The sequence below is a fragment of the Erithacus rubecula genome (assembly GCF_903797595.1).
Source record: "Erithacus rubecula genome assembly, chromosome: 19".
Taxonomy (NCBI): Eukaryota; Metazoa; Chordata; class Aves; order Passeriformes; family Muscicapidae; genus Erithacus; species Erithacus rubecula.
In genome coordinates, this window is record NC_136671.1 from 5,976,034 (window position 1) to 6,219,826 (window position 243,793).

The 243,793-nt window shown below is 45.7% G+C and overlaps 4 protein-coding genes across 17 annotated transcripts; all 4 read left to right on the forward strand.

Annotated features, from left to right (window-relative positions):
• The first annotated feature begins 5,283 nt into the window (after window positions 1-5,283).
• On the forward strand, window positions 5,284-39,984 carry LOC306810202 (septin-2). Of its 4 annotated transcripts, none has more exons than XM_079322475.1 (13): window positions 5,284-5,397; window positions 10,251-10,302; window positions 11,374-11,473; window positions 12,926-13,012; window positions 13,615-13,738; window positions 18,100-18,234; window positions 18,711-18,828; window positions 23,537-23,638; window positions 24,437-24,582; window positions 25,600-25,683; window positions 26,607-26,664; window positions 32,877-32,964; window positions 39,186-39,984. In XM_079322475.1, the coding sequence occupies exons 2-12, from the start codon at window positions 10,276-10,278 to the stop codon at window positions 32,943-32,945; spliced, it is 1,050 nt and encodes a 349-aa protein (XP_079178601.1). In that variant the 5' UTR covers window positions 5,284-5,397; window positions 10,251-10,275; the 3' UTR covers window positions 32,946-32,964; window positions 39,186-39,984. The 4 variants fall into 4 exon arrangements, with proteins under 4 accessions (XP_079178601.1, XP_079178600.1, XP_079178602.1 ...); XM_079322474.1 differs by having other exon boundaries at window positions 39,189-39,984; XM_079322476.1 differs by having other exon boundaries at window positions 32,877-32,946; window positions 39,189-39,327.
• A 579-nt stretch (window positions 39,985-40,563) lies between these two features.
• On the forward strand, window positions 40,564-81,702 carry SEPTIN5 (septin 5). Of its 6 annotated transcripts, none has more exons than XM_079322473.1 (12): window positions 42,834-42,956; window positions 43,090-43,100; window positions 75,037-75,133; window positions 75,645-75,731; window positions 76,278-76,401; window positions 76,499-76,633; window positions 77,304-77,421; window positions 77,742-77,843; window positions 77,949-78,045; window positions 79,278-79,413; window positions 80,942-81,044; window positions 81,340-81,702. In XM_079322473.1, the coding sequence occupies exons 1-12, from the start codon at window positions 42,914-42,916 to the stop codon at window positions 81,394-81,396; spliced, it is 1,110 nt and encodes a 369-aa protein (XP_079178599.1). In that variant the 5' UTR covers window positions 42,834-42,913; the 3' UTR covers window positions 81,397-81,702. The 6 variants fall into 6 exon arrangements, with proteins under 6 accessions (XP_079178596.1, XP_079178599.1, XP_079178598.1 ...); XM_079322472.1 differs by lacking the exon at window positions 43,090-43,100 and adding an exon at window positions 63,368-63,431 and having other exon boundaries at window positions 42,851-42,964; XM_079322471.1 differs by adding an exon at window positions 63,368-63,431 and having other exon boundaries at window positions 42,950-43,100.
• A 4,618-nt stretch (window positions 81,703-86,320) lies between these two features.
• Window positions 86,321-88,962, forward strand: GP1BB (glycoprotein Ib platelet subunit beta). Its single transcript, XM_079322490.1, has 2 exons — window positions 86,321-86,664; window positions 87,342-88,962. The coding sequence occupies exon 2, from the start codon at window positions 87,451-87,453 to the stop codon at window positions 88,111-88,113; it is 663 nt and encodes a 220-aa protein (XP_079178616.1). The 5' UTR covers window positions 86,321-86,664; window positions 87,342-87,450; the 3' UTR covers window positions 88,114-88,962.
• Window positions 88,963-90,066: 1,104 nt separating this feature from the next.
• On the forward strand, window positions 90,067-242,572 carry TBX1 (T-box transcription factor 1). 6 transcript variants are annotated; one of them, XM_079322409.1, is made up of 9 exons: window positions 90,067-90,172; window positions 230,623-230,748; window positions 231,936-232,398; window positions 235,649-235,750; window positions 237,141-237,312; window positions 237,537-237,692; window positions 239,028-239,095; window positions 239,284-239,384; window positions 240,129-242,572. In XM_079322409.1, the coding sequence occupies exons 2-9, from the start codon at window positions 230,715-230,717 to the stop codon at window positions 240,569-240,571; spliced, it is 1,539 nt and encodes a 512-aa protein (XP_079178535.1). In that variant the 5' UTR covers window positions 90,067-90,172; window positions 230,623-230,714; the 3' UTR covers window positions 240,572-242,572. The 6 variants fall into 6 exon arrangements, with proteins under 6 accessions (XP_079178535.1, XP_079178537.1, XP_079178533.1 ...); XM_079322411.1 differs by lacking the exon at window positions 90,067-90,172 and adding an exon at window positions 203,111-203,134; XM_079322407.1 differs by lacking the exon at window positions 90,067-90,172 and adding an exon at window positions 217,811-217,834.
• The last annotated feature ends 1,221 nt before the right edge of the window (window positions 242,573-243,793 follow it).

Genomic DNA, 243,793 nt, shown 5'->3' on the forward strand with positions numbered 1-243,793 from the left:
TTTTGTATTCTAATTAGTGCTGAAATAAAGGCAGGGAGATTTACAAACACAGAGGGGTTGAGCAAAGGTTGTTCTTTATTTGGAAAGCCTGAGGTTTCTCAGTCAAGATTACTTCTTTCTTTAAGAAGTGTTTCTTTAAAAAGCAATTATTTTCCCAGCAGAAGAGATTCCATACTAGGATAGGACTCCAGAAAATTCTTGTCAGCAGGGCCAGTGAGTCTTCAGTGAGACACATCAGAAGACTGGCACATAGTTGTCAAATGAGCAGGTTATTACAAAATGAAAGTGCTAAATTTCACCATAAGATTTATTTCAGGATCATTTATTTTGGAAAAAAGCTGAAGTGGTTAACATGAAATTGTCACTTCTTCTCTTAGATCATCTTTTGAGCAAAGAGAAAACCAGATCAGAATTTTGCAAGAACAAATAGTGTTCTCAGTGACTGATGCTAATGATGTAGAATCCAACACTTTTTTTAGTACAAGTGTTTCTGCTGCCCATCAGGATTGAGAAATGGATGCCCTGTTCCCTCTCAGTGCTGATGTGACTAGACTCAGGTTAAAGAAAGGAAGGAAATGGATATTTGTAGCTGGAAAAACACTGAAAGAAGTTAGAGATGTGCTTCCAGTCTTCATATATTTACTGCTGTGGCCATTATTTCCAGACACAGTGGCCCTAGCCCTGTATCAGTCTCTGCTCTTTACACACACCCTCTGCCTGGGTGCAGCCAGGGCTACTACACATGGTGGGAATGCTGAGACAGTGTTACAGCTGCTTTCCTCACTGAATAAGGAAAACATTAGTGGTAAACCATCATTAGAACTAAGTTCCACATCCCCCCTCTTGAATTTCTTTGCACACGAACTTCTGGAGCAGCACTTGAAATTCAGTGTAGGAATTGATCTTCATGTCTCTCTGTTAAAGCATGCTCTGCTGAGAATATTTCCAGTCACCACAGTCAGGAGAGCTGGGCTGCACTGGTGAGCTGTTGTGCACCCAACCCTTCAGCACCTTGTTTTCTGGATTTAGCTTTGTAGAGAACACTGTGGTGTCACTGGACAGCCATAACCTGTGTTAATGGTGTTCCAGGGCAGTTATATGGGCAATGAAGGCCCTTTCCCAAAGTTTAGAATGTCATGTAGGTGAGTTTGATTATCCCCACTCATCAGAAGATCACACTGAATATATGCTTAGACCATGCCACTTCAAACACTTCTCTTTAATGCTATGGACAGATCTTGAGAACATAACATATTAAAGCTTGGAGAGGCAGGATGGGGAGGGAGCTATAGGAAATACACATTGTTTCATGCCTAATGGTCCATTCTATACCATATTTCCTTCAGGACAACTATAGTTTAATTTTGCTCTCTTCCAGAGTTAGCCTCCTTCCACAGATTGTGGTGTACCAGGATCCTGGTAGATCTCTTTCCCATGTAATTCTTGGGAAATCACATGAGATGTCAATTTGTAAAGAGCAGCGTCAGCAAGGACAAATGCCATTGTTTTAAATATATATTGCAGATGTTGGAAGTAATTAATAATGACACAACCATTAAGCTACTGAAAACTATTCAAGGTTAGTGATGGGAAATATACTACATTTATCTGTGTGTGTCAAGAAATGTGCATTGCTTAGAAGATGTGGGAGATTTGGGACAGCTTTTCTCGGCAGTGCAGCCCTCAGACAAGCTCTGCTTTTGGGAATAATGCACATCTGTTCAGTCAATCCCCACTTCCTTCTTAAAAGGGAACTTTGTTTCCAGTAAGAGGAAAGGATGGCTGTTATTGGTGAAAAGATGGAAAATGTCTCTTATACTGGAGAATATTTGTAGGCTTTTCTTGTTGCTTCTTCATTGCCATAAGTAGCATCCTGAAAAGAAGGGCTTGTACGTGCTTGTAAATGCAAAGGAAACACTTCTGTTCCTCTGAGACTACTATAAATCAAATACAAGCTTCATTTCCTGTAGAGTGTCACTGAAAATGAGGCTTGGGCGTTTTTTGCAGCAAGGGAAAATACTTATCTGTTGAAGATTTTCTTGTAAAGATTTTCTTGTGTCAGTAAATCCTGGTGCCTGCACAGACAGTGGCTTCCTGTTCATACCCTGCTTGGACTCCAGCTCTGAGCTGCAGGTCTCAGAAGGGCTCATCAATGAAACCAGCTTTCCATGAACCTGACAGCTCTGATTCCTGATGCAGCATGTCTGCAAAAATGAGGAAATTTAAAATATTAAATGGTTCTCCTGTTGGTAATTCCATAGATAAGGCCCTACACAAAAGAGCATTTTGATCAAATCAGTGGGAACTTCACCCTTAAATTTCTGTCTTTCAGCACACCTATATCCTACTGATTAACCCAGGGAATATCTAAATTACTTCATCTGACATTCCCACTAGTTATGTTCAAAGTACTTTTTTCTCTGATAATCCTTTAAAAGAGGATGTCACCCACGGTGTGCAGCAGATGTATTTCTAAAAGGTTTGGACCTGGAACCATGTACTGTAACTTGGAAAAGCATACACAAATACTTTGAACCTAACACAAACTGAAATCTTAGGCAAATGGAAAGGTTTTATGTATATGATTAAGTTGTTTAATTAGCCCTTGGGCAATTTTATCTCCAGAGAGGACTGGGAGGGTTCAAGATGCTCAGTGTCTTACAGCAGTGAGTCAATATCTCCATGAATTGCTTTTATAGTGTGGCCATTACAGCAATCACACAGAATTTTAGGCTCAAACCCAAACATTCATCTATATGAGGAAAAGACTGCACTGAAAGAAAATTGAGTTAAAAGGGATTTCACAACTTAAAAACAAGACTGTTTTAAGCAGCATATTTAAGGAAAGAAATACCAAGGAATGTGGAGTTGGTTTATCTATTAAAATTCAATTTAGGTTTCAGTTTATGGCTGTATTTCATTAAAAACAGTAACACCATTTTCTCTGGTAAGAACTGGAACAAAAAACATAATGTCTTTTGCTCAATGTATGAGGTATTTCTGACTTACTGAGTTGTGACTCTAAACAAAGCTGAGATTTGAATTCAAGGAAGGACTTTTGTGCTTTCAATATTGTAAACCCTGATGTATCAGGAGCTTTAAGAAAAAGCATTGGAAATTCCAAGGGAAAAATGAAACAAAATTCCTTCAAAAATAATAATTCTGGGAATGAGTGATTCACAGTCAGACTGTTCACAGCATGAGTATTTATAGACTATTTAACCAGTGCCCTTCAGTACAAGCATTTCTTCTGTTTGCAACTCTGCTAATATTGCTGTGAGAAATAACAAACATGCAGCATGTGTTTGGGGGGCTGCATTTGCTGTAGGTGTCTGCAGTGCAGCATTTCTTAGTCACACACCCCAAACAGCTCCAGTTCTGCTGCCTGGCATTCCTGTGAGCTGCAGTTTCATAACTAGTCTCATAACAAGTTTCAAAAGTAAAAAAAGTACATTTTCATCAAGTGAGTAATGCACTGTAACACTCATTGTCACAGGATGCTCTTTAATGCCAGGAGCTGGGATAGGTTCAAAAAGCAAGAAGAAAAATTCATGGAAGAGAGAACTATCAAGATAAAACTTCTGGCTCAGGAAGCTGCTGAGCTCCAGATTGCAGGAAGCCGGGAGGATACACAGGCACGGTGCTATTTTATCTTTTCCTAAGCATCTGCTCCTGGGCACTGCAGGGCCAGGGCACTGGCTAGGACTGACTTCTGCTCTTACCCCAAGTGCCCTTCCTTACATCACTTTCTGGCATCATGAGACTTCTTTGAAAGGACTGTGGCTTCCCTGAGTATTTTGTGTGACAATTGGTCAGCAATCTGATTCAGCCATGACTTGGGAGAATTATTGGTATGCTTCAATAGTAAATAGTTTGAAATTTCTGGAGACTCTTTCACCCCTTGCACTAAATCCTGCCAAAGGAGTGACAGTCATGAGAAAGCACTAACTTCCACCTGTCTCTGTGTTGATGGCAGTCTGTAGTTTGGCATTGTCTGTGCCAATTTCTTACAATTTCTTCAGTTTGCAGTTGTTTATAATAGCAGTGCATGTGTGCAAAATCTTGTGTCCATCACAGTGTTCTAATATAGTGAATGAATTAAATTTTTGCCACAGTTTTGTTGTTCTTCCTCTGGTGACAGTACAAAGCACCTATGTGGAAATCCATGGAATAATTAAAAAAAACCCCTTAATTTCCAAGGAAGACTGAAATGCCATCTTTTAACTCCCCAGGAAAGAAGTGTGTATCAGAACTTTGAGTTATAAAATTCCATTTTTTCCTAGGAAATGGAACTTGCTTGTGCTTTCACTGGCTTTTATCTTGCACTTACTCAGATCCCATCGGTGCTCAGTGGAGCACAACGTGAATTGCAAATAATGCCAATCTGCCTTCAGCAGCATTTGTTTCAATTCCACATTTTCCTGTTGTGAGCTGCAACCCTGTTTGTGTAATGGATGGGAATACAGACATACCAAAAATGTGTTTCTTGGTATTCTGAATTTTAAGTCAAAAGATTTGGTGCTATGTCACACATTCAAGCTACCCTGTCAAAATGTGCTGATGGATGTCTAGGAATTTTCTTGACCACGGTTCTTGCAGATGGAAGGTTGGGAAAAGCCTTTCTGGTACTTCTGTTAATATGTTTTTTAGTTTTGACAGTGCTGCATTTACAGTTTGAGCTATGTAACACTGTTTGCCTATGAAAAAAGTGATCCGTTTCTGCAATTTAACTGTAGGTATCGATTACTCTCCAGGTTTGCCTGCAGGAGTCCCTGATGCCTCGGAGACCTTGCAGAATCCCACTCGGCCCGTCAGCGGTGACGGCGCCCAAGGCTCACGGAACCAGAGGGAAAGCCGCGAGGGGGGAGAACAGTGTCAGTAAAACCTGGATGTTTGTGCACAGTGTTCGGGAGAGGAATTTGCTTCATGTGTGAATGAGCATCTGCAAACCAGCCAGGCCGCTGTTACATACTGCATTACAGTCAAACAGCACACAGTTTAAGCTCGGTTTCCCCCCCGGTCATCACACCAGCCAGGTTTTCCACTGAGAAGTATTGCTAAAACCCGCTGTAAGTGGAGCAATCCTAAAACTCAACGATGTTTGGGTAGAAAACAGAAACCGAACAGCTCCGTGTAGATGTGGCACCTGGGAACAGGGTGTGGCGGTGCTCGGGCTCTCGGGCAGCCCTGGCCGCGCCCGGCGGGGCGGGCGGGGGACGCTCTGTCCCTCCTCTCGCTGCTCCGGAGCCGCCTCCCGCTGCCGTCCGCGGCGCGTCCCGCACCATAGAGTGGCGCGGGGTAGGCGGGCGCTCTGCCGCGGTGGCTGCTGGGATGCGGGAGGGCCGTGGGGCGGAGCGGCGGATCGCGGCCTGGCGGCGGGAGCGGCCGCGGCCTCAGGTGAGCGCCGGGAAGGGGCCGCAACCCCGCGGCGGCGGCGCCTCCGCCCCCACAGCGCTCCAGGGGCTCCCCGTGAAGGGCACGGCCTCGGCTCTGCCTCCCGCCGCCGCTCGCGGGGGGTTTCTCTGGCCGGTGTGTGGGCACGGGCGAAGTGTACCGGGCGGCAGCCCCGGGATGCCGCGGTCGGGCCGTTTCGCGCACACCTTGATTTGTTTTTAAAGCAAGGCAAGGATTAATCTGGGATGCGCACAAGGCCGCGGTGCTGGGATAGCCGGAGATGCGAGGAGAGGATGGAGCAGGAAGTGCTGTCTCCACCAGGCATTCCTCGGATGCTTTCAAAATTGCGGCACCCTCGATGGAATTGCGGCTGCCGGAGCCGGGGGTGCGGCGGGGCTTGCACAGAGCCACCCCGTGCTCTGCTGGATTTTTGTCTTTATTATTGTTCACGTGTAGGTCAGAGACTTCATGCTATCGTGAGACTTAAGCATGACTTGGAAATGATTTAAATGCAAAGTTACCAGTTTGCTGCGCGTTGGCAGTGTGTACATCGTTATACTCAAGCTCTGTGGGTGTGAGGCAGAGCTGGTTATTTATTTCCTGATGAGTGATCGTGGCTAATACATTTATCTTTTTCATTTAAAAAAACCCTTGTTTTTCACAATTACAGGTCCATTTAACAGTGCTTTTTGACGCAGTAACTGCAAAATTACTGTCAAAAGCTGCTTGCATAAAACATCATCCCTAAAATTGGTCATTTACAAGAACCGGTATCACTGCCTCCTTTGTGAGTTTCAAGTGACTATATTAATTGAAAAAACAGTATGAAAGGAAGTTATTTAGAGTCATATGTTAACGTTGAAATGAAACTTCAAATAAAATATTCAGGATTAGAGCTTTAGGTTTGTGTGTTGCCTTTTCTCACCCTTTTAAGAATAGGGATCTTACAGGTGGTTGAACTTTTGCTTAGTCCTTGTTGCTTTTGCTGTACATATGTGTGCTGTTGAGTCACAGGCATGTTCCAAATTTTGATGCATTCCCAGTACTAATCCCTGTACAGTTTCTTTGGTTCAAATGCATTACCAGAATTGGTATTATATTATTATTAATATTATTAATATATCTGGTATTTTTCAAATACAATACCAGAAGGATGTCTGTGGAACTCATGAGCTCTGAACATCAGTTCCAAGCCATATCAGTGGCTCGTGCTTAGTGTGGTCTGTCACAGGTGGATTGTTGCATTTTCTGTAAATTCTGTGTTTGGTGGAAGTGATACAGTCATTTTCCTGAATAAGAGTAAAGCAGAGTTGTTAGTGTACAAAAGAGTATTCCTTCCACTGATAGTATCTATTTCTAATAAGGAAAGATGAAATCACTTGGGATTGTTGGTCTAGAGGGAGTGAGGGTTTCCCACAGTGGAGGTGAGGTCATGCCAGGAACAAAGCATGGCACACAGAACAGGCTGTGCTGGACACACTTGTTAGAACTCAGTGATTCACCTAATCATGCAGGTTTTTTCTATTATTATTGATGTGACTCAGTATTAGACATTTCTTCCTCAGGTATTGTAGTTCTTTTAGTGAGCAACCACAAATACTGCTGTTTTACTGACATATCCTGATGTTTCTGTCTGCTTTAAGTCTGAAAAGTTACTTCAGAATGCTGATGTTGTTGAGACCATTTCCAGTACTGGGAAACCTGTTTAAAACTTTACTCCTACTTTGTGGCTATTAAGTACTACCAAAAAAGTATCTGAGTTGTATAGACTGTGATGGAAAGAAGGAAGCCCCATTTGAGAAATCAGGAGGGCTGTTCTGCTTGTAGAGATGGCTGTAAGGTCATGCTGGAGTGATTATTTGAAAATGTTGTTTGATATCCTTATATGGACACGCTCTTTGTACATGTTCAGTAGTGCTTTCTTTGTGCTGGTTCCTATTAAGAAGCTCCCAGTCTGCCTGTTCCTCACAGTTTACTTCTTGCATCCTGACAGGAACAAAGGAAATGACCCATTTTCCTTCCCCTCTCTTTCTCTCTCACCAGAATACTGCTCTTAGCAGAGGATGGTGGGATGGCACGTTGCAGCTGCAGCTGAACTCAGTGGCACTTTGCTCCTTTACTTTGCCAGCATCATATAGTTCAGGATAGGAATTTGTTGGTATCCAAAATGAAACTTCATTAAATTTTCCACTGTCTAAAAGCAGATTTGGATATTCCTATGCTATAGCACAGTGTCACTTTTTTTCTGCTAGGCCTGCTAAGTAGGGCCCAGCATTATCTGCAGATAAAGTTTCACTGGTTTTACAAGTTGCTGCAAATGGATCTTACCTGTTGTTTCTTCTTGAACTGTTTTGTATGTGCTGTTTTGCTTATCTCATGCTGATTGAAAGAGTACTTTGAAAATCTAAAGAAAACAGATACAGCTCTTTCTGTGGTTTGCCTTATTGTGTTTTTTTTTTTTTTTTTATACATTTTGTTCTGGACAGTTGATAAGGAATTAGATGTTACAATTTCCAGGTGTGGGTACTACTCAGAGTGTTGTCAGAGACTCAGCTTCACACTGTTTTGGTGTTTGAGTCAGCTGTGTGCAGACAGAGCTGTGGGTTTCTGTGGCCACTGGTGCGCAGCGAGGGCTGGTGCAGTGCCAAGCTCTCACTTGTGAGCAGTGCTGAGACTGCTGTGCTTCTTTGGTGCTGTAAAAAGATTTAACCTATGGCATTTTGTTAATTCCAAAGTACTGTATGGTAGAGCTTTGGGAAGGCAGCACATGGTTGTCTGGGGAAGCTCTTTGGTGGAATGATTTTCAAGGAAACCTCATGAGGGCAGCATTAGGAATTGCAAAATGTCAAGGCTGAGCAACTGAGCTCCCAAATGAACCCCGGTGCCTTAAGTGTTGTAGAACACCAGGTGTTTCTGGGGTTTTTTTGGTTGTTGTTGAGGTAACTTTTAGCTAGCACATTTCTAGTCTAACAAAAGACATTGAGAAATTACTAACTGGAAGTGTGAGCTGCAGTCATGATGTGATCAGAGCAGCTGGGCTGTTGCTTTGCTACAGCAACTTTCTGGTCAGACACACAAGGTGATGTGGTTTGCCTTGTAGGAAACAGGTTTTGTAAAAGCTGTATTTGTAGAACAGAGGATTTTATGGAAAAGTGCTCTTTATGAGATGACAGACTAATTTTGAAGCTGAGTGTTATAATCAATTGACAACAATTTTTACTCTTCTGCTTTTTAATCAAGTAACTTGATTAATGCTACAGTGGATGAGACTATCTGGTCAGTTTAAAGTAGAAGTAGGGAATTTGCCGTACATATTGAAATCTGAATCATTCTCTCATCTGTCCTTTATCTATGGACAGTGGGCCTGGGTGACTTCTCTGGCATTACTGTGAAAAATGAGTCAGGTATATCTACATTGACACTCAGTAGCTATGAGCTTTTCTAAACTCTTGAACTATGTTACTGATTTTATTGACAAGGTGACAACAGAAGTTTCCAAACTTAGAAACAAGATGTCAACGGAGTAGTGAGTTACTTCTGTCAGTGGCATTGTGAGTATCTTTAAGGATCTGTCACAATGGTTGGCTGGAGACTGGAATGAGCTTTTGCATAGTGGTCAAAGGAAAATAAGCTCTGGTTTTCAAAACCATCCTCAAGGGATGTTTTCCAGAATGTTTTTGAGGAATACACAGTTAGAGCCTGGCAGAAGATGATTAGAATCAGGACCTCCCTATTTTCCGGGCGATGGATGCATTGGGCTTTCATTAGTAATCAAATGAGCTGGGTATGGGGGAAAAGTAGTTGGAGGAGGAAAAAACCAACTTTTCTTGCTGATAGGATAGCTGGTACCTGCACATCTGCCAGGATTTTAAACTGCTGCAGGGCAAATGAAATACCATGGGACCTGAAGATCTGTTTTCTTTCAAACTCTAAGCAGCAATTACACTAACTAGGACTTTTCCTTCAGTCCAGAGCTTGGTGTATCTCTGCCAGGATTTGACTGTCAAACTGCCAGTGTCAGAAACTGGACTGTATCCTGATCCTGCTAAAATGACTCGTGCTACCCAACAGGAAAGTCTGAACACACAGGTGCCTGCATAGGTCACTTCCCTGCTTTCCCAGGCCAAGAGCTGCATTGTCAACAAACCAAGCTGTGAAGTGCTGCTGCCGCTTCTGCGTTTCCTGTCCCTGCTCTGGGGCTGCTCTAAATGAAAGGGCCTGGCTATTGCCCTGATAACTAATCTATAGCACAGCTAACATCCTTGAGTAAAGAGATAAGGGCTTGCCAAAGTCCAGCTGTTCTGGGTGTCTGAAAAGAACAAATCTCTTTTGATAGTCCTTCACACTGGCATGAATTTTTGTGTCCTGCATGGGTTAGCCAAGTGTAGTGTCTAATCAGCAACAGCACTTTGAAGTCACTGAAAATAATGTTATGTTCTGATTTTTACCTGGGAATCATGTAGGTGTCCTGTTCTCATGAGAATTTTTGGATGTGGTAATAATTCTCAAATGTAGTGTTTGGACAACATTTGCATTACATTCACCTATCTGTGAACCATCCTTTTATAAAGACAGGATGGGTGAAAGTTTGTTATGATACTAGATTTTAATATTTTGCATTTTAAAGGGATATTTCTGTTTTGAAAATTTCAAGTATTTAAATTAAGTACTCCTGTGATTTATTTCAGAAGGAAGATATTTTGATTATGGCTTGTTTGTTCTGGTAATCCTTAAGTGTGTGACATTTCATTCTACTAGAATAAAATGTGATTATTACATGCAATTGATCAGTTCAAAATTAAAAGTAATGTAATTTTCAAATCAGCTAATATGCACTGTGGCTTTTTTTCTTCTAGTGTCTGAAACTTGAAGTGAAGAAACATGTCTCAGTCAGGTGAAAAAGTAAAGGTAAAGATATGGCTGTGTAGCCAAAATTTTGTCTAGAATCTGTTGAACTTCTGAAAACATTTGTAGTTTTACTGGAATGCTAAAACTGTGAATAAATGACACCTTATTGCTTCAGATGTGTTTATTAAAAGGAATTGCTTAGTAGAAACAGGGATTGTATGTGATCTTTGTGCTAGACTTTCTGGTGTTCACCAGACATTCAGTCTCTGCTTTCACCTAAGGAAATTTCATATTACAAACCTTAATTTCTAATGTTTCTGCCCACCTGGATGGGCTTTAAAATGATTGTTAGCAAATAAAAAATACCTTTTAGGTGATTTCCCTTGTGTCCTCCCACACCACTGGAAGTGTATGGCATTATAAAAACCTGTTCTCATCATGAACTCATCTGTGAAGAAGACATCTCGTTCCAGATAGCCCACAGGTCCCTAAATCAGGTGGCTGGAGTTCTTATTTAGGCTCCTGTTAGGTTTTCAGTCAATGTGTAACAGATGGTAGAGCAGGCTGCCCTGTTTATAGCCCAAATCTCTTTGATAAGTTTTTCAGGCATGCCTCTTTTTCCTGCTTTTGTGTTAGAAGTTAGAGATTGTGCAGATAGGTGGACAACTTAACAAGCAAAAGATACATCTCTGTGTGATTGTATCTCAGTAATCCTCCCATTAGTCCAATGTTCTTGTTTTTTACCTGTAAGCATATGCATTATTTTTATGGAAGATAGTAGCAGCACACACCAAGCTTGAACAGAATTTTTTATTTTGAGCTGCATTTATTTCTTAAGATTATTAATAGCATAATCTTGCAACCTTGCAGATTTTTATTTTTGTTTTATTCAAGGGGAGACTTGCTTGTGTAGCTCAAGGTAATTATCTGATTTTTATTTATATCAGCCTGCCTGGTAAATAAGCTTTTTCAAGGTTTGCCTTGCTATTGCAGCAAAAATTGTTTCATTCTCTATTCTTCCTTGTGCTTTATATACCCCTGCACTTTATTGTGTAGAATCAAGTAAGCTCTTTTTCAGCTTTTTAGGGAGAAAGGGATCTCATTTGTATTCAACCTTTGTTTTCTTGTCAGTTTTCTGACTCGGCAGGCTATGTGGGATTTGCTAATCTGCCCAACCAGGTTCACAGGAAATCTGTGAAGAAGGGCTTTGAATTCACACTCATGGTGGTTGGTAAGTGAGTTCTTTCAGTATTTTTGACTGTTACACAACAACAGCAGTAACGTTTCTTTCACATAGATGCATGCATCTTCCTACTTAGCAACTGACTGTTACACAGTAGAAAAAGCTTTGAACCTCTATACACTTTCTGTTACTATTTTGTCATGTTTAGTAGGAGGGAGTATTTATAGTGATTAAAGACTATGACTTGGACCCAACAGGACATTTTTGCATTCTTGATTCATCATCAGATGACAGGGATAGTTGTTTAATCTTTCTTTAACTTGTTTCCCCACTGAAAGCATGAATGCATATGGTGAGTATCTTGCTGTTGAAATGGTGATGCTGCTGTTGTATTTGCTGCTGTTCTGTACTGGCTCACTCTGGTGTCAGAGATAAACCTGTAATTTGCCTGCTCTGTCAATGAGCCCCTCTGAGTCTCTTTGATGGAAAGTCCTTTAGGCACAAAGCTCTTCCAAGTGACGTGTTGAATTGTGTTTACATTTAATGGTATTTAATGGTGTGTGTATGCAAAGGGAGTCCACAGTACTGTTACCCTTTTGTAGCAGTTAGTGAAAAATGAAAGTGGGCTCTGTGGTACCATTTGGGATTACTTGGTGACAGTGTTCAGCAGTGTTTGTTAGATAAATAGGTAATTTGTGATAATTGGAGAGTTCTTGTGTCTTCTAGTTTGTGATGAGACATACAGATAATTTTTTCATCTCTAAGATCAGGTTTGTACTATCTAAAATAATACAGTCAGTTGGTCCAAATGCTGACTCCCTTGATTCCTTGAGTTAGGAAACAAGTGACTTTTTGAAACTCAGATTTAGTAGTTAAATTTACACGTATAACTTCATTAGATGCAGGACAAAATTTGTACCATTTGAAGTACCATAATTCTGTAACTTCTCAGGTGAATTTTGAATAATTTGCTTTATGATTTTCAGTTTCATAGAACCTATATGGTCTTAACTGTAAGAATACAAAACTTGATTATTAGTTTGGGATTGCTTTACTCATTTGTCTTCCCAGCAGTGTTCCAGGTTCAATTTCTAGCTTAGGAGAACCTTCAAACTCTCAGAAATTTTCAGCAGGAGAGTTACAGCTCTTGATTTTGTAAGTCTAGATGAAAAAAGCTGTAATTACCCTCAAGTAACTGAGGGTATAGATCTCTAGATCTATAGTCCAAGTGCTGTATGACCTTTCAGCTTTTATTGTGACATCTGTTACAGTAAACTTATAATTTCATGTAACATTTATGAAAACACTGGAGGCTTGTTTTTCCGGTGTTTTCAAAGTGCTTAGCTGAACCTTTGATGTTTTTATATCAAAAGCTAGGGCGGATCCTGAGGAACAAATTATTTTTCCTCCATAATGTGGGCTTGGAGAAAGACAAGGTGCTTTAAAAATCTTGGAGTAAAAAGTATATATGCTTAATAACCTGAATTATTTTGTTTGTAGGTGAGTCTGGCTTAGGAAAATCCACTTTAATTAACAGTCTGTTCCTGACTGATCTTTATCCAGAACGTTATATTCCTGGAGCTGCAGGTAAATGTGGTTTTGCAGTTCCTCCAGCACACTCCACCCTATAAAATTTCATGTTCTTTCAGTTAATACTGCTTTGTTCTTCACCCATTACACCACTTTGTTATGCTGTACTTAAATTTTCTAAACTATGTTTTGTTGAGCTGTCATTTTCTTACTTAGATTTCCTTTCAAAGACAGCTTTGGTTTGTTTATCAGCTGCTATTAGAAAAACACTTCTGAAACCTTTTAGGTATCAATATACCTAAATGTGGTTTTGCTTTAATCCCCATTTCTTCTGACTGCTTTTTGTCTGTAGTGCCTTAAATCCTGGTTAGAGGTGTAAATAACTTTTTGACACAGAATCTATTGTGCTTTTGAGTATTATGATTTTATTTTTGCATATTGTCCTAAGTAAACCCATGTTTTAGTTCATTGTTTCTTGTTTACTTACGAAAACATGGTGTTAAATTCTGCTTACTACTTTGTGTATTTTGATAAAATATTTTATGTCATGTAGGTTACAACACACTTGAGCTTGTGGTACCTCCTCCATTTCTCTTTCCTGTGGGGGTCTCTGCAGGAGCTGATAGGCAAATAACAATCCCAATGTTCCTTTATTTTAGAGAAAATAGAGAGGACAGTTCAAATCGAAGCTTCTACAGTAGAGATAGAGGAGCGAGGGGTGAAGCTGCGTTTAACTGTAGTTGACACACCAGGATATGGAGATGCCATTAACAGCCAGGACTGGTATGTGTGTAAATACTGCTTTGTTAATAAAGTCTGTGTCTTACACAAACACTGTTCTAGTGTGTCTGGTACTTTCTACAACTTCCAGTTCCAATTTTCTGATCACTTTTGATGTTTTAAAAAGTTCTGTAGGCTGTGTCTATGACTCTGTCTCAAAATTAACAGCTTCTCCTTCAAAACATTTCTCTGAGCACTGCAGTCAGTTTTTTGCCTCTATGGCCACTCCAATAGAACAAAATTCTGGTGGAGGGGAAACTTTTTGTCTTTTACTTTCTCTGTCTCTGGCCCATCCAGTTTCCATGTTTTTAAGACAGTTCTTTTCATTCTCTGTCCTCTACACGTACTACCAGCAACTTGGGTAGAACTGGTGTATTTTATTATGAAGTTACCATTTGTCTCTCTCTGGCCTAAATATCACTGACAATCTTTAATGAATGAAATAATTGTCAGCAGATACATTGCAAAATATACACAATTGTTTCAGTATAATGATTATGAAGAAAGAAATTTATAAAGCAGCTAGAAAAATAATTGTAACATAGTTAGAATTACCAAGTTCATGAATGTAATTTCCAAATAATCACATTCAGGCAATTTTCTTCAACTGTGGAAAGCTGATGAGTTTTTTCAAATAAAGATGAGATGTCCTTACTGGGATGCTTATAGTTTCAGTGGATTAAAACTTTGAATTTTCACACAGTTGTCTTTTAGGAAGTGTTAACAACATTTATTTTACTTAATTTTTAATTTTGTTGACACTTTATTTGAGGTGGTGGTGGTAATCCCAAGGCAAATAAAGCTAATACAGGTTGATCTGAGTCCTTCACTATAGCTTAAAGACCAGGAAAAAGACAAACAGCAGATAAAATAAACATGTATAAGGCTAATATAATGTTTTGCAATCTTTCATTGACAGGATGATATATCTGCAGTGTCCTTATTATTAGACAGTTTTTCTCTTCTATGGTGTGAGTGTAGGAACACAGCAAAAGCAAGACAGTGAAGTTCTGTAATACACTAAATGAAAGTCTGAAAGTGAAGCTTTAGTGAGATTTTTGTTTTCCTCCCACTTTTCCTACTTTAGTAAGTTGAAAAAAATTGAATTTTTGGAATAGCACAAAGGCATCTTTCTGGGCTGCATCATGGTATTACTTATTTTGTGCACTGTTGACTAGAGCTTCCTTCCGCTGGAGCTGAGAGCTCTGCAGCCTGTGCATTGTGTTATAGAGAGCTCTTCCTGTTGATTGTGTTCTAATGCCCTTTGTTTATTCTGCTCAGATGTTTCTTAGAGACCTACGTGTCCAGATTTTCCCCTTTCTTTTTGGAGGTTTTCTGAACAGAATCATTCTGTGGTGATTCAGACTTGAGTAGAACAGTTTATACGTAATTTGCTGTGACAAGTCTGAAGCATCAAATACACGACAGGAACAAATAGTACTTGCATCCTACAAAACAAAAAGATGCAGTTAATGGTATCTCTTTAGTCTACTTATGTTGCATGAAAAGCCTTTCAGCTATGGCAAGTGTCATTTTGACAAAGCCTGTTAATCTTTACAGGATGTCTCAGGGACTTGGATGGACAGAGCCTTTGTTTTGAGCTGTAGTGAAGACTAACCCAGTGCAACCACCTTCCTTTCTTGGTAGTTCAGAGGAAAGAGCAAGTTCATGTTCTTGAACTTATGTTTGTGTTCAGGAGCATTTACTGCATTCATGGTTCACCAGTAAATAGCAATGATCATGATCCAAGGTTTATAAAGCCCTTTTTTTGGGAAGGCTGCAATTTGTGCAGACTATTTTTTTGAGGTGACAAATTTTACTAAGTCTATTTTTGAACACATGTAACGGTGTCTCTAGGAGGCAGCAGTTGCTGGGAGTGTTTCAAATATCTTTCTCCTGAGTAGCTCCCTAATGGCTTTTAGTCTCTGTGCCTTGATGAAGGGGCTAAATTTTAGTTTGACTTTCATGGATGGGAGCTGAGGTAAATTTTAAAGTATTTTGTGTCAAAGAAAAAGGATTTTGTGCTGCTAGGATTGTGTCCAGGAGATCTTCTGGATTGGAAAAACAGCAGTGTTAGATTTGAAAATGATTTGTTGTAGATTTAGTACAACACATTTTCTGAAGTAGAGTAATTCTTGATTTCTGGATGCTACTGTACTTAAAGCAATATGGAAGGAGAGGCAGAGATGAGCCACATTTAACCATGGTGATTTTTTAAAGATTCTGCTTGAAGCTTTAGTGCTGGCTGGAGTTCTGTATTCTAGAATCAGACCCACACCTAGGATTGCTCATGGCTTCAATTTGGGGTGTGTTTGGAGAACAGGAGAATTCTTTATGGTGGGAGGTTTGATACATTCAGCATCTTTCCATGTGCAAGTAAGTACATTGGGATCATGAGAGAAGCATGTCCTTAAAATAACAACTTTCGTGAAAAGAGAGGGAATCTGATCAGCAGCAGGAAAAATTGCTTGATGCTTAGATTTGCTTTGATGTCTGGCCTCAAAAAAGTGGTTGACAAAAACAGACTACAGGTAAACTTGTTGGATATTGCTGATCACACTTTATTTCATCTTGCTTGTGGTGTCACAGGTCATTCTTTGATACCTACTCTGTGCTCTTTGGCTGCTGCTAATTTTTTTTTTTTTAAACTGGCTGGGGTTATATTTTGTGGGTTTTGGCAGCTTGATAATATTGTTCATTTTCCCCCAGTGGGTTTAAATGCAGCATTTATGTTGTTTGCTGTTACAATACAGGATGTGCTATCTCCTAAGTAATGACAGCACTGTGGTGTAAGCCAGGTGTTTCCCGGAAGTCAGGAGGTACAGGACACTGACACCGTATTTATAGGGAAAATTGTAGCTGTTAGACCTAGAAAACTGCACGTAAACTAATTACATTGCCAGAGAAATGTGTGATAGTTCTTTCCCATTGTTAGTGTTTGGTTTCTGTCCTAGTATTTGTATGTCTTCAATCTCCTCACCTTTTACCAGCTAAGAGAAGTATTGAAAATGAACAGACACAAAAACCATATTGATGTATTTCTGCACGTTTAGGTATTAATATGCTGTTTACTAATGAGTAGCACTAAGGTCAAAACCCAATAAATTCCATCTTTTGCTTTGTTGTCTTCTCTAATATGACTTAGAACAGCCAAGTCTTGCATGTGTGTATGTATATTCTGCTGTGGATTTATTCCTTCTCAATCCAAAAACTTATTTAGCTTTGGAGAATCCAGTTCCCTTCAGGATCTTTTCTGTCTTTCTTGTTCCTTTCTTTTATTATCTCCTTTGCAGCCATGCAGCCCTGGGTCAAACGTTGCTGCCTGTTGCAGAGTTTGCCAGCATTCTGTGTTCATTTTCCGAATTATTAATTTCCTTTCTGTTATCTGCTCTGTCTCCTCCTTAAATGTTCTCATCAAGTTTGTGCTTTCTCAGCAACAGAAATACGAATATTCCTATTTCTCAAGTTAAGCTTTCTGTTTAGTTTTTTCTCAAGTAGTTTAAGACATGTTCATGATACACAATCATCTGCTTACCCTTATCTACGTCAGCTGCTCATTTCCTTTGCAGTACGTAATATAAAGTGTTCTTTTATATTAATGGTGTTTGCAGGTGTCTGCAGGCCCTGGAATAGCTTGAAATGATCTTAATTATGCATTGTGTTTTCTTCTCTCTAGTCACTGCTCTCTGTGTCTGATTAATCTATGTGATCAGATTTTGTGCTCGTTTACTTCTTTGTAGGGAATATTTTAAATTGCCTTGAACTAAGTAGGAATTATTTTTCTTTGCCAACAGAAAAGAATTGTGTAAGATAACAGAAATAGCTTAATAAATCGTGATGCTCAAGTGCATGACTTGCAAATGTATTTGTACTTAATTCAAACTGACTAGAATACCATAATTTTCATAACTATAGAAACCTGACTGTAGGGTCAAGGCTGTAAGTGAAGAGGATATCTGGGATATGTCATTTATCAGCTGGTTTGAAAACAAATCTTCAGCCCCTACCCCCAGAAATAAAGGCAGAAAAATCCTCAATCTTTTGTTCCTGTGTTTTCTCGGCACGGAGTGGTTTTTTTTTTTTTTTTCCTGAGCTTGCACTTGAACTTTTTATCCAGTGAACAGAGTAACACTTGGAGTTGGCTCTAGGTATAAGTTGACACTTGGTGGTTGTTATGAAAACACCCTTTGTGTTATCAAAATATTTTTCCTCAGTACTAGATAAAATGGTAGGAAGTTGAATTTTTTGTAACAGTAATGTTTTAAATAAAATTTTCTCCTTCTGTTCTTATCTTTTCATGATTCTTTCCTTATTATTTAAAGCTGATGTAAGATGCCTGTCTTTCTCCCCCTCCCATACCACAGCTTCAAAACAATTATCCACTACATTGACAACCAGTTTGAGCGATACCTACATGATGAGAGTGGTCTGAACAGGCGCCACATCATAGACAACAGAGTCCACTGCTGCTTCTACTTCATCTCTCCTTTTGGGCATGGGTGAGAAAAAGCTCGAGCTTTTGTATTTTAGGGTATTGTACCTTCATAGCAGTTCATAAGTCTGTTCATTACTTGAACTGGTAACTTAGCAGTAATGTTAATTGAGTTTCCAACCTGTCAGTTAGCCAGCAATTAAAACAGTCTTTGGAGATTAGTGCTTGCCTTTACTTTGTCTCTTTTGCATTTAATACTGTTTCAAGGCAGTCAGTATTGCATTGTTTATCAAACAGAAACATAAATGCTTTTAATATCCGCTTCATTATATAGTGACAATGTTAATTACAACTTAAACTTTGCACAGCCGAGTTGATAAACAAGGGCGTTAAACTTAATGGCTCAATTTATTATGGAAATATTGTTTATGTGGACACTTGAAATAAATAATTTTTAATACATTTGATCAGTTACAAAACAAGCTACACAAGACTACATGCCTATTTTAATTTTTTTTTTTTTTTTTCCCTGCTTGTTGGCAGACTGAAGCCATTAGATGTAGAATTCATGAAGGCTCTTCATGGAAAAGTCAACATTGTCCCTGTGATTGCCAAGGCTGACACCCTGACGCTGAAGGAGAGGGAGAGGCTGAAGAGAAGAGTAGGTCTAACACTTGATCATGAGAACAGAGCAACCCATACAATATTAAAGCCAAATATAAAGTAATTTCAAACTGAAGAGGGGTGAATGATATTGGCCAAGGATCTAATCTTCAGGAAGTGTGAGGTGGGAAATCTTCACTGAAGTCTGATGTGCTTTGCCAGTTACACTTGCTGAGGATGTGGCTGTTCTTGGCTTCATGTATCGTAGCAAAGGAGTGCAGTAAGGCAGGTTTTAAGCAACACAGTTTGTAACAAGGGTTCAGGCAAACCTGGAAGGAGAAGTGATGTTTCAGATTGGCTCTCAGAGAGCAGTGGCCTGAGTGTCCCATACTGCTGGGAGTGCATCCATATGTTCTGAGGGCACATCTTCAGTTTCATCCAGAAGGTACTTGGGTTGTGCACTCTGCTGCATGGTTTGTACCAAAATGTGTTTGGAAACTTTAAATAAGTGCACCCATGGTACAAACTAAAATACAGAGACAGGACAGCTGTGTTAATATATGAGCAGGATGCTTTTGTGGCTCTGTTGCTATGGGAAAATGTGTGTTGTGATGTGAACATTTTTCCTGCTGGCTCATCTGTTCATCTGAAACACCAGGACATATTCAGGGTTGCACTGGAGACTGACTGTCTTTCCAGACAGTGGTACTAAAATAATGTTTTGCTTTGCAAGGTTTACTTGGTGTCTTGAAATTTTGTTTTTTGACAAATCTTTCCAAGACAGATCAGCTTTTGCCAGATATAGCATTTGTGGTGAATTAAATGGAATAATGTTAATATTTGTGGTTGTACAAGTCTTTTACATTAAATCAAATTTCCATTTTATCACATAATCTGAGCAGTGAATGTAAATATTTAATCTATTCTGACTTAATCTCTGATTGAGAATGACTTCATGAACCTTGTAAAGGAATGGATAGGTGGTGTGATTATATTATGTATGCTTAGAGGTGGCCTAGTAAAATTTATTGAGATCACAAGCTTTGCCAGGTTTGATTGACACAAAACCAGTACAATAATTTGTAAAGCCTAACAGGTTTGAACCCTACAAAGCCTATGAATTGAAAACAAATTTAATGACTTACCCCTTGGTAGTGTAGAGAGAATAAGTAGTTCTAAATTGCAGTCTGTATTTTACACCAGAGTAAACCTTTCCATGGTAAGATATCTTTTATATTACATTTTTATGCAGGGCGTAATAGTTACCATGATTGTGACCCTGTGACTTCCTGTAGGCCTTTAGAATAATTATTAGATTTTTATTCCAAGGATGTTTGTGTTGGGAGTATTTTTCTGTTTTCTTGAAGAGGGACTACATTTTTATTTAACTGGCAAAATAGTATAGATAAAATCATGCTTGCAAGCAACACTTTGGCTGAACTCCACCTAAATCTGTTTGGAGGATTTGTTTGGAGTTTTTTTCAGTGAACTAGTGGCACAGTGGCAGGTGTGACCATGGTTTGCGTGGGCATGTAAAGAACTACATTTTGCAAGGTGAGGTACTACTGGCATTGCTGCTGTGTTTTATAAAGCTCAGTGATATAAGAAAACTTGCCCAAGTAATGGAATGGATTTTTCCTAGCTGAGATAGTTAAAAGTGGGGACAGTTGTGGCTGTATGAACCTTGTCGGCAATGCAGGCAAACATCCACTAAAGAGGGAAGGAGATAGTTGTACAGAAATTAACAGCTTTATGGTGAACTAGGTAAAAGGAGGAAGGAAATTTTAAAAAATACATTAATTGAGTCAAGAAGGGCCTCTAGATCTTGCTGGGAGAAATTCAGTTCAGGGTCTTGAGCTTTAATTTTGTTCTTCCACAAATACTGTAAGGTAATGACAGGTGCACTTCATTCAAATTGAAAGAACTCATAGAGGAATCATAAACCAAAAATGTGGCTGATTTTGCAGGTTTTACTGCCTTTCCTTTTCTGTTACTGTACTGATTTTGTGAAAGATTCTTATCTCACATTATTTGTGGGGTGGCTACTTTTTGTAAAACCCCCTGTATATGCCCTTTCAGCAGCGTATTTCAGGGTCAGTTCATAGTTACTTACTTTTTGGTTCAGCATTTGGGAGCAGAATGATGTTGAAAGATTTGAAGGAGGCATTAAAGTTGAACACTTGGATTTTATTTGAACTAGAAAATTAAACCTTAAATATATAGTTCATAGTTCAGTAGTCATCCACCAACTAACTTTAAAGGTAAAGCTTTATAGTTTATATAAATATGTTTAAATACTTTAACTTAAACTTTTTTAATATTAAAATAGAATTCACTGGGAATTTAACTAACTTTTAACTATCTAATCTTTAAAGCAATCTGGACTTAGACATATGGACACCACATTTATGCACTGGCTAAGTACAACGAGATGAAGGGCATCTGTAGTCTGAGGGAGTGGTTAGGGAGTAGGTAAACAAGCTTTCATTATTTTTATACTGCTGGCAAAGGTCACTCTGCAAACTGAGTTTATATTAAGTCAAATGTATAATGTGCTTCCAAAGCTTTGAAAATCAAAGCTACTGTATATTGTTCTAACTCAAAGCATCTTGGCCAACAGAGTCTCTAATCAAGAATAGGAATCAAAGTCCTGCATTGCTGACGCAGCTTGAAGTCTTACTTTTTTTAGATGTTTCTGCCATTTGGCCGTCAATCTGAAGTAAAATGTTTTTGTTTTGCTGCTATGGACTAAGCAGCAAGATTAGTTTGTGGTGCTTGCAAAGGAAACCCAGCTTGGAGTAATTCCTGTTTGGGCTTTCTGGAATTCGAAGTTATTTTTTAAAACTCTTGAGTGGGAAGAAATGCACGACAGTTTCACAAGCTGTGCCATGCAAGGCTGCTAAGGAAACATGCTCAAAAGAATGACTTCATGAGAGGGAAACTAATATTTTGACTTTTTTTTTTGATTTCCCATGGGAAGGCTAATCTTTAGGAACACAGAATCCTCTGAGGCCAATAAAATTCAGATTTGAAGAAGCAAAATGCTGTTTCATTGTTAGGAGCATAAAATACCGTTTGTTTTTATTGCAATTCTTTTTCCTTTCAGGAAAGCACTAGGTTTAACAGCTGTAATATATTATTCTAGCACCCCTTGCTGTTGGCTTTCCCGTTATTGTTCCACTTGCATTTTATCTCAAAGATCTCAGCCAGGTTAAATGTGCTTTCTTGTTTTATGCAACTACTTAAAGGCATGGAACTGCAGTGCTGCCCCACCCATCCCAGAAGTGCATCTTCTATTGTCATTTAGTGATAGTTCAGGTCTCTTTCATTTTGCAAAACTGTAACAACATCCATTGACTTAAACGTCATTGTGTGAATGTCTTAATTACTTATTGGCAACATTCCTCCCAAACGTTTTTTCTCTCTATAAAATACTGCTCTCTGTGTAGGTGGGGGCTGTAGTGCTTCACTCAGTGTGCGCGTGTGTGAGTGCGGGGGATGTTTATGGACCTGGCAGGAAAACATCAGGGAGCAGCTGTGGCTCACACATGGCCTTTCCTCTGCTAATGGTCTGGAGAATTGTTTTCTTTTAAACACCTGTTTAATAACCAAGTTCTGGTTGGACAATTTGGGTTTATACTGTCACTGTTGGTTGCCATCATGACAAGGTGGAGGAGCCCAATCATACTCAGGGAGGGCTCATTAAGACCTTTCTATTTAAAGTCTGCTTGTTTTCATGCTACCAAGTTAATCACCCGTTGTATTTGTAGTAATGGCATCATTAGTCCTTACATAGGCTCTTCTGAATATTTTTACCATCACTTTCAAACTCTCCTTGAATTTGCCCAAACTTTGTTTATGCTGAGAGTTCATTCAGCAGGGCAGCTGCTTAGTTCAGGTGCTGTTTGGCAGGGTTACAGCTGCTGCTCTAGGAAGTTTGTACAGTTCCCCTTTTGTGCTGAAACATCCAAGATCCTTTTGGAGAGAGTCATTGTGGAATCTCAGCATTCTTCATGCTCTCCTTATACCACCACACTTCCTTTACTGAAAGTAACTCTTGTCAGTGCATTTGATGCAGTGACAAGAGCTGACTTAATTATATTCAGTAGTGTGGCAGCAGAAACATTTTCTTTGGTTTTGAAAAAGGAATTGACTTGTGTCACCTTTTGGAACTGCTAAAGACCTGGAGTTATGCTGGCTGCTCACCCCTGCAGTGATTTCATTAGGAAAAGAATGTGCCCAGTAATACAGATACTGTATTTTTTATGTTAACCTCAGAGATTAATGACAAGAAAAACTGTTTAAGAGTAGGGTCTTTTTCTTAGTGGATTTTTAATTACTTTCTCCAGTGTAAGTGTATAATAAGCTTTTATCTTTTTTGATTCAAGAGGCAATAGGCACCATCTTATACATTTTTGAACATATCAAATGCACAAAAATGTACTTTGACCTGGGGTGAATGGTTTTGATTCTGTAACTAATGAATTCCTACTTGTTACTTTTACTCTTTTTTCATATTAGCCTCACTTTTTTTCTGTATTTGCCTTGCAAATCTTCTGGCATTTTTTAATGATTTACTTGCTATGTTTTCCAAAAATGCGTTTATCTTTTGTGCCTTTAAAAAAATCTTCAAGCCTGTGGTATTTTGCAGTTTGGACACTGAGTCAGGTGAATATTTGTGACAGGCTAGTAAATCAATTTCATATATTTTTAACTGAATACCTCTTCAATGAAATAAGTGTATTATTCTTTTTGCAAACTTTCAGGTTCTGGATGAGATTTCTGAACATGGCATTAGGATTTATCAGCTCCCTGATGCAGATTCTGATGAAGATGAGGAGTTTAAAGAACAAACTAGAGTTTTAAAGGCAAGTTTCACTCCTAGTTTATCATTTTGCTGCTGTAGTTCTTCAATCTAAAACATACCTAAAGGTACTTTGTTCCTTTTACAATGTGTCAAAAATTTCAGTTTCCTTTGTATGTTGACTCTGAATTATTATCCCTTTTATTCCAGTCTCTGTTTCATCAGAATTCCAAGTGTAGTATGTCATGATTTTCTCTGAAGTGTAAACCACTGTTCACTATGAACTATTATTTGCAGTCTGTTTTCTGACTCAAACGTTTTAACATGTGAGCAAGATAGAGATTGTGTGTTATGGTTGCTGTACTAATTAACAACTTGCCTCTTGTTAAAGCAGATAATCAAGTTTTTGTTGAAGTAATTTCCTCTTTGTGCTTTCAAAGGTGTTTGAAGAATGTGTCTGAAACTCTCTTTCTAGCTACTTCACTCTGCATCTGCAGTATGTTTCTGTTGGCTGTTCTCCATGCATGATGTTATGTCAGATGACACATTATGCCCAAACTGTACTTGAACAACAGTCAAGTGTTCCTAAAGTGAAGCGTCATTTCCTTCTGGGCCTCTGTAATACAAATTGATCCTAACAAAGCTACAGGTGCTCATAAGGAGAGGTTGCATTGCCTAGAATGGGATTTGTTGATTTTCTGATGTGAGAGGGTTTTAGTAGAGAGTGTCAATATTTCTTTTCCCACTCTCTTGCCTGTTACTTGAATTTTTGTGCTTTCTTTGAAAGAAAGACAAAGCAAAATACAAAAACTAACCAGTCAAAAATCAAAACAGTAACTTGTTTTTTTTCTGTCTCACTTAGGCTAGCATTCCCTTTGCTGTTATTGGATCCAATCAACTTATTGAGGTGAAGGGGAAGAAAATCAGAGGGCGCCTGTATCCCTGGGGAGTTGTTGAAGTTGAAAATCCAGAGCACAATGATTTCCTCAAGCTGCGCACAATGCTGGTGTGAGTAATGGTAAAATGATCCCGGCTCCTGTGGTGACGTAACTGCCACAATGACTAAAAACCTATAACAACGTTAATTCCTTCATTTAAAACTAGCCCTGATGGCAGTGTAGAGTTACATTTTAGTCCCCTACTGCTTGCTTTCCTGGTGCACCCTCTGATCTCTGAATTCAGAAAATGTTTTCAATATTTTATGTTGTCGGATATATGTGATGGTTTTATGCCTTATGTGAACTGATCTGATGGCTGTGCATACCAACTGAAGGTTTGTTATAATGCAGTTAGTGGGGCAGAGAGGCTCTTAAAATACTCTTCAAAGTGAAGAATATTCCAAAAGCAAAATGCAAATTTTTTGGCAGTATGGGAAATGCTTTGTTAAATATGATACCCCACCCCTTTATGATTTTAGCTGATACGGATATTCTGCCTGCGTAAATGATTTTAAGTGATTTGTTTTGGTTTTTTTTAAATGATGTTTTGCTATTTTTGGAAATGAATTCACTTGTGTCATTCCAAAGTCAGTCTGCAGTGGGCAGGGATTGCCCTCTGCTGGGCATTGGGAGCAAGCAGGTTTTTCTTTCTTCTCTTGGCAATTGGAAATTGTTAAGCAATGTCAGCTGTTGTGGAGCCAAGGAGCTCCACCTAGTTCCCAGTTACAAATTATATTTGACAGTACTTAAGAGTAATAAGATACTTTTGGAATTAAAGTATTGTACTGAATAACTGTCTTTGTATGGTTTTTAACACTAAAAACTGGTATAAACAACTCATCTGAAATAATTAATGACCAAGGGGAGGACAGCATATTTTGGGTCTTTGAATAATATTGGTGGGGCACTTAGGAATGAGTTAAAGATCAGTGAACTTGAAAGCAGAGTTCTGGCTGGCTTGGTCTGTAAGGATTTAATTTTCTGGTAAATACATCCATTAGATAAAACAGAAACAGAAGATAAAAGGGTGCTTTTCTTTGCTTTGCTGATAATGACAGTGTGTTAAGTAGCCCTTTGCTCGTTCTAGGACGCACATGCAGGACCTGCAGGAGGTGACCCAAGACTTGCACTACGAGAACTTCCGTTCTGAGAGGCTAAAACGCACTGGCAAGTGAGTGTCCACGTGCTGCCCCTGGGCTCTGCTGCTCCTCACTGCCCACTGACAGGGGGCTTGCTCTTCTTCCTAACTAATCCCACCTGTAAACAATTATTTCTGATGAGATTTCAGTCTGTGGAATTCTGAAATTCATGTGAAACTCTCTTCCTGAAGAGGAATAATGTATAGCGAAGTGCTGTGCTTATAAACAGCTAAAATCCCATTTCTCTATACTTTTAATTGGAATGCAGGAAGAAGGTGCCTGCAAGCAATATAGGTTTTATGTAATGATGTCTGCTTGAAGACAATGAGCTCCAGTGAGCAAATTTAAATAGGTCCCAGTTTATCTGCTTAGGAAAGTATTGCTTCTCTTGTTCTTTCATGTGTAGCTAAAGAGAGAAGTTTAGACCAAACAATCTTTTCTGCTAATTTGTGGTTTTTAAATGGAGTTTATTATCTCTTTTTTAATTTTTGCTAAGGTTGCCCTTGGCAACTTAATGCAAAAAATCCACATCTACCTTTGCTGCATCTTTTTGGATAGCAACTTACTCTTGTCCACATTCCACTTGGTCTTCAAGTATTCAGCAAACCATTTTGATGTTAAAGAAGAAAGGAAATAGCTTTTTAGTGGTTGATTTTTGTGCCATGGATAGATAGTGGAGGAAATCTCTTCATTAAAGTAAATTGCAAAAAGAAAAATCCATATAGCAGTAAAGAAATGAAATTTTAAGAAATGGAGAGTGAATAGCAGGAGTCTGTGAGGTAAAGATGGCCTTTTACAAAAGGGAAGCATGATTTTAAAAATGTCCTAATTTCCCCAGTATGGAAGAATGTAGACTTTGATGATGTTATATTAATTGGAATACGAGTCTTGAATCTGTTCTTGGAGGTTTTTACTTCTGTATTTTATGCTGCCAATGCATTCTTTTCTTCAATAGGCCTGTTGAAGAGGAAGTGGTAGACAAGGATAGAATCCTTCAGCAGAAAGAGGCTGAGGTAAGATGAACTTCATAAAATTTGTTCTTTAATATAACATGCTATGTTCCAATTTCAGTTTTCTGCATCAGCTACTGCCTGTGTCAGGCAGGATTGGAGTTGTGCAAAATGACAGACCTAACCTGACCATACAAGTTGTCCTTAGTGTTTTGTTTATAGTCACTTGCATTGGGGATGGAAGGTAGTGTGTGTACTCTTGGTTGTAGGCAGAATGTTTATCACTTCCTGTTTGAGTGCTAATTTTCTGTAAGGATATTTGCTATTTTAATATTGAAATCAATTTATGTCTGTCAGCTACACATGCTGTGTACTGTGGTGGGATGGATTGACAGCCTCATGTCATTTCAGATGTTCATATGCTTACTCCAAACACATTGCCAGGAAATTTTTCTTATGTCTTGTACCTATGGAGTTAGAAGTAAGCTCTTGAGTCTTAAAAATCCCATAATATAATTAATACATTTTCATCTTAACCTTGACTTAAATCACAGTATTTTTGTTACTCCTGTCAGTTTATAGATTTGGTGTTTTCAAACTCTGATTTCTCACTCTGGTTCCAAGTTATTGCTAGGCCTTTTCACTTAGTATTTTTATGTTGAAGTTGTAAAGACTCAGAAATTTTTAGCCTGATATTTAAATTCCAACAGCATGCTGCCAGTGCTTAAACTACTTGCACTGTGAAAACTGTGAATTGCTGCCAGTTGAAGATAGTGGGGTATTTTTCTCTTTATCCTTCCTTTATCCAATTCAGCTTGGATCCACATCCATAACTGCAGGAAAACTTGATTGGAAAGGTCATTGCACATGTGCAGTGATTTGGAAGATAAAACGAAAAACTGCAAGCAGTTTTGTGTGTTTCTGAGGTGGAAGATTGATTCCCATACATGGAAATTTTTGAAATTTACTTTGGTCTATGCATTTCCTTTTTCCCTTATAGCATCCATTTTTAAAAATAGCTAACCCTGGTTAGCTATTGGCTAACCCTGGCATGTTGATATAAATAGCAAAAAATTTTCCTAAAAGGAAATGCAGAAGCAGCTGATTATCACCATAATTAGTAGTTAATAATATGTAATGGAGATTGAGTGAGCTGCATATTTATCATTATATAACTGCATTTCAGCATCATAAGCAGACTTGATGGTTGTGCACATACAAGAGTGGAACTTCTGCAATTAACTGCCTCCCATTTACTGGGGCATGAGGCAAAGCAGCAGGAGCCCATCAGCTGATAGCCAGCAGTACTGAATACTTTAAAAAAGTCAAGAGCATTTTTTGAAAATGTTTTTTGATTTTCTATTTTTCCTTAATGATTCCAAGCAGGCAAGTAGACTTAAAGAATTTAAGTCATAACTGTTTCTCCTGTTATTTGAACTATGTAAGTTGTACATGCCTAGTAGTGAAGTAGAATCTTGGGTGTCCTTGTAGAACTATTTGTTTCCAGACTTACATCTGAAAAAGGTCTCCTATAAATATTTTCCCTGGCTGTTGATATGACAGGCACTATTTATGCCTTGACACAGAGTGGTCAAAATAGACCAGTATATAAATATGTAATGTGTCTTTTATATAACATGGCCAAAGGGATGAAATTTTGAATTTCTCAGGGGACAGTCTTTGAAAGTTTCCTCTGGGGCTAATCATCTTTGAATAATTGCTGCTGAAGTTGCAGGGGATTAGGTTAGAACTTGAAAAAACAAATACATTTTTAACTTCTGCATGCTATTGTTCCAAAGAGATCAAGAGGCTTTGCTGAATCTTCTGTAGATAAGCTGGTATGAAGTCCCTTCATATCCAAATCATCCCTAAGGTTCAGACTGGGAAAAATCTGTGGAGGAAAGAGGCACAGAGGAAATGGGCTTGCATTCCATGGCCTTCACAGAGAAAACAAATATCCATTTCCCCTCCTGTTCTGCATTCCCATCAGTAACGGTGCTTGATGTTCTATTTACAGTTTTGTGAGGTTTATATAACCTTGGAAGGAATGAATGCTTGAACTAATGCCAGGATCATCTTTATCAAGGCATCACTTTTGCTAAATGGTCTTTTATTATGCCAAAGGATGTGGTCCCCAGTTCAGCCAAATTGGAATTGCTAATCTGTCATTTTGGATTTACTGCTTAGTCTGGTTGTGCTTTTGCTCATTTGCAAGTGATGACCTGTTTTTTAGAGCTGTAAAATGAAAATAGGCATAAAGATTTTCTTGTTCCTTACTGTAAATATGATGCAGTACAGATTATTTTGATGTTGTAGTGTAAGTGGGCACAAACTTAAATTTTGTAGTTTTGTCCCATATTTTTCCTACTCTGAAGATGTCTTATAAAAACCTTTCAAAGTTTTGAGAGGTAATACTTTCAGAAAAATGTTAGGGCTGTGATTCCATGAAAACATGGAATGAACTCCTCTGGGTTTCTCTAGTGGGATTTTCTACCCTGAGACTTTGGGCAAATCCTCCACACTTGTGTTTTCAGTGGAGCTGATCAGCAGTGGGTTGTATATAGTGGAAAGAACACAATGTTGAACTTGTTTTCTTTCTGTCCTTTCACTTTCTGAACATGTGTAACCCTTTGGCAGATGAGATAAAGAGCCCTGGGTTAGTGTGGGAGTCAGGAGGGGGAACAAGAGTGGGGCTGCCAGGCTGGGGGCAGCAGTGGCCTTGTGGGGAGTGAGGATGGGACCAATGTGTGCAGGTAACTGCTGCTGCTGGGGTTTGGGGAAGCATTGTCTGGAAATATAAGGGGCAGACTTTTATAGAAAAAGACTGCTGATGAAGACCTGCAGTGCTGAGGGAAATAAAAACAGGTCTGAAGTTTAATTTATTTGTGGCATGTTACTGCCCAATGGAGGGGTCAGAATGCTTCAGCCTTGTCCTGTGAAGTGTGCAGCCTTAGTCCTGGAGAACTTCTTAAGAAGAAAGCCCCAAGAAGCAATGGGAATCCCTGAGGAATTATAGTTAAAAAACTTTTTTTGTTTTTTTTTTTTTAAGGAATTGCTTTTTTTTGGTTGGTTCTAGCTGTTTTTTGAAGGTACAGTGCATGCTGCTCATATACTGCAATGGCTGTGGCCAGAGTGACTTCTGCTCTTTGTCAACATGTCCTGTGGTAGCCATTTCTCTCAATGGTAGTCCCATTTCCAGTTTATCAGGAGTATTTTTCTTGTTTTCAGTTGACAAAATTGTTTGTGTTCTTTGGTATTGGAAGTATTTTTAATCAAAAGAACTCTTACACTAACATTCACTAGGAAAATTCACTGTGCAGTTTTCCATCTTGCCCTATTCTTGCAGCCTCTTCACTCTTCACTTATGCTTTTCTTTGTAAAAGTATAGGTACCAATAATCAGACTTGGTAGAGGGGAAACATATCAGTGGGAAGTAAATATTGTGTGTTTCTTAATATCTCTCCTGTGATACCTGCATGTTGGTCACTGAGAAGCCATTCCTGTTGTTTAAAGTGCAGTAGTCTTTGTTGGTATGGTGGTGAAATTCTGGAGGTGCAAGGGAGCTGTGTATCTGTGGTTTCTGTTAAGGGTGTGGAAGCTATTAATGAGATGTATGGTTCACTTTTAACTCTGTAACCTTAGCTCTCATTTTAAATGTTTGTTTCCTTTCTGGTTTGCTGCAGACTTTACATGATCATTTGAACTAAATTGTAGACCTGACATAAGTAAACCAAGGGGCATTTATACCAAGGTTACGTTTATTCTTTTGCCTTTTGTTATCTGAGAATGCACAGGAATTATTTGTTTTAACAGATTTCCAAACATTGTTTCCCAGCTTCCTTTTCATGATGTGCATTGCCCCTACACTGTCATGTTGTAGCATCTGTTCTTTAGGGGATGAACACAAATATATCAGTGCTGCTCCTGCAAGTGAGAGGACTCACTGCTGAGCAAGATCAAAGTCATTTTCTGCCCTTGATGCTTGCAGTCCCCACCAGCAAAGGGAACACGGATGTTGACATGACATCAATTTCAGTCTTTGGTGTGATTCTTTTACATTCTTCTTTTTTAAGAGCAGAGGTTTTTTTCTGTCTATTCAGTAGGTCCAGTAAGGTGAACATGAGCTGGGTTTGGTTTGTAGTGTAGTGTGAAAGAACAGCTCTTGTGTCCTGTCCTGTACTCGAAGAATTGTTGAAGAGACTGGCATGGTTATCACTTGAGCACAATACAGCTTGATTCCTTTTTTTTCAATTTTCCAACAATGTGCCTGGTTTGTTCACAGGCCTTGTGCCTTAAAATTTTTCTGCTGAATTACTCTAAAATAGCTTCAGAAACTTGCCATTCCTTCCCTAATGGAAAAGACTGAGACTTTACCAGCAGGTCTCAAAAACACCACATGAGGATGAAAAAAGGAAAATCTTTTACAATCTTAATGTTAGAGCAGAGTAGGTTTCCTGGGGCTTTTATGCTACCTTACATTTGTGTCATATGCAACATCTGATTTATTTTGTGCTATGGGTGTACTTTTATCAGATAAAGTTAAGAAAATGAAATTCTCAGTGCTGTATTTAAGTCTTAAAATATGATGTTGGCTGTGAGCAGAATTCTGCATTTGAGCAATCACCATTATACGTGTGCAGCAGTATCTCCCTATGTGATTCCTGAATGGTTTCTATTTTGGGAATGTTTCATGGCTCAGCTTGGAGTACTCTTGGGAAAGCTCAAGTAGGAGAGCTTCCAAAAAGCTAGTGTTATTCTGATGGTAAATCTGCAGAGGCAGTTCAAAAGACCAGGTGTCTTACATTTTTGCAAGTTGATCTTTGAAGCTTTTTCAGAGAGCATCTCTGCAGCAGTCACAGGAACCTGAACTAACCTCTCCTGGACCCTGTGCAAGGGGATAAGTACATAAGCCAGCAAGTTTTAGGCAAGCTCTGGTACTGCTGGCTGTGCTGCAATCTTTTTTACTCTTTAGTTAATATTATGTTTCTTATTCTTTCCTAAATCTGTATCTGAGAGCAGGCAAGAAAAAGTGATGTAGGCACCTACAGTTAGTTTTTCTTGTTTTGTGATGTATCTTTAAGTTTGTTGGGTTTTTTAAAAGAAAATAAAACAACAGCTCAACACCACATGTATGTATTCAAGCATTTGTCTCAGGTTCTTGTGTATTGAACCTGGTGGAGTAATGAATATCACAGTAGTTAATGTGGTTGACTGGGTGAAAACAGAATATAATTGTTTAGACAGAGTGCTTTTTCAGTTCGTTTCCCCCCTGAAAATAAATGAAAGCAGTTCTCTACATAATTAAAAAAAAAAAAGAGAGAACTTGCTATGCAAGCCTCAGGTTTTTACATGATCTCTGGTTTGAGGTGGATTCATAGGTTATACAATGTTCATGGAAATAGCAGCCCATTTCCTTCCCACTTTGTAAAATGGGGCTCTTGTAGTTCTGTATGTGGAGCTTCCCCACCTGCATTTGGAAGGAAGTACCCAGTCATTTGTAAAGCAAATTAGAGGTATTTGCATATATACTTTGGAAATCCATATTAGTGTTCTTTCTTGTGTCTTAGGAATATTTGGATTAATATTTTTTTTTTTTGAAAAAACAACCAGCAACAAAGCATTATATTTAAGTGGCCTTTTATGAGATGGAAACCAACTTTTAAGTGTTATAAGAAAATGCCTTAAGAAAACAGTTATTTCCAGGAAAAGTAATTGTTTAGATGTAAAAAACATTGGTGCTTAACATGTTTAGTCTGGCTTTCCAGATTTTATAAACATCTTTCTATTTCTCTTTTGAAATAGTTTTTAAATCTTGTTTTCATATTTGGCTGTACTGCTGCTAAAAATTTGCAGAGTTCTCTGATAGTCACAAGATGAGTGTTCCTGTATGATCTTATGCTTTAAGCACCTGTATCAGAACAAAGCTGCTTCAGCTCACTTTAAGTGTAGCTCTGTGCACACTTAAAGGACATTTCCTTATTTAATTGTTGATTCACAGGTCTGCAATCATAGTTGGGTTCAAAGTATTTGGATTCTATTGCTTAATTTTCATTTTAAGTATTCTTACAAATCCTTTGTGAAAGTTAAATGTTTTGAACTGAAGAATATGAGTTGGAGAAAACAAAGTGCTCAGTTATGTGAATTACTGAACATTGCCAGTTAGTGAAGAGGAAAATAGGATCTGTGTTCTGCCATAGAAAAAAGTTTTAGGGTTTTTCTGGATTTTTGGGCTTCTCATGAAATTGTTGTGAACACTTGGTGTCTTTCTCTTCCAGCTGCGTCGCATGCAGGAGATGATTGCCCAGATGCAAGCCCAGATGAGGATGAAGCCTGGTGATGACTAAGGTGCTTAACATGCATCAGGTATTGCTTTTCTGACTTGTTTTCACCTCTTGCATAAGATTTTGGCAATTATTACTTTTAATTTGCATTTTGGGCTTGTGTTTTCTGTACTTAACAGGAAAAAAGTGATGTCATAAGTAGACTAGAAAAAATATGCCAGTGTTACCTTCCAGCTATTTTCAAGACCTGTAAATCCTTCTCTTCAGTGCCTTACTTTTGGGTCATCAGGCTTTGCTTCTGTTCAGCTGTTCAGAAAGTTAATTTGATATGCAAACAAAAGTTAGAATGTTTTAGGGTATGTAGGCTGCTGAGTTTTTAACAGTTTTATTAAAGAACCAGACAGAATTTTGGTCAGGTGTACTGAATAGAGACTTCCTTGATGATATGTATGGTGTATTAGGGGAGATCTGAGTGAGTGAAGAAAAAAATTCCACATGCTCATTCTTTCTTCTGGTAGAATTTTTCTTTTAAATGCAAGAACAAGAAATGGAAGGATATGAGGAGTCTTGTTGCTTAATACTTCAGTTTAATACTCTAGTTGTGATTGCTGGTCTTGTGGAATGTAAAGCTTGAATAAAATGGATTATATTATCCCTTATGACCTTGTGTCAGCTGCCAACATTCCAAGCCTAAAATAAGGAGATTTTTTGTTGCCTTTATTTGAACTTTGTCTTCCTGTTTACATAAAAAGAAGAAAAAATAATTAAGAAATAAACTTATTCACTGGATTCTCACTTAAGCAGAAGTTGATGGTTTTACTAGTACATGCACAGTTATCTTTGAGTGAAGTACTTTAGAGGAAATAACTAATTCAGTCTCAGGTTTTTTACTGTCAGTGTCAACTGTTGCAAATAGAGGAGTCTTCACATCACGTCTTCCAATTTCCATGCTAAGACGTTCTCCCAGAGTTGGAAATCCAAACATTGAGGATAATTTTGTGGCTGACCATACAGTGTATGTAATAGCAGTGTCTGACAGAAAGTTCTCATTCCCCAGCCAGGAGCTGGTAATTTTGCAGCCTGTTCAATATTGTTAAATACTATAGTCTGAATTGAAGGTTCTAAGTTTTCACTGTGACTTTGTTGTCGTGTGGCCAAGTTCTTACCACTTGTGGAAATGGTTATTTGGTGTAGGAAAGTTTTTTTAGTGTAAATGATTGTTACTGTTTTTTTCTAAGAAGCTCAGTTCTTTGTAGGAGTTAGAAATCATGTTTAATCACATGACACCTTCAAACTGATACTCAATAAGAGAAAAACACCATAAACCTACCCTTGTCCACAGTTGTTGTTGGCAGAGCAGAGGATGGCAAGGGATAAAAATATATTCAGAGTTCCTTCCTCAGTTCCTGGATGCTGGCTTTGGTGTGAAATCAGTATCTGAGGGCTGATGGGATGTAGTATTCACACTAATGATTAGCCAGAAATGGCCCCAGATCCCCTGTGTTTCACTGCTTCTGTAATACTGGATATGGTCTTTATAAAAAGGAACTGGAGCATGGTTTGTCCCAGGCTGAATTTGCAGCTATGGCTACCTAAGTAAACAGAGTTCTGAGCAGGCTTGTGTCTGTCCAAGGGAAATGTTCTGTAGATACCTCACACTGCTAATCAGGGTCAACTTGGACCACTCTGTAGGTTAAGCAGGAGACTTTGCAGATTTAATTGAGTGCTCCCATGATCTTGTTGTTATTTGAACTAAAACTTGAGGTCAAGTTAATTGGGCTGAAATACTGAGTGTGGTGTGATGAGTTCAACCTCCACCATTCCCATCAGATTTATTTGCTGTATTTTATTGAAATCACTATTTCTAGAGAAACCAGAAAACTTGTAATTAACACAGTGGTTAATAGAACCAAACTGCCAACAAATTTAAATGTAGTTGGTATTAATCTTTTTGTTCAATCACAGTTTATCTTGGAACATCTCTCAGGTTCTAGTTTTACAAGAACTTTAAAGGATGACCTGTGCTACTGAAAGCACAGTCTCTCCTCCCATTGCTCTTTGCACCCTTAGTGCTGAGAAAAATATGTGACTTCATAAACAGAGAGTTTATGTAAAAAATATTATTTGCACTCTTTTTATTCTCCATACATACCTAAATTTGGTGTTTTTTCAAAAGTCCCTTAAAATATTTTTCCCTATATAAAGCATATCTCTACAGATGTTTTCAGGTATTTTGGGAAAAGTGGGGTGTGGTATGGTATGAAGACCTTCATAGGTAAGAGCTGGAGAATAAACAGTAGGGTAATGAAATATGGTAATATCCAAATACTTGAAATACCTACTTCTGATTTCAGTTGTATTTTGAAGTGGGGAGGAGATTGCTGAATGCTTGGGAGTTTTCTAGGAGGAGCATTGCATAATAATTAAAAAGTGCTAAACTCAAATCCTTGCCAAAAAGACTGACAAGTCTGTGTTACCAGAAAGTGCTACACAGATGGGATGACTGGAATATCTGGTTTGCCTGATCCCTTTTACATAGGGCCATCTTTAAAGGTTTTATGGAAAGAGCAAAGGGAGAATTCACTTCAAGCAGTTTCCTTTACTTTCAAGGCTGGAGTAGGGAAGAATAAGAGGAGTGACAAAAAGATTAGATGCAGGGAATACATTCGAAGTTTTCAAAGAGGGCAGACAGATAATCTTGCTGTGGAGAAGTAGAATCTGGAAAGGGAATGAAGATGAATGCTGGTGGAGACTGGGTTAGAGGTAGGAAAGGAAGATGATTTTGGCACACTGTCCTTCCTGTTTCCAGCTTCAGTTTCTGACAAAAGTCTGTGAGAACACATTGTGGTGATTAAAATCTTTTGAGTGCAGCCCTGACAAAGGTGTGTTGACCTACACTTTTGTCTCTTTCCTCTAAACATTTAATAGCTTCTGTGTGCAACTAGTGCAGGTGGAGCAGGCAATGAGAGCACAGCTAGACATTAGAATATTGTTAGAATAAGAAGTAACAAATTTTTTACTCTGATGTTTGATATACTCACCTTACTAATGTTCCTCGGATTTTTTTTTCTTGTAAAACAATTTGTCAGTTCACATGAAGGATTGAAGAGGAAAAATGGAAGGGTAGAGTCATGTAGTAAAACCTTAAACAAGTTTTGTTTTACTTGGGTGCTCAAATATGAAATGCTTTTAAAATAAGCCTGCAGTAACTCCAATAGCACATTTACTAATTTCTGAACTTGTCCATCTCAGATGAGCAATTATTATGAAAAGCTCTAATAATTGTACCAGACGAAGTGGCTATTGGTGAATGTTTCTTCCCTTCCATTCTCTGTTTCTCAAAGTGTATGTCTTTGCAATCTGTTTTCCTCTTGTTGTTCTTACAAATCTGGTTTGTCTGTCTTCACTCAGTTTCAGGATCATACTGGGACAAATCAGTAACAGAAGCCAGGCTGTGGAACACTAATACAGCCATCTGGAAATGTAGTTATATTTAGGGAAATATGTTCAGACAAAAAAGAAACCTAAGCATCTTGCACTTAAAATATCTGTAGGGTGTTGAAAATTCTTTTAGCATAGCCTGTAATTTCCACAAGTATTTTGAAGCCTTCTGAGCACATTAACATCATTCTGGTTCTTGATAAGAACAGTGCTAAAGACACCAAATAACTCCTTCTTTCTACCAATGAATTGACATCATTTAACAGATCAACACAAAGCAATGTCATAGCAACCAGCCTTCTAAAACGATGCTGCTGAATTGATCTGATGAGAAATGTTATTTGAGGAAGTAGAGATGATGTTGTAGCTTTTTGGCAGCTGAAATTGAAAGCTTAGAGAATTTGAAGCTTGGGCAAATTCGTAGTATTTGGAACAACTGCCTGGCATTGCCAGTGGATGTTTCTCTAGCTAGAAACTAGACCAGGAGAGTGTTGGCAGTGTCCAGCTCTCCTCAGCTCTTCTGACTGAGGGTTTGTTCAGCAAACGCTGCATTGATATGCTGGCACAAGTTTTTTCACCTTTAGGAAACAGACTTATGTTCCCTAAATTATTACCAAATTGTATGGTAACATGAAGAACCTGAAAATGTGTCAGGGCCACTTTTTCCTAAAGAAAGAGAGGAACATGTCTGATAGTTTTGAAGCTTGGATGCTGCTATGTAGATGTGACTCTGTGGTTATCACTCCTATTAGCACATTTTACTGATGAGCACTGATAATCAGTTCAAAGGCCAATTTTGTAACTTACTGTGAACTCGGCTGATGATGTTTGCTGTGGGGAAGTATGAGGTCTCGCTACAGAGTAGCAAAGGAAATGGAACAAACTTGTAGCGTGAAGTCAACAGAGGGTGACTGAAGCAGCAGAAAACCAAAGTGGGGTGCGGTGACAAAATGAGTCAAAACCTGCAGCAGAGCACTGGTGTCATCCAGTACTCCTCTGCCTTTTGGAAAGATGCCATTTCTCAGAGCTCTTGCTGACAATGGGATACTCAAAGGACTGTAGTTATGACATAAAATGGGTGCTGTTTGAAGAAAAACAATTGGGGTGAGGGAGAAAATGTAGCTGCTTATCAAGCAAATTTCTCTCATTTGGAGTTCAGATGTGAAAACAGAGGTGTCAAGTCACCCTGCATTGTAGTGGTGGTCTGGGAAGAGCTGAGAGGGAGACAAATTTCCTTTACAAGGTGTTCAAAATCTTCAGGAATTCAGGATTCTGAGCTATGTGACCACATGATCAGGGTGCAGGTGTATGTAGTACTTGTTAGTTATGCTACTTACCAAGAGAGTTTTGTTTTAATGGCACACTGGAGAAATATCCTCTGTGTTCAAGGGTGGTATGAACTCACATTGCTGACAGAGGCGTTTGTTAACTCTCTGTGTTGATGAAATGAGCATGAGGGACTATAAGGTTGTTCTAGTAAAACTGGAGGTCAAACTTGTCAAGGATGGTATCAACCTAATTGTATCATAAAATATTGCCTTACAAGGAGATGAGGAAGAAAGAGCAGTGAAATGAATCTGTGTTAAAAGTACACAAACATACTTTTCCCAAGTGTGTTCTGTGAGCTTATAAAATGTGAGTATGGTGGTGCTAATGCTGCTAACATCAGTGCACAGCTGTGCTTAGAGCCCAAGCCTTCATGTTTATTGGAAATTTCACTCTTTTTGTGAGTGAAACTTGAGTTAGAGTTTCTTCTTAAGGTATCTTCTGTAACAGATTAGAGTTGGGAGGCAGAGGCAGAAACCAAGTTTCTCTTTCAAATTCGAAGTAGCAGTGTAGCACAACAGGTTGATTTTGAATTTGAATATTGAATTTGCTTAGCAGTTTATGGACTCTGGCTTTAAAGCCTTATTACTACTTGCTTATTTTAGTTGTTATTAGAAGTGATGGGCTCCTTAAAATGAGAAGGATATTTGTGTATTGAACAGAACTCCCACAGTGAGAATGGCAAAGAGCAAAGGATATTCCTTATCCCCACTGTAGTTTGGATGAGTGTTGCAGTGTATTTTACAAGTAAAATGGCAAAACAGTGTTTCCTAGCATATTTCTATTTTTTCCGTCCAGATGAGCATTTAGATTAAGCTAACTTTTTCTGTTAGGAATGAGTATTTTTGGGACTGGAGAATTTGAGGTGTTTCCCCTGAGTTCCAAATCTGACACAATTTCTTAAGCAGGATCCAACTTTCAGGGAGAGCTGGGATTTTGCTTTCTTTGTAGCAGCCTTTTTGATTGGCAAGTAACTGTAGAAATATCCAAAACTGATAGTTATTTTTGAAATTACAGGCCAATATTCCTTTTTTTTTTTTTTTTTTTTTTTTTTTTTTCAGCCATGGGAATGCTGCTCTATGAATGCTTGAAAAAATGTCTGCTTTCCTGCTTTAGTTTAGCAGTGTTGGTACATGATGTTGAACTTGCTGCCTACTGCTGGCCCTGTTTAGCTGAGTGGTTTGTTTTCCTCAGCAGCAATAATGCTTCACAGAACAGGCCAAGGTCGATGTGCTGTGTGCAGGGCTGTTGAGATGAGCTGTAACGCTCTCCTTGTCTTCTTGTAGGCTCAGGGGGGGTATGGGTGCCCAAGAAACTATGTAGCTAAAAATAAGTTCTCATTTATAAGCTCTTATTGGACAATTGTAATAAATATTTGGGGCCAAACTGCTCAGCTGATCTAGTTGTAATGCAGGTCCCTGTGCTGCAGGAGCTGAAACTCCCTATTCCCTGGATTATGCTGCTTTGCTCAGAGGGGCTCTGACAGTGCTGAGAGTTTGTCCTTTCTAATGCTGTGTTTTCCACTTTTGTTCCCAGCAGCATACGGTTCTCTAAGTGGATGGGTGCTCTCTTTTCTTTGCCTGAGTGGTAACGTTCAGATGCAAAAGCTGGATGCCACAGACCAAGAGCTGCGTTAACACAAACACAAAGTCTGAAGATCGTGTTGTAAAACTGCTTGTTTTATATACTCAATGTTATTCAACTTATAGTGTATCTTTTTGATTCTTTTGGTAACACTGTCTTCATACTTACCAATGTGGTTTTATTATCCTTCCTATACCTTTTTATCCAGAAACTGCCAAGAGTACACTGTTTGGACTAGTCATTGTGGTGGGTTTAAGGAATTAATCATTTATTTGCTAGGTTGTTCTGAACGGTTTCGTGGTTAATACTAAGACCTTGTGGCCTGTTTACAGTAAACGTATGTGTGTTTGCACAGTATTATAACTTTCACCTGCCATTTTAGGTTATTATGTATCGTATCAGTTTTTCAGAACTTTCCCTGTGCTTTTGTTGCTTTTGAAGCTTCATCTCTGGTGATTTGCATTTGTGTGATGTATGAGAAAATGTAGGAAATGCTGATGATTCACCAGTGATTGGAAAAAGCTGACTTTTCTAAATCGTCGTGCATTAACACACCATAAACACTCCACACACCAACAACTTGTGTGGATGCCTCTGGAGGTTTGGCTTCAAGTCTCAAGCATTAATGGCAAAAATTTGTCACAGGCATTTCTATCTGTCAGCTGAGTGATGGCATGTACTGATTTTTTTATATTTACCATAGCACTACTTTTCATTGAAGTTTTGTAATAAATTGTATGAATGTGGAAAATGTTGGGTTTTATTTTGGGGTGGTTTTTCTTGTTTCATTTTATTTTGCCTTTTCAAGCTAACATATGAAATGCTGTAATGGTGTTGTGCACATTGCATATTCAAAGGAATTGTGATGTTTACCCTGGGGTATGAAGGTGTTTTCTAAAATTTGTCTACCTGCAAACTGCTTTGATTTAATTTCAAAACAACTTTAAAAGTGTTTTACTTATAAGTTAGGTAGCAAGGGTTTACATCTGCTTTTTTCCCAAAGTTCATTAGGTACCTACTGATGTCTTTAGTGGTTGAATATCTTGGAATATCTGATCACACACCTTTCTTTATAAGTGCATGAATGTTATTTCCTTTATGTGCTGTGTTATAGCTCTCTTCTGCATGCTTTTGTAATCTTGTGTAGTTTATATATGCACAAGTGTAAATTACTTTACAAATATGGGATTGAGACACTTTGTCTTCTGTACTAAATTGGGGTGTCTTTCATGTAATGATTACCCCTAATTTTGCTGTCTAGCAATGAGTGTTTAATCAGGATAGGATTCACAAATGATTGGCATCACTGGGATGCATATTTGGCTTCCTTGGAGTTGAACTGCATAAAATGGATGTTACATTGTTACTTCAGTGGTTGCTGTAATGAAGTTAAAAGAAGAAATGGAGTGACAGATTTGCATCAACACAAATTTTCTACTTTTTTTATGAAGATTTGAATTTAACATGTCTGTCCAGAGGGCAAAGGTGAGAGATTTAATGGCAAACTTTTTCTCATTATTTGTTTGCTGTTTTTTGCACCTTTCTTGTTGTTTTTCTTCTAGGATTTTGCATCATATTTTGCAACCCCCTTAATTATGTGCTGTCCGTTTGTGCTTGTGAAAGTCAGGACAGCCACACCCCTTCTGAGAAAGCCAGACTTCAGTTGGAGACCTTAGTTACAAGCTAGATTAGCTCTCTGAGCAAAGGTGGCATGAAAGCTTTGCCTTTTAAAGTAATCTAGGACAATGGGGAAGCAGACTATCAAAAGCATCTAGTCTTTAATTTTATTAAAAGTAGAGGAGTTTTATCTCTCTTGAAAGCAAGGCACCTAAAGTCACTGTCACAGTGGGAAGCCTCAGTGAAAAGATTTTTACTTGGGGATACTGAATACCAGTTGATAGTCTGTACTTTCTTTGGGTTTGTGGATTCCAGATGGAGCATTTTGGCTCAAAATTTGAGATCTATTTTAGTAATTGTCCAAGAAGGGCTTGTAGAGCTGCTGATTCCACATGTGAGTACTTTCCTTTCGATGTAGGTTTTTTTGGTTTTTTTTTTTTTTGCTTTCTGCCACTTCTTTGATGTTGACTGGTGTTAGTTTTCAGTTACATTTGAACTTGGTTTTGTTAAAATACTTAACAGCTTACTGGGGTAGTACATAGCTGTTAAGCCAAGTGTTTGTACTGTGGAGTGCTCTGGATAGAGGACACTGGCTAGAGCCCACTTTCTGTTTTTGCATTTCAACTCCCATAGGTGTTGGCAGTGCCAGGGCCTTGGAAGACAAGTCCCTCTCTCTGAATTTCATCCTGGCCTTTTCCAGACTGACGTTTTCCAGCACTGGGACAAAGTGCCCACATGTAACTTTTTAAATGACTGTTCAGCAGGATCAAAGAGCATTTGACTGCAGTCCTTTCAGTCTTCATTAGTTTTAAAACACTGTGGCAGACTATAAAACAACTCATGAAAGGCTGATTGACTTGTTGGTGCCTTAAATTGTAGAGCAGAGTCTCTAATGGTCTGTGGCTTTCTAGCATTTGAAAACAAGGAAATTTGCTGACAATTACCTGATTCATTTTTTTCTGGTGCTTTGAATCAATGGCTGAAAGTGAACTCAGGGTGAGCTAATGCAGTTTTAAAATGTATGTGCCTTGGATTGCCAGGCCTTGGAAGTGTCTCCTTGTTTTGTTATGAGGGATGTTTTGAATGAGAAGATGGAAGAAATGCCAAGATGATGTGATGACTACAAGAATTTGAAAAGTTGGTATTGTGGCATTGTGTCAGATTTGTGCCCAGGCAGAGCAGTGCCCTTCAGTTATGCAGCCATCACCCTGCCAAGCTTACCCCGCCAGTATGTGGAAGAGTTTCAGGTCTGACAATTTACCTGTCCTTGAAATGGGGAAGACATGACCCCTCCCCGCAGCCATGGAAGTCAGGGAAAGGTTCTGGGTATCCTGAGTCTTCACATCCGTTCTCCTTCCTTCTCTATTGTTGAGTTTTCTGTGAGTTGTTCTCATGTCATGTGCAACTGCTGCTTTTCATTTAAGTTCTGTTTTGCCTCGTCTTAAAGAGTTACACTGACAGCTTTTGCCTAAAATAACTTCTCATAGAACCTCTTTTAAATTTTTTAATGGAAACAGAGCGCATTCCTACTTCACGCAGCATGGTTGCAGTATGATTCAGGACTTCCCACTGTATTTTGAGATGCCAAATCTGGAAGCACATTTCCTATTTATTCCGTTTGTGTTTGGGTTTTGTATTTTTTTTTTTTTTAATACTGTTTTCCTCCTCCTCGGTGCTGTGTTTCTGTTCGAGAGCAGGGAGTGCTGCCATTTATAGTGTTTAAACCTTCAGGGAGGAGGTGTAGCCTGCCCGGGTCCGGGTGGCTGCGGGGGGATTATTGGCGCACACCAGCCCGGCCCGGGGCTGCGTTCGCCGGGGCGGGGTGGAGGGGCAGTATCGCTGCGGTGCTCCGGCCGGCGGTCCCGCTGCCGCCCGGCTCCGGCAGCCCCGGCCCGGCTGTCACCGCGGGGGCGGGCCCGGGGCGGGCTCGGCTCCCGGGATTGGCGGCCCCGGGCGGCCCCGGCCCCTCGGCGGCGGCGCGGGCCGGCCCCGCCGCTCGCACTCGCTCAGTCCCCCACCCACCCTCGCACACACGGGCACGGCTGTCGCTCCGGGGAGGCACCATGAGCACGGCCATGCGGTACAAGAGCAAGCTGGTGAACCCAGGTGAGGCGGCGGGGACGCGCGGCCGCTCCGCCCCGCGGCCCGGCGCGTCCCTCCCGCCTCACTGTGTCTCCTTTTCTCTCCCCGCTGCCGGTCCCCGCCGCGGGCATCCTGCCCTGGCCGCGCCGCCCCGCAGACGAGAAGCAGGTAGGTGGGCTCCCCGGGGATCGCGGGGATGCGGCAGCTACCTGGGCACGGCGGCGGCTTGGCTGCCGTCATCCGGGAAATGGGCGCTTCGCCTGCCGCATCCTCTCGGGTTTTGGCTTGGGTTTCTTTTTTGTCGCTGCTATTGGGTGTGTCGAGCGGGCTCGGATGGAGAAAGGCAGCGCGGGGCTGGCAGAGGCGTTTGGGTATTGGGAGCACGTCTCGCATCCCTCTGCCCTCCGCAGCACAGATGCGCAGACACAGCCCCGCTCCTGCCGCTCCTTGGTGCTGCAGCCGATCGGCACCTCGCAGGCGGCCAGGATTTGGGTGTTAGGAAACATCTGTTTGGCTTTGCAAAGCTAATAGCTATTTGGAGACATGCCTCTGAGTCCTGGAGAAAGAGGAGGGGTGATGCAATCAGATGACATCGACAGGTTTTTTGTTGTCAATTTGGTATTCGGAGGGGTTTAGGATGTTCGAAAAGAAGAGGAATCCTCCTCTGTAGAGCTTGAATGCTTAGGTAAGAGGTTATCAGGGTCCCGTGTGTTCCTTATCACCCATCATCATGATCTAGGGAGATCTGCTGTAAAGGGAAGAGCCTTTCTGTCTCGAAAGGGTGGGGATGGAGGTGATGGTTAACACAGCAAAGCAGTGCATGGGAAGAATCCCACCCATTCCCAGCCTGGCTTACACTTGCCTTTGGGTCCAGTCTTTCTCTGAGGCTCCAGTTCTGTATGAAGGAAACACCTTGCTGCTAAGACCCTAGTAGTGCACAGCCTTTTAGGGCCACAAAAATCAAATGAGCTTTGTAGCAGCCTGGGTATTCACCTGGCCGTGGCAAGAGATGGTGTTTCTCTGTATAATGCAGACTGGGCACTGTTCATTTTTTTGCGAGCTGCTGCACACAGTGATGAGAAAAACAAAGTAAATCTAGGGGTAATAGGATAATAGGATCACCAGATGCATTGTTTCCCACAGTACTTGAAATTTTGCTAGTATTTTGTAGTTATTTGTGAATATTGCAGTTAATTCTTGTTTTATTTCTGGATGAAAGCAATCCAGAATGTATTCTGACACTGTGGAACAGTGTAAGCTGTTCTTAGGACCTAGTGTAAGCTGTGAAGTGAGGAGAAGCTTTGTGACCCCCCCAGAACCATGCTGTTCTTCAGTTCATGTTTTCAAATTAAGAGGGAAGCGGGTTATGTATAAGGCTCCTTTCTGTGCATTCCCTAGGGGAAGAAGCGAGGTAGAGATCAGAGGAGTCTGTTGTAGATTATTATCATAACTCCTGAAGGCTCTTGTCACACTGCATAGGCAAAAGTGGGCTGGAGTCTGTACCCCAAAGAGCCCTTGTGTGCAGGACAGTGCAGCTCCTGCTGGGGCAGAGGAGATCTTTTCTCCAGTGTGGAGGGGGTGTGTGTATTTGTGTGTCTTGCACTGAGTGTAGAGTGGGTCTTGCATGACAGAGCACAGTTCATTGTGGATTTGGACCAGCCCTGTTACTTGTAGATAGAAAGGGGAAGCCAAGCTGTGAACACAAAGCAATCTGTTTAAATTGAACACACAAAAGCATAAATGATTTTTATTTAGCATTTTTATAAGAGCAAAATTTTTCTTCCTGTGCCACTTTTTTCCGATCTTCTTGCATCTGACAGCAGATAACAATTTTGAAAGATTTACTAAAGCTTTTGTCTGAATTAACTTTTAAAAAATTATTATAAAAACTATTTTTAATAAATATTTGGGAAATGAAGTGAGCTTCTGAGAGGGCAGTACAATAGATTGCATGTAAGTAGGGTTGCCTTTGGTGAAGTCTTAATAATATTCATGATTTACCTAGTCCATAGATTGGAACAATGTGGTATCAAAGAATGTGTGTCCATCCTCCCTCACAGCATGGTGCATTGTCTGGGTTCAGATACTCTGATTTGCAGACTGGGCTCCAAATTAAAAATGGAAAAAATAACGGTAGATTCTCCACCTCTCTGATTTCTAAGGAATGACATCTTAATTATTGAAGTCAGTTGAGGTTTCATACTGGTCTCTGTGTGCAGAGCATCCAGCATTCCCAGGGGAAGGGTTGTGGTTTAAGACCTTGGGCTGGTGTGGAGCTTTGTGGCACGTTGCCTGGTGACACCAAGCTCCTCAGTTTTATAATACCTTAGTTCAGCACCTCTTGGAGAGGGTTGGTTTCTCTCCTAGCAATTTATTTACCACTGGATCACTGAGAGGGATTCTCATAGTGAAGCTGGGTAGGAAATGAAGCAATGACTAATGTCCCATGTGCAGAAGAGTAAGCCCAGTGTGGGGAAACCCAGCAATTTGTCAAGAATTTGACAGGGCAAGTACAGCAGATGGACGCCCTGCCAAAGCCAGAGGTGGGAAGAGTAAAGGTGAAACCTCCCAAGGACCTGGTTAAACTGGAGTCTCCTGGCACACTCCTCCAGAACGTGTTCCTCCAGAACATGCCTCCTAGCTGGTGGTGTTGGCGTGTGTGTGTGAGTTTGGGGTGTTACCTTGCTGTGTCTCTGAAGCTGGCTCCTGCTCATTCAGGCTCATGTCTCTCATGTTCTTTGAAGTCATTGTTTCTTTTTAAATCAGGAGGATGGGAACCGCTCCTTCCCAAGTTGATCTCTCCCCACCCCATCAACTTGCAAAGTTTTTTGGGTGTGGGAGAAGAGACTATCTGGTGGATCCAGTTCTTTCAGTGGGTTTGAAATTATAGGGCTGTGCCTTTTGCATTCAGCTTAGTCCTTTTTCCCTATTTGGACTTATTTTGAAGTGGTTTGCTTGTCAATAAAAATATATATATGGGGGGCTGTGTATAGAAAATATTCTGTGCAAAAACTAGTTTAGAGGAGTGGTTTCAGTGCGAGTCATTGAGAACTGAATTAATTGCCTTTGTGTTTCAGTGTTTGAGAATCTGGGTTTTATGTGGTAAAAACTTACATTCATACTCTTTTGGGGTTTTTTTCCTATTAAAATGGAGCAGAGATTTCTATATTTCCTGGAATAGCAGATATTGCAACAGCAGAGATGCCTTGGATCTAAAATAGCAACTGTGCCAACACAGAGCATCATTTTTAAGATCAACTTTCAACCCCAGCCTTGCTTACCAGAGAACTCTGGCTGGTGGAAATCCCCCAGTTCTCTGTTAATGTGTGCTGAACTGCCTTCTCCTTTTCTCTACTGTGCTTATGGGGAAATAAGCCCAGGTGGGCTACAGGAAAGTGTATCCCCTGAAAGGCTGCACTCCATAGAGCTGAGGCACCTGGGGTAGCTGTAGATACTGCCTGTCACACTGAGAACATCTCCAGTGCAGGCAGCTGCTGATGACCAAGAACAGATTAAGAAGAGGGAAAAGTGGTGATTCCATGTTCCTTGAGCTGGTTGAACATGGCCTAATGTGACCCTCAATTTCTATGTAGGGAAAATTGATTAACTGAGTTTTGTGAAAAGTGGTGAGAAATATCATCAGGGTGGTAGGTTCTCTTGTACAGCAACCATACAACAAAGACCATAAGCAGAGCTTAGTCTTTGCAGAATCTTCCCAAAGTCTCTGCTGGAGTAGCTTGGAGGATTTGTACTTGCATTGTTTCTTTGTGGCATTACCATCTTTCACTAAATGTTTTTCTTACAATAACAGTATTGTAGTCTTGTGACTAGAGGAACGTTCTTGCTTGTACAGAAAAGTATGAACCTGGAAGGAGAACAGACTACCACTGACTCTTTAATTTTCTCAGAATTAAACCAATTATTTTATAATTATGATTCTTTGAGTCATTGGGAGCAACAGTATGGAACTGTGTTCCTGCTCTGTGTCTGTTCAGGGTGGTTGTGGTGAGATGGCTTCTTTATTTATTTTTTTTTTTCCCTTGGAGAAAGCAAAATTATGTTTGCAGCTCTCTAATAGGATATTTCACCACAGCTGGATAGTCTCTCACTGTGTCATAGCTTGCCCTGGGTGAGGCTGTTTCTCTTTGACTCCCCACATTAATGTCTCTTCCAACCTATGTGTTTTCCAACCCTGGTCATGCATCCTGGCTACCAAGATGCTCCTGCCAGAAAGGGAGTAGCAAATTAGTCACAGAATCTGGAGGTAAATACTGGAAACACTCTTAAAGCAGCACATCCATGCTTGTTTTTCTGATGTCCCAGTGTATTTTGGCCAGATGTAGCATAGGAGTGGAAGCTTTTACTTCTCTGTGAAAAGCCTTGTGTGTTTCATTTTTTTGGGCCCATTTCAAGAGACAACGTTGGTCCCTTGCCCTCTGAGCTGGGCAGAGGCTCAGTGCTCAGAACAGTGTGTTGAGAACGGGTGGGACTGCAGCAGATCAGGAGGTTCTGCTCTGCCTGTCTGTCTGCTGTGCATCTGTCTAAACAGCCTGGCTGCAGGAGGCCCTGTGTCACAGATGGGCTGTTCTAGGCTGGGAAGGGAAGTTCATCCTGGGCATGTGGACTTTTTTTTCCCCCCCTATTCTTTGTCTGCTTTGCTACTTGGAAAAGGGCTATAAAGAGAGGTCAATCCATGGACTTCGTGGTGAAACAGAACCACTGGAGAGCTGGGCAGAGATTCTGTCTCCTGCTGCTGCTGCTGTCTCTCTTCAATTATTTATGGTCCAAATGGATGAAACAGTTGCGAGTGCAGGGCAGGGCAGAGGTTCAGCCCTCTCTGTGCAAGCACCAATCTGCAGTTTATGAAAAGGAGAAGTAAGTGCTTCCTGCACAGGATTTTTGTCACTTCTATTTCTCTGCCCTGATACTTGTGTACAACTCCAAAATTCTGCTGCACTTGTGAGAGCTGTGCGGGGCTGTTCCTGTGTTCCAGGCACATTAACCAAATGTCTAAGTTCAACAGATGTTAGGGGCTGATCCTTGATGATGTTGAGGAGGTAGGAACAACCTTCATTTAACCCCAAGAGATGCTGGTGACACTTGTTCACTGGCTGGATTCCAGACTGCTGGGGCTTTGCAAAAGACAGCTTGCAATTGCAGAGGGGAAAATGTTGCTGCCATTTGAACAAAGGAGAAACACAGTCCCTGGGTGCTTTTAGTCTCCAAAGTCAAGGAGCCTCTTACAACTACTTATGCTCTCAGAAATGTTACTGGCTTCACGCTGATGCTGTTCTTCGTTTGATGGTTCTAGCAATAAATGTAAGAGGCTTGTATTAGGACAGTTCCCTGGAAAAGTTGAGGAAAGGTAATTGGAGAGATAAACAACTGGTGGAGTTCAGTATCTTCTAGAACCCATATTGTCCAGTTTCAGTGTAAGGTGCTGTTCATTAAATACCAATGAAATGGACATCTAGGAAATCAGAGGAGATTCCATCTCAGCCAGCTGGTTGGTCACTGTGCCAGGCCAGGCTGGGTGCCTGCTGTGTATTTCTAGAGCTTTATCAAATTATTTGTAAACATTTAGTGCAAGGGGTTTCCCCAGCTCTTTTGGGACACCCCACAGTGGTGGCTCCTACAACCATGCTGCAGTTACTGCTCATATGTGCTGAAACCAAGCCTGGGGAGCTTGGCTCCATCCTTAATACTTCAGGAACTTCTTGCCAAGAGACCTCTTGGCTAAGTCGAGGGGGTTCCTCTCCCATTCCCATTTCTCTTCCAGTTCAAGTGTCCTGTGTGTTACCTTTTTTCTTGTATAGCAGAGCATGAACTGGAGGATACATTCTTTGCTTACCTGTAGAGTCTTCTTTTCTGACCAACACTAAGTGTTTGTCCCCTTCTTGCCCAAGGCACTGTCACTTTCCCTGTGACAGTGAAACCACACAGGATAATGCTCTACTCTTAAAAGAAACATGGGGCACCTCTAATATGTGTGTGACTTAAGATGTTTGTGAAGTGTATGCAAGTTGTTTCATAGCATACCAGAATAATTCCCATAAGGGCTGGATTTTGTGTATGTGTATGTGCATGTCTACAGTGTGGTTAGCCTTGAAGCACAGGAAAAAATGTTTGTCTGCTTTTACACATTCTTTTTCTCCCAGAGATTTGTCCCTGGAGCAGTGAAGAGGTTTGCAGTCATCTTGTTCTCACAAAAGTGTTCAGGAGCTGGATTTGTGTGTGGTGTTGGGATGAGATGCCAGAACATATGCTCCTCATCAGTATGTATGTGTGCTGCTGTTCATCCATGACTTGGCTTTCCAGAAACACTGTTCAGCATGAGCAGTGGAAGGCGGCACTGCATGCTGAGAGGGAAGATTGGGATGTACAGTGCTGACCATAGGGGCTGGGCTGCAGGAAGTGGAACAGATCTGTTGCTTCTAACTTAAGTAAGAGCTGTCTTTGTTTTAGGACTGAATGGGGTGATAGTCTTAATTTCTTCTCTTTTCTATTTCCAGTGCATTAATTGTAATCTATTACCTGCTAACATTCAGCTCTAGAATACTATCCCTTCCCTCAGTTCTTACTCCCTGCCTTCAAGGCTGGTACCCAGCAGCATCACAGCAGCCAATTGCTGGGGGTGGCTGGAAGGGAGAATGTGCTGAGAAGATGCAGGGACTGTTTTGCTAATGAGCTTGGCTAAGTGTTGGCCAAGAGCTGAAGAGGAAGTGAAACCCTGCACAAGCATCTGCAGGGGTATAACGCCAAGAGGGGGAGGAAAATTGTTTTGTTTCTGGCTTGAGTACAACTGTCCACTCTTGAAGGCAAAAGAAATAAGAGAAGTTGAGGCTGAAGTTGAGTTCTGGGAGAGGGATGTAGCTGTGCTGGGCAAGGCAGGACAGTGCAGAGATGCTCAGGATGGCAGAGATGTCTGGATACAGCTGTGGAGCCCTCAGCCTGCCCCAGCCTAGTTCAGTGCCAGGGCCGAGGGAGGCTCAGGGTTAACACAAGTGTAGCACTGGAGGATCTGGGGCTGTGGTTCGTGCAAGCCTGGGGCTCTGTGGGCTGTGAGCCAGTGTAGCTGTAAACCAGTGCAGTCAATCAGAGGTGGGAAGCCCTTACTAGAAGTTAACTGCAGTCGTTCACTCAGCTCTTACATGCAGGGCGTTTCTGTGCACAGTGGCTGGTGGCAGTAAGAGCCGAGCTGGCCCTGCCCCGACTCCTGCAGGGGAGAGGGGCAGCGGCTCCCTGGCCCTGCCCGTGCTGTGTGAGCACTCGGTGCCGAGGACAGGGAGACCCGCGCCTTGTGCAGCTCAGCCCTTTGCTCTTCCGGGGATCTTTGGGAGTGCCCTGTTTGTCTTGTAGCTCCTTCTCCAGTGTGTCCGGGTGTGTGTATGGAGCTGGGATGGCCCGGCTCTGCCTGACCCCACCCGAGGCAGTTGGTGCCGTTCTCCCAGGGTGACTCCTGGCAGGGAAACTGGGAGCTGAGTGCAGGCTGAGCAAATAAACCACAGGATCATGAGTGCTAGCTCCTGGAGACTGGCCATGAGGAGTGAGCCCGTCCCACTGACCTCTGGACAGTGCAGAAGCAAGGGAGGGGAAAGAGTTCTACTCAGCTTGTGGGAAAAGAGGCTCCAAGGGCTTAACATCTTCCTTCTGCTTTCTGTGAGGCAAAGTCCATGGCAGTACAGATGTGGCTGCAGTGATTGTTTCATTTTTCCTTGCAGACCCCTGGTACATGAAGTTGTGTGAACACACATGAGAGCTCAAGTCAGGCCTTTTACTGCTATAGTTTGTATTGCAATTATTTTTAAGGTTACTTCCCAGGCAAGTCACTTCGCTTGCAGCTTTTTCTAATATCTTCTCACTGTTTCCTCAGTGTGGGAACTATTTTAATCCTTCCTGATGCACTGAGCTCATTCTCGCTGTGATACGTACACACATGTAGTCTCTTTAGATCCTGCAGTCTTACATCCACTTTTATTTTCAAATAAATTGCATACTACATTAATTATATATTCAGATGTAATGTGAGTCACAAAGGCATCTGCCTGCCCTACACACAGTCCCCTTGGCTGTGCTTTCTGTTTGGTTTAAAGCTCTCCTGAGCCTCTGCAAGTGATTTGAAGTCCTGGAAATATGGGTAGGCAGTACTGGAAATGCCCATCTGGACCAATAGTAATTTTGCTTTGCCCAAGGCCTGCTGTAAAAAATGTCAGAGAGATTTATGGCTTTTAAGATCCAATAGATTTCAGAGGTTCCCGCTGCTTAGGGAGTATGGTGCCAGCTGGGATCAGTCAGTAATGGAAGAAGCAGCAGAGCCTTCAGAAGCTGGTATTTGCCCTGTTTTGTAGGCAGTGGGCTGAATCAAGGCAGCAGATTCAACAGATGCAGCTGGTCTGCAGCAAAGCCTTACCATGATTGCACAGGGCCAAGGTGAGCAGGAATGTGTCATTGGGACAGTGACAGACGCTGACAGGGATGATCTCTTGTCTCCCAGTTGTTGTTCTTGCAGTCCAGACTCTCAGAGATGGTTTCTGTGATGCAGCTGGAGCATCAGGTGATGCACTTGAGTGCACTGGAGCTGTAGCAGCAGAAGAGATTCTGTCTTATCCCAAGGTTTATACCTGTGCTGTTCAGCTGCTTTAAAGAGCTTCCTCCCCTTGAAAGGAGCCCTTGGCAGCACATGTGTTTGAGGGAAGTGGGTATTGGGGAGGTCAGTCATTTAGCAGAACTTTGTGCTTTTACTGAGCAGTTAATGCAGGCACCTGCTTGGGAAGCACACCAGGCTCACTGAGCAGCTGGACCCTCTGGATCAGCTCTAGTCTGCCAACAGCCCTGGAGCTGACACTTCAGAGGCTCAGAGCAGCCCACAGAGGTCAGCAAGTTAGAGACCTGTTTGCTGCATATGCCCCAGTAGTGCCACATGGACCTGCTTGGGGCCCTGATAACCACCACTGTGCAGCAGGTGTGTGTCCTTTTGCCACCTGGATAAGCCTCATCTGCCCTGCCTGGCCATGCTTGGCTCACACCAGCTTCACAGCATTGGATCTCACAGCAGTTTAAATAAGCCAGAAGCAACTGGATGGAGCCCAGAGTTCTTGTTCCTCAGTGCTTGCTCTGTTCTGCTGCCAGTCTCCAAATGGACTTGCATGCCATCTCAGAGCTGTGGGATGGCATTATTTGCAGCAGCTCTCATTAATGTCAGTGAAAGCCTTTCTGTTTGAGGTGGTAGGGCTGGTCCTCAGCAGCTGCTCAGACGTTCCAGCCAGTGCCAGGCATTTTGCTGCCTCCTTTGAATGCCCAGTGTCATTTGAACATCTCCCCGTTCCTCCCATGGTCGCACTGTCACGGGCAGGTGTCAGGCAATAGCAGAATTGTTCTCTTGGTAAACAAGTGGTGGTGTTATTGGAGCTGCCCCTCATGTGGCAGCAGTGCAGTGTGTGCATGGGGTTGCTAATGAGGGATATCATGGGGCTTGTTAGTTTGAAAGCTTAATGAGCCATCTTCTGGCTCTTTGTGAAGTGTGTGGATGCTTCTTCCCATCAGCTGTTCCTGTGCTGCATCTTGCACTTGGGTGTGCTTGGTACTGAAGTGTGTCCCTGTGAGTTAGAGCTCACAGCACATATTGGGCATTTTGGAGCACTCAGATCCCATTTATCATGGCATTCATGGCAGTGGACATCCAGGAAAGGTCTGGATGAGGCCACTGCTTTCATTTCCTCAGACACTCTGCTCAAGGGCTGAGCTTCTTCATGCTCCAGTGAATCCATGTGTACTGGGTACCTAGAGTTTGTCTCTTAGTTGGTATGGGATTTTCCTTCATGACAAATAACTATTTTTCTTCACTATTTTTTCAAAAAATAAAATAATTGGGGCATCCACCTACCTCTTGGCTGGCATCCTGCAGTAATAGGCCAGCATGTGTTTTCTTCAGAAGAGGAAGCAGGTCTTGCTTTGTATTTTCAAGGCAATGGTTTATAAATGAGCCTGAAAAGCCTGCAAGGGATGAGAACCCACACAGAGAATAAATCTGAGAAAATAAATCCCAGAAAATACATCCCAAGAGATCACTGTTTGGCCTGGCAAGTCAAAGCCCAGGCTAGAAGCCCAAGAGAACTCCTCCTCATTTGGAGCGTGACAGTGATTCCAGGCTTTGCTTGAAGATAGTTATTTCTGGATTCCTAAAACATATAAAGGTTTGACTTCACGTTGTGGGTATCTAATTTGTGAGTATCTAATTTGATTTTGCACCCAGTTCTTTTTAAAGGGCTGCAAGTGACAAATTACTCTTGGCTGTTGTGGCTGTCACTTGAGCTGATGTTGCATATGGGTGCTGGTCTCTGCTAACCCCTCGACTGAGCAGAGCATTCCCACCCTGCCTCATTCCTCTGCCTTACCTACATGGATGTTTCCATTTCCTTTGGGTTGCCTCGTAGGAAAACAGTCTAGCAAATGCAATTTTTTCCACTCCATTGCTTCCAAGTTCTTTCTAACATTGCGTGTTGCTGCCCCTTGTGTGTCCAACAGCCACAGCCTTCACAGTCAAATGACTTTCTGTCTTCTCTAATATCTTTTTAATCTGGTTTCATTCTGAGTTCTAGAAATCCAATGTAATCATCTCAAAGGTGACATCTTCATGAACTCTGCTATTCCAGTGTTAGCATCTCTCATCTTACATCTCATGTACTTTACCTTTTTTGTTACTTTCAGATGGGCCCATAAAGAAATTTATGAAATCAGCAATACCACAGAAAAATTCTCAGGAGGGAGGATTCCACAATTATCTGTTCCTTACAATCAGGAATGTATTAGTTAGTTGCTGATAAGTTTTTCTCCAGGACAAGTAGATATTGATGACTCTGACTGGATAAACTTTACAATGGAAATCAAGACTGAAATATCAGCAAAGATCAGTGTCACAGTGATATTATCAGCAAAGAACAGATGTTATGGAGAATCCTATTTGTTCAATGATCAGGCTGTGGTCCTAATGCAAGGACAGTAGCTATTCATCTTGTGACACTAATTTTTGTGATTGATTTCTTTCAGTTTTTCAGGGAAGAAATTGTTATCTTAAGATAGAAAGGATTTTAGGAGATGTAGAGAACGCGCTTTTGAATGTCTGTCTTTTAATAACTCTCTGCATGATGTACAGCTTTAGTGTCTGTCTCCTGCAGTTCAGCTGGGTGATAAGGCTTGTTCTTGAGGCTGTAGTTTTTATAAGAAGACACAAAATGGCAATCTTGAATTCAGTAGAAAATACCCTCCCTGAGACCTTGTCAGGACAATACTTGTCTTCCACATCTGTCCTGGTCAAACTGCGTTGCTTGGTCTGGCTGCAGAATTTTATACTGAATGTGAGGGGTGAGATTTGCCAAAATTGCAGAGTTGGGTTGTAAACCCAGTGCCTTTTTTTGGTAAGATCATAGCAGCTCTGATCTTCTTGTTCCAGTATGAAGCTCAGTGTGGCCTTGTGACATGATGACAGTTACTGGTGTTTGCCTGGCAGTGGTGTCTGTGGAGCCTCTCCTGGCCACAGCCTTGCAGTTTCCCACTGTGACAGTGCAGGACTGTGGGATTTTCCTGCCACAAATGAAGTGATCCTGCTTGCAGTGCCTCTGAAATTGTCAGCATATTCTTCATTAACCAAGGAGCTGACACATTCCTCTGGTCTGGGTCGGTGGTGTGGAGATGAAAGGCAATAGGCTGAAACTTGATCTTTTCCACAAAGGCCATTGTACAATGTAGTTATTTAAAAGGAAAATTTTTTTAGGCAATTTGCAATAATAGGAACCAAGGGCCAGCCTTCTTTTAATACAGATGAAAGTGCCTAACTCCTTTGAAACTGAGGAGCTAGATACCTCCTGTATTTTTTTAAATTTGGCTCTGGTGAGCAGCCTTGTCACTGCTCTCCCCCCACCATCCCTCTCTGATCTGAGTTGCTGTGTAGCAAGAGCTCTCACCATCTCCCATGAGGAGGCTGCTGCTGCCTCGGCATTTACACACCTGGTGCCAGGCTTACAGTTGCCTTTCATGTGCTGTGGTCCATGGATTAGGTCCAGGAAAGGAGTTGCTGAAGGAAAATAACTGAAAAATACTGCAAGAGGTATGTTCCAGGCTGCTCTGAATGGCCCTTTCATCTTTGCCTTAAAAAAATCAGTGAGAGTTGTAGCTCTGTGAAAGGATCATGGCTGTGCTCAGGAGTGACAGACCCATTTAACATTTTAGTTTCTGTATTGGAACTGAAACTTTTACGGTGCTGCTTCTATTTTAGGGATCTATTCAGCAGAGATGTTCCATTGCAGATTAATCTCTTAAGCTCATCCCACCTTCTTTTGAAAATTGTCCTCTTTATTTTCCTTCAGACTTCTCCTTAAACCCTTCCTGTTGTCCCTGGCAGGAGCTGGTTAGTGGATAGTCACAGTTCATTGCAGTGACTGTGCTGCTTTCTGACTGCTCTGTGTGCCTGACTGTTGTCTTGTGTGCTGAGCACAGGCCCTCTGTGGCTTGGTCACCTCTGTGCTGCAGCTCAGCACCCTGACACAGGGCTGTGCTCCCTGGGAGCATGGAGCTGACTGCAGTCCTCTCTGACAAATCCAGGAGCTGGGCAGAGCATTGCCCTAAGGCCTTATGCTCCCATGTGCTTGTCTCTGCTTTACTCACATTCATCACAGCATGAAAAACTGACACAGGCCTTGCTCTTGCAGATCTTATCTTTTGCAGTGTTGCTTATCTTTTGCAGGGGAGACAGAACATGGCTTGGAGCTCTCCAGGGCATCTGGGTGCAGACCCTTCTTCAGTGCTTTCCAGCACTGGATCCTTAAGGGCTCAGCAGACAGCACTGGCCCAGCCAGGGCAGGTGTGGGTGTGTGCAGTGAAGTTCTCTATACTCAGAGGTGGTGGAACTGAAGCCCAGGATATAACAGCTCTGTCTAGAGGCATTTCTGTCTGGAGGCCATGATTTTTAGGGATATGCTGCATACTTGGATGAAGGAGTGGCTCTGCTTCCATGTGAGTCAATCACACCACAACTAAAGCTTCTCAGAGGCACTTGAGCCTCAGGATTCCCCTTAGCCCAAATGTTCAACTTCAGACCTGTTCTTTCCATGTAGTGGTTGGTGTTTCTCAGGGCAGTGAGTGTGAAGCATGCCCTGCTCCACTCATTGCTGTTGGAGCTCTCCCACTGGGAACTCACAGGCTCTGCTGTGTAGAAGCTCTGTAGCTCCTCATCTCCCCAGCAAGGCAGCCTGTCTGCTGGACAGTCACTTGTCCACCAGGTCCTCACTGTGTTGATGACTTCTGCTGGCATCTTACTGAGTTACAGGTGTGAAGCCAGAACTGGCAGAAAGAAGCTGGTGGGAATGCAGCCAGGTGGGAATAGCCTGCTGCTTCATCTGCTGAAACCTGTTTGTCCTGCAGGTATTTATTCCTAGTCTATGGTGAAGAGGAGCTACCTGAACAGCCCAGGTCCATCCCTGTTGCCAGGGGTTGAGAGAGATTCCTTTCTCTGGTGCCCACTGCTTCTAGAAGGGCTGAAGCTCAAAAGGAAGAAAGGTCTCATTTTTATTGCAGTTTTGACTGGTTGTTTCCCAGGGCTGGCCTCTGGAAAGAGGCTGAGGAGCAAAGTGTTGTCTGGGAGATGCAGTACTTCTTCTGCTGTTCAACCCCAAGCTGGTTGTGTGATCCAAAGAAACTATCACAGGATTGGCAGCACACACAACCCAGTCTTCCATCTGCTTGAAGGAAGTCTAAAATTATGCAGCATGTGATCCATAGCTGCACTTGAGCATGCTCTGCCCCTTGTTCCCCTATCCATTGCACTTGCAATAGCTCATATCACCCTGTGGGGTCATGCCCAGTGGCTGCTGTGTCACCATGGCCAAGACCATGTGCATGCATGAGCTGGGTTGGATTCCAAACAGGGTGTGGATCACAGCAGCTGTATTTGCTGACAAAATGGCCCTGTCCAATAGTTGCCATTGCAGTGAGACTGGGAATTCTGGAAGAGACCTACAAAACGTGGGTTTTGCAAAGTCTGGGGTGAGGGGAAGACCCCATGACTGTGTAGGAGTATGTGTGTATGACAGTGATGTGTGGTGGCTGTTACTGCCTGAGGCACTGCTGGCTACTGCAGTCGGGTTAGAGCTTCCAACAACAAGACACTGATTCATCTGTGGTCAATGTGTTTTTAAAAGGATGCCACTGAACTGTCAGTCTGGTTTCTCTTGACCAACTGTGGCCACTGCAAGGCTCTTTTCCTTAGGACTCCCCCATGCTGGTGACCTTAATTTTCATTTTCTCAGTCTGGTTCCTCAGGCATTTTTGCTGTCTGATCCAGGTGGGAGAATCCTGCTGCCACCTTTGCCAGTGTGGCCACTTGTACCATGGAGAATGGGACTGTGCTGGAGAAAGCACAGGGTTGTGGTGCTGGTGCTCAGTGTTGCCTTGCCAGTACAAACCTGTGTATGTGGGGAGAGAGAGTTGGGCTGCTGCAGTTGGAGGTCAGCAGTTGGAGCTGGCACAAGGCAGAGCAGTGTGGCTGAGTTCATCTGATGACACCAAGCTGTGATTCTTCCCCACTGCTCTGATTTGGTTTGGATTTCGGGACTTGGGGATTGAGTGTAGTCCCTTGCAGTTTGTGCTATACCCTGCTGTTAATTCAAAGCAGTTGCTGCCAGGTTTGTTCTTGCAGGGGAAGGAGAGGGTGGAGGGTTTGGATGGCAGTCGACTGAAAGGCAGAGATAAATTAAGTGTTGAGCTCTTAATGGGGAACATGCTGCATTGGTTTGGGTTTCCCTCCCCTCCCAACCCACTTTTTAATCTGTGGCACAGTCTTGGGAGCAGTTTGAGAACGGAAGTGATTTCAGACTGGAGGTGACCTCATCTGTCTCCAGCTCTGAGGTGGAGCAGTTGGAGGCCCAGCCAGAGCTTATGATACTCGTGGAATGATGCAGACCAGTGGCTGAGGCTCCAGGAGGGCCCTGTGCCTCCTGCCTAGTGGTGTACAGCTGTGCCAGGGGGTGGAAGGGGGTGATGGCTGTGGGGGTTTTTATCCCTCTGTTCTCATCTTTCTACATGCTAGAGTGGAGGAAAGTAGGAAGAAGCAGAGTCCAAAAAAACACAGCTGGACATGTCACATATCAGAGCAGTTAGTTCCTGATGAAAGGTCCAGCCCTGTCCTGCCGGGTGCTGAGCTGTGCCCAGCTGGAAAATACACTAGGTGTGATCATGTGCTGTGTGGAGAGGTGCTGAAGGTATGGATAGAAGAGTCCCTGCTTGGTTCTTTGAATCTGAGGAGCCTGTGGATCAGCAGAAAAGGGGATCAGAGCCCTCCTGGAGGCCTTACTTTTTGGGACCCAAGATGTCAGTGGGAAATCTGGGAGATCTGAGGATCTGGAGCATGGGGTGGGAGCCAGCTGGGGTGTCAGCTGCAGGTCCAGATAGTGATGAGAAGCACATGGGACCACAGATGCTACTTGCAGAAACTACCAGATAATTCTGCTTCCTGACATGGCAAAGGGCCCTTCCTCCTGCCTTGATATCTGCTGTTTTGAGGTGGCCAAGATTTTTTGCACAGTTGGAGCCTGGAGTCCTTGGACTTTGCTGGTGTCCAGCAAGCCCACCTCTGTCCTGGATGCTGGAGCTGGTCTACCAGGTGCAGCTCTGGACTTCACTAAATGTCCATGCTTTTCAGTAAGGACAGCTTCCAAGTGCTGTCTCACAAGCTATGTGGGGGTGTCCAGCCACTTCCCCTTAAGCTTAGTTGTCTTCTGGCTCCAGTTCAAGCTGAAGAGATGCTGGGCTGTGGTAGGCTACAGCTGGGAAAATAAAAGCAGTCTTTTCTCATGTCTCTGTGGCTATGTGGCTGCAGAGATTCTCTGTAGCTGGATAAGCAGTATTGGAGGGGGAGAAATTGACTGGAAGAATTTGTTTTTCTCTTGGTCTTGTCCCAGGTGGCATCAAGACTCTAGCTTGGATATAAATTCCCCTCCCACCACTCCTAAACAGGGAAAGTTTAACTGTTCATGGGATCTAGCAAGTGACTTTTCCCAGATCTCCTGCCCTTCTTCCCTGTTGCACTGGGAGCAAGGACTGAAAATGAATTCTGTTGTGACCAGGTCACAGTGAGGACAAGAGTTTGCAGAGTTTCCTCATTTCTGCTTCAGAAATGTCTCCATGCCTGTACATGATGAAACAATCTCAAAGTGCCTGGACAAAGGTGTGTTAAAAATGCCCCTTTTTTATCCTTTGCTCAGCATCCCACAGCTGTGCCTGTGACACTGTAGTGCAATGACAGGTGCCAAGTGCTGTCTGGGTTACAGAAGAGCTCTGCCATGTCTTCAAGAATGAGTTTGGGTCAGTGGAGCCCTACAAAGGTTTGTGCTGCCAGTGGTGATGGATGCATGGTGCCAGCACTGGCTGCCTGGCAAGGCTCAGGATCTTGGCAGGCCCCTGCATCTGCAGCCCCTGTGTGTGAGCCCCAGCAGCATCCCAGAAATGGACCATTATCCCCAAGCCTTGCCTGTTGCTGAAGTCAGGAGGGCACAATAAAGATGTGTGGCAGCCTGGAGTGTGCTCGTGTGTCAAGAACAAAAGAGGCTTTGTACCAGCCACTGCCTCTGGTGGGAGGTTTGTCAGCTCTGGAGCTGGGATGGTAACTCAGGGCTCTGTGCCCAACCCTGCTGTGCTGCTCAGGGCCTCCCCTGATCCAGGGCAGGGTCTCTGGTTCTTCCTTCACTGGGGGAGGTCTTGGCAGCAGATCCTGCTTGCCTGAGCACAGCTCTGCCCAGTGGGCTGGGAGCTATAGGAGGCAGGGCTCCCCTGGTCTCTCAGGTTCAGCAGCCCAGTGCACTGTGGCCTGAAGCTGTGTGTGCTCTCTGCAATATATTAAGTTCTCCCTGAGGAGAAGCCTCAGGGTGACAGGGACAGGGCTGTAATGGCAATGTCACTCTATCTGGAGTTTTGAGGAGAAATGTCTCCTGGGAAGATTTCAGCAGAGCAGGGCTGAGTGGGACAGCTTGACAGTATGTGATAGCAAAGCAAGGGTAGATTGGAGAGGCAAAGGAAGCTCCTGTGCTCAGGCACAGATACATGAGCTTCAGGAGGAGACACTTCAGAGAAAGCTCTTTTCCAGCTATTGAGAATGGACCTGAGGTCTGTTTGCAGCATCAGTGCCATGTTGTTGTGGGGCTGAGCATGGTGGTGCCTGCCAAGTGATCCAGAATTGCCCTCTCCTGATGGGTGTGGTTGAAGGTGAGATAATCAAAAACACAATTGGCCAGAGAAGCTAGTGATGGAATTGGGATAGTAAGAGAAGATCATGTTGGGAAGGATCCCTCCATGAAACTGTGTAGGATGCTTTTGGATTTTGGTTTTGTGGTAGTTTTGTCCAGCCAGTTGCTGTTATTGCACTGTCACAGGGTGTTACTGTTGCTGTTTGTTCATGCTATGCCCTGATATTCCATCCTTTCTTACCTAAGAGCAATGTTCTCCAGGAACACTCAGTTCTGTTCTCTCCAGTCAAGACTAGGAAGATTTTATTGTGGAGGAAAGGAGAACTTAGTATATGTTCTGCTGCTCTCTGCTGTTGTTGTGAGTCCACCACAGGCACCAGATCTTCCAAAAGGAAGGAATCTCTGAAGGGAATTGCAGAGCCCATGGCCAGACTGAGAGAAGCCTCATGTCTCTTCTGGCTCACAAAAAAATGTGTGCTCAGAGAGGAAGCAGCAAACACAGGAACAGGGTAGTTGCTGAACACAAACTGCCAAGAATTAAGCAATCTGTTTTATAGTATGAAACCTCCTGTTGAGCAAGAAAACTACTTTCCCTCCCAAGCAGGTGTGACTGGTAAAGCAAGGTGGCAAAGTCCTCCCAAAGTTCAGCTGCCAGACAGAACCAATACTTCTGTAGCCCTCCTCACACAGGGTGCCTCCAGTTTTTATCCCTTTCTCCCTGCCTCCTCTTTTGGAATCTGCCCAAACTCTTCCATGGTACCAGTTGCCATTTTCATCTCCATTCTGTGCTTTTGTGCTGCACAGGCACCACTAAGCACATTTTGCTCTTCTGTGGGGCAGCTGGGTACATGGCTGGCCCCAGCAGCATGTACATAAAAATGAATGCATGGAAAAGGTGTCTGGGTAAAGATTTCTTTGCATAACGTGTTCTTTGCAGGACCCTGATACAGAAAAAAACAAGGCATGGTAGCTGTTAATTTAGGGGTCCTGGCTTATCAGTGACAGATTCCTTTTGACTTTGAGAGGGCAGGCCAAGTGATGTGGGAACAGCTTTATCAACCCCTCCTCTGCTGTGGTGCCTTGCAGAGCAGTGATTTGGTGTAGCTGCACTTGGGAGCACGTCCTCTGTGCCTTCAGGGAAGTGGCCTTTAGGTGGAATAATGATGGAGCTTGGTCACAAAATCAAAGGGGGAGGGCTGCAGTGCCTCCCAGGTGTTCATTTTGCAGAAGGGAGGTATTAGGTCACTGAGGAGGGTGAATTCAGCCTCTGTCCCAACTGGCTGGCTGTTCACTCCCTGTGTGCTCAGGAGAGTAAACCCTCTCTAGAGTCCTTTGCTGTGAGGCTGCTCGTGTGAGCCAGCACATAAATGGAAACAGATGGCTCCATCTCAGTGGTTAGTAGGAATCTCTCACTGCTGCAAAACTGCTAATGAAGTCTGGGGCTGGACTGAAGCAGACAAGGCTGCTGTGCTGGTGGGCTGTGCAGAGCTCCTGGCTCTGGGATGGGGTGCCTGTTACTGCCCCTCTGTCACAAGAGCATCAGGATTGCTGAGCTGACCCCACAGCCTGGCAAACAGTGCTGTGTCCTGCAGCAGCCTCAGGCAGGGTGTTCATCTGGGTACTGCAGAACCACCAAGTCAGTGTCCACCAGTCTTGGTAAATGATCTGTGTGGATCCTTACTGTGGATTCCAGATGTTGCAATTCACACCCATTTTATGGAAGGGCATGGGGAGCCTTCTAGTATCTGACACAATCCATGCTGAGACACTGAGCCAGGTATTTCTTCATCTAAGATTCTTTGCTCTGTTTCACTACAAACTCAGACTAATAGTCTTATTTTTGCCATACTGGTCAACATCCCCCTGATAAGGAGAAGCAACACTCAGCAGTTACAGACTATTACTCTTAAGCTTGGAAGAAACTTTGTTTAAATTCCCTTTGACAGCACAGTTTGATTTAGATGTTCAGTGACTTGAAGTTTTCTCCCATCATCACATAAAATGTGAATCTCTAGTCACACTGCAGGACATAGGGAAGTGGTGACTTGTGCAGCAAAGCTGTAACTAGGTTTGGTGTTTGCTGGAGCAAGTAGGTGATGGAGAAGGGGAGAGAAAGGTGTTGGCAAGGATTTCTTGATTCTGTTTTCGATTATTCTGACAGCTGCCCTGCAGGTACGGCCTCAGTGTCTGCAATGGCAGGGCACTAGGAGCTGATGTGAATGCTGGATGGCTGCACAACCACAGGCAAGTGGGGAACAATCCTGGTCCCCAGCTGCCTTGCTGCTCTTACCTTTTCTTCTTCATCCATGCAGCAAACTGCCAGGCTCTGTATCTGCCTGGGTGGTCCCACAGCTGTCCTGGGGACCTCCTGGGGCAGTCAGGGCTGTGATGCCCTTTGGGAACTGCACCTTGCTGCTGCTGAGTCCAGAATGGGCACCAGGGTGTGCCAGGCCCTGGGAAGCCCAGACAGGCTGCAAATGGTGCAAGAGCTGCTGACTGTTCCATGGCTGCAGTGTCTCAGCCTCGTGGCCTGCCAGCCTGGTACAGCTGGGTAATGCTCCATCCAGTTCTTGGTGGGCAGCCAGCAGTGGGCTGGCATGGATCAAAGAGTAGAGAGTCAGCTGCAAGCCCCTGGAATCTTCTGAAAGGCATTTCAAAGCCCCTTGCATGGAGCAGGCAGCAGTTTGGTTTTTGCAGCCAGGTGCAGAATAGAAGCTACCAAGTCCAGGCAGTGATGTGGAGCTGCTGCAAGTCTCGATGGTTTGCACTGGAGGGCTGTAAGCTCTGTGCTCTGTATGGATTCAGGACATTGCCCATGGAGAACATAGTATGTCAAGGTACAAGAGGATAGAATTGACAGATTGTCTCTGAAAGCTTCAGTCTACACATCTCCTGTGAGGGAGAAGCTGTGGGAAAGTTGTGGATCTCAGCAGGATAAGTCCTCTCTGTCAGGTGGAACTGATGTGTCTGTGCATCTCTGCAGGTCCTGGTGATGCTTGTGCAACCATCAGGGCTTCAGGAATCAGTACTGCTTCCAGAAAGCCACTTCTTAGTGGCAGGGGAGGACAGACAATTTTGTATGCTCAGTGAGGATCTCTTTGGATACTTCATCTGAGCACACAATCCTCTCCTTCTCTGGGAGCTCTGAGGTACAACTTTGTGTTAAATTTCCCCAGTTTCATCATTGCTCAATCTCTTCCTCAGGTTTCCTGCAGGAGGGTGTTATGATCTTTTTCTGAGAGCATCTCACACCATGGCTGAGAATCAGGTATGCTTCTCTAGGCCCTGCCCAAAAGGAGTGTTTGGCACTACTGCTCATAAATGGAGGTGTGCTGCAACCCCAGTCCAGCTGACTGAATATTCCTGATTAGCTAATTGCTTCCAATTGCCAACAACATTCACACTGTGATTTCTGTGTCACCTGGTAAAAAGGGGCAGGGTGCAGCTATGGGAGGGAAGCCTGTGCTTGCCAGGCTGAAAAGGACAAATGCTACTGAAATGAAGCACTCAAATCATCATGCAGTTCATTCTGCTGTTCATATTGAACCAAGAACAACATCCTGGGGAGGAAGGGAGCAGAATTTCCCTCTGACTAATGCTGCTGGATTGTGCAGGGCTGCGGGGGAACTGCCAGCCAGAGAAACCATCAGGAGGGGAAAGGAAATGGAAAGGGAATCTAATTATCCATCTGCAAAGACAGATGCTAGTCCCGACACAGGGCCCAGCCCTGGGCAGACTGATGTGGGCAGTGACGTTTGTACAGACTGTTTTTATGGTGGGGCTGGGAAATGGCTCCTGAGGGTCCCCTCTGGGATAGCAGATGGTCCAGCACCATCACAGCAAGCCAGGGGAGACTGGAAGGCACAGCTGCTTTCCCCAGGAACACTGACCCGTGCCAGGCTCCGAGGGACGGCGCTTCACAGCCAGGTATGGCTGTGTTGTGTGGAGATGGAGGTGGAGCACAGGCAGAGCTGTGCTGGTGCAAGGGGAGGAGGGTGAGTGCATGGCTGCCTCTCAGCAGGCTCATCTCCATCAAGTGGGCTGGGGCTACAAGCCCAGAGGTGAGGATGGGAAGGAAGGTGAAGGTTCATGTGTGCCCCTGATGTCTCAAGGTGCACAAGGACTCTGCTTCATGTTACTGAATGTGCAGAGGCAGCTGACAGCAGGGAGGGAGGGTGTGTGGTTGGAGCCTGAGCATCTGAGTCCTTTGTAGGAGACCCCCTAGGAAGGAGAAGGTGCCTCTACCTCCTTGTTCTGCAGAGTTTTCCAGGGTTCTTGCTCACACAGTCTGAGGCCAGCTTTTCTCTCCTTGGGTGCCTCCCAGAACTGAAGGTTTGCTTTAGAGAGTTGCCTTTCTCCCGTTAATTAATGGAATTTAAAATTATTTGGTGAGCTGAGTGGGCTTATACTTTTCTCTTGTGGGCATCAGCTACTCCTAAAGTTATGTTAATTGTAGCTGGAAGATAGATGTTGGGAGTTCTCCCAAGACAGTTAGTTTTCATTCTTTCAACAAGGTTTTCAGTAGCCTACTGGGAGGACTGCAGGGTTAAGAAAGATCTCCTTGCAGACTTGGGAGTATCCATGAGATGGGTGAACTGGGAATGAATCAGGAGAATTTCTGCTTGAGTGGAGTATCTTTGTTGTCTACTGCCTTGCTCTCCATGGTCTGTGCTCAGTGTGCTGTTTGCAGGTGTGGTGCCCAGCCTGGACTGTCTTCCTCTGTGATACCCTTGGATTAGCTCCTGCTGCACCAGGTGTGGGTGGTCTCACAATGCTCAGAGGCCGTGATGAATTCTCTGGTTCAGGATTCAGCCTCTTTGGTAGACAGGCCTGATCCTGCATCCCTTACTCACGTGAGCAGTCGTCTCTATTTCAAAGGGACTACTCGGTGAGTAAGGATCGCAGGATTGGGACCACTACCTGTAACTTAAACTGCACCTTCTTAGGATCCTGTCCCCAGCCTTTTCCTATTCATGTATGTTAACATGCATCAAGAACTTCCAAAACTGATCTTCTTATCATTTGGATGGAGAACCTGAGAGCTGGAAGAAGCAGTGCCTTTCCATTGCAGAGGATAAATCATTATTTTCCATCCTCTTCCACCAAACTGATCTCAGCCCAGCCAGCCTCTGTGCCCCAGAGCAATGTGTACCAGCTCGTTTCCCAAACGTTTTTCCTGGCTTCCCAGGACTGACAGGGCTCTGTTCTGCCTATCCCTTATTTTCCCAGCTGTAGCTGTGAGATGAGAGGCCGGACATCTATTTAAGCCTGATTTGTGCTGCAGAGCTGGAGGATGAATTGGAGGGAGAGATGAGCAGCAATAGTGCTGAGGCTGCTGCCGCAGACCTTCCTGCACCACCGGTTTCTCCTTCTGTCTTAAGAGACTAAATTTGGAAACCTCTGTCCTGTGCTTAAGAATGTGTTCCCAATCGGAGGAAGCAGCGAGGGCAGCAGGTTTGTCCTGCACGTTGATTTCCGTGTGGCCGTGGCCAGGGAAGCCGCCTGGGCGCTCCCTGCTCGGACACAGCCCTTGCGCGGGCCGGCTTCTCCCTCGCGCGGAACGCTCCGGTACCGCAGGGGGATCCTCGGGGAGAGCCGGGCAGGGACCGAGGGGCTGCTGGAGAGAGAGACCCGGGCAGCCACCGAGGGGCTGCTGCAAGAGAGAGACCCGGGCAGCGACCAAGGGGCTGCTGGAGAGAGAGAAACCCGGGCAGCGACCGAGGGGCTGCTGCAAGAGAGAGACCCGGGCAGCCACCGAGGGGCTGCTGGAGAGAGAGACCCGGGCAGCGACCGAGGGGCTGCTGGAGAGAGAGACCCGGGCAGCCACCGAGGGGCTGCTGGAGAGAGAGACCCGGGCAGGGACCGAGGGGCTGCTGCAAGAGAGAAACCCGGGCAGCGACCGAGGGGCTGCTGGAGAGAGAGACCCGGGCAGCCACCGAGGGGCTGCTGGAGAGAGAGACCTGGGCAGCGACCGAGGGGCTGCTGGAGAGAGAGACCCGGGCAGCGACCGAGGGGCTGCTGCAAGAGATCCAGCCAGCTTCAGGTCTGTCCAGTTTGTTATATCGTGCAAATTATCCGAAATGAGAAGCTGGGTGTGAGAAGCTCTGTGAACTCGCTCCAGAACAAGTCACGAGTTTAAACAAGCAGGAGGCAAATTACGGTTGTGGCTCCTTTTTAAGAGCTGGAAGTGGAGGCATGGCGTGAGTCACACAGTGCTTCTTGGGAAGCACGAGGCATTCAAGTGGAAGCAGAGAGCATAAATACCTTTGAAATAGAATTTGATACATTTCTGGAGGGATTATGTGACAAAGCAGCAGTGATCCTTGAGCGGAAATGAAAAGTTTGACCTGTGGGATAGGTAAAAGAAAATATGAGATCTGGCTGCTGTGCAGATGGTGCTTGTGGCACTGAACATACAGGGGACTAATCTGTGCTTTGAGATTTCTGCATTTCTTGTCTGGTATCTTCCTTTTTTCTGAGCACTACAGGATGAAGCCTGGCTGAAGTGTCAGGGCTCTGATGCTCCCAGAAGCCACTTACATGGAGCCTTGCTTGCAAGTTTGAGGTTAAATTATTCATCACAGTTTAGATCAGCAAGACTTTTTCCCTTAGATCAGGTCAGCAGGAGCCTCAGGGTGAGTGTGCAGTTCTGCTGGTAATGGAGCAGCAGAGCTCAGACCTTGCAATACCTGTGAGATTCATCTGTCTTAAGTCAGCACTGATGTTCCTTATGGTGGGAGAGGAGGCAGCAGGAGAAGAAGGTGGTAACTGAACCCTGGAGGTTCCCAGCTATGCACCTGCATGGAGGATATCAACTGTTCCTCAGCCCCCATTGCCCTGGTGCAAGCTGGGAATGGGTTTGCTGCCTGCTGCTGCTGCTCCTGTTCAGCTTGAACAAACAGCTTCTCTGGAACTGGCCTTCCCTTCGTCCTAGAAAACAGCCAGGAAGAAAATTTCCCTTCTGTGGGGAATTCTGAAAATAGCTTAGTTTCTTCAGAGGAAGAAATATAAATGCTGTTACGTGACTGTGCTGACCCTGCCAAGCCATGGATATACAGTTTTACCACTCTTCCATGCAGGCCAGGCTGGCTGGGTGCATCCCTAGTGGGACCCTTTGCCTGGCTCTGTGCTGCTTAAGAGCATCTGTCTGGATCAGGCTGAAATTTTTTCCTTCTGTGACGTGCTCCTGGTTATCCACCAAGGATGGAGCTTGAGCACTGCAGTCCCTAAGCCACAGCATCTCTGCCAGAAGACAGCTCCCCTGCAAGTGGAGGACTTCTCTGCTGTCACAGCTTGACAAAGAGCCAGTCTGTGAGGTCGGAAGGGCTTGGTGCACCCTGTGCCTGTATTTCCCTTGCTGACTATTTGGCAGATTGGGTTTGTCTGCTCTGACATTCCAAAACCTGTATCCTGCAGCCCTGCCTGGAGAGGACCTTAGAGGTGCCAGTGGAAGAAAACACTCTGGATTTACTCTAGATCTTGGAAGCCCCAAGTTTTTTGCTGCTAAGTTCTGCTGCACGAGATGTCCTCTGTTTTTCTTCTTTAAAGGAAGGTGTACATCAGATTTCTTGTTAGAGGAGTAGGCCAGGATTTACACTGTGCATTTCTAAGGGCTGTGTGGAAAGAGGAGTGTGATCAGAAAGAACAAGGGCAAAATAAAATTGACTTGTCTGTCTCTGGGAAGTTTGGACACAGATCGGTCTGAGCCAACAGCTCTGGGTGTGTCATGCGGCACATCTGAGGGACACAAACGAGTCTGTCATTTATGGTTTGGTGACTCTGAGGATGCCACATGAGCATCTCTAGGAGGGACAGGAGAGGCTGAGACCAGTTGACTGTCCTTCAGCATTTTGGAAGCCATAGTGCTGCCCACTCAGTCTTCAAGATGATCTCTATAGTCAGGACCTACTCTTCTGTTTCTTTTCCTAATCTTCTCTCTGGGCTGTCAGCGTGGCCTTCTGACTGGAATTCCTCCCTGGCTGCCAGTCCTGAGAGCATGTGTGATGTGTGAGAGCTCAAGGCACTCCAGAGACAGCAGTTCCTTGTTCCTCTCTGCACTGTCAGCACAGCTCCTAGGGCCATGAACAACACTGTGGTTTTGTCGCAACCAAATCATTGTTGACTTCATCTGTGACTGCAGCCCAAAAGAATGTTCTGATTTGGTGCAGTGGACTCGTGGGGACACAACATGTCTCCAAATGCCTTTGGAAGATGCTTGTGGTTGGTGGCCATGTGGCCTGTGGCCCCCACACAAGGGTTTTCCAAGCCATGAGAATTCATGGGAGCTGGAGAGGGTTTGCTTGCAGCTATTGTGGTTTATGGTGTGGAAGGATGGGTGAAACTTCCTGTTATCTTAAGGTTTGGGTGCACCTTGGGTGTGCCACAAGCCACTGCTCTTGCTGCCCAGTGCGAGGCAGCGTGGTGCTGTCACTGCTCTTCAGTCGTGCCAGTTGCAGACCCTGGTGGGAGAGTCCCCCAGTCCTGGAAAGCAAGGATTAGGTGAATCTAGGAGGAAGAAGAGGTGTCATGAGCATGGCCTGACCTACCACTGAGCTGAGAGAGCAATGCAGGGCTGTCAGCTCCCTGGGGAATGGAGCAATGCTGCAGAGTGAGGGCAGATATGTTCTGAGCTGTGACAATTCCTGTCACACCTGGATCTCAGTCCAGGCCTTCTGTATGAATGTTACCCACAGAATCAACTGGGAACAAAACTCAGTGAGTGTAATTAAGGATGCTGCTGGCAGAGCATGGTGGTTTGGAGGAGGGTTTCATGTGTGTGGTATGACAGCTGTTGTATGGCAGGAGTTTTCCTGCTCTGGGAGTGTTTCCCAGTTCTCTTCCATTTATTTTTATCAGCCTTTAGGACCTTGTGCCTGTGACTTCTGACATCACCATCCATCAGTTTGCAGGATGGCAGTATAGGAAAAACATTGGAAGTTTCTCCCCTCTTCTTTCCTTTGCACACTCACAGCTCCCAGACTTCAGGCCACTGGACTTTCTAGTGCCTTACAACAGAACCTGGTGTCAGCCAGGCTTGGGGTACATGGGGGAGGCCCTGGGTTGTGGCCCAAGGTGACCAGGACAGTCCTTGCTGGTCTGGCACTCTGCGGAGTCACTGCTGGAGCCCTGCAGATCCCAGAGAAGCAGCAGGAGCTCTGGCTGACAGCGAGGCAGGAGAATGGCTGCAGCCTGTGTCCTTCCCACTGGTGAACAGAAAGTTGCTCAGGAACCCGTGGGGCAAGGGACAGGTTCCTCCAGCACCACCAGTGCTGTCATCTCCTGTCAATTCATTATATATACTGTGGTATTAACCCCCTGGTTTCCAGAATGGTGTGATTATATGAAATTATGAGCTCTTGTCTTTTTTATATAAATTCCTGTTCAGTTTCATGGCTGCACATAAAAGCTAGAGGGCATATTTATAGAAAGGTTCAGAGCCCAGACTTGAGATTTGAATGAGTTTTTTGGTGTGTTGAGCTGTTGTTGGGTTGGGTCAATCTGCTTGATGAACACACATACTTCCTTATTCTGAAACGTCTTCAGAGTTCAATGGTTGCTGTAAGATCCAGAATGCATCTGCTGCTAGTCCAACTGGATTCAGAGATGAAGCTGCAATAGAGCCTGGAGTAGACAAGAGATCAGCCTGCCACGTACAGGCAAATCCATGTCAACCAGAACTGCAATCCGGGGATTATATTTGAACCTTTTGAGGTTTGAATATTTGAACTATGTGAACTGCTTTCTGGGGGCTTTATGGACCCTTGGGACCTACACCCACACCGCCAGAAGCAGCACATTTTTGCTGAGAGCAGGTTTCCTCCGGCAAACCTTTGTCTCGGCAGCGTCAGGCAGGGTATGTAAGAAATCCTGCAGCTGAATAGGCCCATCTGTCAGGCGGAGTCAGGCCGATGGCAGGGACAGCATCCGGTACGTGCGCAGCCTCTCCGCGGGACGCGGCGGGGCGAGCGGCATCGCCTCTGGCCGCGGCCGCGGTGGCCTTTGTCCTGTCCCCGCCGGCAGGCTCCTCCCGCGGCACGGGCGGAGGCAGGAAATCCCGGGCAGCTGCCTGGGAGCCTCCTCGCCTTTCCTCGCCGCGCCTGGGCTCTCCTCCTCGCCTCGCCTCGCCTCGCCTCGGCACCGGGGCGAGCCGAGCCAGCCCTGCGTGTGTGTGCACGCGTAGGCGGGGGGGCTGCCGCATGGATTCGGCGAAGGCTGGGAGGGAACACATGGGTTGGGGTTTCTCCCTTGGCCCGCGGTGGGTGTCCGTCCGTGCTGCCAGCCGCGGTCATGGATTCGATCATTATTCAGGAGCGGTTAGTGGAGCGGCTGCTGTCTCCCCGGACGCAGGCACAGCGAAGCCACCCGGGCAAGCTGAAGGTACAGGGATGTATTTATAGCACTGCGCGAGCCGGGGAGCAGCGGGGACAGGAGGGGGGAGGATGGTGCCCGAGAAGACGCGCGCAGCACAAGATGAGACCTCTGAGGAGCAGAGGAGCGGAAAGACGCCGGTAAGGGAGGGACGGGGGCACAGAAAGGAGGGGAGCAGAGGGGAGCAGCCCCCGAGGGGCGCGGGGGGCGGCTGGGAGACGCGCGGCGCTTTGGTGCGGTGTTCGATGCACTGATTCCCTGTTTGAATGGCGTGTGCGTGCATGGGGGGGCTCGGGGCAGGAGTCACTGCTATGTATGCCCACACGCAGTCCGATTTGTGTTAATTAACGCTGTGTTAATGCTGTGCTTCGCTGGCTGCGTTCCTTCTCTTCAGCAAATGCTGGTGGGCGAGTGGTTTTGCCGATACTCCTGTGCTCAGCCTCTGGCCCGAGGAGCAGATGTCCGTGGCAGATGCCTCGGGGGCTGTTTGTGTTATGAATTTATGCAGCTTTCTGCTATGAAAGGAAGCAAAGAGTCTGCCTCTCCTCCAGGGCTGAGCTGTGCTGGCTGCTGCAGACGCGGATGCGGCGGCCGTGCCTGGCCGAGGGGAAAGGCTGCAGGAAGGGAAGGGCTGCCTGGGAGGGAGCGGGATGGCTTCTGCTGGGGGCTGTGGCACCGACAGGGCCCCTTCCCCATGAAGAGGCAGGGGCGCCAGGGTCCTAGCACAGACAGCTCCATCATTTCTGGGGCTTGCTCCAGATCCTGATAGGGATTATTCTTCAAATTTGCTGTGGTCCCATGATATTTAATTTTAGCCTTTTGAATGTACTCAGCAAGGCCCCTTTTATCCTCAGGCTGAATGGTGAAGTCACGTGGGATCTGGGTTGGTTTAAACAGCACATCCACCAGAAATGTGAGGAGGGGATTGGGAAGGGCAGGAGTGATGGAAGCTGTACGCTGTCTTGGAGGTGCAGACAGTCCTGTGAACACCTCAGTACCAGGATAGCTTCTCTGTGCAACACATCCTGAATGTTTCTACGCCTCAGGAACAGGGCTTGAGCCCACCCAGGGCTTTGTTGCTTGGCTGAGCTCCGAGGGAGAGCACTGGCTGCCAGGGGAGCCCTGGCCACCTCGACTGGGTATTAGAGGATGTGAGGATGTGATATGTTGCTGTAATGTCTAATGAACCAGCAAGCATGTACCAAAGGAGAGTAAGGAGAGTGTGTTTTGCTTGGCCTGGGGTGCTTTGGTTTGTGACAGGGTCCCAAAGGTTGGCCACAGCTCTTGGTGGCCACTGTGATGGTGTGTGGGGCATGTTCCCAGGCACATGGTAGTGGGATGCCAGCGGGAACAAAGGCAGCAGCATGGAGCAGGCAGTGGGAGAGGGGCTCCTTGTGCCAGAGGGCCACTGTCTTGTCTGGCTGAGGGCCTGTCCTGACAGCTGGAGCTGGCAAGGGAAGTGCAGGGCAGGAACCAGCTGTCCTGGCTTCTGTCAGCTTGGTGGGACCTGGCTTGTGAGGGTCAAGAGCGTGGGGGGGTGTGTATGTGATGCATTTAGGAACATGCTCCATCCAAGTCTCTCATCTAATTAATGGGTTTTAGCTTTTCATAACCCAGAAAGCTTCCTGTCTCTGTCAGCCCCCCCAGGACTCTCCACCCTGTGCATGGTTGTTCTGCAGATACTACCTGGAGGTGGTGAGTGGTGTAGAGCTTTGAGCAAGGCACACACCAGGCTCAGGAGGATGCTTGGGCTCCTTAAGTGCCATAATGATATTGCCATGCTGGCAGAGGTGGTGGTACGTGCCTGTCACAATGCCTGAATATGACTGGCATAGGAGCACAAACTGTCTCAAAACCAAGGTGAAGGACCAAGTGAAGATGAAGAGTCAGACTGGTGCAGAGACCATGCTGCTGTTCTGAGAGAGGGCTGTTATAAGAAAGGTATCCCTCCTTGCAACTCACCTTGCATCTCTTGCCTTCACCCATGACAGGGCTCTGTAGTGTGTCCATGGCTGGTCAGAGGGAGATATGGCTGAGGACACAGTTTTTCCCCTCACAGGCCTGGCTGCCTCCCATAGTGAGGAAGCTCTTCTGTTGGTATTGCACTCAGCATTGACCTTCCTTTCTGCAAGGGAAATGACTGCATGAGTCATGAGTAAAGAGCAGTGTCCTGCACCAGTGGGATTTGCTCATTTTGAATATCGTGATTCCATGGAGCCATGGGGAGGCAAGTAGAGGTGCAGTAAATCCATGCTCTCTTGATTGGGCTGAACAGAAGTGAGAGATCAGGTTCAGCCAGTTACACCTGGCAGAAGAAAGTGGAGTTGCACCAGAGTGCAGCTCCCCAGTGTCTCCATTGTCAGCCCTTAGTCATCTAAGTTAAAAACCAAACAAAACAAGAGAAACGCACCTCAAGCCTCAGCCATGGTTTCATTAGCACATTACTAGTACTACTTCACATGTCAAGTCACTGGAGTGACTGAGTGATCGCTGTCTTTCCAAAGTCTGGTAAGGATCAGGGCAGGAGAAGCACAAAAGGAAAGTATGTTGTACATTTGTGCTGCTTGCTGGGAAACACTGAACCTTTTACTGTGAGCTGTTGGCTGTTCTGTGTCCATTTTGAGATGTGTTTTACCAGGAAGTGAAGCAGCTACCAGACAGCTCTGGTCCTGAGAGACAGAGGCTGGAAGCAGTCTTGTCTTCCTTGTTCTTGGCAAGTGACTTTGCCATTACCACGTTTCTCACTTTGCTTTGTGCACCTCATTTGCCCTTTGCTGAGCCTTTGGGTGGCAGCTTGTGGTGTCCCCCAGGCAGGCATTGCTTTGCTCATGCAGCTCGTTAGAGCTGCCATCACTCATCACCCGGGGGTCTGCTCTGCTGCTGCACTGCTGCTTGGGATGTCACTACCTTTTAGGTCATTTAGAGCATTGTAGAGCATTACAGCTGCCAGGGGAGCACTTTGGGCACTCTCTAATTCTCCCCTTTGCTCTAATTTCATTTTCTCTGTCCCTTCTTGCCTTTCTGGAGTATGGGGTGATGAAACAACATTTCTTCAGCTGTGGGAGGTGAGGGAGATCAGAACCCACAATCACTGAGGACTAAAATGACCAAGTTTCAGACCCAAGCCAAACATCAGTTGCTGGAAGGTGGTGACAGTGCTAAAGGACAGAGTCCTATGGCCATCAGCCACATCTGTTCCATCTCAGTGGGCAGCTCCAGAGCAGCCATAAATTGAGAGGAGGAGACTCTCTGTCTTCCCTGCTCAGTGTCCCCAGTGGAACTTTGCAGTCTGTCAGACTGAGGATGCCCAGGGATTCTCACACAGGTGGATGTGCAGCTGTAGATAGCTGTTGCCCACCTGCAGTGTGGAAACAGGTACAAGTCAGCATTGCCTGAAACTCAGCACCCTGGATCATATTTTGTATTTCTTTGAGTGTGTGGCCCAGAAATGGAGATAGTTAAACTTAGGAATGGAGGTGTTCCCTGCTGTGCCTGGAGAATGGGTGAGGACAGTCATGTGCTTGAAGGTGTCCATGGAATAGGAGCTAGGGCCAATTTTGAGGAACTCCTGGCTCTGTGGATGTGTCTGTGATGTGAATCCAAGTAGTATGATTATATTCAGTGATGTTGAAATGCAGAATCTATCATGTCTCTAGCTCAGGCATTTGTGAATGGTGTAGTGTGCTTGTAGAGAGCATGTGCTATCCTTGTGGGGTGCCTGTGGATTTTGTGCTATGAGAGAGCACTCAGTGACAAGGGGCTGTGTCGGAAGGGTGGTTGGATGGTAGGTAACACCCCAGTGATACTAAATGTAATATCCTCACCAAAATAATCTTAGTTCTGTTATCAATATTTCCACATCCTTCCACTTCCCATGCTCCTTGAACTTTGATCTCTTCAGAAATAACACAAGAGATTACTCAGGATTTCCTCTTATTCAGCCAGGAGTGGCTGTGACACAGCAAGAAATAATCCCCTCTCAGGTCAAGCAGAAGCTGAGCCACTGTACCTTCCTCTAGACATGGCTCAGGACAGTGCAAGTCCCAGGGTGGTAATTACAGAACTCTCCATCACGTAGCACAGGTGCCTCTGGTGGGAAGGATGTGGAAATGACCTGGGGAGAGGTGGCATTTGGTGACTGTGCAGATGGAGATGAGTTAGGAAGGCTGTCTGTCAGCAGCAGCCCTGGATATGCTCTCTGGTGGGAATGGTGGGATGTGCCTTTTCCCTTGTGCTCTCTGTGCTTGGAAGCTGCTGGGGGGTAGCCAAGCAGGACTGTGGCTGGGACGTGTCTCTTTGTGCCCTGTGGGAAGGGCCAAGTCCCTAAGCCCAGAGGAGGTGTGTGCCTTGACCTGCACTGCTGCCAGAGCAGGGACCGGCCTCTCCTCCAGCCCTTGGCTCTGCCCCAGGGGCTTTTGAGTCCCACTCTGTGGGTGTCACTGTGTGAGGCTCAAGCAGAAGGGGTGGCACACTCTGACCTGCTGCCATCCACCTCTGGCCTGCAGGACCATGAGAAGCAGTACGTGGGCTTTGCCACTCTGCCCAACCAGGTGCACCGCAAATCCGTGAAGAAGGGATTCGACTTCACCCTGATGGTTGCAGGTGAGACTGCCCGTGGATGGAGGTGGCTGTGCCACATGGTGGGTATGGGGGGTACCAGCTCTCCTCACTTCCCTTAGGGGCTCCCACAGTGCCTGGATCCTCCCCTCACTCTGTTCTGGCCCTTGTTTCAGGCCCTGCTCTGCTCCCCAGCCTGTGGCAGTTCCCCCAGTAGGAATGGGCCCCTCCTGACCCCTCATAACCCACTAGAGCAGCTTTTCCTCCACCAATGACTGCTCTGGGTAGTGAGAGCTGAACAGGGACGACCAGGGGAAAGGAAGGAGAGGGAGTGGGAGAGCTGGGAGATTACATTTGTGTAAGGATTGAAACATCTTGCAGCAGAAGTCTTTCCACTGGTAGAAAAATGTTGTGCCAATAAACAGCTTCTGACAGCTCGTCTTTCTTGCTTTCTCTGGCTCAGGATTCAAAGCCTTGTTCAAAGTTTCATTTGTAAGTCAATTAGTGGGTCATGTTGCTTGCTTTTTCCTCCTCCCCTTTGCACTCTGTCAATTAGGAGAGTCGGGTCTGGGCAAATCCACGCTGGTGAATAGCCTGTTCCTGACAGACCTCTACAAAGACAGAAAGCTCCTCAATGCAGAGGGTAAGTTGGGGACAAAGCAGGGAAAATGGGACTGTCCTAAGGACTAGCACTTTGGTTCCTTGCTTCAGCAGCAGTTACAAGTTTGGCTGGATCCCAGCTCTCTTGTTTGTGGCTCTGCTCTCCTTTGTGTCTGCTAAGGCACTAGAATTGAGCAAAAAGGGTTTAGCTGTAGGGCTCTTCTGTCCTTTGAAGGGAAGATGAGGCTGCAGAAGCAGCAGTAGCCTTTTGGGATGAGATATTGAGATTTGTCTTTTGTTCTTGGGTGCTGGGTTATAGTCAGGATTCCCCTTCCCCAGTGACTGGACAAAATGTTCAGAACAGCTGGGCTACAGGCACTTCAGAGCTTTGTGTATCTTCTTGGAGTCTGTTTGCCTACTGCTGGCCTCTTGTAGTACTACCCCCTTGAGGCTCCTTAGAGCATGATCTGGGGTTTTTGAAACCTGTGTTACTCCCTCTGTTCAGTGACAAGACAGAGCTGACTTGTCCTGGGTGCAGAGAGGATCCCCAGCATTACTGCCTGGTTTTAACTCATGTGCTCCTGTTCAGAGAGGATTAACCAGACAGTGGAGATCATCAAGCACACAGTGGACATTGAGGAGAAGGGTGTCAAACTGAAGCTGACTATAGTGGACACACCAGGCTTTGGAGATGCTGTTAACAACACTGAGTGGTGAGCAGGGCACTGCTGCTTCTTTTTTGTCCTTGACCTCACAGTCATTAGGAGACAGGAGACACTACTGATGATTTTGTTTTGATTGAATTCCCAGCTGGAAGCCCATCACTGACTACATTGACCAGCAGTTTGAGCAGTATTTCCGTGATGAGAGTGGCCTGAACCGGAAGAACATCCAGGACAACCGAGTGCACTGCTGCCTCTACTTCATCTCTCCCTTTGGGCACGGGTGAGAGCCCACACTCCAGGCCTGGGGGGGTGACTCAGAGGGAAGACCCTTGTGCCCCAGGATTGCCCTGTAGCAGCTTGTACACTGCCAGGGCTGTTGGCACAGGAGAGGAGCTGTCTGGCTGTTCTCCCCCTGCTAAGCATCACAGCACTCCCTTCCCCTCCCTGGCAGGACAGACTGCCTGTGAACAAGCAGAGCAGATCTCCCTCAGGCCTTACAGCCTGATTTGAAAATCAGGAGAAATAATGCCATGCAGACCTGTGTGTTCCTCTCTAGCTAAGCTGGACTGATGTGTAGGAAAGGGAGTTTTCAGCTGCCTTCAGTCCCTGCCCCTTGCTGCGTTCTGTGTCAGCCTAGCCTGGAGCAGCTGAAGGTGCTGTGTTGGCTGCCTGTGGTACAGGACAGCTGGAGGGAGACCCCAGGCTGTGGCCTGAGCAGTATTTGGACTGCAAGGGAGCAAATACCCAGCCAGTGTCTGTATGAGACACTCAGCAGCTGAAATTGGAGACAGCTCTCCTGAAAGTACAGCCCTAGCTGAGGGCTGTACCAGTGCTGCTGCAGGCTCTTGGGACAGTGCTGTCCTTTTCCCTTGTGCCTGGTTGGTGAGAGAGGCTGGAGGGGGAGCTGCCCAGTGTATCTTTGCTAACAGTGTCCCTCATCCTTGCTGCAGGCTGAGGCCTGTGGATGTTGAGTTCATGAAGGCTCTGCATGAGAAGGTCAACATTGTGCCCCTGATTGCCAAAGCCGACTGCCTGATCCCCTCTGAGATCCGGAAGCTAAAAGAGAGGGTGAGATGCTCTTTCTGTGCACAGTTATACCTGAAGTAATGGCAGGGATGAGCTGAGGAGGATGGGGAGATAGACATGCATGTATTTATGTATCTGTACAGTGTTTGTGTGTGTGTGTATACACACACAATATCTGCACACACAGCTGCAGCTGTGCTCTGCTGTGAGAAGGGAAGTCAGCAGAGAAGCTGACTAGAAGACATCAAATTCTTTTGCCATCTGTAAGCTATAGCAAAACATGGTAGCACAAACAGAATAAACCCAGCATTTCTATATTGTTCAGTTTTACATCCTTTTGGTTTTGTCTTGCACGGACACAGATCCGGGAAGAGATTGACAAATTTGGCATTAAAGTGTACCAGTTTCCTGAGTGTGACTCTGATGAAGATGAGGAGTTCAAGCAGCAGGACAGAGAGCTGAAGGTAAGGAATCTGCTCAGCAGTCTGGGGAATCAGGCTCATGAGGTATGTGAGAAGGGGTCGGTGGCAGCGAGGCTGAGCTGGGCTCAGCGGTGCCTCTCGTTCCAGGAGAGCGCTCCCTTCGCCGTCATCGGCAGCAACACTGTGGTGGAGGCCAAAGGCCAGCGGGTCCGTGGGCGGCTCTACCCCTGGGGCATTGTGGAAGGTAAGCAGGGAGCCTGGGCTGGCAGCACTGGGAGGAGGGTCAAGGACAGACAGGCATTTCCAACAGGGATGGCAGGGGAGAGCTGGGACTGTCTGTGCCACCTTTGGCACATGGCAGGGGGCAAGGTAGGGTAGAGACAGAGGCACTGGGACTGGCTCAGGAGTTCTGTGTCACTGGGAATATATCAACAACCCTCCCACTGCAGACTGAGGAAAAGAGGTGCAGTGTAAATGGATGAATGCTTAAGCTTTAATGTGCACTAGGACATGGCTTCTTATTATGCTGGGGAAGCTGGGCATTGCCCATTTATTTTTCTGGGAAGAAACTGTTGCCTTCAGTCAAACAAGTATAAACTCTCATGCACTCCCTCCTCTGCTCCTGTAAGTGCTGGAATTACTGGGCTGGAGGCTGTGCTGATGCACAGTGTTTGTTAAAAACTTTCTTCCTTTCTAAAGGGAGAAATTTCATAAAGCCCTTAGGCAGAATTACCCAGCAGCTTTTGCTGCTGTTGCTGATTTGCCCTTGCTGGTTTGTTGCTTTAAGGCCTTGCAGCTTTAGATCCCAAAAGCTTGTGTTTACTCTCGTGGACTGGTGCTGGCTGCTTGGGCTGCCCAGCTGTTAGCTTGGCTCCCTCAATGGCTGCAGAGGGGGATGCTGGCATTTGGCAGTAGGATCAACTTTGTGAACCCCTGTGCCTGATACAGCTGGTTTTCCCCAGCCCTGCAGAGATGCAAATGGAGATCATCACAGCAGCACAGTGCTTCCCATAGTGCTGTCTGGAGCCAGGCTCCCCCTGGCAACAGCAGCTCTTTCAGCTCTTCATTGCCTGCTCTTGGCTTTGCCCCTCAGGGACTGATTTTGTCCACAGGGGCCTTTGATAAGTCCTGAATTCTGATTAGACAATGCAATTTACCTCCAGCACCAGCTGTGCTCACTGTGGTTTAACAGTGACATTCCATGTATGTGGGATCCTGTCTTAGGGCTCTGCTGTATGTGATTAATTAATCCTTTTACACAGAAGAGGTCCAGGGAGCACAGTGCCTTCAGCAGCCTGGCCTCAGTGTTGAGAAGTGCTCTGAGACCTGTGCCAGGGCAGTGGTGGGGGACGATGAGGAAGAAGCCCTGGGGTGGGGTTTTAGTCCAGTCTGGGTGTCCAGGAGCTGAGAAGGGGCTCCCTGGAGAGGCCTGGTGAGGTGTGATATCCAAGCACTCTCCTGCTGTTGCTTCCACAGTGGAAAATCAGGCGCACTGTGACTTCGTGAAGCTGCGGAACATGCTGATCCGGACACACATGCACGACCTGAAGGACGTCACTTGCGATGTCCACTACGAGAACTATCGAGCTCAGTGCATCCAGCAAATGACCAGGTAGGTTCCCACCTCTGGTGGGAGGGGTCTGTCACCCTCTGTGGAGCTGGGATTGCTCTCACAACAGCTCATTGGTCAGGAGGCTGTGGATCTGCTGGAGACTTGCTGGGCTGCAGCCTTCAGGAATGGCACTGGGAGCTAAAATGGCAAATCCAAGCATGTTTCCCACAGCCTGAACCCAAAGCAGGAATGCTTCTGAGAATCCACATTCCTGTCTGAGGATTCCCCATGCAGATATAGAGAAATAGGCCTGGAGATTCTTTTGAGGAGCTGTTTCTAGCAGTGGATGAAATACATCCAGCCTAATAAAATGGGATAAACCATCTCACTGGTGAGTGATAGCTGTGTGCATTGCTGAACAGGAATGCATTCTGTGGTCTGCAGTTATGTCTAAATAATAGCATGGCCCTTGGGATGCTGCTGTTTCTCAGACAATAGGACCCAGCCAATTAGTAAGACAACACATCTCCAAGGATTTCTCTGCATTGCCTTCCCTTTGTATTTGATGCTCTGTGGTTTTAGTCAGAATGATCGGGAGACAGAAGAGAGGACACTTACAGGCTTCTCATTTGAGACCTCTATTTTTCCTTCTCCCTTCCATGACTGAAATACTGGTGAAAAAATTTGGGTTTAAGTAGGTCTTGGCTCCTCTGTTGTGAACCATTCCCTTCACTTCCTGCCAGCCCTGGCTGGGCAGCTCTGTGCTGCCACGTTGCAGAGCAGAATAGCTGTGCTTCAGCAAGGAACTCCTGCATGTGTGCTGACGTGCAGGTTGGCACATTCTCCTGACACACAGTGTTTCCCAGTACTTTTGCATAGCAGACAAGCCTGTTTTTTTCAGCAGCAAGTATATGGAGTCCCAAAATAACTGTTAAATGCTAGAGCTGGGTGAGCAGTGTCACAGCTGCTATTTAGGTAGGCTGTGTGTCTATTAAAAGAAGAGCACAGTGAAAACATGGTTGCTATGCCTAGAGAAAGCTTCAGTTTGGTGCTGTTTCTCACGCCATGATTAGCTCCTTGCCAATGAAGTTTCATAAAACCAGCACAGCCCCATTTCTAGAGAGTCGTTTTTGGTAGGACATCTTAAGCTCCAAGGCTGGAATTGTCTCACTAATGAGCCAATGATGACACCAAGTGGTGAACATGTGCAAGGGGCATCTTGAAGCTTCAATTTCAGCCCAGACTTCTTTGGCTACTATCATTACCTCCTCAATAGAGCTCCTGTCTTTTGAAAGAAAATCACCTCTTTCCTGTGTCTCCTACCTGCAGTCATGGGCACCCCAGCCCTCAGAGCAAAGCTGCTTTGCTGTGCCTGTCTCATTCCTTCCAGCTCCTGAACAGGAGGTCTCATTCTCCATCCAAATGTGTGCCACAGCTCTGGACTGGATTGCCCTCTGCTTGGTTGGGTGTGTGATGCTGCATTGCTGGTGGCTCTGCCATGGGCAGGGACAGTCGTTGTGTGATGACACCAAAGCCAGCCACCCTGAACCATGAGTGACTGTTCTTCCTCCTCTCTCCATCTCTCTAGCAAGCTGACTCAGGACAACAGGATAGAAAGCCCCATTCCTATCCTGCCTCTCCCAACACCAGACACTGAGACAGAGAAGCTGATTAAGATGAAGGATGAGGAGGTGAGTACCATTTCTGCCTGTGCCTCCTGGGTGTTGAAACTGGAATCCCAGGAGTTTGGTGGTCCTGAGGCTTCCCACTCCTGTGTCCCCCTGTGGGCTCCTGGGGTGGAGGACAGGGTATGAAAGCTGTGGCTTCCTCTGTCAGGGAAACATAGCTCCATTCTACCCCAGACACAGGTGCTTCTGTGCTCAGGCAGGAGTTAATACTCCCTGAGGGATCCCTTGTCAGTTCCAAGGGGCTGCCACAGTGTGGGTGCACTGGTCCCTTTCTGACCCTCTCTTCTGTCTCCTGCAGTTGCGGCGGATGCAAGAGATGCTGCAGAAGATGCAGCAGCAGATGCAGGATCAGTGAGAGGCAGGTACCCAGAGGGCAGAGGGGATTCCCCAGCGACCATCTGAGACCTGGCAAGAGCTGTGAACGTTTAGAAAAGGTTTCCTGTTGTATAGAGACTTGTGGGCAAGAGCTGCACCCGCACCCTCTAATTTATTAGCAGCAGTGCTGGCTTTTGGACCAGCTGGATTGTGGAGGAGGCTGTTCATTTAACAGTTTACTGATGTGTATTTCTTTTTTAATAATTATTCTTTCATTTCTTTTTTTTCCCTTTTTTTTTTTTTTTTAAAGAAACTAGCCTGGGATGTCTCTAAGGCATCTTAAAAATTAGGAAAAGAAAAAGATCCCCCTTTCCTATGTACTAATCTCTTGTTTGGGAATGCTCTGGTATTTAAAGTCCTGGTTTCTCTGGTGTACAAACTAAGAGTATCTGTGTCAATGCACGTAAGTGTTTACTCCCAACTGAGGTGCTGAGCCCCTGTCCCTGTTCCCCTTGTCTTGGGCCAGCACAAGCATTGTAAAGGCAGCCATACCCTCCTGTGAGTTTGACCTGTGCTGCTTGGGTTTCTCAGCCTGGGGGCAGTACCTGACCCCAGGGAACTGGGGCCAGGGATTTCTCTGTGCACTGACCTGCTCAGGAGTCCTGATGAGCCTGGAGCCTGGTATCCTGTCCAGGTTTTTATGAGTTTTTTGTTTAGTTGGTTGGTTTTGTTCTTCCTATCAAGAAAACTCCAGGATGTTTGCACTGAACAGCAAGAGACTGAGTGCTTCAAAGGCTGGTTAGAAAAAAAACTGTTCTCAGTTACATCTTTCTGGCAGAGAGACTGAGTTGTTGACTATTGCCTGCAAGGAGGTGATGGGAGTGAGCACCTTGCCTGCCATGGTTTCCTCCCCCCACAGCAGGCTGGAGGCATTGGTAGAGGAACCCTAAGACCCTGCAGTAGCTGGGTGAGGGTGTTGTATTATTTAGTTCTGGTCATCAGCTGCAGTGTGTCTTCAATGTCTGCTCTGAAAAGCACTGTGGCATTCAGAGCACTTAGCCAAGACTGCTTTGGAGGGGGTATAAACTCTAGGGCTGAAATCCAATCCCAAATACAGACCTATCCCCTACCCCCAGGCTTTGCAGTCCCACGAGCACATTGCTGGCTCCAAGCTTCTCCTGGGGGAAGGGGAAGTTTTTGTAGGCTTGTATCTGAGCTCTGCAGGCAGTCTGTGTGGGCAGAAGTTGGGTCAGCCTGGCAGGTGCAGGTCTGTCATTGAGTGGGGCTGAGCACAGCCCAGCAGGCTTGGCTCTTGCTCCCTTTGCCTTTCCCCTGGTCACTCAGCCCTTCTCCCCCTCCTTATTCCTTGGCTCTTCCTGCCCTAATGCTGGGGAGGCTGATGGGTCTGCTGGGCAGAGATAAAAGCACTCTTTGGGCAGCAGCTCCTGTCCTGGTTTTGCTTCCTGCAGTATTTTTAACTCAAGTCTGAGCCCTGGAGTGTGATGTGCCTGACAGGGGAAGGCCCACCAGCAACACTGCCATGCTCACAGGAGTCAGGGCTGTTGCAGGCAGAGACACTTGGCTCTTCCCTCTGACTCCAGGGAGTGCAGCCATGGGCTGGGCCCTTCTGCTCCTTGGATGACTCCTCTGTCCCCTTTCCTCTTTTGTATCTGCTCCTCCATTTCTGGCTCTCCCCAGTAGATCTCCCTGGGTAGGAAGCACAGTGTTGGCCAGGAATAGCCAGGCTCTAGGTTCTGTTACTAGGCACTGCATTTGTCTGATTCCTCCCTGGGGCTTTAGAGTCCAGGTCAGGGTTTGTGCTGGTGGTGAGTAGGTTGGCTGGTTCCAGTTATTCACTGTACAGAGCCTCTGCTTAGCCAGAGCATGGGCTGTAGGGGCAGGGGAGAGACCCTGACACCATGTGGAAGGACAAAATAAGGATGAAAGCCCTTTGACAGAACTGTGCAAGCTGGGCAAGAGCAGTGTTCAACAATGTTCAGGGTTTTTTTGTTTTCATCCCCTATTTTGGGCTCATAAGTGACAGTGCCATCCTAGGAGAGCAGAAGGATTCAAGTAGACTTCAGTAACATGAAGGACCAAGGCACCTGAGAGGAAGTATAACCTTTCTTTGCATGATGTGCTTACTTGAGCAGTGGAGTAGCCTGAGACAAGAGCTTCCTCCAGGTTTTCCAAAAAGCTGGACAGCTGAGTTCTTGGCTTTGTGCTAGTATAAAAGGAAACATCTTGAAGTACCTGTCCCTTCTTTTCTTACACTAATCTTGGTGAGGAGGATGTTCTGTTGCAAATGAGCCCTGTCCACCTGGAGACTTTCCTCTTTCAAACAGATTCATTCCTAGAAGATGAAGGAGACCTTATTTTAGCATGGACATAGAGCAGCTGACACCTTTCATGCTGGGCTGTGCACAGAGGTGCCATGTGCTGGTGAAAGCACAGGATACACTGGTCACAGGTAGACAGAGTTCTGAGGGTGGATCTGCCCATCCCTCCACATAGAGAAGTCTCCATCAGCTCAGTGCATGTGTCTCCTACATCAAGTCAAGGATCACAAGCCTGTACTCTACAGAGAGCTGAAGCCTTTGACTACCAGCTGGCAAAGATGGTTCAAGTTGCATTTAGGAAGAAACACACAGGAGTGAGGCACCAGAGATGGCTTCTACAGAGGGGTGGTGGTACCACTGAAATCATGTCTCTGTGTAGGATGTTCCCTGCCCCAAGAGCCAGAATTTAGGGACTGCTTGGAAGGGGATTTGACACTGATTTTGGGAGACATCAGGGATTCAGATTCTGGTCTGGAATGTGGAACCTGTTTATTCAAGCAGTGTGTTGTACTGTGGCATCAATTGTCAGTAAGTGGAGAAGAGACTCCTGAACACAAGGAGCTTGGCCGTGTGGCTCTGGCAGTGAGAAGTGTGGATAGGAAAGTAATTTACCTCCTCCCCTCATGCTACCCTCCACAGCCTCACACATGATCCCTGCACCCCCTGGCACATTCCCATGCCTCTGCCAAGCTTTGCCCTGCTGAGTGAGTGGCTGCAGGGATGGTGTTCCACTCCACAGCTATCCCAGGCTGCAGCTGGGGCTGTTGGTACATCTTGGCCCCTGTGCCTGACAGGATGGATCCATGGCATGAACTCCTTGTGTGCCCTGCTGTGCTGGTCCTGCCTGTGCAGTCCTTGCTGCCTCCTTGCATGCCTCCCCTCAAAGGAGGGGCTCCCACTCCTTGTGCTCTGCAATGGCATTCCCTGCTCTTCCTCACAAACTCTGCTGTGCTTTAATGCTGGCTTGCTCCTGCCATGCATCTTCCTCACCCCCTGCTCTATTCCTAGGCTCTGTGTTTCCTGTCCATCTCTTGGGTTATAATTATATTTTTTTGTAAATTTCTGTTTGAACATTTTGTCATTGTGAACAAAGAAAATGAAACCTTTTAAACATATCAATTTTATTAAATGATTATTGTTATTATTAATGTTTACTACCTGAATTGATCAGTGAAATAAATACGTTCAAAAATCCAACCTCCTTCTGTTTAATTTTCAGCCCGCTTGAACAGCAATGGTGATACATTATGGGCAGGAGAAAGCAAAAAACTAACCCTGTTCCTTCTTTTATCTAATTCAGTCAGAGCAGGTTTCATGCAGGCTTCCTGCATGGGATTTCAGGCCTGTCTATACTAGAAGTTGGCAAGATGATCTTGAAGGTTCTTCTATATTCAAGCTTTCCCTAAGAGTGGTGTCTAAATCATCAATGGTCAGCTGAGCAAGATCCAGTGCCAGGAAATCCAGTTTGTAAGTAGCCAGGAGAGCTTTGCCAGGTCTGTGCTGCATGCAGAGCCACAATGGGTTTGGCTCCATGGATCAGCTCCATGCTGCACCTGGCCTGGACACCTGCCTGTGAATAAACAGCACCAAACACATGAGATGAGATGAGATAAATTTGCTGAACAAACTTATCCTGCATTAGTCAAGCTGCTCCCAAGTGAAAAGCAGGCCCTGCAGGAAAAACTGGGTTAGTTTGTTATCCTAAGATCTCTTTCCCACTCTGCCTGGCCACCACAATGAAACAGCTGGAATTATCCGCTCCAATTTTGTAGAAATTTAAAGTTCAATTGTTTTCTTTAGAGCATAAAGATTTGCTTTTTGTTAGGGCCACATTCTACCATCTTTGTACCCTCAGTTCTCTTAACATGAGCATATCCAGGGCATTCATCACTTCTGTTCTCTAGGATGTCCACAGTACAATACAACAGAGCTGAGTTCAGAGGAGCAAGTTTCACAACGTGATTCTGGTGGCCTTAGGCTAAGGAGTGTGGTGTATGCCTGGTCAGGCTGATGGCAGAGAAATGTCTGTGAAGATGTGATGGCTGTGGGAAGAGGTGATTCTGCCTGAAGGTAGTTTTGACCCCTGGACTTACCTGTTGAAGTGTTTGTGTAATGCAGCTTCTGAATAAAGCATGTGGTCAGTGCTTCTCAGTAACTGCACTTGTCAAGGGCTGTGGGCTCACTTGGCTGCCTGAAGAGCAGATCCTCAGAGCACTGTCTTTCCCAGTCTGTTTGCCTTCCTGTGATTCCAGCTATTTATCCAGCTATAGTTTTATTTTGATGTAGACAGTGAGATGCCAAGAGTTATATTTTACCCCCATAACTATCATGAGAGGCTGCAAGTATTGGAAGAATCTCTCTGGAAGGATGGATGGACTGGAAGACCATGTCTGTCAGGAGATCTTTCACTAATAAGTGGTAGATTTGTGTCACTGCTTCAAGGGAAACCTGAGGGTAAGCATCCAGGTGTTAGGTGTCACCTCTTTGCCAAGTTTTCTTGCTGAGATGGGAAACCAAAGGTCTCAGTGCTCAGGGAGTATGGTACAAACCAGTAACATCACCTTCCAGTCTGAAGTGCATTTTGAGTCACTATGCCATTGAGACTTTTAACATTTGTAACATTTTGCCATTGTAACATTTCTGTTGGGCTGAGCCTGTGTGCCCAGAATCACAGTTACCAGAACTGGCAGCATCTCTCCCAGGAAATATGTTCTTGTGAGCATTGTCAGCTCCCATTTCTTGGAAGACTTGCTCAATGAAGCCTCAGCTTCCGGTAGATGCAGCAGACTTGCAGGAAGGCCTCATGTGGGAGGTGTCCCTGGGATGAGCCTGACCTTATCTTGCCAGCCAGCTGCAAGGGGATTATCCGGGAACACAGCTATGCACACACTCCTGCACTGGCTGGACTGCCTGGAGACCTTTCTCTTGTGCTGTAAAGCCAGCAAGAAAGCAAGGATTGAACTGTTCTGGTAAGTCAACAATGCTACTTTCTACTCTTCTTTTTTATTTTAAATTGATTGGCAATTACAATTTGTAAAGCACAGAAAAATGCTGCTTTGTCACAGGTATGTGTAGTTCTCCTGAAGAGTTAGCAGCTCCTGTTCAGCAGTGGCATGAGACTGTAACAGTAATAAAACCCATGTCTCCCAGCACAGGTGATTATTCACCTGCTGGAGTAGTGTCTAGCATGAAAAACTCCACTGGCCTCCATCCTCAGTGGTCAGCACCCTCTCTGCAGCCAAAGTCTGTTTATCACTTCTTTTCAAAGCTGGAAAGGCTATTCTTTACTGGTGGTAACAGTAAATTTATTTCTGAATCTCCTCTTGCAGTTTGCATGAATGAAGCTTTGCTTACAGATGTAACCCAGAGTTATGATAAGGCATGAGAAATTTAATATTCTAGTTTTTGATTCCTTGACAAATTTTCTTGGCTACCCTGGTAATGCATCTCCAGTAATGCTGAAAACACAAGCAGCTCTAGTACACTTCTGAGGACTAGTGAAAGTGCATTTGATGGCTGCAGCAAAGCCTTCCAGTAGCCATATATTCATATCCCTCCTCAAATCCAGGGTTGGAAGACCATGAAAATTCCTTTTCCTGTAGCGAGAGACCAAAAATTTGCTCTCTTTTAACTCTGTTCTTTTCAGAGCTCTCACGTCTCCAATGGAGAACACCAAATTTACCCAACTTTAGAAACTCATCCTCAGAACAGAACAAAACAACAAAAGACCTTGGCTGTGGTGTCAGTCCTAGTGCATGGTGTCTGGTCTCCATCCAATCTCACCAAGGAAGTGTTTGCAGGTGAAAATGAACAGTGCAATTCTCTTGTCCCTCCTTGGCTTCCTCCCGCTCGTGACACCCATATGCCCTGTGCCATGCAAGTGCACCACCAACATTACTGACTGCTCATTGAAAAACCTGACTGTGGAAAACCTGCCCACTGCTTTCCGTCCTTCAGCTGAGATCATCCACCTCGCTTACAACAGGCTCACCTCTATTCCCAATGGGCTGTTTGACAACCTGAGGAGCCTCCAGGCAGTCTACCTGCAGGGCAACCCTTGGGAATGCACGTGTGACATCCTCTACTTGCGCTCCTGGCTCCAGTGGCAGCAGAACCGGAGCCTTTACAGGGATGTGAGATGCAGCTCCCCGGAGCACCTGCAGGGCCGGATCATCGCCTACCTGACAGAAGATGAGATCATCTCCACATGCCAGCAGTGGTACTGCAGCCTGGCTCTCTTCTCTCAGATCTCTCTCTTCATCCTCCTTTTCCTCCAGGGTATCTTGGTTATCTTCATCATTGTCTACTTGCAGAAATTCCGCAGAATGACCGCTGAAGCCCGGAGCACCACCCGAGAACTAGACCAGCGGGTAGACCCTTGGGTATCTTCTTCAATAAACCCCTCCCACAATGATTAACTTCACAAGGCAGAAGACTCTTCTCCCTCTGGGGGATGCTGTCCCAAAGTCCTGTAATTTGTGATACCCAGAAGGGACAATTCAGTACAGCATCTAATCCTGACTGCAGTCTGAAGCAGGAATTGAACTGATCAGACACTTGCTGTATTCCTAGAGAATCAATTTTGTGCTTTTTCAATACTTTAAATTCTTTAGCATGATCTTGCCTGCTTATCTGAGCTGGAAGTGGTTTGGCAGAATAAGGAAGTCATAAACTACAGCAACCAGAACCAACTCAAACAGCTCATAAGTTCATAGGGGCTCCAGTGCTTGATCCCTCCACTCCTACACTATTCCATCCCTCCTACAGTATCCCAGGATGCTTCTGGTTGTGCCTGGGTCAGGTGAGGACAGAGGTGGGCAGCAAATTGTTTGAGTACTGAGCTAGAACAATGGAGAAATAGAAGTTTCCTTCTGCTACCACAGACAGCATTAAGAGCTTTAGGCTATGGATTTAGTCTTCTGCCTTGGTTTCCCAAGTAAAAAGGGAAAGGAAATATCTTTTTGCTTGATGCATCTTTTCTAATGTTCTTCTGGGGGAGGGAGGGCGGGCATGTCTAGAAGCCCACTCATTTTACCTTATCTGCATTCCTTTTAATCTACTTTAGTTTTAATACTGACTTAAGCAAGTGAGATTGGTGCCCTGAATCTTTATGAGAAATTCATCCTGAAGACAAGAATTGTTTGACTGTGCCTGTATGGTACCTGGCATGAGAGATCTGGTCTTGAGAGACTCAAACTGCAAGCCCCTCTGATGTCCCTACTGCTGTTTATGGTGTTAGTTATTTTTTAAATAAAGCAAAATTGAAATAAAATTATGCAGAATTATATAAATGGCTTATTTTTCTATTCTGCACCGTGTATCTTGCATGCTGTTGTGCTCCCTGGAGTTCCTCACCCTCAGACTTCATGCCAAGCAAAGCAAATCCTGAGAGCAGGTGGAGAAATTACTGAAGTGCACCCTAGAGTTAAACTTTGGCAGCTGCTGGCCCCTACTATGGGGCAGGAGAAACGGAGTTTCTTCTAAAGCCACTGCATGCCTGCTTGTTTTGTGATGCAGCTGCAATGGAGAAGGCGTTTGGTGGGACCAGCGGCTGTGGGGTGAGCAGCAGGTGAGCGACCTGTGCCCTTCAGCCCCAAACCAAACAACAGGGGTGCATTCCCCACTCAGCTCACACAGAATGCAGCTCGGCCACGAAGAGCCCCGTGCCCGGGGGCTGCAGCGGCAGTGGAGACAGACAGCTGGGCAGGGGATGGGACAGGTGAGGGCAGTAACGGAGCAGTGACGGGACACGGGACACGTGAGGCAGTGACCGAACAGGCGGGGACAGTGGTGGGACATGGCACAGACAGGGGCAGTGACGGGACACGGGGCAATGACGGGACACGGGCAGTGATGGGACACGGGCAGTGACGGGACACGGGGCAGTGACGGGACCCGGGGCAGTGACACAGCCCCGCCAGGCGGGGGCAGTGACGGGACCCGGGGCAGTGACACAGCCCCGCCAGGCGGGGGCAGTGACGGGACACGGGGCAGTGACGGGACACGGGCAGTGACACAGCCCCGCCAGGCGGGGGCAGTGACGGGACCCGGGGCAGTGATGGGACCCGGGGCAGTGATGGGACCCGGGGCAGTGACACAGCCCCGCCAGGCGGGGGCAGTGACGGGACCCGGGGCAGTGACATAGCCCCGCCAGGCGGCGCTGTGCCGTGGCCGCCGAGCGCCCCCTAGCGGCCGCTGGCCGCTCCCCAGGCCGTGAGGGAGCCGTGACGGGGGAAGCAGCTGAAGGAGCCGAAGGAGCCGGTCCGGGCATTCCGGGGCCGCCTGAGGGGAAGAAGGGAGTCCTCTGAGGCTTCTCTGCCTCAGGCTCCTGCACCTCGGCTCAGCCCAGCCCAGGGGGCCGCGCTAGCCCCAAGCCAGGCGGTGTTGCAGTGAAAAGCCCCAGGTGCTCGGGCGGCGGTGCCGATGGCGCTGAGGCGGGAAGATGGAGGCCGTGGATCCCCTCACGGCAGCGCGCAGGTAGGGTCGGTGGCTATGAAGGGCGTTCCCCATGCTGTGCGTGCCGGGGCCAGCCTGACTGAGGAGAGTGACATGGGGCTCTGCCTTGGGGTCTCCTTCTGCCATTTCCTCCTGTGCCCCGTGTCCCTCCAGCACTAGCCCCGGTAGCATTGGCCTGGCTGGATGTGGCAGTAAGGCACCCAAGGAAATGGGGGTCCAACTCAGGTTTATTTTTCCATCTGGGGGTTGCACCGTGCTGGACTTTACCCAATACACCTCTTGTACCAGTATCCCCTCCAATATCACCATGACCTCCAAGGAGGAACACAAGTCCACCGAGGAGCCTCCTCTGTGAAGAGGTTCAAACTGGTGCTCCATGAAGCCCCCAGTGCTTTCTTTAAGTACTGTTTTATTTTTAAATTTTTTTTTTACCCCTAAGGAGCTATATTTCTACCAGAATAGTAAGCCTATTTTATGACTTGTTTCTCCCCATTGTCCTTTCCCTGAATCAAAGTGCAGCAGTGTAAGGAATTAACACAAGCAACTGTGGTTCCATCACCCCTTCCTTCTTGCTCCTATTGGTCAATTATTCTGTTATTTTAGTATTTTATGCCTTTGCTGAATTCCTTTTCCTTTACCAATACATGCAAGAGATGCAGGTGGCCCTTTGCTTGACCAAGACTTTGCAGAGTGTGTGACAGAATGAATCTCCAGATTTGCCTGCAGATTTTTATCTGAATTTACCTGGGTTAGAGGGTGCTGCTGGTGTGTGTGGGCAGTACTGACAGGCACAGGTTCAGCTGCTGGGAGAGGCTGGACTGGGAGCAGGCAGTCCCAGCCCTGCTTAGTCTGTTAACACTGCCATGGGCTGCTGGAAAATCTTCAGGGCTCAGTGTGTCCAGAGAGACAGAGCAACTGCTGACTTTGGTTTTGCTTCCCTGAGCAGGCAGGAGGGCTTTGGACTCTGCATCATTAAGTCTTGGCACAAGGAAGTTAAAAAGCCTTTTTGGCATTATTTGCACCTGTGAAAAATGTGACCAGCCATGACACTGTGATGATGAATTGCACTGAGTGCAGAGTGATTTGTGTGCCATGGCAGCATGTCTAATCCATAAATCTAGAGCCTGCATATCTTGCCTTCTCCTGGCTCAGAATCTGCATGTCATAGATGCTTTCTTGCTCTGCTACCCAGTGGAGGATCTGCTGGGATGTTGTTGAAAGGAGAGCTGGCTTTCATTCTGAAGGGAGTCCAACAGTGCTCGGATGCTTTGATGGGGAAGTAGTGGTGAAATATGGCAAAGATAAACACAAGCTATTAAGCTGCTTTGCAAATAATTTTCTAGTGTCAAGGCCAATCCAAATGCATGGCATGTAGGGTTGGGCTGTCAGGACTGCTGGACAGCCTTGCCAATGGTTCAGATGCTTCCAAGCAGCTCTTTTCTCTGAAAGTTAGCAGATTAAAGAAGCCTGGGAGACCAGACCAAGGTGTTTGCAGCCTCCATGATGCAGAGCTCCAAACCTGAGGTGTCTAAAAAGCAGGTCAGCACTTCCTAAGTGAAGGACCAAATATGACCAGTGGTAGATGGCACTGGGGAAGGCACACTGCTTTTTTCTTCTTCCAAATGCCTTGTTTCTTACTTGTCTTCATGATGACTTCTGCATGTTCTGCAGAGAAAAAGAAGTCTTGAAAGCAAAGCAAGCTGATTTTGGAGTCAAGAGAACTGTAATCCATAATCCCACAGTCCCTCTACCATATTGGTGATAGTGGTTCTGTTTTGCTTCAGGATTGCTGCAGGCCCTTGTTTACAGATTGCCTGGGTCCATGTGACCCTTGGGAACCTGCCCCTGTTCTTTCACTGACACTTTCATGAGTTCTGCACCCTCAGGCGTGCAATGCAAATATCACATCTGTACACACAGGCAACAACTCGTTATCACCCACTGCAGGGCTGGGTCACTGGGACAGGCCAATCCCATGCAGCACTTGGAGATTAGGCAGTGCTTGGAGATAGTACAGAGGAAAGAGCTGGAGAAGTGTGGCACATCCCTGTCATGCAGTCAGAGCTGTGTGCTGTGCGTGTGTCCAAGTGAGAACTTTTGGTGGATGCCTTGGTGGCAGCCTGATCTGGGATTTCTTGCACTGTTTATAAATGTAAGAGGCATTTTTCTTGCTTATGAATATGAGGCTACCTGGCCTTCTCTAAACCCCTAATTTCCCCTCAGGATTGAAGCATGATGGGCATCCCAGAGAAAGTGCCAAGAACAGTGTTGATTCCCCATCATGGGACATCTTATCTCTTCTAGGGTACTTGGGAAAACAAATATTTTAAAAAAGTTTAGGACTGGCTTTTACTTTTTTTGTGTGTATATTTGCATATGAAAATGAAAGTTCTCTCAGATTCATAGGTCTTATTTTGGAGCTTCAATGGAGAGCACACTCTATTTTAACAGGTTTCTGCAGAAGATTAGTTATCTTGGGGCAGTGCATTGAAAGAAGCAGGTTACAGAGTTAAATTTTGTTCTGAAGGGAGTGTGTGTGCACATACTGTATGTCTAGGTAAAGTTACATGCTCCCTGGAAGGACAGGATAGAGCAGTACTGGAGGACATAAAAGATTTAAGTGGGTTTAGTCCAAAAAAACCTCCTCAAACATCAAATGGAATCTACAAGCAATTTTTTTTTTCTGTTTCTTTATATATCTCATGGTCTGCTTCTAGCCTGAAATGTTTGTGACTATTGAGAAGAGAATATGCTGAGAGGTATTTCTTTGTACTTCCGCAGAGGAATATTAACCTGAGAGTTACAAAACCAAAATGCCAGGAATGCCCTCTGTGGATACCAAATAGTTCAGGCTGTGTAGCTGCTCTGCTGTCCTCCTATGTCACAGCTGATAATCACTTCTAACCTGCCCTGTCACAGCTGTTTGGTGCCACATCAACACCATTCCTTTCACATGGGAGCAATTGTGCTCACTAAAGAAAAGTGTTTCCAAAGGCACTTCAGTACTGACAGTCACTGGGGCTTGCTCAGGAGAGGGCAGCAAATCACTTTTAATCTCCTGTTTGCTCTGACTAGTAAAATACACGAGATCTGGACTTGGGAGAGGGTGAAGGCAAGTGTGATGTGTGTATGTCCAGAGGCTGACAGGGATGCTCCAGACTTAGTTGCCCAAGCAGCAGACATTGCATCTTGAACCACTAACTACTAGGTAAAAAGCTCATTTTCCTCTTGTTGTTTTAAAACATCAGACTGAAACAGAGAGGGGGAGGAGGTGATCATTATGATGTTGTGGCCATGATGGAAATAGAGTTGGTTCTATGTGAGTGTTTAGTCTGATGAGCTTTGGAGGATGGAAGTCATCCTTTGGCAGGTGGCAGAAAAACCTCTTGCCATTGTCCCTGAGTGGTGAGAACAGTAGGTTTTCACTGACATGCCTGTTGGAGATGGGAAGGTGCCTGGAGGATGGGTGGGAGGTAAATACCCCAGGGCTATGTAGGACAGAGGGCTCAAAATTATTTGGGTTGGCTCTGTGCATCTGTGGGACAAAAAATGCAGGGGCTGAACAGGCAGCTGTGTAAGCACTTAGAGAATTTAAATGCCTCTGCACTGGGAGAAGCTGTGGGGAGCTGAAATGTGGATCAAAGGACTGTGAAATACCAACAACTCCTGTTAGGAGTCCTAGCCCTTGACTTGGTTGTCTCTCATAGGGTATGATAAGGGATGTGCCTGTGTTTGGGGAGCTTTTTTCACCAGGAGCTTTTACCTTCAGCACTCTCAAGCTCTCCAAAGCATTCTGTGGGTGCCCACACTTGCTCTGCTTCTCCATTACCTGATCTTTCAACACAGTGTTAGCAAGCTGGTTTTTTTCCCAGGATGAGACTTTAATTCTCTCCCATTGATCATGGCCAAAGAAGAGAGCTCAAATGGAGATTTTATTCCAGAAACAATGGCCCCCTTATGTGCTGTGTCATGATCTCTCTGAATGAACCTGCTGGTGAAATGAAGGCTTTTCCCCAGGCTGTTTTGTACCTCTCGCAGGTGAATCTTCATATTAGGTCAGCTGCCTTGATTCCTGCAGGGAGAGAGAAGGGAAGCAAAACATTAAATCTTTGTTCTGTGGGGACTGAGACAAAATGTCAGTCAGTGGAACTTGGTCTTTATATTTCGTTTCCATGACTCCCCAAGTGCTGCAGGGAATTTGTCTCCATTAACACCTACAGAAGTGGAGGGCAATTTCCCTGTGCAGTTGTGTATGTTTTTCTGCCTTAAGACACTTCTCTCCAGGTCCAGCCCAAAGCCCAAAGCCTGGGCTGGCTGCTCACTTCCAACCAAAGTGCTGTTGCCCTTCTTGCCTCGTCCTCAGCTCTGCTGTGAGCTGCTGCCTATTCTGTCTGTACCTGCTCTTCCACACCCTTCCCACTGCTGCCAGCATTTCCCAAGTTGTACATAAAATACAGCTTGCTGCTTTCCCATGTTTGGCCTTCTGATGGCTGAGCTGCAGCAAACCCACAAACTTATTAATTTGATCATCCAGTGCAGGAGGCTTTGAAAGGAAGACCTTGGTGTTCTTGATTACTTCCTCTCCTGTCATCCCCTCTTGCCACTATCCATCAAGAACGACATTTTAATGATCTCTTTGCTTCTTTTCCTTTTTTTCCTGAGACTTCAAAGAGCACAAGAAGCAGCATTGTCATTTCTGTGCTGCCTAAATGAATTCTCTCCAAGTGCTGTGTGTGAATTTCAGTGTGCAAATTCCCATACAGTTTTCTACAACACATCAGGTAGTGTTTTGTATTCTGTCCATTGCTGGATTTGAGGGGAAAAAAAAAAGAGACTGTATTCCTGTTTCTGTGTTGAGAGGAATAAAGAGATATGCTTACATCAGGTAGAGATGTGGAGAGGGCATTGTATTGTCTGTAGTTTGAAAATGTATAATGAGATGTATTTTCCTGTGTGTATATCTGAAAGGAAGCTCCTCAGTAAGTGCAGAAATCTGTGGTGGTGCTCACATTCTGGAAGAAGTCAGCTATGGGTAAGTTACTCTGTGTTGCAATAGTCCAGTGTCCTACTTTGTGTTCCAGATGCACAGGAAAAAAATAATTTGGAGATGCATCTACTGAAAACATGTGAAATCTGAAGGCAGTGGAGTGAAATCCTAGCCCTGCTCTATTGTGCCATTGACTTCAGTAAAGCCAGGGTTCAGCCTTTGGAGCGTGTGCTGGACTGTGCACACAAACTGCCAAGAGGAATCTCTCTGAGAAGATCCAATGCAGGGAGACCCAGCTGTGGGCTAAGAGCACTGGATTATGCATGTCTTGGTAGTGTAACATTAGTTACACTAATATACAGTAAGGCAAGTATTTCTAAAACCACAGAAAGCATCTGAGTCCTATCAAAATGAAAGAAAATTGGGATGAAGGTTGGGCACTGTATTCCCTAAACTTGTTCCAGTGATTAATTAGCTGTGGAAAAATTAGCATGTAATTTCAATCTCCATTTGTCTGTGAGTTTCCAGCATTCCTACCTTGCCTTGCCTTTATCTATAGATATCTGTAGGGCCCCATGTACTAAGTACTCTATGTTCCCAGGGATGGGAAATTGTGAAATCCATGTGGGATGGGAAATTATCTCGGATGTTTCCCATCTTAGAGGAAAAAAAAGTCTATCTTGGAAGTGATTCAGCTGAAATCCAGAGCATACAACTGATACATTAATCTTCATACTCACTCGACTGTCTATTAGCAGCACACTTGATTTTCTAAGTGAAATATCACTCTAATCCAAACATTGGAGCTTCATTATTTGTTAACTGGAAAACAGACATCTAAACAAGTTGACTGATTTGTCCGCTTTTTAATCTGTGTCTTAAAAATAGATGCTTATACCAACTGTTCCTTGGTCGTGCCAAGCTGAGGGCTTCATATTAAAAAAATAGTTCACAGAATGGTTTCCAACAGCTTTGTATCTTGCACAGCCAGGAGGCTCTGTCTGCTGGAGTGTCTGTGTGTGGTAAGAGAGTGAACAGAAAGAGGAGGATGGGGTATCTGGTGTTTGGTAGTGAAACTACCAGTGACCTCATGGCCTGCTGCTGAGGGGAGATGCCTTATGCCATGGGGCACTGTCTTCTTGAGAGCAATTCCCCAGAATGCTTGGGCCACGAGTGGATTCCCCCATGACCCTCAAATGGGCTGCTCTCCACCTGGCAGTTCCCCCTTGGCTTTCCTGAGCCAGGAAGGCCTGACCTGAGCTCTACAAAGATGAAGAGGTCCCTGGCAGGTGTATGGAAGCATTCCCTGCTGGCCGTTCATTTGCCACTGTAAGCTGCCTGGAAAAGGTTTCCTCACTCAGCTAAGGAAGAACCTCAATGCAGAGCTGACAGCAAACAGCTCTCAGGATGTAGTCTGTGCACACGACCAGGAAAAGACCAGGAGAGAGCAGAATAAAGGAGTAGAGCTGATGGGCAGTTTCCCAGCTAGAAAAGCTTGATCTGGGCCAATTACTGAGTATTTACAAATGCTGAATCACAGCCTACTGAGCTGGCCTAGTTGTCTCCTCAGCGATTCCTATAGATGGAGAATGAGTGGCAAGAGTAACAGAGGAGGGAGGATCTGGTTACAGGCTCAGAGAGGAATGCCAGGATTCCCTTGCTTGTCTTAGGCTTGCTTTCTCTCCTCTTGCCCTGCCCTCCTACCTTTCTGGCTAATCCAGCCCTATTTCAGAGCACAGGAGAGGAAGGCTTTTCTGTTGGAGTCACTGTACTCAAGTTGTACATAAAATATATTTGAGCTGCTGCATTTGGAAGGGAGAGGAAAGCAGTAGAACTTGGGGGCTGCCATAATACTTCGTAGCAAAGCACTTTTTGCAGGACCTTTGTGAGCAGAAGGGAAAAGCTGAAGTCTATTTTATTGAGTAGAGTTATAAAGAAACTTAATCTAGAAAGTTAATATTGAAGAATGCTAAGTTGGAACATCTGCAAGTGCTTTGAATTTTGTGAGTGAAAAATGCTGGGCAGAAGGAGAGGATATGTCTGCTTCAAAGCAGGGGCAACAGAATACCTCCTGCCTACAGCTGGGCTATGCAGTAACTTCTGAAAAACTTTCTTTGCTTTTGAAATACATTTGACTGCACTAAGTGGCATGGTGTTCTCAAAATGTTTTCCTTGGCTTGTCCAATACCTCCTGGCCTGTGTTCCTTCTCTTTTTCTTCTCTATTCTTTGCAAATAATTCCATTTGAACCTTCCTTTCCTTTGTTTAGGTTTAGTATTTCCCTCAAATATTTAAGGCTGTGATACTCATCTCTAGTAGGAAGCCAAGGAATCACAGAAATTCTGTGTTAATTTCTCAACCTCCTTTTCTATACAGTGACTTTCCCAGGCAGATAGGTAAGCTCCCAACTTGCTCCTTGTTCTATCCTAACAAAGCATAAAGGATTTGGTCTCTTTATCTTTTGGATGATGGAACACTTTAAAATAGCTCCAGGCACTGTTCCTCCTTTTCTCTACCTTGTGATGAAATTGCTGTTTTAGCAAGTGTGAGGAATATAATTAGTAAAATAATACCATCTGTCTCATAGGTACTTCTCATCAATGGAACTTGGAGGGCTTTCCCAAGCTGGAAACCAATTATTACACTTATTGCAAAGATAGATAAACTGAAGCAGGGGAGGAGAACCTGCTCTCCCAGAACACATCAGCAGCAAAGCTGGGACTGAACACCCCTGTGTTCTGCACCACCTTCCTCAGAAGTGTGTGCAGCCCAAGGTGTATTTTTTGCATGTAGCTCTTCCTTGCTTCCTTCTCAGTAACACTGGAGAAGAGGCACCAAGCTCTCTTCTTCATGATTAAGCTGATTGCCAAGCTCCCTCTAGGTTTCAGTTCATCAGAGGATGGAAGAGTTTGTGTTACAGGTTGACATCAAGGTCTGGGAAGCAGTGTCTGTCTCCAGACCCTGGGCTTATAGAGGCAGCTGCTGCCACCTCACAGAAGTCTTGTAAAGTGCTGCCAGTAGCCTTCTCAAAGTACTCAGATCCTAGGTGCTAGAGGAATAACAGGGAACAAGGGCATTTTTCATGTGTGATGCGGCTGGAAGTTGCTACACTGGGAAAAGATGACTCTGAGTCTGCTGTTGTTGACCATGAAATGTATCCTGCAGTCTGGCAATGTGCAAAACTAGCAATGGGAACAGAAGTCTCCTGTCTTGAACACATTTCATTCAAACGTGCACAGAGATATGGGACAGTGTCCCCTTTCAGTGTGCAAGGGAAGCCAAATCCTGCTTTCATCAGGTCTGCATGGCCTTGGAATAACTTCATTTCTTTGTTATGCCACAGTGATGCACTTGGCTTCCCTACTTGTGAACCCCAACACCCACTGAGAAATGTGTCTCTTAGCCCCATCAAGTCCTCAGCCATTTTTCCTGGAGGCTGAGATACAAAGACACTTGTGATGCCCAGAGAGGGAGGGCAGAGTGCAGGCCTGCCTCATATGATAATGTGTCTCCACCTACGCCTGGCATGGCTGTGTTTTTCTGGCTCTTTTGTGGTTTTGTTGTTCTCCCCTTGCACCCACAAGACCCTGCACTGGCTATAGCAATTGGCTAAATCTTTCTTGTGTTCTTCCCGCAGGACCCAGGCACAAGCCTAGCCAAGTTTTTTATACGTGTCTGCAGATGAACCTTTGCCCCTATGGTTTGCCTGGCCCTCTCTTCACCCGTGGCCAGGCACTCCAGTGCATGAAGTGGATGTTTTCCAGCCCTGAGCTGCCAGAGTTAATTAACCCTCTGCTAAGGCCAGGCCAGTCTTTCTGGGAAACTAGATCCATTGGGCTGTGCATTCCACAAGCCTCTCTTTGCCTGGCGTCTTGTGTATCTCTACAGGAAAAATCTGTTTCTTCCTCCATATACTTGTGTTTTGGGATTGGAGGGGGCAAAAGCCTGAGGAAGAGAGAAGAGATCAAGTTCCCTAAGTTTCTTTGCTGTCATCAGCTGCCAGGAACTTGCCACGGGAGAAAACCAACCCAAAGCTTCTGGAGATGCCTTGTTTTTTCCTGGGCAGAGAATGCATGCATACAGTTTTCCCCATCTCCTCTTCCTTGTGCCAAGTTGTCTTTGTATAAGGCAGCTGGATATAGTTTCCCACAAACTGCTTGACTGGTCATAATGTTGCTGTCCAGCTTAGTCCTTGCCCTCTGTCTTCTAGAAGGCTTGCCCCACTTTCAGAGGAAAGCACAAGATTTTCCTCTGGAAACTGTTTAATTTATATGGTTTTACTGGCTGAGCCCCTACAGAATAATGTTCTTAATGCAGTCATCCTTTTTGGGGTCATGGGGTCCAATTCCCTTCTGTGCCTTGAGGTTTCAGAGGTCCTTGAGGTATCATCCTCCAATGAGGATGTCTCCTGAGGAGACAGAAGTCAAGGATGGACTGGACTCTTAACTGAGACATGCAGAGCTTCAGTGGCTGTTCTTGAGCAAACTGTAGAGCTGCGGGTCGAATTCTTCCCTGGCTAATTTCAGTCTTAAAACAAAGTACCCCTTTTGCACTGTGCCCAGTGCATCTCTGTGTTTTCAGGTTCATACCACCTGTGTCCCTGTGCTTCGTCTCATGATGAGTTAATGCTGATGCCAAAGGGAACAAACACGGGGTTGTTCAGGCTCCCAACACATACGTGTCTGACTCCTGTCCGTGTTGTGCTGTTAAGGTCATTTATCTCCTCCCCAAAAGGCCCTGCAGAACGCTGGCCAGACCTGTTCCCGTTAACTGTGCCTGTCTTTCCTTGTAAGAAAAAGGAGTGTAATTGTGCAGTCTTCCAAAAATAATAATTAAAAAGTATAAGCTTGCATGAAAGTGCGTTATGCTCTGGAGAAAGAAAGATAGGGACCTTTTTGACTGGTGCTGAGGGCAGGATACAGAGAGTTGTTTGCTTAAAGTGAAAAAAGCCAGAGTTTACCTGCATGGTTCAGTCCTGTTTGGATAGAGGCTACAAATCCCCCCTTTCCCACCTAATTCTGTGAGTGAATTGCAGTAAATCAGGACAAGCTGAGGAGTTTTTTTTGTTGGGTGATTGGTTGGTTGGGTTTTTTTTTGAAAGGGCCTTGATTGTCCAGCTATTTTTCTCCCTTGGTGCTGCTTCACGCCACTTCTGACTTTGATTAATAGGTCTCTGAATAAAATGTTAATCTAGCTTGGGGTCCTTGGCCCAGCCCCCCCGCCCTCCATGCCTTGCTCCAGAAATATCAGAGAAAACACACAGAGGTTTTGTCTCCCTGCAGAGCACTTGTAGCTTTTGATTAATGGGTGGAAGGGCCCAGCTCCAGGTTTGTGGCATCTCTCCCGACGGCAGAAAAATAAGCAAAAAGTCACCGAACATGACACAGAGAAGGCAAGTCCCAGGAGCTGCAACTAGGAGAAAGAGAGAGACCAGCCAGGTACATTAAAGATGTACTCTCCTCTAAGCCCTGGGACTTATGAGTCCAAGTTCAAACTCTCATCTCCATTTTAATCTTTCTATACAGTGAACTCAGACCACATTGCTGAATTCAACAGTTTCCAAGCTCTGGGATGTCTTAACTTCCAATATGTGCATCATGAACTACTCTGCACGTTGCCCTGGGCTGACACTTCATGTGCATGTGTTAAGAGTGGCTAAGATAGCTTAATAAAAAAATGAGACCTTACACTTCAAACAGGACATGTGTTTCCCCTCTTCCCCTTCAAACTCTTGCCCATTCTCTGAACCAGACTTCTTTTGGAGCTTCTGAAATGATCAGAAACATGTGTTTCATTCTTGTCTTCTGGCCAGTACTGAACTTGGAAAGACTCTTCTTGTATCACTTTCATGTGGAAACCTGACCTGCTGGAAATTTGCTTGTTCCCTCAAGGTGGATCATTTAGTGGACCTATAAGTATACCAAGCTACTTGTGCAAGGGCTTGTCTGCATGGAGCAGTTAGGCATGAGTGGCTGGGAAGTCAAACTGAGCTACTTTGTTAATCTGAAAAAGATTTATCATTGAAAGAGCTCATCAGATAAATGTTCTTCAGGCAAGCCCTAAGTAATGGTGTGGGATATGCACAAAGTGTGGAGGGGATACCACCTTCCAGCTCTCTTCCCTTGCAACCCCTCTATGGAGCCATCAGTGCTTTCTAATGTTCCTCTATTTTATGGTAGGGTAACTGGAGCAAACTTGTATCAGAGCTGTAGGCAGGCGAGGATTCTTACATGGGTACTTAGAGACTACAGGGAAAGGTTCACATCATTCAGAAAAGAGGAAAAAAATCCCTGAATATTTTGAGCCTGGATTATTTGGTCAGAAAACATGAAGGGCCTTAATTTGTGCAATTACAATACTTCCTTTTGTCAAGGAAAAGTGCTGCATCCTCAACTACTGGAGAAATACTTCATTTAAGAAAAATCAAACATGCCACCAAGAGATTTATGCTTTCTTCACCTGGAAGGAATCTGTGAAGAAGTGTGGCCTTTCCCAGCACTGCTGTGCAGTAGTGACAATCCCTGCATGGTCTTTCTCCTCCTGCCATCTCTCAGGAGGCCTCCTAAGTCCCTGACTTGCCTGTCATCCAACTCACTCGACAACTGACATGCCTGGAGGATGCAGCCACCCTGCTGACAACAGCTTTGTTTCTCAGGTGATGGATAACTTTGTGGCCCAAGCCCAGCCATTGTCCCCTGCCTGTGGCCTTACTTCACTGATTCTTATCTTGGTCGTGGGCATCCACTCCCTGCAGGGAAGGTGAGCAGTTGCCAGTGCTGCACCTTCTCCCTAGGTGCTCTCCAGGACTGGGTGGGGGGAAGGATAATGGGCATCCCATCCAGATTGAGTGAAGCCAAACTCTGTTGTTTACCTGGGCCTGTGAGGCATTTGGCTCTTATCATCAGGGGAAGGCAGATACGAGGGATTTTGTTCCTTAGTCAAACACTGTCATATAGGCAGTGTGGAAGCACTCGTGTAATTGCCATTCTCTGCTCTCACACTCCTATCTTGTAAATCACCAATCCATCACAGCCCAGGTCCTCGTATTGTTCTATAATTAACTGGACAAACTACAGGAGCATTGTCACAGTTCCCCATTTATAGTGGAGGGACAAAGACTTGAATGAATTTCAGTCTCCTTCAGCTTTTTCTTCCTCTCTTGAACTCTTTTTTTCTGTATCTTCTGATCCATCTCACGACTCTAAAGATGTCTCACCTGCTTCTCTGAATGAGCACTTCTTTTCAAACCAACAATAACACAGAAAGAGTGACCACAAAAGGATAGACCTAAGGATTTTAACCCTTCTCGTTCCACTGTGGCTGTGTGCACATATGGTCACTCACTCCCTAATGCAAGGGGCAGCTCAGTTCTGAACAGACTTTGGACCTTCTTCTAAGGAAAATAGGCTACAGTTGCCTCATCCATTTCTTAACAATAATATGCAGAGGATTTAACTCGAAGCAAAGAGTCTCTTTATGAGTTAGACACTCCCTGGGGCTGTATTATGAGCTACAAGGGAGATGGATGATTACCAAAGGATGTGGTGGTGCAGAGATGTGGGGAGTTACTGTTCCTTGCTGGTTTTGACCCAGGAAGGTGTATAATGTATTTCAATGCTCCATATGGCTTTTTAAGACTATAAAAATGTTTGATGCAGGCTCTGGAGCATGGAGAGAACTGGCAGTGATTTGGAGTAATAAAGCTGGTTTCTTTTCTGTACACCAGATGAGTGAGCTGCTGAGCTGCTGGACAGTTGGTTGAAAGGCAGAACTTACCCTACATAGGCTCATCTTACTTTAAAGGACTGTTCCCAATAGCCTTTGAAGGAGTTATCCTGCTCTATTGCCCAGTGAGGGTATACAGGGCCTTGAGTGGATCAGAAGAACCAAGCCAAAGTTGTGTTCTCTTTGCTTTATCTTCTTACCCCCTTATGCCTGCAGGGATTCCACTACTTCAAAGCAGGGTGTTTCTCTTACTTTGGCTTACAGCACCTGGCGTGCTGTGGCCCTGTTTTCAGCTGGAAGCTTTAGACACTGGAGCACTACAAATAACAATAGTTTATATATCCTCTGTTCTCTTCCTTTGCAAATTATTAGGAAAGGTCACAGTTCTCATGGCTGCTGCTTTGACAGCAGAATTTAGTCCTTTGTGTTGACAGTGTCACGCAGCCAACTTTACTGACCTCCTGGGCATCCCTTGGAGCAGATTTTGGCACCACTACTGAAGATCTACTTTTCTTCCTTATTTGAGGTGTCAGGTAGGTCTGCTGGATGAAATGTATGCTTTTATGTTCTGGTAGGCCAGGCCTTTTAATAAAACCCAACAACACTGCTTATTTAACCTCCCTCTCTAAAATATTTTCCAACTCTTGTGAGCTGTAAATTAGAGCTGCCCACCCCATGGAAATTCTGACTAAGTGACCTGAGGCTGACCCCCCAAGACATGGGGCACTTCCTAGCACTGCCTGCATCCTAGTGACCAGGTCACTTCTATTATAGTAGGAACACATTGGATTCCCACTTGTGAAGCCAGTGAAGTACAGGGTGTCTAAGCTCTACTTGGAAAAAGGCTTTGCCACTTCAGTACGTTTGAATGGAAAGGGGAAGACCTGTTCATGTTTATTTTACAGCCCCTTTTATTAACTTGATTTATAGCCTGAGGCTGTGAGTTAATTGAGGTCCAGTCCAGGAGAGGGCACCTGGGAAGGGGAGGTGCTGCAGTGCCACCAAAGGGAAAACATGCAGGGAAGTGCTTTCATAAAGAAGAGTTTATTGTAAGTTCTGGCTCTTGCTCTGAGCCAAGCTTTTGCCACCAGAACTGGTTGCTCTATCTCAGGGAATACCCTCAGCTCACTGTGGGTGGCAAGGACCAGGAGGGCAGGGGTTAGCCAAGAAAAGATGCCTTTCTTTGGTGTGCCCTTAGTTAAAGCATCCTTCTGCCTGTCTCTTATGGGTGAAACCTAGTCACCTGTATAAGTGCAACTGTCATCGCCTTCTCTAATGGAGACCTGAGAGGGCTGTTCCCACAGCCTGAAAGCAGGGGTCTTTCAGTGCATACCTCCTGGGCCTGCAGAGCAGGTGCCAAGGACACTGCTTTTCTTTGGTACCTAAAGTGTGGGATGCAGTGAATGATGCACACTTACATGTACTGGGGCAGGTGAGGAAGTAGGGCTCTTACTGAGGTTGGCTGGCTTCAAAATAGGTCAGGGAAAAGGCTCCTTCAGCCCAGTGACACCCTAACAAAGTAGATAGAAAATCGCTACACATGGTCAAAGGCTGAATCTGTTATAAGCTGGAGGGTGGCAGATAAATATGGAAGGGCTGTTTCATCCTTTTCTGTGTGGAAAACAGTAATGTGGCTTTGGGGTTTTGCACAACCCCCTAGTGCAGGTGCTCTGAGTCTGCTCCAGCTCCTGGGCTGTTGTGTACAGGGAGGGGCTGGAGCTGAAGGGTTGCCAGCAAGTGCTTGTTCATCAGAGCTGGTGGGGCATGAAACCCATATGCTTCCCCTCCTGAAGCTAAAAAAAGCTATGTTCTGTCCTGTAAAATACCCTGATAGGCCAGGGGCAAAGTTTCAGCAACCCCTCTTGCTTGGCTGGCTCTGCCACAAGAGGCTGGTACACTTTAGCAAAGAGTTCTTCTTCCTCCCTGCTCAGCCCATTCATCAGCCTTGGGAAGGAAGCTGTTCTGCCAGTCACAGCAGAAGTCCCCTGGCAGCTCTGGCCTCTCTGTCCACCCTATGTCAAACCCCAAGCCCACAGACAGCTGGGCAAGTGTGACAAGGCAGACCTGAACCTCCCAAATTCTCAGCCTCCTGATTGCCCTATGGGAGCTCTTTGTTCAGGGCTCTTCTTCTCTTCCTAATTCATCACCAGCTGACATGAGCAGGAAATAAAAAGACCAATTTACCCTCCATTTCTCCTGTGCAATGAGCCCTTTTCTTCAAGCCATCAGCCCCTTTATCTTTTGCCATCAGAGTGGCTGCAGTACAGCTTGTTTTCAGCCTCTCTGGACATTGCTTGAATCTTCAGGGCACTTGTCTAACCCCACTCAGATAATCCCCTCTTTCACTCAGAACAAACAAAGTGCTCCTGGGCCACACTGTGCTTCCCCTGCCCCATTGCAGTGCAGGACTGCAGGGGTTGATGCATTTCAGTGTGTGCTGTTCACTGTTTGAAGACAAAGATAGTGGTGATTTTTTAAAATACCTTCACTGGTTGGAGGGCTGAGGTTCAGAATGAACCTGAATCATCTCATACATGATTTTACAGTGACCATGTCATCCCTTTGCAGATGTGTTGCTGCGTGGGGTACCCAGTCAAACTGCGGAGAGTGGAGGAGCTTCTTGCACCAAAGTATAGTCTGTACGTGTTTGAGGCCTTTCCAAGCAGCCTGGCGAAGTCTTGGGGGGATCTTTCTCCCCTCGCTATCCCATCAGGCTCTTCCTTCTCCCGCTGGTCGGCAGAGGGCACCAGTAACCTGGCGACGGTCCCTGGGATGCGCCGGCCAGCGGGCGAGAAAAGGGACGTCCTGCTCTGGGGCAGATTTCTCCCACCTTTGGGTAGAAATGTCCGCAGCCGGAACATCCAGTCAGCCAGACTGGGGGAATGGGTCAGGGGGTTGCTTTACAAAAGGATTCTCTGGATCCTGTTTCCTACCCACGGGGGCCGTACACAGACAGAACTATGCCCCACTCATCTCTGCTGCGGTCGCTGAAACAAATGTTGTTGGCAGGGTCCGTGGCTGGATCAGATCTTTCTGTCTTTCCGTTGCTTCATGTTACAGGTGATCTTGGACGTGTTTCACAGAGAACACATCTCTGGATCAGGGTGCAGCATTTCCCAGTGTGAATTTCTATTTGACCAAGAGACAAGCTGTTTAGGAGTGGCTCTGTGAGCACTCCCTACTTAGCCTGCACTTGGCTTTTTCTAACTCTATCCCAAATCTGACCCAAATACAACTCTGCTAGAACTGTTTGCTGCTCTTTTCTATGGACACAGATGAAAAAATACATGTATTGTAACAGGGGCAGCTTTGAAGCCAGACGTGCTAGAGTGGCTGGGATTAATTGCATTCCTTATAGGCTTCTTGCCCCGGTTTTGAAAGCATGGGGTATCTAAAAAACCATTCATTTTTCCTTGTTTTTGTTAGAACTCAAATTCTTATTTCCCTCATGCCTGCTGAACTCCTTGTAGTATGGCCTTTTTAATACAGTTTCTGTCTCCACATTGCACAGAGTTGCTTCTCCAAACACAACCTTATTTTCCTGTTCCCTGGTCACTCCTTTGCACTAGATTAAGCCATGTGCAATTGCTGTAAGGAGAAGCTGATAGAAAGTGAAGAAGAAATATGTTTTCTTTTTTTCCTAAAAATTCTTTTCCCAACAGATGAACAGTGGAGAGTGAAGCCAGATTCCCTTTCCATTTCAGACTGCTTAGCAGGCAGTGTGTAGACAAGCCTGCCATCCTGTAGTGTGCAAGAAGCACACTAAGAAGCAACCTTTGGAGTCCAAACCAGTTCTGACTTTTGGGCTTCAGCTGTTTATAGCATCCCCCTACCAGAGGCATGTGTTGCAGTGCACCAGCTGCAGTGAAACTAGTGATGTACTGCACATCTTCTGATTTATTGTCAGAACTACCTCCTAATCTCTGTTTCATGCATGTAAGTCTGGAAGAATAGCACTGATTTTAGCAGACTTATTCCAGGTTCACATGCTGTAACTGAGGTTGGGGTTAGGCTGACTGTTGTCCCAGCTTTTGTTCCTTCATGGTTTTCTGTCCTATTTTCATTTCCCCTGTTGTTTTCTTAATTGTAGTTGACCAAGGATGAACAATGAGTCATACAGGAAAGTATCACACGTCTACTTACACCCATCACTTAAGTCCTAAACCAAGTATGTCAAGTGTTTGATTTCTTTTTCATGCATTTCTATGGACTGTGGCATTTTTTTAACTTGAACTAAAAAAAAAAAAAAAAAAAAAAAAAAGAAAAAGAAAAGCAACAGAAGCTGGAAGGCTGCAGTAGAGACATACTTGGGGTTTCTTTTTCCAAGTGGAAATGTGGGAAAGGATCTCTATTAGAAGCTATTTATTTCCATTCTTCTGGAGTGTTTTTCCTCAAATATTACAAGCATAATGTTACTGACTTTGAGTTATGTTGCCTGTCTAAAACAAGGGAGATTTGGTTCATTTTTGGAAATTACAGATGATTTTGTAACTGCATTTAATTGCTATTGATACTGGCATGCTGTTTAGTTTGTGTAAGTAAGGAATCTTTGTACCAGCCAGTACAGAAGTGCTTGTCTCAATTTTTTTGATTACATATAAATTCTAGGCAAGCTCCAGATGTCTCTTTCCAGAATTGAATTCAAGATGCTTTGTAAACTCCAGAAGACAACAGTTCTTCTGGAAATATGTGGAGCCAGTGGGTTGGGAGTAGTGAGCTTTGTAATGCATTCTGTGTAGATCTACTGGAAATGATCAAACCCTGTTTGCAGATGGAGGGATGGAGCACAAAGAACCAATTACAGGGGATTTAGGTTAAGATAAGTTTATCTGGCCTTGATTTAATGTTATATAAGTTCCTCAGAACGGCTTTATTTGATCAGTAGAGGAGGTCTTAGATGTTCATATCTCCAGTACATCACCAGCAAAGTCTCTCTACATATCTCTACAACTTCATCTTCAAAAGCCCAGTGCTTTAGTTTCTGGAGTTGATTGTCCCACACTAGTGTAGTTCTTCATTAGTGCCCTGATTTCTCTCATCTCCACACCATTGTCACCTTTACTGTGGGAAGTGAAATAATAATCTTGCTGCATGCTTTGGACTTGGCTGGTGAAGAGCATGTGAACACAGAGCTGATGTTTTCTGTTGGCACCTGCTGTTCATCAACATCTGGCTATTGCTAAAACTCTGACACAGGAAAATGGTTTCAGTCTTCTGGGCTGCAGTCAATGTTTAGATTGTACTGTTTGTTCCTCATGGAAAATCTTGGTGCAGGAAAATATTTCCAGGAAACTGTATTATTTCTAGTGCAACATGGAAAGAAACACAAATAAATCACATTTGAAAAAGTGAAATAAAAATGCTCTTTTGATGTTCTTATGCCATTGTATTTGTACGAATGGCTGTGCCAGGGGTTGAGAATGAGGGCAAGAGCTAAGATATTACAAGTTCTGCAGAAACAAGAAAGCAAATAGGATGAATTCTTATCTCCCTTGCATTTGATAGTGTTTCATAGGAGTAATCCCATTTTTTTGTATGTAGTCCATTCTTAGAGTGTTTACTGCAAAATAGAAGTCAAAATCATGTAAAGATTATGCTTTTTCTCCTGGCTCCATGACTCCCTGGAGCTGTCATCTGCCATATATCACAGGCCTTGGGTTTCAGAGAGATTTTAAATAAAATGCTATGAACCCCGTGGCTTTTGGGAGAAATGTCTTCTCTGGTGGCCAGGGGTTGATGGGTTTGGGGCTTGTTTAATGTCCAAGACAATTCCATGTTCAGCTTTGCCCAGTTTAAAATAAGCTGTGTTTTTGTAAAATGGTGCTGCTGGTATAAGTGAGGATAGGGAATACAGAATTCTGGTACAAAGAGAAACCCTGCAATGAGGGCACTGCCCTGGAGGGACTTTGGGGAGAGAGCAGGAGAGGGAAGGGGCCCACACAGCGCTAATTGAAAGCGCATCTTCCCGTCACTCATGGTGCTTGCCCATCAATCATTCTGGCACCAACAGGATCTGACATCAGTGGGGAATTAAATAAACTCCTCTCTCTTTAGGGATCTGCTGATGGAAAGCCGTAGGGGGGAAGTGAGCAGAGAAGAGCAGGAAGAGTGTGTGGGGGAAAAACAGTCTCAGTGATCCCCTGGGATGGTGCAAGTCTGTGTCCTCCCTCTTTCTCACACCAGCATGTACAGCTGAAGAGATTTTTCAGTGAGTCCCCAAAAAGGTGAATTTAAATCTGGTAATAAGCCAAGCTCACCTCAGTTTAAATAAACAAACTGCAATAACAGTATCCTATGGTGAATGCCCTGAGAGCTGAGTGATGCACTGTGCAGCTGAAAAGCAGTTTTCAGTCTTGGGTGAACTTAGTGTTATTGGACTGCAGTAACTGAGGTGAATCTTGACCAAAGTGTCAGAGCAAAACACTGGGAAGAGAAAGTGGATTAGAGCAGAGGGTTAGAAATGAGCCCCTGTTTCCTATCCTGCTCTGAAACTGTCTCCAAGGTGAATTAGGATGCGATGTGAATTAGGGTGTGATGTTGATTAGGATATTACAGATTGTACCTGCCTGAAATCAGGGGTTCAGTGCAGATAAAGGAACTGGTATATCCTTTGTCAGGGCTATCGGCAGTCCCTGGGGGTGAGTGGCAGTGTGTGTGCACCGTGCTCCTGAGGAGAGCCCCAGAGCAGCTGGAAACCATTCGGTCACTGACAAGTCCCCTGATGGACCTCTACTGACATGGAGCGGCTTTGGTTTCAGGAAAGCCAAAGGGAACCTGTCACTAATTAGACACACAGCTAATTAACGAGAAGCAAACAAAGAGCAGCAGCTTGTGTTTTGGGAAAGCTCAGCTTTAGTAGCCAAGGACGTCTGCTCCTCCCTTTCAAACCATTCCAAAAACAAACAAAGCGGGGAGACTTGCATTTCAAAGCAGTGCAAACACTACCAACCTCAGAAAGCCTTCCAGAAGGGATGCCCAAGAGTGGGATTTAGCAGTGAAAGGAAAAAGGGCTCTCCAGGTGTAATGAGACCTTTCCTGTTCCTAGATCAGGACCCTCTGAGTCCCCAGTGTGCATCTCTTACCTATTAGCTTTTAGTTTTTCTTTCTTCAAATAAACACTTCTGTTCAAAGTTTGGGTGAGTGGATGGGAAAGAAACACAGGTGTGGAAACAAGAGCTGCCATTTTCAGATCTTACAGAGGTGTGTGGTATTTCAATTTTAAAACCTTTTTTGTGCATTGTTTTTATTGGTATTGTATATTGCTTTATTACTGTGGGGAAGAGGAGTATGTCAGTAACAAACTAAGCAAAAATTACCTTGACTGTGTAAACAGATGCTAACGGGTGGCTGAGGCTCTGTTTGAGTGCTGAAATCTTTAATAAGAGGACAGGAGGAATCCAAAACTGTAATCCCCGTTATGAGTCCTCCAATGACCCTGAGAAATCTTGCTTAGGGCCTGATCCTCCAAAGAGCCTTGTCAGGTTCCCAAGTCCTGCTCAGAGCAATCGTTTTGTACTAACTCTAAATACAGCAGTGCTAGCAGGCCCCATTAACTGAATTTTGCTAAGTTCTTTGAACATGAAACATGGTAAGAATGCCAAGTTATGTGATATTTAGTGTATTTCCTAGAGCCATGTATGTAACTAATGGGGAATCTCAGCCTTTGAAAACCAAGGCAGTTTCTAACCCCCTTGTCATAGGAAGAAAGTAATAACTGGAAAACAAAACTGAAGGCTCAGAAATAGGAGACAATAAATATTTACTAATATTTAAAATATTTACTAAAAGAAATGCATTATTAATCTATTTGTGCATTCAATAGAGAAATTATTAAGTCCTTATTATCACTGTCTAATGTGGAAATTCAGCACAGCATCTGTCATCATTTTAGCCTATCAACATAACTTTGTCTATTTTCTTCCTTCATCTTGGAGGAAGGACCAAATTCCTGGTTAGGGAAAAGGCTGGGATTTGCAGGCTTGGTCCCAGTGCTGTCAATGGCTTCCTGGATGAGCATCATGTGGTCCTGCTGGGATCAGTCCCCAGCCCCACAGGGTGGGAGCAGTGTTTAGCTCAGAAAAGTTTTTTAAACACTGCAGTCTCCTTGACAAGAAGGAGTTACCAGAACACCTGGAGTTACCCTGCAATAGTAGACCACCACGTGCACTTACATTAGGATTTTTTTTTCAGCAGTCATCTGTTTTTCCTGCTTTATGACCTGATTTGAAATTATCTTATACTCTGCTATCAGCATGGGTGTTTATTGCTGTTAAAGGACCCATTCAAATAAATGACAAAGCCAGAACAGGATTCCTTCTTATATCATTTTTGGCTCAGGTCTCAAATATGTACCAGTAATTTAAAAAAGGGAAAAAAAAATGCAAAAAGAAAAGAGAAAAAAGAAAAAAGAAAGAAAAAATAAGGCAATGGCTTCAGGTTACAACAAGTAAGGAGCATATCAACTTTTCCAGACACAGATTGGTTTCGCTTTGCCTCTCCCCATGAATATCCTTAGCTTCTATGAAAAAGCTACTGGAGGCAAATACATGAAGCACTTCATAAAGAAAACATGGGGTGGCACTTTAGTTTTTCTGACTGGGATGTTACTTTATTTTTGAGACTGCAAAAACCTAACAAGGAACAAAGCAGGATAAGAAGATAATAAGAATTTTCTATCCAGCCAGCACACACTGGCTGAGGGGTGTTTCAGATGGCATCAAGTTTCTTTAGCCTACTCAGTGCTTGAAAATGCACCCTTGATTTCAGCCCACAGGAACGTGGGCTTGTGCTGCTTTATTGTCTAATGGATCTTTCACTTGATCTCCTCATACAAACACGTTGAGCATGTGCTTGGGTCACTTAGAGAAAACTGAACCCCACTCATGTTCTTAGAGTGTAATCCCTTAATATTGATTACTGTGTTGCACAGGGGCAACAGGTAACAAAATCCATGTGGATTCAGACTGACAGCTGATCGTCCCACACACGCACAGTTCAGCTGGTGAGCACTTTGCAGCGTTGGGACTGCTTTCCCTAATCGCTTCCCACTGGTGTATGAAACACATAAATATCTTGGAACAGAAATACCAGATTGCAGCAGTTGTTCATGGGAAGGGAACAGATGCAATGGAGGATTTTACTACAGAGTGTGTTCCTCTCTAGATTTATCTTGTAGGCAGCTTGTGTTTATCTTTTGCCAGCTCACGTTAGACTGGAGTTTGGTAACCTTGAAGGTAGTGTGTGAGAAATGTGTTTTGTTAAATAAAAGCAAGCAACTAATCATAAAATGTATGGGGTGGGCAGAAGACCTAAGTATTTGTGAGAACGACTTTCCAAAGACCAGAGCAACTCTAATTGGATTTTACATAAGATCAGGGCCATGTTTTCCTGACATTTGTGGGGATTTTGGCTCAGTGGAAGGCTCATTCTTCTCTGTGGCTTTTGGGGACTATGTAGTGCTAATTTGAAATTAAAGTGATTCATAGGGTATACATTATAAACTTGGGTTTGAAGGGAGGTAGGAATCTTAGGAACTGTTGTAGCCTGAGGCTGATTTCTAAATATAAAGTATCCTGAGATGATCTGTCATGTTTGAATGTCTCCTTGGTTCAGTTTAATGGGAGCTCAAATACTGGTGGTGTGAAACAGAGGAAAATGGGCTAATGGGAACCTTTGCAAACACTTGAGTCAAGATGAGTGACTGGTTAAGGATATTGCCTAGTGCTTGGTTATTGCTGGGCTATAAAGGGGCATCCTGTGAGGGCAAGGAGGGGAGATGCCAACTGGCTTTCTACTCAGCTTCCAAATATAGTCAGTGCAGATTTTGCACCCAGATGGGAAGAACTGCACATACAATACTGCTCATCAATAGCCATATGCTGGAATATAAAGGTGCAATCCAGGATAATCCAGGAGGGAAATGTGTCCATTGAGATCATTGTATCATGTTACGTTCAACAACAAAAAATGGAGATAAGCTTAAATTCATCCTACTTGAAACATTTATTAGTTCTCTACTGTTTGGTAATAGGAGTGTTTCTGTACAGTGTCCCACATACACCCCTTAAATAGGCCTGCAGTTTCTAAAAGCTGTGTTCCCAGCAAAATAAGTGGTTTTGGCACTCTCATTTCCCAACTAGACAACCTGACACTAGATTTTTTTCACAGCATTTTTATTTGGGGTTGTTTTGGCATGAATTTCAAACCTGAATGCATCAGTATCCCCAGGCTATCTTAAGGATCTGATCTAAGAGGCATCTTCACACTTACCCTAAAAGGTTGGAGACGGTATGTGCTGTTAGCTCATTTAAGACCAACAGGTTTGTAATAGACTTGCAGTTATAGGTCACTAACGATCCTTTACTAGCTGGTGAGTAAATGACCTTGGCTGTAATGTCAGATGCTGCTGAGAATCATTGTAGCTGTGGGGATATTAATGGCTTGCACTTTGAAGTTGTGGTTTCCTTTGGGATAAGGTGGTTTCAGAGGCCACTATATTTGAATATGACTGAGAGAAGAATTCAAAATCTGACATGCAGAAAGGGCTTGTACATACAGCATTTGAAACTGAGGCTGCTAGCACCTAGCAGGTGATAGGTTGCTGCTTAAGGTACAACAGATTTGTTATTAATGATTACTTTATTATTAGCTGTATCTAGTTCTCACTCTGTTGTATTACACTCAGTGTGTAATACCTGGATCTTCTCCATGACTTAAACTTCCTCTCTATAATCACTCCCCTCTAATTTGGACAGATATTGAGACAAGGTTTCTTAAGTTATTATCACAGAGTTTGACTGGGCATGAAAGACCATGTGGTTGTAACCTCCCTGCCATGGGCAGAGACACTTTTCACTAAAACATGTTGCTCCAAGCCCCAACTCACCTAACTTCCACCACTTCAGGGATGGGATGGGCACAGCCTCCTGGGCAGCCTGTGCCAGTGCCTCATCATGCTCTGGGGGAGGATTTTCTTTCTAATATCCAATCTACACATGCCCTCTCAGTTTAGAGCTGTTCTCTCTTGTCCTGCCACTTCACACTCTTGTAGAAAATCCCCCTCCAGAGGGACCAGAGCTGTTTAAAAACCCATTTCTCAAGATGCTTAGGTAGGGGACAGTTAAGGTACCAGCCAGCTGGCCCTTGGCAGTGCTCAACAGAAAAGAAGGCATCAGATTTCACCAAATAATTCTTCAATCAGTCCCCCATCTTTCAGCTGACCAATTGCTATCAGAAACAAGCATTTACATAGCAGGGAATCCCCCATTTTCTTGGGACAAAAATCCTAATAGTCTGGGGTTTTTTCTTTTTTTGTTGTTTGTTTTTTTGGTTTTTTGTTTGTTTGTTTGTTTCTACTTTTTATTACATCCTGAGTCAAGCAGACATAGGAGATTATTTCTTTTGATTTTCTCCTGGTGGAGACATATTCAAGATAAATGTACATGGGCAGTGCTGCAAATGGAAGCATTTTGTAGCTCCACATATTCCCCTTCTCCCTGCTTCTTTCAATCTCCAACACATGTGGTCGGATCAGGAGATTCAGTGTCTAAGTGACCTGGTTTACATGAGAGAAGTCCAATCTCTGGACATTTGCAAACTTCATTCTGAAACTGCAGCCATATTTAGAGACTGCACTTTCACAGGTTGGCTTTCCTGTTCCCAAATATTGTTTTTCATACTGTATGCTAATAACCATGGTTGGGGCCATGGATTACAGGAATTTAAGCTGACACCTTATAAAATGTTAGAAGAATTCAGTGGGACATTTAGAACATGAGTGAATTGGAGCCAGCTGGAAATAAAATACAGGAGGTGGATTTTCTCCTGGAGGGGTGCTAATAATTCCTGGTAAAGATCAAAATGAAGGACAGTTGGGTTGGTTTTGGATATCACATGGCTTTGCATAAAGAGAATTTCACTTCAGTCACAGCTTATTATTAGGAGGTGTTTTGCTTTCCAGTGGAGAACCACTAGGATGTAATTGCAGGTGTGTGCTCTCCTAGGGCATACCACCCCAAAACATTGAGAGAACTCTGTGGGGTGCCCAGAGACATCTTAGTCCCACAGGGCAAGCAGAGCTCTGGAGGGGATCCCAGGAATGGTTGGCAGCACAGCATGAGTGATCATCTTGTGCCCCCAGAAGCCCAACACTGCCTCCAAATTGTGCTCCACTGTGCCTTTGTGCCACAGCAGCTTGTCTGTGTGGCAGCAGGACAGCTGGACGTGAGTGAGGGTTAGAAGCAACCTGGACTGGTTGTTCCCTGCTCCACTCCAGTTTTCCTTCTGAGATCAGGGATCACAGACCTGACAGAAGGTGAGCAAGCCAGCAGCACTTTATTTTCTCACTCTTTTACAATCACAGAATTATTTGGATTGGAAGGGACCATAGTGGATCATCTGGTCCAATTGTCTTGATACTGAGGAGGCTTTAAAACATTTCCTGTTAGCTGTGATGTCTCCTGCTATCTACATTTCATCCTGTGATTTGACTCTTTTAAGTGTTTCCTTCCTATCTCTAATGCTATTCTTTTATGCTTATCAGCACTGCTTTGGCCTAGTGCTGCTTTCTGTTTGCTGCCCATGCCCTCAGACCAGGGTGCACCAGCAAGATGCTCATTCAAAGCCTGACAGCTAAAAATCTTGATTCACTGGTACAGCCAGGTCAGCAGCGTTCTTGGGCATTTGCTTAGCTCTACTGTTGTACTCAGAGGACCTTAATCATATGCTGAAACACTTTTCTGAACTGATGCTGGAAGACAGTGCAAATGGTTATGCCACACTCCCCAGTGCATTAGACATGGTTTTACTAGATGGGGAGTGATGAGAGGTCTATGAAGCTTGTTAGAACTTTTAATCAGTAGTAGAATGGGGAAAGGAAAACCATTTAACTAATTTTTACATTAGAGTTTATTCATTTATTTCCTTGTAACAGAATGATAGCTGAGTTTTCTGCTATATCTCTGATGTTTGCCAAGCAATTTTTATGGCAGCAAATACAGCAGAACTGCTGTCAGGTGTGAGCATGCACACAGCCTGGGTAAGGAAATTTCAGGTATGCAGGATTTGTTACGCAAATATTCACCGTGAACAATGACAAGGAGATTGGAATGCTGAGGATTCCTCTGCTTTTCTTAAAAAGTTGTAGAAACCCTTTTCTTACAGGGAGGAGAAATACCAGGTACTTAGGTGTCTACTGCTGCCCACTGTGCTTTAAACATGAAAAACACCTCCAGTTCTATCTCATTTATCTTCATGGCATAGGTTGTGCTTTTTCTGATGAAATAAGTAACCCAGGCTCTCTGGGGTACTTGGGAGTAAAGGAAGGAAGAGACTGTTTATCCTCACATGGGGTACAAGGACAAGGAAGCCTTTCCTCAGTGACTTCATTTCTTTGAGCTCAGTAAGTTTTCTTCCTTGTTACCCCTATCCCTAGTGCACATTGTACCTGTCTATAGGACAGCTGATCCCCCTCCTCTTGGCATGCAGGGTGCCTCTGGGAGCCTGCAAACTATCAAGGCTTTGTCTGTGTTTCCTGTGTAGGCTTGGAATATGTGTTGCAAAGGGAGTCAGTTCACTGTGCTGCTCTTTCTTTTCCTGCAGTGAGCCCTGTGTCAGGGATACCTCAGGCTGGTAATAACTGCAGGTCTTTTGTTTGATACACAGAAATTAATTTTCTTCCTCCTCCCACTGCTGGCTAGCTTTGAGCTACTGTGCCAGGCACTGCCAAAGAGGCCCACAGCAAGTCCTTGTACTCTTTGCTATTCCAGAGTGCCCCTGTATATTGCTCAACAGCCATTGCAATCTTCTCTACAGCAAAAGAGTAATTTAAAAAAGGACTTGATGTAATTCATATTTTTCCTCCTGAAGTTTTATGAATTTCAGGCTACCACCTAGTGTTTCCACCCAAAATATTGGGATGTGGGATGCTTAGGGATGTTTTTCTTCTCCCTCAGTATCTTCTGTGTGGCAGATACTGCTCTAAAGAGGTTCACAGAAGAAGTAAGTCTCTTTTCTTACATTTCAGCCAGTTTCCTTTGAAGAATTAAAGCTGCAGCCCTGCAGCCAGACATGGTAGCTCCTCATTTTGAGAAGCATCCTCCGTTCACCTGAGTTTTATGTACATGCAGATTTATTCAGATGGCTTACTAAGTCAGTTAATGTAAGGCAAATGCCAAACACTTGGGTGTTCATTGTGATGTCCTGGTTATTTCTAAAACTTCAAAATACCTGATGATCGTTTGCATTGTATTAGCCTGTAGAAGCTCCAGAATCTTGTTGTCCTGCAGTTAAACAAACATATCACAACCTACTTATCAAATACAGCACATGCTTCATCAGTGTAAGTATTTACAGAAATCATCTGTTTGTGTACTAGGCTGAGAAGTTTTGCTTGGTGCTGTCCCTTTCTAAAATTAAAGGCAGAGTGGTCAGTTGTATTTACCAGAAAGGGATCTTGTTTCAAACGTGAGTTTTTTTAAGTTGACAATATCTGTATGCACATTTTGAGGGAGTGTGATGATTTTGCAATAAGGAGTATTTCAATTTTTCTTGCAGAAGGCTTTTTGCCAATTTTTTAAACCCTTAAGAGAAAATTTTTTGCAGGGGCTTGGTGAGAAAATGTTCTTTATTGTTTCAACATGTCTTGGGACAAATAGAAACTGGTCCTGAGGCAAGAGAGTATTCAGAATTAAAATAATTCTCTTAAATATATTATTCTAAGATACTATTGATATTGATGTTTCCCAAAGTGTGCATGGTACTGTTGTCTGTGTCCCCCTTCCTTTAAATGATATTGTCTTATTGTTCTATTGTCTTATTGTCTTATTGATTTGAAATTAGTGTAGATTAATTTTACCTTAATTTTTCTCCCTTAAGATACTAACTTGGAGATGGTATATCCTATATGCCTGATACTTATTCTGCTGACTATGGCCAATACACCATAACTATTATTTACAGAATGAGGTGCATTAGTGCAAAGTGACATGGCATGGTGGGTGCTTGGTTTTACCAGCATGGGACAAGAGACAGATCTTGCTCTCTTGGCAATGGGCATCTTTGAAAAATTTTGGTGCTGTCTCCTGCTGTGCCCCCTGTGGTGTCACAACACTGCATGTTTTTCATTGCTGAAGGAGAATCTGTCCATCTTGGTTGGGACACAGTTTAACAAAGACTGTGACTTGGCCATAATATCAAAGGAAACATGAAAAGCAGAGCAGAGGCATAGTTTGGAGCTTGTGCCTTTAGGCTGCTGTTTCAGACAGGTCAATAGCTGAGGTGCAGGACAGGACCCTGAGAGATGAGTGACTTGCCAAGAGGTCAGCAGGAAGTAGTTACAGGGCTCCCCAGTTGGTTCAGAGTGTCCTGCTCATCTTCCTGGGACACAGCACTTCTGGAACAGAAAAGCACCATGTGCCAGTTTATCTCTGCCCTGTGTGTGTGCAGCCAGGATTCCTCAAAAGCACAAAGCACTGAGGAGCCCAGAGCTCTGCCAGTGTATGGAGAGAAAAACTCAGAAACCTGGAATGAGAGAAGAGGTGTCTGTCTGGAGAAGCAAACAGAGAGGCTGGGAAGTTTCCAGGAGGCAGTTCCAGGCTTGCTAACATATTCTTCAGGGTGCCAAATAGTTCTGCAGAAGTCTGTGGTTGCAGCAGGAGCTGCTAACAGATATAGCTCATGGCTCTATTCACCTGTGACACACAAATGTGGTACGAGGAGCTGCTTGTAAATTGGATTACAGGTTTGGGAAGATTTTTTTATTGTGTGTTGCCAAGTCCTGGCTGTTCCCTCTTATCACCTACAGCAGGGAAACTGCTCCATGGGGACACTGCAAGTCAACTACAAGGGTCCCCACCACCATGAAGAGTCAAAGCCCAACCCAAGTGCAGGTGACAGTCTTCTAGCATGAAGTGATGAGGAGGAGACAGTTAGCTGCAAGAGTTTGGTAGCCTGTCCAGAGGGACTCAGCTCCCTGGATGGCCTTTTGCAAATTTATGGAGTTAGATAAGCATCAGTGAAGATGAATAATGATACCACACAAGGTGAATGAAAACAGCTTCCAGAAAAACGAGGTGTAAGAAGAACACTGAAAATAATGTCAGAAATAGTGTTTTATTCAAGCCCTGTAGGTAACTGGCAATAAAAATGTATTGATTAGCTGACATTCTTGCTAACAGATGCTAACAAATAGAGGCTGTACTAGGCTGATTTTTATACTGAATCTTGGCTTGTGCATTGGAAACTACTGAAAAGAAATTCCAAAAGTCTTATTCGTGTGGGCCCTGCTTCCATTTGTGCAACTGAGCCTCTCAGTAGCAAACAGGGGGGTTACTCCCCTCTTCTGCCACTCAGAAACACCAATCTGCTTCCTTCTTGGCAAATCTCTGACTCTGCTCTTCACATTCTTGTGCATGTGTCTTTTGTAGCCTTTAGGGGTTTAGATGTGCCTTGCCTCCTAAAATCTATGTGTTAAAGGAGTGTCCTTTCCTGGCCCTTCCTGAGTGTGACCTCTTAGTATGCACTTGCACTCAGGGATAGTTCAGTGACCTAATTGTGGTTGAAACACGCAGCAGAATGGAGAGCAAATGAGGGCAGAGAATGCTGGAGTGAACACATCACTTTGGGGGGCTGATGGAGCAATTGTAGGATCTGTGCCATCATAGTAGGTGTGATGTTTGCCTGACTGCTGCAGAGAGTCTTCTCCTATCTGTATCCAGTAGCTTAAGCAGAATGGACTTTTAGTTCATGAGTTTTTATCAAAGCATACATGCATCTCAGAACAATCAACATGGTTCCTTGTCCAAGTTCTGAACTTTGCAGCCAAATTCTGTAGTGTTTCTTCAAATTAAATCCCTACTGAAGTAAATTTTTATTCAGTGAAGTGGCAGAGAAATAGCTCACTCTGATTCATGGCAGCAGAAGTCCTTAATCCAGGCTGCTCAGGTGTATTAATACCAGTCTTTCAATTGCATTCACTAACATTTTTACTTTAATTCCCCTGATGAATCTGTCTCTTAGATGCCTGAATTATAAGCCTGATCTCTATATAAGGTGGGCTTCTGCTGTTTTGTAGGTTTGATATGAAAAGCAGTTCTTTATGGGGTGATAAATTAAAGCTGCCTTTTACCAGGTGTAGATGAATTGGATGGGTAAAGAAAAGTGGCTTTTTAATGCAGAGGTGTGTGTTAGCTTAAACAAACAAACAAGAAAAAGAACAACTAAATCTGGGCATGAATTATAGCCTGCTTCAGATTTCAATGTGTCACGTTTTGAATTGAGCTGGAGTACCTATGGCTTTTTTAAATTGCATTTGAACAAAAGTAAATACAAAGAGAAGGAAACCAGGACAGCAAAAGCCTGCAGGAAATTCCTCTACTGTAAACAAAGTCACCTTATGATTGATGTGAATGTACAGCCCCTTGTAAACATGTCTGTTTACTTGCAGGAAACCAGAAAGAACCCACATTGGGCGCTGCTGATTTTATCTAGCTTTGCTTAAATGCTTTTGGCTTCCAGTAGTCACTCTAGAGGGAGCACAAGAATGATGGCTGCTCCCTGGAAAACTTGAGTCTACTGTATTTTAAAATCTGTGCCAAATGCTGCAGATGGGCAGAGCTTCACAGGAAAGATTGATATTAACTTTTTGTGGCTGTCCTGAACCTCAGCAGTGAAAGCTTATTAAAAGTGAATGTGAAGCATTCTTTCTTTGCGAAGGAGCTCTTGTTTTCTGTGCACCTAATGAGGGAACTTTATACCTCTAAAAAAGTAATGATAACCCTGAGCCTACATCATGAGGTTTCTGTAGGCTCCCACTGAAAAGTCATTGTTCTACAAAGATTGTCTGTACTCCTGAGGTTGATGAGATTTGTGTTGATGAAAAATGCTGTAATTGTTTGTGGGACATGTTTTTCTTTTAGCCCGAGTCATATCTGAGAGTGAAATCCTGGCCATGGCGAAGTCCATGGGAAGCTGGTCTTAGCCTTAAGGGGGTTGCAAGTCACAGCATGGAAATCTGGATTTTTCTTCTAATAGATACATCAGAGAAATAATGGAAGTTATCAATTGTCTCCTCACACCATTATGAAACTTTTGTAAGGGACCTTCATAAAAGGTTGATTTTTTTTTTTAAATAATGTATTTACATATTACAGCTGGCTCATTCTTACCCATATACACAGTGAATCCTTCAGAGAACTCTAAGGGATCAGTGCTATCATTATCACATATTTGCAATTAAATCTTTTCCTTAGCATAGTTTCTACTAATTTCCTCAGTACAAAGCCTACATACTCAAATTCCAGGATCATCCATAATTATCTGTTTTAGTGAGCAGACATTTATGATGCCTAAAAATTTAGTTAGACATCTTGATTAAATATGACATTTACTCACTCTTTGTGAAGACAATCAGTCTCCCCCTACAATTATGTTTTCTATTTTTTCACTTTTTGGAAGTCTCTGAGCATATTACAATCAGGGTCATCATCTTGATGAGACAGTTGAGAGAACAGTCCTAATGGTTCCTATGTAGAAGAACTAATGTTTCTGGACTGAATTTAGAGAAATTTGCTTTGACAAAGGTCCAAAGCCTGAATATTGGCTCTGAGACACCTACCAGGCAAAAGAGTGACAACAGCCATTTCTGGCTCCTTTCAGGGTAATGCCAAGTGTGAAATCTTTGCACTGCTGAAGTCAGTCATGTTAGTAAGAGTAATGAACTGAAAGTAAAAGGGTAATTTGGGCTAAATACAGGGAAAATTATGCATGCAGCAATTAATGCAAACAGACATATTAGCTGAATAAATAGTTGTCCAGAGGCTGGTACAGATTTCTGTACATAGAAGGGAACAGAAGATCTGTAGGTGCAGGCAGTGTGGTTTGTGTGCTGAGGCAGACCCAGTGGCAGTGCTGTTCCAGGGGCAGGATGCTCTTCTGCTCACAACTGGGCTGTTTTCTCACTATTGGTGCTGCTGCTCAGCCTTGTACCTCTTGAATCATGTGCTCTTCTGGTTTGCTATGGTGGAGAGGACAGAACAAGAGGAGAATTTATGCCAGACTGAGAACAAACATTGCCTCATGTGGGTGGTTTTATGCCTTGGAGGCCAATCCCTCAACTTTCTGACTTGTTTAGCCCCTTCTTTATTTCTGATGGGAAAACAACCCAGAAGAGTGTAAATCATGATGCAAGTCTCTCCACCCCATGTAAAAGTGAGAAACTGGAGCAAAAGGGGCTGGCCACATGCATGCAAAGAGAGAGACAGCAGAATGAATTTCTTCCTAATAAATTTGACACAGAGACTGGAAGCGTGTTTATAAAACCCTATTGGAGAGTAGGGGAGGGTTTGTATCTTTGTTTTTTTAAAGTGCAAAATCAGGGCTGGTTTATCAGACTCATGGGATTGGACAGTGTGCAGAAGGCCACCCATCTGGAAACCAGCTGATCACTGCTGAAACTTTCTTCCCAGGCTCTGTCCCTTCTCTGACAGGGTGCTGGGGTTTTATGAGAGGCTGACAGCAAGCCTTTTACAGACCGTAACTCCTTGTCTCAACAAAAATTGCAATAAATTAGCTGGAAAAAAGACCTGTGGGGATTGTCCCAATCTGGCTCAGGGTGCCAAGTACACAGTCAGCAATTTTAACAGAATAATCTGAGTTTTCAAATCAATTGTGTTTGGAAACGACCTTTATGGGAAATGGGCAAGTGGAAAGTAGGGGACAGGGAGCAAGAGGAGGTTATTTCTAGATGTCAAAAGTGCAGACTAAGTCTCTTTTCCCCAAAGACTTTTCAGGGTTTATAAAGGAATCCAGGTAGTCTTTCATTCCCTGGGAGTTCATATTTCCTTCAAGCTGAATGCAGCTTCTATATAAAACTTGGACTTGTGCTTTCAACCTGGGTATCCAAAATTTTATAGTCATTCAGAAACTAAGTTGCATGTGACCTTTAAAGTGGATCCCATTTTCACAATAATGTAAAACTAATGCATCTTGGAACACTCCATTTCCATCTGACAGATGTGGCAAAATCCCCTCTTCTCACCCAAATAACCAATCTGATATTAGGCTTTTATCCCAGAGTGGTTCCACAATAAACAGATCAGTTTAGGATGGAAAGAGATGATCTTGAATTATACACTGAACACAGTTGAGCAGTGTGTCTGGTCCTGTCAGCTCTTCATGAAGTGTGTAATCAATGGGGTGATGCTACATTAGAGAAAGAAACAGAAAGCTTTTCAAAAGAAGGAAGTTAAGTACAAGCTAAAACTTTAATAAGTACTAAAAAACTTTGTACAGGAAATTAAGTATTTTGATGCACTATAGACAAGCAGTTACCTTATTAAATCCTCAAGCAGTGTTTCTATGTAAGTAGACTGAATACTTTCTGATGGAAGCTATTTATGCCTACATTTGTTTTGGAGCTTTTGGAAATATCAGTGAAATAGAAGGAAAAAAAAAAGCCATAAGAAAGGATCAGAGAGCAATTTGTTTGAGCCGAACATAAGAAATGTCAGAGCAAACTTTTGTTGTGTACTTTCACATCTTATAGCAAACAAGTTGTCTGTTGCATTGCAGACGAGTCTCATAATCTTGATTTTTGCTTTCCACAGTGGCTGAGTGACTGAGCAAAGCAGTTGAGGAAAAGGATAGAAACCCCATGGACTTCTCATCTTGGAGGGAGGAGGACATCTCGGAGCAAATCAGGAAAATACTGGTTGTAATAGGGATGTCTTACAGGGATAACTGCAAGAAGCACTTGTAAGCTGGAGGATGGAAGGAAAGGAGCACCTGGCATCTTGCCTGCATGTTCACAGCAGTAACTGGCCATGTTCTGTTTGGAAGGGAGGATAGGTCAGCAAAATGCTAGAAGCAAGAAAGCCCTTTTGGATCCCTCTCTACAAGAAGATGGCACCAGGTAGGCTGAAGAGGGCTTTGGGTGGGGACACTGCTAACATGTGTGATGCTTTAAGCTTTGGAGATGCTCTGTGAACTGTGAAGTTTTCTCAGTTATTTCACATTGTCTTTGTCTGAACCCAGTGTGGTTTATGGAGTGGTGGGGTCAGGCTGTTGTGAGCTGTGGTATTCAGCATTTGGCTGTGCTGGTGCTGAGCTTTGGCATGGTGTGGATCAGTAGTAACTAGGACATGTGGTGGGTGTGGGTTTAAGATGCTTCTTCCCCCCATCTGTTCCCAGTAATGCCCCTTCTGCCTTTAGCTGGAATGTGTTTCACTTGTGGTTTGAAATGCTGCTTGAACTGCAGTAATTAATTATCACAACATTTAAAATCCAGTCTGGTCTACATAGGAATGTTGACAAGTGTTGGTGAAGGAATAAGACAAGGATCCATGCCCCAGCTAGAGCACAAACCAGAAGGGCAACATCTACCATATCCTGGTACAGCCTTTTGGGTGTAAAAAGGTGTCATATGCTTTTTGTGTGTGTTAGTGCACAGGGCTGTGTGACTGCATTCTCTTCCACAGGGTACAGCTGGGGAAAAGGCATGGATAACAACTCTGTGCAAAGGTTTGGATAGGCAGAAATTGCCACAGTTTGAATTTGAAATAAATTTCTGGGGATATTTGCAGGAACACTTGGAGGTTCTCAGAAATGTCAGAGAAAATACACACTTCCAGTGTGTGAAATGTCCTGGCAGAAAGCTTAGCACAAAATAAACCAAAACTTTCACCAACTTCCACCAGCTGGAGCTGTTACTGTAGCTGCCAGCCTGCCTTGGTTCAGAAATTGCTTGCTGCTGCTTGATCTGTAGCACAGCTGTGGTTGAAAGACAGAGTGAAAAGGGAGCTCTTTAAAATCTCAAAATGTATTATGTGTGAAAACATTCAAATATACACCTAATTTCAAACAAAACTGTTGAGAATCAGATTTTTGCTGTTTGCAGACATGCCAAGAACTCTGCTGTCTCCTGCAATAGCTAATTCTATAACAGTCTGACTGGGCTGTTACAACTCCTATTAAAAGCAGTGGAAAACTGCTGGTGGAAGGTGGATTGGGCTCATTTGGTACCCTGTTGAAATTTGTGGTGATACACCAAAACAGAAAAAAAGATAACAGCCTCAGACTGTAAATTCGTTGGAGCAGGGACTCCTGTTTGTGTGTGTTGTGTAGTGTTGAAGACATTTGTCGACACTTCTGAAATAATGAATAATGCCAGTGTGAGGAGGAAATCTCTCCACTCAACCCTAGGTGTTTCTGCTGCTAAGTGTTGAAAGAGAAACACAGAGCCCTGAACTTTGAAGACTTGGCAGGTGAGGAGAAGGAAAAATCTTTTCACTTTCCATTTAAATTTCAGCTTCATATGCATTTGTTGGGTCTGGTAGAAATATTTTGACTTTTAATTTAATGTTGTTGTTTTTGGGAAAACTTCTTGTGATGCATGACGTGAAAACACCTTAGATATGAGGCAAGGTTTTGATTTAATTTCTCCTTTCATCTGTTTTCCATTACAAACCAGACTAACTGCAGTAAGATTCTCTGTGGTAAAAAGTACTTGGGGCAGTGTGAATTTGGAAGTTCTCTCACTTTACAGTAACTGTAAAAACAGTCAGCAAACAGGTTTCAAAATGATTTAGTATGAAAGGGAGCAAAGTCTGGTTGTCTTAATAGTAGCAGGATTTCACTGGCACTATCAAATTTTCAAAGCTCTCAAACTCAGTTTATTAATATTTATATAAAAGCTTCCCTGCACACTTGAGTTACATTTATTCCTGTTTTAGAGACTTGTAGAATTGAAGCACTAGCTGATGTGGCTGTGGTATTCAAAGTGCCCATGTTAACTGTCCAGCATTTGCTGTTTATGGCTACAGATAGGTGTGCTCATGACAGAAAACTGCTTGGCAAAAAAAAAAAGAAAAAAGTTAAAAAATAAAGGAGGGAGAGCTTTAAGCAGTGCTTATGGAGCAGGACTGAAGGGACCCTTGGCATGATTCTTCCATTTGTGCTATAAATCTGGTCATTGAATGATCCTGATTTTAAAACAACACTCTATATAAGCACTCTGGGAATAGGCTGAAGCAGTGAAAGGCAAAGATATCTCCACTGCCAAAGGTAGTGTGTCAGGAGTTTATTGCCTTGGTGATACTTTTCTTTGGCTACAGACTTGTCACAAATTCTGTTTTATTTCAGATAGTGTCTTAGGCAGCAGTCACAAGATTTTGAGCTGCCATAATACAAAACTGGCATTAAGTCTGCACCCAAAAAAAACCCCCACTAGATTTCTATTTGTGCCTTATTTTGCTATTATTTTGTTGTGTTTTCTTGGTTTGGTTTTGGTTTTTTGGGTAGTTTTTTTTTTGTTTTGTTTTTTGGAGTTTTTTCATTAGAAAAATATTTGAATCAACTTTTGCACTGAAAAACATGAAGTAACTACAAAACAAGAAATCTCTGAAGACCACCATAAGTTGTGTTTTATCCTAGGATAGATTTGTAGGGAATGTATAGGACTGTAATAAGCTATCATTATGCATTGAGTTGGTAGTGTAAGCCTTTGAGAAACTCCAGCTTGTAGTAAATGTCCCATAATCCTATTTGGTGTGGGGAGCTGGGCTGTGGTCCTGCTCCTTTCTTCAGGCACAGCAGAAGTGACTGTGACAACTGAGACACATGTGGGACCATTCAGTTTTCTCCTTGAGACAGCTTGGGTCTACCTAGCTTAGCTTTCTGTTTTGCAAGATCCATCTGCATCAGTGCTTAACAACACCTGGGACCTTCAACATGAACAGAGCAATAAATTCTGGCTCCATTATTTCCATGAGAAATAGTGATTCTATACATTTTTTAATGCATGCAAGTCTCATTTTGGGGATCACCCTGTGGAAACAGGCTCCTGACCACTTTGTGCTTATCAGCTCATGATTCACTATTGTTCTGTATGTGTTGACATCATTTGTGTAGCTGTTGAGAGAAGCAGGAAGGGAGCTGAAATGCCAAGTGAATTTCAAAGTCGTTATCATCATGTGGAAGAGGGACAGTTGTCACATGAAATGTGACAAGATTGACAGGATGGGATCCTGTGGCTTGGTACTTCTGAAACACCAAGTAAACAGCAAACAAATAGTGACAGAGATGAGGAGAAAAGGGGTGTCACATTTTGCAGGAATCCAGGTTCCCAGGATCCCAATGGCTGCTGCTGATTCTTGTAAAAAATCTTTTCTGCATTGTTTGTATGGAAACATACAAACATACATGCTGTTCCTTCTGCAGTCTCTGTGTTTGTGTGGCTGGGTGGTTTTAATATTTACGTATTAAAAAAACCCAATTATTGGTCCTTATGTAGTGGAAAATCGGGTCTGAACTGTGAAGTGTGAGTACATGTGTGAGCATTTCCAAGATCTGGGATTCTGTAATTAGGAGGTTTTGGTCTGGGCCTGCCTCTAACTGTAGCTGAGCAAAAACCTCCCCCCTGTAAATATCCTTTTGCAATAGAATACAAAAACCCCAAAGCACATAAATCATAAAAAACCCCTCCAGGTGACCTAATGAGTTGTCATTAAGAGGTGATTTCCCACCCTTGGAGAATCTTGTATGGATCTTAAGCTCTGCCAGATAAAAAGTATTCTTTCTGGTAGTATTCCTATATTCTGAAGGGTGGAGCCTCTTCTTTTGCTGGATGTTACACCCTGCCTTTTCCCAAAGAACCAGTCCTCATACAAAAAGGATAATGCTGTCTGGCAGTGAGCTACATGAGCTGAGGGAGTAAATCCTGCCTATAGTGAATCTGTGATGCTGCTGTACTGGAATGTTTAGAAGGAGCCAAGAAACAGTTATGGGAGAGTAAAATTGCAGTGTTTGTTCTGGAGACAGGCAAGAAGGAAAAAACACATACAAAGCGATCTGTGTATGCATGTATATGACATAGCAGAATACTTTTTAGGCACATGACACATTTGATTACATCAAAAATCCTTTTGTTCCCTTTTCTTCCCTTGCTTTTTATGTTGGGTAATATTCCTGCTCTTGGATGGAAGAATGGACATAGGATGTTGGATCTTCAAGCCTTCTCCAGACCTGATCAAGCTGATCAGGTGCTTTTTCATCTGTTTGTAGGACAGCAGAATTTTTTTTTTTTTCTTTCTGTATGAGGTATGGGATTGTTTTTGGGATAGGGAGCTCCTGTGGCCTGACTGAGCCAGGCACTCTGAGAAAGAGATGAAGAGTAGAACTGTGTAGGAGATAAATGGGGAAGGAAAGTGATACTGCCACCTTCCTTTTTTGTTCTCCAAAGTCATCTTGCCTTGATTGTAAGGGATAAGTTATGCATTTCATTGGCAGATCTTCATCCTCTCCCCTTCAGGGCCCATCCAGAACAGAGAAGTACCTGGTCTTACACTCTTACAGTCCACGGTGGCAATGTGCCATGCAAGGGCTGCTTCTGTCTGTGGAGTGTTCTGAGCAGCTGAGAGCACATCAGCCTTCAGCAGCCCAGCCAGAGTCCTTCCTCTCCTGCTGGCACATTGATAAGGAGGGACTTTATTCCTGCACGACTAAGTGCTGCTCTGATTTACTGCAGCTCTTCCTCAAGCACTTCCGGAGGTCAGAGGGCTGCAGACATCAGCCCATAATGGAAGACCTGAGGTCATGTGTAACCAATACTGATGGGCCTGGGTGCTGTGCAGTGGGCTGGGAGTAAATAAAACTGTCCCCTGACTTGCTCTGTAAAACCCCTTACTAATGTGACACAGAGAGGAGGATGGAAGAATAATGGATGGTTCTCGTCAGAAGAAATATAGTGCCCAGTGGCTTGTGAAGTGTGTTTATCTGTTATTCTTGTGGGATGCTACCCTGCTGTGCAGCTGTGCTCCCTGAGCAGGCTCTGGGGGCCATGGAAGATGAGGGCTGCCTGCTCCTGCCCAGGCAGCCTTTCCTCAGCCAACCTTGCTATTTACCTTTTGTAATGGAAACTTCGAACATTTTGAATGAAATAACTCCATTTTAGTTCCAAGATCACTGTAGAATCTAGACCTAGGATCATTCATAATCAGTATAAATTAACCTAAGTTAGGTTGACTGTAGTGAAATTCCTGATGGTCTTTGCTCCAGTAACATTTGGAAGCTGTCCAGCTGCAATGACTGCTGATAGGAGGAATTAAAATTGTGAGTGTCCTGTGAGCAGAAGTTCTTTTGGTGGTAACTGAAAGACTGAGCACCATGTGCAAGGAAGTGGACCCAGACAGCATGCACTACTGTATGTGCAAATGAAGGGGCTAATCCTAAAGGCAACAAGATTTTCTGCATTTCAGTGCAGTAAATCCCACTAAAATCCATGTCAGGACTCTCAAAGGCTGGCTCTGAGGCTCAGCAGCTGCACACCACTATCCCTGAGTGGCTGAGCAGCTGTGGACTAGGCTGCTGCAGGATTCTGAGCAGGAGGCCTGAGAACCAGCCACCCTTGTGCTGCATGAGCTGAACAGGGAAAGTCCAAGGGAAAGAGCTGAAATGGTGATGGAGGTACCATTAAAGATATTAGTTATAATTGCAGTGTTGAATGCCTCTGCTTGGTGGTGCACTGTCTCTTGTGTCAACACCATTTGGGGGATCTGGGAAATTCCATCTTTAATGCTGTGTTCAGTATTGGTTGACCCATAATCAGAAGAGATAGATTGATACTGGAGGAGGTACAGAGAAGACCTCTTAAAACCATAAGGTAAATGTACTGTTTGTGGATTTTATATACAAAATTTGGCTTATTTTGTCTAGCAGAATAAATAGCAGGGGCCTGGGGCTGTGGCTGTGCTCTGCCAGTACACTGGGAGTAAATTCAAGGGAAGCAGGTGACTCATTAACATTGAAAGTGGTGCCCTGTGTTTTAGTGAAAGCGTTCCTAGGGACACGAGTTGAAGACGGATTCTTGAACGGGGATTTTTTTACCCTCTTGGGCACTTTTGTCACAATCTGGCACATCCACTGGTTCTTCCCAATTACACACCCACCCACACCCAATCTGCAGAAAATTTACAATACTGAGTTAGGCAGGATGCCTTTCCCTGGGTGTGGGGCCTGTGTTGTGTGTGTAATTTGGACAAAAATCCCTTGCAAATATTGGACTTTATTGGGCAGAATTTTTACATTTGAAAAATGGGAGCTCTAAAGTTGGGAAGCAGTCTTTTTGAATCTTACTTGAAAACAATAATCATACTTAGCACCTCCATTCATCCAATAATCCCACAACAGGACCTGTCATCAAGCGGTACTAAGACCTGCTCGTGTCTGCGGCAGCTTCATTACTGGACATTAGGTCTATTTATACCGCTTTGAATGCTCCACGCAATTCAAATCCCAAGGAGAAAGACAAGCTCAATAGTCCGCACAGCGTTTGTTTGCCTGATGTTATCACCGTCAGCAAAGGAAGCAATTTGCCCAAGCGGCGGGAGCAGGGAGCCCCTCCCGCCGTGGCCGCTGATCTTGCGGAGGCTGCGCCTCGACCGCTCCACCTGAGCCCCGCCCTGGCAGCGCCGGGGTGATGACAATAGCTCTGTAACGTAAACAAAACAACCGAATAAAAAGTGCTGAAAGCCAGCAGCAGGTGAACTGCTCAGAACAAACCCACATGCCCATCACCCCACCTTCAAGACAGGCTGAGCTGTGGCTGGGCAAAGCTTATCAGTTAGGTTAACACATGGTCCTTCCCCCCCACCCCCCCTACCCCAACACCTCCCTTCCAACCTTTCAACAGTTGTTTGATTATGTGTGTGGTACAGCTACAGAGAAGAAATTATTAGCTGCCCTCACTTCCTCCTCCACACAAAACAGAGGAAGCAGCTCCACTGGGGCTTTGTACAGTAGCCAGGTGCTCTTGGGTGGTTGGTCACTGCTCTCTTCAGGAAGGTAAATATTGGGCTAGGAGCAATTACAGGTGTGTTCAGAGGAGCAGCACATGGTCTGCAGCTTTCACACCCTCACGGGGAACCCCAGCATGCATTTGCATGTCTCCCTCTGAACCAGCTCTTGTTGGCAAGTCTTCAGCAGTAATCAGCTGGAGCCTCAAGTAAACATTTGGCTCTGACAGTTGCAGAGATGGTGCACACAGGAAGGTGCTCTTTGCAGGGGCTGAAGTGGTGCTTATCTTTTGCTCCAACCTCATTAATGGCAACAGTGTTAGGAAGAAAGCAGACAATGCAGCTGAGATGACTTGTGTTCCAAAGACCATTGGTGTCCGTGTGCACTCCAGCAGTCTCTGGAGCATATTCCTCTCCTGTTACATGCTGCCAAGTGCTTGCTTTACTTCAGTTATGTTTTCAAGGAAGATGAATGGAATAAAACTCTGTAAGTTTTCCCTGTGGCAATATGCTGCCTCAAGCACCTCTCATCTAAAAGGCCAACAGTGCCTGGCTGCAGAGGCACTGGGTTTCAGAAGGCCTTCCCTGAGGTGGAAGCAGTGATTCTTAGAGATAGATGACAACAATTGTCAGGATTTGTGTGTCATTCAGTCAGTGTTTATAGGTGATGGCAGAGTTTGTACTAGCTCTTACCATGTTTCACTGCTACGGAAAGAAGTTCTTTGCTCCATGGGGAAGAGTTGTGCAGAACCTGGCTAGCAAGTTTAATATTATGGTATCAGCCCCTGCCTGTGTCATCTGTATGAAGCTGCAGCAGACAAATCCAGCACAGAGAGCTGACAGGGTAAACAGGGAGGCCAGATAAAGTACTGCAAAGGGAGCAGAGGCACAAAGAAGTGGAGTAACAGGGTCAAGGTGACACAGTAGGTCAGAGTTGGGCCAGGTCCCACGGGTCCCAGGCTGATTCAGTGCCCAGTGCGGCCGGCAGCCTCACACACTCCCTTCTGCAGCAAAGACAGACACTCTGGGAAACTGCTGTTTTAACAGCTGCAGCTTTGCACAGAATAGATTCAGGTTATGTCATGTGCTCTTCCAGCTTCTTAGTAGGAAAATCCAGGCAGCACAATGGAAACTCAGAATCTTTTTGGACGAGCTTTAGCATGGTGTCGAATCAGGTTTGTACTTGAGCAGCACTGTTCATGCACTTTAGAGTTTCATGAATTGGAAAAAGCAGGGCCACTTCATTGCAGCTTCTGTAGCAGCAGGGAGAGGAGAGTTAATCTGGAATACACAGATTATTGGAGCTTTTGTGAATCCAGATGGTTCTTGGGGATGGCAAGGCAGGGAAACCTTTTAATATTTTGTCCCTGCCAGATATCTGGGTGGTATTGCCCAGTGATGAAGGGAATAGAAAGGGCCCCATTTATCATCTCTTCTATTTTTTCTTTGTATTTACTTTCCTTTTAAAAACACATTAAAAAAATTAATTCGTGCTGGGTAAAGGTGACAGATTAACAACCCCAGAGATTTCAGCCCTCTGTTTATCCTCTGAGCAGAGAGCTCTGAGCATTCCCAGTGCTGCTCTGGCGCTGTGCCCCAGCCCTGACCTTAGGGAGCAGCTCCCGAGGGAACAGCTACCCCATCCCTCCAGCCCCTCTGGCGTAACAGAGCCACATCCCCTCGGATGGAGCAAGAGGCACTGCTGGCAGTATGAGCCAGGGACTCTTGCAAGTGAGGAGATAGATGATGATCCACACATAGACTGCTCAGCAACAAGTTGTGTTTGTGCAGGGCAGCTCTGCAGGGCTGTTACCCCAAGTCCTACAAGCCACATTTTGGCGTCTCAGTTCACTTCCCAATCTGTGGTCTTCTCCATCCAAGGAGGGAAAGAAAGTTAATCCTGTGAGGTCACAAAAGAAGGCTTTTGAGATGCCCAAGTATCAGTGGATGGTGCTTTTCATCTCACTAAAGTGTGGCTTAAGTGTAATTTTGATAGTTTGAGCATTTGCAGCTCCTGCCAGCTTCTGGAGAATTTTTAGATGCACTATAATCATATGGTTTTATTTAGGGAATAAACATGCTACATGGATCCTAGCACTAGGTCTCCAACTTTGAAAGGGTAAAATTCATTCCCCATCCCTCTAGCCTTTCTCACTGTCATACTTGGTTAGATTTTGTTTGATAATTCTCACTATGGGTCATTTCAATTTCCCACCATAAAGGCCTTGTGTAGTTACCTTTTCATCAGCTCTGGTGTTTGGAATAACCCTTTGCAAACTAGGTATTTCCCTCTGCCATAAAGCTGGAGTGTTTGGGAAAGGAGAGCACCCTTCACAAACCAGTCACCATGGATCAGAATGGGGGTGGCACTGAGGGGGGTAATGCTTCCCAGTGCACACAAGCAATACCTCCTTGCAATTAGTAATGCTGCCACTGCCCCCTCCCCTCACTCAAGAAGTGACATTCCAAGACATGCATTTGGTGTTTGAACTACCCCGTCTCCTGGACCCAGGGGACAGGGGCTGGGACAGCTCTGTGGGAGGCCCTGGTGTTGAATCCATTTGGCTGGTGTGCCCAAGGGGCCTTCCATCATCACCTGCCTCTGTCCCAGCCAAGGCCTCTGCTGCACCAGGTGGTACTTGGGAATTTTATCCAGTGTGAGTTACTCTGGGAAGAAACTCATCCCTTGCTTTTCTGCCTGTGGTATCAGACGATTGACCCCATTCCCCCTTTTGCTGAAGGGGCAGAAATTTGATAATGGCCTTAATTATGCCTGAACGTTAAACAAATGCTCTGGATCATCACTGCTGTATCCACTTGTCCATAATTACCAGGACTGGACATGGTGGCTTCAAAGGCCACCCAGTTATCATTTATGTTTACTATAAACACAGCAGCTGTTTTGGGTTACGAGGGTGGTCATTCTCCTGGAATTTGATGAGCCAGACCCTGAAATCCTCACCTGACACCAGCTCTCTCCCTTCTCTGCTTTCCTTCATGAAGAAAATTCAGTATAGGAATGCTCTGTGCCACCTAAAGAGGGAGGAATGGATGGGCTGTGCCTCACACACCATTGGGTTTTGCAGTTTCTCCAAGCTCCCTCTGAATTCCATAGAACTGCTCTGTGTTTTTGGAGCTGTGCTAATTTTGGCAAGTCACCAACTACTAAAAAAAATTGGAATTAGATCAAACTTAACTAAAGTGTTAAAAACTTCTCCTTTTTTGATTCACTTTGCAAAATAAGTGAAAATCCACTTTGCAATCATGTGAATTGATGTGTCTTATGATGTGTGAGCTCATAAGACCTCACACTGCTCTGTGCACAGGGGAGCTCTGGGTTTCAGAGTGTGGCTGGTGTTGTTCTGCACTGTGCTTCCTTCAGAGGGGAAATGCAGTATAGCTTTACCTGTGCCACTAGGAGTAAGACTGTCCTGTCTTAATGAGAATTTGAGAGCTCAGGACAGGTTGATATTGCCCATGGCTTTGGTGTAATCTCTACAAAATTACAAATTAGTAACTTGTGATGGCAGCAGCAGAGTGTAATTTATGAACTGCCTCTTACTGCCTTTCATGCTGGTGCAATGGAACTTAGTTGCTCATAGTTCAGCCAGAAGACATGGGACTTTTCCAAGTTTTTCTCTTAGTTGAAAATCTTCCATCTGGCACAGATTTTAAGAAATGCCATCAGAGTGGGTTTTTAAACTAGTTTGTTGCTGTGTAATCCTTCCTGAGTTTTGTTCTTACTGATTTTTTACCAGAGGAAACTCAAGTTCAGTGGTTACAGAATGGATTGCAAACACAGATGGACTGACAGGGAATGAAAGGACAGCAGCATATTTTGTTGTTGTGATAGCACCACTTTATGAGAATTGAATTATAACATGGGGAAATTTCACACAACTTCTGGGGAATAAAGCTGTGTCCATGCTCTGTTCTAGAGGCCAAACACAGACTCCTCCTTCAGGAAGAGAGGCACAAAGGAGCCAATGCTATGCAAGGCTTATGCTTTCTGTGAGTGGAAGCAGTGCATTCAGCCTCCCCTCCCTGGTTTCTGTGCAGTCCCTGGGAACAGTTCACAGAAAGGCAAACCACAGCAGCAGGGGAAGGGGGCTGGAGATGTGTAGCTAGCTGGCACTTGCAGGCTGCAGGTAATGTGGTCTGACTCAGTTATTCATCACTTGGAAAAGATGCTTCATCTTATCTGGAAAGGAAAGAGCAAATTGGCTGGGTTTTGCAGCAGGTAATACATTTCAGGATGATGTATTTATAAGGGGAGGAAAGAACAACACAGCCAGTGCCTATTTATTTATTCATGAATTACAAAGGCTAAACAGACTAAACACTCTTTCACCCCAGAAAGAAAAGCAGTGCCAGTGTATGGAATTGAGACATTCTGTGAGGTTCAGACCATTACATTGTTCTCCTCCCAGTCAATAACTGAGATAAATCATAGCCTCAAACAGTAATGTTCACAGAAAAGTTTTGGAGACACAGCTACAAAGCCAGGCTTGTGAGAGGAAGCTCTTCTCTAAGACTCTGTAAAAGCTATGGCAAGTGTATGTGTTCTGTGATGTGTGGCATTTAGATTATCAGGAGTTTGTGTGTTGTCAGTGTTTGCTAGTGAATATGTTTCATGTAAATTGAGAAAGATGTGTTACACATCTGGAACATTGCCTCAGGTCTCTTACAACCTCCAAGGCTTTTTGGCTGTGCATTAGAGCCAGGGGCAGTTAATGTTTTCATGTTCTCAAGGTGAGGATTTCAGTGAAGTCCCAAGAGGACTAGAGAGGGATAAACAGTACAGTGCTCTCCTGCACAGATACAAGTTCAAGGAGAATAAGGAATAGGGAGCTGAAAGGATTGATTTGTAAGATAAAATGTTAAAAAGGCAAAATGAAAAAATGTCTAACATTAATGCTGTATTGCAAAATGAACTTATAGTAGGAGATAAATATCAGAGAATAAGTTGCAGAGTCTTGGTGACATGACAGAATGGGTGCCCAAATATTTGATTTTTTTTCATTTTCAGCCTTTGCAAAAGTCAAGAGCCAGATCAGACATGTGAAATGTTATGCTTGTTCTCAGGACCTGGCCCACCTCCTCTTTAGCCCTCAGCCCTCCAGCCCTGTCAAATTGCAAAGGATCAGCTGGAGCAGGTGTCAGAGGAGATGTATCAGTGCAGAGTTTTGCTGGGGTTTCTCAGAGCAAGTGGCAGGATCTCTTTTATCACGCTGAGCCTTCTCCTGTCAGCAGAGCAGACAGATGAAATTTCCTTCTCTGGAGACCCCCTCTCTGTTGCTGTGTAGCCAAAGGATTTCTTAGGCTCCTTTACTGTCTTAATTCTCATCAGATTTGCATCATTATTCAGGCCTAGGGAAAAAAAGCAACCACACAGCTGACCTTAAAATAAAAATCTCTCCACAAGGCATATGAAGAACTTCTGATTTTGACATGTTTGGAAATATTTTGGGATATTCTGCTTCTGAGCATTTGGAAAGTATAGACTGAGCTGTTTTGTACTAACTTCTACAAATGCTAAACATCTGGCTCTGCTGACATTACTTCAGGTATTCATTCTGAGTCATTTAGTCTAGAGTGTGTTTGAACACATAAAGAGAAAGGTGTTTTCTATATTTCAATAAATGTGCTTAAAAATGCAGTAATGGTGCCGTGGGTCAAGATTTTGAATGCCCCAGGGAAAACCTGGAAACAGAATTTAATTTCAGTCCTCTATAAAAAGCAATCTACTGGGCACTTTTGAACCATGTTCAAGTTTGATTTTTTTTCAGTGCTTTAATTTTGTAGCATTTTAGTCTGGATTGTCTTTATTTCCTACCTGTTGAGATAGGTGAAAGATTGCTCAAGTGTCAAAATGCATAGAACATGAGAATTAAACCTTCCCCCATAAACTTTGTTCTTTCAAGTGGTTTGTAGTTTCAGAATTGACAAGGTTACAAGTTCCACATAGAGGAGGAATAATGAATTACAAACTGAATCTGGCAATGAGATGGGTGTGATTTAGAGGGTGAATGAAGAAGACACATGAGGTGCAGCAATGGTAGTTCTCAGGTGCTGCTGTTTCCTTGGGATGGCCTTCTGTGGTTCTTGTTGTCATAAAGCAAAGCAGAGGGGTTTTGCTTACAGCTCTTTATAGACATAGTTAAACACTAACAAAAGCCAAGAAAAAGAGCACTAAATCAGAAAGCAGAGCACCTTGGTGCCCTGTGGTGATTAGGCCAGCAGGACCTCTCTGTTTCAAGGCTACAAAATGATGATATGAGCAGGAGGATTGAGCTGGTGCCCTGCCATACTTTGTTTGGGATGCTGATTTGCACACTTGTGTCGCAGTCATTACTGAAATGTGCAATAAAGCACATCAGCTACTTGACAGGCCAAGATGAAGAGAGTCTTGAAATGAGGAGCTCCCCTTGCAGGCTGGCCAGGCCTGGCATCACAGAAGAATGTGCCCAGTGTAAGTCCAGCTGCACACTGCTCATTGCTGCCCTCAGAGGGTTCTAGCACCATCAGCTTACAGTGTTTGTCTTGCTTACAGATCACTGCAGAGCAGGAATCCCACAGCTAAAGTATTGTATCCATGGTTTATCCAGGATGCAGCCCTTCTGTAGCCTTTGGTTCAGGGCAGCTCAATGGCTCCTGCAAGAAGAACTAGGAGGAAGGCTGGGAGCTCAACTTGACAGCTCCTACCAGAGCCAAGAATTGGCTTGTATTAATTCAATTTATTGTTTTCTTCTCCATAAATACATGTTAGGAAATTCTTGCACTGATTTAAAACAAACAAACTTTCCCTACTGAGTGGGAAATTCAGAATAGCTGAATCTCTGTTATTCCAAGCAAATGAATTGGTATTTGTTATTTAGCGTTTTTTAAACACTTCTGATATTGAAAAGGACATAAAGGAACGGTTCTACAGCCCAGCTACAAACACATTTAAAACCAAATGGCAGGATGGTCCCTTGAAAAGCCAGAGTTAATAATATATGGATTTCATTTAACTTTTTTCATTGCAGCTTTTAAAAAACCATCTTAGGTTACAATGGAGACAATAAGGTTTGAGGAAAGAAAGCAGTTAAAAAGAATAAAAAGCAAAGGTTTAACAGAAACCCAGGATTGAGGTATGTTTATTGGGCTGTATGAGACCTGTCCAGCTGGAATCAGCATCAGCAGTCACCCTGACGGGTGCTATGCCAGTGATGTCTCTATTCAGATGGGATTAGACGCCTGTCTGGCTGCTGGCTGAAAAATCATTATTTTTAGTGCCGCGTCCCTCTGGTCGGTTTTCGTTCCCCTCCTGATAATGTGCAGTTGGGATACATTTTATCTTCCCCCTCCCCTTGTACCAGGTTTTGAACAAATAGAATTCTCTCTGGTTGTTAAGCGGTTCTCCCTGGCCCTTTTTTCTCATTTCCTACCAGAGGGTGATGGATTTGGTCATGTCTAAGGACCTTCCCAGCTGTTTAGGACATGAAGACAAAAACAAGCTTGGAGAGATTCATTGATATTATGGAAGATTAGCCTGGGAGTTTAAGGATTTCTCTCAAAAAGAATTGGTTTTTTTCCCAGTTTGACTCTTTCCTGGTGTGCATGACTAAAACACCCATGATATGGGATCAGTGCAAAGACAGAGGGATCCAACCCTCAGCTGCTATAAACCAGCATTGCCCAGTAAAGTTCACTATGAGCTCCCCATGTTTACACCTGCTTGCAAACCACCCATGACAGAGGCTGTGTGTCCTGTCTGGGGCCAGGGAACACACACAGCATGGCATTCCCTTGCTGGTTTTTCATCCAGAGCAAACAACAGAGAAGGTGGCATTCTCTTCTCTTTGAACCAGGACTCCAAGTGTGGCAGCTAATTGGTGGCATTTGGTTTTCCTCTGTCCTCCCCCTCCCCTGCTGCTCATGGAGCCGGGCAGGCTCTCCCAGCAGCACTTGGTCTATGGTTGGAGGGCATAGCTGTCATTCCATTAGGCTTGGCTAGGCCTGCGTTAAAGCATGTCATACAAATTGAGGGGATCCAGCATATTGACAGACAGATATTTAGCATGTAATTGCACTGAAAGTGCAACACAAAAGCTCTGGGAGGTGGGAGAGTGGAGGATTTGGATTGCATGAGATCTAGTTGAAATGAGGTTTGGACTTTTTCTCCAAAGTGCATTTGAGCTCTTAACAGGTGTGATGGTAAGGCACAAATACATCATCCCACAGCCATTGAGGCACTGTGTTAGTCCTCTTCCAGCCTGCTTTGTCCTCTAGAAGAAATCCTGTTTGAGGCAGTATCTGTACAGACCAAGCAAAACCATCCCATGGGCTGATGCACAGCTCCCATATGCTCATACTCTGATCCATTTCTCAAAGAAAGCTGACCTGCACAGCTCTGGCCCTGCCCCTGCCTGACAGCCTCCTATCCCTCAGCCATGCATCAGTGAATCCCAAACACCTCATGCACTACAGCTTTCTTATCATAAAGATAGAACATAAATTTAACATTTATGTATTTAGCAGTATAGGAAAAGGATCATATTAATTTCTGGCTTTAGCATTGGTCATTTAGGACCAGTTCCAATTCTGCTGAAACTCTTGTCTCCAAATGCAATCAGGTTGTTTATTACTTGATGCTCCTGGTGGCAGTCTGCACCCATCTACCCTACAAGTGCTTTTAAAAAAGGCATTGGTTCTTAGAGTTCAGAATTCATGAGTGACTTTTACAAAAACAGCTCCCAACTAATGTAAATTTTAAAAGCTTGGCACTGAGTGGCAGTCAGCTGGTGGCATGGGCCCCAGGTCTGTGGGCCCAGGTGCTTCTGTCACCTGCACCTGCCATTTCCTTTCTACAGGTGTTCCTAAGCACTGAGCATTGGTGTCTGCAGACTCTGTGACCTATCTCAGGCTGTAGCAGAACTACTAATGTGAAACTCACAGACTGACTTCAGAAAAAACATCTGAACTGGAGCATGACCAAATAATCCCTCAAAGTGGCCTGAGGTGGGAGAGCTGTTCAAACATATTTTTTGGCTGTGGTCATATGATGTGACTGAAAAGGGAAGGAATCATTGGCTTTTAAGTCTATGTGGTAGGACAGGTTGCAGATTAAACTCTTTATGTCAACTAATGGGGAAATAGATGTAAGCCAGTCACTGGTTCTGTACTGGAGTCAGGACCGTGGTGAGAAAACTAAATAGTGCTTTTGGGCTGCTTCTTTGTACCATACCTCTGCTTATATTGCTTTGCTGAACTGTAACCAATCACCTCTCAGCTGGAGGTTGTTAAACTTCTAAGAAGAAGCTGTTAAAATAGGCTACTGAGATCTGATTCTGAGTTTTCTTTGAGCTTTACTGATACCTAGAATTTTTAAATCTATGGTTTTGAACCTAGTTAGAAAGCTGAAACAGAGGGTGCAAAAGAGTGGGAACACTTTAGTTAGGAGATTTCATGAACAATGATCAGGCCATGTAAATCTTAATAGAATTTATTAATTTACACAAAGAGGTCCTCTCTTAACTCCTACCAGCAGCTGAGCAGAGCCAGCATTCCTCAGTGGTCAGAGCCCAGGACTGGGTCTGGAGGTGTGTGTTAGGTGCTGTACACACAGGTAAGAGGGGGGTGTTCCTGTCACTGCACAGCCTATGTGGATGATATAATATTGTAAGAAGCTGGGTGGAATGTAGCAACAAGCAGTGTGATTGATCATTGATGATAAGCTCTTGTCATGTTCACTTGATTTAGATTGTTTTAAGTGTATCATTTACTGATGTACCATTTACTGTCTCTGGGAGAGACAGAGGAGATTCCACAATCAAGGGAGCTTTTTGTAAAAAATGGTATTGTTTAGTGGATTCATTTTTTAGTGCCCAAACTGAGAGTTTTGAGGGATCTAAATTCTACATGTGCCATGTTGTCCAAAATAGGAGGTAACGCTTAAAGATCTGGATCCACAGGTCTCTTCCTTGTTAAAGCATAGCTTTTCTAAAAATTGTGTAAGGACAGTGCTGATAGCACTTGTCCAAATGGGCACATCCCAGGGATGTAAGCAATGATGGGACATATTTCAGTCCCAGTTTATGCCAGGTGACTTTGCAGCGGCTCCATTTCCTTGGATGTCAGAACTCAGTTTATTTCAGTTTAACTGAGGTCGAAGGGGCATTAGAGAATTTCTCTGGTGCTTCAAGATCACCCAGAAGGAACAGTGCCAAGCTTTTATAACATGGACATTACTAGTCCCGGGCTGTTGCTCTGCTGTTTGCAGCCACACCTTCTGTGTGCTTCCTCTTTGTACAGCCCGGGTCCAGGTTGCTGTCAGGGAACATGATAAAGGAATAAAGCTGCAAGTGGGATCACGTTTCCCTTCACTCCTTGTGTGTATGTGTGTGTGTCTTTGTTTTTTCTGTGCTGTAGCTCAGGGGGGCTCGTAAATCTTGGAGACGACTGTGGATTTCTTTTTTTTTTTCTCCCCCTTGTGTGACTGATTGTGCGAATTTATGTGTGGTATTTCTCTCCCCCAACCTCACTCTGTTAAAACGAGACAGGAGGCCAGTAAATTTGCAGTGGGAGCTGTGCAGGGTTATGGGTCCCTCACCCCCTCCTCTTTGCAGCCTGAGGGCTGGCTGTTCGTTAAAAGATAATGATTTTGGTGTTTCTGCTGGGGGTGGGATGCTGTTTGCAGCATTCTAGTTAGCTGAATGAGCATGCTTTGACCCCCAGCTTCAGCACAGGCTGCTGTTAAAGAGAAAGGTTCTGTTGGGGGAAAGTTACACTCTCCCAGGTTAGTATCCAGTGTGGGGAAGGGGAAAATCTTGAGGTGTGGATTAGAGCAAGGCATTCCAAAGAACACACTTCACTTGGTGCTGAGACATGTCCAAGAACACAGTCTATTATCTCTTACCCAAACTGCGGTGACTGGGCTAAGAAGAGTGTCAGTGTTTCAGAAGTCTGTTGTGTTACAGGAGGAAGCAGGGGGTTTAAAAACTCTTCTAGAATCACGTAATAAAATTATTTGTGTCTACTTCTAATTCCTGAAATATTCCCAAAATAGGCCCTGTGTCCCTTTTCATGAGGTGGAAGGATGCCCTGCATCTAAGCAGTGTTTCTTGCCTTTCCTCTGATTGCTTTCAGCTGTATTAATCTCATACAGCTCAAGCTGTACTGGGATACCCAGCCTCAAGTCTGAATGCCACCTTGAATTTGAACTCCAGTAGGAGTATTTCCATTGAAGAACAAGTTGTTATTTTTTAAAGCATTTCCAGGTTTATTCCAGACTTATTCCAGTAATAATTACTTTAGTGTCAGCAGCAAAACATGGAAACTTTTGTTCCTTGTTAGAGCTAAGAGACAAAATAATTGTTTAAGGTCTCATCTCTACCTGAAGCCATAGCCATGTCACATGGCCCATCTTAATCAGTTTAAAATGTCCTAAAACCAATCTGGTTTTAGCTAAGCTTATTAAATGCATTCAGTGAACTACATCTATATCCCTGGGTGATAACACATCTCATGCACTTTAGAGTTAGAGCTGTTCAAATAATTTGAGCCAGTTCTAGCCTATGCAGGAGCACAACTAGACTTTTGTGCTGCTGTCCAAAGCTCCAAGTAGACAGTCAGAACTGGGCTCCAGCTGGGGCAGTGAGGAGCTGGATACATTGGGTGGGACAGGGGAGCAAGTGATTGCCTCTGAAGACTGGGCCGGGACACTGGTAGCTGTCAGGATTTATAAGGAGGTCAGATAACACTGAACTGACTTGTTCGTTTCAGTTTCACCCTTCTGATTTGGAAATAACAAGGCTTCAGGACTTCTATCCTGCAGGTTGGTGCTTTGATCAAAAGTGATGTTTTATATTAGAGCTCCTGTGTGAATCAAGGTGCGGGCAGTAGCCTCTCACAGCTATGTCTCTGTGTGAGCCCAGTGTGCTGGGTCTGTACAGTCCTTAGGTCAGACTCATGTCTTTGCTCTGCCCAGGGTCTACTATCAGACTGTGGTCTGTCTATTAACCCTCTGGGTGACATTTTAAAAGGCACTTAATGGCCAGCTGCAGCTAAACATGCAGGGTGAAGTGACTCCCCCAGGACACCTTGGAGCTCCAAGGCCTTAGCTGCTGCCTTGGAAGTGTGGAGGTAGCAGTGCTCTCTCAGGCCAGACTGAGTGAACATATCTGAGCACTCTTTTCCTTCCAGAGCAGGAGGCTCACCTACCCTGAGCAGGATTGGGTTGCTAGAAGGACCATGCAGACACTCATAAATCTTCAGTGTAACTCTGAAGCAGCTTTGTTGACAAATTGGCACCCACCTCTCCCCCCACCTCGCAACATGACTCTGGCACTCAGGGCTGCTAAGAGCTATTTCAGTCCCCGTAACAAATGAAATATTCATCTCCCCTTTGCCCTGCCAGTTGCCTCCACACCACCCTTTCCCCTTCTTGCTGAGCTGAGTTCTTTGGCACAAAACCCCTAAGGCAACAGTGGCAGCTGCAGAGGACAGGAGCAGGCTGGGTGACTGCCACTCTGCAGCCCTTCAGTGCCACTGAGCCCTGGCCAGGCACCCCTTCTCCTCACGTCCCCCTCTGACTGCTCAGCCCACCCACTGCTGCTTCAACCTGGCCAAGAACTTGGCTCCAGATTGTCACCTTGTCATCCCTCCTCATCAAAAAACCATTCCTTTTGTATGGCACATGATCCAGAAGTCTCAGCTGCTCTTTGTGTCTCTTCCCATGCCCATTTACCAAGAGCTGGGACACCCAGGGTCTATCCTGTGACTTAGGCAAAGGGAGCCTAAAGAGCTGTTGGGTGTGAGGTGTGTGTTTAGCAGATGTACAGAGAAAGAGAAGATTATATGTGGTCATTGTGCTCCATGCCATTGCAAAACACCAACTGCTGCATAGCATGCAGAATAAAGACAGCAGACTGACTTTCTTTGAAGTCTTCACTTTGACTATATTTTTTTTCCTTCTACAGTGCCAAAATGCTCTTAGACACACATCTGCCTTAAAAACAACAATCTCCCCTTCCATTAACTCAGTTAAAGCTTTTCTACAAGCTTTTCATTTTGAAAAGACAAGGAAAACCAGAAAAGGAGAATGAGCACAGGACAATCAGATATGTGGTTCTTGTGACAAAAAAAGTAAATTGAATTTTAGTCAAGAAATGTGAGAGATTTAGAACAATACAGTTAGTACTTAGTGGAATAGCTGCCTGACAAGCAGGTAAAACCAGGGTAATCCTCCATCAGTATGTAAAGCAGACACAGAACAAGAGCAAAGAAAATAGAGAGCAGGCTCTTGCTTGACAATTTAAATCCTCAGGGTACAATGGCTGTGTAGAGCAGCATCAAGCACACAGCAATAGCCATGAGTGAGTGTATAATAACTTTCACTGTGGGACATAACACTGTGGGTATAACCTAACACCAGTCAGTGCCACCGTGGATGCAGTCATGAAACAGATTTCCCTTGCCAGTGCAGCTGTACATGTGTTCTCATCATGTGGCATCAGCTAAAGCTTGGCAGACATGGGAAAAATAAAACTTTGCAGAGAGGAGCAGAGGCAGGCAGCCTTGCAATAATCTAGGAATGTTGTGATATTTACCATTTCTTCCTTTTCTATGGAAGCAAGTGATGACTGATAAAACTAAGCAGGCCACAGCCCCCTGTACCTCTACATGTACTGGTGCAACACTCCTCTGAAGTTTCATTTTCAGAAGCTACCTGGGAAGAATGTACCATTCTCCAAGAAGTTGTGTGTCAGATGAGGCAGCAGTTTTATTGCAGTCCTATGTAAAAAATATTAGCCCTGTAAAGCCAAAGAGTATTCAAGCATTTCAATCTCAAAGAATTGATGATACTGCCAGCACAAATTTATGTAGCAAAATATATTTGTTTTTGCAAAAGAAATGCCGCATGTCTGCAATGCTTCTGAAGGCCAGGTTCTCAGAAGGGGAACCACAAGCTCACTCACAGAATAGCACATAATTTTCTCAGGTAGGACAATTTTCTGCACTTGCCAGTCATTTTAAGCCTCACATATGGGTGGCTGCCTTTGTCTTCCAAGTGTCTGCTTGTATAATGGGATTTACCTGTTGTATTATGACAGACAAGTGATTAACATGAGGAAGAAAAGTAGGATCTGGTGTTGAGCTTCCTGCATATCTCCCTTGCATACCCTCACAGACATTTCCTCAGAAGCAAAAGGAACTGTCTGTGTTCCTATCTGCTCAGAGAAAAACATTTGTGGTGGAGCTTGACTCTTCTTGTGGTGTTAGAGCTCTCTTGCCAAAGGACTGAGATGTCCATGAGGGTCACTGTAACACAAGCACTGACAGGGCACTCACTGATCAACTGCTGCTTCCACCTCTGTGGCATGTTTGCAACTAGAAAAAAGAGCTTGGATTTGTGTCTTCTGCAGAGGATATGCTTTGGTACTGTTCCTTTTTTGATGGAGTTTCCATTCCTGAAGGCCTTGCAGTATCCCATTGGGATGTATGCCCATTGGGCATAGTAGTAGTTCTCAGTAGTTCTCAGTAGTTCTCAGTAGTTCTCAGTAGGTCTCAGTAGGTCTCAGTAGTTCTCAGTTCAGGCCCAAAGAAAACTCAAGACAGCAACAAACCTATGAGCAAAGGCGCTCTTTGTCCCCAGCCCTGCAGTGAAATGTAAGTGGCAATACATTTATGCTAGGAATGAAATATAATTTGCAAGTCAGAAAATCAGGTACGAACCAATGAGTCTTGAGGTAAGTCTGATGGGGCTGATGTCTCATCCCTCCCCAGCACTCAGTGCCTGCTGCAGCGCTGTCTGAACCCCTGCAGAGTCCCAGCTGTGGTGGCACCTGTGCAGCTCCCGACCCACGGTCCCTGCTAAGACAGGGCCCTCCCTGGGACCTGTGGGATGCAGTGATGGAGCTGCCATTTACCATTAAAAACAAACAACAGGCTGTGGGAATAGAAGCAGCTTCCTTTTCCCTGCAGCCCTGTCAGGCCGTGCTGGTGGCGGCCGGCACTGCGAGGAAGCCGCAGCGGCCCAGGGCTCCCAGGCACGGCGCTGGCAGCCGGGGAGGATCAGGAAGCTGGGCAGGGGCAAGGTCACCTCTTGACCTCCCATTCGGCAAAGAATGCAACTTGCTGTCAGGCACTAGGGAAGGCATTTTTTTCTTTCTGCATTTAAAGATCCCTGAGGTTTCTGATGGGAAGTAGCTTACAGCATGATTTTTATTTTATTTTCTCAAGTGTTTTTTAAAAAAGGAGATGCCAATGACATGGTGTAATCATCAGAGAGCTTTGGAGAATGGCTGTTCATTCAGTGGGTATACAAGGGCAAAATACTGGGATTAGTATTTCGAAATGCCTTTGGAAATATCAAGGTTCATATCTGATCTTGGCATACATAGCATGACCATAATCTTGTAACAAAGAGGGAAAGGCAATCTCTCAGAAAAAATATAAATTTGTGCTCAATTGCTTTTCCATAAAATTATGTGATTCCATTGCCATGTTGGTTTTGTAGCCATGTAAGTGAGAGCAAAGTCAGGTCCCAGTAGGACTGTGATTCAGCTCCTGTGGTTTGTTGTGCCATCTTGTCTCCTGCCCTGTGAATTATCAAACCTGGATCCACTTTTTATGCCACTGAAGGATGAAAACAGGGCTTTGGAAACTTTGCTTTTCCTTAGTGAATCCACTGCCAATCTTAGCCAGGGAAAAGCTTTTTGGTAAAGCAGTTCTTCCTCAGTGTCCCTCTATACTCCATTTCTTCATCTTCACTGTCAAGAAGCTGTGACATAGGCAATAAAGATCTATTTCTATCTCATTTTTCAGCCAAAAAACCTTCCCCTCTGGGTCAGTATTTGATAATGTGTCACAGCCACAGAGCAGCATGGTCAGACTTGTCCCTCCAAGCACTTTGGAAATGTCATCCCATCTGAAAGTCATTCTTAGCAGAAATATCCATGGCCAAGAGGCAAACAACCTGATTTGAATGGAAACCTGCTGAAGAGTAAAGAGAAAGAGCGAGAGTCCCAGCCTGAAAAGCAGCTTACTAACTCTTAGCAGGCAGCTCCCTGAATAGAAAGCTGTCTGACTCTTTTAGGTACGGTCTGTTTTCCTGTGAGAAAGTAAAAATCTAAATATGACAGTTCCTAAGTATATTGTTCCTTATGCTGGTGTAAAGCTAGTGCATATTGAACAGGTTCATTAAACTGCTCTGGATTAAATTTAGTGTAACTCTGAACAAGATTTTGCCCTGGTTTAATATAACTAGAGAGACTTTAAGGACAGAAGAGACCTGGTGTGTAACTGTAGACCAAAGATCTTCAGCACTGACAAGATATCCAGCAATACGTATGAGCTGGTAACAACTCCCTGCTCTACTGTAGAAAGATCTCCTCTTTTATATTTTAACAGTGTGACTGATGAAGAAGCCCCTTCAGTTCCAGTTGCGAATGCCACTCACATTTAGAAGTGAAAATCTTATTTCTTGTATTAACTGAACTACTCAAAGCTTAAATAACGTGAATTTCAGGGCACCTTCTCCTGCAAGAATGAAAAGCTAATTCAACTCTCTGCCAGTATTTTCTGGATGTTTTTTTCCCAATGCTGGTATTATATTTTCTTCCATGCTATTGAAAAATAATAATGAAAAGGTTGTTGAATTGAAAGCACAATAATACATCTGTCCAGAATACTTTCAAAACTCCCCAAATTCCTCCCTTTTAAAAATTCTTTTCATATTCTGTCTTTGAAGTAGTTTCAGGCTATTTAATGCATCCTGCACATATTTTTCTTAATGTTTTCTCTTACAATATCATGAAGAATTCACTGTAATACTTCACAGAAATAGAGGTGCTTATAAGAGGTACATTGCTAGAGCAGTTTGTTGCTCTGCTGTGTCTGCTCTGTGACAGAAAGTTCTGTGTGACTGCTAAGGGATGTGAGTCTACCTGGCACTGCCTGACACCAGTGCTCACATCATTCCTAGCTCAGCTGCAGAAGGGGCATGTCAGCAATTCTGATTTATTTAGATTTTCTACCTCCATAAAAGAAGAGGGGTTCCACGTTAAACACTGAGCTAGCCTAAAATTATAATTTTCATCAAAAGGAGTTTAGTTGCCTGATTACAAAGTTGGAAGCAAGTTAGTTACAAAAGAAAAGCTTAATAAGAAAATCAGTTCTTAAAGCATACCTGAACCCTAGCCAAGGCACAGTGAGCTATTGTTTTGCTATCACAGTTGAAGAGCCCAAATCCACTGAGTTCCACCTCCAAAGTTCTGACCTAGAGCGGAACAAGGCTTTGGACTCTATTTTTTCATACCAAGGGAATGATACTAGCATTGTGTCTAATTGACCCTTCAGAGGAGTCATCCCCACCCAATCATTCCTTTTACTGCTCAATTTAATGACAAATTGCTAAACTAGCAGCTTTGGTGAGTGCTGCCTGTCTGGGAGGATGCACAAGAAACTTTCTTCATGTTTGTTTGTCAGTCAGATGTAGCTTAGCTCATGCTAAGCTTGCTTTTGGTATCTAGGACATTAGTTTTAGATTCTCCCCAGACAGCATGATGAAATAGGAACCATCACACAAGGTTTTCCACTTTAGTTTTATTAAAGATTTAAAGTAAATGGGAGAAGCTGCAGACATCTCTTTGGAAAAGTTTTGGGAGAAAGCTGAGGTGTGGTTTTCCAGCATGACCAGGCTTGGTGGGAGACCTGGTCGTTGTAAAGATGTCTGTAATTAACTTGCTGTGCAAGTTAATTCAGAACACTTAGGCACAAATCTTCAAACTCACGTAGGAATGCACATCTCCACAGCTGGTACATGAACATCTACATTGGCTCTGCAACAACATCCTGTGCAAAGCAGAGCAGCTCCCAGGAAAAAAGACACCTTGGTGTCTGTTCGGAGCTGTGGGTCTTTAGAGAGGTGGGATGGGGAGAAGAGGTGTGACACGCAGCAGGAATTTACTGTTTGCACTGCTGCCTGCTGGGGAGAGCTCAGAGTGCCAAGCAGGAGGAGACACCTGCATCTTCCTCTCTGATGACCAAGCCCTGTCTGTTACCTCTTCATTTCATTAGTGCTTGCCCAGGCTGTAAATGCACTGGGGCTTTAGAGCTGCTGGAAGTGGCTGGGGACCAGTTCAAGGTCCCAGTGTTGCTGTAGTGTGTCCCCTCTGGCTTCTCACTTGTCCAGGCTCTGTTCTGTCTTCAGCCTGCAGCAGCCATGACTGTATTTTTGTGCTAATTTTTAGTATTATAAATGCCAAATTGCTTTTAGATAACTCTGAAACCAAGCAGGCTCACATGCCCTGCACCTTGCTCTGGGCAGTCATTAAGAACAGGATATTCCCTGTCCCCAGGGAGGGAGGCCTTGAAGATCTGCCCCATCTTTATACAGAAAACAGAGATAGCTGAGTCAGGTACTCTGTTCCTCATGAAAAGAGAAAGCTCCCTTAGATGCAATCTCCTGAAGTCCTCAGTTACCCTTTGGATGTCTCAATTTCCCTCTCTGGACTAGTAAGAATGACGGGAATGGTTGGGCTGGGTGGATCTGTAGCTTTGATCCTCAGCTGGAGATTAGGAAGCGTTGTCCCTCCGCCGGGCTGGGTGAGACACACGGGCAGGCACAGCCCTGAACTTTGAGAAAGTTCATACCTGAACTTTGCATCCATAACCAACCTGACCTGTCCAGACAGGAGAGAGTTTGGTCAGTGCCTGTAGGGCTTGGGTGGGGGTAGGGGTGAGGAGTTCTTGAATAAAATGATGATTAATTATTATTTCATAATGAGGGATTATCACAGGCTTTACAGCTAAATAACCCAGTACTTAGCATTTCTATGCTGTGGCATCGTGCACGTTCAAAGCGTTGTACAAACAGCAACTAAATTGCTAAAATGAAGAGATTATTTAATAGCATGTGTCTTTGCGTTTCTCAGGGAAGGGTGGGGAGTGTTTAGAAATTTGCCCTCGACATTACCATGCAGTCACATTCCAAGATTGTGGCTCATGTTGCCAGGCCTGTGATGTGCTTGTTTAGCATTTACATTTGGGAGACTGTAGTTATGAAAATAAAGCTAACAGGCTTACCAGGTATAAGTGTCTTGGTCTTCCCCCTAACACCCTGCCAGAGATGGCTGGGTGGACAACTCACAGGATGAGCCCTTTGGCCCAAGTGACAGAAGATGTCAGCCTGGTCATAAGGTCTCTGACCTTTCAAACATATTTTTACCTAGCACACTCTGTCTTGCAGAAACACCCCATGCTGCCAAATGGTATCAGTTGATCTCCAGTGACAACATTTGGATCCCAGCTCAGTGCTCCACTTCCTGTTCTCCACAACTTGCAGGGTGTTAATTTTTACAGAGTACATCCATTTATTATTCACCCTGTGCGTGATCAGCTATCCTCCACAAGTGCTTTCAGAGGGCTTGGTTTTCTCCTCAGTACTTCACCTCAGTGAACACTGATTATAACTAAGGTTTTAGTGTCTGCCAGAGAGATGGGACTGTGATAGCTGCAGACTGGATGAGTAGGAGAAGATACTTGTGGGGTTGAGAAAGTTGTTGCAGCTTGTATTCAGATGTGATCTACTTGCATTAGTCTGATAAACCTCAGGTTTTACTAGATTGTATACAGTGCTTAGCTCATCCAAGGAACATATCAAGGCATTGGAATTGTGGTCTGTTCTGAATCTCAGCTTAGAGTTGGTGTCTCTGTGCCCTCCAGTGCCACTCCTCTGTGCCACTCCCTTTCACAGGGCAAACTCACCAGAGGATCCCAGCCACAGCCTAGATCCGTGCTGTTTCTCTGTAAATCTCCAGTGCCTTGAATAATTTTTTGTTAACTGTATTGCTACATGTGGATTACTTTGACTTGTGTGGGGAGTGAGGTTCATCCTTGCACAGCACCTGCAGCAGCTGCTCACACTGTGGTGTGTCTGGCTGGGCTTGCAGCTTCGTACATTGCATCACTTTGCAGTCAGGACACTGTCTGACACTAGCATAGCTAATGTATTGACACAAAAGTTCAGGTATTAAGATAAAAGCATTGCCACAATTTCCTCCTTAATCTTAACAGTAAGAGCTCATAAAAAATAATTATTCCAAAACCCCTTCTCAGTGGATTTGGCTAAGAATTACATGAGTTTTTATTATTTAATTTTTACACAGGAAAAGGTGCAGTTAAGTTCCAGGAATGCTGAAATCCAGCAAATGGTATTTTTTTCCTGTGGGCAAATGTATTTACAAACTAATTTAAAAATACTTCTGAACTTTGCTGATAAGTAATACTGTTAATTGCTCTCTAATGAGCCTAATTGCTGTTGTAAGAGTACACAGAGGCAGAAGTCCTGATGCCTGCTGGAGTGGGAATAAGCTGACAGGTGCTGACACAAAGGCTGGATAGCTGTCTGAGCTCCCATGAGGTGTTAGAAAAAGTCCCATAGACGTTTATTTTGGTGGTGCTTCATACATTAATTCCATCTGCTCTTGGGCTTTTTGAAGGATTTGGCTCTGTTCAGGCTTCAAGGTTGCTGGGGAAGGAAAGCTGAGGTTACACCTTAGCTCTGGGTGCTGATTGTCATAGCTCCACATTGTATCAGGTCTTGAGCCTTTAGTACTTTGCCAAGCTGGGAAAAAAAGTGGAGTGTTGTTTTTCCTTCTCTTTTCTAGACTGAATAACGCTGATTCTTTCAATATTTCTTTAGTGAACATTTCCTTCTAAGCCTGCCCAGTTGGTCCTTTTGGTCCATGTCACACTGAAGCCCAGCATCCAAAAACTGGGCAGCACTTAGCCAGCAGGGAGGAGAGTTCGTCTCGCCGGCCCTTCCAATTTTCATACAGCCCAACCCTCTCTGCAGGAGTGGGAAACTCCTGTCTCAGCCCCACTTGCATTCCTCAACCCCAGCATGGCTGAGAACACCTCCAATCCAGGTGCTGTTCCTGAGTAGGTGGATGCTCCTTGTGCTCAGTGATCCCAGGGGGAAATGCCCCTGAGCCTGATCTGGACTTGCTGAGAGCTGGACATCTGCTGGGTGAGATCAGGCAGCTGCCTCCACCCAGCCATGCTGTGAATTTGGGCAAGTCCCTCGTGCCTCAGTTTGCCCATCCACAGAGTATGTGTCCCTGCCAATGCCCTTGAGAGCCTTAGGAAAAGAAATCACTTTGTAACTACTCATTATTTATTAAATGCAAGTCAGGAGTAGCACAGCGACCATGGAAGATTTATGTAGCCATAGGAAAAAACAAAGGATCTTGTTTCCAGGACAGAAATGTACCATTTATAATTCCAAGAGAAAATTTTAAACCTTTTTGCAAATAGCATGGAGAATTCTCTTGTAGACAAGGTGAGCTTCAGTTTTGGAGCTGGGGATTACTGGTGTATCAGTATCTTTAAGAAAATCTGGCTCTTGCTCTTGTGTAGACTTGATAATCTACAAAAAGTAAGAGGAAAATATGAGAAACATAAATGTGGTCCTGTGGCTGGTGATAATTATTATTTTGTTTTGATTTATCGTTCACAGGAATTTTTTTATGAGAGCCTCACAGGCATAATTCTTTCTCGTGCATAGTTTATTTTTTGCCAAAACGACAAGAGGACAGGATATTTAGCAGAATATGTATGATGGGTGGGTGGAAAACAGAGAGGATTTGGACTTGTGCCAAACATCAGGAAGGCAAAAGAATGAGAAGAACCCAGCGTATTGCAATCGTGTGTAGCTCTTTATCTTGGAAAGGGGTATTTGCCTGAAGTGGCACTCCTAAGTCATCATGGGATTTTATTACAGGTATGCCTCTGAACTCCAGCTCAGCCCCAGCTTCAGAGGGTTCTTTAGCCAGTTGCATAATTGCAAAACCCTCAGTGATCAAAACATATGCAGCAGGCCAAAAAATCAAGAGTTTAAAAATATAATCTTCCTTTTAGCATCTGAGCCTTTAGGATATGTTTGTTTTGCATTTTTAGGTGTTTCCCAGTAACCATGAAGAGCAGCTATGTGCTCTGCTCTTCAAGGTCTTCAATCCAGCAGCTGAGCCTTGGGATTGAAATGAGCAAATAATGTAATAGCTGCCAAAAAGTCACCAAGGCTGTTACCCAGCAGTAGGGCATGACAGAAAGTTGCCAGATGTTATAAAATAAGCACAGACATGACTGGTGATTTTCAGAGGGGCAGTGCCAAGTGTTTTGGAAGAGCTGTTTGTTATTTCGAATATTAAAATGGAAGATTTAATTTTTGGGAGTGCTTTTGAAAATATTCCACTTGCATTTTAGCAAGAGTGCCAGTTGTCAAGAACAGGAGCTTGTGAATAAGTTGTCTCAATGCCAGGTGAAGACTGAGCTTTCCAGTCATATAATTGTGGCTACAACTTCTCACCTTGAAAAGGTCTTAATCCCATGTACAAGGTGCACAGGCATTTATAGGATTTATGTATGCAAGAAAATTGTGAGTCCTGCCCTTACTTGCAGAAAAATATGAAAAAAACTTGTGTTCAGCTCATCTGCTCCCCAATCTGACAGTGACCTCAAATCACTGGAAAACTGGCATGTTTGTTAGAATTACTGTTCCATCCTTTCTCCTAAAGTTTGTGAGTAGGTTTAGGGGAAAATAAAGTAGTTTAGAAAAAAACAATGTAATAAAGCATTGACTGAGTGGTTTTATTCTTCTATATTTTACTTTTCTGGTTATTTTATTATCCTTATCATTTTGGTATAAAGATTTTTTGCAGTTGATTTTTTTTTCAGGAACTGCTTGATGTAATCCTGAAACAAAGCTGAAAAAGAGCAAAGAAATAATCTCTCTTATTCTGTGAAGTTTTATTAGCAAATAATAGTAAACTCCTGTCATTGGTATGCCAGCAAATCCTTTCCAGGGTTTCTCTCTCAAAGCCTGAAATTGGTGCATTTAGGGAGGCTTCATGGGGAGTGTGCAGTGCCCAGAAAGTGAAGCTGTTCAGGACCCTCCAGACTGAGCCTGGGGCCAGTTTTCAGAGGTCTCCAGTGCTGGGGTGGGTACTGTAGATTTCTGAGAACGTGATTCAAGAGATATTAATAAAATGCTCTGCAGGAAATTAATTGCATTTTGAGGCTGCTATTAGCTTCTGTAGAATTTCCTCTATTGCTTCTGTTAGAGACCAAGCCCAGAGTCTACACAGCTCTTGTATACCTGAACTCAAAGAGACTGTTTGCCTTCACAAGTTTTGGAAAGGGGATCAGGATGGAACAGTAAGTAAGGGATTCTGACACTGGTGGGACTGATGCTAGGACTTCCTTTATAGGCCATACTAGGGGATAGCTCCACAATAGTAAAAATTGAGGTGGTGGAAGAGCAGGGGACAAGTAGCATCACAAACAATTTCAAGCTAAACAGTGTAAAATATTTAAACAGCTCCACTCATTAGACTTTCCAAAATGAAGTCTGAGAGGTGACTTGGCTACAGGAGATGAGCAACTTTTCAGAAAGAAAATACCAAGAACTAAATACTAAGTGGAAAGGCAGAACAAGAAATTGGCTGAAAGGTGAAGCCAAATAATTATAAAATTAGGCACTTCCCCCCAACCCCCGCCCCCCTTTTCACAGTGAGAATAATTAATCATTAGAACAAGGTTACATGTACATTTTTGTGCTTCTTGCCTCTTCAAATCAAGAGGAGATGCTTTTTTGGAAGACAAATGGTGAGTGGCCAAACACACACTATTGAACACTGTGTAGAAATACCATGGTGAAATGCTGGGATAGGCAAGAGTTCTTATAAAAGTCTGATTCTTTCAGTTGATCCTCTCTGACTTTTTGCTATCTTCTGAAATATCTCAGTGCTCCATAGCTGTATTTCAAACACAGTGAATAGATTTAAGATGGAAAGAAATGCTGCTCAGCACCACATGAGAGCCTGGAGCACTGAAATGAAAGTGGGCATGACTGTGCCTCACAGAGATGGGAAGGCACTTGCACAGCTGTACCGCCTCAGAAATTCCTGGTGATACTGCAGAGGTCAGTCCTTCACTCAAAAATGTGTTTCTGATTAGATTCTGCCCCCTTGCAGATAACAATGCAGTCAGTGACAAATCTAGGGGCAGAGAAGCTTTTGGAGCAGCTACCATGCATTTGCCTTCCACTGGGCTAACACAGCTCATCTGGTTTAACTTCTGCATGGCAGCTGAGCACCAATCAAGGCTGTGGCTTTCCTTGGACACTGCAGTTTTCCTCAAAAACAGCATGGCTGCTCCACCAGTGAAATGATCTGCTCTTCTCTCAGTATATAACAATTGTATGACAGTTACTTATAATGACTGATGTCTAGGTCAGGCAAAGAGGAGAACTCTTTTCCAAACACCAACACTTTTCCTGTGCAGCCAAATCATGCACTGTATTAAGCATTACAAAAAGAAAGGGCTTTATCTCAGAGCTCTCCATCTGATATTTTATAAATCATGCCCAAGCCCTTTTAAATGGGGCAGAAAAGCTTGGCAGAGATGAAAGACAGCTGGGCCCAAAGAGTCTTTTACCTAGTTTTCTGGGAAAAAAAGTCTTGTCTTGGACAGCTGTGGATGGAGGAATTGATGACCTTGCAATTAAGACCCTGGCTGAAGAACTGCATGACCTAGATTCAATAGGTCAGATCTTCTGTCTGGCCCTGGGCCAACTGCTGTGATTTGTTATGCCCCTGTTTTCCCATTGAAAAATGGAAATGGCAGGATTAATTTGTCTGGCAGGGGTACAGGGGGTTAGGTGATGCAGAGTGCTGGGTTATAAAGTAGAAAAACTGAACAATTCTCAGAAAAACCAAGCTGCAGCCTCTGCTCCAGAAGGTTTTTGAGAATCCAAAATCCAGCTGACACCATGAAGCAGCTCCATGACAAGGGAGGCTGGAGGGCCCAGGCAGGGATCTGTGCAGAGCCCTGACACTGAGCCCACTTGTTCCTTGCTAGCACACCTGGGGGACAATACCAAGCCAAGGCATGGGCACAGCTCCCATACCAGGCCTGTACCTCTGCCGCTGGCCTTGCGGTCAGCAGGACTAGGACAGGCTCAGAGCCCCAGGGAGTCTTCATGGCTTGTGGCTGTGGGACAGTTTGGCAACCAGATGGCTGCCAAGATCCAGAGCCGTGCTCCCTTCCTGCCTGTATTTCAAAATGTTTTGGTTTTGCACTCAGTCCAAAATGTAATCTCCAAATCCTCCACGGAGGAGCATTAGCATTCCTGCATCACTCTTCTAGATCCTGATCAGCTCTCAGATATATAATTTCAACTTTATAACACTCATTGTTTTTTATTTTTTCATTCACAACCAATTTTATCTGAAGTTCAACATCAGAAAGTTGCCAGTTTTGTTCTAATTGCAGGTGACTCTGAGCCAAAACCTCAGATATTATCATGTGTGAGCGAGTGGGAAAGCATCAGGGAGAGCAGCACACAGGTTCCTGGCTTAAGCATGTCAGCCTGGGCAGGCATGGGGCCAGGAGGCAGGGGCTGGGGTCTCACCCTTGCTCTTTACTGCCCTAAACACAGTGCTGCAGAGCCAAGCTCTCTGCTTGCTTTTGGGCTATGGTATGACCACTGTATTTTTATGCCTGTTTCTTCCACCACAGAAACAAAATTATTTGAAGGCAGGCCCTTAGATAACCCAGGAGCAGGTGCAGAGAGAAATTAAAGGCAGGGTAGTATGGAAGAGACTGCTGAGGAAGAGGGACAGGAAGAGTAAAGTGGGAGCTGCAGAATCAGGTCGCACAAACTTTCCATATCGATCAGCCTGAATTCCCTATGACTATTTTTTGTCCCCTCCCAGCTGTCTCATTTCCTGATGGATTTTAGCTGACATTTTAAAATCTTTATTTATTTGCTATATTTCTGTGCTTGAAGATCCTTCCCTGTTGTGGTTGAGAATGCTAACAAAGCTCTCTGAGCCATCAGTTCCCCGGTATTTCCCTGCAAGGTGACAAAAGTTTGTTGAAAGCATCAGGGTAGTTGATGCTGTTTTACTTTCAGCCTTCATCATGGAAAAAAAAAAAGAGTATGGAGAAGTGCATGGAGCGTGTCTGCAGTGGTGACTAATGACTATTAGGCCCTTATTGCTGTCAGGTGAACTAGTAGCTGAGCCTCAGACATGTGGTCATTGTCAAGAGGAATTTTTGACTCCCCTCTTAGGAGCAGCTCCTCCTCCACTCCCCAGCCATTAATTACTTCCACCATCCTTCCAAACTGCCAAGGAGTGAGGAGCAGCAGAGCTGGAGATGAAAGGAAGCAGCGGCTGCCCCGGTTTCCAGGTCTTTCAAATAACCAGTCTGTAATAACTTCCACAGCCAAGGGAAATGGGCGAGCTGTGGGAGGAAGGTCAGCGCTGAGGGGAGGAAGGCTCTCGCGTAGCAATGATGTAGTGGCTCCTAATGGAAGAAATCTGTGGAATTAATCAAGCGCTGTGCCTCATTTGTTAATGACAGCATGCCTAAAATGTGCACCAGCCTTTCTAGTTGGTGGGTAGCTGGGACCCTGGAAGCTCAGGCTGTCTCAGTGCAATGGCCAAGCTCCATGGCAGTGGATGCTGAGAGTGATGGGACACTGGTATGTGCCTGTCCCTGTGCCCCATCTCTCCAAGCTGACTGCAAGGGAGCTCTGAGTGAGGCTGGTGCTGACCTCCCATGCTTGGCTTCCAGGCTGTTATGCGTGAAGTTGGTCACGCTCAGTTTCCCCCAGATTAGCACAGGGTATTGAGATGACATTGTTCTGGCTTGCTTGCTGCGGAAAGCAGCAGCTCTGTGGAACAGGTTAAGGCAGTTTGGGCCCAGCTTCCATCTCCTCACCCCCCACACACACTCCAGAGTTTGGCCTTGATTTCATGGGCCAGAGATGAGCAAGAATAAAAGTAGAATAATTACTGCTAGTGCATGGGGCAAGTCCCCAGCCTCTCACCCCCAAGCTGCCTCAGGCTGAATGCGCAGACTCAGCAAGCGAGGCTGTGTTAGGAGAGTGGCTCTCCTCACATCCTGGGGAGGATTGCAAGCAGGCAGAACCCAGTACATCTTCTTGATTTATGGGAGAAATGGCTAACGTGGTTTGGGGAGTATTTTACATTTGCACATGCACATCCTGGGAGTAGTAAAGTCACCCAGAGCCCCTGACAGTTCCTGTTTGTTGGTGTCCCTGTAGTAAACCAGCCCAGGGGATGTGTCTGGGCTCCATGCACCCTCACAGCCTGTCCCATTGCTCCCAGCTATGCTCCCACCTCTGGCAGTGAATAACTGCCCTAAGTGTTGCTGAGGTTCCTGGGGGACTGCTGTGCTCCTGATGAAGGCGGGTAGAGAAACAGAGAGGGGTCTCTGCCTCCTGACCCGCCGGTCCTGCTGCGCTGTGCGCTCTGCTCCTTGGACAGAGATGAAGCTTTGGCCCTCTGTGTGTCTGATGTAGTTAATGTATTAGGCCTATGTGAGTCCACAGAGAATTGCAGATATGAATGGTTAGCACGTAATGAGTCTTCTCAGATATTATAGTCTTCCTATGCGTATAAAAATAACGTACAGTCTTGTTATAGGAAACATATGTGTCCTTTCTCCAGAGGCTGGGCAGATTACTGTTTGAAGAAATGACAGTCTGACCAAAATGCCAAGCCCCACATAGTATCACATTACACCCAGGAGAAGGGCTAAGTTTTCTGAACCAAAGGTTCTATTTAAGCTCCAATTCCCTTCAAAGGAGTGCAGCTGCACACTGTCTAATGGGGAAGTTGTCTTCAAAATATCTTTGAGGTCACTGTCTGATCTTGGATTAGTCATTTACTGCCCCATCCATACCTCAGCTCCTCTGCTGGTGAAATCACAATGATAACTACTGACCTTTCAGAAGATTTTCAAGATCAGTTGCAGAAAATGTTCCAGGGCAAAACCACAATGCAAAGAAATATAAAAGGGTAAATTTCCTGTCCTTGTCATTAGTCCTGATTCCTCTCTAGGTAACTGTATTAATTGGTGTAATGGATTATGAGCTTGAGAAGTCACATGGTTGGAAATTATTCCTTTGAAAGACCAGTGCATGTGGGGAATCTTTCAGAATCTGTAATAAGAAGCACCTGAAACCCCACTTATTTGTGAGGTACAGGTGTCACAGTGTAAGGACATCATACTTGAAAAGCTGAAAGTGAGATGCAGTGCCTTGGATTTGCATTTCCCAGGCACAAGAAATATTGACAAACATCCCATCTGAGAAAGATGGGAGGTGCTGAGCTCTGAGTTCTATGAAAACTCAGCCTTTAAAAGCCAGCCAAATGCCTTGCAGCATTCCTGTCACTGCAGTAATGCTGGGCAGGACTGTCCAGTCCTCAGAGCTGTGAACCACGTGTCAGTGCTGGCGCATCTTCAAATCCCACACCTCCCTGAAGCAGCAGCTCATGGGCTCAGCCTGGGCATTTGCAGGTGCACCAGGACTCCTCCAACCTCATCCCTGAGCTGCTGCATCAGCAGGAATTGGACAGCCCAGAGGAAGGGCTTCATCAGCTCAGGAGTCTTTCTAAAGAGACAAAGGTACCATGAACCTTTTAATACAATGATCTCAAGTTATGCTTATGCTTTAGGCAGGTAATACGGAAATGTGGACAATCACAGATTTGCCCCTGTGCACAGCATGCTCTGATGGATAAACCTGACACCCCAGGATTCTTTCATAATTGGCTGGTGTGTGTATGTGCATCTCAGAGTGAGCTCTGATGCTTTTTTCTTTTTCAGCTTGGTGATAAATTAAAGTCTTTAGTCCCATTAAAGTATTAAATTTTAGCTAAGTCCTTAATTAAGCCCTCCTTGCTTTAATTAAGGCATTAAGATTTAATTAAAAGTTAACACATTGGCAAAATCTCCTTTCTCTTCTGCCTTAACTCCACTGGAACAGGTTTGCCCCCAGATGTGATCTGATGCTATAAAATCAGGAGACCTTCCTGATGCTCTCCCCCACAGATGTGAGCAGGCTGAAGTGCATGCCAGCACTTGCCAGCACAGCCCTGAGACCAGCTGGTGCATCCGGCGGAGCTTTTACAGCACATCAGGAGGGGTGAGGTGCACTCAGTCTCTCCTCCCAGCTTCTCTCCCCTGGTCTGGGGGGTAGAGCCTGACTGAGCCCCCACTCTAGGCAGCATTCCCCAAAGCACTGCTGGGAAAATCTAAACATGCAGCTTTGGCCTTTCAGCTGGCCCTGGCAGCTTTTTGCAGTTCCCAAGGAGGTGTGTGTGGCAGGAGGAAAATCCCACTCTCAGTGTAAAATTAAAATAAAATCAGAATAATTTTTAGCAAGAAAAAGAATGAATTCTAGAAAGTGGCAAGTAGGTGTGAAAATATGCCTTGTAGTAAATTCACTACTTGAGAACTACAGTGAGTTACAAGAACAGAGATTGTCAGCCAGGACATGGCTCAGTTCCAGGCTGTCCAGCAAGAAGCTCAGTGGGAGAATATGCTGAAGAACTTGTCTGAACAATTGTGCATTTCTGGACTTGCTGGTACCCTGCTGAAATCAAGTATAGATTCTTGATACTTCAGTGCCCAATGCCTTGATTGTTTCTAGGAAAGGTGAAGCACTTGGGCATGGCAGGCAAAAGCATTGTAAACCATGTAATCTTTTAGTTATGTTTCACTTAAAACTTCAATCAATACCTGCATACTCTGACTTGTCAAAACCAGCTTATCCCAGCTGTCATTGCAAAAGCCCCTTTCCTTGAAGCAGAATAGAATTGGCAAGGAGAAAACTGCATTTTTAATAGGTTGTATTTCTCCAGCACTTCTCTTCCAAGGACCTCCAAGATCTCTGCTATGATAATGACACCCTTGCAGGTCATATATTACTACTTTGTTTTCAAGTCAAGGAAACCAAAGCCCCCAAGTAGAGCAAGCTTCCAGCAGTGTCTCAGCATCAGAAGTGCAGGCTGCCAGCCTCTCATTTTTACATGAAAGCTCTGCTCTACTGCAGACATGCACACACAGCCAGAAGGCAGCAAGTAGGCTGTCTCCGGCCACAGAATGGGTGATCACCTCAGCCCTCTTGGAAAAATTGCAGGTCCCAGGAGTTTTGGCCAGATGCATACTGATGAAGTACAAATCTGTGTGGCGTGTTCTTCACAGGAGCACTCCTCAGCCGTGATGCAGTGTCCTGCATCATCTTTTTTTGTCAGCGTTAAGAAGAAAAACTACTTTTACACCCTATCTGTGCAGAACAGAAGGCTGTCCCAGGGTTGTCTGTGTTCCGCTGTTCGGCATTGGCCAGGGGCACTTGGGTCAGTGGGGCTGGACGGGAACAGGGACTCGGCAGCCTTTGTAGTCACTGGGCTCGCCGCGAGAGGTCTCCGTGCGCTGCGCTGCGGTCGCCGCGGGGTCCGGGCACCGGCGGAGGGGACAGCGCTGGAGCGGGACAGGACTGGAGCGGGACAGGGCTGGAGAGGGACAGGACTGGAGAGGGACAGGGCTGGAGAGGGACAGGGCTGGAGCGGGACAGGACTGGAAAGGGATAGCGCTGGAGCGGGACAGGACTGGAGCGGGGACAGGGCTGGAGAGGGACAGGACTGGAGCGGGACAGGGCTGGAGAGGGACAGGGCTGGAGAGGGACAGGACTGGAAAGGGACAGGGCTGGAGAGGGACAGGGCTGGAGCGGGACAGGACTGGAAAGGGACAGGGCTGGAGAGGGACAGGGCTGGAGCGGGACAGGGCTGGAGCGGGAAAGGACTGGAGCGGGACAGGGCTGGAGCGGGACAGGGCTGGAGCGGGACAGGGCTGGAGCGGGACAGGGCTGGAGAGGGACAGGGCTGGAGAGGGACAGGGCTGGAGAGGGACAGGACTGGAGCGGGACAGGGCTGGAGAGGGACAGGGCTGGAGAGGGACAGGGCTGGAGCGGGACAGGACTGGAGAGGGACAGGACTGGAGCGGGACAGGGCTGGAGCGGGACAGGGCTGGAGCGGGACAGGGCTGGAGCGGGACAGGACTGGAGCGGGACAGGGCTGGAGCGGGACAGGGCTGGAGAGGGACAGGGCTGGAGCGGGACAGGACTGGAGAGGGACAGGGCTGGAGCGGGACAGGACTGGAGCGGGACAGGGCTGGAGCGGGACAGGGCTGGAGAGGGACAGGGCTGGAGCGGGACAGGACTGGAGAGGGACAGGACTGGAGCGGGACAGGGCTGGAGAGGGACAGGGCTGGAGAGGGACAGGACTGGAAAGGGACAGGGCTGGAGCGGGGACAGCGCTGGAGAGGGACAGGGCTGGAGAGGGGACAGGACTGGAGAGGGGACAGGGCTGGAGAGGGGACAGGACTGGAGAGGGGACAGGGCTGGAGAGGGGACAGGACTGGAGAGGGGACAGGGCAGGAGCGGGAGAGGACTGGAGCGGGACAGGGCTGGAGAGGGGACAGGACTGGAGAGGGGACAGGGCAGGAGCGGGACAGGACTGGAGAGGGGACAGCGCTGGAGAGGGACAGGGCTGGAGCGGGACAGGGCTGGAGCGGGACAGGGCTGGAGCGGGGACAGCGCTGGAGTGCGGTTGTGCCATCGACTGCTAGGCTCTACCCATGGCTCTGCGGCTTGAACACACAGGCACCTCGTGTGGAAAGGAAGAAATGTCTCCAAAGGCAGAAATGTAGAGGAAGGTTGGTAGAACAGCAGTTAAGCAGAGCCCTCATCACATTAACACCGTGCCTCTCAGTAATGGGACAAGTTTATTTCTTTCCTAAATAACTAGAATTCATACCAAAATATATTTAAATGCTGGCAGTACCCCTGGGAGCCCAGTAATGGATGGCAAATGAGAAAATAAGTAGCTAACAATATTTGGAGGCAGAAATTAAACTATGCAGCCTGCCAGCTGGTGACCTGCAATAACTTGTGTTGAACTTGTATGCACCTCTGTGCATCTCTGTCGGAAAACAGGCCTGAAAAGAATCCTGATCCTTGCAGGCTCCTTTGGCCCATAAGGAGAGTAGTGGCTAGAACCCCATTGAGAAGGTATTTCACAGTTCTCTGGGGAGAGGAGAGGGGCTGTGTGAGTGAGCAGGTGAGCAGCACTGTTCTGGGCAGACAGGGAGAGGCCAGCTGCTGTTCTGGACATGCAGGCACCAAGATAAGAGGCAACACAGAGACTGGTGAATTCAGGTAGAAGGATCATAGAAACTGTGATATCCGGATATAGCAGCAGAGCTCTCATGCATCAGCTTTGCCAGTGCTGGTAACTGCTGGGAGCTGTTCTCTGCCACAAACCTGGGAACACCTCTCAGCAGGCCCCCGAGTTTAAAGTGTCACATCCGAAAGGCTCTTCTCTGTGCTTTGTCATAGCTTTGTCATAGCCCAGGCAGAGTTTTCCCCAGATCCCTAGCAACCCTCCAGCCGTGTCCCACCTTGGAGCAAGGGACCACACACTCTGCAAGCACCTGCTTGTCATCCTGAGGTGTCTGGGCACTCAAAACAACCGAGAAGAAACCTGCACTTCTCTGCTCCCTCTTTGCACAGGATACATGTGATGATAGGAAGTGGGAAACTTGCCAGGGTATGAAAACCTCTCATCCTTAAGGAAATAAGTCCCTGCAGGGAGCCATTCCTAAAGAGTGGGCAAGACAGCTTGGGAATCAAGTCCAGGAATGTGGGATGCCTGCTTGCCAAGGAAGCGCCTCGGCTGCCTGCTCAAAAGAGAGGAATTACTGGAATGTTTGGGGGATCCAAGCTATGTCATTGTGAGATAGGAACCAACAGGATTAGGAATAAACCCTAAATGCCGGAAGGTTCCAAACCATCCCTGTTCCTTCAGTGGTCATGGGAACTTGGCAGGCTCTGGAGGAGAAGAGCCAAGATTTACAAGAGATCTGGGGCAGTTCAGTATGTCAGGCACTCAGCAGCAAGGCTGTTTTAAAGGCCTGAGTTGTGTGATGCAAGACACTCATTAAATCACACATTTTTATAGTGTCTGATGTCAGTCCCTCTGCCCTGGCTCACTGGAGCAGCTCTCCCAAGTGGAGGGTCTTTCATGCCTGGGCCAAGGCGCTGGATGATGGACAGCACAGAGCCTGGTTTTGATGCTTTAGTTACATTGAAAAGTCTTTTGACAGCATGTCTGTGTAACTTGAAATTTTTTTTGACATCCAAAACCAGTTCCTTGGAGGTAGTGCAATGTCCCATGGTAGTCAGTGCCTGGGACACCACATCACAGCAGCTTTGGGGAAACATTTCCAGCTCCATACCCAGAAGAAAGACACAGTGTCTGTGTTAATATCCCTCCTGCCTGACACAGGTTCAGCACTGGCTGTTCAGCAGTTCCTGGCCTTGAGACTGGCACCACAGGATTCAGAAAAGAATCAGAGATACATATGACTCCCCAAAATACTCAGAATCCTAGTATTAACTTTCAAAAATGGTTTCCAAGCCCTTCTGCTCCAAATCCTATATGCAGCTTTCTGTGAACAGGGAAAAAGAGATTCTATTCCCCAGCTTTCTGCTGAGTGTGTAGGTAGGTTGTTGGGCTGTAACAAGTTAATTTCCAGAGGTCATTTGATTCCAGAACTTCAAGTCCAGCAAGGTGCCCTGTAGCTGGACACTAAACCTAAGATCCACTCAGTTTTGCAGCTTTGTCCTACCAGCCCCTGTGACACCAGGAAGATATGATGTAAAAGTACATTGGCAGCATCATGCCACTTTGGGGAGATCTGACTCCTGAAGATTCCCATGAGCTCTGCAGATCTCTTTGGCTGGCTGGGAGAGGCACATGCTGGGAGAAACATGCATGGCTGCAAATATCTATGGCTGAAAGCAATCATAGGAAATTAAGTTCCAGTGACCAGCATTGTACTATAAATTCTTTGCCACGAAGTCTGTAATTGCCTTGGTTCCATAACACACCTAATTTCTCCACTGCTTGACATCATCCCAGAGCACTTTACAAAGAGACAGCAAAATTCCCAGACCTAAAGCAAACAGAGAAATAAAGTGACTCATTAATGTTTCATCAGTAATTCTCTGGCAGGTGATGTGGGATGTGAATTCACATTCAAAAATACATAATTTTATTACTTATATTAATTCTGTGTATTGCCATAATTCTACATGTGATTCAATGCACTGATGACTGTAAAGATATACACAAAGTTATTTATTTTCTTGAGGTTTTCAAAGAAGATTGTCTAACAAAGCTGAAGTCTAGGCAGAAGGATGTGACCTCTACTTAGGAAAGGTTCACTCAAAGACTAAAATTTTTCAAGTCATGGCCATCTTGAAGCTTGTAGAGAAGGGATAAGAGAATGGAGTTTGAAAGAAAAAAAAAAGTTCCTGTTTGTTAGTTTTATTAGGAAGGCATTTTAATGATAATTTTCCCCTCTGTTCTTTCACAGAGTGATAAGAATCTCTTTTCTTCTTGTTCCTTGGAGGGCACTGGAAGGCATCATGGGTCAGCTAGACTGCCCTTTATCCTCTCCCATCCATCACGGTTCTGGCTGGTGATGGGTTCAAGGTGTTGCAGGTTTGAGATCCTAAGCAGTTCCTAATGCCTCCTCCACACTCTGAAGCCTGCCTTGTTTTTTCAGTAATCCAACCTTTCCCCTTCACCCACGAGAGAGTTTAAGGCATCTGCTACCACAGATTTCTGAAGAGAATGGGGAAACTGATAAAGAGTTTTTGTTGTGCTTTGATTTCTCGAGGAAAATTTCATTCTAGTAGTAGTGACACACTGATATATTTTTCTTAAAGGGTAAAGATGAAGCATGAAAAAGTTCAAGAAAATAACCTATAGCTGGCTTCAGAGCTGTTATACTGTTATAAAGGACAGAAAGGGCACAATCATTAATTTGCCCAAAGATTTTATTTTTCAGGATCATAAATAGAAATTAAATTCTACTTTGTGCAGCCCAATGACGACTTGTGAATTGTGATGTCTTGATATAAACCAGGACTGCCTACATATTTAGCTCAAGATATTTAGCTCAGTCTATAGGGACTGAGAAGCATCTGAGAATGACATTGTCAGCATGTTAGCACCGAGTTTATGAAGCAAACCCCACGGCTTTCAAATCTGCATAGAGACAATTTTTGACTTCGCAACCAGGCATTGCTGTAACAGCACACACAATCTGATGTAGTACAAGGTGAGGGAAAGCTACCACAGGGGCACCTGGGAACCTTAAGGAGAGAATATCATCCCTAATTTGTTCAATGTTAAGCATCACACCCTTGCCATTATTTAACTTTACCTGATCTTTAGTGGGATAATTGGTGTTTAACATCTGTATTATACATCCTTCTTGAGGATGGTGTTGACAGTGCAGCCTCTCCACAGCCTGAATGGCAAATACTCTGTGGGGTGCCCTGCCCAAGATAGAAATCTCTGATCTTTCCTCCAGCCAGACTTGCCTGTTTCCTCTCTGAGGTGTAACTTCTGAGTGAGTTGTGAAACTATAGAGTTGTTGTCGTAAATGTGATCAGACAGAAACATGTAGATGTTAAGCAGGGAGGGCTTGCCAAATACATCCTTGTGCCACTGCCTTGAACTTAATGACAGTGAGATTAGAAACCCAAGTACTCCAGACTGCAGGTGATGGTTTTGGGACCCAGCATGCTACATCTGGATCTGCGTGGTCCCAGGTCTCAGTGGATTTTTGTGCATGGTTGAAGATTTTAAATAAAAACCTTCATAAAAAGGGGATGTCAAAACTCCTCCCTGTTCCTTGAAACAATCCCTAGACACCAGGCTGACAACAGTGAGATCTGACAGGGTCTGAGCCATGTGCATGGAAAGACTCCATAAATCTTGCTCGCACCTTTGGAGCACTCGTGGTCTCAGGCTGCAAAGGGAGCTTTCTGCAGGATCCCTTTGTACAGAGTGTGCAGACAATGACATTTTTGTCTTGGTTTTCATTTCATATTATTGCACCAGTTGTCCTGGATAAGATCATAAACTTGTCCTCACTGGTAATGTGCTTTCACAATGTCTGGAGGAGGAGGGAGGAGGTTAAAATTAATGCACCTCCTAGCGTGAAATTATTCATGGCTCAACACTTGTAATTACCAGGGCCAGTTTTAGGAAGCCCATAGTTATGAGGAATTTGATATTTTAAGACTTAAAACAAATGTTTTACAAGCTTTATCCTTTGCCCACTGCAGAACACATTACTGTCTGGTAAAATCGCAGTGTATGTGCACCATCCCCAGTCATTCCCATCAGCTGATCACACCTGTCAGTCATTCATCAACCATTGCCCGTTAGATAATAAAATTCAATTGGGGTGGGAGGAGGTCAGCCCAGCCATTGTGCTAATTCCCCACCAGAGCAGGGCTCCTGCAGGCAGGCCCAAGGCATCCTGTGCAAAGTTCAAAGCTTTTGGAAAAAGTAATCAGATCAGACCAATTAGGGCCTGTCTGCCTACACTGACAACTGTGTCAGGAGCTCTGTCCACCCCATCCACTCCTGGGCAAGCCCTGACCGCATTGCTGCCCTGGCTTCAGGCTCCTCTCACCATCTCAGGCTTGTTCTGACATAACCCCATAGCAATTCCTTCTCATTCCCATTAAAGCAGGAGCAGAATTTGGCCCTCAGTGCCATTTTACAGCAAAGAGACTGGCTGTAGGCTGAATGGGGAGTAGGGCTTAATTCAATATTTAATCCATGTTCTTAAATCGTGTATCATATTACTACCTTTTAATTCCCTTTGTTACTCCATGATTTGTTATGTGTTCTGGGGGACTCCCACACAACTCCTAAGTGCTTCTGCAGCTGAGTCAAAGCGATTCAGCTTTCACTGGAGACCAAAATACCACGGAATCACAGGGATTGTGTGGGTGTGTTTTCACACCAAGACCCTCAGCTCCTTTGCCACATAGAGAAGGCAGCTGGCCTGGCAGGCCCCTGAGCACCCACTGCTGCTGGCTTCTTCTTCCACCAAGTAGTGCCACTCTGCTTCCCTCTCATATAATTTTGTTCAATGAAAAGACCTCTGTAGTTCAGTTTGTCTTAAGAAACTTTGATGTTGCATCACTAGGAGGTAAATAAATACTTCTGACAGTTAAAGGATTTGCATTGTACTTCAGATGTCGTCTTCGGGTGTCACTTCACAGTCACTTACACTTTCAAACCAGGAAATGTATGATTGTCTCAGACCTGTCTGTAAATTTAGTAAGTCAGTTTTGGTCCATGTGTTCCAGGTTATCTGGATTTCTGTCTGTGCCTGGAAAAGGCCCCCAAATTGCTTGATGTTTCAGACTTATTTTGCTGCAGGGTTGTGATTTGGGCTGTGAAAATGGAAACAGGTCAGAGCTGTTGTTCCTATTTACGTGATTTGGGGTCTTTGAGGGGATCCAGCAAGTTAGAATAGAGGACTGCTCAAACTGAAAAGTTGTCACCAAAAAGAAAACCTAGTTGTATTTTGTATTTTCCACTTACTCATGCAAAGTAAGTTGTTACTAAATGACATATAGGGCAGTTAATGGTCAGTGATTGCAGTAGTGTTGAAGAGGCCCTCCAAAACATTCAGTGACAGCTTCTCATCTGGTCATACCCTTTCATAATATACCATATTTGTGGGTATAAAATGCATGATTTTAAGCATTTACACTCTCTTTAGCAGTTATTCATAAATGAGCCCTTCATAAGTAACACAGAAAAAATGATCCAGTATTATACTATCACAAACCAAGCCAGCATTTATGGAGAAACCACATCCACTGACAAAGTCAAGCTTCTGAGGGCTGCATGGTTTTCCTGGAATGAAAAACTAAGCAGGCTGGATTGTAAAGTGCATGGCTGGGCACTGCAGCCAATGCAATAGAATAGTCCAGCTTTGCTCCTGAGCAGGGCCTGGCCCTTTCCTGATTTATAAATGAGAAACTCAGTTAATGTAGGAAAGAAAAAAATCTTGCTCTGTGTTTTTCAGTTAATGTTAAGTTTGCCACAAGTATAGGACTCGGACATGCTCTTAAATGTATCTGGATATCAAAGAAAAAGAACATTGCAGTGATACTAATGAAGATTCAGAAATCACAACACTGTGCCAGGCTGTTGATCCCCTAAGGAGCACAATAATGGAGCCTCTCACCAGGCTCCAAGGCCAGAGCAGCATACACAAGGCTTTATAACACCAAAGAAAGGAATGAATTAGAAATTATTTAAGATAACGTGCCCTACTCCACTGAGGTGCTCTTAGGACAGCCAGGCCAACCATTCAGGGATTTATGTTATTTTAGGAAGGACAACTCCTGGAAACGATGCATGTGAGAACCACACGGGCAGACAAACATTGTCCCATCCAGACAGTCTGAATTAATGCCTGGCCAAGTGTTTGGATTTTAAAATGCCTGTCCCAGTTTCATGCTACCAGATGCCAACTCCCATCTTTCCAGGAGCAGGACTTGACCCTTTGTAGGAGGACCTGTCAAGATCTCTGCTTTAATCACTGCAAATGGCCAAAAGAAAAATCAATCTATCATACTGAGAAAAAACTTTTGAGATCACCCTCAAGGAGGATTGCAAGTAATCCCTGTGCAAAGGCCCTGTAAAGTGATCTCTTTCAAAATCATATGTATGAAATTAGTTATAATCTGCATGGTAACGACCCAAATTTTCAGCTTGATTGTGCAGGACACAATAAGGAGCACACAGATGGTTTTGAGGAGGGGGGTTCTCCTACCATTTCATTTGGCCATGTTGAGAACTTCACTGCATCTCAAAGGCTGTCCTATGAAAATGTGCACAATAAATCAGGGTGACTGTGTTTTTCTGGTTGAGCCTGACCCTGTGCCCTTTGCTACTTGTGACTAATCTCTCACTAATTTTAGAGGTATAGGATCAGCACTTCATAATTTAGGGCCTAATTTTTGTCTGCATGAAGGTGCTTTTACATTCTCAAAATTGTGAACTTAAATGTCAAAAAAATGAGCCTACAGCACAGACTGTTCAAGGAGCTTGCCTTTACAAGCCAGTCACCAGAGAGCTCTTTGATGATCACTGATTCTTTCAATTTTATTAAATTTAATAAAAGCAAACCTTTATATAACAGGATACTGGAGAGGGACAAAGTGATGGGGGATCCCATAGAAATACACAGCTAAATCATGAAATTGCTCTTTCACAAGTACACAAAAGGACTCTATAATCCATGATAAATAAATGCTCATCAGACAAAGAGTGGAGTTTTGGATGAAGTGCAAATCATTCCATTTACTGTTGTCACTGTCAAAAACCTATCCCCTAGAGCAGCATCTCAGTTGAAAGAGAGGCAACAGAAGACAAAGAACTGTAAAAGAAGTGCAATTGAAGCAATCTGAGACTGGGATAAAGTGGATCTAAAAAAGGCAAAACAGAATAGCCAAACTTGGGACTTCAGAGGGAAATTTTGCTTACTTGAAGAGGAAAAAAGACAACCTGTTAAGAAAAGGGCAAGTGAAAGGAACCTGTCTGGGGAAAATAAAATGCTATCAATTTTGTCTATAATATTATCAGAAAATTATAATAACAGTGAGGGAGACTTCATAAGGAGCTGATAAGATAAGTGGTCTATCTCCTCTGCTATCTGACTAGAGCACCAGGGCTATGTTTTTGCTAATAACCTTATCTCTTGTGGCCTAACGTCTCTGATAACAGGCAAAGCAAAGGCTGTGTTTTCTCCTGTTATGTTTGTATTAGGCAAGCAGTTTGCTAAGCTTGTTCCCTTTCCTTCCATAGTTCTCAAAAGTGGGCATCTCCCCAGGTGAAATGGGGAGAGGCAAATGGCCAGCTCAGGATGGTTAGGTCATGGGAATAGGTCTAGGGACACCTGGGGGCTTGAGCTGGTCCTCGCTCCTGTATTTCCCTTTAGTCCATAGCAGAGACAATTTCTTCAGTACCTGACAGCAGGACTGGGGTCTTGCAAATAGTACATGAAAGAAACAATTGGGTATCAGAGGAGAACTTGTCCTACCAATTTGAGGGCCGTGGGATAGTCAGGCAAGACTACTGCAGTCCTATCCCCATGCCCTGTTCAGCAGCTGCAAAGAGGGCCCAGGAGTCCTGCTCCCAAGCTCCTCACTCTTGCATCACTAAAAATATTTTGTGTACTTCTCTGTTAATTAAAACTTTGCTAGTAGACACTTGAAGTAATGAAAACCAATACACACCTGCCAGGTCTAAAGACATTTTCTTCAGCGAAACTATTAGATCAACATACACTAAAACCTGGCCTGTAAATGTTTTGGCCCCAGGGCTTTTCTCATAGAACATTAAAAAAAAAGTCAACCCAAGTTAATCCTCCTTCTAACAGTTGGTAGATATGGTTTATCTGATCAAAACAACAGGACAAAGGGATTTTACTGACTTTATTTTCATTATCATTAAAGTAAATGTTTTTGCATCACTGAAAAAAAAAAAGTTATTGCAGAGTTATCATGTGCTGTGGCATAGAAATTGTCCCATGCAAATCTTGATTCAATATTATTATACACTACTGTAAACAGCATGGTGTTGATTTAGAGAGAGATCAGGGGAAGGTATATTTCAGTTAGTCTGTTCATTTGTTCTCAGTTCCTGCTGGGGCAGTTGAACTCCAGCTGCTGACTCTGCTGGTTACACTCCCCATCCCTAAGCCTGCAGATTCTAAGGTCAAGCAGCACTGCTAAGGACATTCCATGTTCCATGGTTGTTCTCTCCTGTACCTTGGCTTGTAATCCTCCCTCCTCTCACAGGAAAATACAGGTAATGAGACAGTGAAACTTATGTGTAGTGGACTGATCATTGAATTGGTCCTGAGAATAAATTTCAACACGTACATTCAGCCCTGGGCAGGAAGGAAAATTATGCAGGCATATGATGTAAACCACAGAAATAAACCTGCCCTCAAGAGCTGTATTAGGCAAGGAAAGTCCTGCACAGCACAGAGCTTGTGGAGTTACCACTCCACACTTACCCTCATTAGGATAAAAATATGTTACTGGTGAATGAGAGGCAAAATCCTACTCATTCCCAAAACAGGAAGGCAAAGCTGTGGGCAGCTTTCTTGGGGGGAGCCTTTTCAAACCAGTCTTGAATCTCATTCCACCTTGAGGTAGTTGCCCACTGCCTTGGCTGTTGTGCCACTGTGGCACAACTACACCAGGGATTAAGGTGTTAATTCTCACTTCCCTTTAGCACTGACCAGTGCTGAACATACCTTCCCAGACCTGGAAATGCCTGTGTCATACATCCCAGGGCAAGACCCTAGCTGCTTTCCCAGCAAACACAGCACAGCTAGGTAAAGCACAAAAAAGGTTTGCATAAATCTCTGCAAAGCACAGGCACAGAAAAGAGAAATGGCCCCAGACCTCCTTTTCACAGCACTGCTTCTTGGCCCCATAAAAAGGGATCATTAACTAAAATCCCCTGGCCTCCCAGGCTTATCTCTCTCTATATAGGGCTGTATTTAGGAATAGAAATGGGATCTGGCAATTTTTAAAGATTCAGATTCCTTAATCATTCATGGTGGGAGAATGTCACTGAACAGGGAACCACACATAAGCCCCCAAGATGGGAAAATACAGGGAGCTTTTGGTTGCTAAGGAATAAATGAGGTTGAACAGAGCACATATCCTTTCCTCATGCAGTGCCTGTCTGGTGGGAATGAGAAGCCCTGAGTTTGGTATGCAGTGGTTTGGTGTCTCTGGAAACATCTGGATGGCAAGACAGGACTGTGACTTCAAATATTGTTCTGCACGTTTCTGGTTGCAAAGCCCTATTTCCTCCCATCCTCTCACCATGAAAATACCTCTCCCCATGTCACAGTGGGGGAATCCACCTTCCAGTGTGTGAAGAGATTTATTTCACAGCAGCTGTGGCAGGGGTGTAGGTAGAACATACATGTGCCATTACAAGCCCAAAAAACAGCTGCTCTGTACACACCTGCCGTGGAATGTGAGAGGGCAGTGATTTATCTGCCAGCATCAGTGGAAAAAAGCATGTACCAACCAGGCACAGTCAGCCTCTCTTATTTTCCAGCTCTTCTGTGAAAGCTGTTCCCTTCTCCCAGGCTGCCCCTTGCTTTTAGCCCATTGCAGTTGGGTTGTGCAGGATGTGAAGCCACAGTCAGTTCTTCATGAAAGTGGACAAGATGTTTAAATTGACAGGAGGTGCTCAGATCCCCTGCTGTGGAAGGCAGCCTCCATCCCATGCTGATTTGGATACCAACCACAAGCAATGCTGCAGCAGGAACTTGGCCTGTTTTGAACCCAAACGGACAGATCAGATTTCTGCTTTAAAATACTTAAGCACAGAGAAGCAAACGAAAAATGATGGTGTGGAAACAGAAGCAATGCTCCAACACAGCCATTGCTTAGGGACTTCTCTCCAGTTTCCTCTTGTAGGTTTGTCTTTCTTTTTGCTCCCTGTGTAATCTCCAGCTGTCTGAGTGCAATGAGCTGGCAGAGTGTGAGCCTCAGTTGGGTGCCCATTGGCTCAGCAGCCACAGCTGCACACGGGGGAGCAGTAACATGCTGGGATGGCCAGGCTGAGTCTCAGGGGTGGCACCAGCTGCAGCTCTCCAACTGTGGGAAAGATGTGGGGAGGATGGGGCTGCTCAGGCTTGTGGCAGTGGACTCCCAGCTATGTGTTGTTAGTCTTCTTGAGAGCTTTCATAACCCCCTGTGCACAGTTAAATGGGGTTTAGACATCCTTTGATATAGCATTAGTTGATATCAAGCTGCTGAGGGAATTCGAGCTTTGCCAGGCTGAGGAAGAGGCAGGGTGAAGGGAATGTGGAATCCAAATGCAGGGTGAAATGAAAGGCAGTTTCTGGGAAAAGCTTGATGCTAAGGCAAATAATGTCTCTCACAAACTGGGATTTACTCTTCAACAGAGAAATGTGTTTTGCCTTGTTGCATATATCTCTTGGAATACAGAACATTCTGTACACAGACTGACGATGAAGAAATCACCAAAAGTCAGCACAACCTAGTACACATGGGGGCCTTAAACAGTTGAAGGAGTCAGATGGGAAAATGGAAAATAAGTTTTATTGCAGATCAAATTAAATGAGCTAGAACTTAAGCTTTTCAGGGAGAGCAGGATCTGGCCTCATGTCTTATCAGGCATGGGTGCAACAAGAACAGGAGAAAAAACAAATTGTCACATGCCTGCAAATGGATAGAAACATTAGATATAAAATGCATGATCAGTGCTCAAAATATATGAAACAAAAAAATCAAATCACAATAGTCTCTTAGAGCTTGCAGAAAGGTTACATCAGGTTCCATCATTTAAAGTGCTACAAAAAGTAATTAGAGAGGAGCAAAAAGGCTCATTAAAAACCCGATTCTGTTTCTACATGCTTTAAATGTCTGTTCTTATTGGCAAAACTGGAATAAGATGATTTTCAAATTGTTTATGAGAACAGGATTAATATCAATACCAAAGGGATTTTTCCATGTGCAAACCATTTACAGAATCTTGAAGATAACTGGAACTGAAGAGATCCTAATATTCCAGATAAGGTTTCATATCAACAGTCCTTTTGCCTTAGTGAGGGCACATTTATATGAATATGTAGGATTATTTTGTAACCTAAGAATACAGTGGATATGGAAAAGTTACAGTTGGAGGTTTTTATTCCTGCCTTTCAGTTGCTGCAGTTCAGCTGACAAATGCTCAGGCATCTGATGAAGAACAGTACTGGCTGCTCAGAACATGTTCCAGAGTATGAACTGCAACAAAAGACTGGAGGCTGGATGTTGCAGTGTTCACTTCAGTGACCTTAAGGCCTTAGGCATTATATGTAACCATTGGTACACATGTGATGGTGCATGTGGATGAGGCTCCATATCCTCTGATAAAGTTTATTCTGTGGTTATGATTTTCAGTTTGGGATCTTCCCCAGGATGCAGGAAAGGTAGCTAGGAAAATGTGATGACAAGCTCCTGGCTTCAGTTTACTGTGCCATGAGATGTACAGTCCTACACAGGGAACTGGGGGTGCTGCCAAGCAAAAATGTGTGAAAAGCACTGAGTGGGATTGATAGGAATAAATATATCAGCTGCATCTATTGAAACTTGCCTCTTGTGGAGTAGTGTGTGTTCAGCAGCATCACTAACAGCAATTTAAGAACAGATACAGGGAAGCAAATTATCCACTGTAAACTCCAGTGGGAGGCAGAATTACACTAGGTTTGAGTGGATGTGTGAAGCTGGTCTTTAACCAGGAAGGAAGGAACCATGGTGAGTGACCCAAATGGCAGTGTTCATCTAGAGTTAGAACAAGCAAGTGAATGCCATTCCTAAGAAAAGTTATAAGCAGCAGAAAAGCCAGCTAATCTTCACAAAATCTTTACTACTTAACTGTATGTAAGTTTAGAATTAGCTACCTGCCAGCTGGGAACAGGAGATGCTTCGATATGCTTAGTGAAGAGTTTAGATGGGAGAGTGGCAGAAACTCTCTCATCTGTTCTTGAACACAGGTGAAGCCAATTCAGAACTCCACCCAGAGATGGCTCTTCCATGGGCATAAGCTCCAAAAAAAGGCCAGCTCCTGAGGTATTCCATGGGAAGCATTTTGGGTGCTGAGTCAGCATTATCACTTCTGGTAGCTTTGAGTTTTCCGTGGATGGTTCCTGTGGGCTGTACAGGACCTGTTTATCTGCTACAGCCTAGCCCAGTATGGCAGGATTGCAGGCAACATGAAAAATAAACAGGGGATTCTGGCAGCATTATGTCACTCAGGCCTGCCCAAATGCTGTAGAGTTGCTGCCAAGTTAGGTCACTTAAGCAAATAGTTTGAATGGGTTTAAGAGACAGCTAGACATTTTTATGAGGAGAAAGGAGATTTGCAGATGCAAAGACAAAGCAAGGAGGTGCATTTGAGATAAACTTAAAGGGCCAGGCTCATTGGACCAAGTGGCCATTTCCTGCCTCACAATTCTTTGCTTCCTCACATCTATTTACAGAGGAGAGCATGTGATGGTCCAGTGCACAGCCACTGCCTTGGGAGATGCCTGTGGCAGAGCACAGAGGGATCATGATCAAACAACCCCCCCTCTTCACAGAGGAGATGGCTGAAAATGGTCAGTAGGAACCCCAGACTGCATCAGGGTTGAAATTACATTTGACTGTCTCATGAGTAATTTAAAATTTCCTCACTTTCTGCCTAGAGTGAATAAGGACAAGATGGTGGGTAGGAACAGGTCACCAAACTAGTGAGTCCCTGGAGGAATCATTCCTCCTGGGATATACCCAGCTGGCACTACAGACAGCATTTCCTGGCATGGTGGAGAAAGAAATTACGGCACTACCTGCCTGGGACTATTTAGCTCCATTAGGGCCAGCATGGAGCATCTGGTAATGGGATTTTCTGTATTTGATGAAGTATTCTTAACATTATGAAATTAAAAATGCATCAACCATCTTCCAAAGACCTTCTCTATGAATTTTGGTAGAAAACTAAGTCATAGCAGGAAGAACATTGTTGCTATATACAATTGATAAAAGAAGGGAAAAATTACCTGCAGAACTCAGTTTCCTGGGACAGGTTCTGGATCTCCACTGCATTTAGCCTTGCTCATCTCACTAGAAGTCTGAAATAGAAGACTGTTATGTGTGTTATGTCAGACAGGTTGTCAAGACCCCAGTGCCAAGTCCTGCTTGCGTGCTGAGCAGCATCTCTCACTGCTACAGAAGTGCAGTGCAGGTGTTTGGATGTAAAGTAGGAAGGATTTTCTGTTATTACCATTAAAATAGGATTATGCTGTAAAGCTGGGATGTGACTGCAGTCATCTTTTTCTTTTCCATAAAGAGAAAGGCACTTAAAAGAAAGGGAAAGCTTCATCTAGTCACAGTGAATATAAACTTTATGTACTGTAACTAGCTATTTAACCTCTGCAACCTCATCTATCTGGAGACCAGTTCACATAGTACCCATGAAATGAAGGCCTCAGGCAAATGGTTTGTTGAGTGTCTGTGCAGACTCTCACATGTACACAAAACATTATTAGGCATGCAGAGTCACAGAAAGCAGAAATTGGTTTTTAGAGAAATGAACAGATCTGCCAAACCCCCCCCTCTGGGACCTCTAGTAAGCATCATTTTCTTTTGTAAGAATAGTAACCTTTTTTATTACACTTACCCACAAGTGATCCATAATGGCCAAGTCCAAAAGAGTTTTATAGGAGGGTGAAGGCAGACATTTAAATTTCATAATTTTTCATTCTTTGACATGTTCTTACTTGGGCTTTTCCAACATTTGTAGATCTGATGAAGCCAAGGCACGCATTAGCTGAAATCCAAAGAGGACTTCTGATCATAGTGTCTGGGTTTTGTGCAGAAGAAAAGCGATCTGCATCTCCTGTTCACATTTCAGAAATACCAAGGACTGAAACAATATCCCCTCTTTCACCTGACTTTGCAAGCCACTGTATGCTCATGGTGCTGATTTCACAGAGTAACAGTTACTGGTATTATTGAGAAAGATGTCAAAAGGGGAATCTGCTGCAAACTGGGAGGAACTGCTTCTGCTGCCAGGCTGGGTGCAGAGGCACCCTTACAGAAGGAACTGCAGTATCAGAGCTCTTTGCTGCTGGTTGAACCCACATACTCTCCATGGGAAGCTGTAGCCTGATGTATTTGTAGGAATTGCATCCCTCCATAGTCCCTGTTGTTTGTGTGCTCAGGTGCTAGAGCAGTGAGCAGAGCTGCTGGCCTGGCCAGCCTGGCTGCCCTCTGGGCTCTGCATTTGCTCAGAGTCTCTCCATCTCTCCCACACACACTGCCAGGGACAAGCCAGCAGTCTGAACTTTTGGCACACACTGGCAGTGTGCTCATTTCTGCTCTCTGCTTTCCTTCAGGCTGATATTTACTAAAAGATCTGTATTCAGCCCAGATTTGCCCTACAGACACTGAGTGAGCTGGAATGCAGGAGGGAGATTCCTTTCAGTGGTTGGCAAGCCTCTCTCAGGGAATAACATTTAATGGGCTGCCATTGTTGGTGTCCACTTGCCCCTTCAGTGATGGGAGCTACCAGCAGCAGCTTTTGCAGCAGTGAAAACAACAGCACTGTCCACATAGGAACATGGCAGGAACCCCAGTCAGCTGAGTATGACAAGCACTTAATCCAGATCCCTTTACAAGTGGGAAGAAGCCAAAAACTGAAACCTTAGTCCTAGCTTCAGCTGCTAATGACTTTAATGGCAAAAGTATCTTCATTGTAGGAACCTTTTACTCCATTGTATAAATTCCTAAGGGACTAGGAGCAGATTGATCCCACAATAGCACTTCAACTAGCAGAAGAACAATAAAAAGGGAAAAAGGAAGAATAAAAAAATCCCATGTAGTAAACAGCAGCCATTCTGCTGCTGGTTTTCAGCACAGGTAGGTGATTATGGAGTTTTCATACCCTCTTCATGGGAGCACTGCAGTAAAGCTCTTCTTGGGATGTGTAGAGCCCTCAGCAAAAAGAGGACCTGCCTGTACCTGTAGAGAGGAAAATAATTCCTACTCCTCAGTGACGAGCCAAAATTCTTCACAAGAATGTGCTAGGAATTAAAGGCCCAGCCCTATTAAGAGCAATAAATTTGTACCAGGGATGTTCTTGGCCCAATAGAGTAAATTGACACTTTCTGGTGCTGCAGCCTCCTGCCAAAGAGGAAGAAGAAGTAACACAGGTATCAGTAAAATTATCTCAAGGGGGGTTTTCTGTAGCCTGGGTTTTGGAATGAAAGCCAAATTGTAGCCTTGTGTGAGCCTCTCCAAAGTTTCTTGAAGCTAAAGTACTGTGCTTCATTTACTACAAGCTGATCAGAAGTGTTTGTGTTTCTTGATCCAACCCTCTCAAAAAGGAAAAGACAAAAGGAGGGAGCAAAGAGCTGGAAGGGGGGAGAAAGGGGCTGGCAAGCAGCACAGAGAAGTGTGCATCAACATCCTCCTTTTTGTAGGGGCTGGGGAAGAGAATCCTCCAGCCTGTAAGCAGTATTTAGAGTCCTTTTTCCAGAGGGCTGAATACTCCTGGAGCCTCAGCAGCTGACTACAAGGCTCAGGCTCTGGCCCCAAGAGCTTTGCAGTTCCAGGGCTCTGCAAAGCAGCCTTTGACTCTGCAGTGGAGATGGCTGGAAGGGCTGGAGAGAGGCTTTGAGTCTGGAGCAGCTCCCTCTCTCTGCCACAGGTTGTGTCCAACACTGCCAGCCCCCAGCCCAAGGGGACATGCAGGGGGCTCAGGGCCAGGTGCACTCCAAGGAGAAGACTGACTCTCACCCTGGTGAAGCAGCTGGGGGCACTCCCTCCTTGGGGAGGGCTCACCCAAAAATGCTGGTAAAGGGCGAGGCAAGGGAGGGGCTTCTGTTGTGGGAAACAAGCTGCAGCTGCTCTCTGGACTGTGTCAGCCAGAGCAGACAAATGATGCCTGCCTGGTGATCCCAAATCCTGCTACTGAGCTTGGTTTTTTTAGCATCTCCCTTCAGGGTACCACAGAGTCGATGGCTTTGATCTTGCTCCCATTTTTCTGTCTGAGGCCAGGTGTAATGTCAACTTCTCCAAACCATCCACCCTCAGTATGTTCCTTTGCTCAGAGCTTCAAGCATTACGAACCTTTTCCATGCATGGAAAATCATTTCATGGCCCATGAAGAAACGATTTTAATGAGATAGAAGTGCTCTGTGAAAATCCCATGGACAGAAGCCAGCAGTTCCTGAGGGATAGAGGTGCCTCTTCTACATCTCTATCTGCCCATGTGCTGGCTTTTAAAATTATTTATAAACAAGTTTCTGAATTGATGGAACCTATTGTATCTGGGGTCAGTTACACATTGTCTATCTGCCATTTGCCAAATCACAGCACTTGCTCCTCACACCTCTTTTCTCATCAACGTTCACCCATCATGTAACCCACTCTGGTGTTTACAGCACCTTGGAAATTTCTCTGTGAATTGAATGTCTTCAATTTACTGCACACTGTCTGCAGATCCACAACTCAGTTCCCAGTGGCAGAAGGATCTCTGTAACAGGAGCAGCAGGAATGGAAAGCAGTCCTGATCTTCACTGAGCCTCACTAGCCTTTGGTCAGCTCCCTCGTGCAGATGTAGAAGCTGGCACCTTTCCCAGGAGATCAGCACCAGCCATCCCCCCTCTGAAACTGTTCAGGACACCGGAGGGGCCCCCAGCTCTGGTGTGCTGTGCATAGATTTGCACACCACAGCCTCTTCCAGGGCGGGTGAGACACATCCTAACCTCCTGCTCCACACGAGAATCCTGTGTGGCCAAGGGATCACTGTGGGCTGGGACCAGGCTTCCCTCGGAGGCTCTTTGTTAAAATGGTCCCGTTCCTCAGCCACAAATGACTGGATGCATAAAGAGAGGGAGGGAGGTGACCTGACCATATCCAACAGGCTCCATTTGCCAATGCACATTGGGACCTTAATCTTCACTGCTTTGTGTGACTTCCTTCTCCTTTCTTGTTTGTTTCACTGGTGTGACTTTACCTTCAGTCTGAGCAAATATCACAGAGAAATCTCTTGTAAACAGGGGGACATGACATTTTTACAAGATGCATGCTTAGCTATTTGTTTTGGAGTCTGTAGACTATCTAGACAAGTGGAACAAATGGGCAGTTTGCCTTTGCCCCTGGAGGGAGCCATGCTCTGTACAGCCTGTCCAGGGTGTGTTACACTGGCCCAGACCCTTCAGTTTTTCAGTAAGGGAGTGCAGAGGGGATCACCTGGAGTTCTAGAAGCCACACAGCTCTGTGTCTGTGTGCAGGTTCTCTTCTGTAGTGTTTCCACCCACTCAGAGTCCTCATTCTGGTTGCAAACCCCCTATGTGGATAGGCCTCTGATGCCACACAGCACTAGATGGGCTTCTTGTTACTTGATCAGGGTAGGAAGGTAATTCAAGTAGAAAACATGCTTGGCAACCTGGAGTCCTAGCTCCTTTCCCTGCCCAGTCAATGGGTGACAAGTTACTGCTGTCAGTGTTTCCTTCTTGGGGGAATGGTGGGGCTGTAGTGAAAAAATTGTTTGTTGGATGTGGTTGCTCAAAGTGTATTAGAAGTTCAGATGTTTCCCAGCCAGCACCAGGCTTGCACCTCCTCTGGGAACACATTCTATTAGATGTTGCTTATCATGACACAGGTCCTGGCTTCCCTGAGTCTCACTGATCCTGCCTTTGCTCCATCATGTGGTTTAATAGTCAAATAGTATTTAAGAGGCTTCAAAAAATGCTTTCATAGTGTGAATAAATGATAGAGGGGTTCGTGAGAAGCAGCAAATAATACATTGAACCTGTGAACCAACAACCTGCTGTGTGACCTTGGACATCTTTCCACCATTCTCTGCCCTGGCTGCTTCCATTATTCTTCATTGATCTTCCCTGTTTAGGAGTGAACCAGTTCCTATTAGGAAACTATATATTTCTAGTGTAGTGACATAAAAACTTTCTGTGGGGCCTCAAATTGTTATCAAAGTAATTAATTTTTCAGTGTTATTGATGCTATTTGTTAGGCTTGTATGTAAACCATCCACAGGAGAATTGGTTGTTTCTAGTGTGCTTATAGGACAAATAAACACTAATGTGGAGAGGGGCTGCACTACAGAGACCAAGGACCTTCAGAAGGGCTTTCTGGAGGAGAAACCATTCTTTTGTCACCCATGTCATAACTCAGCACAGTTGATTTATTGCTTCCTGAGTCCCTCTCTCCAGTTCCAGAGTTATCATGGGCCAGTTGTGGTGCACACTCTCTGGCTGGGTGACTTAAACCAGGACCAGTTCCTGTCATCTGCATCAAAAGGAAGGAGATCAGGTTTTATTAGAAACAGCATGTGGGCATTCTGAGCAAAAACAGTATTGTGAGTGCCTGTGCCACTGATGGCAGGGAGGACAAGGTGTGCAGCCATGTCAGGCACACTGTCATGGGCTCTGCAGAGCCAGGCCAGGTAAGGGCACAGACTGGGCTTACAAGATGCTCAGCATCCTGAGTGAGTGGAGAGGGAGAGACAACCAAATAAGGAATGGATCTAACATTTTGCCTTTTAGTGGAAAAGAGACTTTTTTGCATCTAGGCTCCTGGAAATCCCCAGAAACAGCATCTTTTTATTTTAACTTTTCCCTTACAGAGTATCTGCTCCTCTCCCATCACTAAAAATAAATTAATTTGATTTAAAAAAAAAAAAAAATAACTAAACCAGAAAGTATTTTTTCTTGGCCAGCAAATCAAATTCCCAACAACTTATAAACCAGATACTTTATAGAGCCACATTTTCCCTCAAAGTGTAGAATACATAATACACACTTGTGCAACAGCACCAATGTCTTTTTTGTGTGTGTGGGTGACATTCAGTGCAAATGCAAGTAGAAAACTCACTTCCAGCAGAAGAGCTGACAGCTCTGATACTTACTGATCTCAGCCTCACTAGGGTTTGTCTTTATATTTATTTATTTTCTCGGGGCAGATGGGTTTTCCCAATTGAATGTTTAATGTGTATTTATTGGTCCCACTGCCGTAGGGACTTTTATTTTAGCAAGGAAAGCAAAGACAACGCCAGTAGACAAGAGAGGGTCTGAAAACACTGCTGGTAGGTTTGAAGGGATGAGCAGCATAGTTAACAAAATAAAATGGTTTTATATGACAGGGTTGTCTGCAATTGCAGAGGGCTAGACTCGACACGCAGACGATCTTTCCAGGTCTGGTTGCCAACCTGGGCATGTCATTCGAGTTCGGCTCGAATGCAGCCTAGAGAGCCCCTCTCCACATTAGTGTCTGCCACCAACCTGCTTGGGCAAGTCATTTCCTTGCTCAGAGATGCTTGAAGAGGAAGTTATATTGGCTTCAGTTATACTTTATTTTTATAAGCCTGTGTGAGCTGCTGTGTTGACAGCTCTGTTTCAGCCTATTTCAGTGTGACCTGTCTCCCAGGGACATGCACACAAGGGATTGAGCCACTTGGACCTCAGGTGTAAAGTGGTATCTTGGGTGAAAGTGGTGATGGTGGAGACAAACTCTTCAAAGGAAAAGCTTCCCCCCTAGATGCCAGCTGCTGAACTTAGCAATTGTGTATGGGGCAACTCCCAGAGAGGCTTTGCCAGGCTTAGGCTTTCTCTTAACAACTATTTTTAGGGCTGATACTATAAATCCCAGTCTCTCCCTCTTGTTGCTGCTTCTTATCTCCTTAAATCATGCATAGTAGCAGCTGTTTGGCTCTACCTCTGACTTCTCTCTCCAAAGGGAAGGGAAACTATTTTGAAATGTAATCCTTTTCCTCTTTTTTTGGCTGGGAAAGACCTGACCTGCAAAATGTAGGCCACTGAGTAACACCACCTTTTTGGTACCTCCAAACTCCAGCCCTGCTGTGGGGTCAGAGGGAGGATGGTGCATTGTGCTGCTCCTGGTAGGTCCTGCAGAGCTCACTTGGTGCAGAGCTCATCTGGTCAAGCACTCAGGCTGCCAGCCCCGAGCATGCTGTGCCAGGAACAACGGCAGGAGGCTGCTGCCCACCAGCTCCTCATGTTTTTTGGAGGCAAGCAGGCTTCTCAGCTGGCATGTGCTGTCTCAACCTTGCAGACTAACTAGGTGACAGCACCCTAAGGGTGCTCTATGCTCTCCAGCCTTGGTTTCCTCCTCTCTGTCCAGGGACCTTCCAAGTGGCCCAGGAGCAGTGCAGGCTCTCAGCACTGGGGCTCTCACACTGGGAAGGTCTGGATTTGACTGTTGGGGTTTGGAGGAGATCTGGGGTTTGAGGGTTCACAGCAGGCGTCAGAGCTCGGCCTGTTGCGTCAAGCCCACTGTCACTCCGGATGTAGGGGCGGGTGCTCAGCTCTTGGGCCACCGTGGCTTATTCCTTTTGGTGTCAAACTGTTTATGATTCATGTGTTGCCATAACATCACTTCCCGTTAAAAACATGGGATAGTGACCCAGTTTGTCTTCTGCCAAAGCACCTGGCAAGTGGCCCAGCTCCTGTCTCCCCTTCATGAGGAACCTCACAGTGCAGGTTGCCACCAGCATTTTCCTCACAGCATCAGGTCCTTACTCAGGGCTAGTGGCTGATTAAGAGTGGCTCACACGGCTTAAAGTTCCTGATAGGGTGGGAGAAGAAACCAAGCCTGGGTGACTCTCACAGCTTATTTGGGAAGGGCTGTGTGCCCCTCATGTGAACACAGGGGCAGGTTGGCCTATGGGCTGTGGTGGGAGTGGAGCTGCATTTTTGCAGCCTCCTCTGCTACTGTTTGCTCAGCTAACATAGTTGCTTTCATTCAAGAGCTAAATCACGAGGGGATAATTTGCAAATAGCAACTGTATGTTAAATACTAATTTGTATGTACATGTTTGGGTTGCTTTCCAAAGTCCATTTATCATCTCAGGTCCCCTGCATCTGCTGCCATGAGGCTTTCTGCCAACTCAGCAGAATGGGAACTCCAGCTAACCCTGCTCGCACTTGTCTTGCTCCCAGCACCTCCGGATGAGAACTAAACATTGCTGGGTCTGCCATGAGATGAGCAATACCAGTACTTGCAACATGTTAGGGTTTCTATCCAACAGAAAATGCCAAACCTGGGCTTGCTGGAGTCTGTATCCATCTGGTGCTGTCACAATTCTAAACTTGGAAAAACGGTCTAGAAAGAGTAGTTGAAGAAACAATTTCTCAGGACCTCTAAACTTGGTACAAGTTCTAGATGTATAGAGAAGGCTGATGTAAGACCCTCAGTTCGTGCATCAGCCTGTGATTTTGCACTTCTGCTTCTTTCTGCTGGACCTCTCACCGAAAAACACAGTTCTACGTGGTGCTCAGCACAAGCCTAGAGCCAGCTGCTTGCCCACAGATCTTAGGCAGCAAGTAATATCTGGACCAATATCTAATCTGGGCAGGTCTAAAACTAACCATGAGAAAAAACAGCCCTACTATAAAACAAATGGAGGCAAATTTACTGTCATTTCCTAAAAGCCATTTAAAATCAAATCAAAACAGTCTCTGCTGCCTGTGAGTATGCACATGGTATTAATTGCCAGAATAACCAGTTGCACAAAGCAGATCAATACAGCTGAGCCCAGAGCCCATTTTCTGGGGAAACTGGCATTGTATGTGAGCTGGAATTTCCTGTGAACCAAGTACCTCTGCAATAGAAAGAAATGTCCAGGAAACAGCTGCACACATGCAAAGCACTTTTACTACTTGCCTGATGTTTTCCTCAGCATCACTTTTTCATAATTTTTTTAAAATGCTTAAATCCTGTGCAAACAACCTTTTTCTCACCAGCTTCCTGTATGACAGTAGCCAAGAGAAACAGCTTCATTTGGAGTGATCCATTTAAGCCACACACCATATTGTCTGGGAATATGGGGACCAGGGATTATTCAGTGGAGGTTGAAAAATGTTAATATTTTATCAGCCACAGAGTAAACAGATAAAGCGGAAACCACTTTCTATTTTTCTGAAATGTTAATAATGGGCTGATAATCTCCAAAGCCTGCATACTTCCTGTGATTCAAAAGAGACTGCATGTACTCAACATTCATGGTGTGGACCTGGCACAAGACACACACCCTCTTCAAGAAAGGATACTGTTGGTCTGGATGGGAACATGGTAAAGCAACCAAAAAGCTGCCTTTTGCAGTTTCTTCATGAGAATCAGAAAGCCACAGGGGCCAGCAGACCAGGGAACCAGCAACCATACGTACCTGCTGGAGCCTGACCCACACATCATCTTAGGCCTGGGACCCAGCAATGCTGGTTTTAAACCTAGAAGGGCCTGGCAGTTTCTTGGCACCTGTGTAAAGATTATCTTCAATTATTTTTAAGTGTTGAATTGTGGAAGGACATAAAGTTTTACACCAACCCTTATTAGCACATGATTCACAATGAGGCTCATGTAAAGGGGATCCCACCCCACATCTGCTGCAGGGCAGTTTTGTGTCTTTCTCTTTGGCACTAGGCCACTCCAGGACCTGGCATCAAAGGCCCTGTGCACTGCAGGGCTGGAGCCAACAGCTGGGGGTCTCCTCCTCACTTGGCCCAATCAGGGAGACAAAGCCCACGTGAGAAGGCAGAAAATGCACAAATACCATCATGTGAATCTGGAGAGCACTGGCATGGGAAGGACAAAACTGCAGGCCAGCTTTTGCTTTGTACTTAATGAAACTTGGTCTGCAATTCAAACATTCTAGCTTGTGAGAAGGCAAATTAGATTTTTATTATAAGTCAATGTAGCTTTTAGATACATCTCCTAAAGAAGTGCATGTTGGTGCTTATATGCTACAGGCTGGTCTGCCTGCAGAAATGGGAAATGTGACTCTTCCTATTCCATTTTAGGTTATATCAAACCTCTGCAAACCTGTTCAGCTCTTTTATCAGAGTGACTGTATTGAAATCAAAAGCAATTTATTGTATTTGGTATAGATATATCATTTCTCTGGCTTTGTATGTGGGAACCCTGATGCTTTTCTGGCAGAAGTTGAAAGTTTTTGCCATTTGCAGACCTGTGCAACAACTGACAGGTATAAAATTCCCTATTGGTGCCAAGTTAATGCCATTTTTCTTTTGCAATCAATGATCTAAACACACACATAAATTTTCTAACTATTGCCAAAGCCTGGGGGGTGTTCCAGTCTCCCCTTTCTCCAGGGTTTCACTGAGACTTGCCATTTTTTGACAACGGGCAGTGTCATACTGGAAGACTAGAGCCTGAGCAGAACAAACCCTGCAGCCCTAACTGGCAGCACCAGATGACCTCCCTTTCAGGTTAGACTTTTCCTCGGGTTTCTGCATGCACATCCTTGTATCTTTATTCAGGATGTTCCCATTGCCAAGTGCAACATATAATAACTACTTTTCACTGTATTGATGGCACTTCCTCCAAATCACAACTAGATATCCTTATTCCACTTCCAACAACAGAAACAAAGGAGGCTTCCCTTAATTTGTGGGTAAATATGAAGAAAATAATATTGTCTGGAGATCAAAATCACAGTCACTACATTTTCCTTTTTTTTTGTTGTCAAATTGAATGTAACTGAAATATATAACCTAAGGACTTCTCCCTTGTCCTTTTTTGCAGTTAAAATCCAGTATTTCCACATGTCATTTTGGTTTTACTATATAGCAGATACATATTGTCAGCAGCAATTTAAATGAAGTTTTCAAAATGCTGGGCAATTTATTAGATTACTTGCTAAAACTTCATTTGTAATCAGTGTTTTGTAAATCTTATCAACAAAAGTCTTTTGAGTATTATCTTTTTGTTGTTGCTGCTTTTTCAATTCAAATTGCACATGAACAGGAAGGAAGGAGCCCCAGAGCTCCACTGCCTCTTTGCTGTGGGATGGATGGCTGGATGCTCTGTCTCTGGTCCTTCTTGCACACCTTCAGCTCCCATCCAGCCTGCCAATGCTCCAGGATCAGAAACAAAACTCCACCAAGAGGAGCTCAGGTACCCCCATAAGGTTTGGTGAGAAGAGGAGGTGGTTGGAAACACAACAGCTCTGTTGCATCATTGGCCACAGGCAGCAATTCCAGGGAACTGTGCATGCACAGGGAATGCCTGATGGGATTCCCAGACATTCTGGCTCCCACTCTTGCCCATAGTTTCAAGTAAACAGTTTGATACACTTCCCTTTTCAAATCCTGTTTCCCTTTACAGGCACATGGGCAACATGAACTTACATTCCTGAGACAAGAGTGCAAAACCAGCCAAATTGGTTGTGCCTTAAAACACCGTTTTCTACTCTTTCCTTCCTTTTTTTCCCTCTCCCTTTGCATGTGTGTTGCTGTTTCCACAGCAGTGACTAAATATTGACATGCAACTTTCACCTAACAAGAAAAACGAGCACATGAATAAATATGAGCTGAAACTGAGGGCTTTCCAGGGGCAGGGTTCACTGGCCTCCTCCAAACCATGGGATCAAGAAAATGCCTACAGCCCACCACCTTTGCTTGAGGCAGTGAGGCTTTCCAGTCCACAAAATTCAAAACTGGCTGCTGGCAACACTGCATGTGCTATCACTGTGAATTTGAGGCTGGAAATGCTACTCTTATAAACTGATCATCAGGGAAAGGCCTCTTCCTATTTATTCCTAAGTATCCATGTGAATAGTGTGAATTTACAGTATTTGCAACAGTCTCCATCCATGCACTTGCCTGCATTCCCTAGCAGGTCTTTTCACTAAGTTACTTTTTTGAGATAAATCTTAGCTGAGATGCAACATCTGGTTTTCAGCAAGATCTCGACTTTTTCCCAGTTCTACAGCTGGACTAGAGGCTGAGGGGGTTAAATGCTTGCTCAGGTTCAAAATATCAGCCAGGGGCTTAGGTGGGATTAGAGCCCAGGATCCTTACAGTTTAGTCCTTGCCTTCACTAACCACTTCTCAGCCATGTGGTCTCACTGGATGCAAGAAAAACTGTTCATGCCATCAGGGTGCATAATTCTGCACTGCACACACCAGCAAATGATTTGTCTGGAAAGAAATGTAACCAATCTCCAAATTCAGCTTTGTGTTACCCTTGGCATAAGATTTGTTAGAGTTTAGGATCATTGGGATGAGAACAGCTCAGAGACCAGGAGATTCATTTCACAAAAGATGTCAGGTTTTAAAATTTGGTTTCACTCCAAGCAAAAATGAACACAGAAAAGTTGCAGCTTTCCTCAAAGTCTCTTTTAGGTTTCTCCTCAACGAATTACACAGATTACATTCTACAAGCCCTTTGTTTTCTGGCATAGTTTCCAAACTTTATCTCATTTAGACATAAATTTTTGAGTGTATCCCAAAGTTTTCCACATCCTTCTGAAGAGTAGATCCAAGACAGGACAGAATATTCTAGAAGTGGTCTCAGAAATTCCTCAGGCAAAGATAACACAATTTTCATCTGCCCTTATAGTCTGTTCTTTTGGAATTTTTCAAATGCTCTTAGCCACAGGTTTGTACTGATTGTTTTGTGCTCCCCAGTTCCCTTCTAATGTTTCTAGAACTTCACATCTTGGAAATGGGACCTCCAGTCTTCACATTGGCCATTTGTTTTTTATTTGGTCAAATTTGTGTGCATATTGATGAAACAAGCCAGAGCTTCATTCTTGGTACAGAACCACATTCTCTTGTTAAGCCATTTCCATTGCTATCCATATTTGGTGAAGGGTATGATGCTATCAGAAACAGCCCCATTTCATTGCAGTTTCTCATTTACAAATATTTGGTGTTCTGTCAGTTCCCTAATTGTGTTCAACTTAAGAAATGCTGCACTGCTTTGTAGAGTGCTCAGTCTGTTTATCAGTGTCATGCAAATAAACCTTATGCCCTGTAGGAAACTCTCTATATTATATCAAAGCATTTTATTAATGAAGCTTGTAATTTCATTTTTAAAAAGTTAGTTTGGCAAAACCTATTTTCCATACAATTATGCTGACTGGAACAAAATATGCTCCCTTTAAGTTCTTCAATGCTCATATCCAGTATCAGTCTTTTCACAACTGAACCCAGAATCAACATCTGATTAACTGAGTTAATACCACCTGGGATTTTCCATCTACCACTGTTCAAATGTTGGCACTTTTTGCAATTCTCATCAGTCTTATTGAATTTCCCTCATGTTCTAAAATTTCTTTAAATCTAACAGCAGCAGGTCATACAGCTCTACTTCCAGTGATTTTGAAACATCTGACTGCTTCCTACTGAAAGTTTTCCCTGGTTTCTGATGGACCAGAGAGAATGTCATTGTAATGGATAGATAGAAATATGCCTTTTTTCTTTTCAAAATCAGAACAGAAGTAGGTATTTATGAGTATTCCTGACTGAGGGACTCATCCTTCTTATCTACAATGGGGTTCATTACTTCTGAATATGTTTCTTAGTTTTCCATTGCTATTCTTACTTGAAAGGCCGTTCTTAGTTTCCCTTTCACCCAGGTAAGAGTGGTTATATTAATAATCCCAGTTAACTTCACTCTTTAGTACCATTGTACTGGAGGGGCTTGGTTTCCATTGTACTTTGTCCTTGAATAGGTTTGATGAATCATACATTTATGTATTTACTTAAAATCTGAACAATCTCCTAACTCAAAAGTGGGACAAGTGGTGAATTTTCACAGCAAAACAAGTCCTTTCTGCAGAGCTTCATATTCAGTGTCTGTGCACAGTGTGATGTTTTACTACCTGATCTCCCCTGGACTGCGTGCTTCAATTGCTTTTATTGAAATAGATCTTACTTTATAAATTTAGTACTTTATATATGCCACTTTGCACTCTTCATTTCAGGTACTGATGCTTGTGCATAAATAACTTGTCCCATTGCCAGATTTGTGGGTTTAGACAAGTATGGGTAGGTGTAAGAAGGATGTGTCTGACTCATTGAAACGTGTATTTTCATCCAATAACTAACATGGAAGTCCGGTATTCAAAAATTGTTTCTGTTGAGTGCAGAGAGTAGTTTTCTGTAACAGGAAGTTTTAGTTTTGCCAAGCCAAGAAAGCTGTCTGAAGCTTATCTCATCTGTCTGATCATATTTTTCACTGAAAAAGGTGTGTCTCCTTTATCAGCTCATGTTATGGCATACATATCCACAGAAACTCTGAGTGATGCCCATCAAATATAATGAAGAGAGGTATGGCTTCCTATGTCTTGAAGACTGCTACAGATGGTGCCTGTTGGAAACTTACCCAGGCTTTGCAGAAGTGGTAAACTCTTTTTTCTTAATCTGTTCCTAAGCAGAGCCTTTTCCTATTGCTGATGTCACACAGACAAATCTCTGACTGTGGATTATTTGCAGGTGATAGTGTGTGATTTACCACCTTAGGCCCACATAGGTGTTTTGCTCTGCTTGGCCACTGGCTTTGTTTCAAAAGGGAGGATATACAGAACTGTTTGCTAATACAAGTCATCGATAATCGTGTGTAAAGTTCATGAATTTCCTGACACTTGCCAGTGTTTTCACATTAAGCCAGGGGCTGTCCAAATTCTTGTAAGTAATAAATCACATGCCTCACCCTCCACACAACAGCAGAGCCAAGTTTATTGAATAAAATATTCACACGATGCCTATTCATCTCCATGTTTTTCAGACCCATTCAGGTGAGCACAGGAATCCAGTCATGAGCTGGCTGCTGCTTGCTGGCTCAGGTGAGGCAGGCTGGCATTCCCTCTGATGCCCAAGTGGCAATCATTTCCTTGATGGCTTGGAAAGTGAGTTTTGCAAAGGGCATAAAGCAGCCAACAACCAACCTAAAGCTGCTTTCTGTATGTGATGAAAGTGGAATTAGTGACCTTTTCTGCTGCAAAGATGTTGTCACCAGAGTGTTCATCTCGGTCTCTAAGTCCTCCTCTAGTCCTTTGTGCAGCTTTGTCGTCAGAGCAAACTGCCTGCTGCATCCCATAAAGCAGACTGTCACAATAAAGATTTAACAAGAATATTATTGTCATTGGCTAGAAAGAAAGATGCTGTCTAAATGATTGTTTTCCTTGAGTATTTTAACAGAAGTTTTTAGTTCAGCATGAGGAGCAGCTTTGCCTCCTTTTATAAGAATTGGCAGGAAGAGGTAATATTTTAGCTGACGCGTAATCTATCTTGACTCTATTGCTTTTTTATTGTTTGTCAGAAAGGCCCTGGGGGTAAACATTATTTCTTTGTCTGTTTTGGCTCTGGCTTTATGCCACGGACACATTTCTCACACCATGCATATTTCTGCATACTGGAATAGACTGGGTGAGGACAAATTACCAGTTCTGCACACAGGCCTCTCAGGTGCCATTTTCACATCTGTGGAGAGGTCATGGGAGCCAGAGAGTGTAAGAGGGAACAGGCAGCGGGGAGCTTCCCAAGCTCCCCTGGAAGTTGTCAGCTGGTGATTTCAGTTCAGCACCTCACATCTTGCTCCCAGCACTTGTGGCTGAAGAGCTGCAAAGCTCTCAGCCAGCACTTAGGGAGGCCAGCCAGCCAGAGGCTCTTGCTGTGTGTGTAGATGAGCCCAATGACTTAGCAATGATCTGCAGATTCAGGTGAAACAAATTCTCTCACTTGATCTCCTGCAGCATTTGATAAAGAAAGAGCTGACATACATTTTCAGCAAAGCTCTTGAGCTTTACAGTTTGGAGAGCTCATTTCCCTAGGAGCCAGCTCTGGAGTCAGTGTTCCCGGGATGCCAAACACACAGAGTTTGCTTAGTGCGTTTGTTATCATCCGCACCTAATAAAATCTTACCATTTTATGCCTTCCTTTGCAGCACCATCTCTCTATCACCTTCTCTGTGAGTTGTTGATGTTAAGTCTGTGCTTTCCTGGCCTCTTTGGTCCTCAGGGCTTAAATGAGCAAACCTCTCTCTTAAACTGGATGTGAACATCCCCAAGGCAAACAAGGTTTCCTATCCGTCTCTGGGATGGTGTTTTGGATAATTTTGTCTCCCACCACCTAGAGCACAGCAGCCCAGGCAGCTGCCCCTTCCCTCTCTGCTGCTTTAGAAAGGCTTTATCTCCTGTCTGGCTTTCTGTCTTTTCTCTCACCAGAAGGACTGGAGGTTTCTGCTGCATATATAAAACTTTCCAACTTTGCTCCCAAAGTTCACCTCAGCTGACAGGATGGAGGGATCTTAGGACACTGCTTCTGCTCAGCAGCCACAGCTGAGTCCAGGTGGCTGGATAGGTGAGAGGAGGATGCTCTCTATCCCCACTGTCCTTACTCGGAGATGAGCAAGATCTGCGTGTCCAAACAGCTGAAAGAGTGTTTCCTAAGAAAACCAGAGGAGGAAAAGGCCTATCTGTCTGTGGGATTTGTATTTCTTTACAAAAAAAAAAAAAAAAATCGTTCAAATCTGGCTGCTGGCTGTGGATTACTAGAAGCACTGGACACCTAACCTGGGATACTCTGCCAGCAGCTACTAGGAAATACTTTGGTCCTAAGGGTGGGATAGTGTTAGCTGGCTTGCTTCCATGTAGGAAAAAATTGCTTTTTCACTTTACATATCTTCTAAAATCCCACTGCTTAAGATTGTAGAGGGGCAAAGGGTAGACAAGAGCACCAAGCACCTTTGGCAATGACTCAGTTCTTTATTTCATCTGAAGAGCTGGTGGATCCTGTGGGTGGTATATAAGCTGAACCTTCTCTCTAAACACAAGGACAGAGGGCTCTGGGATATATATTCCATAAAACATCATCACCTAAAAACTACAAGAATTCACGAGCATCTCAGTCAAATAAGACATTCCCATCTGAGGGAATCCTTCTGAGTATTTATTTAGTACCAAGAAGTGTTCAGGGGATAAAAATTATGAAGCTCATACCTCAGCCATGAATATTCTTCATTATTTCTATTCACTAAGATTTTTTTCAAGCAAAGTAATTTAGGGAAGTCCCTCTCTTCACAATAGAGACGGCAACAGGCATTTTATTAAAATGTAGCTGAAGGAACAGGCAAGTCTACCATGCAGAATATAAACACTCATCCTTCAGACCTGTGTGCAGTTCCTGGCAGTTCCACAGACTTCCTGGGTGAGTCACAAACTAACCCTGCCCTGTCCCTCTGTGTGTGTGTGGTGGCTATTGAGTCCAATGTGTCTCTGAGGAATGGAGCTTGCAGAGCCAGCATCTGTGTAACAACTGCATAGATCCATCTGTAATCTGCTTAGAGGTCTCTGTCTCATGGGTACCCTGTGCTTTACTACACCTTGCAGTAGTAAGGCAGCCTCAGATCAGTCCCACTTCACAAGCTGGCAGTGCTCTGTTGAACATGAGATTACTCATTCCCCGTTGAAAGCAGGCAGTGATGAGAGTGAGCAGGAAATGGGCCTTTAGATCAGGGGGTTTCCTTACATTTCTTTTAATACATCCACAAAGCCTGCTTCCCTCACATCTGGCACGTTGAGGCCTTCTAATCCTTAAATCAGCTATAATAACAGGAATGGAAAAGAAATGGAAATTACAAAGGAGAATATGCTCAGAGGTTCTCCTTTTGTGGGGGTAAAAGCAAGGAGAGTGCAGTGGGAACTGACTTTAATATATTTGCTCTTTCAGGGATGGGTGCAAGTACTGGCTGTTGTTTTTGTTGAAAGCTCTGGGGGCAAAGGGGTTTTTGTCAATGTTTTACAAGTCTCTGGATGACGGTTTGAAACTGCAGCAGAAATGTGATTCCTGGCTTAGCAGACAGGTTCTGCAAGTCGAGCTTTCTGTTTATTTTAATATTTCAGGGATCCTTCAGTGTGTGTCACATGGACAAAAAGAAAGGGGGAAACTCCTCCTCCAGTGTGAACACAGCCACAGAATTGTCCTAAAGGTGCCGAGTTCTTGTGAGCCACATGCCAACATACACTGTCCACTCCCTGGTCAGACCATCCCAGAAGGCAATTCCTGCTGAGCCAGCTCAGATCCATGTATACATCTGGCTGTGGGCTTGTACTGATACCAAACACCATGAGTGTGCTCAAGCTAAACCATACCTTAAAACTAAAGGACATTCAGCTGATGGGTTCTAATCATCTTCCAAGAGAAGGGAGAAAAAGAAATCCATTGTTCAAGACATTCAAAACTCTGCTGGCACCAGTGGCACACAGGATTGTAAGGAAGGGTTCTGTACTGGAGACTTGGAGTACACAATGAATCTTCTCCATCTTTAATGCAGGTGTTGTCCTGAATCAACTACATCAAGACTACAGAGCCAACTGTAAGAATGTAAACATTATAACTTCTAGCTCTGTCTGTTGTGCCTCTTCCTGTTTCTAATGGCTTTAAATCACAATTGCTGCGAGGAGCATGGGGAGTTTTCTCCAGTGGCTGAGGCTGCAGTGTGGAGGAGTGTGTTATCCCAAGACCTGGGACATACCTGGGGTCAGTCCATCTTTGCAGTTGATGTTCTCACATGCAGTTTTTTCTAGAGACACTCATGAAGGCTATAACCAGAAGGGCACTACATGGTCATGGACATGGACCATGTACATGGTCAGCTACACAAGCTAAACTGGCAAAGTTTTTCCTTACAGATCCTTAAACTGTTTTAGCAGCTAGGAAGGCTTTTGCTAGGGATTCCACCATTGTGGTTATGACTTCTCCATATTTATAGTTAGGGATTAAAATAATCAACAGATGAGCTGCTTTTGAAATTCCTCTGACTTTAAAATGGTTTTCAGAAGGGTAAATGCTAACTGAGAGTTTGAGAGTCCATTGCTTTCAGAAGTGAGAGAGACTATTTTCTGAGGAATCAGTTGATTTTTGTAAAGAAAGGTCTCCCCAGATCTACACTAAAGTGGCTTCTTCACTTTATGCAATTTCCTGCAGAGCTATGTCTGTTTTGCATCTCTTCCTTCCACATCATGCTATCCATTATACTTCATGCTTCATCACTGAATTTTGAGCATATTCCTGCCAAAGTTTACCTATCTGCTGGGATATATTATAGACTCTTTTCAAACAAAAGCAAAGGATGTGATGGCAAACTATGGGGCATAGTTGATGCCACATGAAATATAAAAGAAAGTTAACAAAGTCATGTAATCATTCTCAGAAAAAAAAGAGAAAAAAAAAAAAGAAAGATCTCTTACAAGTAAGATGAGCCAGTGAAATTATAATCTAGAGTCCTTCAAAAGTACACATGCTCGGACCATCTCACTGCATCCCTCTGGAGCAGCTTTTACTTTTAGGCTCCAAGCAATAGAAGGTGCTACAGTGACTAAAGGGAAGGAAGGTAGGTCTGAGTCAAAGGAAGCACATGCATTGTCCCTGTCCCCCAGCCAATCCCATTCCTCTATGGCAGTGAGTGATTGAACAGCTCCATGATAAGGACAAAGGGGAGTTGCAATGTTTTGAATAGCGAGCGGAAATGCCTTTTGCCTTGATTAATCTGATTGAGTTCCCAGTTTCGAAGGGAACTGGAGGGCAGACCTGGGAATTCTAGTTAAACGAGGGAGAAAGGAATCCATGTTCCCAACAGGTAATTAATTTAATTTTACAGGAATGTTGATATTTTGCACCTATAAGTACTCTTTCATAGGCCATAAAAATTTTCCCAGTGCACAGATGGTTTGCTCTTAGAAAAACAAGTAAAAGTATGATCCGTTTGGTTAAAATAAGTCTTCCTGTTGGAGAGACTTATAGAACAGTAGGATAGAAGTCTGTTAAACATATAATCCATATTTGCTGCAAAGCAATAAGATAACAGAGCTCTTTGTCCAGTAATCTTTTTCATTGTGTGTCACACTTTCATGTATTGACACCTTCCTAGAGGGAATCTGTGTCTCATTTGGGTTTCCAGGTTTGGGGACAGTTTTGACATGAATTCTTTAGACATATCAGTGCTTCTGGCCTGGCTTTCAGAAGGAATTTGGGTGGATTGACACAACACTGAACAGAAAGGATTCAACCCTCATTTTTGAACATATATATGTCTGAGTGGGCTCTAGGTTCCCCATAACTGAGGAGTGTGCAGCTCATCACTGTTGTGCAAACAGTGAGAGATTGTCCTTCGTTGACTGTGTTTCCTTGTAGATTGATAAATGGAAAAAGAGAAGTTAACAGAAATTACTGCTGCAAGCTCACCTCCACAGGTAACATGGAAGTGTGGCAGCCAGGAAATCACTACAAGAGCTGGCACAAAGCAGTCACCCCATGCCCAGACCATTAGAACCATGATAGACACAAAGTCCTGAGAGAGCCTTGAGGTATTTTCAAGCTTGAACATGGTCTTGCTCAGTCATAAATGGACTTAAAACTTGGGAAAAGTCCCAGTAGACACAACAGCTTGTAAAAGTGAAAATATGAGCCTCCAGCATGGGCAGGACATATTTGGGACATGGCTGTGGTGCTCAGAACATTGGTGTGTGAGCTGATAGGACAAACACCTCACAGAAAACAGCTGGGTGGGAAAAGGACAGATGAGATGATCCTGTCTCACACCAACTTGGCAACAATTCCAGTTCCCAGCATGATCTCAACCCAGGCACCTGCCAGAGTTGGGTGAGCCTCCATCAGCAGTCATTCCACAGCATCCCCTCTCCTCTGTATGAGAAAACAAACCCAGTCACCTGCCCCTGGTCATGGGGTCTCTGGCCAAATGTCTTTGCAAGGCAAGAAACAAATCCTCAAATAGTCGATGTCACTTCAGGACATGGACACTCAGCCAACAAAAACCCAGGCACCTGCAAATAGGTCACGAATCAGGGAATGTTTTTAGGAGAAAAATAGGGCCCAGTCGGGAAACAGGAGTGTTTTTAAGCACTGGAGCAAGTGCCAAGTAACTATTCAAACATTTCTTCAGTCCCTTTTACCTGCTGAAAAGGACACCCCTTCCTCCCCTTATTTTCTGCACCAGTAAAATATCCAGCAGTGCCAAGTCAATAGCTAGGAAATTGCAAGAATAATTCCCAAACTAGTTACCACAGGGCCTATATGAGACTTTTTAAGGACATGAGAGGTTAGTTATTTCCATTGGCAAAAGAAAGAAGGACATGGCAAGAAAATTTTTTTTTTCATTGTGGCAAGATCACAGGAATAATTTCTGAAAGACACACTGGAAACCAGACTTCCATAGGATAATAAATGTTACTTTTTATTAAGAACACAAACATTTTTATCCATGAGAAGGGTAGTTATTGAGTTAGAGCAGAGACCACTAGACAGGATATGCTATGTATGGGTTGATGCTAAAACACTGGTACCTCAAAGTTAACTGCTAATTGCCAGTGTTAGGAAAGACATCTTCCTTTCTCTGTGAACTATTTGGCTGTTCATTTTGTAGACCCAGAAAAGGAGTCTTGCTTCTCCCTTGATGGGACATCCTAGTCTGCATCAGAAATTAATTTAGAAAATAAAAACTTCAAATTGGAAAATAAATTATCTAATTCATCCTGTCTAAATAACTGCTGGCTTTATAAGTATATTCAGATTCTGAGTCTTTTTCTTGCTAATGCATTGGGCATTACTAACCTACATGTAAAGTATTTCTGTGTTTGTAAATTAAAAGGGAAAAGTCCAAATGCACTGAGGAGTCTAGAGTTTAAGATCATTCTTTCTTCCCTCAAAGCTGTATATCCCCTCTCACTTTGCTTCTCTGAGCAAGTAGAATCAGAAGACAAAAGCAAAACAAAATGAAGCAATAATAGAAAAAATCATGGTGAAAGCTCTTGCATGACAACCAAGTCAATGGACTCTTATCTGCAGCTATTTTGGAAACATCAGAGTGATGGGAATAAGACAGAAAATTGCATTCATGTGGAACAAGGGAGGAGAAAGATCTGACAGCTCCCCAAAACAAGGGGCAGGTTAGCCTGGTGTTGTCCATCTCTTTCACACAGAGTTCATATGGAAAGTGTGAGACTCAGCAAATAATTTTCAGTTTTCAAGTAAAAGAGTTTTGCACATCAGCTTGTGGAAGAGGCTGCCAAAAACGGCACTCTGGCTCTGGGATTTACATACATATCAAATAATTTATAACACGCTCCTGCACAGATTAATAGTCTGTGTGTAAGTGAATGGGTGCCAGGAGAGCAAGTACCACATCTGGTTCTCATGCCAAGGTTCTTCTGATAGCACTAGGAAGAATGGAAGGTATTTTGAGTAAAACTTGAGTATCCAAACAAAATCAACAGAGGATATTTAAGGTCAGGAGAGAGTGTGAGCCACCCATGATACCAGATCAAGCTCAGGGGCTTTGCAGCCAGCCTGGACCAGATCAGCCCAAACGAGTCCCCAGTCTGTATGAGAACCTGATCAGTCTCTGCCCCCTTCAAGGGCCAGGAGTACACAAAAACAGTACAGCCACTTTGTGCTCCAGCTGCCCTGGCTTTGGCTGTCCAGGGGCTCTGAGCTGCAGGACTAAGACACAGTCTAGACTGCACGTGCAGGATCACAGGCTCCGATCCGGGATGGATGACAACATTTCATAGAGGCAATATTATATTTTCTCTGTTGCTCAGTGGCAGCAGCTCTGTGTTGGGAGGAGCCTGTGGGGACAGCTGAATTCCTGCAGGAAAGCTGCTGAGCTGCTTTGGGGGGTTTCCTGCACTGTGTGGGAGCTCAGCAGGCTGCCCAGAGCCCGGGATCCTGAACCACAGCCCGTCCGTCAGCACGTCACCCCATGTGTGGTTACAATGGCTTTCACCACCCTCACCCCTCTCCTTCATGTGTTTATAATCACCACTAGAGTCAGAGAGCAGAAGCATCCTATGCAAATCAGGATGCCAGGGTCAGCTAATGAGTTGGTTACAGCCTTTCCTTCCAAGAAAACCCAAGCCCTTGGAGTGATAGTGACAGTGCACTATAGGAAATGCAAGTGCACTGGAACCATAAAGAGCTGAGTCACTGTTTTTTTCATAGCTTTGTTCTAAGCAGGTGAGTTTTAGATGTAAGAGCATCCTGGGTTGCAGTGAAATAGTTTCAGGAAGTCTTCATTGGCCTCACACTTGTGCCCCATGAGTCTCACTCAAGAGATACAGGCTGGTGTCCTGCTGCTGCCTGCACTGGCAGCACACCCACTGTGTCACCTCATTTTGCTTTCCTTTCCCTCATCTATAAACTTCAGTCATAGTAAAAATCCCTTCCACAGGGATAGGCAGGCCCTAAATGCAGTGTAGGCAAAAGTTACCCCAAGAGTAGCACAAGAGTATTTGTAGTCCTGCTGCTGATGCAGATAGAGGAAGTTCCTGGGTGACATGTTCATTTACCAGGAAAAGTAGGAGACACTGCTCAGGACACATTAAACACATGCTCCAGTTAATTTATGTGACCTGGCACACCAAAAACTAATAAAACCAGTTTATACTTTCACTTGGGCATGATTAATGGCTAAGCTCTCCATCATATATCACAGACCATGCCCTAGCTGGGACAAAAATATACAGATTATGGGAGAAATTAGGAGTTATCAAAACAGCTGTTAACTGAGCTAGAAATACTCTGCCATAGTTCCATTGTAAATCAGAAAATCACCCAGTGACAGGTTTCTCTGGCTGTTTGTTGGGTAGGAAAAGCAGTCAAGAGTAAGAGGGTTCCTCCTAGGTACCAGGCTGGTGCCTGCTCAGTGCCAAATGCTGGTCAGACCCATGATATCCATATTGCTGTCCTCAAAGGGCTTGTGATGACAGCAGGGAAAGACAATGGCACTAAGCTGGTGAATGTCTTCCCTATATTCACTGGCTCTTCCCTGGTTAGCAGTTCAGTGTGTAAATCTCAGAAGGCAATTCACTGGCAGTGAATTTCCAAGGATGGAAAGCTTTCTTTGGAAAGGGAGCTTCCCCTCTTTGCATAGGCAGGATGCCGAGTGCAAAAGTTAAATTTAAAATGTTGCCATAAAGGTCACTCCAGACAGATGCAGGTTTGCAAGAGGGAAGGGGTCAGTGACCTGGAGTCACTGTGGATCCAAACAGCCAGGCCTGGTGAGCTCATCCTCCCAGCGCTTGTCCCGGCTGCCGCACGGTGCCCATCTCGCTGTGGACACTCAGCACACTCAGCACACTCAGCACATCAAAGCCTGCCTTCCTGCCCCTTCCCAAAAGATTTGTTTCCTGACCTGGGCAACATCACTGGGCAGCAAGAAAAAACACTGACAAACACACATCCTTTGCCCGATTCTCAGAGGGACAGAGACAGACATTGCCTAGCAGGATGTGGGGAGCCAGGGTGCTGTGATTGGTCACCTACTGCCAGCTGAAACAAAACAAAAAGATGCTTCACAGTGATGGAAAATAAAATAGAGTGTAACAACGGTATTTATGTCATTTCCTGATAGGCCATCATAGAGCATGATAACAGGATGGGGTCCACTGTCAGTTCCTGGATGGTTCAGGCTATTTCCCATAACCCCAGTGACTAAATAGTGCCGTGAGGAGGGCCTGAAGCTGTGGTGCATCCTGCTTCCCCATGCAGACACCTGGTTTGCAGGAAGTGAGGAACCATCCCAGGGGGTTAGATGTGCCCTGGGAACCACAAGCATTTCACTGGCTTTGAAAGAGTAAAAACATCCACTTATTGGAATATTTGCACTTCAAAATGGCCTGAGACCCTGATTCCCACCAACTACCCTTGCTAGTCAGGGCTTTGGCATGGTGCAGGGATATCACTGAGTCCAGCCACAGCTCTGCCAAAGCCTGTCTCTTGCCTCCAGCAGGGACTCAGTGCTGGTGCATCATCCATCCTTAGACAAACCTGCCAATTAGCTCAACTGAGATCCCACAGTTTCCTTCTCCAAGTGCCTATAACAAGCCTTTCACCTGCTCCCAGCAGGCCTTAGCTTGCTCAGAGAATTGTTACTAAGCTGTCCTGGGTCCTGGTCACTGCCCAAGTCATGCCAGTTCTCAGCAGAGGAACTTTTCTTTAAAATTAATTTCAGTTGAAGGTAGCAGACATTGGTAGTATTTTGCAGAAACTTTATGGTCTCCAAAATTAGAAGTTTTGTTAAGACACATGACCTAAATTTTTAAAAGGTCTAAAGTTATAATCTGTTGCTTTAGTCATATGCTAATGCTTTCCTTTAGTTTTCATATGGAAATTGATTTTTTTATATTAACTGAAGGGGAATTAGGTGTATTTCAGTCACACAAAAGTGATGTGCTCCAGAAATGAGCACATAACTCTTTTGCTTCTGATTTACATAGTTCAGTATATTCATAAAGGTTTGCAACCAGCTGTACAGCCTCTCACCAGCAACAGAGGCCCTTTACTAGCAGCTTTGACATGTTAATAGCTGCAGAGTTGGTAGTAAAAGAGTTAGAGATTTGTTTTTTAAAGCTTGGTTTTTTATTCTCCTGCACGCTGTTGTCCTGGGGGGCAGGTACTAGAGGACTAATGAGGTGGTGCTAGTTATGCCATTAGTATTATTCAACACTGTAAGATTGATCCCTTTATGAATTAGCACTTACATCTGTAAGGCAAAAGGAATTGCTGACTGCAGACCAAACTTCCCCACTTGTAGAGGAGTGACAGAAAGGGCCCTGGGCTGGGCTGCCCTGGGGACCCATCACTTTGCCTGCCCTCTGCTCTGAGGCCATTTCTTTCCAAGCCTATTTAAAACAGATGGGCAGGTCCTTCCAGCAGCTCAGAAGGATGTGGAAGGATGTGATGTGCACTTCATCCTACAAGTGCAGCAAACACAACACGATTGTCCCAGATGGGAATTATGACTCTTGCTTTTGATGATAAAGGGAGAAGAGATGAGTCCTTCCTCCTTGGTTTGTCCCCTACTTATAGTGCAGACAAAAACAGCTGGATCAAAGCAGCCTGGTTCTTGGTCAAAAATAGCAAAGAAAATTGAAAACTGTTTTCCAGAAGAGAAGAGAGAAAGAATAAAAGCTTGTTTTTCCCTCAAACTGAAGTTAGACTATCAGATACAGACTTTTTTTCCATGCCGTGTGCTGTGGACCAGCCACTGTGAGACCAGCCACAAAGATGCTCCATTAGCCTGACCCCCACCAGCAGTCCTGAGCTTGACTCTGTTGGTAGTTCTGGTCCTGCAAAAGGATTTCCATTCCTTTGAGAGACAGACATTTTTTGCCTCATATATGATGTAAAATCAGTTTCATAATACAAGTAAAATCTATCATAATCTCTTCATGCTTGGTGCTTATTTCAGAGCCAGCTGCAGCTGTCACAGCCTAATACTCTCTGCTTAGGGTCCGTGTGTGCACAGCTGGCTCCAGCCTGAGCACCTGCCCTGGGCCCTCAGGAGCAAGCCAGCATCCCCCCGTTGGGTCTGGGCTCTGCTACTTGACTGCTGCTTTTCTTTTGAAACCCCCCATGAAAAACGTGCCGAGGGGAGGGTGCCCTGTTCAGGGACAGCCTGGTTGGATTATTTGGGCTTAGAGAGCAAAGTGTCAGGTTTGTGTTTAATGAATATCTCCATCAATCATCCTGGCTGCCCATGGAATAATTGCCTCGCAGAGAGCCACAGTGGCAGGTAAAGCCCTTGGCTCAGGACATAGAACAGGCTTTATTAGAAGCCCTGCTGTTATACTCACTCTTATTATAATTTGCCTTCAATTACATTCATGCTTGGTGCTTTGCAGTAGATGACTGTTTATTCCTTCTTGGGGCTGTTTCAGCAGGTACCTTATACTCCTGTGGTATTGCAGGCCAGGGATTCTCACCCCAGCCTTTGAGGCACACAAACCAAATTTGCCAGAGCTGTAAGTTATGTCCCCAGATGCTGCCATATTTGGTGAAGTGCAAGCCAAAAGCACTTCTTTGGGTCTTGTCTCAGCTGCACTGACTTGGAGTCTTTTGTACTCACATATTGACACAAGGCTATAACTAGCTCAGAGAGACTCCCAAGAGCTGCAAGGGAGACAGTCAAGGCTAATTTTGTAAAGTTAGTGATTAAACTACACCAAACTCCTTCCCTCTGTAATCTCCAATGCCTGCAGTTGTCTCAGCAATGGATCTGGCCCCTTTCACCTCTGCCCTTGCTGGTCTTTATCCCTGAACATCAGTAGGATGAAATGCCCAAGCTATGGGCTTTAAAGGACTTTACAAGTTCAATTTACAAGCTCCATAAAATTACAAATTCTCCCTCCCCACTGCAGAAGTACCTTGTAAAACATGTCCTGTATTGTTTCAGTTTGACGGGTCAGGCTGCAAAAGCAGGGCAGCATCAAGTGGAGAGAGTGCATCTGGTACCAAGCAGAGTCTGTGGCTGGGAGAGGAGAAAACAAGAGCTGGACATGGTCAATTGCAAGTAAAAATAATTCCCTGCCTCTGCCTTATGCTGTGGGAAAGCCCAAGGGCACATCCTACCCTCTGCTTCTCCTATCTTATCAAGCAATTATTTGCAATGTATATTTTGTTCAATTTGCTTCAGGGTGTGACATCCATAAGCATCTTTGTGCATGCTGATATCCTAACCTAGCCCCAGCATTCAGGGCTGTACCTGGGACCATGTGGCTTGTTCCTTAGCTAAGCATCTGGCACAGAAAAAGCTGCAGTGACCCTCCACAGCAAATGCCTGGCACTAACCTGACACCAGGCCAGTAATCCACAAAGCCTCTTGCCCCATCTCAGGTAGCTCCTGCTGCTGGTTGTATGCCAGAGGTCTGCAGAGGTCATAGATTTTGTCTTTCTGTTTCAGTTCAGGCTGCCTTCAAGAGCATCAGAAAATTTGCAGAAGCCTCAGCAGCTGCGTGCAAAAAACACTTTCATATCCTACACACATCTACACCCAGAATTATTTGGTGTCAGACTGAGCACAATGAGTCATAACTCACCTTTCACTGGAGCTGGAAAAAGTACTCTGAAATTGTTGCCACTGTCAGCTCCATTGCTGATATTTTTAATGCCAAGGGAAAGTGTTAGTTGGAGAAGAAAGCAAATAAGTTCCTCCCAACATCACCTGAAAGAATGCCAGTAAAGGATGGAAAGAAAAATTCTGGGTTCTGCTGATGGACTGTGCCAATCCATCCCATCCAGAAAAACACTTGAGGATCTGTCAGGACAGATGGGGTGTGCCAGCACACAGTACCAGTCAGTCAGGGCTGGCAGGGATAAGCATGGAGGCATTCTGCCACCTGCAACAATGGGAGAAGTCAGGCAGCTGAGGCATCTCTGAGAAAAGCCTGAGGGAGCAAGCACAGCCTCTGGGAAAAGCTGTGGTTAGATTTATTCAAATGCACTCTGAGCAATGTACAAATGGGAGCCTGTCACTGGGCAGTTTCAAAGACATCTCTTAAAATACACTTTTTCCCAGAGATGATGACAGGTAACACAGTCTGAGAAGAAAAAGAGGAAAAAAAGCTTTGCCAACACAGATGACCAGCAGATGCCCCCCAGCCCTCTTGTGCCCGGTGCTGTGGCCCCTGTGGCTCTTCCTGAGGATGACAAACTCAGCTGTCCTAAATCTGAGGTCTTGCATCAGGGCTACTGAGATTTGCAGAGCCCCCTTTTACACCAGCTGAGGTCTCCAGGGATCACTGTGGTAACAGGACTGAGGTCTCACTGTGGCCAGTCCATTTCAGGCTGTGTAGGAAAGCAAAAACCTTTCAGAAACATGGATATCCTATATGCAGCAATGACAAAATTTTATCCTTCCCCCATTACAGTGCTTTTGTTTGTTTGTTTTTGTTTTTGTTTTTGTTTTTGTTTTCTCTTTTCAATGCAAAACTCAGCAGGCTCAGAGCAGGGACACACGGTGGAAATGAGAACAGGGAAGGACTATCTTGTTTCCAAGGCTGGATACTGTGCAGGGCTGGGGAGCATGGGGAGCGGTGTCAGGGCTTAGGTTCAAGTCCAGCTTTATGCCATCCCATGGCCACCTTAGCATTTTGCAGAAGAACACCAGGTTTTCCAAAGTGCTCAACACCCAGTACACACTTGCCCTGAAGCTTCTTCACTCCAACAGTTCTTATCAGCCTTTGCCTCCTTCCTTCCCCAGAAAACTTCCTTCTAGATTCTAGCTGACCACAGGCTCTGAGGTGAATTTCATGCCAAGCAGAGGCAGCGTGTGCCTCCAGCAGCAGCAGCACCTTCAGGGCTGCATCCCACAGTCCTGCTCCAGCCTGCCTGTGTGGGGGCAGGCATGGATGGTTCCCTGATGGCTACTGGCCTTTTCAACTGACTTGTTAAATCTGCCGTGGCACTGCCAATGTAGCTGCAACAGTTTTTAGATGTTCAAGAGGACAAAGTTGATACATGATTCCTCTGCTCACCCTTCTGCTAACTTTGGATGCAAACTGTTTACAAACAGCTGTTGTAACATCCCTGAGGTGCAAAGGAAAATACTCAGCTACAGAGAAAAAGATCTTAGCATGGACTATGTCCAGGAATTTCATGAACAGAGCCAGGAGCTTATTCAGATGTTTCCCTTCTAAGGCTCTGGGTTAGGCGGGTCTGTGAGGATGAGAGGGTTTATCATTGGTAACAGCTGTGACTGGAGTGGGGCTGCAGGATGGCCCAGCAGGGAGGGCTGCCCTGAGGGAGCACAGCCATCACCATCAGGGCTCCAGCCTGGCTGCACGGCCTCCAGTGGCACAACCACACTGACCTGGTGATTGCCCCTTGGCTGAGCCCCACGGGCTGCAGACACATCTCTGCCACCACCAAACCCTGGGCCAGGAGCAAGTGTGGCCCACAGTCCCCAGCGTGTCACCAGGAGCTCTGTGACCAGGTTTGCTGGCAGCAGAACTGAGCTGGCCTTACTGTGCTGCACCAAGGCACAGCCCTCGGCCACCAGCTGTGCTGCAAAGACATGGGCTCCCACCACCGAGACTCTGGGGAAGGTTTTCTCTTCCCATAGAGCAGTGCAAAGACAATGTCATCTGTGGCCATCAGCAGCACCTCTGACCAGCCCAGCTGATCCCTTGCTGCCTCCATGCCAGGGCTGCAGGGGCCATGCACTGATCCTGCCCACAGCTGGTGACTGGGTGCTGGTTCCCAGCCTGCTGCTTCCCTCTTGCCAGTGTACATCACACTCACTCCTCAGGCTGCTACACCAGAAAGGTGTCATTCCTGTTGTATTTAGAAAGTAAACCCTCTTGTTTTCTTGTCCCTTTATTTGATACATTTTCCCCTTCTCCTTGCCTCACTGCCTTCCTTTTCCATCAGCAGTATTGGCACGTGGAGCTGGTTTCTCTCCCAGGAGAAAACTGTTGTTCACCCACACAACAGGGGGGAAAAATAGCTTGTGAAAAAAAGGCAATCAGATCACTCAAGCTAAAGTTAATTTCTTTTAGAGTCTCCACATTCTGGAAGTAGTTTGCTGGTCTTCTAATTGGTATTTCTGAAGGGGAGAGAAAGAGATCCCTGTTCCAGGGCTATTAAACCTTTTAAAGATGCTTTAGCTAACAAAGCAAAGATTAGAGAACATGGATCAGATGTTTTTCCTATCAAAGCCTTTTCTTTCTTTCCTTTTTTTTTTCCCTACAGTGGATGTTTTGAGTCTCCTCTGGGCCGGGCTTCATTAAGGCTGTTAACTTCGTAGTGCTGATGTCTCTTTGCCCAGCTCACAGTTTGGGTGGCCTGAACTAAAATCTCCCAAAGGGCTTATTACAGGTGGTAGGCAGACAGGGCTGGAGCCTGGGCCACACCACATATTCCTGAGAGAAATGTGTTTCCCTGACCAAAAAAGCACAATATTATATTCTTAAAACATTCCAGCCCCGTCTGGGTGTTCTCTGCATGCATTCCTGTACGTGGGATTATTATTGTAGAGAATTTATAAAGTCATTCATTTCTCTGGAAGTGTATGACATGGGTTTTGGTTGAATGGGCCCAGTGCAAACTTAGAGCCATGTGGTGCTATAAAAACACAACAGTAAATAAATCAGCAGGGAGAATTTACACTTCAGCCTTCTGATTGTTTTTACATTCAGAGGCTCAGACTCAGAGCCAGAGTGTAAAATAAATACCTGTAGCAGTGAAAATGCAGCGTCACACTGGCCTGCTAGCAATCACATCAGCATAGCCAAGATGCATGCAAAGCAAGGGTGTTTACAGTGGGCTTGTGGTGACCCTTTTTTTTCTTTGGCTGCTTCCTATTTTTCTTGGTGATACCTCAGATCTTTATTATGCATTGTCAGTCCTGGTGCTCCTGGGGGTGAAGGTTGCATCAGGCCTTCAAGGGTTGGTTTTATTTTTTCCTGGGGGTTATTTTTATCACTGCTCCTAAGAGAAAAAAAAAAGAAATAACTCCAGGATGAAATGTGCCAGCCCCTGGGTGTTACCAGGATGAAACCATGCTTTTCATCTATGGAAAACAGGAATGAAAGAATCTGGGAGATGGATATCCAAGTTCTGTGCTTTCATGGTCCTGCCATTCACAGGGAGCTTGGAGGGAAGAGCCGAGTCGTGGGAAGGAACCATGTGAGTTGAGGCCTCTCTCAAACTGCCTTTGGTGGGAGCCAAAAGGGGATGTCCTCACCACACTGACAAGGTGACCCTGCAATTTAGTGTTCCTCAGCTGGAGGAATTTCTGCTGCACTTGTCCCTGCATAATGTGAGAATGTCACTCAGCTGCAATTTAAGCCATGAAGAGATAAAGGGTGAACTCATCTTTGATGACATCAAATTGTCTTTGGCAAACCAAAGCTATTATGAGATGGGTGGAACTTTCCTATCCTGAAGCAGACCTTTCCCAGGCACAATCCTGTGAATCTGTAAACCAGCCCCTGCATTAATCTTCTCCCTGGGAGTCCCTCTGCTTACTCCAGGTTGCTCCAGTTGAGTTCTCCTCTACTGACCATTGCACAAAAGCAGATTTTTGCTTTCCTGCCAGAAAAGCACTGGGGTTATTTAGCACCTCAGAGCTGAGGCCTTTGCCAGTTCTGGTGGACCATTTCTCATCAGCAATTAGCATCTATCTTGCCACTGATGAATACTCCAGGACTGATCTGTAAGAATGCCTGATTTTACCTGTCAAACTGAAATCACTTCTTCCCACACAAAACAGATGTGAGAGATGTGTGCCAATGTGGAGGGGACCCTAGGGGACTTGTGGAAGAATCAGTGTTTTTGTAATCCTCTGGCTGCCTCTGTCCCACAGAAAGGGGCTCTGGGGCAGCCCCCTGGGAAACAGTAGCAGTGGCTCTGCTGAGCTTTCTTTCTCCAAGAGCCCACTGTGCTTTTTGCACACTAGACAAAATACTCCTGCTGATGGAGGTATCTGAGAGCATGAGAGAATGTAGAATTTGGCTCAGTTAAAGGAATGCATTACTGGCATTTGCGTTTTCCATGTTTTCTTCATGAAACAAATAAACAAATAAGCAAAATAAAATACAATAAAATAAAAGGATGAGAATTCAGATAGATGGCTCCATGTTCTGGGTAAAAAGAGGTGGTTGCACATATGCACCCCTTGGCTGCAATGCAAGGCTGAGTGTGTAACCTGTTCAGGCAGGTTAAGACCCTGACAACTCTCTTTTGATGGCTGAGATCAAATTTAAGTCTGCAATTCAAAAGCACACATAAAATCATAAACCCAAACTATGTCTGCTAAAGAGCTTGTCCCCACCATCATGCTGATATTGTGGCTATTAGTCTCTCTGAAGGTATAGAAACTCTGAAAACTGGAAGCACATCAATCTCAGTGAATGCATTATACAAAACAGATTCCTGTTATCTTTAATAAGGGATTATTTTTGTTAGCTAGGCAGTAGAGTTATTGGATAGAAAAATGGAAGTATTTTCCTCTGGTGAGTCCCAGAACACCACCCTCCAGGAACAGCTCCCCCCCCTTCCAAGCCCCATCCCCAAGATCGTCCTCCACTGTGCATACACTTTTCATGGGTGAGGAAGATTTTGTTGAGTTTTCGGGTAATGGATCCTCTATGCTCACTTGCTCTCTGTTTGGATTGTGAAGGAGCCTTTCTAGCAAAGCAGTATTCAGTGGTGGTCTCCAGGAAAAGGCATTTCTTGCATTAAAAACAATAAAAGGCCCAATGTTTTACAGACAGATGTCCATCAACAGCTGGCTCTGGAGTGGGAAGAGAACACCGGATCTTCTCCATCGTCACAGTGCTGGGGCTCTGCATATCCACTTGTTTATTTAACAAGCTACATTATTAAACTGGACCTTGGGTTGTGAGTGGAAGCTCAACCCCCTGAAAAGCCACACAGGCGCTTTGATCGGCTATAAAGACCTACTTGAGAAACTGTGCACTTCACCAGTGCAGCAGGGAAGGAAAAGGGCCAAGTCTGTATTTCACCAGCTTTTCCTAAGCTGGGCCATTGACTCAGCTTGTCTTTGCCTCAGATGTCTTTGGACTTGGTCTCATTTGCAGACTTAGCCATGTCAGAATCACATTGTGGGGGTAGCGTGCTCTGAATAGAATGGGCACCCAGACTGGTGTCAGGGTCCCAAATCAAGCACTGTAGGCAGTGCTTCAGGCAGTACACAGCCCCTCACCCAGCCTCACAAATCCCACTTGCACTGGGCTTTGAGCCTTTCTCCATCCCTCCACTCTCTCACCAGCCAGGCACTGGTTCAAGCTGTTCAACCAAAACCCAGAAAGCTCTTGTGGCTCCCAGCGAGCCCTCGGCAGCAGTGGCTCCTGCCATCGGGCACCTGGGCTTGACCGGCTGCGTGTCACCGATACGTCAGTCCTGTCCACGCAGCAGCTGCCCCCTAACTTTATCACAGCAGCTGTTTCCCAGGACATGGCAACAGTTCCAGCTAGGAAGGGAACATTTTATCCAGCTGAGACTGACCAGCAGTTTAAATGGAGAAATGTAATTACCCACACTTCAATTTGGCCTTCAAATGGAATCTAATGTCTCCGTGGTGAGCACCCAACTGTGCCTGTTGGAGGCAGTGCAAACACTTGAGATGAAGAGTCACATGTCCAAAGATGCCCTGATAATACCAGGCAGAAGAAGTTAAACCAAGACTTTCAGAAATACACTGAAAATCTGTCATTATCCCACATTGTACTTGTTCGCCCATCATCTGCAGGGAGGGTCTTGTGAGCAAAACCCTGTGGGGACTATGTTGGAATCTGTCCTGGGATATTTACACCCGACATAAAACCAGCATAAGACCCCTTATTTAGGGCCCCAAATTACTCCCACAAAGTCTTGTTCTTTTCAGCCATAGCTAGCATTGCTTTTATTTGGGCATTGTCCCCCTGGATTTCATTTAATCAAAAAACTCTCTAAATAAAGCTGGAGCCAGCTGAACAGTTCTTTGCCCTGCCTTCCCTGCCAAACTCCTGCTCAAAGGGACACAGTGCCTCACTCCCAAAACTACTAAGCTTTTCCTACTGGATATGACAGTAAAACCAGAACACTTCCCTGATGTTCTCTGCATGCTGGAGGTCAAATTTGTCTGGGTCAGCCCCCCACAGACTCTGTGAATACCTGCCAGATGCCTGCTGAACTTGCTAAGCCAAAAACCTGCTCAGTGACAGCAGCACCCAGCCCAGCCTGCTGCCCTTGCCAGGGCAGGCTGTTCCCCCTGGAATCTGACACTTAGATTTGATGGCATCAGTTTGGCCACCTGCTAAAGCTCCATTCTCTCCACAAACTAGACAAGTCAGGCTGATGCCCAGGCTAACACAGGGACCCAGAGGTGCTTTGTGGCAACCTTGGGCCTTGGGTAAAAGATTTTGCAAGGACTCAGATTTTCAGTAAAATATCCCAAAGCTGATTCAGGTGCCATGCCAAAGTCGAGGTTGGTACAAGCTTTTGGACTCAAAGTAACCTGTCATGTGCCAGGAACTCCTCTCTCTGCTACAAGAGAGAGCTGCACTAAAAGTTGAGCATGTTTTCCTCCTCTACTCATCTGTAGAGCTCTTGCCTCTTCTGGCACAGCACAGTGCTTCACCTCAGAGCAGGCAAAACTCTTTTAGGTTAATCAGAGCATGAAATAAGGTGGAAATTTCTAAACCTGGCATTGAAGAAGAAGTGCTCTCAGCAAAGGCACACCAAAAAAAGATGTTTCTGTGGATTATTTTGCAACCGCTGTATGCTCAGATTCTTTCAAAGAGATTTTACATTTCATTTTTTTCTACTTTGCCAATTTATTCTTTTCCCGTGTTTTCAAGAAGTCTAAAATCATTATAGCAAAACCCAGCCATTGGGCTGAAAATGTGATATTCCCAAAGCTGTTATGTAGTCCTAGGTATTTTGGATTCTAGTCCTGACACAAGTAACAAAAACAAACACTTGGAACACATGTGTAATTTTAACTAGAAGCAAATCTAAGTTTTAGGACCGTAAACAGCATACACTCAGTTTATATTTTACTAACTTGTGTTTCAGTGGAACCTAAAACATTCTGTTGTGTCTTCACTAAGGTTGTCATTTCAGGCTGGCCACAAAATGCTCTGCTAAAGATAGCAAATGGAAAATAGGAAATTCAGCTGATAGTGCACCAAGGCAGAATAATTCAGCATTGCATACAATGATTGGTCCTAAAGATAATCCTATTGGTGAAGGAAAGGCTGCTGTTCTGGAAAGGTTGCACAGGACAATTCACTTTATTGGATTAACTTTGTGTGTGAAGCCACCAGCAAGCCCCAAATTGCAAATTCTTGGGAATTTCCATTATTCAGCTCTAGACCTGCACTGCACTTCCTTACAGTCCTGTATTTCTCTTTCTGTAGTTTTATCCTTGATGAATAGCCCTCAGAATATATTTTCTCTGTTGAGCAGCAGGCACTTGGCACTGTTTCACCCCTCACAGGTTCTTTCTGCTGGCAGCAGGGACTTGGAGAGCTGCTCAGAGTGACAGCACTGTTCCCAGGACATGCTGCAGCACCCAGCAGGACAGCCTTGAGGGCAAAGGAGCTTCCCCATAGCAGAGGCTGAGAGTGGACATGGGATCTGGCACCATCAACACACACCTTCCCTCCCATCAGCTGAGCTGCTTTTCACACTTCTGCCTGCACCTGGAGTTAATGCACTTCAGCTGGACCCTAGACAAATGCAGCTTCTTGGCTAGTGTTAACAGTCTTAACAGCATAAATCCCACCAAGATTCAGGGAGAAATGCACTCTTTTTGAATTTTCAAGGGAGTGCAAGCATTTTGGCAGCCTCCATCACATCTGCAGAAGTGTGTAAGGGTTCCTATTAAATGCAGATAGTACCTGGTTAAACTGGTAAACCAGTCAGCAGGTCAGGATCAGTATTTCCCTGATTTATTAATTTTCACTGCTCTTTGTTGCCTCTCTCTATCACCAGCCTGTGTCTGGATACCTTCAGCTGGCAAACCTGTGGGTACTCAGCAAACATGCACCTAAATACTTTCTCACTGTTGAAAATGCAGCTCCACCTCCTAAATCACTGTGGTCGTGTTGGGAACTAACCCATCATCATAAACAGAGCCCCTGAGTCTGCATGAAAATCAGTGCAGCTTCACTGAGTCCTGACAGCATCAGCCCATCCACCAGCTGTCCTACATCATAAGCAAATTAATTATCATCACTGCTGCTGTAAAGCATTTAATGTCACAGCCAGACACATGGATCTATGTGAGTTTATCACTGCATGCTCTCTACACACTGTTCTCTTTCCTGTTTCTGTATGTCTAAGGAATTCCACCTGAGAGAGCTCTGTGGTGCCCATCCCTGCTGGGAGATGGGTTTGTGGCTTTCCCCAGAGGCTGAACTGGTAATTAGGGAATGGCTTGGGCTTGGCCTCCCGAGAGAGTCACATTTCCATCTGCAGACCCAGGCTGCTGTGGACTCCTGGAAGCTTCAGGCAGAATTTCCCTGTGCTGCTCAGCTCTCACATAGCAGAGTGATACCACACAGGGGTGCTAAAACTTCTTCTATGAAACATCTTCCAAATCCCATTGTTGAGCTGTGGGAACCTGCCCTTCTGTCTGGAGGGCAGAGCCAGCAAAGCCATTCTGGGGAGGCTCTCTGTGACCACCCAGGGACCTGCCTTAGCTTCTGATCTGCAAAATTATCTGATACCTCTTAGACCACAAAAGTAGAAATAAGATGATTAGTGGAGAAAAGTGGAGTGAAGCAGGCTTAAAAGAGATGGAAGAAAATTTTCTATTTATAGAGAGATAGTTGTTGGGTTTTTTTTAAGAAAAAGTTTTCTCATGAAGCCATGGTTACTCAATGGGTTAGAGATCTGTTTGGATAAAAGAAAACTTAAGTCAGTCAAACCACTTGTGAATAAAGCAGATCTTGTGCAGTTGTTTCAGAGGACAAGCTCAAGGCAGAGAGAGGCTTTTCCTGTCTTAGAGCACTAATAATCAAACAGCAAATGCTGTCCTTTTGTGAATAAGCCAGTTTACAAGACTGAATATACATTATGTAGAATTACTTTCACTACATTATGGCTCAGGGTCTTTTTAGCTAGATTCCTCACTGTGTAGGGCTGTATACTTCATTACCTTAAAGGGTGAATTCACCTCCTCATGGCTGTCACCAACTGGGGGACTGTGTCACCTACTGTGATGCTTGTGCATGTACTTGCTGCCACAACAGGACCAATGTGTTTTTCCAACAGTTGTGACACCTTGACCATTCCAGTCCCAGGGTCCCTGGCTTTGCTGGGAGACAGGCTGGTCCTGGAGGCCACTTGGCAGCTGACCACTGCCCAAGCAATAACACCAACCCTGGCAATGGCTACAATCATAGACAAATAGTAATAAATAAGCAGCAAAGCACTGTGGCTTGACAAGCCTTCAGCATCCCCAGAGATTTGTAATGGGATATGGAGGTTTTCACCTCCTGGTCTCTGGTTCACATTTCAAATCCAGCCCTGCTTCGAAGTGACCAAAGGTCATTGCCAGGCTCAGTCGCCCGTGTGAAGACATAAATGGCCTCATTTCTCTAATTCCTCAAGTGAGGCTGGGGGGAGGACTGGATTTGTTTGGTTTTATGATCCTGATGGAACAGCCCAACAACAAGGCTATCTGCATTCCTCCCTGCCTGGTCCCCATCCTGGCTGTGTGTGGAGGAGCCCCTGTGGGGTACCAGTGTGTGGCTCTGAACCTCGCCCCAGCCCATGATGCACAGAGAGTCTGGCCTTGCTCTAACTGAATCCTGCACCTCATTTTGATTTTTCCTTCTATAAAGCTAAGCAAAAATGTGCATTCTCATATACAGGGCCTAGTAGGTTTGCATAGGTTTCTGGAAGTGTGAAACTCCACTGTTTAAGCACAGATCCTCAGCCCTGTCACCAGAGTTTGCTCTTGGTCTTTGCAGCCCAGGTGTCAGGAAGGGCAGCAAATGGATCCTTCTAATCAAACTCAGCATAAAAGGCAATTGGACCAGTGCAGCCCCCTTGCCAGCTGCACCCCTCACCCCTTGCATAGTACTGGGGAGCTTGGGCATGGACTGTATCTGCTTTTATTTCTTTAGTGACATCTCTCTTGTCCACAAGCTGGGACCAGAGCAAGAGCACCTATGACTCCTGTTCTTCTCCTGCTTTGCTCTGCTGGCAGGGAGGAGGCTGGGCCTGAGCTGTCCCCTGCACCCTTGCAGGACCACAGTACTGGTGCTCACATTTTACACCAGACCTTTTCAGTGGCCCCTCCAGCCTGTGAATTTCTCATGCCATTCAGTGGGATGTAGGGTTTGTTTTCTCTTTGTAACGATCACCAGAGGGACTCAGAGCTGACACACAGACCTGCACAGGTTTGCAGATTGTTCTGGATTCCCAGGCAGAGGTGCTTTATAAATATCCTCTATTATTACAGTGCTCTATTAATAACTGCCTTGGGGAACAATGGGAGCACGCAACAGCTTTGGTCATCTGATGCCAACCAGCCGAGCCTCCTCAGGGCCGTGGGACATTCCCAGAAAAGTGTCTATTTGGGGAAACACAGCATTTGCACACAAGCCCAGGGGATGCATGAGGCCCTGGAGGAGGCCATACCATGGTGTCTTGTCCTAGGAATGTTCTCTCTGGAAGCACAGATGCTCCTCAGTATCCTGGATTCTCCCCACTCCCAGCATGGGGATGTGTTGGGCCACACACCTCTCCCTCACCCCATTGTTAGGGATGAACAAGAGCTGTGACCCCAGGCATCCAGTTCTGCCTGTGCTCTCCCCCAGCTGTGCCAGATGGGCAGGGCAGGAAGGGAAGGAACGTGGCTTGTGGTAAATTTGGTTCTGCCCAGACACTCTTGTGGTTGCAGCTCTTGCAAAATTTGTTGAATGTTCCCAGGGACGTGTCCTGGCCATTGCCACAGTCTGTATCTACACTAGTGGTTCAGGATGAGAAAACTTTTGGGCAGCCTTGATGCTCAATTAAAAGGCATTTTGGGGAAGAGTTGGAAATTAAAGAGGCTGATGGAGCGACCAGGATGTGTCCTTCAGCAAGCCACGACTTCTTGCACATGCTAGAGGCAGGGAGCTCACTGGGGAACCAGCTCTTGCTGCTGCAGGTGCACTCTGAGTATCCAGGCAGAAGGAGACATCCCTCCTTGTCATGCTGGGGACATGGCAGCAGGGCTCCACAAAGGGTGAGGAGGAAAGTGAAATGAAGGAACCCAACACTTGTTTCTCCAGGAGAGGCATGAGGGAGCCTCCCTCTCGCTGGCTGTTATGGTCACTGCTTGGGATCCTGCCAGGTTCACCAGGGAAAATGGTACTGGGTTTTTTTCACATTGTTCCTGATGGCTGGGTACTTCCTGAGTCTTTCCAGTGAGGTGGGGAAGGGGAATGAGAGGAAAACGGAACCTTTTTTTATTTTCCTTCCTTTTGCAATATCTCTGTGATCACAAAAAGCCATATTGCAGCTAATTTTCCTGCCTTCGTTCACACAGGCATTTTGCAAGGGCACAGGAATTCCTCTGTGAGGAACATGGGCTCTTCTGATGCCTCCTCATGGTCTCTGAGCTGCCAGTTTCCCAGTTTCCTACGCTCAGGAGCTCGGGATGCAGCACTGGGCCCCACATCCTACTTGCTGCCCTGGCCTGTGGTGGCAGAGGCAGGGAGAGGAGGCAGAAGCAAATGCAAAGGCTGCAGCCCCGGGACCTTTGCAGGGACAGAGGTGGGAGTGCAGAGAGGCTCGACCATAGGGCTGTGACTCACCAGGCCCAGAGCATCAGGAAGGGCTGCCATCCCTGCAGGGATGGGAACAGGATGGTGCTGAGAATGAACATAACTCACCAGACACCACTTGCAGCTGCTGTAGCTGCAGATCTCCTGTTTTCATAAACTCTGCACTAATCTACCCAGCTAAAGACAGACACCTAAAAACGAGAAATAAAGGTTGCAGAGTTCTGTGCTCTCTATTCATGACTGAGTCACTCAGCAGCTGTAAAAAGAAGTTGCAGAGCTCAGAAGGTACCCAAGGGAACTTTCTGTGTGATATAAAGATGAAAAGTTTCTCAGTTCATCACTTCTGCAAAAACAGACGTTTTGCTTAACCTGAATATTTGCAGGGTCTCAGTGGGAGTGCAGCCCTACCCTTGGTGCAGACAGGATGCTGAAGGGATGCTCTTGCTCCCAGGACAGTGTGACCATGTTAGTTCCCTCTTGGCATGTTGTAGTTTGCCATTGAGGCAAAGCCAGTGACCCCTTAGGCTGTTCCTACAGGTCTGGGGTGAGAACAGACATTCTTGCACCAAGCATGATCAGCACCCTGAGCTAAGCAAAGGGGACCCAGCTCCAAGCATCCACCACCCCCTAATTCCTCTCTGGTTCAGCTTTCACTTGCTTTTTCTTAGTAAGGACATTCTTTTTCTCTTTACCAACTGCAAAGCTGGGGAAACCTAATGCTAGTATTAAGAAAAATACTTTTCAAATTATCCTTTAGTTCCAACAGCTTAATGTCCTTACATATGCTTAGTGTGGAGTTTCAGTCTCATCTGTCTGCAGTGGGACAGCCCACCCTGGTTGGGAGCAGCAGAACCTCTTTCATGTCAATGTGTCAGTCCCCCAGCCCTCTGTAGGGAGAAGAGGCCACATGAAGCATCCCCCCCCACACCCAGGAGGAGCCTCCTGAGAAGGGTTAGTTTGGTTTTTAAGGTTGTATCTCCCTATTCTGGAGCAGATGCAATGGGTGGAGTGATCCTTCTTTCACCATGGGTGGTGCTGAGAGTCTGAGAGCAGGATCTGTTGGCCATGGCTTCAGTGTGGTCATGGCTGTGCTTCATGCTCTGTGTGTACAGAACAGAGTGCAGGAAAGGGCTGACCTGTGGCACAAGCCTGCCAGTTCCAGGCTCGCCTGGGTGGAGGCTCTGCCATTGTCCCCCGGAGGTGGGAATGTGAGAATGTGCCAGATGAGCCTCTGTGAGCAGAGTGGACAAGGCAATGACATGCAGAGGGTCTGTGTAGGGACAGAAGGTCCTTTCAGAGAGGCAAGAGCAAGGCTGTAAAGGCAATCTGCTGCTCAGCCCTTCCTACCTACCCATGCCACTGGAGCCTAGAGGAAAGCAGCCATAGCCCGTGGGGATGGCAGGCAGCTTGTCAGGTGCTTTTGCAGTTGCAGTGGGTAGAATCCTCCTCACACCACCCACACCACCCCACCTGTGCAGCTCCTCTGCATTACCCGGCTGTTCTGCCTGCCTTTCCAGAGTTTTCTGGGTGAAGGAATGTGTCACCCCAAAGAGGGGCTACCCTCCACCCCTTCTCCACTCCTCCTCCTGCCCCTTCCTGCTCCACAAATAAACAGGGAGGTGCTGACAGCTGCCAGGTTTGGCCAGAAGACTTTTGACAGAAAATTGAAGCCCCTGCTGTGAGGAGGGCAAACTGGGGGGGCTGTGTGCTTGCAGAGCAGCCAGGAGTGTGGCCAGGCTGAGGAGGCTGCATTTTTAAAGAAAAGTGAAATACCAGTCTGATGCTCACCTGAGCAGAGGGAGCTGGGAAAGCCCAGCCCAACATTTCCTTTTCTCTCCTTTTTTTTTTCCCCTGAAGTAACTCATACGTAACATCTGGCATTCATCTTTTCTTTCCTTCTCTTGCACGGCAGAAACCCTGGTGTGAGTCATGTCCATTTAAATATGGAAGCACATCATAAAACCTAATGGAGAGTCCAAGAGGTGAGCTTTTATGTGGCTAAGACTCATAGAGAGGTCAAGATTGTTTGGTTTAAACATGGGGGGTCATTCTGCTCGTGAAGGTGGTCCTCTAAACCTTTAGAAAGCCTTGTTTGCTCAGTGCGAGAGCTCAGCACAGCATCCTGTGGTTTTAGTGCCTTCCTCCTGACAGCACCACAGCACTCCCTGCCTCAATGGAGGGGAAACATGGGATGTGGGCAGTGTCCCACAGCTGTGGGCAGCCCACAGCCTTGTGCAGGGGTCCCCAGCCAGCAGCAGAAGTGGGAATTGGGGCTGTAGTGGCGATGGGATTTGAGAGTTGTCACCCTGCTCACGGCAAAAGGCAGCAGTGATCACACTGCCGGTCTTGCAAGGCCAGGGGAACTTGGCATTCACCCATCACCTGTAAAACCCAACATGTTTTATGGGGCAGGGAAGAGGAGGTGTGTTAACAATTCATTTGTCTTTGTTAAACACTGTTTTTGTTTTATGGACTCTGAAATAATTTTTGGTGACCGTTTATTATTACTTTATTGTTTGGTTTATTGTGACTAAGCATGCAATAAAACAACTCTTCTGCCCAGGACTAGCATAAAGATGCTGTTTGCTCTCCCAATTCTTTTGCCTTGCCTGATGTACATTTGCTTGAGCCAAAACCAGACATCTGCTGCCCCTCTGGGGTCAGGCAGTCTCTGCCTGTCCCAGTGGTCTTGTTCCAGTGACTATACCAAGCCATGGGCATGAGTGAGTCCCAGCCTAGGGAAACAGAGAGGATCTGCCCCTCTGACACTGGAATAGACCAGCTCAGTGCTTCAGGCTCTTCTTTGCTCATCCCTGGGACAGGAATGATCTTTGATTGTGAGCAAACAAGTCATTCAGGGTTACTAACCCTGATTATATAAATGTGGATGCTTGGTGGAACAAATGTCACATCTAACTCTCTCTTCAGCTCAGTCTTGGCTGTGGAAGGCATCAGAGCAGATCTATGCCCTGTCCTCAGACACCTGCTCTGACCAGTGTCTACAGATTTAGGATGCAATTAACATAATGACAGCCAGGGGCAAAGTCCCTGACCTCATAGAGGCATTTAGCACTTAGGGTCTGCTCTGTGGTCCTCCTGCCCTACATCTTCTTTCCATTGCCATAACATTATCTCTATTTACTGCTGGTGACCCTGGTCAGCTAAAGCTAGTGTGCCCAAGTGTCTTGACTAATATAAGCCCCATCCTCAGCTGTCTTTTGAATTTTCCACTATTTAATCCCCAGTTGTCAAGTTGGCACTGAATGGGATGATGGTAACCTACACAGTCACCTCTAAGAGTGAAGAGGAGGTGATGGTCCCTGCTCAAGGCTCTCCCTCTGCCCCTGGATTCTGCTTTAGTACTGGATGCCCACGGGAATCAGTGCAGTCAGGGTTTGGTGTGGGAGCAACCTTTTAACAGAATCAAGGAGCAGTGGCTAGTACCCAGGAACCAATCTTCATACCCTGCTCCTGACCCTGAAGTATGGGATCAACAGAATCTGGACACCTCCCCTTGCTCTAGGGATCTTGGGAATGCTTCCTGCTCCCTTCTTGCAGATCTAAGAGACAAACAGTACCCACATCTCACATCGACCTGCTCTGTATCTGCTGTGCTTATGTTTATCCATCACCTGCCAGGCTGCTCCTGAGGAGAGCACAAAAAGCTGGGTATCTGTACTCTGGCTAATCTGTGGTTTCACCTCTGCTGAAAACATTGAAGTGCTGGGGAAAAGGTGCAATTTCATTTAACGTTGCTCTGTCCTGTCTCTTGCTGCTTCCTGCCAAGAAACTGTCAGTTCCAGCCGAGCTTCCCTTTTACTTGTTCTTTGCCATACCATGAAGTCTGGGCTCAATTTGTAGCTCCTATAACTGCAGGAAAACAAATCCATCCTGCCCTCGCTGCCAGGGCTGTGCCTGAACTTTCCAGGGCCCTGAGTTTGCTCCTCCACTATTCCTTCTCTGCCATCCTTGTCCTTACTTGCTGCCAAAAGGCAAAGAAAATGAGATCAAATGCTAATAAGCAGTGCAGGTCAAGGTCTTGTTTGTACACAATCAAAAATGGCTCCTGTCCAGCCTGACTTGCAGCCTTTTGCCTTGCCAAACCTGAGAGAAATGGGAAAGAATTTGTCAGACCAGGCTGCTTTTAAACCTGAACTTGTCCAGCAAGGAAGCAGCCTGCAGGACACTGATCCCAAACCCCCATTGCTCTTCTGAGGAGGGCATGATGACAGAATTTGTGAGGTTCCCTCAGCCCTGTTCCCCTGTCACTGTGTCTGCTGCTCTTTTTTCTTTTACAGGTACAAGCTCTGCTAGTCCTTCCAAGGGGTTTCCATGCAGGTCTGGCAGAGACACTGCCATATGTTTTTCATTTTGATAACTCCCCTATGGTGTCTGTTATCACCCAAGTCTCTATTAAGATTTATTCCTGTTATTGTAGCAGTCATTTTCCCCAGTACATGTGCATTGTATTTGGAGAGAGTCATAACCACTCTCCACATCCAACAGATGCTGTAGTCAGAGCGACTCCTGCTTCCATTTACCAGACCGTTCTACTAATATGGGATTTCACCAATAACCACAAGTGCTGTTCACTCCCCAAGATTTCTGCACTGTCATTTCTTGACTTTGTTAGTGGCAAAACACCGCTCAGAGCTCCAGTCCCTCTGAAAGCAAAGGGTTGGCTTTGCTTTGCTTTTGCACTTTCCCTTTCAGAGCAGTGAGATGGTTCTGCTCCCAATGTCTGGAAGGCTGAGCAAGAATGAGCAAGTCTGGGGTGGGCAATGGTCATTGTGAAAGGAGAGAAAAGCTGGTTCCCCTCACTTGCAGGATTTGATGAGGGTGTGTTGGGGTAGGCGATGGGATTTGTTGGACCTGGTATATGTATTTAAGAAGGGGCCAAAATCTTGGGTGGGGCTGGATGGAGTTAGGAGGGATCAGGCTTTACTGCCATCATTTTGGTGGTGCCCCACTATAGTTCTGCCTTTTGGCAGGAGAGCATGAAAGAGATGTTCCCTCTCTGCAGGGGCTGGCAGCAACCCTGGCCCCAAGGCTGCTTTGTCCCTATCACAGACAGCAGCACAAGACGGGCTCCCTTAGCGAGGCAGCCTGCCTGCAGCATCCACAGACCGTTCCAATTTGCCCCTCTTTCATCCCGTAGCAGTTTGTTCAGCTCGTACGGAAGAAAGGAGCTCCAAATGCTTTCCGGGCCTAATAATATCCATCAAAGCATTTCCAGGGCTGAGGCGAGGATATACACTGCAGCACGCAGAGCAGGAAATGGGCTTGGGTTTTCCAAAGCTGCCTCTTCCAACCAGAGCAAACCACAAGATCACGGGAGGACAAGAGCGCTGTGCTCGTGGCTTTGTTTGCCCCAGAAGGAATTGATTTGATGAGAAAGGAAATTGGCTTTCTTTAATCTGTCCTTGTGCTAATTCCGCAGAGGAAGGCGTGAGCATTGGCAGTTCCTGAAGCTGAAGCACCCCTCAGTGCCAGTCACTCGGTGCTATTTGCAGGGACAGTGGTGTTTCCCAGGCCTTGGCCCACGGGAAGTGCCTGTGGACTGCAGAGAGCCAGGAGTGGGGGAGGCAGAGAGCCCTCACCCCCAGGCCAGTGGCCCCACAGGGACAGTTGCCAGCTCAGCTTGGGTGTATTATGGGTCCACTCACACCTGTGCCTTTCACTGGTCGTGGGGATTCACTGCTGGCTGCACCAGGGCCAGGGTTTCCCCAGCAAAAGCCATGAGGAAGGAAACAACCATGCTGATTCTCACCTCTGGGGACCCTGACTGTGCACTTCAAATGTCTTTTCCAAACCCTGTTTCTGAGCCCAGTAGGACAAGAAGGAGGATGTTCCTTATGCAGCAGCCACTTGTGAGAGAAAAGGTTAGATCTGGACCACCTTTTACATTAAAATTTTTATATGAGAAAGTAACAAGAAATGTAAAGAATCCTTATCAATGTGAGTTCCTGAATGGTTCCAGGCTGGAATTTCAACTAAAAAAGGAGAAATTGAATTAATGAGTAGGAAGAACAAAAGCTGACTAAGATGTCATCAGAGAAGAGCTAGAAATGGTGCAGTGTTACTTGTACAACAAAACCTAAAAATACAATAAATAAATTATACAAAACCTAAGCCAAAATTATCCTGGATCCCTTTCAATGCCAAACAGCTCTCTGAAGATGTCTAAACATCATCACTGTTGTTTGCACAGAAGGACACTGAGATGAAAAAAGGCAGGATTTAGGTGTGCCAAGCAGTCCTGAGGTACCCCATGTTGAACTTGTTTGAGGCACCACAGAGACAGGATTGTTCTGAGGATTGCTCTGCTCTGCTTCACTGTGCTTATTTAGTAACTCACCATTGCCCTTCACAGGGCTTGTGCAGGGATTACAGAGTGTATTGTAAGGGTTTTCCTTAAGGGCTGCTGAAGTCCCTGCCCCTTCCTTTTGCCAAGATGGCTGTTAAGGGGTGCCAGGTCTCTGGCCAGGACTCTGCAGGAAGGTGCACAGAGGGTGCAGGGCACATCACATTTCAGAGCTGGTCACCCCTCCAGCTGATCTTTGTGCCTGGCAGGCTCTGACTGCAGTTCCTGCCTGTTGCAGCAGCCTTGGGCTCCAGCAGAGACAACCTGCCTGTCTTCAGCACTCTCAGAAGGGCATCTGCCTGGGTGATGGGGTGGTGGAAGCAAAAGTCAGAGCAATGGTTTGAAATCCTCAAAATCCTTCTGCCTGGGGAGAAGAATGTGCTGTCAGTAATACTGGTGTGGCTTTGCAGGCAGGTAGAAGGGACCACCACTCCTGCCTCACCTGCCCCACCACAGCACTCTCAAAAGGGACAAGGTCTCCCACAGGGCATGAAGAGCAAGTGTAGCTGAGAACCATGGTCAGGTCACAAAATCCCTTAGGAGCAGGCACATCCATAAATTAGTAAAGTGACAAGGAGGCAAAGGGGAAAGGATCAGGCTGGTAGAAGCATCTCTGTTTTTTTGCAGACAATTATGAGCTCCAGGAAGGGTCCTGGGCTTGTCTTCAGGTCTGGTCTCTCTCTCAGAGACTGTGCTCTCCCATAAGACTTTAACATGTATGATCTGCCCTCAGTGGCAGTGCAGAGCCTGCTGCCTCTCAGCTGGACACGATCCAGAGGGTTCAGCTCCAGCACTGACGCAAGAAGAAAAATCTCCATGATGTAGCCAGTTTTTATGCTGGATTGGATTTGAGGAAGCAGCTGACATTGGCTGAAGCATCCATTCCTTATGCCTTGGGTTAAGTTTGCAGCAGGTCTGATCTAACACCCAGCAATTCAGGGAGAGGGTTTATCCCAGTGGGATCTCCTGTGGATTGTGCAGCCTCCCATTAGCAAGCTGAGCCCTGCGGTTTGTTGTTTGTGTTCATTTGTTTATGCTAACATACTCTGTTATGTTAGTGATTAATATATATCATCATCTGCCACACCAAACCCCATGAAAACATCTGAGCTCCAGAGCAAATGATGTCAATCTGTTCTTTGCTGTGACAGGAGACAAGGTAGAACAACAAGGAATGTCTGGGCTATTTACTGGCCTAACAGAAAAGGAGAAAAGTTCTTGCAAGGAAAAAAGTCCTTACAGAACAGTCTACAGCAGCTGCAAACAGGGAGCTTTGGGAGACACCACATCTCCTAACAGTGACTGAGCTCTGCAGTGACCTCCCCCTCCATGAAAGGACAGTGCTCATCTAACTGCAGCCTCTTGTGGGATGGAGCCATCTGGGCCCCCTTGTGTGGAAATGAACCCACACACAGACACCCTGCAGGGCCACAGCGTCTCTGCTGGTGCACAGTGCCTGTGTGGGTCAGGCCTCAGCCACTGCATCCAAACAAGAAGCAGGCTGCCTTTAGCCAAGATAAATGTCTGCACAGGATGCTGCAGCGGCACCGAGTGAGTTTAAACCTTCGGTGCAACCACCACAACCGAGCTGAGGATAAATGCCTGACCTTCCCTCTAGCGACACGGCTGCAAGTGCATGGCTTGAAATTGGCTCTGGCTCCTCAGAAAGAATCTAGCAAGAAGCAGTGAGGCAGCTGCTTTCCCTTTGGATGCAGATAGCAGCAGTGTCCCGGGCTCTGTGGGACTTCTCACCCCCTCTTCCCCATATTTGTGCTGTGATAACAAATACATTTCAACTAAGCCATTTTTGGCCCCTCAATACTCCAGGGCAGGGGGGGAATCCTTCTTTCTAACTAATAGCAGCTCATTACCCTGTGTCTGCAGCCCCATTTCCCTGCATCCAGGGAGCACAGGCAGTTGAAAAGAGCTTCTCCAGGCAGGAGGGGATGGGCACTAATTCTCTCTCACCTATTAGCAGCAGATGTGTCAGCCCCAGGCAGCAGAGTAGCGTCCCCGTACAGGACTTTTTGACAGCATTAATCAACAATAATGAGGACAGGAGTGACAGAGAGTGACTGGTTTTAGAAGTAGCTCCTGGTACACTCAAAACCAGACCAGCAAGGGTTGCTCCTGGCATAGCTCCAGGCAATGACCCCAACTGTCAGGTCCCCTTGCCCAGGCCACCCCAGGAGTTCTCAAGGGAACTCTGCATTCTGGGGCTGGGTGAGAGTCCCAAAAACTTTATAGCCTCAAACCGTGGACCACACAGGGCAGCTGCACTGCAGGAGAGCATGGATACCTCACTGGAGAAGCACGAGCAGTTGTCAGGGTGGGGTCCTGGGGAAGTAAAAAAAAAAAAAAAAAAAAAAAAAAAAAAAAAAAAAAAAGAGAGGAAAAGGAGAAACTCCACCGGCTGTGTGCTGGGAGAGAGTGGCTGACAGTTTTATTTCTGAGAATTTCCCCGTGCGTGATCTCTACTTTGGGATCTGCAGGCAAGTAACCCTGTAAAAGCAGTCTGAAATCCCCATGGCAAATAACACCGAGCCAAGGCTAGCAAGCAGGAGCCAGTGGGAGGAGTGGCGACTGTGAGGGCTATGGGAGCCCAGTCCCATTCCCCTGGACCCCATGGAGCCCCACTGACTCCCTGCCGTGCTCATAAGTTAGGCACCACACGGAGTCTCACAAGTCCCAGTTTTCACTGACATAAAGCCACTGTTCATGAGGATTGAGCTGGTTATAAAACAATTATTTCATTTGGATGCTTTCTTCCTTGGGGTTCCTCTCCTCTCCTCTCCTCTCCTCTCCTCTCCTCTCCTCTCCTCTCCTCTCCTCTCCTCTCCTCTCCTCTCCTCTCCTCTCCTCTCCTCTCCTCTCCTCTCCTCTCCTCTCCTCTCCTCTCCTCTCCTCTCCTCTCCTCTCCTCCTCTCCTCTCCTCTCCTCTCCTCTCCTCTCCTCTCCTCCTCTCCTCTCCTCTCCTCTCCTCTCCTCTCCTCTCCTCTCCTCTCCTCTCCTCTCCTCTCCTCTCCTCTCCTCTCCTCTCCTCTCCTCTCCTCTCCTCTCCTCTCCTCTCCTCTCCTCTCCTCTCCTCTCCTCTCCTCTCCTCTCCTCTCCTCTCCTCTCCTCTCCCTCACACGCCCACCGCGGAGCACAGCGCGGCTGCCGCCGGCGGCCCGGGCAGAAGCCGCTGCCGTGCTCTCTCAGGTGCCCGGTGCCGCCCGGGGCCGAGCCGCGCACCTGCCGCCGGACGGACCGGGACGGTGGAATCCCCGCTCGGCGCCCGGCGGCCCGGAGACACCAGCGAGCTGCAGAGGGGCAGTGAACCCGGCGGATCCCGCGGGGCCCCGCGCAGGGACGGCGACTTACACCGGACTGTGGGTGCCAATGCCCCCAGCCCAAACCGCTCCGGTGGGCAAAGCGGCTGCAGAGGAGCTCGGGCTCTCCCTGCCCGGCTTTTCGTTTGTTCGTCTCTATCGGTTTGGCTGTCTTTCCTTTCCTTTCCTTCTCTCTTCCCTTTCCTTCTCTTTCTCCCTTCCCTTTCCTTCTCCTTCTCCCTTTCCTTCTCCTTCTCCCTTTCCTTCTCCTTCTCCCTTTCCTTTCCTTTCCTTTCCTTTCCTTTCCTTTCCTTTCCTTTCCTTTCCTTTCCTTTCCTTTCCTTTCCTTTCCTTTCCTTTCCTTTCCTTTCCTTTCCTTTCCTTTCCTTTCCTTTCCTTTCCTTTCCTTTCCTTTCCTTTCCTTTCCTTTCCTTTCCTTTCCTTTCCTTTCCTTTCCTTTCCTTTCCTTTCCTTTCCTTTCCCTCTTTTAAAATCTTCTTTCTTTTTATTTCTTCCTTTCTCTTTCCATCGTTTTATATTTTTTCTTCATGTTTTCTTTCTTTCTTTCTTTCTTTCTTTCTTTCTTTCTTTCTTTCTTTCTTTCTTTCTTTCTTTCTTTCTTTCTTTCTTTCTTTCTTTCTTTCTTTCTTTCTTTCTTTCTGTCATCTGTTTTGCTCTATTTTCTGTTTTACTATCTGCTTTTTTGGGTGAGACGTGGTTCATACTTTTTTTTTTTTTTTAAGATATTCGTTTATTTTGATACAAACGTCAGTTGCAAAATCATGCTAGTAGTCGCCGTAGTCGGAATAATAACGAGGATGGCTGTAAATATAAGAAAAGTACTCATCGATAACGGTCTCAAATTAAACGCCAGAAAATCCCCGTTTTTCCCAGGACCCACGGGAACTTCAGGCTTTTTTTCACCTGCCGAGATGTCCCCGGCGTCCTCTTTATTTCCACCCTTACAACGAATCCGTAAACGGCTGTGTTTCCCTTTAGTTGAACCCCCTACGAAACTTTTTTTTTTTTCCTTTTCCTCCAGCAGAATGGCCACCAGCGAGGCAGCGCCAGCCTCTCCCGTGCTGCACGGCTGGTTCCTGGCTGGGGTTCACCCTCCCGGGCCGGCCGGAGGCTCCGCCGCTGGGCTGCTCGTGCGAGCGGCGTGCGGAGACACGGCGTGTGCGCTTTGTGTGCGCTGTGTGCGCCGAGAGCGGGGCCGCCTCCCGGCCCTGCGGGGTCCCCGGCTCCGGCTCGATGCCGCTGTCCTCCCGATAGTTATTTGCTGCCCCCCGGCTCAGCGGGGAGCCGGGGCTGCCGTGCCAAGGCCGAGATGAGCCGAGCCGTGCGGAGCCGCCCCCAGCTCCCCTACAGAGTCTGCGGCCCCCCCTGAAAGCTCGGGTTCGCCGGGGCCCAGCCGGGGTGCAGAGGCTGGGGGCGGGAGGGACGGTGGTGCCCGGCAAGGGCCGGGGGAGCGGGCAGAAAGGAGGGATCGCGGGAGGGACGAGTGGAGAGATGCTGGCGGAGGGGTGAGTGCGGAGGGCGGACAGAGGGAAGGCGGCACAGTGGGGCTGTGTCCCAGCCAGGCCCCGAGGGCGCGGGGAGAGCCCATCGGGGCCGCGACGCACCTGTGTCACAGCCTGGGCTCGGGGTGCGCGGAGGAGCCCGGGTTGGGGGACCCGGACGCTTCCGCAGCAGCAGGGCCGTGGCTCTGTGTGTGTCCCGTGGCCGGGACACCTAGCCCTGCCCGTGGAGAGCAGTGCCGGCAGGGAGACCCCCGCGAGGGAGGACGAAGGCAGCAGCCACTGGTGTCCGCCTCCGCCTCGCCTGGAAGATCTGGGGAATGATGGGGTTCGGGGCCCAAACAGGGGAGGGAGTTCCAGCGGATGTTTATTGCGGGGGGTCGGGGAAGGTGGTGGAGCGGCGGGGACACGGCAATGCTCGGCTTCGGGGGCCACCCCGGGACTTGGGGGTTGCCGTCGTTGGGAATGCGAGAGTCATTGCCACGCGTTGCATTCCTCGGTACCACCGCAGGCTTTTGAGCCTTCGGACTACATTTTTTTCGGGGCGAAGGAGATGCGTGTCCACGGAGGATGAGGAAAAAGGGGGAGAGGTGTCCCAGCCCTTCTTCCTCGTCGGGCTTTTGGCGTTTATCGCGCCGTGGAGCCGTTCCGGCGGAGACGGCGGGGCAACCTCGACCTTTCCTCCCACCTGCTCGGGCGAGATGTGAGCTGCGGAGAGCAGAACCTCTGGGCTCAATCCTAACAAACACATCCGTCCTTTGGACGAATGCAGAGCCAGGGGCACGGCAGTAATGGCTAACGGCGGGGTTAGCAACCCCGCGTCGACTCTGGATGCGCTTTGCAGCGCTCCACCGATGCGGCGCGGCCGAGGAACGGGACGTGAGTCCTCGGGACTTCTGTCAGACGCGGCCTCTGGGTATAGGCTGTTTTAGGGGTGCAGGAAAGCGGTCGACCCTGTTTGCTGCACAGCGCCATGCCACCCTCTCCTTCGGGTTCTGTCACTGCGGGATCCCTGTTGCGGGGCAGATAGGGCTGTTTTCCCCCTCCATTGTCTCAGCTCCGCCCAGTGCCGCTCACGCGTGTGGGAACCCCGCGTGTCTGCGAGGCCAGGCAGGGGGTGTGGGAGCGGGGCGGTGGGGTCTTCTCTCAGGGATTTGGGGTTTCGAGGCTGCAGTCCCGCCATTTGGCGGGGACCCGCTCCACTGCCGCCCAGGTGACAACGATTCCTGCTGAGTCCGCTGTTCCTGATAGACACCGCTCATCCCCGACTCCGCCGGCCGAGTGGGCAGGCCGAGAGACCGGTCCGCGCCCAGGCTGTCCCCAGCGTGGAGCTTACAGCTGGAGCTTTATGTAAGGAGAAGGAAAGGATAAAGGAATAAACCTGGGAAACGGTGCGAGCAGTTAAGGCCGGGACAGCAACCCCAAACTCTGCTGGGGCGTTGGATTCGGGTCCTTTATTAATTTTCAGGGGGGATATTTCTTTCCTTCTGGAGCAGAAGCTGTCCAGAGCCAAGCACACCTCGGGGAAAGAGCATCAACTTCCCACTCGCATCAGCCCTTGGGTTCCCAGAGGCGGCTTGGAGTTCGCTTTCCTCCGATATTGTCCCGGGGTGCCCAAACGAAATCCCTTCCCCTCCTCCTTGTATTGCCTGCAGGTAAGCAGCGCGGGTCAGTACCGGGGCTCTCTTCCCCGTGGCATGTCCCTGAGCTCGCGAAAGGAGCTGTCCCGTCCAGGAACCGCGCTGCCAGCAGCAGCAGCAGAGAAACAAAACACCGATCATGTCACGCTCTGCCCTTATGCCGTTAGCTGCAGGAACATACGCTCAAATATGTAAGAGTAGTCTAGATTTTTCTCTGCAAATATTTTTACCACATCCAAAGATAATATTTCAACAGAAGAATCAAGCCCCGCAGGCTACAGACAGGGCAGCTATATATAACCCGCTTGCTCACTCCGGCTCTCCGCGCATCGCTCGGGTTATGCAACCCCCATCGCGACGGTAGCCACCGGCGCGCCCCACGGCTCCGCCCGCCCCGTCGGGGCATTTCCTCGGGACCTCGGTGCAGCTACCCTCCCGGAGGGACCGGCACCGGGGCGCGGGCCGAGACTGGTACAGGTACCCGGGCCGGGCCAGGCCGGCGGGGCGGCCGCGTCGCGTTGCCCCGCGCCGATGCGAAAGAAGGGCCCGGGGAACGCCGCGGCGCTCCGAGGGGCCGGCAGCGGGCGGTGAGTAGCGCCTCGTCCTCGCCGGGGCAGGGACGGGAACTGGGCGCGGCTCCTGGCCCAGACGGGCCGTGCAGGTGCTGCCGACGGAGCGGGCTCTCACGCTGGGCTGAGCAGGAGTTCGCTTGCCACCTCGCTCGTTCCTTTGCGTTTTCTCCACCTTTTTTTCTTTTTTTCTTTTTTTTTTTTTCCTTTTTTTTTTTCTTTTTTTTTTTTTTTTTTTTTTTTCTTTTTTTTTGGGCGGAGGGGCGAAGGAAATACTCGAATGCGCGCGGGCGCTTTGGAAATTTGGTGGCCCGTGGCTAAGGGGGGGTCCCATCCGAGCGAAGCGGCAGGTTGTACCTGCGCCCGCCGCGCACCCTGACGTGCCCAAACCCCGCCTGTTGCGGCGGCTCAGACTGCGGGTGCTTGCGGCCACCGAGCCCCGAGGGTCGCCCCCAGCCCCGCGGTGCATGCGAGCTGGAGGAAAAGAGCAATCCCTTCTCTCGGTGCCGGACATCCGCAGCGTGACGCCGGGCTCGGCTCGGCTCGGCTCGGCTCTTCCCTTCCCTTCCCGTCGGCCGGCTCCCGGCGCCGTGATTGACACCGCCGGCCCCTCCGCCCGCCCCGCAGCACATCCCATCCCTCCCGGCGGCCGCTCGCCGTGCCCGGGAGGCGGGGAAGGGCCTCCCCAGCCCTTTGACACCGTCTCGGCAGGAGTTTCACTTCGCTTTCGCCGTCGCCGCCGCCACTTCTGCAGGCAAACACCCCCGGCTTCCATGTGACGCCTCCCAGCCACTGAATGGGGAAAGCGCCTATAAGGGAGACACTTTCCCTTCGTGCAGGAGAAAAGGAGGGGACGAGGGGGGCAGAAGTCGGAGGTGGTGGTTGAAGGGAAGACAGAAGATGAATTAACAAATCGCAGGGAACTAATTAGAGAGGGGGGTGGGGGGGAGTGAGAAATTGACATCCCGGGAAAGAAATTCTTGGGACTATTTGTTGCCCCCCGGTCCCGTCTCCCTGATAGAACTCGGTCCGCCGTTGCTGTGCTCGGCGCTGGCTACAAAAAGCCCCGAGGAAGTTCCTTGCTCCCCAACGCCCTTCCCGGGGGGGCAGGTTGTTTTCTGTTGCATTTTTTTTTTTAAGTTTCCCTTCTCCACCCCCCCCCCCCCGTCTGGAAGGAGGGGGTCTCGTTCGCACCTCCCTGGATGGTGCGGTAGAAAGGAGGGGAGTGAGGGGGTAGGAGGGGGGGGGGCGCTCGTGGTGGGAGGCTGCCGCGCCTGCTACTCCTGCATTGGTGTCTCCCCTATGGACGAAAACAGCCCTCTGTCTCCCAAGGCAAATGCTTTCAGTATCGCCTCTCTGATTTCAGTCGCCGCCGCCGAGCAAGCAGGGAAAGGAGCGCTGGAGGAGCGCCGCGGCGGCCGCAGCGCGCCCGCCCGCCCCGGCTGCCGCCCGCAGAAGATGCACTTCAGCACCGTCACCAGGGACATGGAAGGTGAGTGCCGCGCTCGGCCCCGCAGGGCTACGGACCGGGACCACCGGCCACCGCCTGTCCCCGGGCTTCCACGCGGCCCGGGCCGGCAGCCGGGCCAGGGGCAGCGCTCAGAGCGCGGCCTGTCCGCGGGGCCGCTCGGAGAGGGTTTTGCCGTTCCTCCCGGCACGTCTGCGCCCCTGTAGCCCTCCCTTAGAGAAAGACATTGCCCGTGGCCCGGTAGCAGCTTTCGACGGCTCCGCCGCTGGGTCTCGCCTCTTCTCAGAGGTGCTGAAAGCATCCCCCGACAGCGCCGGCCGTGCCCGAGGCAGCCGCAGGCCGGGGCTCGGCTCCCAGCGGCTCTGCAGCCCCTGTCTGGCCTGGGAGCTGCGTTGGAAATAATGAAAGAGACCCCCGGGGCCTCGAGGAGCCTTTCAGCATCGGAGGGGGTCCGAAGGAGCCGGCCGCTCCCCGGGCCGGCCTGTCATGCCCCGCAGGGCCCACTCGGGCCGGCGGCCGAGGGCTGCGCAGCCGGATTTTTCCCGGTGCCCCTAGGCTGGGACCCGGAGCTTTGCTCTGGTCCCGGCCTCTTCTCCTTTCTCTCCCGGGGATGGAAGGAATGGGGCATTGCCAAACCAGATCCGACTTCCCTAGTCAGCCGCAGCCCCGCGGCTCCAGAGTGAAGGACGGTACCTTGCAGCAGTGTAGCTACAAGGAAATAAGAACCGAATTCTTTCTCTGAGATTCCCCACTCCTCTTTTTAATTTTTTCTTTCTTTTTTTTTTTTTTTTTTTTTTTTTTTTTAAGTGGGGGGCGAAAGGAGGGAGTTTGCTTTGTCCCAAGTGGTGTGTGGCGAGGGAGGCCTGCAGAGATAGCACGGGCTTTGCACCGCCGAGGCTCTTGGCAGACCTCTCGGGTTTGCAAAAGGAAAAAAAAAAAAACAGAAGAAAAAAAAGGGGGAAAAAAAAAGCCTAAGCAGGCAGGCAGCGGGAGCAGCGAGCTCCCCGCCTGCCCCGGGGGGAGCGGGGCTGGGGCCAAGCAAAGCGGAAAGGGGGAGGCGCCCCGCTGGGCTGGGCGCGGGGCAGGAGAGGAGGCGGAGGGCACCCCGCGGAGCCGGTGCGGAGGCGGGGGCCGCGCGGAGCGGCGCGGAGCTGGGGGGAAAGCGGGAGCCGGAGCGAAGCCCTGACCGCTTGTTTTTGGAATGATTTCAGCTATCTCCAGCCCCTGGCTCACCCAGCTGTCCCATTTTTGCGATGTTGCAGCTTTCACGGCCAACAGCCTGAGCAGCCTGAACGCCTCCGGGGGGTACCACCTCTCCCCTTCCCCGGGGGACCCGTACGGACAGCATGAGCCGCCGCACTACGAGCCCTGCACGGCTCAGCAGCACGCGCACCCGCCGCCCCAGCCCCAGCACGGCTACCCTTTCGGCGGGGCGGCGGCGCCGGCCGGGACCAACCCGCCGCCCCCAGGCCCCGAGCAGCCCGAGGGTGCCGGTGGAGCAGCTGCGGGGCCGGCCTCAGTCTCGGGCTGTTCTGCGGGAGGGGCCGCCACGGCCAAGGCGCCGGTGAAGAAGAATCCGAAGGTGGCCAACGTGAGCGTTCAACTAGAGATGAAGGCGTTGTGGGACGAGTTCAACCAGCTGGGCACCGAGATGATCGTCACCAAGGCAGGCAGGTCAGTGCAGAGCTCCGAGCGGCCCCGGATCTCCAGCCGCTCCCTCCGGACCCGGGTACCCAGGCCAGTCGGGGCGGGAGAGTCCGGTGCGAGCGCTTGAATTCGCAGTTTGGGGGGAGATTGAAGCTTCTGCCCAAGGGCGAGTTGCGGAGCGGCCCGGCCAAGCGGTCACCGTCATTTGATCCTTGCGCTCCTCCTGGGGCGAAATCTGCGAGTTCTTGCGGCCCGAAGGCCTCGGTGCTGCGGAAGAACGCGCGGCTGCTGCTGCGGGCTGAGGTAAAGGCGTGCGGAGGACGGCAGGCAGGGCACTGGGTTTAACTCCCGCTGAAAAGGGCGCTGTGCTCCTCCGGTCGCCTTCGGCTGTGACCCCACACGGGACTTGTATCCGTGTTTACGGAGGACAGTATGTGCTCCCGGGGCGGATAGCAACGATACGGGGGAAAGTAAAAAACAACACGCAAAACCTGCTAAATACATTCTTACTACGAGCAGATGTTTTCCTTCCGGCGGAGACGCGAACAGACCCTAATTCTGCACCTTGAAACGTGTTCCAGGGCTGTTGCATTTCCCGATTATCGAGTAACGAGCCCAACTGAACGAGGCTCCTCTCGGCTCTGCTCTGGCCGCCGCGGTGCGGTTCCGGGGCCAGGACTCCGCTCCTGGCCAGGGAACAAAGAAAGTGGCTGATGTGATCGCGTTAGGAACGAGCAAAACATATGGGTGGAAGGGGAGTCCCAATTACAGTTGTTAGTTACTGCATTTAATAGAAATCTCCGGGAAGCGCTGCGGCCGCGGCGGCTCGGCAGAGCTGCGAAGCTTTCCCTGCCAGGCTCTGGGCAGAGCTGCGAATTGTCCAGGCTCTGTCTTCCCTTGGTTTAAAGCGATCCGGCCGCCGGGAGAAAAGAAAAACAAACAAATTAAAGAATCCCCCGTTGCTTGCTCTCAGTTCGCTCCGGGGCTGACTGCGGCGGGATGACTGGGGGAGAGGGTCGGACTCCGCTCCGAACGGTGCAGCCAGAGTTGTGACCGCGGCCGCGCGTCCCGCTCTCCCGGCAGCGATTTTGAGGGTCCCGAAAGTGGAAAAAAAAAACAACAAAAAAACCACAACCCACCCCAAAGAAAAAACAAACAAACAAACAAACAAAAAAAAACCCAAAAAACCAACAAAACAAAAAAAAATCCCCAACGTACTTATATGTACGCAATTGACTTTTTAATTTTATTTCCTATTAGCAATTTCCTAAAATAAAGCAAGCACCGTGGTGCCCGGTGCAAAAGCAGCCGGCGCTGCGTTGCGGGAGCTGAGCGGAATTTCCCGCAGACGGTGCCTGCCCCGGCGCCGGGGCGCACACCCGCTGTCTCCGGCTGCGGCCCCTGAGCCCGGCGCCGGGCTCGGCGTTGCTTTCCTTAGCGGAAAAGGTCGTTCAGGCTTCAGGCGGAGGCTCCTTGCAAACAGGAGTTCTTCGATCTGGCTTTCTTAGCTCTCCGAGAAGAGGGAAAGGATTGCAAATATCCCGCTTCAAAAAGTTTCGGAAATTACCCGATTCGAATTGAATCGGGGGCTTTCTTCCCACCTTTTTCTTCGTTTACTTTATGACACTGTCGAAACTCCAGACAGGAGAGTAAAACCAGGAGAAAACGGGGTAAAACCAGCAGGAAAAAGGCTCGGGGAAGGCGCTGCAAAGCCTATTCTCTCCCACCACCTCCGGGCTGGCCCTGCTGTTTGTCTAGATGGGTCTTATCATCTCAGGTTGTTTGTTTTAAAACTAAGTTTTAGAACAAGAAACACCGGAATTTGAGCTAATGGGGGTTTTTACACGTTTAAAAATAGTAATAACAGAGGGAGCGACTGAAAACGTCCTCCAGAGTTTGCTAAAGCCTTACAGACAAGGAGACGCAGCTGCCCGATTCCGCTGCAGCCCGGCAGTGCTGGGCCCGATCTGGAAGTGCTGCGGAGCCAGAGGCGCGCTGACCCATCGCCCCTCCGAGGGGGGCAGGGGCTTATAGCAACAGGTCCGCCCGTGCGCCCCGAGAACGAGCCGGGGGGACTCTCTGGGTCCGGGTTTGATCGGGCTGTTTGTTCACGGGGCGGCTGGGACTTTGGTTTTTCAATGGCTGCAAACACCCTTCCCGAAATACTGCCCTCCGTCTCTCGCTTGGTTTACTACCCTGTAAAACAAAATGAAGCCATAACGAGCCCCGACGCCAGGGCACATCTTCGGCATGTCTCCCCGGTGAGCCGCGGGCCAGGCCCCGGTCCCGGTGTGTGCAGATGCAGGAGGGAGGGAAGGCTGAACAGTCACGGCCTCTTCCCTTAGCCCACCGCCGATCACATTTGCTTCTTGAAAGAATCGTGCCCTCCCTGAGCGTGGGATCCGCGTTTCGGCTTAGCTTTGGCTCCCCGGGGGCCTGAGCAGAGAAGAACCGGGGGGAGCAGACCAGGGGCTGGCCTGGTCAGCTCTGGAGCCCTGGGCTCCTTTCTGCTCTCCTTTTCGTCCCGCAGAGGTGCGGGGAGCGGGATCCCGGCTGGGCTCTTGCAATGAAGTGGATCGGGAACGGGACTTTCTAGGAGATCCCCGTTGCCCTCTAGCCCTTGCCCGCCGAGGAGGAGCGTTCGACCCTCCGGGCTGGGAGAGGTCTCCCGCCGGCCCTAGGGGCTGTTGCTGTAACCACTGCTTCCAAACAGGCGCAGTTTGGTGGGTACAGAGGCTGCACAGGTGGGAACTCGATCACCTCGCGTCATTCGCAGGAGTTTTTAGATTTGACCCCCACCGGCTGCCCAAGACTCTCGAGGCTTGAATGCGGGTCCGCAGACTGGGAACTGCAAATGCCTTGCATTTGCGTCCGGTCACGTTAGCTAAAATTATGGGGAAACCACGGGAAAGAAATTATTTTTACTTGATCGCTCCATAGGAAAGGCCGAGGATGCTCTTGTTCCCACTGGCCTCTCCGTTCCACCGCGGTGGGGCATTTTGGGTGTCTGACACGAATGGTCCCGGAGCCGGCGGGAGAGGCAGGGCCCCCCGGCTCACCTTTTGGGATGCTGCCGGAGGCTGGGGAGCACGGCAGCCAGTCTCCCCACGCAACTTGGGCGTATCTGCCTCTTCCTTCGGCCAGTGATTTCTGTGAGGGGTCTTGTCATCCCAACCGGGCGGGCATCGAAGCATCTGGACGGAAAGAGACCCGTGCCAGCCCCTGGGGGCTCCCTACTGCTCTTCAACTTAGCACTTCTCTCTCCTCTCTGTGCCAGGCGCATGTTCCCCACCTTCCAGGTGAAGATATTCGGGATGGACCCTATGGCTGACTACATGCTCCTGATGGATTTCGTCCCGGTGGATGACAAGCGATATCGGCAAGTAACAAATATCTGGCCTGTCCCGCGGTTCTCAGAGCCGTAGGGGCTCGTGGATCGCTGCCCATCCCCTGCTACTGCCCTCTGGGGGTTCAGGGATGTTCCCCTGGGTGCGACACCTGTCAGTGCGAGATAGGGAGGGGACAAGGGATGCAGCTGACCTGGGGTCTCTTTCACACCCTTGCAACGAATCTGGGGCCAGGATCGGCTGCACGGGACCACAGGGCCCCCTCAACCTTTGTACCAGGCTCACAAGTGGCCAGGGCCAGACCGGCATGGGGCGAAGGGCAGGTTTCCATAGGGTACAGGGCAGGAGCTGCCTCGTCCTGTCCAGAAAAGCTCTCCATGTGGCACTGCTATGCATTTCCACCGGCAAACACCCTTTGCCACTTAACAAAAATCCGCTCGGTGCTCCCTAAATGCTGTAGTCTCTCAGTGCATGTCCTGAAGCTGTGCCATGCTTGCTCGGGAGTTTTCTGGGTGCTTAGGTGAAGAGAGTGGGTTTTGTGCTCTGGAAAGGCATTAGCCACTCAAGCCACAAAACCCTGTCCTTGTTTCCAGCGGCAATGTAAGAAGACCTTGGAAACTCTCACAAGTGATGCGGTCTGAGTTGGAACCCCTTTAATTTTAAGACAGTGAAAGGCACATTATGTATTTAGCTTCAGACCAGGACGCCAAGCAGGCAGCCCGCATAGGAATCGCAGGGTCCAATATATAAATATTTAGACAGATATCCAAATTCTCAGGGCGTCCTAGAAATGTTTGCTTGTCAAGGGAAGTAGGATATATAACATCCAATTGAGTATATCTTTAAAAAGTAATGTTTCTGCTCAAGTCCAATGGTGTCTAATTCCCCCTGTGCAAACACTGGCTTTTAAAGTAAACACGTATATAGAAGATTGGTTTCTCTGTTTTAAATGTTACTGTTGAATATCTACTTTGAAAGAATGAAACAAGACTGCTAAATTCTGAACCTGCTATTAATCTACACATAACTTTCCACTCTTCACTTAAAGCCAGAATATTACTGTATAGAGGGCTCTTTTTCACCCTTTTTTTAGAGGAAGGGGGAAGCTTTCGTGGCTTCTCTCCCATATCTACACGGATAGCTATAAATTTCCTCCATCCTGCAGATTTCTCTCACGACAGTTCCATCGCCGACCCGATAAAATATTATATCCCCTCTGCAGCAATTCTGGCTGCGGAAAAGAGCTCGTTCCTCTCGTGGCTGTGGGAAGCGGGAGGGATGGAGAGGCGGTGCTTCCCCCTCGGTGGGCCAGGGGCGCCGTTCCGTGCGGGGCACGGGTGCTGCAGCCGTTCGGAGCGGCGCCGCGGGGACGCGGGCGGGAGCCCCCCGAACCGAGGCTGAGGGTGCCTTCCCCTCCCGCAGGTACGCCTTCCACAGCTCCTCCTGGCTGGTGGCCGGCAAAGCCGACCCCGCCACCCCCGGGAGAGTCCATTACCACCCGGACTCCCCGGCCAAAGGGGCGCAGTGGATGAAGCAGATCGTTTCCTTCGATAAACTCAAACTGACCAACAATTTGCTGGATGACAACGGGCATGTAAGTGTTTCTGGGAGAAGATGTCCAGCACGGGGCTGCACCGGGAGGGAACCCCCCGCGCTGTGATTCCCGCGGGGTGACCTCACCCGCGCCCCTCCTCGGGGGCTTTTCCCCAGCCCCGCGGCTGCCTCGGGCAGTGGAGCCGGCAGGGCCGGGGCTGCGCTATCCTCTCTCTATGCTCCGCCTGGATCAGTTATTGTCTCCTTGCTCGTTTTATCATTCAGATCATTTTGAACTCCATGCACAGATACCAGCCGCGTTTTCACGTGGTCTACGTGGACCCCCGGAAAGATAGCGAGAAGTACGCGGAGGAGAACTTCAAAACTTTCGTCTTCGAGGAGACGCGCTTCACGGCAGTGACCGCCTACCAGAACCACCGGGTGAGGCAGCAGCCGAGCTCGGGGCGACCGAAAGCGGGGGTTGGGGTCTCCCCGGCGGTGCCGTGGGTGCGGGTGCGTCCTGCCCTAGCTCAGCCGAGGCCGGGCTGCGGGTGTCCGGCAGCGGCAGGAGTGGCTGGGGGTGTTCCAGCCCCCTCCTCCCCATCTGCTAAACCCATCCCGGGCAGCGCAAGGAACCCGATAGCCGGGGAGCTGCATCGGTGTACACCAAGGAAGCGACGTGGGCTCTAGCCCCATCGCCAGCCTGCCCCCGCCCGAGGGACCTCATTACCTATGTAAACCCGAGACCGGGGATAGTGGGGGAACTACGGGCTTCCCGCTGCGAAATGTCACTCCCAATTTGTTTGGATAAATCTGCGATTTTACTGCTTTAAACTCGTAGCGGTCTGTTTCTCCTCAGAATACAATTATGTGTTAAAAACGAAACAAAACACCCCCACCCCAATCTGATGCGGATCTTTGGGCAGCAGTTAATCCAATTGCTCCTTTAAATCGCATCAGTGTAATGTAAAGAGCAGGAATCCCTGCAGCGGGTGGAAATACGATTTCTTAGCGGGGGTTTTGCAGCGCTGCTCCGAGCTGCCTCGCTCTGCGACGATACCGCCCAGGCCGGGGCTGTCCCTGAGCAGTGTCACCCTCTGCAGTGACTCCGAGCAAATTGACCTGAGGTCTCTCCGGGATGCTGCTGCCGGGCCGCACCTCGCTCCGGTGCAGGCGGCGAGGCCAGAGAAAGGCTGTGCCTTTAAGGGGCTCTGGAGTCCCTCCCCGGCTGGCATTTGCCTGATGGCTCCGGACAGCTGCTCTTTCTCTCCTGCCTTCTATCAATTTGACCTCTAAGGCTGGAACTGTCACTGAGGGGCTTAAAGTTTGTTTTTCAACCCATTCCGGAAACTCACAATCACATACTTTATCCGTGGATTTGCTTAAATATAGAAAATGTCCTGCTTTCTCTCTGGCGAATTAAATAAATACATAAGTATGATTTATCCAGTGATTTGTCTTAACTGCTCCAATGGTGACCCATATAATGTGGCATTTTCTTGCAAGTGCATTTACTCAGCTTTTGCAGCCGACTCAGACTGCCTCTCCCTTCACCTTGAACTCATATTAGGTAGCATATTAGCCTGCATTTTCCAAGAGAGGGAAAGCACATGTTTGTGCTCTGTGGCAGAGAACACCCTGGCTCCAGCAGCCACCTGGATCCTCTCTCTTACACCAAGCACTGCTGAGTCCCAAAGCCTGCTCAGGAACACACTTGCTGTTCGGCCAGGGAACCCCATGTGCTGCTTTGAGACATTTTGCTACTTTTCTTTACAGATCACACAGCTGAAGATTGCAAGCAACCCCTTTGCCAAGGGATTCAGAGACTGTGACCCTGAGGACTGGTAAGGCTATGCCTTTATTGATTTTGGCAATACCCCGCTCACCCTTTCACGTGCACCTGCCCAGCACAAGGCTTGCATGGAGGGGGACACTGTGTTGGACCCCGTTTGCCAGCTGCAGCTCACAGAGGCAATACTCCAGCTGCTTATTCTCTTGCACCATCAGCTCAGTATCACTTCTCCTCTTCCAGGCCCAGGAACCACAGGCCAGGGGCTCTTCCTCTCATGAGCGCTTTTGCCAGATCCCGGAATCCAGTCTCTTCCCCAGCCCACCAGAATGGAACAGAGAAAGGTGAGAGTCCCCAGTGGCCAGGCCAGCCCATCACCCAGCCCTGTTGGCCTGCACGGCCCATGCATGCATGCTTGGGGCCAGCCTTGCTTACCATGCTGATGCACAGCCTCATTATTAATGAGCTTTGTGCTACTACTTATTTTTTAAAGAAAAATGCCCACCTTAATAGCATAATTCATTCTTCCTTGGACTACAACATTTACTGTTGTTTTATGCTTAAGAAAATGTGCTGCTTTAAAAAACACTGTCCCTTGCCTTTAGAGTCTCATTTTTGAGCCTTTGGCAACAAATTCAGCTTTTTAGGCTGAGATGCAGAGCTGGCCACAGGTTCCTTTTCGCATTGCCCCTTTAATGCGTCTCGGCAGTGCGCTTAGGGCCGACCCACTCCATTCAGGAGCTGCAGTCAGGTCGAACAGCACCTCTGCCCATTGACTGCTTTTCCATTACCCAGAGCAAACAACTGCAAAGACAACCGAAGGCCTTTCTTCCAGCGCACTCCAGGCCTGCAAAATAAAGGGAAGTCTGTGTTTGTTTAGTGTTACACAATTGCAAAAATGTCAGGCGTGTACCAGCTTGTCAGTCAACTCAGCTCCATTTAACGCAGTCAGAAGGTCCCGTCCCGCCAGCCCCGCTCCTGCCGCATGCCGCTGCTGCACGCCCCGCTCTTCCCTCCGCGCGCCTCTGTCCCGTGTGTGCGGACGCGCGTCCCACGGGCGCGGCCGCACTGACGCTGTTCCCCCGCAGATGCTGCCGAGAGCCGGCGGGAGTTCGAGCGGGAGGCGGGCGGCACGGCGCTGCACCAGGCCGAGGCCGCGCACCAGCAGCTCATGTCCCGCGTGCTCAGCCCCGCGCTGCCCGGCGGAGGCGGCGGGCTGGTGCCGCTGGCCGGGGCGGGCGGCGGCCGGCCCAGCCCGCCGCACCACGAACTGCGCCTGGAGCCCGCCGCGTCCGAGCCGCTGCACCACCATCCCTACAAGTACCCGCCCGCGGCGGCCGCCGCCTACGACCACTACCTGGGGGCGAAGAGCCGGCCTGCCCCCTACCCCCTCCCCAGCATCCGCGGGCACAGCTACCACCACCATCACCACCACCATCACCACATGAACGCGGCGGCTGCAGCGGCGGCGGCCGCCAACATGTACTCGCCGGCCGGGGCACCCGCCGGCTACGACTACGGGCCCCGGTAACGGGGCATGGGCGGCACGCGAGACACCGCCCTCCCCCTTCCCGCCTTTCCCTCACCTCCCGCCTTACGAGTGAGCTGATTGGCCAGCTTGACCTGACGGACAGCCTGAGCGCCCAATCGCCGGCAGCCGGGCCCCGCCCCGCGCCCCGCCCTGTGGGGGTTGTGAGGGCGGCGGTGCCGGGAGCTCCATCGCGGTGTGACCCGCGGCTGCACTTTGATAAATGAAGCCATATGTCCTTATCTCCCCGTTCCCCCGCGCCTCCGTTCGTACCGGGCACCGAGGACCGTCTGGCGGCTGGGATGCGGTGGGAGGACGGGGAAGCGGCAGCGGCGAAGCGGCTTGTCCCCTGTCACTCGCCCGCCGGGTGTCCTGATGGAGGTTTGGTGTTACCACGGCCGTTTCCTGCCCCCGGGGCCTGTACGCGAGCACCGAGCAGGGGCTGTGGGCCCGGCCCTGAACCGTGTGTCGTCCTGCACTTGTTGGTGTCAGTCTCTCCCAGCCCGGGGCACACCCAGGGTTGGGTCACAGGTGGCTCAGTTGGTTCTTTGAGGAGATTCTTGGGGAAGCAGAGTTTAGTTTAAGGGAGCGCTTTGAATCCTCACTGCCAGAACAAATTTCCCACTTCTCCTCCGGCTCTGATCCACTCGCAAGTTTTGGTGTTCACTGGGATGCTTTAACCACAGCAGCATTTTCTGGAGCTGTTGAGAAGGGCCTATGGGCCACGTGCAGCTGTGTTTGCATCTTGTTTTCCCAAAAATACCTATTAAAGGTTTAATAACCAGCCTGAGGGTGGGGGAATATCTGCAGAGTTCAGGCTGTGTGTTTCCCACCTGCTTCCCAGGCAGCCTCACACAGTCCTGCCTTCCTGCATCCTTTCCCGAGTTCTCGAATACTTTCCCGTGGAGGTGCCTTTTAAAGGGACTTCAGGGTTTTTTTTCTTAGACTGGCTCACCCCTTATATTTGGGCTGACCCAAACTGCAGTAGTCCTAAACCACCTATTCTGCATTACCTGCTTGCTGCATCTTCCCTCTTAATGCTGGTAAGTATTTTTTCTTTTTCCTTTAATATCTTCATTCAGTAGTCGTTCCTTACTGTTAAAAAGATAGCCCTGTTCATCACAGTTCTCCAGTGATGCCTTTTGAATAGCTGGCTTGTGTTTTTGTCAGATGCTCACTGAAGGCAGTCCCTTTGTGCTCAGAGAAGGTATTGAGCAGCTCCTCAGCTGTGTTGGTATACAGTATTATGAACACTTTTCTGATTATTCCATGGAACTCCATTAAAAGATGGAAGTTATTTCTTTTACAGTCATCTATTCATCCATTTTTGTGCATTTTCATTACAAACTCTTTAAAACAGGTTCTTTCCCTTGTGCAGGTGGCAGTGTTAATAGCAATGTTTATTTTGTCTCTGGCAGTGGGCTTTGGGCTTCCAAAACCTTTTTGGAAAGGTTTAAGAAGGGATACAGGCTACCATGAATATTTTATGTATTTTTTTTTCTGTTAAAAAATATATCTGGATCCATAAAAAAATACTTGTGCGAGAAATATGTATTTTATTTGACATTTGCAGTGAATTGTGAGATTCTTAGTGTCTGGCTAAATCATAACTAATGTTCTCAGAAAGGTTGATGTAAAATAGCCTTGTGCTTATTATTAGTCAGTGGGAAATGGCTCTTGAATGTGCTCTATTGCTATTGCTTTGCTGCTGTTATTTCAGAGTTTTCAGTATGATTTGTTATCTGTAAACTGATTAGTGCCAAAGCTTTGGTCAAACATTTAATGAAGTTGTTATATTTATTATTTCCTTCAAAGGTTATACAAATCCTTTTTTTTTTTTTTTTTCTTGATAGTTGCAGTGTAGGGAAAAAAGTGAAGACTACCAAAGAATCATATCTGCAAAGTGTAGATACATGTAGATATTGTAGATATATGTAGATAATCTTATATCATTTAAATTGAAAAGACATTGGACAGTGACATGTATAAATATTTTTCCTCTTCTTTCTTTCCTTCATTTCTCGTTTGATTATTTGTGTACATTTGTCAGATTGTCTGCCCTGAAGTGTAAGCCTCCCCTACAAAATGAGGTTATTTAAATCAGGAGAGTTCTCAGTCTGAGCAAACAGTGGCTCTCCAGTGCTCCTTCCCTTCTGTCCTTGGCTGCTGCAGGTGCCCGTGGTTGTGGGGATCTATCACAATACAACAGTTTGTGAGGTTGGGATTCCCAGGTGAAAACATCTGTTTGTATTGGTGAGCACCCCTTCTCTTCAAGCACACACAGAATGCCCCAAGATGCCAGGATTAAATGGTGCCCTTAATGAAGTGGCTCAAGGTCCTTGCCTTGACTGTAGGAATTTCAATTTTGTATTTGTTAGAAGAAGAGAAAATCACAGAACTTCAGGCCATGACTGTGGTCAGTGGGCCCTTAGGATCACCAGTCTGTGTTCTGTGCTAAAGAACCTCTGCAGAGGTCCTGAGGCTGAATGGGAAGGAGACCATGCAGCTGTGTCAAGGCTACAGTTTGAACTATCAAAATGGTATTTTTAACCATGCATTTAGTCCATCAGCATGCAAGGTGCTTAGATATGTTCTCACTGAAGCATGTTAACAGTCCAGTTCATGTTGTGGTTCAATTTTTAAATCAAGATTCCTCAGGGATTTGACTGGTGCCCCTCCTTCCATAACAATGTCTGCCTCACTAGATGGGATTGTTACAGATATGGAAAGCAAAAAGGGTTATTTTTCTATCACAACAAAAAATCCACTTCAAAGGAACAAAACCCCATAATGCTGCAGGTTGACTAGTAGAAGCCTTTTGAAAATCACATGAAATCTGTAACACTTTAATGTCATATTACCTGTAAGCCTGTTAATCAGGATATATCATGGGTATACCATGCATTACCTGTGTATTGTAGAGTCATTTGACAAATTACTTAGTATGATTTGATTACCTGTCTGGTTAAACTTCACTGTTGCTATCACCAGGGTCCATGGCTGAATTTCCAGGCAATACTTCCACTTGTGGTCACCTCAAGTCACACAAAATACTTCCACACAAAATGTATTTAAAAGCTGCTGTAAAACAGGCCCAAGTGTGGAGGTTACAAGCATCCTTTGTCTCTTCCAAATAGGGCTAGAGAATAAATTAGCCATCTAGCTCTATTTTCTAGAGTTACAGGGTGAGTTCAGTGATTGCTTCTGAGATCTGAAAACCATGTC

What these genes read in the sequence shown, in the direction of transcription:
- LOC306810202 (XM_079322475.1), top strand. Translation starts at nt 10,276, where the DNA reads ATGTCTCAGTCAGGTGAAAAAGTAAAG. An exon ending in AGTCAGGTGAAAAAGTAAAG is followed by an intron (nt 10,303 to 11,373) that starts GTAAAGATATGG and finishes TTTTCTTGTCAG; the next exon opens with TTTTCTGACTCGGCAGGCTA. An exon ending in AAGCTGCGCACAATGCTGGT is followed by an intron (nt 24,583 to 25,599) that starts GTGAGTAATGGT and finishes TGCTCGTTCTAG; the next exon opens with GACGCACATGCAGGACCTGC.
- SEPTIN5 (XM_079322468.1), top strand. Translation starts at nt 70,451, where the DNA reads ATGGATTCGATCATTATTCAGGAGCGGTTAGTGGAGCGGCTGCTGTCT. An exon ending in ATCTCTCCCTTTGGGCACGG is followed by an intron (nt 76,634 to 77,303) that starts GTGAGAGCCCAC and finishes TCCTTGCTGCAG; the next exon opens with GCTGAGGCCTGTGGATGTTG. An exon ending in TTAAGATGAAGGATGAGGAG is followed by an intron (nt 81,045 to 81,339) that starts GTGAGTACCATT and finishes TGTCTCCTGCAG; the next exon opens with TTGCGGCGGATGCAAGAGAT.
- GP1BB (XM_079322490.1), top strand. Translation starts at nt 87,451, where the DNA reads ATGGTGTCTGGTCTCCATCCAATCTCACCAAGGAAGTGTTTGCAGGTG.
- TBX1 (XM_079322406.1), top strand. Translation starts at nt 230,559, where the DNA reads ATGGACGAAAACAGCCCTCTGTCTCCCAAGGCAAATGCTTTCAGTATC. An exon ending in CCGCCTACCAGAACCACCGG is followed by an intron (nt 237,693 to 239,027) that starts GTGAGGCAGCAG and finishes TTTTCTTTACAG; the next exon opens with ATCACACAGCTGAAGATTGC. An exon ending in GACTGTGACCCTGAGGACTG is followed by an intron (nt 239,096 to 239,283) that starts GTAAGGCTATGC and finishes CTCCTCTTCCAG; the next exon opens with GCCCAGGAACCACAGGCCAG.